Source organism: Acanthochromis polyacanthus, chromosome 15, assembly GCF_021347895.1.
Source record: "Acanthochromis polyacanthus isolate Apoly-LR-REF ecotype Palm Island chromosome 15, KAUST_Apoly_ChrSc, whole genome shotgun sequence".
In the NCBI taxonomy this organism is placed as follows: domain Eukaryota; kingdom Metazoa; phylum Chordata; class Actinopteri; family Pomacentridae; genus Acanthochromis; species Acanthochromis polyacanthus.
Window position 1 is genome coordinate 21,866,843 of NC_067127.1, and position 280,324 is coordinate 22,147,166.

General features: G+C 40.6%; 4 protein-coding genes and 1 long non-coding RNA gene across 8 annotated transcripts; 4 read left to right on the forward strand and 1 right to left on the reverse strand.

The window, feature by feature from the left end:
- Positions 1 to 3,774: 3,774 nt before the first annotated feature.
- ltbp1 (latent transforming growth factor beta binding protein 1) lies at positions 3,775 to 179,999 on the forward strand. 4 transcript variants are annotated; one of them, XM_051959796.1, is made up of 30 exons: positions 3,775 to 4,427; positions 13,218 to 13,288; positions 32,916 to 33,276; positions 61,616 to 61,761; positions 74,218 to 74,385; positions 96,421 to 96,618; positions 107,243 to 107,535; positions 108,333 to 108,435; positions 116,882 to 116,941; positions 126,580 to 126,702; positions 133,805 to 133,972; positions 136,607 to 136,780; positions 140,575 to 140,597; positions 141,065 to 141,167; positions 143,621 to 143,707; positions 145,004 to 145,129; positions 147,832 to 147,951; positions 152,009 to 152,131; positions 153,437 to 153,562; positions 153,705 to 153,833; positions 157,842 to 157,970; positions 160,916 to 161,053; positions 163,259 to 163,420; positions 165,194 to 165,283; positions 165,422 to 165,556; positions 166,614 to 166,754; positions 168,604 to 168,780; positions 171,792 to 171,953; positions 174,614 to 174,763; positions 175,350 to 179,999. In XM_051959796.1, the coding sequence occupies exons 1-30, from the start codon at positions 4,084 to 4,086 to the stop codon at positions 175,520 to 175,522; spliced, it is 4,503 nt and encodes a 1,500-aa protein (XP_051815756.1). In that variant the 5' UTR covers positions 3,775 to 4,083; the 3' UTR covers positions 175,523 to 179,999. The 4 variants fall into 4 exon arrangements, with proteins under 4 accessions (XP_051815756.1, XP_051815758.1, XP_051815759.1 ...); XM_051959798.1 differs by having other exon boundaries at positions 165,422 to 165,550; XM_051959799.1 differs by lacking the exons at positions 140,575 to 140,597; positions 141,065 to 141,167.
- A 6,816-nt stretch (positions 180,000 to 186,815) lies between these two features.
- On the forward strand, positions 186,816 to 231,279 carry rasgrp3 (RAS guanyl releasing protein 3 (calcium and DAG-regulated)). Its single transcript, XM_022217272.2, has 17 exons — positions 186,816 to 187,159; positions 214,913 to 215,052; positions 215,325 to 215,427; positions 217,004 to 217,066; positions 217,900 to 218,031; positions 218,474 to 218,621; positions 219,967 to 220,140; positions 223,129 to 223,245; positions 224,329 to 224,607; positions 225,274 to 225,354; positions 225,540 to 225,653; positions 225,738 to 225,853; positions 227,145 to 227,292; positions 227,646 to 227,682; positions 228,457 to 228,606; positions 229,591 to 229,967; positions 230,392 to 231,279. The coding sequence occupies exons 2-17, from the start codon at positions 214,983 to 214,985 to the stop codon at positions 230,398 to 230,400; spliced, it is 2,118 nt and encodes a 705-aa protein (XP_022072964.1). The 5' UTR covers positions 186,816 to 187,159; positions 214,913 to 214,982; the 3' UTR covers positions 230,401 to 231,279.
- Positions 231,280 to 235,117: 3,838 nt separating this feature from the next.
- On the forward strand, positions 235,118 to 246,159 carry polr1b (RNA polymerase I subunit B). Its single transcript, XM_022217306.2, has 15 exons — positions 235,118 to 235,378; positions 236,816 to 236,983; positions 237,088 to 237,234; positions 237,326 to 237,458; positions 237,570 to 237,706; positions 238,509 to 238,732; positions 239,489 to 239,660; positions 240,249 to 240,420; positions 241,080 to 241,361; positions 241,510 to 241,643; positions 242,522 to 242,692; positions 242,808 to 242,964; positions 243,842 to 244,038; positions 244,114 to 244,364; positions 244,553 to 246,159. The coding sequence occupies exons 1-15, from the start codon at positions 235,202 to 235,204 to the stop codon at positions 245,433 to 245,435; spliced, it is 3,405 nt and encodes a 1,134-aa protein (XP_022072998.2). The 5' UTR covers positions 235,118 to 235,201; the 3' UTR covers positions 245,436 to 246,159.
- On the reverse strand, positions 245,549 to 248,455 carry nanp (N-acetylneuraminic acid phosphatase). Its single transcript, XM_022217316.2, has 2 exons — positions 248,310 to 248,455; positions 245,549 to 246,836 (listed from the first exon to the last, which is right to left on the reverse strand). The coding sequence occupies exons 1-2, from the start codon at positions 248,397 to 248,399 to the stop codon at positions 246,195 to 246,197; spliced, it is 732 nt and encodes a 243-aa protein (XP_022073008.1). The 5' UTR covers positions 248,400 to 248,455; the 3' UTR covers positions 245,549 to 246,194.
- A 100-nt stretch (positions 248,456 to 248,555) lies between these two features.
- On the forward strand, positions 248,556 to 261,038 carry LOC127537486 (uncharacterized). The gene is made up of 3 exons (XR_007947144.1): positions 248,556 to 249,076; positions 254,068 to 254,210; positions 255,111 to 261,038. It is a non-coding gene; the product is annotated as an uncharacterized LOC127537486 (long non-coding RNA).
- Positions 261,039 to 280,324: the final 19,286 nt, after the last annotated feature.

The following is a 280,324-nucleotide window of genomic DNA, read 5'->3' on the forward strand; positions in this document are numbered from 1 at the left end:
CAAGTATTCAAACTAAATAAATTACTGAACATTATCAAGGGGAGTCTTATACTTATAAACTCCCCTTGGAAAAGCAAACTTGTGTGGCACAATGCAGCAGCCAGATCCCCATTCTGCCTGCTCTGTTGCTGGACAGGACAAAAAACAAAACAAAAACAAAGATTTTATCATGTCTGCATATAGATGATAGATAGATAATAGAAGATGCAGTGTTAGCAGAGCAACAGCTTCGATGCTCCTGTCTGTCCACTCAGAATAGAATCAGATCTGACCGGTGGGTCACCTACTCAATGGAGGCAATCACTATCGTTATGCACATAAAGCATAGAAATACAGACATGAAGTGCAAAAATATGCTTCAGGTCACATTTATGGACATGGGAGAATATCAGAGGTATTGTTCTGCATGTGCAGACAGCTGAATTAATAACATGCAGCAGCAAGGTGGAGTGTATTTGTTCTTCCCAGACATGAGACACAGGACTGAAAAATGAGCCTGAAACACTTTTGTTGTAGACATGCTGCCAAGCGCACAGAACTGGGAATGTTCTGTAGAAAAGTTGATTCACAATTAAAGTGTAACAGACAACATTTGGGAGTTATCGATGCAAAAGTTGAATCATGTGCAGGTTTTTTGACTGGTGACCCTGCGTTGTCGATGCGATACAGAGCCCATGTTGGCATTCCTACTGTAACGAATGACAGTCAAGTGAAGTAGGGCTGTAATTTTTCACGGAGTTTTAAAGTAAGTCTATGTGTGGCCCCGTGCAGCATTCACCTAATTCATGTTTCTTCACCTGGAAATGTTTGCTTTTGTGGTTACAGAACCAGGCTGCTACCTTGTGAAACTACCTCAGCATCGCACAGTTGCTGCAGATTTGTTGGCTGCACATCAGTGATGCCAATATCCTGATCCACTACATCCCAAAGATTCTATTGGATTGAGATCTGGTGACTGTGGAAGGCATTTTAGTACAGTGAACTCCTTGTCATGTTCAAGAAACCAGTTTGAGATGATTTGAGCTTTGTGACATGGTGCATTATCCTGTTGGATGTAGCCATCAGAATATTGGTACACTGTGGTTATAAAGGGATGGACATGGTTATCAACAATACTCAGGTAGGTGTTGACATTTAAACAGTGCTCAATTGATACTAAGGGGCCAAAAGTGTCCCAAGAAAAAATCCCCCACACCATTACACCACCAGCAGCCTGAACCATTCATACAAGGCAAGATCCCCTTTCTTCCCCATTCTGATTCTCGGTTTGAACTTCAGCAACTTATCTTGACCAGTCATCAAAACCCTAGCTTGACTTAATAGATCTAAATTGTGAGTATAAGCTGATGTATTGTATTGGTGATACATTTCACACTGTTTTGTTCTTGCTAGCTTAGTGTTATCTTTAACTATGATAAACAGCAGCGACAACCTTCAGGCAGCAACCTTCCCCACTGGAAATTTCAAACTTTGCAGAGGATTTGGATTTTGCAATAAGGCAGCCCTGCTACTGCGAATTATCCATTTTATGATAGTGCTCGCTTCCCCCAGTACAAATGTTTCACCAAAACAATTCACTCATCACTATTTTCAAGAACCCTTTCTTAGGCCCACCCAGGACGATTGTGATTGGTTTAAAGAAATACACACACAAAAGTCTTTTCCCCCTCTACCAGAATGATAGTAAGAGGCAGGTTTTGCAAGACTAGAGAAAACTAAGTCATCCAGTTTGGTATGCGGTGCGGTCATGAATAACAAGGATCCTAGAAATGCAGTCGTATAGCTGTAATTAGGAAACTGTAAGATAAAATAAAACAAGATGTTACGATCCAACCTCTAGGGGTTGGCTGGATAAAACAAAAAACAAAGTGATTTATTGCTTAGTGGTGAATGGAACATAAAAGTGATAAAAATGAACACAAAACTGGTGAGTGTTGCTAAATCAAAGAACAAACGACAACAAAACAAAGGCTAACAGAGTTTCCAAGTTATCTAAACCCAAAACAACTAAACTCCCTAGCCAAACTTAAATACATCAGCAACACCCACCACCAGTAACAAAATCTGATACAACTGTGCACAAAATGAACTAAAAACTGGTGCCTCACACACATTGATTACAGAGTTCACAAAGACTCTAACACCGAATGGCTTATTCACTAAATTGGCGGTCTGCTACCTGGAGACCCAGGCTCTACGCCAAAGTAGCAGCCACCAACAGAAGCCCAAAGTGTCTGTAGAACTCACCAAGTGTGTCTACAGACCGAAGGGTCTGCAGTACCCACCAACCCAACCACACGTACGTACCTACCTACAAACTGACACACATTAAAATACAAACAAATTATCACATACAAAGAGGTTCTAGGGCAGACTGATCACCAATACCAGCCTCCTAGACTGACAGCATGGTTGCAGGTATAGCCTGCAGGTGTGGCGATGGCTGTGTCTGGTTGGTCAGAGGTGGAGGGGAGCTGGAGGGTGGCCCAATCAGGAAGGTCGGGAGGCGGGGAGAACAGGATTGCAATGCAGGTTGTCAATTCCAGTTGGAATGGCGGACAGCTGGTGTTCTAGAGAGACTCTGAAACAGCCACAGTTGAACTCACACATGCAATCTCCCCACACAAAGGCCCAACAGGAAACCACCCAGAAACCAGACGGCACACAGATACCCATGGCCGTAACACAAGATAAGATAAGATAAGATAAGATAAAACAAATTAAGATAAAATAAAACAAGACAAGATAAATGAAGTTAAGATAAGATAAAACAAATTGAGATCAAATAAAACAAGATAAGATAAATGAAGTTAAGATAAGATAAAACAAGTTAAGATCAAATAAAACAAGATAAGATAAATGAAGTTAAGATCAGATGAAACAAGATAAGAGAAGATAAGATAAAACAAGTTAAGATAAGCTAAAACAAGTTAAGACAAGATAAAACAAGATGAAATAAAACAAGTTAAGATAAGATAAAACAAGATAAGATAAAAACAAGATACAAGAAGACAAAACAAGATAAGATAAAACAAGCTGAGACAAAACAAGATACAGGCAAGATAACAAAAGAAAAAACAAGTTAAGATAAAATAAAACAAGTTAAGATAAAATAAAACAAATTAAGTTAAGATAAAAACAAGATAAGATAAAACAAGCTGAGACAAAACAAGATACAGGCAAGATAACAAAAGAAAAAACAAGTTAAGATAAAATAAAACAAGTTAAGATAAAATAAAACAAATTAAGTTAAGATAAAAACAAGATAAGATAAAACAAGTTAAGATAAACAAGATATAAGATCAATTGACATGATTGATAATGTACACACATTTATGTTAGTACAACCAAAACCTTATTGAGAGAAAAGGCCAGTGTTTACATGATGATGTTAATATGACTCATTCTATCACAACATTAATAATATTTGCTGCTGGGCCTCCATCACTGCCACTTGCTGAGGAGTGACTCAGGCCCCATTCTGCTGTGATATTTGTGGAATAAAGCCAGTCTGCTGCTCTGTTTCAGAGTTCACTCATTTAAAGTGGAAGTCAGTATCACCTTACAGAGGCCCGGCCGGAGAATGTGTGTGTGGGTGTGTGTGGGTGTTGAGGTGGGCCAGGCAGTGAGTCTCTGTGCTTCGGTGCGGGTCCCCTGACACCCTTGGGCCCCAAGAAGCAAACGTTGTCGGGGTTGGTGTAGCTCCCCCTCCTGACGTCACGTCTGGAGGCAGGCTGCTGCTCACCTCCAACAGAGAAACTTTCTGGAGTTCAGGCTGCTGACTGAGAGCCAGTCAGACTGCAGCAGCCGGAGAGGCTCAGCGACAGACAGACGGACAGTTGACTGCACCAGAGCAACATTCCTACATTACATGCCCTGTTTTATTTAAACTTTCACAACGACTTTCTGGGCCACCGTTAGCTTGTTCGGTGCTTTGGCACGCCGGGTTGGAGGCTGCTACAGGAATATGTTCAGGAACACACAAGTTTTTCTCACTCTTTAAGAACTGAGAAGAGTTTTTACACAACTTGGACATTTTTCTAACTCCAGCAAACTTTTCTTTACTTTGTCGTCGGCGTGGACATGGCTTGGAGTACATTTGGCCTCTTGCTTTTCCTCGGTCTGGTTCTCTCTCCGGTCCGTGTGTCAGCAGAGCGGCAGCAGACTCAGAGCGGCTTCAGGAGGCTGTATGTGCTGCAGCCCGGGCCGGGGCCGGGGTCGGCCCGAGCGGACGGTGCAGTTCGAGTCAGCTCCATCTCGACGCGGCATGGCCCGGACAGGCAGCCGCACACATACAACGTAGAGCTCACCGCAAACTTCGGAGGGCCGGTCCGGACCCGCAGGATGGGGAACCAAGCGGCCACAGTCCCGCAGCAGCAAGCGGCCGTGAGGCAGAGCGAGCAGGAGCAGCTCATGAAGCTGTCCGGGTAAGAGGCTCTGGATCAGGGTCAGGAGGGAGGAGTGTTGGCTGCTGGGGAATGACAATGAACTTCATGACTTCTGGCAGATTTATCACAAACCAGGCAGTTTCGAAAAGATTTCTAAAGTTACATGTAAACAGCTGGGCACTTGTATGCTGCACTAAAGGATATGCATGCTGCTGTATAGCACACACAGAAGTTCATTCTCCAGTTAACAGAGGATAAAGTGTCTCTCCTTCAGTGTTCTGCAGCACAAAATACATGTGTCTTTATTATGAGGTGCTGAGGTGCTCTGACACTAATTGGAGTTGACAGTGTTGATTTGAGAGTTTGCTTGCACTCTCACTGTGCAGGTCAAACAGTGTGTCACCCGTTAAATGGACTATGTCTGTCTTTGGATTAAATTAATCCTGATGATATTGCCTGACTGCATTTGCTGGATGCCAGATGCACCCTAATTATTTCTGAACTCAAAGGCGCTATTCACTCTGGGCTCTGTGAGAGAACAGACGACTGGGTATTCTGTTGGTCTGGCTCAGGTATTTCTTGTAAAGTAAGCTGAAAATAGGAATGAAGTATACAGGAAAGTCACACAAGAGACACGGTTATCTGTTAGCAGTTCTATAAGCCCTGCACACTCTTAGGATACCCACTTTGCTGTTTTCACTCCTGCCTGATTAGGCCTCTCCTATGTGGGAGGCTGCGTTGACTGACCCTCCTCTGCTGCACCTGTCCAGACCTGCTTTCACTGCACGCCATTCTTCATATACAGAAAACTACCGCAGACTGTTAGACGTGCGCTCTTTGGAAGTGACATCTTTAGGGGGATAAAACAGCCAATCAAAATCAGAAACTTACATCCCAACTGCTTGAACCTATTCTACAGATATGTGTACAGACTGTGTATAAAAGATGGACGTAACCATCATGGTGTCACCAACTGATTTGTGCATGACTGTTTTCATGGCTTGAGTTGAGAAATTGACTGTCATCTTGCTTTTCTTTGTTTGGCTTTCAGCTTTTAATTAGCTAGGGTAGTAGAGAGTAAGGCAGGAAGGTGAGGAGAAGTATAGGGGAAGGACCTGCAGCAAATTCAAACCCAGGGCCGCTGTAAAGCCCCTATTCATGGGTCACCTGTTTAACCACTTGGATCAGACACAACAGTGCTTATTGTCTTATTTTACTCTAAAGAGGGGAAAAATACAAAACAAACACTGTGTTGTGTTCCAAAAGATTTGAAACTAGTGATTGAGACCATAAACTTATTAGGAAAAGGCTCACTGAAGTTACAAATCAAACAAGCTGTTTGATAATTATCTCTTAGACTTCTATACAGTCAGACTTCTTTTTGCAACCAGACAAGTTGCCCCCAGCTGCCTTTAAAATGAATGCAGGTTTAAGGCACTTGTGCATTGGCTTCACTTTTCAGACCTGGAGGCTACATCTGTGTTTTATATGCAGCCAAAAGCTACGAAAAATGGAGTAATCAAAGTGTGTTTCTTGTGATACCTGCAGTGTGAAGAGTTTTAGTGGAGCTTTAGAGTCGTGACAAGGTTTCCATGAGATCAGTTGTCTTGAAATAGTGACATTGTGCTGTAAGAACAGACCATTAGGCTTCTTACTGCTTCACTGAGTACACTGACCTCACATAATTGCATTATAGTTCCACCCAGTTTTAACCAAACATAGCCGAGGCTTTTTAAAAATTAATGCCACCATAACACTGTATCGGGGGAAAAAGAAAAACTGACCACAAAATCAAACGAAAATCTACAGATGCTCAGAAATGTCCACCAGATACATCTCACCTATTTGCCCATCTTTTGTTTAAGGCTGAACTTCCCATTTTAAATTAAGAATTTACAGTTCAAGTGTATTATGTATTTTATGTTCACTGTCTTTCTGTTATAAAAAATACATATACAAGGTGGTTTTAAAAAATCACATGGCAACTTTCTGGCAAAATTAGATTTTCTTCCCTTTTTATTCTCTCAGTGCACTTGCATTAGTCCATCAAAGATCTGGATGTCTGAGAGCAAGCTGAGGTGAAAATAGAGAACATCTCAAATACAAAAGACAATGTGAAATCAATACACAGAGATCACTGTATTGCACTACCATGTAGCTACAGTAGCCCAGAATGGACAAACCAAATCCTGGTTGTAGAGCAGGGGTGTCAAATTCATTTGAGCTCACGGGCCACATACAGCCCAATTTGATCTCAAGTGGGCCGGACCAGCAAAATCCCAGCATAATAACCTACCTATGAATAACTACAAATCCAATTTTCCCCTTTGTTTTAGTGCAAAAAAAGTGTATTCTGAAAATGTTCACATCGAATAAACTTTCTTTTTAGGATAAGAAAACTTTGTTGTCATTATATACAGTGTACAATGAAATTCCAGATGACTTTCTCCCTTTTAAACATATAAGATAAATAAGTTAATACAAAATTAAATAGTGGAGTAAAAGACATGAATAGAAATCTTTCCAAAAAAATGCACAAAAAGAACTGTGCAAGTGGCAGCATTGAAAAAAGAACAGAGCATTGAAACAATGATATAGTGGCAGATGCAGTGTTAAACATTATGAAAAACCTGAAATTTCAAAAGAAAAATAATTGGGGGGGAAAAAGCTAAGTTTCAACAATATTATACCTCAGTTTATCATTTCCACATTACAGCTTACAGATCACAGTGTATCTGCAAAAGCACAAAACATTTAGTCACAGCTATCTGGAACTGAACAATATAATACTTTATGATCAAAAAACTTGTCAGTTATAGTTTGCAATTAATGTCTTCTCTGTCATTTTTTTACCCTCTGGTGGGCCTGTTTTGGCCTGCGGGCCATATGTTTGACACCACTGCTCTAGAGAGTGTCTTCCTGTTAGAGAACATAACAGGCTGAAGTTCCTTAAAAGACAGGGTTTGATTTGGATGAAACTTAAGCAGTCTGGTTTTGCACTTATCATATAACAGCAATATATAGAGTTATCAACTTCACTGTTGTTAGAGTCAGATGATAGCAGATCTCCTTTGCCAGGTCATTCCAGCAGAAACGCTGATGTAAACGATAACACGAATGGGGGCTGCGTTCCAATTAGGTAAGGCTTTTGGTATTGTGTGTGTGCTAGCAGGCTAACATGACTTAAGTGGATACCTAATGGAACCCAGACATCATTAAGGCTATTAATTACCCTTGTGCGTTTGCTGCTGTGTCACAAATATCCTGTTTTACTCGTGTCCTAGTAAGACGCAACAGTGAGTCAGCCTCAACGCCAGGAGCCTAAAAGTGAATCAGCGAAATGGAATACAGCTGTCATTTGTTGATTATTTACACCTGTGCTTTACTACTACAACCTGCCAGTGTGTCTGGTGTGAAAATAGTTTCCCACAGCTGTTTTGGCAAAGGAGCTACACCTTATCATTCTCGTTGGTTCACTGAGCAGAGGTCTAATTATCCTAAAGAAGTTAAAGGGGAACTTCAGTTTTTTCAACCTGGGGTCTGTTTCCATATGTAATTTCATACATGTGAGTGATGGAGAAATGAATTTTCGACATAGCTCTAGTATTTAGCCAGGCAGGCAGCTTAGCAGCTCAGCTAGCAGCTCAGCTAGCGAAAAGTATGGGGCAGCTGGCCCCCCCGCGTCAAAGTCCGCCCTAACGTGCTTTTTGTCCCACACTGACCAGCTCAGATAGTCTCAATGAGTGTCCCACAACATACTAGAGATGAGAAGTGAACGAAAACCTCCACATTACCTGGCGATCGCTCTTTGTTGTGATCTGTATCCAAAGCTCAGGACGCTAGAACGCAAATCTCGTTCCGAAATCGCGCGAGAGCTCGTGCCAAAACACCGGTTTTGGCACGAGCTCTCGCGCAATTTCGGATGTTGTGGGACACTCATTGAGACTATCTGAGCCGGTCAGTGTGGGGCAAAAGCATGTTAGGGCGGACTTTGACGTGGGGGGCCACCTGCCCCATACTTTTCGCTAGCTGAGCTGCTAGCTGAGCTGCTAAGCTGCCTGCCTGGCTAAATACTGGAGCTATGTCGAAAATTCATTTCTCCATCACTCACATGTATGAAATTACATATGGAAACAGACCCCAGGTTGAAAAAAGCCGAAGTTCCCCTTTAAAGGATCCTTGTAGGGCCTTTAAAATAACCTGTATGCAAATTAAACGAAAGGAAGATGTCAATGATTTGGTCTATTCTCTAGTATCTGTGGATGAGATCTCTAATTAACAAATGATCCATTCCATTCAGGGCAGGTAAATTCTGTGTTTACTTCCAGTTAGACTGAAAACAAATGATTATAATTGTTCAAGTAAAATCTGAAGGAAGCCTACGCTTATTGCCCCTGTATGCACTGTTCGCAGGCTGTTTGTGTGACCACTGTTTATCTCTCAACTGCAGAGGGCAAAGTTAGTATGACAGCAGATAAATGGGGAAAATGCCAACTGGAAATAAACTGTAATTGTCTCTTGAGATACAGATTTTTTGTGAAGTACTGGCTACATTGACTGTAGAATACGCTAAATGTTTTTTTTTCCACGCACACAGACTATATTTGGATGGCACCCTTTGCTTAAATATTTTTTTAAGTTACTCAACATTTCTGCATCATTCATCATAAACTTTTCCTCATGACTATAAATCTTATCTTACACCAGGGAAAATGGCTGCTAAACCATATATTTCATTTAGTGGCACACTCGTAGAAGAGTCCACTGAAATGCCACTCATATTTTAGCCATTGCTTGTGCGGATCAAACTGTGGGTGTTCTTTGTTTAAAGATCCTAATGATTGCTTACCGTGACTGATGGCCTTGTAATGGTTTACTGCTGTGGTTAATTTAGCATGAACAGAAGCATTTTTATACATTCATGATGATCTTGTGTAAGACAGATTGTAACCGCTTTTCTTTTTCTGTGCACAACAGACAGACTAGTGTATTTGTTGCAGCCTATTTTTTAAGTGTGGCAGTGATGTATGTATTTTCATGCAAGGCTACTGCAGACTGAATGTGGCCTTACATGATGAAACACTAATGCAATAGAGGCTGTGCAATTTTAGAGTCAGTCATTTTGATTTGTTTTTTGCTCCTTGTGTGCATTTACATGCTTCGTAATGATGTTGCTTGGACACTGAGCCGTACAGTAGTCTTGTGTTACACTTACTATGGAATAAACCCAAAATGTCTCTGTTCAATCTGAAACAGACAGAATGAGAAGGAAAACAAGGCAGGACGACAGCGCAGAAGCAAAGAAACAAGGATGGAAGCAGCCAAGAAAATATTAGTGTTTGAAGAAAAGGGTGTGAGAGACACTTTCAGCTTGTCTGTTCTGAGCTAATACAATCAGTCTATAATACAGTCAGTCCACTACTGTTGGCCTCATCATGGGATTTCCAGACAAGTGACTAAAGCAGGTGATTTCTCCCCATGTGTGTGTTTTATCTTTTAAATCACCATTACAGTAGGTAGGGTTTTGTTCGAGGTAGGAGTCTTCAGAGTAAAAGAGGGAGAACAACCAGTAGGATGATACAAGGCCACCCGACTGTGTGTGGTCCAGCAGCCTGTCCTCAGCTGCTCAGTTTGTGGCCTGGCAGAATGTTTTGATGTGTGATTAGTGAATAAAGTACAGCTGTGAATTTCTGTCGCCCCCATTGAAAGCAAATGACTCTTATCTGAATCATTGCAAGGCTACACAATGCTGCAAGGATGAGGCGGTGGAGTGTGTGCGTCTGTAGAACCTGTTTTCATGCCCATCTGCGACAGAAATGAGTTTTTGTTACTATATGCAGCAGGTGCTGCTATTTTTTTCCTTTGTGCAGATTGTGTCAAAGCCGCTTTTTTGTTATCCGTGTCTTTTTTTGTGTTACGTCTAATTGGGTGCTGACTGAGGTCAAAACACGACAGCTGTTTTAAAGCAAATACTTTACAGGTTTTGAATAAATTAAAGGCAAGAAGTAAGCAACTCATACACTACTATTCAAAAGTTTGGTGTCACTAAGAAATGTCCTTATTTTTAAAACAAAAGCATTTTTTTTCAATGAAGATAGCATTAAATCAATCAGAAATGCAGTCTAGACATTGTTAATGTGGGAAATAACTATTTTAGCTGGAAATGGAATATCTACATAGAGATACAGAGGAACATTTCCATCAACCGTCACTCCTGTGTTCTAATGCTACATTGTGTTAGCTAATGGTGTTGAAAGGCTAATTGATGATTAGAAAACCTTTGTGCAATTATGAGAGCACATGAGTAAAAATGCAAGTTTTCATGGAAAGCATGACATTGTCTGGGTGACCCCCAACTTTTGAACAGTAGTGTATATGCAGTACTCTTTTACAGCTAACTTTCTAGTGTTCGAGCTTCTCACCAGCACATAAACAACCCTCCCCCACCCACTGGGGTCGACTGCAAATAAATCCCTAAACTGTGGCAAACACTTCAGTGTTCACTCACATCACCTCACTTAGACCATGACGCAGGTCAAACCAGCACTGGCAGTGTGTGTGAATGGATCAGTGCATTTCAGGTGACCCTGCTTCACAACCCTCTTCTTGACTTTGATGACAGACGTCTCATCAGAGATGAATGTTACTGAGAATTGAACATAATTTTTTTTTTTTAATTTTTAAATTTTTTAAAATTTTATATCCCTTATTAATCCCACGAGGGGAAATTCTGATTTTCGCATATCCCCCCATCTTAACAATAAACAACAACAAAAATAAACTGAATTCCTTTAATTTTCTCTGGAATCTATTGACTCTGTAGGGACATTAAACACACACCTTTCCTCTACATGTTCAAACAGGAACGGACGTTACAGACATTTAACTTCTCATTCCATCAGCGCCATGGAACTTCAACAAACATCTTCATCTGATTTCTGGAACCAAACCTGGACAGAGCGCAGGGTGGAGCACACACATTCACCCATTGACACACACCTTCACCCAGTCACACACTGATGGCGGGAGCTGCCATGCAAGGCAGCGAACCACGCCCCATCAGGAGCAATTAGGGGTTAGGTGTCTTGCTCAGGGACACCTTGACATGAGCACGACGGGCCGGGGATCGAACCGGTTGCGAGACGGCCACTCTACCCACTGAGCTATGCCGCCCATAATATTTTTTACCAAGTGGAAAAAATAGGGATGAACAAAACAAAAGAAAAAGGTGGACATATATACAACAGAGAAAGGAAAAATAGTGCAATGTTTTGATGATCTGAAATAGAGTACATTGTATCCTGTTACTAAGTATAAAGAAGGCTCTATGTTTACATGTTAAAAGAAATAATGATAGCAATAGTAGGAGAGCAGGTGGTTGTTGCCGTCAACATTGGATTTAGGAGAAATGGGCAGGTGTGAAGACTTGAGCCACTTTGAAAAAGGCTTAATCATTATGGATGACTGGGTGTATCTTGAAATGTGTTGCTATGGTGTGTATCATCTGATGGTTGTCTGAAATGGGACTAACCACGAACTGACAACAGGAGACCTAGTTTGGTGTTACTTGTGTCACCACCTTTATCTGTGAGTATGTGAGGGCCTGTACATGCAAAGTTTATTTTGGCATGAATGGTACTTGCGCTACTGGAGCAATAGTGCACATGCTCAGCTGTAGCGTGTATGTGCAGAATATGTAGATATGACATAATGCGTGTGTATACAACAGGGTCTTCCAAGCCAACAACTACAGAAATAGTGCAATAACAACTAGTCACATGTAGGTGTTAGCAGCTGTCTGTCTGTGTGGTGGCTGTAGGCTATAAACTGACATGCACATGATGCATTCGCTTGCTTCTGCAGGGACAATGTCAGTGCAGTACTAAACATTGTATGCATATGTGGGATTGTTAACACCATTCAGCTGTAAATCCAGCTTCAGTGTTCATCAAGTATTCAGTGTATAAATCACCCGTGCAGAGGACAACCTGTGATAGCTGTCCCATACAAATGGGACCAATGCAGTCTGAGCACCTGTTCAATACACCCATGTCTTATATGCTAGGGTTATCTGTCTCCGCCTATAATGTGGCTTAATTCTCCTTTATTTTTCATCATAAACTCCTTAAGAGGTTCAAGAGTCGGTGGCTCATTTAATTATTTCAGTCACTCACTTTGATAATGATGTGAGTTAGGAATTTTCAAGTTAGTCATGCTTCCTACAGCCTGATTCAGCCAGGATCTTTTCCAAACCAAACGTTTAAGATTCAGGTTGGCTCTTCAAGCCTGTTTTTTTTTGCGACCACAGTTCCAGGACAAAAAAGGGAGATTTGTACGGAGAGACAGAAGAGCCAAGTCATATTTACCATCACAAGGCCAAACCACGTCTCATGAGCTCTGTGTTAGGGAGGACGTCCAAGTCTGGAAAACATCCGGTGAGAATTTGTAGAGCCTGACAGATCGGTGCCAAAAAGCCAGTAAGCTATGGTGCAACATTTAGATAATGACATGATTTGTCTGAAACTTCTCAAACCCTGTTGACGCCACCACAGGTGTTAAAATCCTCAAATTAGGTATTTTTTATTTTTTTTAACCTGAAACCTAATAGTCTTTTCGAAAGTCGAAGTCTTTTAGCATCAGCAAGCCAGAGCTGAGGCACGTTTTTGGACTGACTTTGCAGTTTAGTTGGGATCTTCAAAGAGACAGGGAGGGTGTCCAAGAGAAAGTCCGACATCAGTCAGCGTGTTCTCCTCTCTGTTGGCATGAGTCACATGTCTGCATCTTTGTGTAGGGTTTTTTCATCTGCATCTGCTTGTTTTGTGTTTGCAGGGTGAATGTCTGTGGAGGGCAGTGCTGTCATGGATGGAGTAAAGCTCAGGGATCACAGCGGTGCACAAAGCGTAAGTCTTCACTAAACTTTCAACGCAACGGCATCTCCGCTTTAATACAGCAGCTCCGAGCTGCGCATAAACATTGGATGCCAGCCAAAATGCTTCAGGTGTAAACCATGTTCTTTCAAATGGTTGATAACGGCTTTGAAGCCCTGTACCACTGTTGTGTCTCTAATTTTCTTTGTCATTATACTCTTCTCATTTTAAAATGTGTTATTGAGAATATTTTATTACATGTTATTCTATTATTTCCTAAAAATTAAAACTCAGAACTAATAGCTGAACAAAATTCTGTCTGTATATAATCATCAAACCATTTTGCCAATGTCAAGGAAGTCGGAACCCACTTCTTGTAGTGTTAATTGATTGCTCTCATATGAAGACACCGCCATCTTGGAAATTGGGAACATCATGTTCCCCGCTGTAAAATGTGTTTTATGTCTCTGGACACACTTTACATCTGTGAATGATTGACCTCCTCTTTAGAGTTATATAAGGATGGTATCTTAGGAGAACGTCTGTAAGCTTTTCTGGCAATACCATCCCTTTCTTTATCTTTAAGGGCAGTGAACAGCAACTAAATGCAACTATTTGATTTTGTTTCTCAAACTTCTGCCCATTAATGTATGTCTAATAATGCAGCAGGCATAAGGCCATTTTCCACTGCACGAACTTGTGGGCCATTTTAATACAGTGTGAACCTTTAAGCGTATTCCGACCACACAAGCTTTCTAATGGAACCTCTTTAAGGCCATTTTCAAGAGAATTAAAAAGTACTTCAGGGAAAGTACTTCTTAGTGGCCACAAAAAAACTGCTGTGCAGATTTTGACACTGTTGGTTGCTGATTGATTAAACTCAAAGAGGACAATGAGCACATTTTCTCTGGTGTCTTAATGTCCTTGTTGAGGAGCGGTCTTCTCCTCTCACATCTCCAACAGCAGCGTAATATTTACCAAGTAGTCTAATGTAACATACGGTGCTGTGAAAAAGTATTTGCCACCATATAGAAATCTTCTGTTTTTGCATATTATTCACAATTAAATGTTCCACAACTTCAAACTAGCATTTATTGAATATACAACAGAGATAATCCTAGAAACACAAAATGCAGTTTTTAAATAATGATTTATTAAAGATTTGTTGAAAACCTGTCACCTCTGTGAAAAAGTACCCCCCCCCCAAAAAAAAAAAAAAAAAAAAACTTAATTACTGGTTTTCCACCCTTGGCAGTAACAGCTGCAGTTAAATGTTTGTTCCGGCTTGTGATCAGTCTTTTACACCACCATGAATGAATTTTGGTCCACTGTTCTCTGTGGAATAGTTTTAATTTGGCCACATTAGATGGTTTTTGAGCATGAATTTCCTTTTTGGATTCAAGTCTGTACTTTGCCTCTGCCCCTTCAAAACCTTAATTTTGTTCTTTTTCAGCCACTCAGGTGGACTTGCTTGTGTGCTTTGGGTCATTGTCATGCTGCAGAAACCATTTGCGTTGAGCTTTTGGTCATGAACTGATGATGAATATTCTCCAGGAGGATTTTGTGATGAGCAGAATTCATGGCTCCATCAGTTTTGACAAGTTGTCCAGGTCCTGTGGAAGCAAATCAGCTCCAAACCATCACACTACCAGCACCATGTTTCACTGTATCATGTTCTTCTTGTAGAATGCAGTCTGAGCTTTACACCAGACTCATCAGTTCACAGGATGTAATCCCAAAAGTTTTGGGCCTCATCGAGGTATTTATTTGCAAATACCAGACAAACCTTTATGTTCTTTTTGGTCAGTAGTGGTTTGTACCTTGCAACTCTGTCATGGATCCATTTTCTCCCAATTTCTTCCTTTTTGTGGAAACATGTAGACAGACCTTAACTGAATACAGTGAAGTCTGTAGCTCTTTCAATGTTTATCTGGGCTCTATTGTAACCTGCTGGATTGGATATCGAGGCACTCTTGGAGAAATGTTGGTAGGCTGACCGCTTCTGGGAAGGTTCACCACTGTTCCGTGTTTTCCCCATTTGTGGATAATGTATCTCACTGTGGTTCTCTGGAGTCCCACAGCCTAAGCAATGACTTTATAACACTGTCCAGACTGATAGATGTCAGTGACGTTTTATCATCTGCTCTTGAATCTTTTAGAACGTGCTGTTTTTTGAGGCCCTTTCGCTGCTTCACAGTGGCAGACAGGTTCTATTTAGTGATGTTTAGATTCAACAAGCCTGGCATGAATCCTATGTGGATGTGACTGGTGAAACTGAATCCACCTGCCAAATGAATTTGATCATTTGGCAGATTGATAGCTAAGGGGACAATTATTTTTTCACATAGGGTAAGATATGCTGGGCAGCATTTTTTCTTCAAAAAATAAAATCATAATCGAAAAACTGCATTTTGTGCTTTCTTGGGTTATCTTTGTCTTAAATTAAAATTAGTTTGATGATATGAAACATTTAAGTGTGACAAATATGCAAAACTAGAACATTTCTCTATAGTGGCAAATACTTTTTCACGACACTGTAACTTCTTTTTCCTAGTTCCCACTTGCTCATAGAACTGAAGTTATTTGCTGTTGCTATTTTCGACTGTTCTGCTGCACTTGGAGTTAATTGATCAAATATAGAGCTAGACATAGGAAGTTGTCATTCCACACATTGGTTTGTACAGTAGTCAGTTTATAGCCCAGAGTTGCACCAAGTAATTGGGTGCCACATTTTCTGTTTGGAGCATACACCACTTACTGGAAGCATCAACCACACACTGACTAAAGTTAACTGCTTTACCTGTAATATGCTAACAACACATATACCATAATCAAGCGCAGTCATTAAACTTCTAAGAGTCTCCTTAGTGTAACTTTTCAACCTCACACACTGTACAACTGTGGGAACCTTTAAACTTTAACTGGACTCTCCAGAAGTTGAAGGCAGGGTGATTTCAGGAGCTTGGGGGAGCCAATCATCTGTCACACTACAGACTTCAGAGCACTTCCATAATCCTTCAAATCAGAAACAAAGCAATATTTTTCAAAATGACCCCCAACTCACTAATAAGAGACCCTGAATTTAGAGACTGAGACCGTAATGATTCATAGAAAAAAGATCATTGAGGTAATGCTTCTAAAGGGAAGATGATGCTTTTGTGTGGGACTCGGTTGAAGTTGGGATTTTGGGGGCCAGCATCAAAACCATTCTGATGGGGGTGGCAATTTTTTTAAAAATTTTTTGTCAGGGGAAAATCAGGAGTGGACTCGGATGCAGACACACTCAACTCAAACTCAAGACCATGGCAGTTTTTAGTGAATAGGTTTGCTTTGTTTGTTTCATTTATGCTACACAATTTACTTATTTCTAATATCTAACATTTGTCACAGTTAAATCCCTTAAAATCTTTACACCATCTCCATCATCCAGTACGAAACAGCTTGAGAACACTCTTCTGCTGCATCTGAACTGCATGTTGGATGGTAGGATAGTGTTGAATCCAGCTGGTGTTGGGGGTGTACCATTTGATGTAACTTTCTGAAACGGTCTATTGACATTCACAGCTATTTCACACTGGGATTGGCCAGCTATGAGATTTGAGGCAATTTCGAGGTGGTTAAGCAAATGTAACACTATCCTCGTCTAAATCTTTTGCTAGATTTAACGCTTGGTTATATATTAAGAGGTGATACTAAAAAAACAAGAAATTACCTTGGTTGCTGACTGCGATAGCCAGCCAACATTTGTATGTTGTACTTCATGGTCACTTGTGCTTGTTTTCTCATGGCTGTAAATCTGTTCTCAAGCAGTTTCGACTGCACACACATTTTTTTTTTTACACTAATGTTTTATAAATACGAAAACATTAATGAATCCCGTGATCTGGTTAATATGTACTTATACGTGAAACCTGCACAAACATGCATTTCATGAATGAGGCCCAGTGTCTAGACGTTTTATTTTTTTCAATTGGTGCCTGTCAAGTCATGAGAAGACTGTTATTATACTGTCCTACTGGCGAGAGAGCACATGTCTCAGAGTGAAAAAGAAACTGATTTGAAATGGATTATACCTCTTGGCCCAGAAACACTGGGCAGATCATTTTCTTATTTGCTGGGTCTTGCCAACTCATTTAAGAAGTAAACTGCTTTTCTCCAGTGCTGTGTCCTTTTGAGTTCCTAGTGGGAAAACTGTTGTGATCTCTGGTTAGCTCCAGGAGTTCCTATATGTTCTGTAGCTCTCACACTGTCTGGCTTTGCTAGCCTTTTCATTTTAAATTATACTCTAGGTATGTCATCTTCACTGTGATGTATTGTATAGCAGAGGAGCCATTAGATAGAAGATTCATCGTGACAGGTGGTGCATTGTGTTTGATAAAATAGTGACCATCATCACAGGGCTTTGGGACCCACTGTTACTAGTGAGCTAAGTGCTGCCATTAGGGATGCAAACCTTAAACAGTCATGACAGCATTTTCAATCAATGATCAGGTAATTATTATTGAGAATGAAGTATAAAGTACATGAGTCCATCTGCTGAATTTCTTTGGACCATGTACATGACTTTTGCATCAACATTACATATTTACCAGCCACTTGGCAATAGGAATGCTGTCCTAAGCAATCCTGGTTGGTCTTGAGAGTGTGAATGTGTGTCAGAAGCCAGTAACTGCCCCAGAAATCTTATCATGGTGGCCTGTTACTGTCTAAACTCCAAAAATGCTCTCTGAAAAGATAGTGTTCTTTGAGTTCACATATTTCAGTCGGACTTTAGTGCAAATGCTATACAATCTGACAAGCCATGCATGGTTCCCAGAAGATAAATTCTAGTCATTTTGAGGTTATCTTGACTTTACTCCTCCTACTGTGACTTCATAACGTCAGTTCATTCAATGGCTTGATATTGTAAATGACAGTAGTTGTAATTCCATGGAATTTTCTCTGGTCCATGAAGGAGAAATCCTGATATCTGAATGACCTCATTGGCTTTCCTCTAGTGTCACCCTAAGGTCAACTTTGCACACAAGCTACTGCGACAAAATCATGCATCAACCCACCTCTTTTCTTTGGCACTTCACGTAGGTTTGTTGTTTTCATGTGCACGTATATTTTATCTGGGATGGGCAGTCCGGTCTGTTTAGCCTATTTATTTATTGTTCATGTTTTTATTGTGTATTTTGCTTTTAGTTCTATTATATTTTTATCCAATTCTATTGTTTTTATCTTAGTTTTAATGTTTTATCTTTTGATCATGTTTTTACGCTTCTGTACAGTACCTTGGTCAACTCTGGTTGTTTTAAAGTGCTTCATAAATAAATTTGATTTGATCAACAGCTGCTCATAGGATGCAGCCTGTGTGGTTTGGTTGATGTTGCCTCTTATCTAGTGCCACTCTCAGGTAGCAAAATAAGGAGGACAATCATGCAAGTCTTTCCTCATCACCTCTGAAGATACACTTCAGCTTTTCTTCTTGGTGTGAAATGTTTTTTAGTGCATGTGAACTGCCAATATCAGCTGGACACTTGAAGATATGCAGCATGGGTGGAGAAACTCCTTTTGTTTATACATGCACAGGAAACATTGCACAAACTCTCTGGACAACGACCAATAGGGGACATTCCTCAGGGTCTCTGGCATGGACAGTCTGTCATCTATGCTTCCCACTGCTACATACCACAGTCAGTTCTATGGGATTCAGTGAACAAAGCTGTATTTTCTTTTTGGGCCAATATATCTGCCTCGAAGGAAAATAGTATTATAGTATTATAGTATTTCAGGTGGTAAGTGATAGTTATACTAGAGCTATTATTTTTTCAATATTGCAAATGAGATAGACACTGAGCCATAGATTTCCTCCTATCTGTTGGTCAGTAGTGATTGAGAAATACGATATACAGATTTATTTTTAACAGAGTTTAAAATGTTTTGCTAGTGATTCAGCACCTCCTGCAGAGTGTGTGTGTGTGTTTTTTTAGACGTGCATACCTCTTTTAATACTCACAGTTGATCCACTTTTAAGGGTGGAAATCTTTGGGAGACTCATGATTACATTTGATTTTAATTCTTTACTCAGTTGGAGGGTCCACTGTGTTGCTTCTAATATTATCACCAACAGTCTCTCGTTGCGTAATTATGTAAAATGATATGTAGGTGCAGGGCATTTGAAGTCAAATAGACTGTGAGCTGAGTTTTTCTTGTTCTTTGCATAAATGTCTGAAGTTTTGTAAAATGTAACAATGTGATTTGGTCACTCAAGTTAGTCTCTGGGTGATAGCTTACAAAGTATTCACAAAAATCCTTTACATTTATCTTTCCAAGCTAGTTATCTAGCTGTCAAACACAAAATGTGTCCAAACACTGCCTTTTTAAAACTACAAGATAACTCTAGCATGCATGCACTGTGCCTATGCAGTTAAATTCCACCTTTTTCATTTTGTCACCCTGACTTTAGTTGCTAATGATTTTTTTTCAGCCACCATATCCACCTTAATATGTACAAGATGGCAATAGAGGTAACATCGCCTCCAATCTAGCCAGTACTGCATCTATAACTACATTATTGAGCATAAGAATTTAGACCTGTTCTGTATTCAACAAAGGTAAACAGATTCTTGCATAAACAGTCTGTAAAACATGTAACAATTGTATCATTATTAATATTCTGTGGTGACTTCAAACAGATCTCCCTCACTATAAACAAGTGACTGAACAACTGACCTGATTTTGTTCTGGTTCTGGCCACAGGTCAGATTTAGTCGCCGTGCATAAAGGGTTCTTTCATGTTGTCACTTCAACCCCCACATCCTCTGTGGACCTAACCATGACAGACTTTCTTTTAATGTTGAAGAACACAGAAGAAGCAGTCGAAATTTCACTCTTGCAGTGTTTCCAGCAGCCTGTTAAATCACTCGTTCTATACCAGAGCACAGAAAAGACCCAGCTATTTACAGATATAGCTAGAATCTATTTGTCCCTCTGTATATGGTTTACGTTGTTATTACTTCAGACTTGTAACCCGGTGTTATTAATGGCCGTCAGTCAGGAATGTTCCTTGTGTTCTTCCCTGACCCCAATAAATAACAGAAATGGACACAGATGTAGGTTGGACGTTTACTTGTTGATGCAGAACACTGTTTCTGTTTGCCTCTTTCCTTGGCAGTCATAGTTGACAACATGTGATTCAGCCATACAAAACTCTTCTGATTCAGGAGAAACGATCAGGAGACATTCTATCCACTCGTCCAGACTGGATGAAGTCAAATGTCGGCAGATTATTGAATTGCGGGGCAGACTAGCGCTTTGTCACATCCACTTTAGGTGACCATACCATGGTTGTGTCACTGACAAAAATAGCTCTGCAGCTTTATTTAGTTGCTCAGTTGTTTATCTTCCTTCAGGAAAGCTGGAAAACATGAGCATGAAGAGTGGTGTGTGGACTTCAACATGTTTAAAGGGTATGAATTTAAATAATGAAACTTGCCCAGTGTCACTCATTTCCATGACTAATCTATAAGAGAAGTCTTTGACAGAACATCATTTACTCTGATGTAAGGCTTCTTGGATACACTCATTTCTTTTTAATAGAATGTTTTGCTTCATTTACAAGAGACACAGTTTGTTGACATGAACGCACCACATGTGTGAAATGAACATGAGACAAACGGTGAAAAGGAAGATTTTATTGCAAAAATGAAACTTTAGTTGTGGTGCTACATCAAATACTAATCCAGATTTTGGCTTAGGGCTGGGCGATAAATCGAATTAATTCGATTAATTCGCCTTTTTAAAACCTTACGATTTGAAAATTTGCCAAATCGTAAAATCGAGGCGAGCTTAATTATATAACAATACAGATTTTCTTCTGCCTTTCACGACTTGTGCACTGGTGTTTGCTTCCGCCTCTCACCTCCTTCCGCCAAAATACTCACATCCCCGTCATGGCGGACAGAACAGCAGACAAAGAGTTGGTCGCGAGAAAAGAGCCTCACGTTACATCGATTATATGGAAGTGGTTCGGCTTTGGCAAGACTGACACAGAGCAAACTACAGTCATGTGCAAGGTTTGCAAAGTAATGTGAAAACGAAGAGTAGCAGCACAACTAACCTCTTTTAGCACCTCCAGCAGAGGCATCCTAAAGAATGGGAAGAGTGCCCGCAGCTACGGGAGTGCGGCAAGAGTTGGTCGCGAGAAAAGAGCCTCACGTTACATCGATTATATGGAAGTGGTTCGGCTTTGGCAAGACTGACACAGAGCAAACTACAGTCATGTGCAAGGTTTGCAAAAGTAATGTGAAAACGAAGAGTAGCAGCACAACTAACCTCTTTTAGCACCTCCAGCAGAGGCATCCTAAAGAATGGGAAGAGTGCCCGCAGCTACGGGAGTGCGGCATGGCTAGCACTAGCCATAGCAAACAGACCTCAAAGAAACAACAAAAATCTATTAAAATCGTAATCGTCCAAGATGACTACAAAAAATCGAGATTCTATTTTTTGGCCATATCGCCCATCCCCATTTTGGCTTACAACAATTAAATGAACATAATCGACTGTAATGCTGAAATTCACACTCAGAAACCCCTGCTCACAGAAGATAAAATCACTAGTTTTCAGACTAGAGGCTTCTCCGTGCACGACTGCTCAGTTTGCATCTACTGTAGTCTGAGAGGGAGGCATTTAGGGAACATAGACAAATTACAGTGCCTCTCGAAAACAGGAACAAGTGAGATGTTTTGGGAACAGTTCTTTGCATATTTTACTTTGAGGACATGTACTGAATTCAGGTAAATATTGTTATAATTTTTAATGTTTTTTTTTTTTGGCTTTATTAGTAGCTGAGAGGCAGACAGGAAAGTAGGGAGAAGAATGATGGAAAGACCTGTAGCAAAGGGCCGTGGTCCGGAATCAAACCCAGGAGGCTTCATCAGATTACCTGCTTAACCAACTGAGCTACCTGTATGCCCACTAAAGCTTATTTTAAGTCTTAATTTGATGTACATTTGTACACTGGATTGAAAAGGGTCGCAGTGCTCTGTTTTTTAAATGAAAAGTGCAGTAAAATGATTTGCCTCTAAAGTCACCGAATAATCGAAGAAATTAATTGTGATCTCAATCAAAATATTCGTCATTGTAATTTTAGCCATTATGCTGCAGCCCTATAACCTGGCAATAGCCAGATTAATAATTGTGTAGTACTTGATAGTACTCCACAATATCAATCTGGGACCGCTCCATGTAAATCCGTTGGGAGGAAAGAGGCACGGATTGGACAATGCAACAGTATGTCCCGCCTCTGACAGGTTTGTTTTTAGCCAATCGCGGGATCTTCACAACGAGCGGAGCCAATTGGTAGATTAAACTCTTACCAAAACCCGTAGGTAAAAAAGCACAAACATCTTTACCATCCAGAAATGCGCAAAGCGCCTCTCGTTGTTCTTCCTTCAAAGAAGTGATAGGAGATTCAGCTAAAACTGACTTAATAGCAGCATCTACACGATTGTTGTCCTTCTTCTTCTTCTTCTTTTTGTTTAATGGCAGTTGGCACGCAACTTTTAGGTGCATTACCGCCACCTTCTGGAATGGAGTGTGGGGCAGGAAGGCCCCAGCCGATCGTTGTCCTCCGTTGCCATGTTTGTTTTGACAAAACTGTATAATAAATGCAAAGCCAGATCTACATGCCATCGAAAATACACTATTCTGGATGCCTTTACCAGAGCTAAACCATATGAAAAAAGGTTTAAAATGTTTACACTTTCAAGTAAAAGGTCATTATTTAGCTTTTTATTTTTATGTTTTGATGGAGAAAATGTTTACTAGATCTCCAAAGTCACTGCAGACAGACTGCTTCATTCTTTTCACACATTATTCACGTCATCTTTGTCTTCAAACATCAATCCCTGTATTTTTCACATTGCACTGTAGAGTGCAGAAAAGCAGTGTATTGCAGTTTCAACAGTTTCCAGTTTTGTGCAGCTCTAGCACATAAATCCATTTAAGAATTTCTCATTTTTAGCTCAAAAATGACAAACGGTAGCGATAAGAGGTCAGCATTAACTTTCAGGGTATCTTCATAATAGTCCAAAATAAAACATGCTTTCTGCAAGTTGGTGTGTGTACTCTGCCAAAGCATGAAAAAGCTCTGCTCTGTAACGCCACTGTAAAATGACAGCATTAGCAAAGTGAAATACTTTTTTGCTAGTGAATTCCACTAGCTTTTGTGTTTTGACTGTAAATTTGCCTGTGGAGGAAAGTCCATGACAGTCAGCACTCCTTAGTGTTCTTTGGTCTTCAAGTCAAAGCTTTGATGTGTCTGTGTTCATTATCCAGCTGCAGCATGAATCCTTCTCCACAAAGATGCAAACCAGAAGGTGAAGTAGGTCTCTGAAGAATGGAGTGCTGCTCCTCCCCGGTCAGAGTGGAGACGATTTGCTGCAGGTGTTCAACTCCAGTTTTGCAAACATCCCCAGACTTGAATTCCCAGCAGCATGTTTTACTTTAGGTTTGATCCACTGTGATGTTTTAGATAGCTATGACTTGATATTAAGAAAGCCCCGCTTTGTTCAGAATAGCAGTCTGACTCTTTCACTTAGTTCTGATGCCATGTTTCCCGCTATCACAGTGCAGTTTGGTCCACAATGTTTTACAGAAATATTCTTCTTCATTTTACATGCCAGAACTCTTGTTATTTAAAGTTTCTAAATCCTCAAACTTGTTGATTATTACTGGGTTTGCATGAGAATATGACAGATTTTTTGGTCTGTTTATTTATTTATTCAGTAGGGACAGTGCACATTGAGTGTCTATTTAGACAGCAATAGACATAAATATGCCGGATTATAACAGCAATGCTAATTTGCATCCGCAGTCCCTAGGCAGGTAAAGAAACAAAAAACATAGCAGTGAAACATAGAGTAAAACATAAGACAACAGGTCACAATAAAAGGACAATAGGTCACAAAAAAAGGATAGTAGGTCACAATAAAAGCACATTACAAAAAGTACACAAAGAAGTTAAAGGTCAGTGATCACAAGACTGGTTCACTTTTTGTTGTATCACACTATAAGCAGCATTTAAGTATTCCTAAATGAGTATTAGCTTGGTTTTCAAATGAGCAAATACTCTGCTGACAAAGGAACTCTAATTGATAATGTACTTTAGTGGTGGAAATGTGGGTGTCTGGTGTCCAAAGGAGATATGTTTACAAATCTTGTGTTCGCCCTCATTATAAATGGAGGCGATACAGAATGCTGGCTCCTACTAATGTGCTTTGATATACTGCTGGTTCATGACATTGTTAGAGATTTTTGTTGTTATATCATTTACAGATTCAGTCCTAAATGTTTTATCATTCATTCATGCAGTATGCCTTTCTTAGGTCCATCAGTTGGGTTTGGGTTGAGTACAAAGCTAAAGCATTGCACCAGACCACTTCTGACTGATGCTTTGACTCTCAGGCTCCTAGAGGGTGGCTCTAGATAGTGAAATAGTTGTAGAGAGTATGAAGCGAATAGTATTTCTTCCTCATCCGCTTAGGTCTTTTACACATGGCAACGTCTTACCAAAAAAAGCACAAGGCTAATGGCGCTCTCTCCTTCCCTCCTCCCCTCCCACAAACATCTTTTCTCCATGTGGGATGGCTAGAAGAACACCTGGCAACTTGCTGACTCAAATGATTTGCTGCTCATTGCCTTGTGGCCAAGTCCATTATAGCTCATTATTGTGTCCATCAGCGCGGACGCTTGAGGTCTGTGTGCTGAATGCATGTGTTATGAAGTGAAAGGAGAGGCACAGCAAATGTTGAGCAATGTGTCTGACATTTCAGTTCACAGGGCATTGGGGAAGTCAAGTCAATTAAGATGTGACAGTCGCTGGGTATTGTGTCTGGTTCCTGTCAGTGCTCACCCTACTTAACCACAGCTGCAGATATGAGCTCTCTGAATTAGTTACCCAACAACGGAATGATTTCCTGCAGCGAGAGCTAATGGCCTACTGCAGGTAGTAGCGTCACTCAATATTTCCTAGGGTTGTTCAGTCTCATTGTCAACAGGAGAAGCTGATTTTTCTTGATAAGGTGTATGTTGTAGCTTCCTCTTGCTCATTTTAATGGTTTTCCTTTTTGTAAAGAAAGGCTTCGCTGGTTTTTAAGATAGGAACAAGCCGCTGCAGAGAAATGCAAAGAATGCATGGCTGAGCCAGAGATTCAACACACACCTGGAGGCTATGAGGTGCTGAGGAAATAACAAAATATGCAAAGAAGTCAGGAGAAGGCCAGGATGCTGCCATAACAAAAGTATTACGAGACAAAGAACAAGAGGGGTGCTTATGGAGCACTAGTCAAAAACTATCATGGAAAAATTTCTACCTGATAATCAGACTCACTTTTAACTTCATTCATGAGCGTGATACTTTGTTCATGCTGAAGAATTCCTTCCTGTGAGGCTGTGGTTATTTTGATTTATTTGCAGTTGTGGCTGATGTGTCCTGTCCAATTCATTTCCATGGATGCTTGTTGCCGTTTTTTCTGCCCACTTTTTTGTTCATACTTTATATGGACAAAGGCAGCTGAAGACCTCCTTAAGTCGTAGTAAAAATACATTTTCCAAGTTATAATCTTGTTACCCCGTGTTACATGTTCAATGATCTCTTGTGATCCATCCAACCACTAGCTATTATTCTATATCCTGCTGTATTCTTGTTGGGGCTTGGAGCTTATCCTAGCTGACTTTCAGTGAGCGATTGGGACCACTGTGGACGGGTAGCAAGTCCATTACAGAGCCAACATAGAAAGGCCGGCAACCATGCACACTCACGCTCACGTCTATAGCATATTTTAACCAAACAATTTAGAATCACTTATTGTTGGAGAAAACCCATGCAGGCACAAGGAGAACATGTAAACTCCACACAGACAAAAACATCTGACTGGCAGGTTCAAGGCTCTTGTTGTTCCATTTCATTCTAGTTATTTACATAAATTCAAGGGCTGCGCAATGGTTCAGTGGTTAGCACTGTCGCCTCACAGCTAGAAGATCCCTGGATTGCGTCATGGCCTGGTCCTGGGATCTTTCTGCATGGAATTTGCATGTTTCCCTGTACATGGGTTTCTCCAGATTTTCCAGCTTCTTCCCAGAGTCCAAAAACATGCTGAGGCTAACTGATGATTGTAAACTGTCTGTAGGTGTGAATGTGAGTGTGATTGTTTGTCTCTATGTGCAGCCCTGTGATAGACTGGTGACCTGTCCAGGGTGTCTCCTGTCTTCACCCTAAGTCAACTGGGATAGACTGCAGTCCCCCCACAACCCTAATGAGGATTAAGTGGCGTATAGATAATGGAAGGATAGATGCATAAATTCAGACTCAGATTGGAGGTATTTAAATCCTAACCAATCAGATATGATTTGGTCCACTAGCTGACTTTGTCCATCTTCAAAAACTGTGCCTGACAGGCTTGAAAGGTAGTAGATAGCAGATGGATTTAACACAACTTTCTAGTACTGAAGAGTGCACACAGCTTTGTCCCTGTTAGCTGAATCATTTCTATCATCAGATCAAAAGCCAAATTCCTGAATAAAGAGTCTTGTACCCCAGCCAGCAGCTCCCTCTTTGATTGCACGTTTCCACCGTGCCTATGTCATGACCATTGACTCTATGTAAAAGGTGTATGCCATCACCTTGATAACACCCGTTGGTTTGTGGATAATTGTTGTGAATCCATACGTTTGTCCATTGCCATCTTGCTCTTTTGAAAACAGATGTAACAAGTACAGGGTGGATCTTACTGAGAACTTGAGTAAACTACACACACAGGTACAATAACAACCTGTCAATCACTGGTAACCTCATTCTAAAGCAAACCCTGCTTTATCATGTGTTTTGCTGTAAATGGGATTTTAATTTCTACAGTGAACATCCGGCTGTATTGAAGGACACTTCAAACTAGTGATTGAGACCAACAACTCATTCGAAAAAGCTTTGCTGGAATAACAAATGAGACTTAAGGTTATTTTCTTATAGACTTCTATATAATTAGATGGGGTTGTGACTTTTAGTCTGTTAGAAAAAATGCAGGTTTAAGGCAATTGCATCACGATTTTTCAGTCTTGGAGGCTACATCCATCTTTTGTATTTAGTCTATGTTCGTGACTGATTCAGATTTCCTTTTGATTTTTCAACAGCCTTTAATTGTAAAAGTAGTGTAGGATTTTGACACTCTTGAGGATAGCACCTTTGGGCTTTCTAAGTCCCTCAGTATACTTCAATATACCTCACATGATACTGGCCAAGCCTAAAACAGTCGAACTGGTAATGTACTCAGTAAGATAGCAAACAACACCCACAACACTGCAGTATCCTCCTCAGAGCTGCTTTTTGTATGTGCTCGTGGTTGTTTGCCGTGTGAGGAATACATCACATGAACTGTAAGAACATTCAGTGCATTACTGTGACTAGGATTTTTAATAAGATAGGGTTTCTATAATGTTATTGCTGGGTTGTGGAAAGCTAAGAGCCAAGTGGATTAGTGAGGCCCATAGATTCTCAACAGACAGTGTTATCAGAGCTAATCTGAACTCTGAGGGCCAGCAGTGACGAAGATGATGTGGAATTCAATACCTCATATATCGATGTCATATCTTTCCGCTGTTACCTGCTTCTGAATTCAGTGAACATCTGTCCCAGCCACATACAAGGTTATAGTCGCCCATAAAGTTTGAGCAATTTTCTTTCCTGTTGAATTTTAAGGCCATGCATCAAGGCAGTGACACAAAGAAAATCATTGTGCCTTAGTTTCTGCTTCTCATTTTGGATGAACATAGTCACACATGCGCACAGTATATTTTTTAACTCTTATAGACCTCTACCAGACCTGAGCATGGGTGTGGAGGGGCTCCCAGAACACCAGGTCCAGCATGGTTAGATCAAAAGGGCGAAGGCATCAGCGTGACTGATCTATTTCCTGTCCCCACTTAACAAGTAAATTACCATCACTTACTCCGTCACCCTTGTCACAGAACAGAGCTGTTATGTAGCTGACCTCAGTCTGAGAGTGAGAGAGAGGGGAAAGAGACAAAACTATTTGCAGAACAGATGGCAGCCTCAGCTCCAGGCCAGAGAGGGGTGGGGGAAATGAAAACTATTTACGCTAGTTGGAAAAGAAAGCAAAAAAGCGTCACCCAAAGTGGAAAATTAACCGTGAGGTTGTTTGAAAATGCTAACATAACTCAGCTTTGGGGGGGAAAGACAGCAATGATGTCATCTTTGAGGTAATCACTTTATGGAAGATGGGTGTAACTCAATTGATATTAGATGTTGAAAGTAGAGACACCGAGGCTGCTGTTAAAAAAAAATATATATATACACTACTGCTCAAAAGTTTGGGGTCTCCCAGACAGTTTCATGTTTTCCACGACAACTTGCACTTCTATTCATGTGCTAATATAACTGCACAAGGATTTTCTAATCATCAATGAGCCTTTCAAAACCGTTAGCTAACAATGTAGCATTAGAACACAGGAGTGATGGTTGCTGAAAATGGACCTCTGTACCCTATTTAGATATTCCACCTAATTAAATTTTAGGGGCAATTTGGAGGCACCAACATAGATATGTCTAAAGTATGGCCACACCAGTATTTGCCACAGAATTCTGATTATCACAGTTTAATTGACAGAATTTATGATGCTACGTCCATCCTCAGTAAAGGTAAATATGTGCTGCTTTTTTACACTGAGCTAAATGTTTGGGAAGCTTTGGCAGAAACATACAAATTGCAGAGTGTCGGGACATGTCTAACACAAGCCCCCACAAACGGTGTTGGGTTCTGCGCTGATTTTGGTGTAGCAGGTAAACCACATTACTACAACTCCACGGTCACTGTGTCAGACATATTGGCCTGAAAAGCATTTTGCCCTCACATTACCACTGGAAATGGAGCCGCTATGGGATAGCGAGCAGCATTGTTTTCTGAGATGAAAACACACAAGCAGGTGAAAGTCTGCTAAAACATGGTGGACACTTTCTGATCATGTGCCATTGACCAACTGTCTAAGAAATGAACTGGATTCTCTATTTGAATGAGCATCCAGTTCTCCTTAATACATGATCCATTGACTTTCTCTTTAGGAAGAAGGAAGTTGTGTTTTCATCTTTACGCCATACCTCAAACCCCTCCATGCTGGAGTGTAAAATGTTTCCCAAAAGATTTGTTCCAGCATGTGTTCAACACCCTGACAGCAGTTCATAGTTTGTCCCTCCTCTAACCACAGTCAGTAGGTTCTGACCACTGCTGAGGAAGAGCATTAACCATCTCCAAGGTATCAGGCCACAACCCTTTCCTTTTTATTAAAGTCACTCAGGTCTTCACTGATGCACATTCTTTCCACATCCAACAGGACTATAAGAACGGACTGTTCTTTTACCATTAATTAAGTACAGGACCTTTAAATGTGCCATTCTATCAAGACAATCAACATCCACTTCCTCTGAGTGGTCAGTGTTCTGGCTCCTTGGCTCTTGGTAGACCTCTGTCTAGCCTCTCACCATCCTCTACAATGCATGCAAGCTATCAGAGAACCTGAAAGATAGCGAGTTTCAGTGTTGAGACTGAAAAGTCGTATAGATTCTGAAGTGTTCCTGTGCTACTACAGGAACCTAAAACGGGCTGGAGTGGAGCTGGACAACTTGTAGAGCTGAATGCTTCATTGTATAGAACATGACTGCCAGTGTCTGGCTGCTTCAAACAAACTAGGCTGGAGGACAGCAAACGTTTCTACTACTTCACATGTACAGCACTACACATTTTGTGAGTCTGTTCTCAAAAGTATGCACTTAGTTGCACACCTAACAAGTGATGTGAAAATTCACTCAACCTGCATCAGGTCCATTTTATGAGAAGTAGATATGGACAGACTGCATCAGATCTAAATGTTTGACTCTGTACATTGTGACTATACTGTCAAATGTAGATGACCGTAGAGTGAGTAACTTCTCCTCGTGCAAGCAGATGTCTTTCAGCAGCCGTTTAGTTTTCCCTTCATTAATCATTTTCACAAATCTCAAAGCAACTAATTAGACTAATAAGCTTAGTGAGGAGGTGACACACCCTTAGCGACCCTGGGGAGAAGGAGAGGGACCGGCGTCTTTCTGAGTCATTTCTCCTGCTGGCTTCTCACACACACACACACACACACACACACACACACACACACACACACACACACACACACACACACACACACACACACACACACACACACACACACACACACACACACACACACATAATGCTTTCTTTCTGCTTTCAGCAAAGCGTATCGTTTGATGGTGGCTGAGTGTATTTGTGTCTGTATTTGTGAGAAGCACTTTGAGCTTCAGCCTCTCGATGTTAAGAATTCACTGCGTCAGTTAGATTGTTATGAAGTTAAGTAGATTTAGCTTGGGCACGGTCAGAGGAAGGTCCAGATATGTCTGGGTTGTCTTTTATCAACGTCTTTTGTGTGGTGTAACCAAACACATCTGTGCATGTATGTGCATGTGTGTGTTTGAACACAGTATGTAAACTTCTGCCATGTTGTCTGTGAGACCGGCTTTGTAGTCAATAGATGGATGCCCCTATCATCTGCTCAGGGAGAATAGGACCTTGTGTAATTACAGGCTTTTTGCTGGTCCCCTGTTCACACACATAAATGTGCAGGCACATACACAAATGCACATAAGCTCAAAATTTCATAATTTGGTCCAGTAACCAGGCATTTGATAGTTGGAATCAGCTGATTGCAAGCTGTCTTTTTGTTCAAAAATACAGCCCCAGTTGTCCATAGTATTCGTTCATGACTAGCACTCAGATAGAGCAAGTACGCCTTTAATGTTTTGTCTTTATGCTTTCTGGCCGCATTTTTTTCTTAGATTTTGTGGAGTTTTCTTTCTTGTTTGAGAAGTGTCTCTGAGCTCTCAATTTAATTTTGATTCACAAAATCCAGAACAGGGTTTCTGAAAGCCCAGATGTGACTGTAACAACATTACATTGAACCAGGATTCTTTATTTGTCTTCAGTGACAGTGAATGCAACGCACAGACTTTCAGTGACTATTCTGCATATCATTACAGCTGTCTAAAGTAACTTATAGCAACACTTTACTGTGACTGTAGCCACATGCTGCTACTTCACTCTTACACACCTGCAGAGACTCACTTCCTACAACAAACCTACCTGTCTATGTTAGCATCTTTATTCAAATTTATGTACAGTCAGGTAACTGTTAAAGTAGTAACTATACAAATTCATATAATTATTAACTGCTTTTTGTACCTTGACAAACAGAAACTCAGATTTTTTAACCCTCATGTTGTCCTTACCAAAAAATGTTGTTGCCTTGTCTGAAAAAAATCCAAAAATTCAGAAAAAAATTTCCCAAAATTTATAAAAAATTTGTAAAATCTTTAGGAAGAAAATTCCTGAAAAGTTTCTCTCAAAAGTTTGATTTTTGTAAATAAAAAATCCCCAAATTTGACAGCGAAATTCACTGGATTTTGGTTGTTTTTTTTAATGAATGTTCTTAAACCTTTTTTTAATTTGTTTTTTTCCACCAAAAAATGTTCTAAAATTTCTAAAATATTTTGAAAATGTGGAAGTTTTCACTGTGAATATATATATATATATATATATATATATATATATATATCTTTCCACATTTTTAAAACGGGCCAATTTGACCCGAAGGACAACAGGAGGGTTAAATAAAAGTACTAAAATCACACTTTAAAAATATTCTGTTACACATGTAGGTCCTGCATTGACATTGCTATTTAAGTAAAAGTATCTTAGTACAATCATGAGAATGTATTTAACCACAAATATGTTGTAAATTAAATTGCAATATCTGCCACAAAACTTGCAATTAGATATTTTTTCAAATTGTTTAACCAAGTATTTAGTGTTTATCACTGATTTTGCAAGAAGCTGTCATAAACTTCAGTGCTGTCATCCTGCGTGTGTGTGTGTGTTTTTTTTTTTAAAAGAGATATGTTTAACTGAAGCATTGCGTTCACTGAGTGTAACTCTGACCTCCATCCATGTGTCTCTGTCCTCAGAGACGGCTGTTTGTCAGAAGCACTAAGGAGCTAACAGGACATGCTAACCTGTCGCCATGCAGCACACTAACATTTACTGGTTACATCAATTTATAGTGTAGGCTTAGTAAAAAGAAATCAGCAATATTTTTAAGATTTTTATTTGGCATTTATTCATTGTTAGATTCGCTGCAGAGGCACAGGTTTCAATATTTCTTTGGTTGATGCTGATCTTCTCATCTTGATCCCCTTTTTGGTCTGATGGCTTAATTATTCCTACTCAGCCAAATGAGGTAATGGTGGCTCTGTGGACAACTGATCAGAAGGTCAGGGGTTCATCACTGCCAGGCAATGTTCTGCTGGGAAACCGTGAGTCCTGATATACATGTGGATGTTTCACATGTACCACCCACCTAAACATTGCAGGTTAAGCAAAAATCAGGAAAATGCAAGTCCACTTTTACCATGTGCTTGCTTTGATTTGTCTGTTTTTTTTGTGTTGGTGTCCTGTTGCTGTCAGTCCTTATTGTCATTCATCATCTGTCTTTCTTTCTTCCCTTCTGTCTCTTTCTGCTCTGTCTGTGATTTGTGTTGCAGCCAACTGTATCCCTCAGTGCCTGAATGGAGGAATGTGCCTCAGGCCTCAACTCTGCGTCTGCAAACCTGGCTCAAAGGGGAAGGCATGCGAACAGAAGACAGTGCCCACACACCCCTATCCGGCAGTGCCTGGGAATGGACCAACCAACGGGCATAACCCAGGTCACACAAATGGTCACACTACTGGTCACACTAATGGACACAATGTGGTTCCCCAGCGGCCCATTCCTCAGCAAGTGTCTCCCAATGGTTATGGCTCTGTACCCTCTTCAGCAACCAACATGGCCCAGATGAAAGTAACTGTCAAGGCAGCACCACAGTTTGTGCGACCCCATTACATTCAACAGCACATCACACAACAGTAAGTACGAGCCTTATATTTAACCTTTGTTTGCGGAAACATAAATTAAGATCTGTGTTGTCATTAACTGGCTCTGTGAGAAAGTCACTAGAAGCAGTCTTCTTTGTCCAGCTGGGTATTGTTCTTCACCTCCACTGGAGCAGTTGGCTTGTTCAGTATCTTTCTTCAGGATAGGCCGTGGTAGATTACCTTTTTGAACTCACAACAGAGAAACCTGATCAGTTAAGCACAACTAATTAAAATGGACAAAATCACAAAAAGACAAAAAGTGGTTACATCCTTAAACACAGACAAACTGTGGCATCCTAGAATGCTTTATTTCTTCAACTTTTCATCAAAACTGAAGGGAAAAACAACTACACTACATTTAGTCGGGAAATGTATATATGTTAATGTTGTTGATGATGTTAAGTTAATGGAAATTAGTAATTAATTTTGGCTACTTAGTTATATCTTTCCAAAGTGATTAAAATACTTAAAGTACTGCATGTAAAGGTAACAAGTTAAAAGGGAAAGTAACTTTTGTGTTGCTTTTGAACGTATTTTTTAATTCTTTTATTAGTGCACATATAGCTATAAATTCTTTTTAGTGTTCAAAGATACAGTGTTGGTCAAGACAGCTGTCATATTTGATTGATCGTGTTACGTATTTGTTGCACTGTTATCATACAGATGCCGACCTTTGACTGTTTTGCATTCCAGTGCTGCTTTCCAAATGTTGTTTAGATTTATCCAGTGTGTGGCTATGTATGAATACAGAACAGAATTAGCATGATTTAAAAAAGAGATGTAAGGCCAAGACCCAAACCTGGTACTACTGAAGGATTATTTTTGGTGCAGACTTTCCTCATGTTTTTTGGTCCATATTGCCATGATATCATCATGCTATTGCTACAGATTTGTAGGCAACACATCATGATGGGAATTTCTTGTTCCACTACATCACCAAGATACTCTCTCAAAGGTGCTCTGTTGGATTGAGATCTGTTGACTGGGGAGTTCAGTGGAGTACAGTGGAGTCTTTGGTAGTTTTCAAAAAGGTTTTGTGACATGGTGTGTTATCCTGCTGATAGTAGCTATTAGAATATGGGTAGACTGGTGTCATTAAGGGATGAGCTGGTGGACTCTTAGGTTGGATGTGGTGTTTAAATGATTCTAAGTGATACAACACGTTTTCAAAAAATGTCAAGAAAATATCACCCACACATTGATATGAGGTAGGATGGACCCCGTGCAAATTGAGAGTCATCAGACTTGGCAGTGCTTTTTCCATTGTCCAGTTTGGAGAGCCAATGTCTGCTGTAGCCTCTGTTTTCCTTTCTTAGCTGTCAGGTGTGGCCTCTGGGGTTATCTTCTGCTTCAGGGTTCCCTGTGTTATGCATTCAGACATATTGTCCTGTATATTTACTTGTAACAAGGGGTTATATAAGATGCTAGTTTTTTTCTGCCAACTTAAACCAGTCTGGTCATTATTACTTTGCCAAAACCACCACTGGATGTTTTGTCCATTTTAGACCACTTTCTATTAAAATCTCAGTAGAGAAGTCTCTAAAATACTCAAACCAGCCTTTCTGGCACCAACAACCATACCATTTTGAGTTACTTTAATGGCACTTCTTCCCCTTTTTCTGATGTTTCAGCAGATTGTCTTAATCGTGTCCACATGCTTAAATACACTGACTTCCTGCGATATGATTGGCTGGTTAGATATTGCTGAAATAAGCAGTTGAACAGCCGTACCTAATGAAGTGATTGGTGAGTGTATAACCTCTGTCTGGCCGATAAACCGTAGTTAGCTACTGGATATTGCGATCAGCTATCAGAGAGTTACACAATAGCATCTCAAAATTGAAAATAATTAACTTCTTTAATGGTTAGAAGAACAACATTAAAGCTGCAAGCAGCGATGGACGGGTCCTCGCATCCACGCTGGTCGTGAATCCACGCACGTCCACCAGGTGGCGCTGTGACTGAGAGTGTATGTCGGCCTCTGAATCGCATCTGGACCAGAGTCCAATCATACATTTAAAATTTCAGCCAGACTGTAGCATGTTCAGAGCAGTTATAGAGCATTTCCTGTCTATCCACCAGGTGGCGCTGTAACTCAGAGTGTATTTCACACAGTGGATGTGATGAGGGTTGGACTCTGATCACTCATGAAAAGTTTCAGGCTGATTTGATCATGTAGAGGCCAGTTATACAGCATTTACTGTCCCTCCATCAGGTGGCGCTGCGACTGAGAGTGTCTGTTGGCCTGTAGATGTGATCAGGATTGGATTGTGATCACACATGGAAAGTTTGAGGCAGATTGGAGCATGCAGAGGAGAGTTATACAGCAGTTGATGTTTCATGGCGAAGCATCAAAACGCTGATGGTCGCCATGGCCACGCCATTTGGCTTCTGGTTAAACTTTTGATAACTTTTCCAAACCAAGTCCTGCTGTGTGGACTGACAAAATTTCAGGTCTCCTGGAATTATCCCCTAGGAGGTATTAACTCTCAAAAATGAGAAAAATCATCAAAAATCTCACAATTAATCCAAGATGGCCGACTTCCTGTTGGGTTTAGGACATGGCTCCAAGAGGCTTTTTTGTGCGTCCTGATGTGCTCTATAAGCCTCCCAAATTTCATGGATGTAGGTGAAACGTGCTGGGGGGGCTGTTTGTTAAAAATACTGTAGGGGGCGCTATAGCATGTGCAGTGCCGAGATGCATACAGTGTTGTTCCTTGGGTCAATGGTGATGTGTGTGGTAATTTTTGTGAGCATTGGAGTATTCCTAACCTGTCAGAAAGGGCTTTGTTTTTCATGGCGATATTTGGTTGCTACGGCAACAGCGTTACATGAAATGTCACACCCTTCACAGTGTGTGATTGTCAAGAGGTGAAGACTCGACTGACCAATTTCCAGCATGATATCACCAAGTTTGGGGCCATTGTACCTGAAAATATAAGGCCTTAAACTTACTATTACCAACAGGTGGCGCTATGACTTTTTCAAAATTTATGAGTGTGGATGTGTTCAGACTGGACCTGGTATCCAGCATGTGAAGTCTGAGGCAGATAGGATGTTGTTCAGCTGAGATATGAATCGTTAAATTTTCATGGCGAAACATCGAAATTGGTTTGGCCGCCACGGACACGCCCTTTGATGACAAGTCACCATTTTCACTGGGATGCATCATCAATGTGTTTAGGCTGTTGTCACTGCATTTGAAGTGAATATGATCAACTGGGTAACAATAGGGCATGAAAGTGTAAAAGATGTCTATTTCCTGAAACCACAAGGTGGCGCTATGACTGTCAATGAATATCCCTATGTGGATGACATCAGGACAGGACTGTCATCATACATGTAAAGTTTCAGGCAGATTGGAGCATGTTGAGAAGAATTAGACACCACTTCCTGTTTCATGGCGAAGGATCAGTTGTTTGAGGCTCCGCCATGGCCACACCTTTTGGCTTCTGGTTGAGTTTTTGATAACTTTTCATCAGAAAGGTCTGGTGCATGTACTGGCCAAATTTCAGTTCTCTCAGACTTATCCACTAGGAGCTATAAATTTTGACAAATGTACAGCAAATTCAAGATGGCCGACTTCCTGTTGGGTTTAGGGTGTGGCTGTGATTGACTTTTTGGTGTGTCCTGATGTGGTGCATATGCCCACCAAATATTGTAGCTGTAAATAAAACATTGTGGAAGTTGGCCTAATGACCACTGTTTCAATTTTGCAGGTGGCGATATAGAGCCATTTTTTCACACATATGCGCAACTCCCATAAAATATCAAATTTTTCGCCAGTCCTGATGTGCACGCCAAATTTCACGCGTTTTGGTTCATGATAAGGCCGCCAAAAAGGCAAGTCATTTCCCGAGGAGCGATTAAGTTTGAAAAATTTACAGCAAATTGAAGGTGGCCGACTTCCTGTTGGGTTTAGGGCGTGGCTGTAATTGACTTTTTGGTGTGTCCAGATGTTCTGCATATGCCCACCAAATATTGTAGCTGTACATGAAACATTGTGGCAGTTGGCCTAATGACTACTTTTTCAAGTTTGCAGGTGGCGCTATAGAGCCATTTTGCCACGCACATGCGCAACTCCCATAAAATATCAAATTTTTCGCCAGTCCTGATGTGCATGCCAAATTTCACGCGTTTTGGAGTATGATAAGGCCGCCAAAAAGCCAATTTACTTTACGGGAGAAAAAAAAAAAAAAAAAAAAAAAAATAATAATAATAATAAACCCTAGGGTTTCAATAGGGTCCTTGGCACCGCTGGTGCCTTGGACAGTCGGTGCCCTGGCACCGCCTGTCCTTCGCACCCTTGGTGCTCGGACCCTAATAATAATAATAATAATAATAATAATAATAATAATAATAATAATAAACCCTAGGGTTTCAATAGGGTCCTTGGCACCGCTGGTGCCTTGGACAGTCGGTGCCCTGGCACCGCCTGTCCTTCGCACCCTTGGTGCTCGGACCCTAATAATAATAATAATAATAATAAACCCTAGGGTTTCAATAGGGTCCTTGGCACCGCTGGTGCCTTGGACAGTCGGTGCCCTGGCACCGCCTGTCCTTCGCACCCTCGGTGCTCGGACCCTAATAATGTTTTCCTGGTACTGACCAGATGAGTACAGCAGGCATACTCCAGATGTCCTCCCCAGGTTAAACCGACAGAATATTGTATAAGCACCATCGCCATGCTCTTTAAGAATACATGTTGTGCAGGGAGAGAATTATGCCCACCACAAGTCATTTTAGCTGCTTCTTTCACTGGTCAACCGCATTATTTACATTCTGTCTTTTGCCCCTCTGTACAGTGGGTGTTGTGCATCTATTTGCTACACATGACACACAGCAACGTTTGTGTATTGCTTTTTATGAAAGGGGCCTGTTTTTGCTACATCATAAGAGCCAGCTCCAATCAGGACTGTCGACAAATCCCTCCATAATAACTGCGCAAGACAGTTTAACCCTTTTGATGCACAACATGGGTCCAAAGTGACCCAAATCCAATGGAAAATTGGTATCTCCTGACAAACACTGCGCATCAAAGGGTTAATACAATACAGCATCTGAAGATAATACAGTACAAGTCCTTATAAAGCCAGTCTAGTAGTAAAGATTTAACTAAACTAAAATTAACACAAGTTTAACCAACTAGTACATGTAGTACAGTATTCAATCACAGATGTATACAACGTTAACATTTTGTGAGCGAACTCTAATGTATCTTATAGTACAGATGGAGGCACAAAAAACTCAAAACGAAGCTTGTGTGGAGCATCTGGGGTTGCGTAACTGAATTTACCATCAAATAAAGGAGCTCTACCCTCCTCCAGAATCTTCATTTCAGGACTATTTTAAGTATATTTAGACCAATGCAAGGGGTTGTGCCAGCCCTTCTAATTGGCCTTGCAATCCTATTTCTCGGATTAACTGTAATTCCAGCATACCACAACATAAAGCAGCCGCTGGTCATGATGATCAAATAGTGAACTTAGAGGAGGAATTACCAGCCTCCTATTTGGTATTTATATCCACACTGTTGTTGTGGACATGTTGGGGGACGTGTAGAATAACCTTTTGGTTTATTTTGGACATCACTGAATAAGCTAAAGAGGCTTTGTGCAGTTGTAAAGCTGACACTGTACTGCTGGATCTAAATAAAATAAAATAATGCTCTGGAGGGTATGGTGCCATGGTGTGTTCCAACACTACTTTTATGCAGACAAGGGGAAAAAAATGGGACACCTGTAGGATTTGGTAGCACCAACTTTCAAGGCATGATCAACTTCCATTTCTGCAGAACAGCTTTAAGTTGTTAACCCATTTCGTGTTCCCTGAAAAATGCCTTTTTCTATAATTCTGAAATGTACATTATTTTTCAATTTTGGGCAACCTTACCTTTTTTTTAACATCTGATACTTACCTTTGTACCATTTCTAGCTGTTCATTTGATTTGAACTACTTGAACCTCAATAAAAAAAATAGAAAATTGGAGCATTCTAGAACTTTTGACTGGTTGTGTACATGCATTTAAAACTTAGTAAAAGGCGGGAACTGGTATTTTACCGGTTTAAGAAAAAGAAGTGACTGACCCTTCTCTAATCCTGAGGATCTGCTTTAGTTAAATTTGGCATGCTGTTGTTGTGGGCTTGGCAAAGCTCATGGAGTTCAAGGTAATTACATCAGAAATAATCAGTAATAACCTACAAAGTTGTAATTTTCTCAGACTGTCTAACATCTAAAGGCCCAGTTGCAAATGCTGTGAGGCTTGGATCTGTTTCTGGCCCAGGATTTGGGAGCCAATAGCTCTACTGACAAAGCGTACAGCACCCAGAGTGTTCATGTTCTCTGTTGAGTTCAGGTTTGTTTTAACATAAACATTCAGATTCTTCAGTTCAGAGATTTGAACCAGTGACCCCTTTCTGCTACCAGTCCATCTCTAACCATTTTTGCTTTCCACTTTTTGAATGTTGTCTCTGTTCAGAGTATACACAATCTGAAGTTAAAAAAAAAAATCATTCTTCCTCATTGTGATTTTACTTCACTCTCATAGTTTACTGTTAAAGTCCAACAGTATGGTTCTGTCAAATGTTAGCCTGACCTGGAGTGAGGCTCCATCTGTTGACGATCACACAGTGTGTTGTGAAGGACTCTGACTCTTTGACAGTGTGGTGAATGTAAGGGCCTTCAAACCAGCTTAGACAAGCAATTGCAGTATTTGGTGTGTATGTGTGTGTTTTTTGTTTTGTTTTTTTAATGTGGAGTGCTCACTTTGAAGGCTGTGTTATTGTGGTCTGCCTGGCTGGTAATCTTTTATTATCACCATCCATCAGTGTAATAGCAGGTAGAATTTTTCCCGGCAGTTTCATATGTGGAGTTGAAATGCCATTAACTCCTGCTGTGGCTAACTGTTGGTTTGCTTTGCCTGTCACTACAGCAGATGACTGGACAAAGTACAGTCACATCAGACACCGTAAAAACAGCCCTTACCTCTTGTCAGGTCCAGTTGGTGAATGTAGACTCCAAACAATTCTCCATTTTTCAGCTCAGTGTTGATGGAAACATCCAGAGTGACCGGGCGCTAAGTCCAGGTAATGATATGACATGGCAGACGCTGAATGATGGCATGTTAATGAAAGCATGTTAATGGATACGTTTTCTGTGTTGTGTTTTACATGCACTCTGTAGCACGTCAAGAGGAGTTTCTTTAGACCCTGCACAGGCACAAGTAATTGCTACCAGATCTGTGTCCTTGAAAGCTGCTCTCAATTTGCAAAAGCGATTTATCTCTCACAAGGAGCTATTCTCCTGTTGGTGCCAGCAACACAGTGGTTATGTCATCTGATAGGATAAAAAAAAGGGTAATTTACCCCCAGGTAAAGCAATTCTCATCAGGTCTTTAGAAGAGAAAGAAGTTGGGAGTGCTTTGAAGTTCAGACAGCTATAATGAAGGTGCTTGTTAGTAAGGGACACAAAAGTTGAAAAAAGAATAAAGTGGATTATTAAAGAAGAGCTAATTTCTTGTGATTTGAACATCCTTGGATTCCTCCTTTTCACAGACTTTCCAAGGTTTACATAAATCTCAAAACTCCTCTGGGCAGGCCTATTATGTCATCTAAAGGAGGCTGCCTCCTGATTTGTCGATTTTCTAAATAAACCTTCAGGCTCAACAATTACTTTTATACATTCAGGACGTTGCTCATGTTTTGAAGGTACAACATGATTTGCAGATGCTTCGCAGAGTCTTAATACACCAATACAGACTGTAATGATGGGCTGAAAGCTTTGGAATACCTCCTACAGGACAGACCCGCAGACTCCTTGTCTCCCTCTGAGTTTATTCCTCAGCTTGTAGAATACACCAGAATGGAAATTGTGTTTCACTGTATGTTCAACATCAGTTTCCTGCTATGGGGGGTTGCTTTGCTTTTACTTACGCCATCAGTTTTTAAGTTTATGCGAAAAAGAATTGTATTCATTACAGCATCTTAGGTTACAAGATAAAATGGTGGGGAGGTATATTAACATCATCTTATTGTTTTGGAATGGCGCTGAGGAGGAAATCCAATTTTTGATGATTCCTAAATACTAATGACAGAAATATAAAACTGTGTATTGACTTTTCTATAATTGGGACCAGCTTAATAGATCTTATTATCTGAACTCTGGTCTCCTGGGTGAGAGTTCTGTTGCTGAGTACCTCCATCCTCCCCTCCTACCTCCTTATGTGGACTTATGAAGCCTTTCTTACAACGTCCTTAGTGAGAAAATATGTTTGTTTGAAAATGAAATTGTCTCTCTCTCTTAAAACAATAATAAGAATGTAATTTAGTTTTATAGGAATTTAGTTTTGTGGAGACGGTGTCCCTTTTGTAGTATACATCAGAGAAATCCAGACAGCTTTATGATTGATGCTTATGTTTTAGAAATCATCATAAATAGTCAGGATGGTGATGGCCTGAATTTATTACTGCAGAGAGGAGCTTTTATTTACACCCACTGCAAGCCAGATCCTACCAGAACTCAACTGAGAAATTAATTTCAGTTTCTTTTGTTGTAGTAATTACTCCGTCAAGGAACGCTGCAGAGTTATGTGACAATCGGCCTTGGTTTGTCCGTCTGTTTGTCTTTATGGTCGCAACATTACTCAAAAATGGGCTAACTGATTTAGATGAAATTTTTAGGGAATGGTCAGAAATGACACAAGGACCAAGTGGTTAGATTTTGGCAGTGATGCACCTTATAGTCTGGATCCACGGATTTGCTAAAGGGGCGGCTGTCCCTTAGGTGGTAGAGCGGGTCGTCCAATGATCGAAGGGTCGGCGGTTCGCCTAGTCATGTGCTGTTGTGTCCTTGGGCAAGACACTTTACCCACCTTACCTCCAGTGCTGCTCTCACACTGGTGTATGATTGCGTGTGATTGTTGGTGGTGGTCGGAGGGGCCGTAGGTGCGGATTGGCAGCCACACTTCCATCAGTCTGCCCCAGGGCAGCTGTGGCTACAAATGTAGCTTACCACCACCAGAGTGAGAATGTGTGCGTGAATGAATAATGGATCCATTGTGAAGTGCTTTGAGTGCCCAGAAAAGAGCTATATAAATCTAATCTATTATTATTATTATTATTAAAGATTTCTGTATCGTTGCGAGATAGTGGCGCGGCGTCACTGTAACTATGACAACAAATGAACACTACGTCGGCTGCCTGCTGACGATCACATGATGGGGGTGTTCCTCAGTCCCATCAATTCCTGCTGTCTGCTACACATTTAGGTCACGCAATATCCGTACATAACGTACACATGCATAACACACCTGTGCTCAGCGCAAGGTCATTTTGTTTGTGGGTACACTATATTAAATGGCCACATTCTTTATTGCTGTGATTTCTGATCATCAATAACTAAAAAACAAATGCTGCATTTAAAAAAAATGCTGCATTTCTGCAGTGCAATGCCATATGGGGGAATGAACAGCCTTGGTGGACTACTGTGCTCTTTGAGTGCTTTTCTAGTTATTCATGTGTTGTATGTTCACACTGCTTGAAAAAGTGTCAAAAAATGGCCAAGTGTGGCCAGTGCTGAGTTGTTGTTGAGGAGTGCTCAAGCACTTGTTGGCGTTGTTAATGCTGCGGTAAGAAATGATGGATTAAGTTGCTCTGGAAACTAGATAACAACTTGAATATGTTTTTCATTAATATTTTAGACAGAAAAGAACAGGAGATTTTGGGCAGAGACAAAAGAATTGCTCATGTTGAAGCAAAAACATATGATTAGTTGATACTTTAATGTGTAATTGGAGTGAAAAGAGAGAAGACGTCACAGTCAACGATGTCTATGTATGTGTTTGTAGAGCTGTGAAAATTGTACAGCAACACTGGCAGAAAACTGGCTCTTGTGTTGCATTATGAGAATGCCAGTCACTGTCTTTTACAGATTTCATTCTGTTACAGTTATGCATCTTTGTTAAATCAATATTCTGTGTTTACATGTCATTTGTACATTTTCTAAGCAGCTAAATCACAAATACTGCCGTCTTTGTCACCACAATTTGTCGTTACACTTGTTTGGAGGTGCACGTCAGGCTTAGATGAAGCGTACATGGTTAAGGTGCAGTCTTGGTGCTAACACAAGACTAGAGGAATTTGGAAACACGTGACAAAGTCATCCACTATGACACTACTTTTACTTTTGCTTATGATACGTGAGTCATAATCCACACACCTGCTGGAGGTCCATGCGGGGTACATGACATGGGTTATTTTAGGCAGCTGCACAAGTGACAGTGCTATTTGTTTTCTTGAAGGGGGGCAGACTTCAAGAAACATGATGGCCAGCTCCATGGATGTTTCATGTTTACGAAGGTCTGGGATTTACATTTATTCGGATAAGTAAGCGAGTCCTTGGTGATAGCAGTTTTTCTCTAGTTTGTTGGCGGCCAGTGTTAACTTTGTGTTTGTTTTTCCCCCTCATAAGAATCTTCTAAAAATGATGGGAAAATGTGTTGTGCATAGATAGCCCTGTTAACCTGTGGCCTAAATATTCCATTATGTAATTAAGATAAGCACGGCGACTTCCCTTTTTTATTTCCTGTGAGTAGCTAATGCACACTGATGTTAACAAATCACTTAACAAATGTTTCGTTAATGTTTGCATTACAAACAAATGACAAGAGGAAGCTCTGCAAGTATCTACTGTATAATTGAAACCAACACTGAGGTCCTTTTGTTTTTTTCACTGAGCTGAGTAAAGAATCCTTTTGTAGACAACACAGGATTGGGATAATTACTACAAGACGCTGGCACTGTAACCTAGGATATGATGCATTTGAGTTCCTAACTTGTGGTTTTATAGTGGCTTGGTAAATCCTGTTGTGTAACAGTTCTAATGTGGGTCATTTTTCAAACCACTTTCCTTTTTAAAACTCAAATGAAGTCAAGTGAATCATGTACTATGTGGCCAGCACTTGAGGAAGAACAAAGGGTACAAACAAAAAGGCAAATACAAATGTTCAGGGGTCGGGTTGTGTATGCCAGCAGTAGCATGAGCAATTGCATTCAGATATCACTGACACTTTAATGGAATTCCTATTTGGTTTATGTGTGTTTATAAGGCTGGGATATGATGAAGAGCTTTGCCGTCATTGCCGTCCAACCCATAAATCATGGCTGACAGGGTAATGCTATTGTAATAGCTGTCACTGTGGTTCAGCTGTACGAGTCAGACGTTGCAGCTGAAAGTGTGGAACCTCTAACCGTTAAAGGTGTGTGAGTAATCTGCTGGAATTCCCCACCGGGACCAAAACATTCATTTGTGGTTTGATATGGAGTTCTATGGCGTTGAAAAGCCAATTTATTTGACCTCCTCTGAGGTTTGAGCTGGAGAAAGTTACTGAGTTTATCAAATTAGTTTCCAGGAAATTCTAATCTGCAAAGTCTCGTGGCAACTATCAGAATTAGCATTCCATTTTTGAGAAGAGCATTTCCTCTTTCGCACACCGTTTTACAACATATTTTCTCTAGAGATCACTGGTTTCACTTTTGATACACGCAAATAAAAACAGAATCTTTTTCAGATTTCTAGATTTCCTTTGACTGTAATGTTTGTATTGTACAAGAACGAAGAAGTTCAGGCAGAAAGTGAACCTGTCATTTGACCAGTTCATCCATATTCTCGGTCTCTGTGACGTTAATGATCTTTGACTAGTGATGAAAGGTTTTCTTTTGCAGGGTAACAGAGACAGACTGAACAGGGTTAGGAAAAATGGAGAGGAACTAAGTTGAATAAATACAGTGCCTTGCGAAAGTATTCGGCCCCCTTGAACTTTTCAACCTTTCGCCACATTTCAGGCTTCAAACATAAAGATATAAAATTTTAATTTTTTGTCAAGAATCAACAACAATTGGGACACAATCGTGAAGTGGAATGAAATTTATTGGATATTTTATACTTTTTTAACAAATAAAAAACTGAAAAGTGGGGTGTGCAATATTATTCGGCCCCTTTACTTTCAGTGCAGCAAACTCACTCCAGAAGTTCAGTGAGGATCTCTGAATGATCCAATGTTGTCCTAAATGACTGATGATGATAAATAGAATCCACCTGTGTGTAATCAAGTCTCCGTATAAATGCACCTGCTCTGTGATAGTCTCAGGGTTCTGTTTAAAGTGCAGAGAGCATCATGAAGACCAAAGAACACACCAGGCAGGTCCGAGATACTGTTGTGGAGAAGTTTAAAGCCGGATTTGGATACAAAAAGATTTCCCAAGCTTTAAACATCTCAAGGAGCACTGTGCAAGCAATCATATTGAAACGGAAGGAGTATCAGACCACTGCAAATCTACCAAGACCCGGCCGTCCCTCTAAACTTTCACCTCGAACAAGGAGAAGACTGATCAGAGATGCAGCCAAGAGGCCCATGATCACTCTGGATGAACTGCAGAGATCTACAGCTGAGGTGGGAGAGTCTGTCCATAGGACAACAATCAGTCGTACACTGCACAAACCTGGCCTTTATGGAAGAGTGGCAAGAAGAAAGCCATTTCTCAAAGATATCCATAAAAAGTCTCGTTTGAAGTTTGCCACAAGCCACTTGGGAGACACACCAAACATGTGGAAGAAGGTGCTCTGGTCAGATGAAACCAAAATGGAACTTTTTGGCCACAATGCAAAACGATATGTTTGGCGTAAAAGCAACACAGCTCATCACCCTGAACACACCATCCCCACTGTCAAACATGGTGGTGGCAGCCTCATGGTTTGGGCCTGCTTTTCTTCAGCAGGGACAGGGAAGATGGTTAAAATTGATGGGAAGATGAATGGAGCCAAATACAGGACCATTCTGGAAGAAAACCTGTTGGAGTCTGCAAAAGACCTGAGACTGGGACGGAGATTTATCTTCCAACAGGACAATGATCCAAAACATAAAGCCAAATCTACAATGGAATGGTTCACAAATAAACGTATCCAGGTGTTAGAATGGCCAAGTCAAAGTCCAGACCTGAATCCAATCGAGAATCTGTGGGCAGAGCTGAAGACTGCTGTTCACAAACGCTCTCCATCCAACCTCACTGAGCTCGAGCTGTTTTGCAAGGAAGAATGGGCAAGAATTTCAGTCTCTCGATGTGCAAAACTGATAGAGACATACCCCAAGCGACTTGCAGCTGTAATTGCAGCAAAAGGTGGCGCTACAAAGTATTAATGCAAGGGGGCCGAATAATATTGCACGCCCCACTTTTCAGGTTTTTATTTGTTAAAAAAGTTTAAAATATCCAATAAATTTCGTTCCACTTCACGATTGTGTCCCACTTGTTGTTGATTCTTGACAAAAAATTTAAATTTTATATCTTTATGTTTGAAGCCTGAAATGTGGCGAAAGGTTGAAAAGTTCAAGGGGGCGGAATACTTTCACAAGGCACTGTATGATTTGTATGATGTTCTTGTGCAGACCCAAATCACTTACTTGAATCAAATACTGGTCCAAGTCCTGACCGTGCTACAGAAATCATTTGACCATCCAGTCCGCACATGTTTTATGGACTTGGAGAAGACCTATGACTGTGTCCTCCTGTGACACTGTGGGAGTATGATGTGCTGGATCCATTGCTACAAACCCTCCGGGTTGCACACCTGAAGTGAGAGTTCTGTTTGCATATTCAGCACAATGCCAAACATGATTTTACCAGAGTCAGCCCTTGTCTCAGGTCTTGTTTGTGATATTCATGGATGGAATCTCAGGGTACCGTCAGGGTGAGGAGGCTGTCTGATTTGAAAAGTTCAGGGTTGTGACACTGTTCTTTGAAGATGATTTGGTTCTATTGGCTTCATCAGACCATGGCATAAATCCAAACTAGGACTGTCAAGCTGGGATAAGAGTCCATACCTACCAGTCTGAGGCCATGGTTCTCTGGATTGGAGTCATTTCTGACCAGAAGAAACCTATTGGTCACAATAATGTCATTATATATTAAAATTCTTTGTATGAGCATGAATAATTTGTGGCTTATCTGTAGTCGTACTTGGACCACTGCCAGCAAGACCTTAGTGTAAATAAACTTCAGAAAATGGATGAATAAATGAATGGTGATTGCAGCTCATGGCATAACTGACACTAATAAGAGCATTTAATTGTCTCTACAGCCTTTATGTTTAGAAAATGGCCTCTACCAAATAAGTCTCTGCAGATTGCTACTAAGACAAACTATATATTGTAGGGAACATAAAAAATGCTGCCTAATCCCTTTACCAACCCGTCCAACATCCAGATACCCAGAACAAAGCTTTGACATACAGTGCAGAGATATTCTTTCTTACCCTTCCTGCAGCCTGCCTGTCTGCTGCAGGAAGGTTATCAGGCTCAGCTTTGGTATTGCTAAAATGCGCAAGGGCTCTGGTTAGGTTCAATGGGTTCACTTCAGTAGACCAGATTATGTCAGCTCTTGTATTGAAGAAGTCTTGGAAGCCCAGAGTGTAGAGGTCGGTAGTGAATTGTTATTGTGGCCAGAGCAGTGGAGGCAGAGCCTGAACAGATTCAGCCCTCCAGTTCAGACACACACACAGTCTCTCTCGTGCACACACATATACACACCTCACTCTCTCAACCCTAACTCACTGATCTGTCTATGTGGATAGAGTGAAATCTCCTGTCTGATTTTTTAAGACGAGAAGCCTCTTGTTGCCATTCATTGGACACTCTCAAACCTTTTCCTCATATTTCTTTCATTTAGCGGTGCACTCATTGCGAACGCACATGGGCATGCCAGATATTTTGTTGAGACTGGAATGAAATCTTGTGTTCCTAACTTCTGTCCTGCCATCACTGTTTCCTTCCAGCTCAGGTTGAAATGTCTTTGCTGTTACCAGAAATTAGCTTTCGTCAAAGTATTTGTTAATCTGGTGCCATAACATTTGTATTCGTCCGCTGCAACCAGTGAAGTCCCTAAGTTCTTTAGGTTCTAGAGTAATGAAAAATGTCAGGAATCCCTACAGTCATCAGCAGTTTTTTCTGAAGCATCAACCGGACAGTATCAGCCTATTTCAATCAACATGTAAACAGGAACTACCAGACTAAGGATGGACATTGAGTGCAGCACATCTATACCAGATGAAGACAATACAGAAGAGTTTGAAAACACACAGACAGAAGTAAGTGACACCTTCAGCAGATACATGGTGTGATTGGTAAATGGTGGCAATTTTCAGTGAAATGATCTGTGCATTTGTCCTGAACTGTTTAGGGCATTCAATGGAGTTCACCTTGTTCAATATGCTCTGTGACCCAAACAGCTCCTATCAGAATAGTCTATGAAAAGCTGTGTCCAAAATCACACTACCCTATAGTGCATTACATTGTACTACATAGATAGGGAGTGCTGAATGAGTAAGCAAAGCGGGAATTTCAGACATAGTTTGTGATACCTGATAAGGAGTATAGTAGACCTCCTCCTCTGTTTAAAAAGGATTGGTTTGACATTGCACCAGTAACTGTCTTTCAGGTATGCTAGCAGGGTTAGCCTTAAAAGCTATTGTTTGGGACTTGTAGTAATCTTGTATGATGTGTTAACCCCCTCTACATGTTTTTATCGGCCTTCCTGCAACCAGAAACTGGCCAACACGTGGAGATCACTGAGTGTAAAAGCCCTCTCTTGCTTTTGCCAGTGACAATTCAAATGTAGCTTATTCAAACAATGTAATTGTAAATTATTAAGTAATTCATACCATAGGGTGTTGCTGACGTGTTGTTTAATTTTTTTTTTAAACTTACTTTAAATTGTTGACAGTATGGAGCATTAGACCAAGATCCCAACCAGATTTCTTACAAACTGGGCTACATTGGCCTGAGACTCCTGCAGTGTGATCCCAGCTTTCACTAAAACACACTGTGTATCTAAGTCTTAACTGTTCTATAATCAGAATCCCATGAGATGAAGTGCTTTTCTACTGAGGTCATGTTGTAAAAACAAATGAATTCTTCTTGGTTGCACATTTGAAAGTTTTTACGAGAAGCTCGTATTTTTAAGGTGTATCATTTGGAGAAGCGAGTGTAAGTGGTGACCTTGTAAATAGTGGCAATAAAGTCAAGCTCCCTCTGCCTCCCTCTTGTCTGAATATAGATTCTACCACCCCTCATCCCCATATAAGACTAGATGCCTGTTGGTGTCAGTGCATGTACTGTACATGCACTTGTGTAAACATGCACACACACAAGCATGTTTACTTGTACAACAATGCCCACGAAGTGAACACATAAGACATAAATTCACTAATAATCCTGACAGACAACACAGAAGACCCTTTACCACAGGATTTTTTCATGACAATGCAGTCAAAGCTTACTGTGCAGACCTACAGGCTCTATACATAGTTGCATAATCTGAACAGAAGAGCTATTTAAGACATTACAGGGTCATAGAAGAGCTATTTACAAGGCTATCACTTTCTGTTTATTTATACTGTGGCAGGGGGCCTATCATATGAATGGGATGAAAATATGTCCGGTTGACAAATGGCTCTCCCTCCATGTTTATCATTTCCTAGGAAAGGACATTGTCCCTTGTGTTCAATCATCGGCATATATATATTTATATATACCTGAAGAACTGGGAGCTGTGATAATACAACAAGACCCAGTCAGACTACATGATTCAGACTGGGCCTGACTGAGTTCTGGGCGAGTCTGGACTTATCTTCTTGCACAGGGACAGGTTTCCTGTGATTTGCTTGATGGAGGGATGCACGTGGACAAGACATCAAGACGTAATCACTCTTCCCATTTTCATATACTGTTAACACCAGAGAATCCCCTACATTCATGTCAGCACCCTCCCCCTGTATCTGTTTTGAGAAATTGATCTCTGTAACTAAGTTGAGATAAGCCGCTTATCTCCACTAATGTCAGAGTGCATGATCACAATTCAGAGCGCATGTCCAATTTGGCTGTATGAAGCATGCAGTGTTCAGTTAACGGGGCCGACTTTTAAAGGGGAACTTCAGTTTTTTTCAACCTGGGGTCTGTTTTCATATCTCATTTCATACATGTGAGTGATGGAGAAATGAATTTTCGACATAGCTCCAGTATTTAGCCAGGCAGGCAGCTTAGCAGCTCAGCTAGCAGCTCAGCTAGTGAAAGGTATGGGGCAAGAGGCCCCCCCACATCAAAGTCCGCCCTAATGTGCTTTTTTTCCCACACTGACCGGCTCGGATAGTCTCAACGAGTGTCCCACAACATACTAGAGATGAGAAGTGAACGAAAACCTCCACATTATCTGGCGATTGCTCTTTGTTCTTTCTTCTTTGTTCTTTTCACGCCAAAACCGGTGTTTTGGCGCGAGCTATCGCGCAATTTCGGAACGAGATTTGCTTTCTAGCGTCCTGAGCTTTGGATACAGACCACAACAAAGAGCGATCGCCAGGTAATGTGGAAGTTTTCGTTCACTTCTCATCTCTAGTATGTTGTGGGACACTTGTTGAGACTATCCGAGCCGGTCAGTGTGGGGGGAACAAAGCACGTTAGGGTGGACTTTGATGCGGGGGGGCCTCTTGCCCCATACTTTTCGCTAGCTGAGCTGCTAGCTGAGCTGCTAAGCTGCCTGCCTGGCAAAATACTGGAGCTATGTCGAAAATTCATTTCTCCGTCACTCACATGTATGAAATGACATATGAAAACAGACCCCAGGTTGAAAAAAAACAAAGTTCCCCTTTAAAGTTGATGTGACCCAATTGAGAAGATAAAGGACATGGAACACAATGCATCTCCCAAGCTGTACGTGGGCATTCACATCATTACTTTTAATATTAGAGGATGTAGAGGATGCCTGCTGGTTCCGATCACTGACAGCTGACCAAACAATGATGAGCACACATAAATTCATACTGACTTTTATTTTTACCACAACCTCATGCCAGGATTTGGGGGCTCAAATAGACTTGCTATTTTTGCCATGCACATATAAGTAATACACAAACAGTCCCATCTGCCAATATGTCAAGACAACTCTTGACAGTCCTCCCTGACTGTGTTGGCGACTTCAGTTTCTCTCCAGTCCCTTAAATGATGGACCAATAATTTCTCCAAAAACTTCAGACTACTACCCCTGTATTACTCTTTAGAACAACACCGCTCAACCAAGTGTGTGCTTCAGTCAAACAGTTTTGAAGAAAGTGTTTTCGAACATAAAAAGGCGAATCATTTATACCTGTTCTCAGTGGCCACACTTGAAAATGGGGGAAAACCCCAACCTCCCAAAAAACCCTGCTGTCTTAAACACTTTTTTGCGCACTAATAGGCACTAATATATTTGTATCATTTTTTGATTTTTGTGTGTGTTTGCTGTTAAGACAGAAGACTTTGCAGAACAGAACTCTCAAAGACAAGTTTGGTGTAGTTTAACAGGAATATCACCATTACATAATTTGTCCACCAGAGGGCACTGACAAGTTTATGTTTCATAAATATATATATATATATATATATATATATATATGTATATATATATATATATATATATATATATATATATGTTTAGTCAAAAAAACATTAAGAAAACTGTTAAATGTCCATCCAAGCATCTATTTTAGTCACATTCCATGGTTAAAGAGTTAAAGACCTCTCTCTGGACCAAAATCCTTTTTTTTTAACCTTGTTATTGTGTCTATATGATGGAAAACACGTGAGTGAAATACTCTGTCAATGTCATTACTCTGCCAAGGAATATGGCAGATTTATCTGATGATATGTGTTGGTTTGTCTGTCTGTTTATCTGTTGGCAACATTACGCAAAAGGTTGATGCTACAGGTACGGACCCGTACCTGTAGCATCTGTACTAGAGGTACGGACCGTTAAGGTCACTGAAGAGCTGGCGCCGGTTAACTACTATTTGCTGCACATTACAGGCAGTTTATACATGGCCGTAGCCAGGTATGAGGTCAGCGAGGTCCGGACCTCACCTATTTTTTTCCGAGGTTTTTTTTTTTTTCGCCAAATATGCCCAACTGAATAAAACATAAACTCATAAAAACTTGAAACCTCTCTGTGAAACGTGCTTGTAAATTATAAATTGTGGTAAACATCCATGGGCTTTGTGTTCTGTTTGTGCCTGTGTGCGTGTTGCGGTGAAAAGCTGTTTGATCAGCTGATGCACGTACCCGCAAATGCGCCCTGTGACGCGCTTGGCAGCAGGCCAAACCCCGTTCAAAAACTAGTGTTTTTATTATTAGCACTTTGTAGACCACATCCCCGCCCATCTACACCAAGGTGACCACAATATATTTTTTTAGATAATTCGGCACTAGTTCGGCCTGTCAGATCATCTGATCAAAGAGTTTAATTACTTTTATCCACAGCGGAGAGCGTGTCCGGCGCTTTTTTTTTTTGATGAGCGCCTGGCTCATCAGACAACATACAATGTATGTTGAAGATATTTCTAACCTTGCCAGTGACGACTTGTGCCTGTGAGAGGTCATTCTCAGCCATGCGAAGACTTAAAACATGGCTTAGATCTACCATGTCCAACGACAGACTGACAGGCCTGGCGATGATGCATATGCATCAGAAAGTGGAGGTGAACCGGGAGAATATCCTTCAACGGTGGGATGCCTCTGGTCACAGGAGGATTCAGCTAGCCTTTGATGTAAAAAGTTGATTTGTTTTTTGAAAGAAATACACATTTTTGTTTGGAAAATGCTGATTTCACATCATTAAAAGATATTTAAACAACATCTTGTGTGACTTGTAGCCTAAAAAAAATATATAAAAATAAATATTTTTAAAAAACATTGAAAAATTTTCGGCGCACGCTTTGTGCGCGCATCATGGACCTCACCTATTCCAAAATCCTGGCTACGGCCCTGAGTTTATATGAATGACTTTGACGGCGAACATTGTATAATTTAACCAAAAATACACCGTCTCCTCTCACACTTTAGACATTGCAGTTTTTACGCTTTTAGACGCCGTGTCTAAATTGTTTGAAGTCCAGTTCCTATTAATTAGTTTACTGCGTTCAGTGGTGGAAGTGGCTGACGAACTCCATTGCAAATGTTCCCATTTAATTTCGGACGCTAATTTACAAGATAAAGTTAAGGATGTCGAATATGAAACAAACACTCGTGAATGGTGAGGAGCAGCTCTTTAATTCGGCATGAATTAAAAAAACCACAAACTCGATTTACTGTGATATTGTGAGATTTGTTTGTGGTGATGTAACTTAGCCATTCAACAGTTCGCTAACATTAAAGTGACTGATGTGCAGTGTTGACAGACGTAGAAAATACATCAGGGTTTTGTTTAGGTTGTTAATATGTAATAGTCTGTCGCTACTTTTGAAGGTAAAAAAATACTTTTCGTTTGCTGGCTGTCAGTTCTGCCATTTTTGTTTGCTGTTTGTGCTTTATTAGAACAGGGTCACGTGAATAAAAAGTTTTGCTATTTTTAATAGTAGTGCCGATTTCAACCCCCAAATCGCTGTCCGTGGAAAAAGTCAGATAATGATATTTATAAGACATTATGCATGATAGAAAAGAGAACAGCAGATGACTGACATGACAGGCTCGGCACGCAGATTCACCTCGAATCACGGAAGCGCCTTCATCACTCGGATTACCAAGCCGGCTCATTAATATTTATGTACGTCGGATTACCAGCCAATCACAAAGCGCGTTCATCAGCCGGCTCATTAATATTCATGTCCGTCTCATTAATATTTATGGTAAGGGAAAGTGCCGTATCCGTAGGCCACAGGCTGCGAGTACGGGTCCGTATCTGTAGACACTACGTACGCAAAAATTTCAGAGAAGGTCCGAAATGAAACAAGGACCAACTGATTATATTTTTGCAGTGGTGCAGCTTATCTACGGATCCATGGATTTGTTAACGATTTCTGTATCATTGCGAGATAGCGGCATGGCGTCACTGTAGCAAAGACTACAAATGAACACTGCATCAGATGCCTGCTGACAATCACATGATTGCTATCCTACTACAAATCGGCCTCTGCTGACCATGAATTTTTATAAGATTTCATCCGTCAGAAATCATACGACTGAGCAGCCTTGGAGGAGTACTGCGCTCTCTAAGGGCTTTTCTTGTTTAAAATGTCTTTAAAAATGCAAAGTACTGAAGACTGTCTAAAAAGTGCAGATTCAGACTTTTGGAATTTGATGCATATCAAACCTAAGGAACCAATCATGTCGACTTACAGGACCAGACTTTCTGTATCATCATTCTTCTTCCGGTTTCTATTTCAAACATGTATGACTTAATTACTCCAGTATTATGGCTTGTCATTATGGAGACCAGAGTTTTACAGTGTTTGATCAGAGTTTTAGATGAGCTGGTAAGCTTGAGCTGTCAAAAAGAGGAGAGGCAGGGATTACGTAGATCTAGAGATTCTAGAGGAGGCAATAGTGTAGAGTTCATCTGAGACATTTCAAGGTATGAAGGGATTCATTTTATGGAAGAAAACTAACAAATATGTAGCTTTGATACACAAAGAATTTGTAGGTATTGCATCAATTCACCATCGCACCTGCTTCCTCAGAGGGAATCCATAGGCAATTTTGGATTGTTGGGTTCTCTGATCTTTGTTTAAAATATGTAAAGTTCTATGAGATGACATATGTTGTGTGTTGGTGCTTTATAAATAACATTTAATTCAGTTGAATTGAATTGACGTCAGTGACTGAAGAGGGACTTTCTTCAAGGATTCTAAATATAAATGAATGTCTGTGCTGGTTTTGACTTCCAGTTTTGGTATGGCTGTACTTCCAGGGTGGCTGTTAAGTTTGTAATTTCCTTCTTCTTGAAAAATAGTGTCTGTAGTCAGGTTGGATTTTGGCAGCTGAACATGCATTCCAATCGAGAGCCGAAGATCACTTATACTTTGGCTCTCTATAGTGACAAGTTTTTCATAGCTGGAAAAAACTATCCAGACATTCATGCACTGTTTCTGTCTGGCCTAACAGGATAGTGATTGTGAAGCTGGGAATCGGCCTGGTTGATGGTTGGGGTGACATACAGTTCATTTTCCATTTAAGGCCCGCCTGACAAATTCAGATACATAATGCTGACCGCTGGTGTAGCTCATTTAATGAACATTTACCATCCAGTGGACATACTGGTGATACCAAACATTAACCAAAGCTTGTGTTATTTGAAGAATTCCTTCATTGTACTTGACAGCACTGTTCCGTCTAAGCTGCGCACGTGCGCGATGCACTGCTGACACAGTCCCAGCACACACAATTAATTGTTGCTTCCCGTATTGAATCAATAGGTTGTTTTCACTTGATGTCACTTCCGTGCTGGGCAGCGGGCGCAAAATACAAACGGATGGCAACAAGTGAAGTAGTAAGCAAGTCTGTAACCAAGATGCCGATGTTTTGCATCGTTTACAGCTGCTCAAATCGTTCCAACTGGGAAAGAAGCAAGAGTTTTTACTGAGTACCCAAGGTAGTCATTCATAAAGGGGAAAGTTGTAAGACGCTCACCGAGAAACGCTGGAAAAAATGGCTACTAAATCTTCGCCTGCGATCTGGAGGAGCAGAGTCAGATAATGCCCATGTGTGCAGTGACCATTTTGTCCAAGGTAACTTGTTTATTTGCTTATAGTTATAATGTACTTTCCTATGTAGCACTAACCATGCAGTTACAATGTGCTGCAACAACCTCCCCATCTTTATGTGTGATAATCCATGTTTTCAGTGGTGTTTCACCCAATCTCTGAGAGTGGTTAACCTAGTAACGTAAGTAACGTTAACGTTCAGACACACTGCGCTTAATAGCTGTTGCTAACTGCTGATGCTTACATATGCTAAACATGTAATAGTCATGAATAATTAAATGAACACTCACCCTGGCGAAAACCAAACGAAGGTCGTTGTTCAGTAGTTTTGAGCCCAGGTCGTGCACCCATCCACTAACAAAATAGTTGTAAGACTCCATACTTTTGTACGCTGCTGTTTTGTGTAGAAGGACGTTTGGAACACTAAGTAATTTGCGATGTCAACTGCCTCAACAGCAGGCAAATATCTTAAATCTGTCGAAAAATCCGTCTTCTTGAGAAGGTAGGGATCACATCCGGCATATCTTGTGACTTTTTGCAGGTACCTTTCTTTTGCAATTCCATTTAAAGAGCTGCAATAGACACTTTCCTCTATCTCTTCCGTTGCTGTAGTTTATGTCTTGCCCGCCGTCTGAATCTCGCGCGGTGTCAGAATCACGTGACTGAAAACAAGCTATACGCGATGCAAATTGATCCGTATTTTCATAAATGTCCCATACACGTCTGTCACACACTCATCAAAACTGTATAATGAACACAAAAAAAAACAGCAGATATTAAGGGCATAGCACCTATGTAGTGAGGACCCTATGCGAGGTCCATCAGATAGACTTCTCTGCATCCGGTCCTATGGTCCTGTTGCAGGTTTCCTAACAGACGCTGCTGCTCCCGCGCGTTTAAAAATATCTACACCCGAAACTCCACCACCTCCAAAGCAGCAAAAACGTTTGCAAATGTACAAGCGTGAGTGGGAAGACTCGAACCCCTGGCAATGGGTAGGCCTACAAGAAAAACTGTGTTTTCTTTTGCTCATGGACGAGCTGAAGTAAGGCAGCATACGGAGACCAACATGTAAGAAACATGAGAACAGAGAAGACCCAACCAGCAGGTCACAGTTTATCATCTCCCCAATCATCTCCTGAAGTCTATATGGTAAGGAACATCATGATGAGATCAGCTAGATTTCCTACAGAATATGGTTGTGAACTTATCAGAGGATGCTGATAATCATACTGATGTGGCCGTAGACTCTACTGTATTTTAGTGACTCAACAAATGCCTAAGTTGTTTATTTAAAAAAAAAATGCTTTTTAGGCTTTACAAATATTTATTTAATAGCCTTTATGTAATCAATAAATGGCCTTTGCCTATCTAAAGAAAAACTCACTCGAAACTCTGATATGTTAACAGTACTAAATAAATCAATAAATATGTGCATACACACAGACATAATTTAATACATTAACTGTTACGATTTAGATTTAGATGGAAAAAAAATGTCTGTTGAGAATTTCTTTGTACAGTATTCTGCATTCAGTTGTTTATTTTTTTGCAGAATACAGCATTGCACACTGGTTGGTCATGGCATTTTATTAGGATGGTTTCACTGTTTAAAATGATGCCACTTCTTTTCAGACATAACCTGTTATCATAAAAGAATACAAAATTCTAAGTTCCGTGTTAATAAAGAACTTAAAGCTTTAAGTATGGCTAAATGCTTTTTTCAAAATTAAATATACTACTCCTTGGGTGGAAGTGGCCCTGAGTTCAGTAAAGTTGGAAAGATATTCACAGATTCAGAGTTCCAGCATCAATAACTTGTTAGATATAGGTTGTCAAAACATAAATGATCCCTCTTTCCCATCGTTGTAAGGCAGACAATGTGCCACAAGCCCGGTGTTATCAAAAGTGGTGTCTATGGAGTACACAGGGACCGTCTGCAAATTGCAAAACCGCTGCAACAGCAAGGAGAGACACACATATTCAATAACTTAACTCTTATACACTGTAGTGTCACCAAAATCACTGCAGTCTTCAACTGGCTCCTGTTGACATAATAAATTAACAGAAATGTAAATGCTGTATTTTGATTCTTTTTATCAACCATGTAACTTGGATGGATGCGATGCTGGCGTGACCACAGTGCACACGTCTGATGTTGCTCACAGGGGTCCAAGGGACCGCTCAGGGAGTTTGTGTGGTTGCTCAGACTCATGAAAAATTAGAGGGAACATTGCTTAACAGTAAAAAGTCAATACCTTGACAGCTGTCTGTTTCACCAGTATCTGGTATTTGTGACTTTCAAACCCATTTTGACAGCAAATTATAATGTCATACTATAGTACCAGTGATTGCCCTAATCTGTAGTGTTTTTTACTCTGCCAAGGAGTCGGAGCCTTGATGGAGTTATGTGACGATCGTCATTGGTTTGTCTGTTTGTCTGTTTGCAACATTACTCCTAAACGAATGAACGGATTTTGATGACATTTTCAGGGAAAGTCAGAAATGAAACAAGGATCAATCGATTAGATTTTAAGAGTGATGCTGCTTATAGTCTGGATCTACAACATTTTTTTAAAGACTTCATCTGTCGGTAATGATAAGACTGGGCAGAGTACTTGCTCTGTGAGTGCTTTTGTAGTTGTAATTGGAATCTTTTAGTAGGGCCTGTATCTTTTCACTCCTACTATACTTTTCCATGGCAGAATCCTCGCATACTACAATACATGCTGCAGTTGCTCATCTAATGTCATCTTGCCCCAGACACCTTAACATGCATACTAACCCAAACGAACGAAACACATAAGTTGTCACATTCCACAGGATTCTCAGCCTCAGTCTCTGAATCAGTCTCAGTAGAAAAGAAGCATTGCAACCTTTCAGTAGTTGAACTTGTTCAGGGTTAACAGGGTGAACTGCATTATGTCTTACCAGTGTTCATGTTATTTAGCCAGGGTACAGTGTGCTCAGTGAGACATCTGGTAAGTAACCTGTGACTTTAGCCAATTGATGAGCATGCGCTGACGACAATGGCCAGGCAGATGGTTGATTTGGCTGCACTGAACACCACACAATTATCTATTATCAGTTATTTCCAGTGAAGGTTTATAAAACTACCCAGTGTAAAATAGTCACTGCAGAGGCAGGTGCTGGTGATGCTCAGCTGTCCATGAATGTCACTCATTTCTAAATCAGTCCATCAGCAATTACTTTCTTGAACAGACTTAGAGTGTAATGTTACTTTCATGAAGCTGGTCACATCTTGCTAAAAGGCTGTTTATGATCTAAGATGTCGGGTCCAGAAAGCACCATCACCCCATGGTTCTTCAGCCTGAAACTTATGACAGTTACAGTCAGTATGAGCATGTGACAAGTGTAGTGACCCAACATTTTTCACTCTTAAGCAGCCATTTTGTTTGAAAGTGGGGTAAAAGTGAAAGTCTGATTGTAAAAACATTCCCTGTTTTTTTTTTTTATGATTTTTTAAATGTGTTTTTGTAATCTGACTGTAAGAGATGGTGTCATTCTGGCAATGTATTTATAGATAACATGGCTTGTCAGGTGGTTTTGGGTAATGGCAAATACAAAGATGGGTGTATTCCTTAATTTCCTATGTTTTCTTAGGACTTTCTGAGGACTTGCTTTTCTGTGTGTGTACGGCACAACATTCCATTTGTTAGTACAAATGAGTTTATAAATGTCTGCCCTGTGTTTAGAGGACATGTTCACTGAAATGTCTGTGTGCCTGTCAACATTAAAGATGATGATTGAGGATATCAGCCCCAGTGGTCTGGTAAAAGTCAGGCTCAAATGAAGCAAAGGGAGCAGTAAGAAGAGGTGGATGATGGTGATGCTATTCTTGAAGAACTGCAAGAATTTGGGAAGACTGGAGGAAGTGATGCTATTTCAGCGCATCCATCTCATGACAATGCAATGATTTCAGAGACTGTCTTGTATGTAAAAATTCTCAATCAAAGCAGAACAAAGGCTGGCAAAGGATCACAAACTTCAAAGGGTGAATCCACAGTGATTCAGAGAGGCCAGAGAGCTGATGCTGCACTGATCTCCGTGGGTTGAAACATGAAAGCACTTGTGGCTGCAGCCCAGTCGCTGCAGTGACAGCAGCTGGTTTCTGTCAGGAAAAACACCTGCTGTGACATGTAGACCACACGTTCAAAGGAGCGCATTTTTTGACTGGTAAACTTAACTACAAAATGTTGTCAGTGTTGTAGTGTGTTTTCTATTTTCCATCAGTTATTTAAGAAAGTGAATATGTCTAGATTCATTACACATGAACAGAAATATTTCAATCCTTTTTTGTTTAATTTTGATGATTATGGCTTATAGCTCATGACACACAAAAATTTGGTGTCTAAAAATGTTAGAATATTTAATTTTGAGTTTGACTAAATTGTACATTGTATCTCTTGGTCTAGTCCAGTACATGCAACCACAGTCATTAAGAAGACTGCTGACATTAAAGTTGTCCAGAAGACGATCACTACCACCCTCTACAAGGAGAACCCCAACCAAGTATTGACTATATGAACAAGTAGTAAGACACTGAACCTGAAGTTGCTCCTGATGGCAGGCGAGCACCTTACATGGCAGCTTTGTTGCCACTGTTGTGTCAGTGTGTGAATGTAAAACACTGAAAAGCCCTTAAAGTACCTCTAAGGCAGAAAGGCACTATATAAGTGCAGACCATTTAGCATTTCCTTTTTTCTCAGTTTGTTGTGGTGCTGTGTTCTCCAGATCTTCCCCTTGATTTGATGAAGGCCCAGTTGGGGTAGCCAGTGCTTTCTTAATCTGAGTGTGTTCCTTCTGCTTTCCCTCTGTATTGGTAGGGCCATTCTCAGGTACTGTGAGGTTCTGATGACATGATCCAACTTACGTTCCAGTGTTAGTTGACTATCTGACTGGTAGGTTTTTCACCCATTTGTCAGTATGTAGTGTAGAATCCTCTTTATTTTCTCTTGCTGATTCAGAGATTATCCTTTTGTCATTTGTCTGAGCCTGTAATATTACACAATTTTGTGTTTGTCGTTTCTTGTCCTTTTCATGTCGAGCCAGTTGTGCCTTTTCAGTAAACTTAACTGTTTTCTCCATGACTGGTTGGTACACTACCATTCAAAAGTTTGGGATCACCCAGGCAATACCATGTTTTCCATGAAAGCTTACATTTTTATTCATCTGCTAACAATATTGCACGAGGGTTTTCTAATCATCAATGGGCCTTACAACACCATTAGCTAACACAATGTAGCATTAGAACACAGGAGTGATGGTTGCTGGAAATGTTCCTCTGTACCCCTATGTAGATATTCCATTAAAAATCAGCCGTTTCCAGCTAGAATAGTCATTTCCCACATTAACAATGTCTAGACTGTATTTCTGATTAATTTCATGTTATCTTCATTGAAAAAAAAACTGCTGTTCTTTGAAAAATAATGACATTTCTAAGTGACTCCAAACATTTGAATGGTAGTGTAGGTGTGCTGTTAATTTGTGGAGGGTCTGTTTGCTTTTAAGTGCTTTGATGACGAAGTGAATCTGTCTTACCTTCTCACTTAGTATCTGGTTCTGTGCCTTTAGTAGTATCTGTTGTGCTCTATGGCCTTTGACAGTGGCGCAAGTTGTTAGGGACGAGTCTGTGTTGTCTGCATCTGAGGTTCCTGTAGTCTGAAAGCTTTAATGACATCTACTTTAGCTTACGCTGCTATTTAATTGTCCAAAAGATGGGCATGTTGTATTTGATTATGTTCTTCTTTTCCTCCAGGATCCGGCCCATTCCCATACACCCAGGTCAGAACCAGCAGTATGTTTTAAAGCCCAAATACTACCACACACACTCCACGCACACACAGACGCACGTCCAGCCTGAGAGGCCGATCCCCCTAACAGTCGGACACAATCCCATCAATGGTGAGTAAGTCCCACAAATCACCTTTCACTGTAATTTTGAATTGATTTTGATGTTTAGAATGTAAATGTCAAGAAGAAAATCATCATGTGTTGTTCCACCTTGGTTTCTGTTCATTCCACTGTTGTCTGAAAATTCACTTACAGAGACTTCACTGTGCTCGAGAAACATAATCCATAATAATGAGCGTTATAAATGTTTGTATTGTTGCTAGTACAACATCAAGTTCCTTGGCGTGCTCTTCATTTCAGTGCATGTTACTGTGCAGTGTTCACATAACCTTTATAATTACAAAAGCAGACACAATGTTCATGTGATGGTTTACCTCAAGAAAGTTTCAAATCTCTGCAGGCTGATTTAGTTATGTGTACCATATAATTTTAAAACCAATGGATGTCTGAACATTTTGAAAAGTAGTGGACATTTACTTTAGTTGTATGCAATTTGTAGTCAAGAGGTTGCAAAATGTAAAACTCCTGGCAGTGATAACCAAGTCACAAAGTTATCATTCATTATTCATTTGATTTCTAAGATTAGATAAGGTAAACTTTATTGATCACATACCAGGGAAATTTACAGTAAGGAACAAGAGTTAAAGGGGAACTTTGGTTTTTTTCAACCTGGGGTCTGTTTCCATATGTCATTTCATACATGTGAGTGATGGAGAAATGAATTTTCGACATAGCTCCAGTATTTAGCCAGGCAGGCAGCTTAGCAGCTCAGCTAGCAGCTCGGCTAGCGAAAAGTATGGGGCAGCTGGCCCCCCCACGTCAAAGTCCGCCCGAACTTGCTTTTTGCCCTACACTGACAGGCTCAGATAGTCTCAGTGAGTGTCCCACAACATACTAGAGATGAGAAGTGAACGAAAACCTCCACATTATCTGGCGATCGCTCTTTGTTGTGGTCTGTATCCAAATCTCAGGACGCTAGAAAGCAAATCTTGTTCCGAAATCCGAAATTGATGCGGGGGGGCCAGCTGCCCCATACTTTTCGCTAGCCGAGCTGCTAGCTGAGCTGCTAAGCTGCCTGCCTGGCTAAATACTGGAGCTATGTCGAAAATTCATTTCTCCATCACTCACATGTATGAAATTACATATGGAAACAGATCCCAGGTTGAAAAAAACCAAAGTTCCCCTTTAACACTGATAAGTTGTGGATCAGATGGGACCAACCTCAACTGTATCAGTGTGTCTTTTAGTAAAAGGTTATTATCAGCAAAATCAAGAAAACAGTGTCCAAGTCGAATCCAGTTTGACCATGACAGCTGCAAATGTTTTGTATCAAAAACTAAAAAAATCGCTCATTTAGAGCCTTTGCTGTGGTCCTGTGTCTGGAGCTTGACTGGAGTTCACCTGAACTGATTGGTCACAGAGTAGAAAAGCACACAGCTGTTTATGTAAGATTCTGCAATTCGCACTGTATGTTTTGACAAAAACCAAGCCATGTCTCCCAGTCCAAGAACTCTGTGTACACTTCCATGATAGCATTGTGGCAAAGCACAGATCAGGACGAAGGTATCGAATAATTTCTAAAGCCCTGGGTCTTCTCAGGAATACAGTGACTTAAATAACTGTGAAATGGAAGAAGTCAGGAACCAGCAGGACTCTTCACAGAGCTGTCTGTCTGGCCAAAGCGGCTAACTGAGAAAGAAGAATCTTGGTCAGGGAGGTCACCAAGAACCCAACAGTCAGAGCTTCAAAAGTCCTCTGTAGAGATGGAAGATGTACAACAGTCTTAAAAAATGAACTTCAAATGACGGGTAATAATATATTTTGACAGAATTTTTATGACTTTGACTGTCAAAGTAACATACGAGAAACCGTAACGCAGTCACGACTGCCCTGCAGTGATATAACAGATGGACTCCCCTCAGTAAATACAGTTAAAGTTATCATTTTAATATTAAATGAATGAATGAAAAAAATAAGATCTTGTATTAAAATAGTATTTAGTTAATTTGTCCATCCATCTTGAGCCTTATCATTTAGTTTTGTTCATAGATGAAAAATCTTAAACATTTTGTCAGAATTCTTGTTTTCTTGTTTGTTGCTCTGCCAAGGAACACGGTGGAGTTCTGTGATGATCTGTGTACGTTTGTCCGTCTGTTTGTCTGTTAGCAACATTACTCATACAGTAAACAGATTCTCGGATTTGGGTGAAATTTTCAGGGAAGGTCAGAAATGACACAAGAACCAAGTGATTAGATTTTGGCAGAGATGCGATTTATAGTCTGGATCCACGGATTTGTTGAAGATTTCTGTATCATTATGAGATAGCGTCATGGCATCACTGTAACTATGACAGCAAGTGAACACCACTTCAACTGCCTGCTGACAATCACATGATTGCGATCCTACTACAAATCGACCACTGTGGACTTATCGGGACTTATCCGTCAAAAATGATACAAGGAACAATTGATTAAATTGTGGGGGTTTTTCTGAGCCCCATCAATTCCTGCTGCACGCTACATATTCAGGTCATGCGATTCGGTATGCAAACATAATGTACACATGCATAACACACGGCTGTGCTCAGCGCAAGGTCATTTTGTTTGTAATACATCTATATGGTATGGCCACATTCTATGTTGCAACGATTTTTGCCACAAATTATTTTAAGAATTCAGCTGTAAGAAATGATACGACTGAGCAGCCTTGGCGGAGTACTGCGCTGTCAGAGTGCGTTTCTTGTTTTGTATCGGTCATCAACAAATATTTTTGGTCATAGTTTTTGTTGATTGAATTCTCACTGATTTTCTCAGAATAATATTTTGCCAAACAAGCCAGAGTAACTGCCTGTGGCAGATTTCCCTTCTCTCCCAATCCTAGCAGGAAATCCTCAACACATTTGTATGAGAATGGTCAGATGCTGGCTTAAAACAATTCAGATGTAAACTCTAAAGTCTACTGTAAAAGATCCTATACAGATTTCCTAAACAAAAGTCTGCTTTTAGGGAGAATTGTTGCTCTACTGAAAATATTTCCCCACAATCAACAAACATGAAGGATCTGTTTTCAAAATGAAACTTTGTGTATGGTGAGAAATACTGAGAGTCCTGGGAAACAGTGAGATATTTCTAGGAAGTAAACATTCTAAAATCATGGGAAAAGTTTCAACCCTAATTTATGCGCACACACACGCACAAAACCCATCACATCTGCTCTGACACTGTGAGGATGTGGAGAGAATGTGGAGCTTGCAGTTGGGCAGTAAAAGGATTTGTTCAAATTGCAGCTCCAGCAGTAATGGCATAAAGACATAAGCATTGCCTGCTGCTTGGGGCTGTCGAAAATGAATTATTAGTCTCATTTTCTGTGGGCAATTTCAGACAAAGGCAGGGAGTGTGAGCGTGAGGATGTGAAAGACGGAATAAAATAAGTGTGTCATTCAGGGAGAACCCCTAGTTTGCCTAAACAAGTGTCTCTATTGATATGAATGGAGGGGGGCTGTCTGCAGTTGAGCCTCTGATTACCTGTTCTCTACCCTCCATTTATCATATTATCCCTCAATTACAGTCCAAAGTGCGACACAGTGTTAAATGGCTGCTGCCACACATTCAGAAGCTGACTGTCCCTGATCATTTTTGTTATTTATGGGCAAACACCTAATACGCATATTTCCTCACACCTTCAGCTGCATAAGGCTGAGGTTCCTCTGAGGAGCCCCATTGGCCTGTGGAATTTTTAAAAAACTATTTAAAGAGACAAAATATAATTTTTGGACCACCTCTGCCTGGCAGTCAAACTCTTATACATCTGACAGATCAACAACAGACATAATTCACTAACCCATGGCTGGTTATTGTGGCTGGCCATAAATTCAAGGCAGAACTCCAACATCAGACTCACCAGTATGCATCTGTGAATAAGCCAATATTTTTGAAAGAATCCGTAGACTTGAGTTTGAGTGGTTGCGCCTCTGGCCACAGCCTGTCGGACCAACTTGGGGATATTAATGGGGAGGTCAGCAGACAGAACTGTGTTGACGCTTGGCTTTGCAGCACTGCAGACTCAAGCAGACCCAGACCTGGCCACAGTGACCCAGACCCAGTCTGAAAATAACCTCCTCAGCTCATTTTAATTTCAGCTCGCAGTTTGTAAATGCCAGAGAAATGGCCAGACTTCAAAGCCAGAGAGGGAAATGGGACACAGACGCATAGAGAGGAGAACGGACAGCCACCAACATTTCCAGACGTTCATATTCGATACATTGGCGGGGAGAAATAACTTTATGTATGGCTCTCAAATATATATTCAAAACCTTGTCTTTTTTTAAGGCTCGCCCTATGTGATGTGCTGTTTACAGCCTGCCATGGATGGAGCCAAAGCCGGGCTGAGGGTTTTCTTACTGAATCGGTGCTTCTCTACAAATGACGCACTGTAGCGTCCACACAGCTCCCTACCACTGGCCTCACAAACACCAGAACAAAACAAGAAGTGTTGAGATAGTTTAGAATAAAGTGACAAAAATATCAGAAGCAGAAACTGGTAACAACACATTTTTTTATCGCAATTTAGACTAATAATTTTGCATAAATCACACTTCAGGCCTGTGAAATTGTCTACATAGTATTAAATGTCCTCCACAAAGTATCACCACAAAGTTATATTTTCCACATTAAAAGGTTCCCTTGAAAATGAGTGAGAGTTCAGTTGGATTTTATGCGATTGGAATATAGTGTCAGATTCACTTATCAAATCCAAAACATTATGGGATCTGTTTCAGCCCAAGTTAAGATTTCAGACCCTTAGATTTCAATTTAGCTCTGTAATCCAGATAGCCAGTTTGCCTTTGCTTTCCCCAGATATTCCAGGCTAAAGCATCATCTTCACTGCTTTAATTTATGCATACACATCTTTCAGTGGTTGGTCTGATTGGGGATCAGACAGTCTACAGAAAACTTGTGATTGATTACATGTGTATCAATGTTTGGAAGCAATAATTTATCATTCTTTAGTGAGACAGACATTAATCATCTCACTGTCACTTTGGTAACTTTAGATTGTTGAACTATCGATTTGTAGACTTGAATGCTTCTTGGGTGCATTTAAACTGCAGATCAGATAGCGATCGGGTCCAACAAAAACACATGGGGTGTGAATGGGGTAAAAGGTTCAGCTTCAACCCTCGTATATAAATTAATTGGAGTGTTTCTTTGCTCCTTCAACATTTTTCCTCCCTGTGGGCTAATTTTTCACTGAAATGTGAAGTTCTGCATCTCAATGGAAACCGCACAAAAATGTCTAGAAATAGACAGAATTCAAAATGTTTTTTTGTGCAATACTATAATAAATGAGCTAAGTTATGCCATTATTAATAAAATGGGAAAATCAAAAGCTTAATTTCTTTAAATATTTAGTTTCCAAAAAAAAAAAAAAAGAAAAAATTGTGCCCACACATTTTACTGATACTAGGAAGGAGAGTGGCTCTACGTTCACTGGATATGCAACTTTTTACATTTTTACAACTTGTACTCTTTTTATCACTACTTTTACCCTGCTGAATATGTCTTCAAAGAACATGTGTTACTGTCTTTGAGCCTTGCTGCATTTATTTTGTTCACCCAGGATATTTTATTCACATATATCCTCTCAATCTTCTATGGTCTCTTCTCAGCTCTATGTAAACACAGCCTGCAGTTCATCTGAAAACTCCCTGATTTTTTTTTATCCCACAAATGAAATGTGTAGATTGAAGTGATTTAGTGAAATATCACAATTTTAACCGTCAATTTGGTGAATTTTCCTGACAGAACTCAGAGATTTAAGGAAAGTTGAGAAAATGCTTAAGGTTATAAAAAATCCATAATTCTATGATTCTTACTTTTTTTAAGTTTCTAGTCTTGATAAATAATGAATAAAATTAAATAAAAATGATTTTAGCAAATAAAACAAAACACATACATGCCTGTTAAACCATGTAGACTGGTTTTTGGGTTCAGATGGTTAACTTACTAATATTTCTAATGGGAATAATAATAAGTCTAATGGGAATTTTAGCTGCTCATTTCACCTGATTGTGAAGTCTTGTTACAACGCGGTGCTTCTCTATTTCACCACCAGTGTTTGGACACATACAATACAGACACCAAGTTGCTTAGAGCACTGCTACTTGATGTAGACAATTTTCAGTTTTTGTCTTTAGGCTTCTTTGTTGTAGTATGAATGTTTCTTACCTGCAGTTGATATATTGTGCCACTTCCAACATTTGTCTTGCTATCTGGTGAGGTCGTGGTCAGCACCAGCTGGGAAGAAAATCAGCAAGTGGAGAAACAACTGTAGATATCGGTGATTTAGTAGTTCATATTTAGTAAGATAACACAACAATGGAATACCAAATGTTCCTCAGCAATTTTCTTCCATTTAGCAACTGCATGTTTCTGATTACGGCTCTTCCCAATAAATGTATAAGAAAACAACATGCTGGCAGATTTCAACACACACTGATATCACCTCAAAATAGAAAATGTAGGAGCTTTAGCCTGAATCAAATTAGCTACCATATTCTTAACTCCTGGCTCAAAACAAACAAACAAAAAAAAAACACTGTATATGTGGTTCAATAACTGACTTTTCCATTGCTGTATCTATTAAAGTAGGACACTGCATCTATTTGTCCACTTTTTAAATTTTTTTTAGAACTTATACTACTGTTCAAAAGTTTGGGGTCACTTACAAAATTTCCTTAATGTTGAAAAAAAATTTTTTTTTGATGAATATAACATGGAATTAATCAGAAATACAGTCTAGACATTGTTAATGTGGTAAATGACTATTCTAGCTGGAAACAGCAGATTTTTAATGGAATATCTCCATAGAGGTGCTACATTGTGTTAGCTAATGGTGTTGAAAAGCTGATTGATGATTAGAAAACCTTTGTGCACTTATGTTAGCACATGAATAAAAGTGTGAGTTTTCATGGAAAACATGAAATTTTCTGGGTGACCCCAAACTTTTGAACGGTAGTGTATAAACAGACCTTCATCTGTATGATCAAGGGGTGTGTGTGTGTGTGTGTGTGTGTGTGTGTGTGTGTGTGTGTGTGTGTGTGTGTGTGTGTGTGTGTGTGTGTGTGTGTGTGTGTGTGTGTGTGTGTGTGTGTGTGTGGTCAGGTGCTGGCTATACCTGTGGGGACCAAATGTCCCAACAACTGTAGGAAAACCGAAAACAATGTCACTTGTGGGGACCTCATTTCGGTCCGCACAAGTTTAAACAGTGTTTTCTTGGCCATGTTGTTGTTACTGAAAAAAGTAAAAGTGCAAAAACGTTTCTTTAGGGTTAGGGATTGTTTTGGTCTGGGTTAAGGTTAGGGTAAGGGTTAGGGGTTAGATATGAATGGGAGTCAATGGTAAGTCCCCACAATGACAGAAAAACATAGTGTGTGTGTGTGTGTGTGTCTGTGTGAGTGGGGCCCAACAAAACATTTGCACCAGAATCCCTGTCAAGTACATGACACTACCTGTCATTCGTGTACCACTTGCTGTGTAACACAGTAAACTAGTGCATCTACAAATAGCAGGCCTCTGAGCCTAAATTAATGGGAATACCATGGCTGTTTTTTTTTTGCCCAGCATGCAGTCAACTCTACACTTTGTGAAAGTAGCAGACATGCTTGCTCTTCTAAAACAGGAAGACCGCAGCCTCTCTGTCAGCCCTGTCCGACGCGACAGACAGCCTGTCAGCAACTGGCTTTGGTGCGACATCTGGGAAAGTTATTCCCCATCTCCCCTCAGTTCTCCCTCAGCTCTCCCACACTGCCAAAACAACCTTAGACAAATGTTAGTAGTCTTAACACTGATGGAAGGCTTGGTCAGAGGGAACCTCCCCACCATCACTGCAGTGACCAAAGAAGAATGGCGTGTCAGTTTGCAATCAGAATCGGAATAGGGATTACACAACTTTACTTGGTGCAGTGTAATTGTTGGACCAATTCATTCTAGAGACCAATGCTTTCTTCATCAGTGCCATGCAGAAATTATAAATCACCATCATAAAGACTGCAAAGTCCTTATTTATGCCTCCAAGAAATTGTGCAGTAAAACAATTGAAAATGTTTCTTATTTTTTCTGAGAAAATGTTGCTGCCTCTTCAGATGGGCTTAATCATATCTATGCCAATCCATGCAAATAATAAGGCTCTTTGCCACTTGTGAACAGAACGGTCAAGATATGGTGTATTTTCAATACCTACTATTGCTGCTAACTTTGAAAAGGTACAAGTCAATATAGGCAGAAGACAGCTTGGTTTGTGCACCTTGTCATCAGTGGTACCTGCTGACAGTGGTCTGAGGAGAGCCAAAATGAACCTGTGATGAGGTGTTAGGAACATGCTGAAACAAATCCGATCCACAGCAGCTCTGCTGTTGGTGCCACATGAGGGACATTGGGTATGGCTTGTCATAATGTTTTGGCTTATCAGTGTATATACTGTATGAATAGCTAATAATCATTTTAGAAGTGTATTCCTAGTCACCTCTTCTTTCAGTGTCCCCACTGTCAGACTTTTCTTCTGAGGCTTCTGCTCTTTTACTCCTTTGCATGGCTCACATAAACCCACTGTGGTCCTATGGAAAACAAAAGAAAGAAAGAAAGAAAGAAAGAAAGAAAGAAATTACCTTCAGACTGCTGTATTTATGCTGTCATTCCTCAGTGCTACACTCTCTCCAGCTTCTTTGCAGCCTGGCTGAATCTTATCCTGAACGTTTTCTTTCTTCAGGTTGATTGATGTCTGTGTTGTGTCTGAGATGCTCTCCTGACTCCCTCTCCATATGCTCGACTCGACCAACAAAATCTGCCAGCAACGTGCGCAAATTTACAGATGCAGAGGAGGGAGGAAGTTTTCAGAGGGTTTAAAAAAATGTTTTATCATTGCTGAGGCCAAGAACCTGCTGCGCAAAGAGTACTCTGTCAGAGTACTTCTTGCATGTTAAGATTGGTGTAGAACATGGAGCTGCTTAAAAAGCTGGCAGTAAACAATGCATTGCCTGACGGCAATTAAAACTTTATCACCATTTAAACAATCTCATTCTATTGTAGATTCAGTTTATGCCTAAAGGCCGGAAGCAGGCATCTGGTTATCAGGTGTCTTTGACTGTATGTTTCCTTTCCTGTTTGCCATGTGTCCAGCATTTTTGGCTTTAATCAGTTCTTGTCAGCAGCCACTCTTTAGCATGGTTGAACAGTTCTGTCTAACTGCTGTTCTACTAAGTAAATAAGGGCTTTTATCCATTTAGTGCAGCTTCTTGTTATTTTTTTGCCTTTTCTTATTTCTGCTACAAGCAACACATTACACTCACGGCTTATATATGTATATATATCAGTCACTGGGTCAAAAATGACATCAGAACAACATATGCTGACTTTTAGCTGACAAGCAAACCTTTTGTGGCTGAGAGAATTATGACTGCTTGACAGCTCCAACATTACCAACCAACTCCAACCAACCAACAGTCAAAGCTGCTTTCTTTAAGCAATGATCATGCATCCATTTATGTCACATCCATAAAGTTCAGGGATTCACAGTAACAACAAAAAAAGATACGTAAAGTGCATTATTATGCACTGCAATGGAAAATAAGCAAAATCTTTGAAATTGCCTGTATCTATATTGTTTTTTAGTCCCAACATCATTGCTTGTAAAGTGCAAGTATTTTGAGTTTGCTATTCACAAGAAGCATCTCTTTACCATTCAGGCTTACTCTCAAGACTTGTTTGTCCATGAAGCTGGAAAGAGTTTCATAATGACTTCAAAGAGTTATTCCTCAGGCCACAGTTACACAGATCTTCTATAAACGACAATACTTTAGCTCTGTGACCACTCTCCCTAGGCATAGACATCTAGCTAAGATGACTCCAGAAGCACTGAATACTCACTGAATTAGAAAAGACATCCAAAGTAGCAGCTAAAGGCTCAAAAAAGTAATTGGTGACGCTTAACACATCTTTTCATGAAACTATCATGCAGATTGCTGAACTGGCATGATGTTCATGGCAGGACATCACTGATGAAGCCACTGCTCTCCTAAAATACATCACCGTGCACCTTTAGTGTCTCAACACTTCAGGATACTATCGGAAAAATGTTGTGGAGACTGATCAAACAGAGTTTATATAGACTGGGAAGACCACATGAAATGATGAAGGTAACATACTGTATTCCAACAGGAAGACATTGTCCCTAAAGTGAAGTATGGTGGGGGTGGCATCATGAGCTGGTCCTTCACTGCCTCTGTGTGTGGACAGCGTACTATACTCAAGAGGAAAGTAAATTCCCAATGTTACCAGGGTATCTGGTGATGGTGTCCAGCTGAAGTTCAGTAGAAGTTAGGTCATGCAGAAGGACAACGAGCATGTACATCCAAGTAAGTCGACAACAGAAGGACTTCAAACAAGGAAGGTCCAACTTTTAGAGTCAGAGCTCTGACCTGATCCAAACAGAGAAGCTGTTTAATGACCTCAGAGAGCTGTCCACACCAGACATCTGGAGAATATGGCTGAGAAAAAGCAGCTCAGTAAAAGATTAGGACCTAAAATTCTTCCTGAACGTTCAGTGAGTTTGAACTGTTTTTTTCAGGTTTTATCTGCCAAAAGTGCTTCAACCTTTCATTAAATACAAGAAGTTCCTTCCTTTATTCATCAACACTGGGAATCTTTAATGGGTGTGTACAAACAATGTTTTATACAGTATACTATAATGATTAAGACACAAACTATTATAATTTTAGTTTGTTACTAGCTGAAGTACATTTTGTTTGTCTGTACTTGTGAGTTTAATGAACACTGGACCACATTTTGCTGGCAATGAAGGCAGAAAATCTGCTCACTCTTAAGGGTTTCAAAACTATTTACTTTCCACTGTATGTAATTGAGGAATTTGAAAATCTGTAATTTGCGTTTCTCAACTAATTGCTAAAACTGTTTCAGTTATTTCATTTACCACAATGCTTTTAAAATTGAATGGTGTTAATAAACCCATAAAAGCATCAGCAAACATTCATCACTTTTAGTTTTGACTAATATCTGCCTTAAAAATAATCTGCCAGCAATAATCTGTCAATTGGTAATAAGCAGTTTCCAGTTGTGAGTTTTGAAAACTTTTGTTTACATTTGGCTCTCAGACTGTTGCTTAAAAAAGAGAGAACCCTCTCTTTCTCCATCAAGAGTTACTTTGCCACTCTCTTTTCCTTGTTTATTTCTTTTTGGAAATAATCTTCCCACCAGAGGGAATTGGGCAAACCATGTTTAGACTTCAAATCTTGGACGTCTATATATGATCCTGGCAGTATTTTGAAAACCAGTTTCCATTGGTATTCGGTTGTAACCACTACATCATATTAGGTCCTTCTTTAATAGTTAATTTTTGCACCTATTAGGGAATGTTTAGGTAGCCTGGGGCGTCTTATCCAGTGGTTTTTCCTGCCTCTCAGGTTTAGAATCCATTCCTCCGGCTGCTTGGCTTTACTCCATGAGTCTGCACACTCTGGCATTAACAGCTGACAGCCACAGACAAAGCACTGAGTGCTGGAGACAGGGGTTTGGACCTGACACAGGGATGCCAAGAACCACCACACAGGAAAGAGATATTAAAAGATCCAGAGAAGTGAATAAAATTGAAAGAATTAAAGGAAAAAGCTAAATGTACCATCTAAGATATTGTTGTGCTTTAGGTAGGAAGATTATACATGTCAGGTACTTTGAGACAGCCCTGACTGATTTTCCCAGATTCAAGTTTGCACTCTTCCTGTCAGTCAGAACTGAGGGCTGGCTTTCATCAGACTACGGAGGAAGACTCAGCAGACAGGGAAACGGGTTAATGTGCTTTTGCCTCACACTCCTCCTAATGGCTTCTGTAACTTCTCAGTCTCAGTTCAGACTCATAGCAAAGGATTTTTGGAGCTCTTTTCTTTATTTGAGGTGCTAATGCTCCTCCGCTTGTGAAGTGAAGCTCAAAAGTGAAAATCAAGGGGAAAGAAGGAATGAAAAGAAAACGCAAGCGCAAGGAAAGCAGACACAGCTCAGGTGGCATACCCGGTGTTTCTGTTTTGGAGTAAAGCTTGGTTTGCTTATATGCCAGTATCCACCTCTCATAGACTTCTGATGAAGAATTGGAAGCCATCCCAGAGTTTTGTTTGCTGACTTCTACCTCTCCCACATTTTTTTCTTTATTTCTGCCGACATTTCAGAGGCGCCACTGGATTTAGAGCAGCGGGGAAGGAGGAGGAACAGATAGGCAGGGGTGGTTTGAAGTACGTAAAGTACAGGGAGGAGACGCGTCACAAGATTTTGAGAAATTGGAAATTACACAGTAGCTTTTTTTTGTCGTTTGTCGGAGCCGTACCAGATGACTGTAACAAGCTCAAACCTGAAAGTAATTTACTTCTAATGGATCAAAGAATAATCAAACCTCCTCTGCTCTCCCTCCCCCTACTTTTGATTTTTGCCACATTTGCGACGACAGTGGGCAACCATACAGGAAGGATAAAGGTGGTCTTCACACCCACCATCTGCAAACTGACCTGTATAGGGGGCCGATGCCACAACAACTGTGAGCTGGGAAACACTACCACCATCATCAGTGAAAACGGCCATGCCACAGACACCCTGACAGCACCCAACTTCAGAGTAGGTAAGTGATCCTGCCTTTTGTTGATTACTACACATACTCACACGCAAATCCCCTGCACTGCTCTCTATGGGTGGTACTCCTAGTCATCACCAAATCCGTACGCCTGAAGCTACTGGCCGAAAACGCAACTGTTTGACATCAAAACCGTTTTCTTTTGCTTTCAAGTCCCTTCAGAATTGGGAACAGAATAGGACTCAGGTGTGCAGTTATAGCTCTACAGTTCAAATGAAAGGTGACTTTCTACTGGACGAACTTGAGGCAGTCACAAGGTGGTGTCAACTTTTCAGGAATGGCTTTTTAATGGGCCCCTTCAGCTTTCCTGTTTCCATTGTGTAGGATCCTACCCAAGGTGGCGTTATTGTCAAGTGCGCCAAAACTACAACAAATCGTGGAGGTAACTCTAGCTCTATGAGCACGTAAATAACAGAAGAATGGAGGTTTATTGTGCTAGCCTATGTGGTGAATGTTGCTGTGAAGGTGATGTTAGAGAGAAGAAGAATGCCTCTCAATGAGGACATTGAGAGGATGGAGAAATGGCTCCATAGCGGCACTTTTCACAATTCAAACAAGCTCAGAAGTTCAGTCCTGCAGTGGAATATGACACAAATTAATATTCTTTGACTTTTCAGAGACTTTTAACATCATTCTTCTGATTTAAAGGTCCAGTTCACTTCACTGCCACTGCTCTCATCCCATCTTGTCTTGACTCACTAGTGGCTGTTGTTAATATTTATTTTTGTTATATTTTGCAACATATTCATTTATTTTAACATGCCTTTCTAGTCTGGATAAATACAGGGGGGCAGTGACCCAGCATCTTACTGTAACCACCACTGAATGGTCTGTATTTCCTGCATGTGTAAATAGGCAACTGTTAACCATATCAGCTGATAACATGTCTTTTTTTTTGTTTATTCAAGTGTCCAAATAATTAATCCAACTTTCCAGAGCTCTTATTATGCTTCCCTCCCTCAGTGTGTTGGTCTGCAAACTTGACGCTAAAGGGAGTTATTTCTGTCCTGCAGAAATAAAAAGGTTCTTTACCTGCCTGTAATGTTTTGCTTAAGGTTCAAGCTTTTCCTGATCTATTTCACAATGTAATACTTTACATACTGCCTGCCTAGCAGCTAGTTTGGCCTTCAAACAAAGAATGAACTGATGCCTTACAGTTCACTCTGATTTCCTCTCTGGATCCCCCTCTGCTTCTGGTCTGTAACCGGTGTTACCTCCGTCGGAGCAGCTGACCAATCAGTGCAGACTGACTTCAAGAGACAGGAGCTAAAATACTCCTCAAAGTAATGTGTTTTTGAGTATGAAAGCATGTAAACATGTTCTAGTAAAGCCAAAATAAAATTAGAAACCCTTACATGTGCGTAGGTTCTTCTATGAATTCAATGTTTTCACCAGTTGCAAGTTGTGGGAGAAGCTTAAATTTAATCTCGTTCAAGAATCTAGCTACTGTAAAATAGAATCTCAGCAATGATTTCAGTTAATCTAGTTAATTTAAGAGGCTTATATTTGATCTAGTGCAGTCAGCAGTTATTGGCCAAACATCCTGAATGTGTGACTTGTCCTAAGTCAAATCTGATCAGCACTTTGTACATATTAGAGTTATTAAAATGCTCATTTGTTTACTTTGCATAGGGTGAAGTCCAACATTTTTCCCTAATGCCACTATTGATTTTTTTTATTTAGATAACTAAAGCCACAAACAAAAAAAGGTAGAGATTTTGGACCACTTACATTTACACACAGTGCTGTACAACAGATCTAGGCCCTAAAAATAAATAAAAATGCTTTGACTCATGAAGCAAAGACTTTTTAAAAAGATAGAGAATCAGTTTCATCCAAAATGCAGGAAACAGAAAAAAAATCTAAATCAAATCAACAGACTACAAACATGATGAGTTAAAAAACATCACAAGTGTATCAAGTTTATTGCAATCTGACATGTGATAAGTAAACCGAAAGAGCAGGGGGAATGTCCTTGAGTTCAGTGTACTCGGTTAGATTGCAGCCTCAGGATGTCATGAAACAGCTTCTGTGTAATGGAGCGCATGACATGGGTGTTGTTTCATGTGTTGCACAGACCCAGCGAACTTTGTCTCAACCTGCCTCAGTCCTTACAAGGAACAGATCAGTGGCTCCGGCTCTGACACATGCAGAAACTTGGGAAGAGCGGAACAAGCTGAATGCCTGTCTGACTCAGCTGAACAAATTAGTATGACTGGAGTCACAGCAGCTGGAAGAGAAAAAAGCATCGCATTGTAACGCTGGATGATCCATAGGGACCATTTCCTTCCCTTTACTGGAACCGATTAGTAGTGATGTCTGGATTCCCTTATGGCTGTTAAATAAATTTAGCTTCAAGACTAGCATTTGCAATCTTTGATATGAGTCACTGACCAATAACCAAATGTGTTAATGCTTTTGACCTCTGAGAAGGTGGTCACACTGGAGAGTCTAAAGTGGAACGAAAGTGAAATTCCCTAAACCAGGCTTAGGGTCGACAGCCAGCTGTGGGAAGCTTTATGTATACGCTGTAGTGCTTTGAACTGAATGTTAATGCCGGCATGCTAACATGCTAGTGTTAAACAGAATGTTTCGCATGTTAGCATGCTAATATTTGAGTAGGATTAAACACAAAGCATAGCAGAGGCTGATGAGAATGCCGTTCATTCTGCAGACAGCTGTGTTGGACAAATTAGTTAGTTAGTTTCTCATAGCAAAGCTGCCTCCACAGTGCTGTGCCTCGTCATCATCCTGCTATAGGGGGTCAGTGCTCTGGCTTGTTTATACACTGATCTAGCATAACATTATGACCACCTGCTTAATATTGTGTTGGACCCTTTATGCTGCTGAAACTCCTCTAACCCAGTGGGGCATGGGCACAAGATGGTAGTGAATTCTGTGGGTTTCGGGGTTGGACCTAGATCAGACTTATCCTGGCACTTGGTTTCTCTACTGCAAGCAAATTAGTCGTCGGGTGGGAATTGGAACCCAATCACAACACCTATTAGCAGCTTAGGTCTTGGTTAGACAGCTAACAATTCATCCATCCCTTCTCTATACACCGGTTAATCCTCATTAGGACCGTGGGAAGCTAGATGATTCCAGGCCGAGATGAGAGTTGGGGATCTTGTAGCTGCAAGGCGACAGTGCTAACCACCGACCCACTGTACAGCCCCCTTTGTTATTAATAAATGTAAAAAAATAAAGACATGTAAAGCCTTGGTTGCACACATTTTGCTAAACAAGATAATCTCCATAAACAAGCCTCCTCATGCACCCTTTTTCTGTTGTAGAAGATTAATGAATAAAGAAAATGTTGTACAGCAAGACAGAGCAATTAAATACGACAAGTAGACAGCAGTAGTTTATGGTGTAGACTACTCACTTAATACAATAAAAACTACGTAGAAAGAAAACTAATGAGGGACCCGTAATTCAACCATGGCAGTCCAAATATGTCTAAATATACTGACAGCAATTGTTCGTTTTAGAATTAATTAAGATTTCTACACTTGTTTTTACTTTTCTTGACTGTCAGTGAATGATGTATCTGCATTGCACTTTGGAGAGATTACTCGTCACTCAGGCCTGCAACGCATCGCCTTGAATCCTCTGATAATGAGATGTCAGTCTCAGCAGCTGGTGCTCTGTTCTTTCATGGCTTAGCATTAGTACAACTTTCAAACAACATCAAAGCGTAAATAAATCAGAAACTGTAAACCCTTTATCAATCATGTAGATTTTATTGCAGTGTGCTACCGTCAGTATGACAAAGCAATATTCACTAGTTTCTTGCTCTGACAAGAAACTTTTCTCATTTGTGCAGGATACTTTTTGATGTTTTAATAAGATAATACTTCAAATTGTGCTGTTTTTTCAAAGAACTTAAATCAGTTGAATGTGCAAAAAATGTCTATGAATGTCAGACTCCGCCAGTTTATTCAGACTTGATCAGCCAAGTTCTCCCAGTACGATGTGAGCATGTTCTATAGAGCTTCTTGTCATGTCAGAAATCTTCTCAGTCTTCAAGTGCTTCGTAAATGTCCAGTAGGGTTGAGGTCAGATGACTGTGGAAGAAAGTCCATGATAGTCATTACTGCTTTAAGTGTTTGTTTGAGGTGTGTGTGACACTTGTTTGCAAGACAGAGGTTTGGGGCTCGACTATGGGCTATTGTTTATGTTCAAATATCCTGCAGTAGGTGAGATGTTCCACTTCAGATAGCAGCACTACTCCCTTTGTATTTTTTGTCAGGTTAGAGAAGGGAAGATGTTTTTATGTTTTGGCTTTAAAGTTGTTGTTTTGTTAATGTACTTTAGGTCAGGTGTGTAAAACCTTCAATAGAAGTCATCTTTCTGTTGTATTTATTTCAGTAATTTGAACAGCACCCCTGGCCCCAGTTCCACCATTTTCCCCCTTTTGTGGTTGATTTGTGTTAATTGCATACCTACTTTCAATAAATGACCAGTTTCATCCATCCATCTATTATCTATACACAACTTAATCCTCATTAGGGTCGCGGGGGCTGGAGTCTATCCCAGCTGACTTGGGGGAAAGGCAGGTCACACCCTGGACAGGTCATCAGTCTATCAAAGGGCTACACAGAGAGACAAACAAGCACACCTATGGACAGTTAAGAATCACCAGCACCTCAGCATGTTTTTGGACTGTGGAAGGAAGCCAGAGTACCTGGAGAAAACCCACACATGCACAGGAAGAACATAAAAACTCCATACAGAAAGATCCTGGGAAGGCGGGAACACAAACTGAGGATCTTTGAGCTGCAAGGTGAAAGTGCTAACCACCAAACTACTCTGCCACCCCAACCAGTTTCAGCTCTTGTTTAAACAGCATCCAGCAGCTGTTGTTTTACTTCCCCATCTCCCAGTAGACATTGGAGTTGGAACCCCTGGCAAGTGACATTTGCACTTGTTACCTTGGGTTTTATCATATGCAGACTGTACAGGTTCAGCAAATATGTTGACGCTCCAAGAAGCAGCTATCCTCTCTGAGGGTGAGCTGGATTTGAAGCAGTCCAAGAAGCAGAAACTGCAGGTGCAAATCCACCAGAACACACTTTCTAACTAAAACCCGTGGCAGGGTTTACGCCTTAATATTTCCTTTCAGGGAGGCTATAGCTTGCATCAGTCAGCAAGGCAAGGAGCAAAGGCCTATAAAAAAAGAGAAAAATTATAACTGCTACTTTTTAAAACCAATCAAGACAGAAAACGTCTACTACACGGCCTTCATGTTGAAGAAGCTGCTCTACTGCCTGTGGAAGGTGTACAAATGTTGCAGCTCTGACCAATCACAACACAGTGAGTTAACCATCCACAGCTGCTAGCATGCTAATCCTAATAAAGGTGGATCCCACAACCCGAGAAGTAAGTGAGCCTATCAAAGTTGGAGCAGTTCCCTCACTTTGACAACTGTTTTTGCACAGTGCTAGAGTAGATGCATTACAATGTAAAGGTCTGCACTGGCAAAGAATTTTATATTCAGCACAACTACATCCTATGTACTTTTTTTGTATTTATTATTTTCATTTTGATGACTTTTGCTTCACTTTTCCATGGGGTAGTCTCATTTAGCATGCCCAAGCAGAACCCAAACTCAAACTTTTCATTTCCTCTGAATGGTTGGAAATGATTTATTTTTTGTTCAGTAATGTGACCTGCCCATCCCGTAGCTCTAATTTTATACTTTAGCCCTTCTTCATGTTTTCATTGTCAAATTTTGACAAGATGAAGCACAAGCAAAGATGTAATGTCCTGGCAAAGCCAGCCAACAAACACATCATGTGGTTCCTCTAGAGAACGTTAGATTAGAAACATTTTCAGCTAGAAACAAATCCTCTGTGAAAGCTCCAAGCTGAGCTACAGAAGTTTCTTTTCACATAATCCTAATCAGAAAACTTGACTTGAAGAAAATGCGTACATCTAATGCTGGAGGCAAGCATTTCTTGAGCATTATGTACCGATGTGTGTGTGTGTGTCTATGTGTGTAAAATTTATTAAACTATACTTTGAATTTATTAGGGAGTTTGAAAATATTTTAAAGATGCACAGTATAAAAAAATCTGGCATAATACACAAAGTGTGGATAAAGGCAAAATTCTAATATATTTGGCCTGTTTAAGCCCATAGCTTTTAGCAATGCCAGTTTAAATGCTGCTGGGCTCACCACAGGACGAAAGAGTTATAGAGAATAGTTTAAAGAAATGCCTTCAGTTTTGACACGTTCTGCCACACATAGACACCATCTGGTTGCCTTGGTAATATTTTTACTCTGCTGAGGAGTGCAGTGGAGTTATGTGACAATCTGCCTTGTTTTGTCTGTCTGTGTGTTTGCTACATTACTCAAAATTGAATTAACAGATTTGGATGAAGTTTTCAGGGAAGGTCAGAAATGACACAAGGACCAAGTGATTAGATTTTGGCAGTGATGTAGCTTATAGTCTGGATCCACGGATTTGTTAAAGATTTCTGTATCTCTGAGAGCGTCACGGCGTCACTGTATGACAACACGTGAACACTGCGTCAGCTGCCTGCTGACGATCTCATGATAACAATCCTACTACAAATCCACCACAGTGGACTCATTGGGATTTATCCGTCAGAAATGACACAAGGAACAATTGATTAAATTGTGGGGGTGTTTCTGAGTCCCATCAATTCCTGCCGCCCGCTACATATTTAGGTCACATGATTTGGTATTCGTACATAACGTCAGCATGCATAACACATGCCTGTGCTCAGCACAAGGTCATTTTGTTTGTGGGTGCATCTGTATTATATGGCCACATTCTACGTTGCCGTGATTTCTGCCACAAGTTTTTTCAAGATTTCATCTGTCGGAAAACGACCAAGCAGCCTTGGTGGAATACTGCGCTCTGAGTGCTTTTCTTGTTAAAGACTTCTGTATCATTGCAAGGTAGCGGTATGGCATCATTGTAACTATGACTACAAGGGAACACTATGTCAGCTGTCTGCTGATGATCACATGATTACGATCCTACTATAAATCGACTGCTGCGGACCACAAATTTTTTAAAGATTTCATTCTTCGGAAATCATACAATGACAGAGCAGCCTTGGTGGAGTACTGCACTCTCTGATTGCTTTTCTTGTGTATTTATACCATCTTCTCTGTTGTCATAGCATGCTACTGTATAATACACAATCTGATGTTGAGGTTTTGATCCTCAAAGCACATTTCAGATGCTTCACCTTGCACCTGGATGTGACTGAAGGTGCAAAACAGCGTCAGTCACTTGTGCCTGTCCAGGCTCGTTCCATTCCCCCCCTGCCCTCAGCTTTTCTTCCTTCCCCTTGTTCCTGCGACAGCGTTCAAACCTGAGCCAATATGGAAGTTTATCTGCTATCCATGCTGAGCTCAAGAGGCGAGAAAGTGTCATTAGTACTTGTGTTGTTTCTCATACTTACCTGATGAGAGAGGCGGTGAGGGAGGAGTGTTGGTTCACAGCACAGTGGAAAGAAGAGGTGGATCTGTTTAAACTTGCCCTCAGCTTATGATGACCTGCAGGCCAACTCACAGAGACATCAAGTCCAGAAGAAAAGCCCCGGTGATAGATTTATCAGGGATTCAGCAATTTTCTATAACTGAAGAAAAAGTGACATTCTAAAGGTGTTGAAAGTTTCAGCATGTCATTTAGTTTTAGATTGCATCATGCATTATGGAGAAATTATTACTTATCTAAAATAATCACAGTGGAATAAACTTTCTTCTCAATCAAATGTACTCCTGGTTACATGTTACCTCGATACCTTTAGGGCTTTTCACCAGCTAATCAGCAGAAAAATGTTCTCTGGGACACTAGCCCAGTGCTTCATCCATCTATCTGATTACCTCTCAGTCTGACTGGCTCTATCTTTGTTTTTCACATTTTTTTTCTTGCACCCTTTCTGTCGTTATATAATGCTACATTTAGAGACGTGTGTAAATAACTCAAGTTTTGAAGTACTTTTATTACTTGTGCTCTACTTTTTTTTCCAGTTTATGAGACCACATGCTTTTAGTTACAGGTCTAATGTGTACTATTCAGCCCAATTCAGTTTTATTTATATAGCACCAATTCACAACATATGTCATTTCAATGCACTTCACATAGTAAAGACCCGAAGAAATTATTCAGAGAAACCCAAGCACTGATCCCAAGTGTTTGCTCAGACAGTGTCATGCTAACTATCACATATTCAATGGAAAAGCCATGTGTAATGCAAACTCTGTGCAATTGGCAGTATGTTTCAAATTTTGATATGCATGCACTGGCCACAGTTGACATTCACTACTGTTCAAAAGTTTGAAGTCACTTAGAAATATCCTTATTTGTGAAAGAAAAGCATTTAAAAAAAAATAAAGATACCATTAAATGAATCAGAAATACAGTCTAGACATTGTTTTTTTTAAATATTATTTTTATTATCAGATTAGTAATAGCAAAAATGTCTAGACATTGTCAATGTGATAAATGACTATTCTAGCTGGAAACGGCAGATTTTTAATGGAATACACACGTGGACAAAATTGTTGGTACCCCTCAGTTAAAGAAGGAAAAACCCACAATTCTCACTGAAATCACTTGAAACTCACAAAAGTAACAATAAATAAAAATTTATTGAAAATTAAATAATCAAAAACAGCCATTACTTTTGAATTGTTGATTAACATAATTATTTAAAAAAACAAACTAATGAAACAGGCCTGGACAAAAATGATGGTACCTCTATAAAAGATTGAAAACTATTTGACCAGAGTGACATGATTAACTCAGGTGTGTCATTTAATTGACATCACAGGTGTTTCCAAACTCATAATCAGTCAGTCTGCCTATTTAAAGGGAGACAAGTAGTCACCCTGCTGTTTGGTGAAAAGGTGTGTACCACACTGAACATGGACAACAGAAAGCGAAGGAGAGAATTGTCCCAGGACATCCGAAAAAAAATTATAGACAAACATCTTAAAGGTAAAGGCTATAAGACCATCTCTAAACAGCTTGAAGTTCCTGTGACAACAGTGGCTCATATTATTCAGAAGTTCAAGACCCACGGGACAGTAGCCAACCTCCCTGGACGTGGCCGCAAGAGGAAAATTGATGACAAATTGAAGAGACGGATCGTTGGAATTGTATCCAAAGAGCCCAGAGCAACCTCCAAAGAAATTAAAGGTGAACTCCAAGGCCAAGGTACATCAGTGTCAGATCGCACCATTCGTCGTTGTTTGAGCCAAAGCGGACTTCATGGGAGACGACCAAGGAGGACACCACTGCTGAAAAAAACTCATAAAAAAGCCAGACTGGAATTTGCAAAAATGCATGTTGACAAGCCACAAAGCTTCTGGGAGAATGTCCTTTGGACAGATGAGACCAAACTGGAGCTTTTTGGTAAGGCACATCAACTCTGTGTTCATAGACTCAAAAACCAAGCATACGAAGAAAAGAACACTGTCCCTACGGTGAAACATGGAGGAGGCTCAGTAATGTTTTGGGGCTGCTTTGCTGCATCTGGCACAGGGTGTCTTGAAAGTGTGCAAGGTACGATGAAATCTGAAGACTATCAAGGCATTCTGGAGAGAAATGTGCTGCCTAGTGTCAGAAAGCTTCTCAGTCACAGGTCATGGATCTTCCAACAGGACAACGATCCAAAACACACAGCCAAAAACACCCAAGAATGGCTGAGAGAAAAGCGTTGGACTATTCTAAAGTGGCCTTCTATGAGCCCAGATCTGAATCCCATTGAACATATGTGGAAGGAGCTGAAACATGCCATTTGGAGAAGACACCCATCAAACCTGAGACAACTGGAGCTGTTTGCTCATGAGGAGTGGGCCAAAATACCTGTTGACAGCTGCAGAACGCTCATTGACAAATACAGAAATCGTTTAATTGCAGTGATTGCCTCAAAAGGTTGTGCAACAAAATATTAAGTTATGGGTACCATCATTTTTGTCCAGCCCTATTTCATTAGTTTGTTTTTTAAATAGTTATGTTAATCAACAATTCAAAAGTGATGGCTGATTTTGATTATTTAATTTTCAATAAATTTTTATTTATTGTTACTTTTGTGAGCTTCAAGTGATTTCAGTGAGAATTGTGGGTTTTTCCTTCTTTAACTGAGGGGTACCAACAATTTTGTCCACGTGTGTATCTACATCGGGGTGCAAAGGAACATTTCCAGCAAACATCACTCCTGTGTTCTAATGCTACATTGTGTTAGCTAACGGTGATGAAAGGCTAATTGATGATTAGAAAACCCTTGTGCAGTTATGTTAGCACACGAATAAAAGTAGGAATTTTCATGGAGAACATGAAATTGTCTGGGTGACCCCAAACTTTTGAAAGGTGGTGTGTATTTTTTTGGCATATTTTAGCTTTAATCAAAAAAAAAATTGCAGCTTCTGCAACTTAGACAGCTCTTGGCCATATTACAGTTTGGGTAATATTTCAATTTATTGTTCAGCTGTAATATCAGCAAATGTAGTGTCTACAGATATGGACCTGTACGCGTAGCCTGTGGCCTACGGATACGGCACTTTCCATTTGCTTCTTTAATTCTCGCTGCCTGAAATACCCCAGCGCCCCTATCGAGTGGCCATTTTCACGGCAAACAGGACTTCCATGTCGACATGAACTGACTTGTGCTGTATATACATGTGTCTCTATTGCATTCACTATAGTTACACCCGCTGTCTTTGGCCAGTTATTTAAAAAGTAATAAACATGAATGAGATCGCCACGGTGTAGAAAGGTTTATAATAGAGTATAAGATGTATTTCAGTAGATCTATGTCATGGTTAAAGTTATATAACAGCTGTATACATACAAACAAAATCACGGCATGAAACAATGGCAATGTATATGTCATATATGCCCTATATCCGTACCTCTAGTACAGATGGTACGGGTCTGTACCTCTAGCATCAATCATCAGCAAAACTATCATTTCTTAGTAAAGGACCATAAGTATCATGTAAGATAGAGACATTCAAATATTTCACACCTCAGGTAAATTACTTTAATTTGGTACTAATTTATCTCTTTTAATACATTATTATTCCGTTGTGTTTCTGCCACAGCTATAACTACAAGTGCAACTGTCACATCTGCTACAAGCTCATCCTACAACCATTACCATTTACCTTTACTGTGGTGTCTGCTGTCTTTATACCAGCAGAAAAGGGCAGCATGTACTTGTTTTGGCTGTAGCTACGGTTACCACAAAGATGGTAATTCTGGGTCTTCAACCTGATAATAGATTTCACATTGGTTACTCCCTGTTTGTTACTCCTTCAAATCAGAGCTTCAGCGATGATATTGACATCAGATGTATAGGGAAAGTTTAGTTTTAGAATCATGTCACCATTTGTGTGAGGGCTTTCTGAATCCTGACAATATAAGATATTTGTAGACATATATTATAGTCGTGACATGGTCAGTTCAGCAGATGTTGGAGAAATAAAAGTTCATGGCAAAGAAGAGGTGAAAACTACATGGGCAATTGATGATAGTTTGTTGACAGTCAAAATATTCAGGGAATGACTTGATAGCACTTAAGAGGTTTCTTTATAAAATCTGAATAATTCAGTCTGTTGTATGTGTATCCCATTTGGCCTGCTGCAGCCCCACGAGAGTGGATTTAAGTGGTGTTTTTCCAGCTCCTCTGGTATATTTTCTCCCAGGTGAGCGCAGCAGCTTGCCAAGTGCTGAGAGCTTTCTGGCCCTCAGTTCCTGCTTCCTTTATTAAAGATGCCTATAGCTGCCAGTTCATTTGTTGAAGCTCGAACAATATCAAATCATTTACAACTGGGTAGAAAAAAAAGATTTTGAGGGAACGTATAGGACTTGAGTTGAGAGTGGAACATAATGCAGGAGAGCTTAAAGGAGAAAGACAGGTGTAGCACTTTATTCACAGGAATGTAGTTTTCTCGTAGTAATTTTCTCCTCATCTGTGACTTTCATTTTATATGCAACAACTCCTGCATATCCAGACTCTTTTGCTCTACAGACTCTGTGCTTCAGCACATTTAGTAAAATAATGGCTACCACAATAGAGTGGCTTGAAAGCAGTTTAACTTGGTTTACATCAATATACAAATTGTGTGTGAGATATAGCACATTTAATGCAGACTGCCCAAATTGCAAAGAGAATTACAAACTGCATCTTGGCCAGCTGTGCATCATTCCATTGTTGGTTTCTGAGCAAAAGAGACGCTTGGCTAAGACCTCTAGAGCCTCCATCAGATGTTAGAAGTTGTGGCTCTTTGTTTTTCTACAGATGGGACCATAGCAACTGATCTGTGAGATATTTTGGCTTCACATTAAAAGAGATAATAAATGAAAAAAACAAACAAAAAGGGCTGTCTTCCTAAGGAGCCTGCTATAGAATTTGCATTGAATCATTCGTTGGCAGGCAAGGACCACTTGGCCACAGTCTCCACTTAATGGGGCTGACTTGTCTCATTGACGAACCTTAGGAACCTGCCTGAGGAGACAAGGAACTCACATTCTCTGCCTTCACATGCAACCTGTTCTCCACTGAAGGCTGCAACACCAGCACAAATGCTGAACATGTTCCTGTGCATCCATAGAGCCGAAAAATATGTCATCCAGGTAAACAAACACAAACCTGCTTAGCTTGTCACTGGGTACATTGATGATAAGTGCCTGGAATATTGTGAGCCTGGTCTTTTGGCACAGGGGTGTATTTATCCATAAAGTGTCCTGGAAGTCCACAGTAGTAGCTACAGAGCCTCTAGAGAATTCTCTTCTGGTGCTCTGCTGATGCTAGGCTCATCTCCACTAGTTGCATGGGTTCACTGGAAGGAGAGGGCACAGTAGGTGCAGGTAATCTCTGGTAATTGAGGAGAGGTAGGTTGCTGGGAAAGCTTGCTGAGCAAGGAGATGTGTAAATGGGACTCTCTCTTTAGCCTTTGCCTATGTCTCTCTTAAAGTCTGTTGTCTGAGCGGGCCGCTAGACAAATGAACTTCTCTCAGAAAGTAATTTCATCTTGTATGGTCAATTCCTCTTTAATATTTTTCAGCTAAACCTGACATTCCTTGCAGCGCCACCGCATCCTAGTTGCTCTCCGCTGCAAGAATGTGGAAATTAATTGTGTTCAGGGCAACAGAAGTGGAGCCATAGCGGTTTCGTTTCCTTGAACACACTGGCTGTCAGTCCATGCAGGACTTTCATTATCTCCCACAGGGCCATCTCCTGTTGCCCCAGTAGGGCTTCATGGGTGGAGAGGATTTGTCCAGTGCACTCAGTTTCTTTAGGGTCTGTTTTGGCCAGATTGTTCTATTATGTTTTGGTTTGGTTTTGGACCGAGATGCAAAACCCAGTAGTTGTGACAAAAGTAGTTGTGATTTATTGAGCAAAAGTCTCCGAAGGGAAGCAGTGGTGGCTGAGGGCCGACTGGTGTCTGATGGTAAAGTGAACTGAAGGGTAGAGGAACGGGAACAAAACAAAACCAAAACCAACCAATAACAGAAACCATTGCAGTGTGGCTTTACAGTGTGACTAGAATTCAGCTAATTAGAGGCTTTTCATGAATGTGTCAGTTCAGCTGATTAATTAAACTTCTTTGACTGACAAGATTGTTGAAAAATTCCCTAATATCAGCCAGAAGCAAAATCAACTCCTGTGGTCTGTATTGACTGACTGATTATACAGTTAAACTGCCAGTAATCGAAGGATGGATGTTTAAAAATGCTTCGATGAATAAACCACTCAGACAAGATCTGACCTAAAAAATGACAGTGTTATTGGTTAATTTTAAATGTATGATGGAACCTCTGGGACACTTTTAATGTTGACTTTATTATTCATATTAGGGAGTGTGGTAAATTCTGTAGTGTGGGCGATGTACACAGTGCTGAATGGAATTCCTGTGAGGGTGAATAAGCTTTTAGAGTCTCACAGGCAGACAGTTGGACTGAGACTTACTGCATAAAACCTGGACATTGAGAGTCGGTGTCCTGTTTTCTCAGCTGAGTGTAAAAGAAGGGCAGCAGGAGAACTGAAGTCTTAGCTCTCAGCACTCCATTTTCAAAGAGGTACTTTTGCAAATCCTAGTGTGCACACACCTCTTTATTGACTAATACTGCCAGCAGTTCTGGACATAAGCATCTCTTTTTGCAAGGATAATTCTGGTTTATTATGACTTGGCTCGTCTTTGAGAAGTTCTCTTTAAAATCTAAGACTGTGGAACACTACATTTCAGAGTAATTTAGGTCAGGAAGTAACATCAGCACAGACACTTGCTCTGTATTGTACAGTATACAACAGAGGTGAGAAGGCTGCTGTGCAATATTACTTGAATGTCAGATGAATCTAAATTGTAACATCTTCTAGTAATTGCACTATCTCTAAGTTGAATAGCACATTTGCTTTTATGTAAAATTATATAGATGGGTTTAGCTAATAGATTTATGAAGCTCTCAGTAGCCAATCAGTGCACAAAAGTCAACAGCTTTCATTACTGAGACTCAAGTCTTTTATATTTTCAACACTTTGTATGTCAACCTTTATTGTTGATGACAGACTCAACCCTTCTCAGGATGGAGGGTACCACATTTCTGGAGAGATGTTTTGTCATTCTTCACAGACTATTTTTTCAGCTGTTCTTGGGTGGAGATGGTTGTGTTGCTCTACTTTCCCTTTAAAGCACCCCAAAGGTGTTCTATTGGATTCAAGTCGGGTGAAATACTTGGCCAGGTCATACTTTCCACCTCTTTTAGACACTGCCTGTTTGTCCAAGACGGAGAAATGTCTGCTGTTCATGTGTCATTATATAGCATGTTTATGACTGATGGGAAATCATAGCATAGCCGCACTAGACAACTCACGTCAACGAATTTAATTCTCTGCCAGGGTCGGTCTAGTTACCCTTGGTAAGCCTCGAGGTTGGATGCTCCTAAAACTGGTCGACGAATCACCATGAAGTGTAGAGTCAGAAGGCGGGCATAACTACACACGTGGACAAAATTGTTGGTACCCCTCAGTTAAAGAAGGAAAAACCCACAATTCTCACTGAAATCACTTGAAACTCACAAAAGTAACAATAAATAAAAATTTATTGAAAATTAAATAATCAAGAACAGCCATCACTTTTGAATTGTTGATTAACATAATTATTTAAAAAAACAAACTAATGAAACAGGCCTGGACAAAAATGATGGTACCTCTATAAAAGATTGAAAACTATTTGACCAGAGTGACATGATTAATTCAGGTGTGTCATTTAATTGACATCACAGGTGTTTCCAAACTCATAATCAGTCAGTCTGCCTATTTAAAGGGAGACAAGTAGTCACCCTGCTGTTTGGTGAAAAGGTGTGTACCACACTGAACATGGACAACAGAAAGCGAAGGAGAGAATTGTCCCAGGACATCCGAAAAAAAATTATAGACAAACATCTTAAAGGTAAAGGCTATAAGACCATCTCTAAACAGCTTGAAGTTCCTGTGACAACAGTGGCTCATATTATTCAGAAGTTCAAGACCCACGGGACAGTAGCCAACCTCCCTGGACGTGGCCACAAGAGGAAAATTGATGACAAATTGAAGAGACGGATCGTTGGAATTGTATCCAAAGAGCCCAGAGCAACCTCCAAAGAAATTAAAGGTGAACTCCAAGGCCAAGGTACATCAGTGTCAGATCGCACCATTCGTCGTTGTTTGAGCCAAAGTGGACTTCATGGGAGACGACCAAGGAGGACACCACTGCTGAAAAAAACTCATAAAAAAGCCAGACTGGAATTTGCAAAAATGCATGTTGACAAGCCACAAAGCTTCTGGGAGAATGTCCTTTGGACAGATGAGACCAAACTGGAGCTTTTTGGTAAGGCACATCAACTCTATGTTCATAGACTCAAAAACCAAGCATACGAAGAAAAGAACACTGTCCCTACGGTGAAACATGGAGGAGGCTCAGTAATGTTTTGGGGCTGCTTTGCTGCATCTGGCACAGGGTGTCTTGAAAGTGTGCAAGGTACGATGAAATCTGAAGACTATCAAGGCATTCTGGAGAGAAATGTGCTGCCTAGTGTCAGAAAGCTTGGTCTCAGTCGCAGGTCATGGGTCTTCCAACAGGACAACGATCCAAAACACACAGCCAAAAACACCCAAGAATGGCTGAGAGAAAAGCATTGGACTATTCTAAAGTGGCCTTCTTTGAGCCCAGATCTGAATCCCATTGAACATATGTGGAAGGAGCTGAAACATGCCATTTGGAGAAGACACCCATCAAACCTGAGACAACTGGAGCTGTTTGCTCATGAGGAGTGGGCCAAAATACCTGTTGACAGCTGCAGAACGCTCATTGACAAATACAGAAATCATTTAATTGCAGTGATTGCCTCAAAAGGTTGTGCAACAAAATATTAAGTTATGGGTACCATCATTTTTGTCCAGTCCTATTTCATTAGTTTGTTTTTTTTAAAAATGATGTTAATCAACAATTCAAAAGTGATGGCTGATTTTGATTATTTAATTTTCAATAAATTTTTATTTATTGTTACTTTTGTGAGTTTCAAGTGATTTCAGTGAGAATTGTGGGTTTTTCCTTCTTTAACTGAGGGGTACCAACAATTTTGTCCACGTGTGTAAGTGACGATTCTGACAGAAACAACCGGAAACAACCATAGAAACAAGGATAGACAAGAAGATGGCTGCGCACAATAAACCGTTATCTTTCGACTCGGCTTTGGCCACAGCCCTTAAAGATTTGAAGCTAAAATTCAACTTGAATGATAAACAAAGGATAAGATAAGAAAGATAAATAAGGCTTCACTGAACTCCCACATCCTCTGATTTCCAGCGCTCGAGAAACTACGTCAGCCTATTCATTGCGCTGATTGGTTGTATACCTACCCAATTGCTGTGATTTGAAAGACAACCTTTTTGCCCGTCTCCCTCCTTGTCGAGAGTTCTTAGACCCTTGCGTCTTCAGACCTGGGTCTATCACAGCTCGGCTAGGGAAATCAAATATTCTCCAAAAAGTTCTTCCCAACTCTGTTGCAGAAGTTCCCATAAAATCAGGGTAAATCTCACTCTGTACAAGTCACTGACCCAAGATCCAACAAAAAATGCCCCACATCATCAGCTTCCTTCTACATCAGGGGTCACCAACTATATTTGCCAGAGGGCCAGAATTTTACCGGACAGTCACTTTGGGGGCCGGACCCTCAAACAAAAATTAAATAAAAATCGAATTTTGGCATAACATTATTATTTGATGTTTATTTTTTAGATTTTTTCCATTTCATTACAAAACTGAAGGCATTTTTAGCCTTTATGAGTCAGTGCTCCTATCACCTGTACCACAGTCAACCACTAGGAGTGATAGAGATATTTTGCCTCATCTCAAGTCAACTTTATTCACAGAGCACTTGAAAAAGAAACACCGCAGAAGTGACAGGAAAAGGCCTCTTAACATGGGTAAAATGGCACTCTCTAAGGCCACGAAATGAAAAGTTGATGTGGAAAACAGATCCTTTAATAATGACTGGACTGACTGCTTTAATAGTGTGGACTACATGATATTTTCTCTTTAATCCTCACAATTTTGGAATCCAGTCGCGGGCCGGATTGGACGGTTCGGCGGGCCAGATTCGGCCCGCGGGCCGCCAATTGATGATCACTGTTCTACATGTTTGACAGTTGATGTCACACACTGAGGAACCATCCTTTCTCCTACTCAATGGCATACAAAAATCTTGCATGATAAACCAAAGATAAAAAATTTTGGTTCATCAGTCCATAATTCTTTCTTCCAGTCTTCAGTAGTCCATTGGTGGTGTTTCATGGTCCAGGCAAACCTCTTTTTCTTATTTTGATGTCTTAGCAATGGCTTTCTTGCTACAAATATTAAGCTGTGCTTCAAGCTGTTGTCCTGTGAGCCACCTATCACCAAGCTGTTGACTCTCACAAACTTGTCTTCTGCTTCTGCTGTGGCTTTGGGTCTTCTAGACCTCTTCCTGTCAGAGTTTCCTCCAGTTTCTGAGCCTTTTGATGGTGAAGAAAACTGTACTCACTGACACTTTGAGTTTCTCTGTAGGAAAGACCTACATTTTTAAACAATATGATCATCTGTCTCTCTTTCATTGCTAATTGCCTTTTCCTCGCCATTTTATAGCAACACACTACTTTCTGCAATACAATACTGTTCAAATAATGCTCTGGCGGGTATGGACTACTTTTATGCAGATAGAGGGAGTTGTAAGTAATCAAGAAAAGTTGGGACACCTGTAGGATTTTGTAGCATCAACTTTTAAGGCTGTTTAAAAAAGCATTTCTGCAGAACAGCTTTAAGTTGTTAACCCATTTCTTGTTCCCTGATAAAGGTCTTTTTGTATAATTCTGAAATGTACATTATTTTTAGGTTTTGGGTAACTTTACTTTTTTTTTTTAAAACTTCTGGTAGTTCACCATGTACCTTTGTACCATTTCAAGCTATTCATTGGACTTGAATAGATTGGATTTCAATAAAAAAAAATGGAAAATTTGGGGGGTTCTAAAACTTTTGACAAGTAGGATATATTCACTTTTATTTGTTGTGGCCTGTATTTTCAAGTGATTTCAATTTGATTGTGCAGAAGAGGGAACACTCGATTTGTCAACTTAAAAATAATATAATTCCTGAAGTATTATACAAATTGGAATCACTGAACATTTAGAGGATATTTCACCAGTCTGTGCTCACTTGTGTTGCATCCAGTTTCTGTTTTATTGACCGTGGATATGTTAAATGTCCTTGACTACCAAGCATATGAAAGAACACTGATTTTTGGGAAATCTCAACAAAGATTTTGAGGACAAACATGTATCCTGAAACAATAGAATCATCTTAGAAAAATGCCTTCTGTGTCCAAGTAGTGCTCTACTATATAATCATACATTTTCATTATATCCAATGCAGCTGAACTGTGTGGAGGGTTTCGGATGAATTCTGTATTACTCTAGTATAATGGATGTTTTGTATAAAGCCACATGATGATGAATTAGTGGTAGGGGTGATGGTTTGGACAGTGAGCTAAATATGCAGTGGCCGAGATGACTGGAGGGTGGTGTGAGTAATTGCTGCTGTATGGGGCTGGAGTCTTTACATGTGAATCATTGGTAGCATCACTTTCCTGTTCAAAGATCTGTGCCTTCTAATCAAACTTTATCAAGCCTGAGTTTCTTTTGAAGAGATAAGAGAGGAGAAAATAATCAGAAGAGCAGCAAGAAAAGTGAAATAAAGTTTAGAGCCATGTGTCTGTTTTGTCTGGGATCTTGTGCTAATTTCTTCAAACTTCATCACAGGATTCAAACAGGAAACGTGCTGCTTGCATACGTATATCATCACCTCCTTTGCTGTGTGTTAACGCCTTTTGGCTGCAGAACAGTGAACCCTCTGTATCCCTCATGTCACTCTGGTGTCTTACATAAGCACCGCATTGCTGTTTGTATTTGGTCTGTTCCCTCCGGTAGAAGAGTGCTGCCGCCTCTTCAGTTTGTAAGTTTCTGCCACCTGTTGTGCTGTAGTAACGGTCTGCCTGAAAACCTGACAAGTTGTAGGAGGCAAACCATTGGACATGAAGAAGGGGGTTTGAAAAAAAGTTCAGCTAAATTTGTGTTGTTCTCACTGAGAAATAATTTTTTGAAAGTTGTTGGTGGTAGTTGTACAGATATTCTTACACTGCCAGTCAAAAGTTTGGACACATCTTCTCATTTCATGTATTTTCTTTATTTTCATGACTACAGTGGTCCCTCACCATATCACAGTTTACTTTTCACGGTCTCAATGTATCGCACATTTTTAAATTGCATTTGGTATTGCAGAGTTTTTGCTTTATTGCGGGATTTATCTCTATATAGGCATTTTTAAATATTCATTATTGTGGCAAACTGTGTTTAAGAATGACACTGGAGAAAGAATATTTGTTTTTATGCACTCTGCAACTGGCAGATGCTTTTATTTTGACACAGAGAGAGCAACAGTGTAGAAAATGTAGCGGAGAGTCATCAAACACACTACACTTCACGCTCACGTTCCTGACAACATAACACTTAACCAAACTAACTATGCTGACTAAACCACAAAAACACAATGAAACACAAACACTATTAACACTATAACACTAACAGAAACCACAATAATGTCATTTAACCCCCAACACTGCGAACTCCCACGGTAGAACCCCTGCGATAGACGAGGGACCACTGTTTTTACATTGTAGATTCTTACTGAAGGCATCGAAGCTATGAATGAACACATATGGAGAATTGTAGTAAACGAAAAAGTGTGAAATAAATCAAAATATGTTTTAGATTTTAGATTCTTCAAAATAGCCACCCCTTGCTTTGATTACTGCTTTGCACACTCTTGTCACATACCTTTTGACTTAGTCTGGGAATACCCAGACTGCCTGTGCACTCATTGTCATTTCGTTTACTAGGCAGTCTGGCGACCTGGGGTTGAATTTGTCCCTGAGTCAGGGATCCAATCACAGGACGGGGAGGGACAGTTAGACGATGACGCACACTAAGCGACTACGCGCAATGCATGATGGGTTGTTTGAGAAGAAGCGTTACCTTTGTTGTCGTGTTTCCGAAGGAACAAGCTAGTGGACTCGGTGGGTTTGGGCAGGTCTTTTTCAAAGTCCTCGGTGTCTTGGACGGGGTGGGTTCACGTTGTCTTTTCGATACGCTGCTTAACCGGACGTTCTCTTCCCATTGCCTGAATAAAGGAAAGTCTTTTTCAAGCCGACCGAGTGTGGAGGTGCAGCGCTGGCAGCATCTGTTTGACTGCTCCGGCTCCGGGGTGACTATCAGGTCCATCATCGCTAACCTATCTGATATGGTCGGCGTTGTTTTTGACACAAACATATCTGTGGAGTGTGCATAAACACGGGGTCCACTTTCCCTCATGTTTACTTTACATAAACGGCAAGAATCGTCCGGCGACATGGCGAAAGAAGCAAACACATGAGCAAACACAGCAATGATTCTTTTTCGTGGTGCTGCCGTCGCTCTGCATTTACGTCAGCGGCTAGCAGTGACACGATTGGCTGTGAGCTTCAACTGCCCCAGACTGACTGACATATGCAGCGCCCAATCAACGGCTGTGGAAAATTTTAAACTGCTCCACCCCTACAAGAAAATGAATAGCAGGTACCCAGCCTGTATCTCACTTGAGATTCAGGCTGGTGGTAGCCAGCCTACTTTTGACTGGTAGTGTAGCTTAAGCAATGTAAAAGAGTCTCAGTAATGTTCCACAATACTGTTAGCACCCAAAATGAAATCTATGACATGCATTATCTACTGCGTGTACAGTAAAGCACATTTTGTAGGCTTCCCTAGAATTGGTCTCAGTGGATCCAGAAAATTCTGACAGGCTGTTTTAAATCTCTGATATACAGCTGTTAGAAATATGCGGCTGCATTGACAGCGCGCTGAGTAGTAAAATAAATAAGCTAACTTCCACAATAACCGTTTCCTATTTCATCGCTTGACTTTTTTTGCTGTAACAGTGATTTTTGCTGTAATACTTTAAATACTCTTCATAGCTCTCCATCATAGTAACGTAGTGGTAAGTAGTCAGCACGCGTCTGTTCAGGTTGTGCAGAAGAAGAGTGAAACGTGTCTGTTATGGTAGTGCACATAGAAGAGAGGCTCTGTGAATAGCATCCCTCATGATACCCATTATCTCTGATGAGATTTTAGCTTTTGTTAAGTGGACTGACACAAAGAAAACCTGGCTACGATGAGCTTTCTTTGCAATACATCCCCTGTGTTTCTGTTTGGCCCTGCTTCTGTGTTTATGAGTGCAGGGCCACTTCTACATCCAGTGTGATCTTACTCTGACGTACTTCGGGCTAATTATTGACAGATGTGCTGAAAAGCCACACAAATGTGAATCCAGACAGACTCACACACATGTTGATAATGGCAAGTCCTTCTCTGGTGTGTATTTTTGTGCATAGTACATTACTATCTTTTCTTGTTCTTTTTTCTTCTCAGTGGTGTGTCACCTGCCTTGTATGAATGGTGGCAAGTGCAGCACCAGGGACAAGTGCCAGTGCCCTCCAAACTTTACAGGAAAGTTCTGCCAGATGCCAGTCCAGAACGGACACCAGCAGGCATCAGGAGGCTTCAGCCAAACTCAGGTCCACTCCACACACACTCTGCCTCTGACGTACAGCAACGGCCAAACTCCCGGTGAGTTTAAGACGCAACTGTGAAATCAGTGCTGCTATTAAAGGTTAACAAATGATTCTGCGACCTTGATGGAAAATGTGGGTGGAAACGGTTAAAGAGTACCACTTTCCTATTCCTTATCAGCAAACTTCCTCTGAAGGATGAATGTTTCAGTCCATTTACGTCAAGTCACGCATTGCAAGGGCTGCATGGAAGACTGTAAAAAACACAGTTCTTGAATGTATAATGCTGCAGCTGTAGAGGGTGGTCAGCAGTGATGTGAAAGGGGAGGCAATTTGCAGTAAATGACCTACAACACTATCTATAAACAGCATAGCCTTTTAAGCAAGTAACATAAGCCCTGTTTCCTACAACAGAACTGGTTACTGGTCTGTAGCAATAGACTGTGGTTTAACACAAAGAGAGTACATTCTCAATAAATCCTAAATGGATCATTTTTTAAAAGTGAAATGCTAGAATAACATTCCCATCCTACATTATTTCCTGCATGTTGCATCATTTTTTTATATGTTTATTTGTTTATCATGGATGGATGGATGATGTAACTTTTACATTTTTTGTTCGTTTCAGAGCTATTTGAACGAGCTAAACATGATGTCGAAAAGTTGTATGAGTATTTGTACATCGCTTTTGATCATTTAATCCCATTTAATTATGGAAACGCATGCAGTTGCTAGCTAACTTATTGATACTGAAAGTGTAAAGAAAATTAATAAAACATCAAATTGTATTTTACTTTTTGGTAATTTATAATATAATGTGTTAGAACCATTTAAAGTATATTCAAATATCCCAGCTGAGGAGGTCATTTGCTTGCTTGTATGAAATAGTCTGAAAGTGGAAGCATAAATACCAAACATTTCCACTTACTGTGTTTTATGCATAGACTGTATATAAAGATGGACGTAGCACCTGGCTCCAGAATTGAAGCCCACCCGGAAGTGTCAAAAACTTGCAATATCACGCCGTCCGCTAGGGTTGGCTCTAAAAAGCTTTTTCTCCATAGACCCAATTCATTTTTGGAAAAAATAAAATTTGATAGACTGATGTTCTACAGCTCAGGATTTTTTTCCCGTTAGTTTTCATGGTCAAAATGAGAGATCAGGTGGCCGATCTTAAAATAAATCAATACTGAATTTTAAATAAATCGTTAAAGTTGGCAGAGCCAGGGGGCATGGCTATACTTGATAGACAGCAACAGAAGCCTCTGCGGTAAAATGTGGGCAGGATAAGAGAGTCCTCAGCCAATCCTGCCCCTAGTTGCTCTCCGGTCCAGCCTGTTTGATGACGCTTTTTACGTCACTGGCTCCAAAAAATCCAAAACGGCGACCAGAAAGTAGCAAAATCCGGGCTTTATTTTCTCGGTGTTGAAACCAACGGGTGACGTCACGGTTAGTTTACGCCTGGTTTTATGTCATAAACTGAATATCTCTGATGTTTGAATTCTTCATTTTACAAAAACACATTGAGCCCTAGAAGATGATACTGAGCATTTGTTTGACGATTTTATTCCGTTTTTCAGACTATTCCTTTGTTCCTGGACAACAGTTAGGATAATAGGAAGTAGACACAGCAAAGTGGAGTCTGTCAGAAGTTCAAAGTAGTGACTCTGAGAGGCTGTTTTATCTCAGTGCGTTAGCTACTTCTAAATGTGCATCAGAATAGCAGAATTAGAAGGACTTTCATCTAATTCACTGTAACCAAACATATTTTGACCCATAGTGTGATAAATAAGTACGTACATCCTACAAGCAGCTTGGCAATCAGAAATTTGAAATGATCTCTTTAGTTTGTGACAGTCAGTATAACAGACAGTCCACATAGGCCAAAAAAGAATGAAGCAGGGGCTGAGACTTTCAAGCTTTGATTATGCTCCCGTGCGGACCAGTACACAGAAAGCTAGAGACAACAACAGATACGATGTTGTTGCTGCACTATTTTAGTCTGTGGGAGTCCACTTCGAGGACTCTGTTCCATGCATGCTCAGTATTTCACATCTATGTATGTACTGAGCTGCATACTAATATGTGCAGACAGGTCTGTATGGACACTAGCAGATGCTGACATACATGTGTATGCAGTAGCATATGAATAAAGAAAAAGTAGAAAGAAAGAAGTATGTATTTCAGTGCATGCTTTCTGGGTGACATAAAATTCTTCACCTGTCTAAATCAATGAGGGTCTGCTTGGACACCCTCTGCCAACATCCACATGCAGCCCAAAATCTGTGATCAAGCAGAGCATCTACATTGTAGCTGTGGCAGAAAAACACGCCTTCCATCTACAGTGACCAACATTATTTTCTAATCAATCAATCAAAATTTATTTGTATAGCCCTTTACAACAGCCCAAAGCGTGACCAAAGTGCTTCACAGTAAAACAAACAAACAAACAAGACATTAACTTAAAAACAATACAGTAACTTAAAACAGGGCAAACAATCACCCTCGCACTCACACCTATAGGCAAATTTAGAATAATCAATTAACCTTAGCACATTTTTGGACTGTGGGACCAAGCCGGAGTACCCAGAGAAAACCCACGCATGCACAGGGAGAACATGCAAACTCCATACAAAAAGATCCCAGGAATGCAGGGACGCAAAGCGATAAGTACTAACCACCACGTGACTGTGCAGCCTGTGAAATATACCATGAAACAATAAAATAAAATGCAATAACAACAATTTTACAGTCTCCAAAAATCCTGTGTTCTGCCCACCCACTGTGCTCAGCACACCTCAGCTATAATCACATTGACGCAGTGCTACAGCCCAATCTGTAAATAGCTGCTCTATCCTGAACAAAGTACTAGGTCACAACCTTTCAGAAATGTCCACAAGTGGATAAATGTACCTACTGCAGTATGAATAGAACTGCTTGTGCATCTGCTGTCAACTTTCAAATTCTGCATTTGAAAAGTGTCATTAGACCCTAGCTGTCTGTTTCACAACTTTGCCACTACAACCCAACACAGCTTTGACTTGCAACTTTGCGGTCTCTGATAAAAGCTGAGACAGATTCTGAGTTAATCTTTTTTTTAAAGATATTTTTTGCCATTTTTCAGCTTTATTGATAGGGTAGCAACGAGAGAGCATCACGAAACATAGTGTTACGATCCAACCTCTAGGGTTCTCTTTCAAACCTCCCTCGGTATCTCACTATGGGAAACGCCCTCTGGCGTGACCGATCATGGAAGCTCCAATGACACCACGTCTGTCATATGACAGACCAATCATCTCGAGATGCATGGGGCAGCCTGCCCCCCTTATAAGCGCCCCCGCGCTGCACCCACCATTCTCGCTTTCTTCCACGTGAAGATCATCACATAGCTCCTCAGCGGTCCTGATTTTGGATTTTCATTCAACTGCTCTTCCGACGCGCCGTCAAGGTAGTCACCGAGCGTGAATATCTGATTCAGGATTCACTTTTATCGCTGCTTTCGTCGCGAAAGTGTGTGTTTTTGTTCACTTATCATGCTAACTGTTAAGGTCTTAGGGTGGTGGTGTTTTATTACTGACCGTCGAGGTCGGCTATGGCTACCGCTTCCTCTAAGGGGACAACGGCTAGCGGCAAGGTGAAGGACGTCGAGTCCCGTCCTTGCCCGGCCTCTTGCGGTCTTAGCATTTCAGGGAGAGACCCACATCCTCTCTGTATTGCTTGTATGGGAGTGCAGCATGCTCAGGCTTCACTCGCAGACTCCGAGTGCTGCCAGCACTGCAGCACTATGCCAACCAGGATCCTGGAGAGGCGCCTCAGGGTCTCGGCCAGTTCAAAAGCCGACCCCTGCCTCTCCGATAGCGCCGTCAAGCCGGTTACAGCTAACATAGACTGGGCTAACCCCCCGGTGGCGGATTTCCCTCCGCTATTCGACCAGCTCCTCGACTCGGAGGACGAATACGGAGGGGGGGGCGGAGAGGAGGATGATAACCTGGACCTCCTTAACGACGAGAACGAGGAGGATGACGAGGACGCAATCCTCCCCCCGACTCCAGCATCCCGACCCAGCAGCTCCGTTGGCGGAGAAATCCAACCCCCCTCTTCACCCTCGGAGGTCGACCTGGTGTGTAAGCGGGCAGCATCCCGGCTGGGTATAGACTGGCCCGCATCATCGGATGACAAGGGCGAGGAAAGGGATCTATACGACGGCAAAATTCTGCCTTCTCGCCCAGCGTCAAAAAAACAGGTCATGCCCGTCGTCCCTGCATGCATGAAGGAGATGAAGCGGTTTTGGGACAAACCGTTTCGCCACAGAGTCCCCGTCAAGGGTTACTCCAGCCTGGACGTGGCTAACAGCGAGGAGTGGGGCCTCGGAGATCCCCCGGCAGTGGAGCAGGCGGTGGCTTCTCACCTCCACCCCAGCCACCGGTCCGCGCTCACCGCGGCGGGTCCCACCCTCCCGGGGAAGACGGAGCGCTTCTCTGCCGCCATGTACCAAAAGATGTACAAATCAGCAGCCCAGTCAGTGAAAAACTTAAATGTTGTCACTCTGCTGACAGCCTACCAGGCTGAACTTTTCCAGGAGATGGGGGTCCTCCTGGATAAAGGCGCCCCAAGATATGGGAGGAAATATGTGTTGTCACCGACCTCACTCTCCGTGTCTCTAGAGGTGCGGTACAAGGCTGCGGCCGTGTTATGGGGCTTGCAGTGGCAGGGGAGAGAGCGCTCTGGCTGAACCTCTCCAGCCTGTCTGACCAGGAAAAACAGGTCATTATTGACGCTCCCTTTAACCCGTTAAGGGCTAAGGGCTTATTTGGGGAGGCTGTCACGGCCATGCAGCAAACCAGTGACCTGAGAAAGAAGCAGGGAGAAGCCTTCGACCTCTGCCTTCCTCGCAAGGTTACCTCTCGCCCCACACCGCCATCTCGCCAGGGATTTGCGGCTACAGCGAGAGTGCGCAGCGGCGGCTATAAGGAGCCCAGACCACGCACGTCTGAGCAGCCAGCGTCTCACCAACGCGGAGCTCAGCATCAAAGGCACTGGCCCAAAAAGTCCTTTGCCGCAGTAGCTGCCGCTCCAGGCACCGATCCAAACCGTCCGTCCCGCCCTCTGGACGGGAAGAAGAAACGGTCGGCCTAGGTGTCGTGGTTCGCGGGAACAGAGGCTCAGCAGTCAGCACTCACGGAGATCCCTGCTCTGAGCCCCTTCGGAACAGACCACGTGTTTCCCTCTCCTCCCAAGAAACGGAGGATGGATGTTTTGGACCAATGTTCCGGTCAGCGCTGTGTAACGACCCCGTTTGGTCATCCCGTTCACAGACAGAAATATGCACTCGTTCCCCCAGTGCACAGTTTCTTTTCCCCCTTTCGTCGCTCCACGGAGACAGTTCAAAGGGAAGTGGGAAAAAGTGCAATGTTCACACTAAGCACTTCTCCTGGTTTTTCAATAAAAAACAAGCTGTCGCAGCCAGGCTCATTCATAAAGCCGAGGGCGCAGCAAATACAAAACAAAAAGAGAAATCAAGAGGTGCAGGACAGTCTGTCTCCCCCAGAGGGCGCAGCTGGTCCATTGTTAAGCTTCAGGCCACCAGGCCCTCTTGCTGTCAACACAGAGGAGTGGCGCGCATGCGCAGTGAGCCCCTGGGTGTTTACAACAGTTACCAAGGGTTACAGGCTGCAGTTTGCAATGAAGCCGCCCCGCTTCAACGGTGTGCTAATGTCAGAAGCTACGGGGGAAGCCGCGGAGGCTTTGGAGAGCGAAATATCTTCTCTATTAAGCCGAGGGGCAATTCGCATTGTACCGGAGGGAGAGAGAAATCAGGGGTTTTATTCCCGGTATTTCCTCATTCCAAAGAAAGGAGGTTCATTACGTCCGATCCTAGATCTGCGTTGCCTCAATCTACACCTCCGAAAGTACAAATTCAAAATGCTCACACACAAGGTTCTGTTCCGATCCATTCGTCCAGGCGACTGGTTCACTTCAGTGGATCTGCAGGACGCTTATTTTCATGTAAGCATATATCCCGCACACAGAAAATATCTCAGGTTCGCTTTCAGGGGAATGGCATACGAGTATCAGACCTTGCCTTTCGGGCTGTCACTAGCCCCGAGAGTTTTCAGCAAATGTGTGGAAGCAGCCCTGAACCCGATGCGAGCATCGGGCCTCAGAGTGTTCGCGTATCTGGACGATTTTCTCCTTTGTGCTCCCAACAAGGAGAACGCGGAGAAGGACACGCGGGGACTGATAGACAGGCTGAGCAGCTTGGGCTTCAGTATAAACCCCTTAAAGAGCTGTTTGTCTCCTACTCAGAAGATCGAGTATTTGGGCCTCGAAATAGACTCTCTTTCATTTCGGAGTTTTCTGTCCCATGCTCGGGTGGAGAAATTTCGCCAACACCTGGCTTTATTTCGAAGGGGAAGTTCAGTGTCATTACGGGACTGTCTCCGGCTGTCAGGGCTGATGGCGTCATCAATATCTGTCATTCCACACGGGCTGCTGAAAATGAGGGATTTTCAGCGCTGGATATCCTCTCTGCGTCTGGACGCACGACGTCACCTCAGGCGTATGGTGAGGATTTCCCCGGAGTGCCTCCTGGCTCTCCGTCACTGGAGAGACCCGGGGATATTCACTACCGGCGTCCCATTGGGAGCGGTTGTGATGAGGAAGACAGTTACAACCGATGCCTCGTTAACGGGGTGGGGAGCGGTTTTCGAGGGGAGGTCAGTGAACGGGACCTGGCCCCCGACGCTTCGTCAGGGTCATATAAACTACTTGGAGCTGTTGGCTGTTTTCCGAGCCCTCAGACATTTTCTGCCCCTCCTGGGGAAGTGTCATGTGCTGGTCAGAGCGGACAACACGACAGCAGTGGCCTACATAAACAGGGAGGGAGGCACTCGCTCTGTAAAATTACACAGACTAGCTCAGAGTCTGTTATTATGGAGCAGCGAGCACCTGTTATCGTTACGCGCGGCGCACGTTCCGGGTGCACTGAACAGCGGGGCAGATTTACTCTCCAGGGGGAATCCCTTGTACGGGGAGTGGAGACTGAACCCCGAAGTGCTTCTCCGGGTGTGGGAGAGATTCGGCCGAGCGTCCGTAGATCTCTTCGCATCGCACGAAAACGCGCAGTGTCCCCTATTTTTCTCATTACGAGACCGGGACGCGCCTCTGGGAGCGGACGCGTTGGCGCACCCGTGGCCAAACGCGCTGCTGTATGCTTTCCCCCCTCTCTTCCTCATCACTCCAACTCTGATCAGAGTAAGAGAGCAGCAGCTTTCATTAATCCTGATAGCTCCTTACTGGCCCAGCAGACCGTGGATGGCGGAGCTGATACAGCTCATACACGGCCAGCCATGGCCGTTACCGTTACGCGCGGACCTGGTGTCACAGGCGCGCGGGCAGATTTTTCATCCGAACCCCGAACGTCTAGCTCTCTGGGCCTGGTACGTGAGAGGGTGAATTTACACGAGTCTGGTCTCCCGACGAGGGTGATTGAGACTATTCAGTGCGCAAGAGCACCTTCCACGCGATCATTATATGACAATAAATGGCGCGTGTTTGAAAAATGGTGTGAGACTAAAGTTATCATTCCGTTTCAGTGTTCTGTCCCAGATGTGTTGTGCTTCTTGCAGGACTTATTGGACGGTAATAAAGCTTTTTCCACCATTAAGGTCTATTTGGCCGCTATTTCAGCTTGTCACGTGGGCTTTGGAGGTGCGCCTATCGGGCAGCATCCTCTCATAAAGAGGTTTATGAAGGGTGCGCGTCGGCTGCGTCCCGTGCGTAAACACCCGGTTCCGTCATGGGATTTACCCTTGGTTCTGGAGGCGCTCACAAGGTTGCCCTTTGAGCCGTTAGAATGTGCAGATTTAAGAGTGCTCTCTCTTAAGACTGTCCTGCTGCTGTCTTTAACGTCAGCTAGACGGATAGGCGAGTTACAGGCTTTGTCTGTGCATGCCTCATGCCTTCAGTTCTCCTCAGATTATGGGAAGGTAACGTTGCGTCCTAACCCAGCGTTTGTACCTAAGGTTAGTGATTCTGCCTACAGCTGTTCCACGCTTGAGCTGCTCGCTTTTCACCCACCGCCGTTTGCAGGGGAGGATGACAGACGGCTCAATTTGCTTTGTCCTGTGAGGGCGTTACGCATCTACATGGACAGGACTAAGGGATTTAGGAAGAGCAACCAGCTCTTCATATCGTGGGCTCCCTCTCACAAGGGGAGGGCCCTGACGCGCCAGCGCCTGTCACACTGGGTGGTGGAGGCTATAATCTTGGCGTACGAAAGTCGTGGGTTGCAGCCCCCGGAGAGGCTTCGGGCCCACTCCACCAGGGGTATGGCCACCTCATGGGCCCTGTTCAAAGGCACATCTGTGAGGGATATTTGTGCCGCTGCCAGCTGGGCATCCCCACACACATTCATCCGATATTACAGGCTGGACGTGACCGAGACGTCTCTGGCTCATTCAGTCCTGAGTGTGGGTACATCTTAATTGCGTGCTAGCCCTTGGGGAGGGTTTAGGGTGTCGACTCATCGCGGGTCGCGGCTTTGTGGGCTTCGGAGCATGCAAATCCGGGAGTGGGCTATATCTCCCATAGTGAGATACCGAGGGAGGTTTGAAAGAGAACGTTGGGTTACTCATGTAACCCCGGTTCTCTGATAACCGAGTGAGGTATCTCACAACACTGCCCTACTTGCATCAGTGGGGTGGAAGAAATACGCTTGAGAATGGTGGGTGCAGCGCGGGGGCGCTTATAAGGGGGGCAGGCTGCCCCATGCATCTCGAGATGATTGGTCTGTCATATGACAGACGTGGTGTCATTGGAGCTTCCATGATCGGTCACGCCAGAGGGCGTTTCCCATAGTGAGATACCTCACTCGGTTATCAGAGAACCGGGGTTACATGAGTAACCCAACGTTTGGCTGGATACAACAAAAAACCAGATGTTATTGGTTTAGGTGAAGGGATTTATTGCTTAGTGGCGAACGGAATATAAAAGTGATAACAATGAACACAAAATGAGTGAGTGTTGCTAAATCAAAGAACAGAATAAAACCCAATGAAGGCTAACAGAGTCTGTAAACTATCTATACCCAAAACAAAGAAACTAAACTCCCACCACCAGTAACAGAAACTAATACAAAGTATGCAAAAAAAAAAACTGAACAAACCTGGTGCCTCACACAGGTCACGAATACTCAAGAACGAATGCCTTCTTCACTAAGCCCAAAGTGTCTGTAGCATTCACCAAAAGTGTCTGCGGTACCCACCAACCCAACCACATGTACTTACAGACAGACACATCACAGAAACACGAACAAATGATCACACAGGGAGACACCATGGCGGACTGGTCACGGATACCAGCCGCCCTGACTGACAGGCTGAATCCCAAACCGCCCCCTACACACTATCCCTACACACTACCCCTCCGTTTGCGTGTTCCCGCGGAGGGTCCTCCATATTAAGGGCCGTCCCAAACCGCGTAGTGCGGAGGGAGAGTGGACTGTTCAGCCCTTAAATAGCGAGTCTGCATCGATGCTCACTCTGGACAACTTTTTCAGGAAGTGCAACGTCGAAATGGAGGAGGAAACAAACATATTGATGTAAGTTCCACATGCGTCCATTATTTCTCCCACGCCTTTTTCACACTGACAGAACATCACAAAAAGAGTGGTGAAAAAGATAAATCAAAAGAAACAAATCTTCTTCTCTGCTGACGTTTGATTTAATTGTGCACCCCCTGACACCTTAAAATTTGAACACAACTGACAGAATTCATTTATTCATTTGTTGGATTTGAAATGCCAGATAATAGGATTGGAAAACATGTGAGTGAAAAAAAGTGGGATGCTTTCGTCTTCTGGAAGCAGCAGCGATCCTTGTTAGTTGCAACCTGTGCCACAGCGCTACAGCCATGACAGTAGGCGTCTTTGTGTTACCATGGCGATGACGTCTTCCGTTTTCCGGTGAGGCGACAGGGCGTCCCATTCCTGACGATCGTATTTATACCCTCCCCCTTCAATAATAGGTGCCCTCCACAGCTGCAAGTGTGACTTCTTTTGGAGTGACACTCGGTAGTGTAGGGGGAGTGTGTAGGGGGCGGTTTGGGATTCAGCCACAGCATGGTTGCAGGTATATAGCCTGCAGGTGTGGCAGCTGTGTCTGGTTGGACAGAGGTGGAGGGGAGCTGGAGGGTGGCCCAATCAGGGAGGTCGAAGGGCGGGGAGAACGGATTGCAGTGCAGGTTGTCAATTCCAGAGTCATCAGTTGGAATGGCTGGCAGCTGGTGTTCTAGAGAGACTCTGAAACAGCCCCTGCTGAACCCACACATGTAATCTCCCCACACAAAGGCCCAACAGGAAACCACTCAGAAACCAGACGGCACATAGATACTGGTGGCTGTAACAATGGTAAGAGGAATGGGGGAAGGACTTGCAGCAAAGGGCCATGAGCTGGATTCTAACTCATGACTGCAGCATCGTGGACTATAGCCCCTGTTTACAGGTTGTCCACTTAACCTACTGAGCTCAGGGGTGCTCCAAATTCCAGGTTACTTCAACAGTGGTACTGTCTTTGCTGAGTGAACTACTCTGTATGTGTGAAATAACTGGAGTGCCCTGAAAACATCTGCACAACCCTGCACTGCTGTAACTGTCGTTCTCATATTGTCCCGTGTTTCTCCAGTGTTCAGCCCGAGCATAGTCAACATCCACATCAAACACCCTCCAGAGGCCTCTGTTCAGGTGCACCAGGTGTCTCAGCTGGACAATTACCACAACAACGGGCACCAGCCAAAAGGCTCCCAGGCGGGCTCCTCTTCGTCCACCAGCTATAGCTACCATCACACTGAGAGCAGCCAGCATCACGGCTACAACATCGTCTATCCTAGCCAGCATGGCTACCAGGGTCCTCAGTACCAGCCCGTCACCTCAAAGAACACGCTGGGTCGCTGCTTTCAGGAGACGGCAGGCAGTCAGGTACGCCATCAGAAATATCTACTGTCTGTGCACAGCTGTGAACAAAAGTTTATGTACATGTCTGTCAAGTCAGTGTTGATTTCCCAGTGACTCCTACAACTCTGGATTTTCAGTGATGGAATAAAGTAACAAAACAATCATGCATTTAGGTTCTTTCACGATTTATTATTAGTTTCTGAACAAATGACAAAATCTTCTGGGTCAAAAATAATAATATGAAATTCTAAGAAACTGAAATTCAAAGAGTGCACAGCAGATCAGCAACCTGGCTGTTTTCTTTACCTAAACTGTCATCGCGGAATTTAACTGAAAAAGCTTATCTCACGTCTTTGGCTTTGATTAGTACAATATAGCATTTCTCATAACTGAGAAATTTATAGTCACACAGGCAAAACAAAACGACTTCAGGCAGATGGTTGGTATTGATATCAGTTCCTGCAGATGAGGAAAGTAAAATGAAGAACAGATTTATTATCTGGCAGTAAAAATTTACTGTATCAAATTTAAGTGAAGGTCTTCTGCTATTTTTTCTCTTTTTTCACTAGGTCATATTTTGCAGTGCAGTTGTTGCCATAAAGATAAGGGGCTGTCAGTAAAAGAGCGGTATAGAATAGAAGTATATGGTCTTACCTGCCCATGTCAATCTGATATCGGGTGGAGGAGGTGGATGTGTTTGAGGATCAGACACAGAGAAAGTACACAGAATACAGAAAGGCGTTTATGTTCAAATAAAGATAGTAATTCATCTTCTACCACTGCTTATTCTGTACCCTTCACTCTCCATGTGGCTGTATCAGTGTGGGAAGGCTCTACCAGGTCTCACTAAGCAGGAGCAGTGCTGTGGGACCATTGGGACCTCCTGGGGGTTCCACAAATGCCAGAAGTGTCCAAAGAAACCATGTAAGTACAGCAGTCTTCCTCACACACTGTTCAGAACACTGGATTGATTCTTTAAGAAACCTGTAAGCCCCTACACCCGTGTGTATTGTGTTGATTACACTGTACACATTAGTGAAGGCCAGCATGAACATAAATTCATACAAAGACTCAAGGTTTCCCAGCAGAACACTGCATTATAACAAGATGATCGATGTTATTCCACTTCACCTGTCAGTGGTCATGTTGTTATGGCTGATCGGTGATATATGTCTATAGGTCATGCTCACTTTGCACTTACCACTTTTGTTGTGGAGATTCGGTTCAACAAGAGTTACGCAAACCATCATATATCAAGCCAACTGGTGTGAACTCTTTGCAGCTCTCAGCAGCAAAAAAAAAGATTATTTCATAAATAATTTGAAAGTATTTTTTCCAGTCAGATTAAATAGTAAACAGAGATTAGCTGCACCGAATTACCAATTTGCGAACTGAATTCCAGATCTCCATCTGGGGATACATGCCGGTTGTTTATACAGCTATTTCTGTCAGGCTGACTGTCTGGAAGCTCAGCAGCTAAATGCAATGGTGGATTACCCACTGGACCACTATGAGAGCTTCCATCATTTCAGTGTAACAACTGGCTGTATTTATTTTAACGAAGTCCGCAAAAGAGAAGACGCAATAAACTGAAGACTAGACATGGACGATGGAGGCAGAACATCCTAAAAGACACCATTAATGGAATGTGGTGGTGTTCCTGTGCTTACAGACCACACCTGGTTGTTATACAGAGACAACCAGGTGAAGAAGGTGAGGCAGCACCTTTATCACCTCAGACAGCTGGGGAAATTCAGAGTCTCTCTGAAGTCCTGAGGACATTTATAATGGAGTGATGGAGAGCTCCCTGACTGGGAACATCCCCCAGTGGTACAGGATCAGCACAGCCCGCAACCGGAGAGCCCTGCAGAGGGTGCTGAGTTCAACAGAGCGTACCATGGATGCAGCGCTCCCCACTCTGAAGGACATCTACAGCAGGAGGAGCGTGGTCAGGGCCGACAGGTTCATAAGACCCCCACCACCACAGCAGTGGGCTGTTTGAGTGGCTGTGCTCTGGTGAACACAGAAAGACTCGGAAAGAGCTTCTTTCCTCAAATTCTAAAATATAGCACCTTCATCTGTACTACAGCAAACTATTGAAATATGTAAATAATAAGATTCTTTATGATGTCGTATTATTTTTGCACAGCCTTGAGAAACAGTCACTCTTCATTGCACATACTGTTTGAGCATGTGACAAATAGTCTTGATTCTTGAATCTCTTGAGAAAAACTGCTGCTGTAGAGAGTGGGACCTGTCTGATCCATACATCCATTTTCCTCTGCTTATTGGAATCATGTTGCAGTGGCTAAGCAGTGCATTTCAGGTGTCGACCTCCCCAACAATGTTCTCCAGTTCTTCTTGGGGAACCTTAATGCGTTCCTGAGCCAGATGAGATATGTAATACCTCCACTAAGTTCTGTGTCTACCCCATGTGCTCCTCCTAGTTGGACGTACCTAGGAAATTTCCAAAGAAAAACGCCCAGAAAGTATGTGAATCAGATGCCTGAGCCAAGTCAGCTGGCTGTTTTCAATGTAAAGAAGCAGTGACCCTACTGCAAGCTCCCACCAGATGTTTGAGCTCCTCACCCTATCTCTAAGACTGAGGCCAGCCACCATATGGAGGAAACACATTTTGGCAGCTTGTAGCCTCAATCCCGTTCTTTTGGTTACTACCCAGAAGTCATGACCACAGATTGTGGTTGGAACGTAGATCAAATGATAAATCTGGAGCTGTGCCTTGTTGCTCAGCCGTTTCTCCACAGTGACAATCTGGTACAACATTCACATTCCTGCTGCCATCTGTTCATCGCACATTCCATTTACCCAGAATTCATGAACGAGGTACCAAGATACCAAGAAATTCCTTTAGTTTGGGCAGCAAATCCATAGATATAAATAGAAACTAGATGCCTCGCCGGCCAATGAGCGATGCGTCAGTGTGCCGCCATCTTGGAACGGGAGCGAGCGGGAGTAAACAAACCAGCGATAAGCGTGTTTATCACACACCAACTGACAACAAATCTCAAAATGCCACAGTCTTGTGCGGCCTGGGCCTTTACAATACAACGCAACCCAAACACAAGGGCACAAGGAATCACATTCCACAAGTGAGTATGTCCTTTCCATTGAACTTTTCACAGATTTCACCAGATATTGTAGCAGAAACCCATGGTATGATACCAAGACGTTGTCAGTCTGTCACTTCCAGGATGCCATGATCATGTACAGTTACCCAGGTGTCATGACCGCTATTTCACATCAATTTCTCTTTATTCATACAGCATAGGGCGTGTTAACATCATGTTTTTCAGTTAGTTGGCTAGTAGTCATGGGTAGTTAGTAAATGGGCTACTTGACATGTACACGATCTATTAGTATCCATGTACTATTGGGAACTGTCAAAACTTGCCACTGGTACACACACACACTGCAACTTTGTGCCAACTTTGAAAATTCTTTAGTAGTAAAGCACTGAAAATGAGAAAAGAGAAAAACCCTCAAAATTTTTATTAACTTAATATTAAACTTCAACGTAATTTCAAGATAATTGTTCAAAGATGTTAATCCCATATGGAAATGCGGAATATATGCGGAAAAAAAAAGGAATAATCAGTAGACTAAATAAATAAAACTTAGAAGCTGCTTATCATGGTGATCAGAGAAACCTGACATCACAACAGGTCAACACAACAAACAGTTGCAGGAAAAGGGTCCCTAAAACTTGTTCTGCTGATTGACACCATCTCTTTGGGAGTGTAATCAAAAGACGACCCCGTAAGCTTTCAAATAAGCCATACCATGTCGAAATCTATGCATTACAAGGAAAGTTACGAAAACTGTGGCTGTGTAATGGTCTCGCATGTACCAGACGTTGTTTGTTTACAACTTCACTCCCGTTCCAAGATGGCGGCCGGTGACACATCATAGATTTCCCCAACATAGAAGGGGAAATCTACCATTGAGAACGGTAGCTGCCGTTTGGGAATGATTATTTCTGACCTAATTGAGGGTGTTGTGGTCAGTCAACAAGTGTGGAAGAAGATTTGCAATGCAAAAACGCATGTTCGTAAAAGCGAATTTCTGTTTTCTTTCAGTCAGACCAACATTTAAAGTGATATAGGTGAAGATCATGTTTTTTTAATAGAAAATTGTTCAGAGTTCATGCGTATGTGCTGGTTTGTGCAGCTGCTTGTTTCCTCAAGATAACAGAAGCAGAGAGACCAAAGTTAGCGTGACCCAGAGAACCACAAAGCCCAAATTAATGGGAAATGCATCAGATTAAGTTAAACTAGAAACATCCTTCATTGTTGTATAATTCGATGAAAAATCCCGTGTTTGGATGGTGCTGTGACTTTTCATTTACATATGAAATGTGTTGTACCTCTAAAACAGTTCTGAAAAGTCCATCAGACTGACTTGAAAAGGCGTTTTGGTATCAGTTTCACAAAATAACTGTACTTCTTTTAATAAACTCTTAGTGATTTTCATGGCAGTGAAGAAGGTTAATCTATAAACACACTAATCCCTGTAAAGGTTGCTTAATGATTCCTTCTGCATCCTGTGACTAACTACATGCAGCATTTAGCAATCTGCCCAAGATGATCCTTTAAACCAAACTGAATCCCTTCTGGGTCTGTGGCCCAGTGTGAGTTCAAACAGCACTTATTCACTTGAAAATATTCAAACATACCTAACATGGGCAGTAACTGCTAATGTCAATACTCGGGCAGCAATGTGAAGATACGGATGTTCACCTCAAAAAAATGTTATTGTTTCCATTAAAGGAAGTGTAGCATCTGTTATTTTTGTAGCTTGACTCATGCTAGGGACAGGAAGAGTCTGGATATCTCTGCCTCTGCTGCTTCAAGTTTAAGTTTTCTTTTTCTAATCCTTGATGAGTCCCCCAACTATATTGTGCTGCAATACAAAAACATTTTGGTACCTTTTTAACATTTGGCTGCATGTAATTAAATCTGTGGAGCACAACTGTCATGAAACTTGATGATCCTGTAAGATGTTTTTTAAGATTGTGAATTAGATATAAACGTGATTTGCATTTTAGCCGTATCTACAACTCTGTTCAGGTTTTCAGGTGTAATGTAATTACTATGAAACACAATCCAGATAATTGCGCGCATGACTTCTCTGACTTTATCAGTGTTTTGCAAGTTTAAAGAAATGTCAACGAGAATCTCAGTGCACTGTGCCACTGCTGATTTGAGAAACCTGCTGTATCAACTTTCCTGGCAGCCTAATTTCCTCATTATTTCATCCACTGTGTGTTTGGCAGCAGTCAGAAAGAGATCTTCACCGACAGTATGCGGTTTCTTAGCACAGTCATGGTGATATGAGATTAAAAAAGCACAGCCTCAGGGTTCAGTCAGAAATGTTCTAAGCTGTTTTGTGTCACTTAACTGTAAACTGACTGCTCTGTTGTGGAAGAATTTGACTGAAGTTTCTCATTTGTTTCTTTAAAACAGTTATGATGACTGACCAGATATTAGAAACTCCTATAGACATTTAGGGTGTTTCTGTCTGCATGTTTGCATTATGGCTCCAAGTGGTTTTTGGCACATGGGATTGCTCAATCTGATTGTGAGACTTCACAATGACATAAAAAGATGCAAGAAGATTAATGACTAATGAAACCATAATGGAAACAACTGCAGCAGGAAGTGGCCATCCGCCTAAAATGACACCATGAACAGTGTGCTATGTGCAGTCTCGCTCTGAAAAAAACAGACAGGCAAATGTTTCAGACTTGGGACCAGGTTAATCATCGGAAATCTGAGTTTCTGTGACAGCTCAGTGTGAAGGACACTGCATACCGTCAGCCTCTGTGGCCAGTGTCCAAGAAATAATATAGGGTCCAGCATGTTTGGCATGAACCTTGCCAGGACTACCACAGTGAATGCATAGTTACAATAGAGGTGGGAGTGTGATGATAGGGGACTGTATGAGTGCAAAAGGTCACACTTATAAGATGACACTGTGAATTCCAGTAAATAAACCAAAATACTGGCTGACAAAATGGATCCCAGTCTGCAGAAGCTTGCCAGAAGAGGAATATTACAGCTTGATAATGATCCAAAGCACACTATCAGTGACATGGCCATGTTTATCATCTGACTAAAATATAACAGAATACATATTGATTTTTATATTTGACATAGGAGCAAATATTTTAAATGCATTAGTTCAACATTGAAGTAACTGAATTTCTATAATGTGACGCAATATAGAATGATCGATCGAGATATAGCACAGGGGTGTACTGACTTCTGCTGATACTGAACATTAAAGATCTGTTACTCTTCAAATAAAAATTTTGACTGGGCTTGCAATGAAAGACAATCGGAGCAAAATATCAAAACATGCATCCTGTAAATATATTTTTTAACATGGCGCAATGTGTGTCTCTTGCAGCCATTGCTTTTAGCTAGCAACGGGCAAAATAAAGATGCAGAGCCAGAGCAGTTAGGAAACATTATATGAGCCTTGTGTTGGTCTGGGTATTAGCAGACAGGTGACTTTCCCCCCGTGAGTTATTTCCAGAGAGGAAAAGCACTAAATGCCGTGGTGGCACGCAGTACCAGCCCTCGCTTCAGAGCTCTTTTTAGAGGGGTTGTTACTCAGCTAAACTGAGTGTGTGGGGGAGTTGGGGAGGGGACTGCCAGCCTTTTTATGTAGTAGCTGGCTATTCAACACTAATCCCTTTATAGAGCTATGGAACTTGTCTTTGAAGCCAAAGCTACTGGATGTAGAGCATGAAAAGACATGCTCTATTGTAGCAGCTACAGTACCTCCCACACCTCAACTTAAGAGAGAGGGCGAGGCCGTAATTTCATGTGAATAAGTGAAGAAAAATCTCATAACCAAATGTATAAACCTGCTGTAAATGGTTTGGGTGTTATGTGTATCAGAACATTCATTATTATGTTGTGTGTAACAACAGCATCACAACATCCTAATCCAGAACCAAGGTTCACAAGCAATTTAGCTGAAATGAGTGAGGGCGTTTTCTGGACATTTAGCATTTCTGCCAGTACAATGGTAAATAACTGATAGTTTGGACATGACACTCAAATATGTTGAGTCTTCAGTGCAAAACAGGAGCGACTGTGTGAGGAAATAAAATCAAAAGTTAAAGATCCGTGAAGAAAATGTTATCATGAGCCTCCTAAGATTCATTTTAGTGAGAAACATCAGGCCACCAAGCATAAAATATTCTAAGCTCAGCAGTACATTCTGCATTTAAATTAACTCACAAACCTCTGAATTCTGCAGCTACGGTGCTGGAATCGTAGCAGTGACATTTTGCTGCTGCTCTGGCTTGATTTCTTTACCGGCGTAGTCTTTGTAGAATCAGTGACTGAGCCTTAGTGGTATTGTACTGATTAGAGCAACCGTTCTTAACCATTTTGTGAGTGGAATATTTTCCTTTTCGCTTGAGGATGAATCCCAAACCCTCATTAAACCACGGATAAGGATGTATGAAACCACTAGATGTATAAAGGTAAAATTTCGGGTGACAGTCATGCTATAAAACATTGCAGGATGCTTACGTTAGTATGTGGCTCATCTCTCTGCACTGCAGCCATGACACTCAGACTTTTGTTCTTAGCTTGCACTCACATGAGGAAACTCCGCCAGACTGAGGAACTCTTAAGAGACAGATTAAACAAAAAATAATTGAGATGTAATGCGAGCAAAGTTGCAGATTTGTAGATTTGCGAATGAAAACAAAGGTTGGGTTACACCTCAAATTATTCAGTCCAGGTGGACAGTTCCTATTCTAGAAACCACAAATTTATGAAACGCACATTATTGCTATTGGTGCTACAGATTAAGTCAAGGACTATGACTATCAATCTGAAAATCACAAAAGGCCTATGTATTCATGCAATGAGAGGTACACATCTGTAGAATGTTCCCTGTAGAGTCAGGGACAAGCACTGGTCAAACTTGGTTAACTTTTGCCAATCAAAGGAGCTTGTTTAGGTACATGATCCTGCACCAAAATATTCCAGCATTGTCTTTACCGGAGTGCCGTTTTAACTACTTATTTTAAATTAAAGGCTTTTACTCATTTTAGAGATAATTTTTGATGATAGCAAGCATTTAAAATTTGACAAACCCTGTTTATTTGTAGGCACTCATGCAAACTTTTAATGTCCATGTGTCCTAAACGCCATGAAAAGAAATGTTGAGCCTTACTATTCACTGAAATTGTTTCAGTGGGAGTCACTACAAGTCCAGAGGTTTGCCCTGGCTCTTTTCTCCTCAGGAATGGTGGTGGCATGAGTTTTATTTATTTATTTATTTTTTTACAGTGAAGTGTGAAACAGTCCATTGTACCATGGAGACACTGGTAGCTGGTAAATAAATTAGCTTTATTAGTCAAACAAACATGGCCTTGTTGTTTCCCACTTAGCAAAGTATCAATCTGCTTTCAGGTATTTGAGTACCACCTCTCCACTGGTTCCTTTGTCCACCATTACAGTGGGGCCTAGTCCCCAACCTGCAGCACAGATTTACAAGAGTTTGACTTCTCAGTCTGTGGTTTACTGTGAGCTTCTGGTTGTCTGAGCAGCCTCCAGCTTCTGTCCTGTTTTAGCTCACAGCCTCACGTTAAGTCTTCATCACTATTGCTGTTCTGTCATTCATCCTTTTACCACTTGCTTCTGTATTGCTCTGTTTGGCTCTTTTTGCCTCTATTCAACACATTCTTTTTTTTTTTAGCAGAATGGCTTGAGTTGAAATCTAAGTTAATCCAACAATGTCGGCTGTACTTTGAGATAGAAAATACTTTGGTTTTGGTATCGTCATATTTATGTTCAGATTTCCCAGGGATGAGGTTGTTGACTATGAAGATGACTGGAGGTGCTTTCTTGTTGAGAAACCGAACAGTTGCTGATAGAAGAAACTAAAATGAAATGTTTTCTGTTTAAGTGGATATCGCATCTCTTTTCTGTGTATGTTATAATGGAAGTGTTGGTCTATTGTTTTTCTATATGTCCTGCCTTTAACCTTGTTTCAGTTCATGTGTGAATGTTGGCAGGTTTGCTGAAATAAAGTTTTATCAACAAGCGTTCTCTCTTTACATAAATACACATGCGGTATATTTTCCAAGTTGAACATTAAAAGACAAAAAAGTTCCGTAACATTTGATTTAAAAGTGAGGGATGTCAGGAAAAATCTGATCTCAGGTGACATGGCGATCATTGGATAACAGAAAATCATGGCTAAATTGATTCTTTAACTGTGTTTAAGTATGTCTGAAAGGTCTGTTTGTCCATGCCTCAATTAAATGACTAAACTGTCTGCCCCTCTCTCTCTTTCATTCTCTACATTCTCCTCTCATCAGCTATCCCCCTGATAGATTGTCCCCATGGCTACAAGAGAATCAACAGTTCTCATTGCCAAGGTAAGAGCCTTTGCTTTTATGCTAGTGGCATGGATTTAGCAATGACAATTTCTATCCGTGATCACTCCTTTTGACAGAATTGGTGCAGTTAAACTGAATTTGTTTTTCTGTTGTTTTTTTTGGACACAGACTTGTTCATTTAGCCGAGTCACAAGTTCTTGATGGGGTTTAAATCAAGACCTTTGGGAGACCAGTCTCCTTACCTTAATTCAAGCCTGATTTTGCCATTTCTTTACCATTGTTTTGATGTATGTTTGGAGTCATTGCCTTGTTAGAACACTCAACTGTGTCCAAGATCCAGCATTCTGGCTGATGATTTTATGTTTTCCTGAAGTATGTGGAGGTAATCCTCCTCCTTCATTGCTCCATTTACTCAGTGTAAAGCACCACTTCGGCTGGCACCAAACAATAGAGCAGAGCATAATACTACCACCAACATGCTTGACGGTTAGTATGTTGTTGGGATTAAATGCCTCACCTTCTCTCTTCCAAACATATTTCTGATTATGTTGGCCAGATAGCTCAGTTTTATTTCATCTGACCACAGAACCTTCCTCCAAAAGACCTTTTCTTTGTCAGTGTAGATCAGCAGCAAACTTCAGTCGAGCCTTGAGGTTGTGATTCTAGAGGAAGAACTTCCTTCTTGTGCGGCAGCTCATGGTGATGTAAAACACACTTGGCTGTAGACACTGACACCTGTGTTCCTGCAGCTTCTAATTCATTGCAAACCTGCTTTTTGGTGATTTTTGGTTGACTCTTGACCATCCTGTAAGCAGCAGATGACACCTTGTGTTTTCTTCCTGGTTGTGGCAGTGACACAATAGTGGCGTGCACTTTATACTCACAATTGACTTTGAACCAAAATATATCAAAATTAACTGTAACAACTATGAAGATCACTTAGCTATTCTTTTGGCGCCGCCTCTGCAGCATTTAATCGGCAATTATACAATAGTTGCATGCCAAATAAACATTACTCCCATTTAGCCTCACTGTGGTAGCACTGGAACTGTGACCAATTCTATGTGGTCAGAATGTCCTTCTTTCTGTATGCATCAGCTGCCATTTATAGCAAAACTTTAGCAAAGGTTTTCTAACTGAAAAACCTTTGATGTTCTGAGGAGAGAGTGTTGTTTTCTGATGTATAATGACTGCTTGCATGGATTGCTGATTTTGATGCTTTTTGGTGATTCCTATCATTGGCCTAGATTACTGCTCTGCTTAAAACGCAGTGAACGCTGGGAACTAACAGCCACAGCTTGAGACAACACACACAGCTCTGGAGATAAAGTTATTATTCATTAACAAGGAGGAACAGTGGCCATAAATTGAGACCAACCAACAGGGACATGACAGATACTTTTTTTTTTGTAATGCACATTTTATTATTTTTCTTTAAAAACAAAATGTAGACATACAAATAGAACAAAACAAAACAAAACACCACACCAACCTGGATACATTCAATCAACACATGGTACTGTTAACCAGTTGGTGAAGGCTGACCAAGTGTAGTCATAATGATGCAGCTTTTTAAGAAGACCATAAGTCACTTTTTCGTAAAAGGCTAATTTTGCCATCGTATTGAGCCATTCTTCATAAGGTGGAGGTTGCTTTTTCATCCAATGTCTTAATAAAACACGTTTTGCTGTTGTGAGAGCAAGGATGATCCATCTCTTTTCAAAGGGTGAAAATTGGGAATCTGGAAGTTCCAAAGTTGAGCCCAAGACTGAAAGCTTGGATGAAATAGAAAATCTCTTTTTTTAAGACTTCATAGATAATCTCCAGTTTATTTTTCCACCAGTCTTGAAGTGCTGGGCAGCTCCAGAGGATATGAAAAATTGATCCACCATGTTCACCACATCTCTAGCAGGTGTCTGTGGGAATCAAGTTCCATTTGTGGAGCTGTTGAGGAGTTCGATGCCATCTGTGAATTATCTTGAGATGAATAAATCTGTTGCCTATCTCTTTATACATTGTATTGATGTTACGCAAACAAGATTCCCAATCATTTTGAGATTATGTCCAAAGCAAGCTCCTCGGCCCAATATTTTTTACTTTGGATAATGGGTCAGATATTTGGTCAAGAAGTAATTTATATATTTTTGAGGTAATCCCTTTCCTGATTAATGATTTGTGAAGCAAGGCTTCTCCAGGGCTACCAGGAGGGCAACCAAGAGGACTTCCTATCCATTTAGATAGTGCACTTCGCAATTGGACATACCTCCAAAACTAATTATGTGACAGATTATATTTGGCAACAACCTGGTCAAAACTAAGAAAACAGTTCGTCTTTACATCGAATAAATTTTGCACAGTGATAATTCCCTGTTTACGCCACTGTGGCTGACATGACAGATACTTTAAAGCAATGTAGGAAAGGTTGCTGCTGTGTAGGGTTACTGCTAATGTGGGGTTAAAATTGACCATTGACCGTGGGGCTATATGAGTAGCACTGAAAATCTTAGAGCCAAATCTAGAAGTGGTCCAGTTCTTGGTGGCACCAGCTCATCGACAACAAACCACAAAAGAAGGACTTGACCTTTTCCCCTAGACTTCTCAGCCTAGCTGACCAAAATACAGAGAGGAAGTACTCCTTCCAAGTCAAAGTGTGGTGCTGTACAAAATACACAGCAAAGACACAAACGGACTCAGCAGTGTCAGCTTAGAATGTTAAAGAACCAGCAAGGAGAGTGGCTGGTATGAGTGCAGACATGGTCAGAGCCTACAGCAAACATACTCCACGAGCTCCACATTAGACGATTTAAACAAGTGTTTGATGAACAGTGACAGTGTTACCGTGTGAAGAGGTGGCCTCGGACACCAGTGCACACATACTGCCAAAAAAGCTTTGAATGCCTAGTCCAGCATAAGTTAAATTCCCATCATTACATGAAATTTGAATGGTCCCCATTAAACTGCTGAAATGTACAGTTGTGAGAGCTCAAACATTCTTCATCAAACATCCTCACGCCACACTCCTCAGAGTGCAAGCTTTGGCACAAAGCAGTGGCAACTTAACAGGCTGTTTTCGTTAAAATAGAAGGCTCAGGCTAGCGTTAATGCTCTCAGTTGCTTAATGGCATTTGGAAGCATTTCTTGGAATAAGCGATTTATGGAACTCTCAAGTGGACATAGTGTGTCTGCTGATGAAGTTGTTGTGGTGTGTTTGAAAGCTCCAGAGTAGCAGCCAAATGGACCTTTAGGTGGGATTGCTTGTTTACCGCTGTTACCTTTTAATCTACATAAATTATGTTGTAGATAATTGTGAAATGGAAGTCAATCAGCAATAGAGGGCAGTGTGCCTGATAGACACGCTGCTATGTGATCCACTGTGTCTGCCAGCTCTGCGGCTGCAGGACTCTGACAGAAGAGAGAGAGGCCTGCTGCCGATTCAGTCTGCTGCCAAACTAGTGTGTGTGTGTTTAGTCCTAGACTTGGCTACCCCTTGGGAGGTGCTGGGACTCACTGTAATCCACCACATCCCTTTCTTCTTATTTATTCTTATTATCATGGTTCTTCTTACTGCCTCCTCCTTTCTTTTACTCTTGGAACAGCAGTATTCCCACTTGGATCTGCATTCTGTTTGGGTTGGACCTCTGTGTGTGTGTTTTGTTAGCTTTCAAAAGTACTTTTAGGGCTTTTTCTTATTAAAATGGATGGTTTCAGTTCAATTTTTATATTTATTTTTTGTACAGTCATAGCCATTTTTGATCATGTGTCAAAGAAGCTCAAAGCACTCCGTTAATTAAACTCAAACTTCAGTGAATAAAAAGGTATGATGTGTGCCTCTTGAAGTATGTGGTTACATTTTATGACATGAGCTCTGTTCAGATTGACAAAGGTTTGGAATGGACTCAGTCTTTGTGATAAATTTTGACATAAAATAATATGAGAATAAAGAAGTATAATCCTATTTTTATGAACTGTATTATGGACCACTCCACAGGTAATATGAATAACCATTAAAGCTGGATATATTAGGAAATAGCCTCATCATCCATATCAGCAGTAATGCAGGCCTATGTTTTCCTGGAGGAGCCAAGTTTCTATCCAAATGTAGCACACATTTCTGGAAAATCACTGAATGAAGATCTGAATTTAAGAATAAAATCAGTTTATTTTAACCTACCATGTTCCCTATTACTATGACTATTGGGTCATTCTTTTTAAATTGGCAAAATCTCACAAAAAAAAACTTCCCACTGAACCCACACAAATTATTTTTTCTATACAATGTTTAGTATATTTTGTGAAGCCATGCAATATTTTACCTTCACATTATCATACCATGAATATTTGTAGTGACAGGCCTATTAAGAACATATATGTGGGCCAAAATTTTGACTTTTTTTAAAACATTTTTGAACCTTCCTAACTGTATACATAAATGCAATGACCACGTGACATTTTTTTTTAGGGCTGAAATAAATAACTAAATCAAATTTACCACCGCTCAGGGTCTCATGAACTAAAGCCAAAATCAGTTTTTTAGCACTTTTTTTGGTAAACAACTTTAAGCATCTATATCATTAGCCCTGTCATAGTTTCACCAGTTTAATATCTGACACTGAGTGATAGAAACAAGCATTAAATGTGTTGTTTTCTGAGAATTCACTGGAAAATTGCAAATTGGGTAAACCTTTAAAGGTCGTATCCACATATGGAGTAGGTGCTTGATCAAAACAATATAGAAAGGTTTATTTTTGACCCACATTTATCAACAGTGTCATTGACTCATCTGTCAACCAAAATTTATTTGAATTGAAAAACTTTACTTATTGTGTCAAATATACTATTTCACAAAAATGTTATTAATTACAAAGCTTCGAATTTATCAGATACATTTTTTTGATCGCGCCCCATCACTAGTTATTGTCGCATTTATTTAATGGGGATAGAACAAGAAGAATTGTTACAATAACCGATGCCATGTTCATAGGTCAGTAGCTAACAGCTAATTTGCAGACCACGGTTATAAGGGTTCAACAATGCTGAATTAAAAAAAACACCAAATTTTAACCCATAGGTACTTCGAGACCTGTACCTGAAAAATGCATAGTATAAAGATCAAATTTTGAATGGCTTTGTTAAATATACTAAAGCTAATGAAAAGAAATGACAATGGAGCATTTTATAACATCTGATAGATGTAGCAACAAAGCATGTATCAAAACAGAATCAAGATCCTTTTCTAATCCCAACCAAGTAGTCCTGATGCCTCAAGTGAACCAAATATGGAGTGAAAAGTTGAAAGTCAATACAAAACTTGAACAAAACCAGCAAAAAAACGACAGTCATCATATGGGATAGGACCTGAACCAAAATTTTCTTGGTGAAAGTGTGCTGACACCTCCTCTGTTCCCTCCAACCTGCAAAATGTGGTTCTCTCTGCTAGTGCTCACTTGTGACTCCAGCTTTACCATCAGCAAAATACCAACTTACATGTGTTGGTGTCTCCTTCTGCCTTCCATCATCTTGATACCATGGAGACAGTTACAGTGAACAAGCTGAGTTGTATTACTGTGATTAGGCATTTCTTCAAATTAGAATCTGTTACACCACCTGAAGCATGTATGTTTCAGCTCATGTATGCATACCTCAGTGAAACATCATCCCTCTGTCACATTTTTACTCTAAGCTATCCAGGCAAACACCAAGCTATATGGAGACCATGGCCAGTCTAGTGCATGATTGTGGGTTCTTTTGTGAAAAGAGAAAAAGAAAAGCAAGAGTTGCAGATGCAAAAGATGAGTGACTGCTCACAACAGTGGATGTGATTTACTGTATGACGCACATCCCTTTCTCTCATCTTGTGTGCCCTCTTTTTCCTGTCCTGTGCTGTAATCGTACAAAAGCTTTTGGTGTAATAAACGCTTCCAGGATTTCAGTAACAGGATGACACGGAGGACCTCACCAATAAAAGACCAACCAAGTAGGCTGTCAACAGCCTATTAAAGCATACTGGCTGAACAGCTTGAGCTCCCTTTCACCTATAAACTGGATGTCATGGTGGGATACAGACATGAGTCACAGTCTGCGATCAAGGCCAAGTGTGTTCTCACTGCAAGAATTTGACTTTCTAAAAGGCTCACAGTTGAGGATCAAAACATTAACAGGGAGCTGGGAAAAGACAATTCTGCAACATGTGGCTTTTAGTAATTATCCGAATTTTATTCTAGAGAGTAAAAGTGAGATTTTATTTTAGAGTTAAATTCCGGCACAAACAATGGAGAGATTGTAATGACATGAACTGCACACATCTATTAGCCTAGCCGCGCTAGACAACCCATGGCAACGAATTTAATTCTCTGTCAGGGTGGGTCTAGTTACCCTCCATAAGGCTCGAGGCTGGATTCTCCTAAAACTGGCCGGACGAATCACCATGAAGTGTAGAGTCAGAAGGCGGGCGTAACTAAGTGACGACAGAGGCGCGGCGATTCTGACAGAAACAACCAGCGCACAATAAACGGTTATCTTTCGACTCTGCTTTGGCCACAGCCCTTAAAGATTTGAAGCTAAAATTCAACTTGAAAGATAAACAAAGGACGGCACTGAAGTGTTTCATTGAGAAGAAAGACGTATTTGGACTTATGCCGACAGGATATGGCAAATCCTTAATATACCAGTTGGCTCCGCTGGTTGGGAAGCTAATGGGACTTAGCCACAATCCGGCGCTCTAGGAACTACGTCAACCTATTCGTTGCGCTGATTGGTTGTATACCTACACAATTGCTGCAGAGTGATTTGAAAGACAACCTTTTAGCCCGCCTCCCTCCCTGTTGAGCATTCCTAGACCCTTGTGTCTTAAGAGCTGGGTCTAGCGCGGCTAGGCTACACATCTATAGCTTCCAAACAAAACACGAATCAACGATTTTGCTGGTTTTGCGATCCATTCATTTTTCATCTGCTGTTACCATCAGGTCATTTGTCCAGCAGTCTGGTTTATTACTAGATACCTTCAGGGTGCATTAGGTCTTATGTGCCCGAACTGTACCTTGTGTTTGTGATAAACAGCAGAAGTTATACTAAGATACTAAACTAAGATGGTGAACTTGGAAAATATTTTCTGTGTTTAATATAATCTGTAAGGAAGAGCTGCAACATTCTGACCAATTCAAACATAATTCAAGATGTCGGAAAGGGACTAATGCAGATATGTTCAACTGAGGAGAATTAATGATATGTAATTGGAATTCTTACTTGTCAAATTTAAGCTCAGTATATCAGGAATTGAAATTAATACTACTAATATAATACTAATGCTACAGTTCAATAAGTGGGTATCTGCAACTGAATTTTAGGGATCTGTAATGACAAATCTCCTGAAAGAATGACAGCATGGACAACTTGAATCATAGTTGTGGATATTTTTTTATTGACCAGGAAGAGCTGAATCTTTGATATCTGCAATACATGTCTAGTTTAGCAACCAGCATGTCAACAGCAGTGGGACCATTAATCTTATGTAGATTTATGACAATATCTCACTTTGTTTGACAAAATTCCTTAGTAAGGCTAATAGCACGTTTTGATTTTGAATATGACCTTTCACACATTTGAAGCTTCATCTTCATTTTCTTGGTTATAGGGGTCTTGAATCCCACTCTGTCTGTTCCCTAATCAAATGTATACTTATTTGAAACGTAACTGAAAGAAAATTAGTTTTCCTCAAAACATGATTGAGAACACATTTCTCTTGTATTAGAACATAATTTTTAGGAGACAGCAAGTGTCCACTTGTGTTTACTAATGCTGCACCTCTAACCATGATTGTCCTGACTATGTGGTTGTTGACATTGAAGTGATGTTCCTGTTCATGTTGGCTTAAAAGGTTATCTATTTTGTCTTCCAAATCTGGTGCAGAGAGAGAAAGGACTGTTTCTCTGCTGCTTTTGGAAGAACCTTTTTAAAATACAGTGTTGCTTAATTATTCATTATTCTTGTGCAAGCCTGTCTCACAAATATTGTGTTAATTTACATCTCCACTGTATTTTCATTCATGGTTTGAGCATATTTTCCCCCACAAGGTAAGCCTGTGATGTAGCATGAAAAGTTTCCATTTTGAAGCAGCCAGACATTGAAAAACAAAACCATCAGCACATGCCTTCAGGGTCTCAAAGTGCAAACTGACACACATAGGTACGTTTTTAATTTCTCTCTCTTTTCAAACCCAAGTTCAGTTCTTGGATCTGGATTTTTGTGCCACTTTTTGGAATTTTTCCATCCTCCTTTATCATTATTTCCTTTCATTATTCGCACAAGTAGCTTGAGGAACATTAGCCGTGCTCCTTTTCTCCTAAGGCATAAAATGCTTGAACATGCAGATGTGCAGAACTGGAGAAATGTAAATATTGTATCTTCATTATAATGATATGAATAAACTTAGGCCTGGATCAACCGTCATTCGGTCTCTTTGGCAGAACAGTGTCATAAATACGTAGTTTCAGTATCCTGCAGCAGATACTAAAGCTTTTGCTGTACTTACTTTTTAATACTTTAATTCTGGAGAATGAGGTTTCATTGTTTAAGACCAGGCTGAATTCTGTGACAAAACTGAAGACAGCTTTGCAGGATGCAGCATCCTGATGTTGTGTTCTGTGTGTCAGAATTTGCTCATGGTTTGTACTCCTGAAAACAAGTACAAAAGTACAAGTGCAAAAAAAAAAGTAGGCAAGCTGTGGCCGACCTGGTTAAGAAGGCGGTTATTGGTGCTCTCTTGGTTTGTACTTGACCCTGGGACCCACACGGTGCAAATGTTTGTGACCAATAATTGTATGAATCTACTGCTGCCTTGAAAAGGAAAATGGATTTCATGAGCATAAACAGTACTGTCATGTCTTTTATTGAGGTTCTGATGTCTTTACCATTCAGCATTTAAATTGAGGTGTTAAATGTGACTTCCATTAAATTAGGGTCTTCAAGACATTGGTGGTTGAGGTTTGAAGTACAAAGAACACAGAGCACATATCTCTGTTAAATAGCAGTTCATTTTAAATGCCTGATCAGTGTATAATCAACAGTAATAAAATGAAATGTGAGGAGCCATTTTGGATCCTACTGGTTCTGGGAGTAAATTCCCATTTATTTTCCCCTGTAGAAAATGTTAGGTGACTTAGAGTTGGAGCATATCTATGACTTGGATTGACATGAAACTCTCTTAGTTAAGTCATCAGTTCAACTGAGCAACCTTGTTATAAAATATCTGGTTCTTTAAAGAAAAGCTTCTGAAATTTTCAGGAACAATTTACCAACCACTCTCATTCCAACGACAGCTTTGTCATCACACTGAAGCAAAGGAGCGTATTGAATTTATTGCTATTTCGATTCATGCCTGAGACTGGCTTCTCCATTTCAACAGGACATGAGAGTCATAGATGTTGGTAAATGGGATTTTTCAGAAACAAACAGGTGGCCCCAGCATAAATTATAGGATCCTTACATTATTTGGAAGAGTAAGAGGAAATTTTGAAAAAGGAATGCAGAATGAGGAAAAGGCCTCCGGTACCAGTGGTCCCTGTCATTTTACAACTCTTAAGAATGTTTTGAAATTCCTGTATCCTGTCTTGTAGTGTGAAGAAGTCCTTTGAAAAAAATAAACCTGGATTGATTGTGTTTCACTTTTTGATGATTCACAGATTTGGATGAATGCCAGTTGCAGGGCGCGTGTCCTAATGGAAACTGTCTGAACACTGTGGGCAGTTACAGGTGCATGTGTAAACCTGGCTATGTACCTGACCCCACGCTCACCAAATGCATATGTAAGTTGTACAATCACACACTCTCTGTCACCACTTGCTTATTTATTATCATCCAAACTCAGAACATCCAGCAGTGCAGTGTCAGACTGAGCAGGTACATTACATTTGCATGGCTGTCTCTGACATGCAGATCTTTCTTGAGTTTGATATTTCCCATCACCTTATGACAGAAAACATGGGAAATGTGTTTCATTATTTCTCCTGCTAAATGCTACTAAACTATGTTTGATGATACGCATATTGGAATACAGTGCATGGACGACAGCATGTTGTCTGTCAGATTACCTCAAGCATGCACTGCAAGGAACAGGAGGTTAAATCCAACTTATTACTTGCTTCTCATCTTGATGGAGCAGAGTGAGAGGGTGAAGGCAAACAGGGAAGTCACAGTGAGAAAGATAACTAGTTAGCAATGAGTACTGAAATAATACATCTTGGACTTTACTATTCAGTTGTGTTGATACTTAGTTCTTATTGACGTGTCACATCATGTGTTCTTCTGATTTTGTAGGGTTGTGTCAGCTAAAGTGTTAATTGGTTTGAGATAAGTCATTGGTTCTGTCTTATATCATGGCTAATAAAAGCCAAGTCACCTTTCATTACTACAAGTGATTAATCGAAGGGCCTAGCATGGGCAACTTGAAAAATGAATCATTATAACCACTGACCTCCAGCAGCTGTGTGAACCCACACTCCAAGCACATAGGTCATTTGTTGCTAAAATCAGCCCAAATGATTCCTGTGTACCCTCTATACTTTATCGTTCTATTTATTGTGACCAGATGTTGCTGAAAAGGAATTACATTTGAACTTAACACACCACAGATCTGATCCTAGTCGGTTGCATGGCAGACTCAGTGGCTTGGTTGATGCTGTGTTTAGTTCTTGCCACTTAACTGGGGCCAAGTTGAGATGGAAATGGCAACTATTTGTCAAAATCTGTTATTTTCAGTGTGACTGCTGTGGTCAGTGGATTCATTTTTGGAAACAAAGTCAGTCCATGCATGTTTTTGCTGTCAGTCCAACTTTGATTAACTTTGTCATGTGAATTTCTGTTGCTGGTCAGCAAGCACATGAAAATGATGCTAGTACAAGTAGCCTTGGAACTTTTAAATGCTAAAAAATCAAAAACATGCCAGACAATAGCGAAAATTCTCACCCTTCCCAGGAGCCATTGTGGCAGCAAATTTTCAGGACATAATTAGAAGGAATAATTCATCAAGCTTTGACCTTTAGTGTGCTAAGAGGCGGTTTGCAGCTGAATGTGAGGCTGAGGGGATGGGAGTCAGCACCTCCAAGCCTGAGTCCTTGGTTTTTTGCAGGAAACGATGGATTGCTCTCTTTAGGTTGGAGATGAGTTGCTTCCCTATATGAACGAATTTTAGCATCTAAGATCTTGTTCACAAGTTCAGCAAATTGGAACATGAAATAGAAAGGATAGATGCAGCGTCAGCAATGATGCGGGCATTGTACCTGACCCATTGTTTTGAATCAATTGATTTACCAGTCAAATTACATTCTGATTGTCAACAACAGGGCAAGGGTGGTGATAGAATGTGGATACAAGCGGCTAAAATGGACACTCTCTGTAGGGTGGCTTGGATCAGCTTCAGAGATAGGGTGAGGAGCTTGCACATCTGGATGGAGCTTGCAGTACAGTCACATAGATGGTTAGTGCATCTGATTGTTTTTTCCTGGATGTCTTCCTTTGGTTTTGGAGGTTTTCTGGTCACACCCAACTGAGAGAAGACCGCTAGGTCGACCCAGAACTTTGCCTGATGAAAATCTCATCTGGCCTGGGAACATTGTGGGATATGTCAAGAAAAACTGGAAATGTTAGCTTGGGAGAGTGATGTCTGGAATTTTCTTATTGCTTTCCTGCACAAAGTAGGAAACGTGGGTCATGGCAAGGGTTATCCCACTAATTTGCAATGTTATGGTCCTACTTACAAACAAGCCCAGCTGGCCTGAGCTGAGAATGTCTGGCACTGAAATGGTCGCTGACAATATGTGTTGCCATACAGCTCACAAGAGAAAGCACAGTCTTTACAGGTCATTGTGCAAAACTCAGTATCATAACTGTATCTCTGTTTGGAATTTTATGTACCTTTCTTTTGCATTAGTACTCTAAGACATTAGCCTTATGTAGACTGAGCCAAATTGAGAACTTTCTACCCATAAAGAAATTAAAAGTTCTGGCCGCCCTCACCAACTGAAGGCTGACTAAACTCATGACAGAGTCCAGAATGTTATCATGCTGGTATGTCTCCGTGAAGCACATGACAGAGCTCTCACGAAACACACTCTTGCTCTTCGTGAGGGATGTTAGTTTGTCCTTATTTTACTGGGGAGCTTACATTCCCTATTATGATAGAAGGAAGATATGGTTAGTATGTCTGCTTCCATAGCTATCACCTCTTTTTGACCCTACAGCCATGGTGTTTCCGTCACAGCTCCACGCAAACTTAATGTCTCATGCTGGTGGTAGCACACTGTCATAAGCTAATCAACTGGTCCCAGGTATAAACAATAGGAAACTGGGTCTCCACCGCCAGGATGGGAGTCAAACAGGACAAATCTGAAATGACAAAGTACTCCAAGAGTGACAAAAACTTGAAACAAAGTCTGAAGCCACATTGTTTTACTAAGAACAAATTTAGCATGTTAAAGTTTTTAAAAAGTGAAAAGACGCAAACACACAAAGATCACTTATGGCTGGCTGCTACCCAGGACGCTGCCGGAAGTAATATCCATGATAGGTGATGGAGCAGCTGTACGAAGAATTAAAAACAGAAAGCAGCACACTTCCTGTCTATGAAGCTGTCAAGTCATTGATATAAATAATTTGCTAGACTTTTTCTTTCAGAAAATACCAGATTGTAGGATGTAGCCCTACTCCGTATTCAGACATTGGTAGAGTGCAAGAGAGAGGGGTTGGGAAGTCTTAACAAGCACATTGTCTGAAGCATACATAGGCCTTATGTTTGAGGTTAGGAGCTAGCTGGGGCAGGTCTTCTGACTTACCTAAATCCTGATCAGACATTGATAACGTCTCGATGAAAGACATACCCATAGCATGATGCTGCAGACCATCATGCTGTTTCTTGGCGAACACAGTGCACTGCATTGCGACCAAAGAGCCTAATTTTTGTCTCATCAAACTACGGAAACATGTTCCTCATGCTCTCAAAGTCCTTTAAGCAGCTTGCTGAAGTCCAGGTTGGCCTACGCCTGCCTTTTACTCAGGAGGGGCTCTATCCACTCTGTCTGAGTGCAGGGATAGTTTTCTTTCTGGCAGGTTGTCTCATTTCTGCAGACGAACCTTGCAGTGACTGCTGATTTCTTGGTCAGCTTCCTAGCGAAGGCCCTCCTCGCCCATTTTCTCATTACAGCCAGATGGCCTACTGTAGGAAGGGTCCTATTGGTTTCAGACTTCTTACATTTCACAATAATGGAGTTTACTTTGCTCCTGGGAACTTTAAATGTTGAGGCTTCTTTTATTCCTTTTTCAAGCACTACACCTTGACACAGCTCCTTTCTGAAGGGCTCCACCAAGTTTCTGTTACTGAACTTTAGTGAAGAGTATTACGGGCACACTCAAAATTCATTCCACTTTCATGGGGGACTGTACAGTGCCTATCATAAGTATTCACCCCCTTTGATGTTTTACCCTTTTATTGCTTTCATAAATCAATCATGGTCAATAAAATTTAGCTTTTTTAACAAAAAATCTTATTGGAAAAAACTCTTTAATGTCAAAGTGAAAACAGATTTCTATAAAGTAATGTTAATGAAAGAAAATTATATAAATGAAAATAATTGTTTGCATAATTATTCACCCCCTTCAAGTCAGTATTTAGTAGATGCACCTTTGGCTGCAATCACAGCAGTGAGTCTGTGTGGATAGGTCTCAATCAGTCTTGCACATCTGTCCACTGCAATTTTGCTCCATTCTTCTTTGCAAAACTGCTCAAGCTCTGTCAGGTTGCGTGGGTATTGGGCATGAACAGCCCTTTTCAAGTCCAGCCACAAACTCTCTATAGGATTCAGGTCTGGGCTTTGACTCGGCCGCTCCAGAACATTTACCTGGTTCTTTTTTAACCATTCCTGTGTAGCTTTTGCAGTATGTTTTGGATCATTGTCTTGCTGGAAAATAAATCTTCTCCCAAGACGTAGTTCTCTTGCAGACTGAAAAAGATTGTCCCCCAGGATTTCAGTGTATTTTGCAGCATTCATTCTACCCTCTATCTTTACAAGCCTTCCAGGTCCAGTTGCTGAGAAACATCCTCACAGCATGATGCTGCCACCACCATGCTTCACAGTGGGGATGGCGTGTTTTTGGTGATGTGCAGTGTTTGGTTTCTGCCAAACATGACGTCTTGTCTGATGACCAAAAAGCTCAATTTTGGTCTCATCAGACCAAAGAATCTTCTTCCACTTGACCATGGAGTCTTCCACGTGCTTTTTGGCAAACTCTAGTCGAGATCTAATATGACTTTTCTTCAACAGTGGCTTTCTCATTGCCACTCTCCCATAAAGCTTTGACCGGTGAAGAACCCGGGCAGCAGTTGCTACATGCACAGTCTCTCCCATCTCAGCAGCTGAAGCTTGTAACTCCTTCAGAGTAGTTCTAGGGGTCTTGGTGGCTTCTCTCACTAGTCTCTAACTTGCACGGTTACTCAGTTTACGACGGCGGCCTGATCTAGGCAGATTCACGCAAGTGCCATATTCCTTCCATTTCTTGATAATTGATTTCACTGAACTCCGGGGGATGTTCAGTGCCTTGGAAGTTTTTTGTAACCATCCCCTGAATTGTACTTCTCAATAACCCTTTCCCTGAGTTGTTTAGAGTGTTCTTCTGTCTTCATGGTGTAATGGTAGCCAGGAATACTGATCAACCACTCTCTGGACCCTTCAGACACAGGTGTTTTACAACTAATCACTTGAAATACACCCACACCACTCAGGTGATCTTCATTTCACTAATTGTGAAACTATTGGCAACAATTTGATGGACCTCTATTGAATTAGACCATTAAATTAAAAAGGGGGTGAATAATTATGCAAACAATTATTTTTATTTATATAATTTTCTTTCATTAACATTACTTTATAGAAATCTTGATTTATGAAAGCAATAAAAGTGTAAAACCTCAAAGGGGGTGAATACTTATGATAGGCACTGTATTTGTTTATGCTGAAGTCACGTAAATGAGGAGCTGAATCAAATGGAACAGAGAACAGGACTGTCCCTAAAATAATACCCTTCAGGAAGCAGGTGGAAATCCTATGCAGAATGATGCTAAATGCAGCTAAATACTGATTGGAAAAATACATATAAAAAACAACTTTCTTGCTTTAATCAAAGCAGCTACAGACTTCAAAATCAATGTGCCAACAATTGAGAGTATAAAGTACATAGTAAAGTTGTGTCACTACCACGGGTAGGAAGAAAACGCTATCACCAACACTAACATCACCACTATCACCAGCTGCTGACAGACAATTGATGAGGATGGTCAAAAGTAAACCAGGTATCACTAAAAAACTGTTCTGCAGTGAATTAGAAGCTGCTGGAGAACTGGTGTCAGTGTCCACAGTCAAGAGTGTTTGACGTCACCATAGGCTAAGAGGCTGCCATGCAATGTAGAAGCTCTTCTCTAGAAGCAGCATCTGAAAGCTCAACTGAAGTTTGCGACGCATGAACAAAGAAAAGGGAGGAAAGTTCTGTGGTCAGATGGAACAACAAAATTGAGCTATTTGGCCACAAAGACTAAGAGAGAAAGGCTAACGCAAAGAGACAGGCAATCATGCATGCTCACATTCACTCCTACAGTCAATGTAGAATCAGGAATTCACCTGTTGTGGGAGCAGCTGGCAAGTAGGTCCCCAAAACCTTCTTGTTGTGAGGCAACAGTGCAAACCACTGCTCCACTAATCACTTGGACTCAAGTGATGCCAACGCAGTTAACTACAGTGGAAAATGTGATAAACGTTCTACTACTAAATATCAACATTTTTGCATTCTTGTTTAACCATTTCAGTATGCTCACAATAGCACTTAGCTCTGTGCTGCTATGCTTATGTAAACTACTGCAGAGTGAATCAGTTTTTATAGTAAACTAGGCAAACCAAGTATTGATGCTAGTTCTGTAGTTAATATAGCAACATGAGAGCCATGTCAATGCTCCCACTTCATGTCCATAAAGAACGTAAATAAGCATTCTTCCAAAAATGAAAATTCCCTTTAGACTGTCTTTGCATATGACCTCAATACGGTCATGGGAGTAAGTGTGTTTATGAAAGTGCCTGAATATTTCATGTAACCACATGTGTCCACATTTGCTGTACAGTGATGGGACTGGAGAATTCTTCCAGTCTGTTTTGATAGTATCTCTGCAGCACTTAAACTGCCCACGTGGCTAAATCTTAGCTTCAGCACAAGCCAAAACCAGCCTTTTACTGCAGTCATTCCTGATGTTTAACAGTATTTATGGGGAAAATAGGTCAAGTATTTAACCAGTAATTGGAATGACTTACTCCAGGTAAGATTTCTGGCAAAGAGGATGTCTTAAACTGAACATTCTTGGTTCCCCTTGGAGGTCATTATTTTGCCTGTGTTCCGCTCTGAACATTTTCCAGTTGTTTGTGGAGATGCTTGATTATACTACATGATGTGGAAATCGTAGACTAAGCCAAACTCTCCTGCATGCCTTCATCTGAGCCAGCACTTGACTTTGATAATGCATGAAGCCTTGGCATGAAAATGTAGATTTTTTTTTCATATTTTCCCTTTAACATGTTGTCTTTGCTTTGTTGTTTGAATGTGTTTCTGTTTTGTGTTTTGCTTCAGTTATTAAAATGTAGTTCCCACCATCTGACAGTAAAAGATGTATTTTTTTTAATGCGCCCTGGTGTTGTTTTTAGATCTATGTTGAGATTGTTTGTGGCAGAGGGGAACATTGCTTTGGTGAAGGGGACCTCTTTATTTCTCCACTCTTTGTCCTCTCTTTCCCCCCATGTGTGTCTCCTACACTTTGGTGCACCACTTCCTACGCCTCCCTCTTCCTCCTCTTTGTCCTCCTCCTGCGCTCCTCTTCAGCCAACACGCCTGCCGTCCAAGAGGAGAAGGGGGCTTGCTTCCGTTTGGTCAGCTCAGGGAGGCAGTGTTTGCACCCAGTGTCTGCCCAGCTGAGCAAACAGCTCTGCTGCTGCAGTGTGGGCAAAGCCTGGGGCCCTCGTTGTGACAAATGCCCCCCTCCAGGAACAGGTAAGGCCCCCAGCCATGTCAGACATTTGTTCTGTCTCAACAAGGCCTGAAGTTACTTTTCTCACTTGTATGAAGCAAATGCAGTGCCAGACACCATTCAGTTGTCTTGCAATTTCATTTGGCCTCGCAAATCAGAAAATAAAGCTGAGGCAGTCAGATCTGTCCACTGGGCCAGAGTCCTGTCAGACTCTGCTCCTCCTTTAAGTTAACAAGCTGCAAGAATAAACTACCTGAGTACCAATAATCTGACAGGTGAAGCACTGAAAAATTGTTAGATCTACTCCTTCATAGCTCAAGAGGCTATCCATTATAAAACTGTTGAACTTGGCCTTTTAGAAGTGTAAGCTTGAATTTGTGTCCTATTCTTTGATCCTGATGCTCTCTGTCTGCATGGGTTTCACAGCTTGGCTGAGTAGCTGCTTTTAGATTACATTAGCAAAGCCTTTTGCAGTAGCTGTTATTTTACTCGCTCTTACCACTTTCTTGTCGTCTTTTTTGAGTTCCACACATCTTAGTATGTCAGTACAGTTTACTCAGGCAGTTACTGTCAACACTTGTAGGCACTGCACTGCAGCAGTTTCCGTTTCATGTGCATTTTAATGTGTTGAAGGTGTGCATATGATGCTGTTTGGAGTCATGACATATGAGTCATGTTTGGAGTCATAGTTCCTGTACCCTCAGATGTTTCATTTTATCGTGTTACCAGTGTTTGTAATACCATGAATGATGAGTATCTTGTTTCCAACATAGTGTTGAAGAGGTTTGTTGCTTTCTTTTGATGAAAACAAGCTGCCAGACTTTGTATTACACAAGACATTTAGTGTTGGAACAATCACAAGGTTTGTCTCTGCCAATGACTACACTTCCTACAAATTCTTGGATGCCTTTCAGGACTTTCAAGGCTACCAAGTAGAAATGATTGTTTTGAATATTCTTCAGGTCCCTTGTCCTGCTGGTGAAGTGCATTGTTCCAGTGGCTTGGGCAGACATTAGTGCTTCAACTGTACAAAATTAACATTTTTAGCTGTAATTTTTCTGACAATATACTATTATTTTACACGTTTTCCTTGTTTTTGTTAAATTACAGAAATCGCTCGTAAAATCACAAAAGTAACAATTTACATGTTAACCGTAAAATTCTGTATTTTTTTTACAGATAGCAATATGTTCATTTACAGTGTTTTAATCACAGTATTTTACTAATTTAATATCATTATGTTGCAGATATTTTCATTTATATATTCTATCTTAAAGAAAAAAATGTCTATTTAGTGTTGAAAGGTGACAACACATTTTCAGTTATTTTACAGATTTGTACCGTTTGTGTTAAATTACAGATAATAAATTGTAACGTTGCAGAAAAAAGATGTCTACAAAATATCTATATCAAAAATCAGTATTTTTCCAAATACTAATTATATTTGTATTAATACATACAATACCTTTCAAAGGTTTGTGGTCACCCAGGCAATTTCATGTTTTCCATGAAAACTCACACTTTTATTGATATACTAACATAATTGCACAAGGGTTTTCTAATCATCAATTAGCCGTTCAACATGATTAGCTAACACAATGTAGCATTAGAACACAGGAGTGATGGTTGCTGGAAATGTTCCTCTGTACCCCATGAAGATATTCCATTAAAAATCAACCATTTCCAACCAGAATAGTCATTTACCACATCAATCATGTCAAGACCATATTTCTGACTCATTTAATGTTATCTTAATTGTAAAAAAAAAAAAAAAAAAAGGGCCCCAAAAGTGACCCCAAACTTCTGAACGATAGTACATTTCAGCAGAAAAGTAACTAGAAGGTTCGGAACAGAAATAAAAACAGTGACGGCAAAGCAGTTTGCCACACACAGAGAACGGACAAGTTTATTTTTTACTGTAAATTCTCAGTAATCACATAATGTTGCAGCGAAGGGACATAGACTCGAACAAAAGCATTCATGAAATGCTTCTTATGGAAGCCAAATACAGCAACATCATCAGCATATAGGTTGATTTTGTGTTAGGACAGCTCACTTATCTTACATCACCACTTTATGTTCAATCTATATCCTTTTCAATATTTATCTAATTGAAATGCAAACTCGATATGCCACGTGTCTCCAATACTTAAGTTATTTCCTTTTTTCTTACCATGTTGGAGTTTGGGAAAAAATGTTACCAGGCTAAGGGATTTACAGAACATAGGAGTTGAAGGGTGAAATGAATGCAACACTTTGTAGTACTAAGATGTAGGAAATGGTTGAGCTTTGTTTGCAGCCTAGTTGTGATGTCTGTCTATATGATGAATATATATGTGTTTGTCAGAAATGTTTTGTCATATTGCTACTGAAGTAAGATGTGCCAAATGCAGTTTAAACATAGCAGGTCAAGCTGCTGCGTAGAGTGGGTAGTGTTTCACATGTTTGTATTTTGTTTCAACTTCATGATTGAATTTTATATTTATTGAAAAATGAGCATTTCAATGTTTCTACTAGTGTGGTAAGCTGAAAGAAACTATAACTTTACAGAAACTGTCATTCCAAAGTCCAGTGGCTATGCAATTACAGTTAACTAAATTACCGACATCACTGGGCAACTAGTATGATAACTGCTTATGCTTTGTGTTATTATGTAGCTAAATTCAAAGAAATTTGTCCTGGTGGAATGGGATACACTGTTCTGCCAAATCCTCCGGTACAAAAGCCAGTGACTGTTTACCAGGAGCCCACTCACCTGTTACCCCCACAACCTCTGCCGACCCCAGAGAGACCGGTGGAGGCTTTTGGAGAGCCAGAACATACTATTCCAGGTAAGTCTTACATTTATTATTTCAACTGTCAGTTTTTGAAACACCTAAGTTGATCTTAGATTTTGTGGCAACAGGTTAGGTAAAGTAACCCAAACAATAAAGACCATCACCAACACCCTGCAGAGAACTGTGTGTATCACCAACTTTGCAGGATAACAGAAAGTTTGCATGACAGCAAATGGCACTTATTCTCCCTGTCTCTTTATCATGTCTAAGACTCAAAGAAACTGAAATTGTTCCACTTGGCATATATATTCTTTGTAATAATCTAAGTTGGACAATTTTATTACTTCAGGGATCTCAGTGCAAAAGTTCTGTGTCTTTTGGTCTTCAATCTAGCCTCTGGAACTGACATCAGAACCTTTGTGGCATTAGCAGTGTTAAAACTTAAATATCCTTTGAGGCCAGTTCACAGTAAGTTACCAGCAGAATGTCTGAATGTAATATTCACTGTTTCAGAAAGTAACCTTGCAACAGTATTTTCTACCAGCTGCAGCTGAGATGGGATTTTATTTGGCAGTGTCCTGTGAATTACAATAATTCACATTTGATTCGGTGCATTAGCTGCTTCCACCACAGAAACACAGGACCTTAAGATTCAACAAGGGACTACTGATTCTTAAAAACTTAACATACCACATACAAAATGTGCTGAAGCTCCCTCAAAAATGCAGAGTTTCTAACAATGATAGGTTTAATGTAGGGTTTTGCAATAAAGTCTGTATTCATTTTGCTTGACACCAGTGCAGTTCTTTGTATTCTTGTTCAGTTTCTCTTTACACATTTGGAGTCACCAGCTACGATAATGGGAAATGAAGTGCAAAGTACTGGGTTCATCGAACCCGGATGGAGTACGATACAGCAGTGGATTTTGCTGACTGCCCGTATGTTTGATTTGGGACTACAACAATTTTATATTAAGGACCACTGAGGGAAAGTTGGGACAATGTAGGTCATTTATTGCATTTGAATAAGTATTGGGAGGCAGGGAAACATCATCGTCACTCAGCAAGACTTCAACTGGATCTCTTAGTGAAAACCACAGTCTTCTGTCAGTTGTAGAATTTGCCATGTAGAAATTCGATCCTTGAGATATTATCTGTGTTTTATCTGATATGCTTTTAACTGAAAGTACTGTCAAAGACATCCATCCATCCATTATCTATACACCGGTTAATCGTCATTAGGGACGGGGATGTGGGGGGTGGGAGCTGGAGCTGACTTGTGGCACCAATCTACCAAAGGGCTACATATACAGAAAAAGAATCGCATTCACACCTACGGACAATTTTAAGTTATCATTTAACCTCAGCATGTATTTGGACTGTGGGAGGAAGCCGGAGAACCCAGAGAAAACCCACAAAGAGAGCATGCAAAATTTCATGCATGGAAGGCCAAACGGGGATCTTCTAATCTTCTAGCAGCGAGGCGAAAGTGCTTACCACCAATCCACTGTGCAGCCCTGTCAAAGACGTGATTACGATTTTATTTATGCAGTGCAGAAAGAGACAGTTTTAGATTTTTTTTTTTATTGCCTCTTCTTTCATTAGTGATAAAGATGTAACACATTTCAAACAGTGAAACAAATTTCATTTGCTCTCATTTGTAAAGTGTAGGATTAATTTGTCAGTGTCTGAGTGAAAAAATATCCAGACTGTGGGATAAACACCTATCTGAGTTTTGCAAATTACCTTTCCAAAATAACAATAGAAACTCCTATTCATGATCCCTCTTGCATGTGATTACGAACCCAGATCTTAAAAGAAACATCACTCTTGTGACATTTGTTTGTAGAGCAAAAGGATTAAAGTGCTTTGGCTCAGCACACATTTACTTCAAACACAGCCCAGCCTACAACCCGTCAGAGGGGGGAGAAAGAGAGAGAGGGGGAGAGATAAACCTGGCTGAGAGAGGGAGAGGCGCTTCAGCCTCTCCTGTTATTATTCAGGACATGCTTGGCAGCCACCAAAGGAAGGAGAAATGTTGCAACATCTTCGCCAAAGCCAGACAGAGTCCAAATTGCTGCTAAGCTTCGCTGGAACAGAGGAGTATAGACTTTTCCAGGCACACAGGACAGGCCTCAAAAAAACAATCTGACAGAAATCCACCGCACAAAACTTGTGTAGATTAGTGTTTGGATACCACCAGAAAGTAATGAGGCGCCTGGCAGCCATACGCACTGGTATTTTGACATAGCAGAAAGCCATTATAGCCTTGCTTGCCGTGTTTCTGTATTTTAGACATAAGAATGTGATCTGCAATGTTTAAGATTTTCACAATACGGACATCTAGACTGTGCATAATTACTGAACAAGTTATTTAGTAAAGGTTGTACTCAAAGAAATGTCTGAATATGGATATGAGGTTAAGGTGTTTCATAAAAGAACATATTTGCCAGTGTATGTAAACTGTTGTTCACAATTGCAACTTTTAATCGAAGATGACTGTCTTTGCATTTCATCTGCTGATTGTAGAGAACTATAGAGATTATTCCTGTGATGAGGCTGTCTTCTTATGACTATATAATAAACTCTAACCTGAAATCACAAGCTTTCAGAACTGTAGATCTGGACAATATTCAAAAGTTTCCAGATTACAATTGATAAGGTAAACTATAGCAGTAAAGTAGCAAAGTACTTAACAGAAGCAAGGCAGCAATCCATTACATAAGACTGCACTCACCTGCTCTTCCCTGCCACTCCTATCTCAATTGCCCACTTGTGTTTATGCAATAAGTTTATATCCAAAATCTGTTAATGTCAGTAACATTAATGCAGTGACATTAAGTGTAGATTAGCTCATAGAAGTAAAACGTATAAACCGTTTGCATGAAGCTCAGTATTCAGGAACCTGAGCTTGAGCTGAACTTGAACAGTAAGTCGCTGTTCAAACTTTTGAGGGAATGGAGAAAATCCAAAACAAACCACGTATTTAGCTATCAGCTATGATGCACCATCCACTTTTATGTAACCATGCTGCTCCAAAAGGAAGGTCTGTCATTAAGTAGCTAATAAGTTTTGATAGCAATAGTGTCTGACCAGAGCTGATAGTGAATAGCTCATCCAAAAGAGTAGTACACTTCATAACCAAGATAGTAGCACCATTTCTTGCACAGAAGAGGATTTACTGATGATTTTTGCTGTTCCACCTTCTGGTGAAGCCAGCCTAAACCAGCTGTGGACTGATCCGTCTAACATGTCATGTTTGGTATGCAGAGCTTCATAGTTCTTCTATGCTGTAGTGATTGACTGTTGTCTGAGAATTGTTTTGTTTTGTTTGTTTTTTTTAAATATGCGTATCTGTTGCTCTGGATGACATGTTCATTACAAATAATATAAGCGCTGTAACTTATTATTGCTAAACTCAACAAACACTGCCTACCCGCCCAAAATGCAACCAAATTTGTGCATTTCACCACAGTGTCCATCTGTTTTATGTGACAGTACATTAAGAAAATATACGCACGTTTGAACCATATGAACTAATTAGCATCTTCAGTAAGTAACAGGGTGATTCAGACCAAGAACCACGGTACACAGTAGGAAAGTCACTACGTATTTAGAGCTGACTAATGGACATTCTAAGGGTTTTTTTTTTGACAATAGCAAAAATATACAATATCTGAATTCTTTATGCTGAAGATACTCAGGAAATACTTTTGAGTCTACATTAAAGAATAGATTTAAATGATTAGACTACATAGCTTTAAAACTTAAATCCCATGTGTGTTAACACTGTGTATAATATTAAAATCCTTCATTTAAAATTTTGTTCCTTTTTTTCCTTTTGTTCAGTAGCAACAACTGCACCAGATCAGGTAGGTTGGGTGCTTTACAGAGTGAACATTTAGAAGCAGTTTGCATGCACAGACTCCCTCCTCTGAGCTGCTGAGAAGTTGCAGAATCACCTTTGCATGAAGTCAGCAATGTTGCTGCATGACTTTCGCTGGTCAGCACTGAGCAGCAAGTCACTGTTTACACCTCTGATGTGTATATGTACATCAAGTGACTGAAACCTTGGCGTTGACCCAAATTCAGACAGAAGTCTATGCTGAAGCGGCAGATATTTTCTTGCTTTCTGGCTTCCTCATTGAGCTGTTCATTCTTGCTCTGTTAATAAACTGCAGTCAGTTGCCATGCAGGCTGAATGCTAATCTGCCTCCCAGTACAGTACCTGCATTGCATGACAGAAGCAATTTGCAAATGAGTACATATCAACTGAAACATGTATACAGTGCTCTGCTGATCTTGTCCCTTTGGTATTATTGTCTGTGTCTTGTTGAAGGAGCTGACAGTGCCTGTGGTTAGCAATAGGCCAGTAGTTGAACCTATCCTGCCCCAGCTATCTCCAGGTGTGTCCACTGTCAAGATGGAGGCTGCCTACCCAGGTGTCTGCTTCACTACCCTTTACAATTTGTGATACGGTGGCCAGTTTTGGACATCTCAGACTCAGCTTGTCAAGCTTATGTAGCGTTCAGACTATAGGATATTTGTCTCTCATAGGTTTGTCACTGTGTCAGACAGTTACAAACCCCTAAATTATGTCTGGGACACAATGACGACACTTTAGTTCCAACCAATCGTAGCTCGCGTTTTCACACTGACGTGATGTCGTTGTGAGGGAGCTGTCAGGGTCCGACTACTGGACACAAGAATACAAGTAGTGTGTATGTTATTGGCTGTCTTGTGTTCTTATGAGCAAAAAATAAAGGAAAAAAATCATTGTGGATCCAGCTGTAGCTTGCACTGGAAGGACAGCATGACTTATCCTTTAAATATTCTTTAGTCATTTTTCCACTTTCCCACACTGTTCAGAAGAGTGCTCTGTACTGCTGTCTCGATCACATCGTCTCATTAAGTGAGAGATTGCTGGACAATTCTGAGGCTTGTGTTTTTGTTGAGACATAAAGAGGTGGCATCTTCTGTCATCAGCTGTCTGACCTGATACCCTACATCTTTTGGGTAGGACTGCTTCACTTGTGACGTTGTATAGTCTGATAATCTGAACCCAACGTTTAAAACACTTCGTCAGCCACAACTGTACTCACGTTCCGCTGTAATTTGCAATGCTACAATGTGAAGTTGAACTTCTAACATTAGCACACTGTTGAAATGTTTGCAAATCGCAAAAGTAACTGTGCAAATAGTAAGGTGAAAACCGAGCCGTCTGTAACAAGGTCCAGCTGAAAATTTCAAACTAGAGCTCAGGATGCTCGAAGAACAGCTGAGTCCTCTGCTGCTGACAAGATGAGTCTGATGTTCTTAAAAGGCCACTGTGCTATTATCTTTTCACACTGGTATTAGCAGGACTTATAAATATGTCACTCCTTTATTAATTCATGTGTTTCTTTCTTTATGCCATTTGGATAGCATCTTGTAGTGCTGTTTCAGTTCAAGCCACTGTCACATTTCAGAACAGTGCAGCTCCTAGATAATGGAGCTGACAATTCTGTATACATTCCTTTTTTCATATTGCTCTTTGGTCCCGAAAGATAGATACAAGAGCATGGATTAGCATATAACGCATACACTGATCAGCCAGAGCAATAAAACCACTGACAGGTGAAGAGAATAAGATTGATTGTCTCATTAAATGCAATGTCCTGCTGGGATTACTTTTTTCAGGACAAGTAGCAGCTACACTACTGTTCAAACCTTTAGGGTCACTTAGAAATGTCCTTATTGCTACAAGAAAACCATTTTTCTATGCCCCCAAACTCACCGGGCCATAGAACAGCTGAGCAGCCAGTTGTCCAGTTACTTTTGGTCCCTTAAATAAGTGAAGGGCACATATAAAATGTGTTGTAATTCCTACACTGTTCACCTGATTTGGAGGTAAATGCCCTCATATTTAAGTCGAAAATCTGCACTTAAAGCACATCTTGGTTGCTTCATTTCAAATCCATTGTGGTGTACAGAGCCAAAATGCTTGAAAATCATGTCACTTACCAAATATTTATTGACCTGACTGTATGCACTTTGTCAGCCAAAAGTATGCTATGGAATTCCGTTGTTGCTCAGCTGGTTGTAAGTATCAGTCAGTCCATATACTGTTAGTGCAGCGCTACAGGCCTGTCTCTTTAATTGGGAAAGTTGAATGAATGAATTCTTCCATTATTGCTGTTTATGGCAGGTTCTAACTCCCTGTATGTCTCAGCAGAACCTGAGAACAGGTGACATTTGTTCATATTTCCTCTGTAGTTCATCCACTTTGAGTGATCTATACACTGTAGCCTTGTGTTGCTTGTTTTAATGGCCACGGGTGGTGCTCATGACATTCTTCTCCTATGATACTATGAGAACTCAGCCACTTGGAATTATGAATTTAGAGTTGCCCTTCTAAGCATTGCTATCATGCTAAGGTCTTATGCGCATACTTGTGGCTTTGATTAATTTGGTCTCTTCTCTGGCCTCTCATGTTATCAGAGAGTATTCATCTGAAACTGCTGTAGACTGCAAAGGGTGGGAAAGTCGGTCAGTCGGTATGTCACAACTCGGATACAAAGCAAGATACCACAGTCATTTGGTAGATTGATGCACTATATGACATTAAGGTCCCAAGTCCCCACAGACTGTTGTGTAAGGATTTTGTTGCTCTCTGAATGTTGTAAAGGCAGTTTTTGAGAAACCCCAAGCTGCCAGTGTCACCATGTTGATGGTTAAATACAGCTGAGTATCATTTACAGTTTTCTACAGTATGTTGTCAACCAAAATTGCCCAGTGAGTCATGAAAATGTTCTAAAATCAACATGTCACATTTGTTGAAAGAAATATACTGAATTAATATAAAATTCTGTTTGTAATAAAACTAATGTCTCCTGCTGTGTTTTTAAATTGATAGAGGTTGTTGAGAGGACCTCTCCTCCTGCGCCAGTGGAGATCCTCCCATCCAACGCCGGCCAGGACATCGCTCCCACCCAGTCAGCTGGTAAGGCAAAAACACTATTTTGTTATTCTTTGCTTTCTTTTCTTTATCAATACACTTTTCTCTTTTTCTTTACTCTCTCCTGGATTCGTTTGCACCAGCCCTTTGTATACCCCACACTAAGTTTGTGTGTAAAGTAAGCACCAGTTCATTTCTAAGTAGTCCGTCCATCCATCCATTCTCTAAATCTGGTTGTCCCATTGAAGCTTAGCCAGTAAAGATGTCAGTGATGTGTAAATGATTTGCCAGGAAATATTGAACATGCGTACAATTACTGTAGCATCAAAAGCTCTAGCTCTGGCAAATAATATATTTATTTTAAGTCAATACTGTGTTCATGTATGCATTAGTTAGTTTTATTTATATGTGCCTAAAGGGGAAAATGTGTGTTTTACACCGAGTTATAATCATGCATTTTAGATGTCACTTTAACGTTCAGTATTTCTGGCATCCTAACATTTTTGTAAAACCTTTTCTTCCTGATACTAGTTTGTAGAAATACATTTTTACTTCGAAATAAGAGTAACTGTACACCTGACTGACAGTTACCGGAAAATTGAATTTTCTTCTAGAACCACTTTGCCTGTTGTGATCTGCACCTAGCAAGCGCATATGTTATAACTAGATTAAGTTTGAATGAGCCCACCTCCACTTGTCATTGCAGAGGTCTATTCTAAGCTACTGATCAAGTGAAAGTCAGCCGACAGTTTTCTAACTGACCTTGGTACAAACACTGAAAACATGTACATCACTGTAAAGACATGAATAAAATGAACTGTACTGGGTGGCTGGACAGACTGAATTTATACATTTCAGACAACAGGCCACTGGCTAAAACAGTTCTAGAAGAGGAATTTACACACATATGTTGACCTCTGGGTTTGTGTTATCCTGTGGGATTTCTCAGTTTCCTCTGCAGTAGGAGTGTATTTAGCCCTGATAATGTGTAATGCCTTTAAAAGGAAAATCCCAGCCTTTTTTGGTATAATTTTGCAGTTAGCGGTTTGTAGCATTCTAATTGCCTTTTTAAACCTTTGATGCGCACCGTAGAGTAAAGGACATGATTTTAATTTAGATCATTTTTAGTTTAGATCATTGCATCTCAGTCACTTTACCTGCAGCCAGTTACTTGAAGCTACTTGAGGGAGGCAGACTTTGTGAACTTGTGATGCTTCTACATGAAACTGTTAACTTGCGGTACATTAAAGTTAGGGTCCTTCTGGCTCTTTATAGTATCTTCTAGGACCAGTTATTAGGTCTGAAATTGCTGCTGCATTAATGCTCTCTCTTCTGGCCCAGAGGTGGATGAGTGCCAGATCAACCCTTATATTTGTGGCCAGGGGATTTGCTACAACACCGCTGAGAGCTACACCTGCCACTGTGATGAGGGATACCGCCTGGATGACACCCAAACCACCTGTGTAGGTGAGGAATCTGACAGTCAGTGAAGGTCAGAGGTCATCTTGTTCATATCAGTGTCAGCAGGTTGGCCTCACCTTAATAACATGTTTTGTGTGCACAGTGGGTGCAGACCAGCATGATTTTACCTGGAACTTTGACAAGCTTTTTAGCTCTCACAGTATCAGTGTCCCAGAAGAGAGTTATGTTCAGATATGTGAAATTAATTATCTATGACCAAAAACTGCTCTCTAGATGTTTTAATTTGGAAATATAACAGTATACACCATTCTAAAATGTACTCATGAAACTGGTTTAAGTGCAACATCAAGCATCTGGACACTGTGTATGCTATGCAGAACCACAGCTTCTGGCTCTGGTCAACACCCGGTCAAACTAAAGCTCTGCACACTAACAAGTGCATACTAATAGAATTATAAGTCAGTGGAATTTGGATGAGACCAGCAACCGCACTGTTACCAGTGTCTGCACCACCTCTTCCCTGCTTCATCGCCCTTATTGGGATATAAATATGAGGCACTCTGTCGTTACGTGGTTTCCTGCCATTTCAACGCAGCTCTCCCCACCCACCAAAATGATACTGAATTAGGGCTGTGAGGGCGAGCAGGCCTGATGATTATTTCCCCATAGCTGCAATAAAATCTCTTCTCCTCAGCTGTGGAGGGAAGCGAGGGAAGCGATTATGAGTTCTTTGGGAAGTTTATATGCATGTGGATTTGCAACCAAGGTATCTATTAATACGATTAATACAAAAACAGGCTCGGGAGTTTTAGTTTTTAGACATACTTTGGAATCCAAAAAACAACAATGACACTGTTGTTAAAAAAAGTCCTACCACGCATAGCTGACTGCTGAACCTGTGTCCAGACGTGCTAATATTATATAGAGTTAAAGTACTTAATTTATGAGGTGTGAAACCACCATTCAGCCATATAGCTATGGTTTTTCCAGCTATAATGCATCACACCTAAGACAAAAACAGATTTACTTCTGACATAGTCATAGCAACCTCAGACATGCTGCTAGACTTGATGTAGTGTGACACGGATATAAGGGCTTTCTGAAAACAGCAGCAGTTGCTTATTTACATATTTCACAGACATAGAGCAATGCCAGCATTCATTATAAGTCATGTCCTCTCTGCTCCTATGGAAAATATCTGGCTCTTGACATAAAATATAGATGGTTAAAATGATTAGGAGTCTCCTATGCCCCTTATTCGGTGAGTAATAGTTTGGAGGTCAGGGTGGTGCATGGACATCTCATGCAGGAGACCCGTTGCAGAGAAACTAAAGCAAGTTTACAAGCATAGGAGTAATTTGATTCCTGTAAATCCACCTGTACACACAGCAAATCAGTAATCCTCACAGTGATTTTCAGTTTGTACATGCCTAGAATCAACAACTGTCAAAAGTTAACCTGTGAAAACCACCTCTTTAGTTCACTTTGTTTTTTTTCAGTTGTTGACTGAGTTGGAATTGAATACATTTAAATAAATATGCTTCCACAAAATAACGATGCCTCTGCCGATTTTGTTATGTAAAATACATTGGCATTCAAATGTGTGTATAAATCAGCATTTCCTAGAAAACCTCTACTCTGATGACAAAAAAAACATGTTTCTCATGAGCTGTGTGTTTACTAAATTAATTTACCAGAGAAAGGTGAATGTAGCAAGGTTACTTAAAGGACTGACTGTTAAGGCTTAAATCAGGGAGCTGTTTACGATGAAGAAGTGAGACAGTTTTTTTTCTGTAGCACAATTCATGCACAAGGGAATTCAAAGTGCTTTACAATCGCAAAGAAATTAATTACAGAGTTGATTTAAAATGTAGACATTAAAAGCCCGTGTTAAAATCATAGAAATAAACAAAAGCAATAAAATCAACATGAAATTTTATGATAAAAATTAAGAAATTAAAACTAAGATTTAAAGAGAGATAAAATAAAATCACTTTAGAAGTTACAGTGCAGTGTTAATAGTAACAGTGCAGTGCTGGTATTAAGACAGTCATTAGCGAAGGCAACAGTTAATAAGTCACTGGCCTTGATTTAAAGGAGCTGAGAGTTTCAGTTTCTGAAAGTTTGTTCCAAATATGTGGAGCATAAAAACTGAAAGCTGCTTCTCCATTTTTTTGTTCTGACTCTGGGGGCAAAGGGCAGACCTCGTACCAGAGGACCTGAGCGACCTGAACGATTCATATGGTAAAAGAAGGTCACTGATATAGCTGGGCCCTGAACCATTCAGAGCATTATGAACTAACACCATTTTTAAAGTCTATGCTCTGAGAGACCAGACGCCAGTGCAAAGACTTCAGAACTGGAGTGATATGACTTTTTTTTTTTTTACTGTTGGTGACTCTAGCAACAGTGTTCTGGATCACCTGCAGTTGTTTTATGGACTTTTTAGTCAGACCTGCAGAGAAACTGTTGCACTAACTTAAGTGACTGAAGATAAAGCAGAAGAAGCTATTGTAGAGCAGCTGACCACCAGACAGCAGTCAAAAACAGTTTGCAGCCTGCTGGTAAACATAGTGGAACATTAACACATTTTCCTGATGAGTTGGTTGAGACCAAACCAGAGCAATAAGGAAAGTGAATATTGAAAAATATTTTATTGTACACACAGTTTGGGCTGGAATTCTTGTGTGTTTCAAGATCTAGCAATGTACAGCACTGTTTTTGACAGCTGATGTGTTTTTTCACAGATATTGATGAATGTGAAAGCAGGACAGTGTGTCCTTCTGGTATCTGCTTCAACATACCAGGGAGTTACAACTGTGGCTCCTGTCCTGACGGCTTTATAGGACAAGGAGGCCAGTGTGAAGGTAGGTCTACTACTCTGTATGTGTTTGGAACCATATTGCATACTCCTTTAATTCAAAGCTGCTATACCCATTACTGTACCAGGACTAAGTCAGGCTTATGACCCTTTCACCCAAAACGTGACAGTGGCACCCATTAAACCCATTCAATTCAGTGTCTTGTGCCGTGCAATAATGAATTGCCGCTGCACTGAACAAAGTAGTGTGGCTCTGCACATTGAAAAATGAATTTATCAGAGACTGGCGGTGTGCGTGACTTGACACAAGACATGAAGCTGAGGGAGATGGAGTTAAAAAGCACCGTGTTAAATGGATCCAAGTAAACTACAGGAGTGTTTCAGACTGTTGGTCGCCCATTATCTTTTGTAATGCATGTGTGTGTATTTTCATAAGGACCTCTTCCTATTATATTCTCCTATTGGTTTTCACCTGGACCATTAACAATCACAGGTTTTATTTAAGACTCAGTTTAGACTTGGGTTTTTGTTTCTTAATTGGAGTTCAAATGTAAATTTTGTTCTGTCATTTGATTACATTGTTAAAATGTGTTGTTTTGTTGCTAGGTGAAATACAGAAGTCTGTATGTATGATTGTTAAAAGCAATAGAAAATAATGTCATGCATAAATACAGTAGGATAGACTATTTGTAACAGCCTCTAGCATAAGATTCTGATGGTATAATCCAAATGCAGATAAGCATACATATTTATTTGATAGAGGCAGATTCAGGTTAGTAACTTTTCCTTTCTTTGCATTTTCCTACCATATCTCTTTTGACCCCAGCTAAGCTGTACTTAATACTCATTGCTGGAGAATATCTGAACCGGGAATGGTCTCCAATCTCTGTTTGTTTGGACTTTGAATTTATCATAGAGTTCTCAAAATAGTTAGATTACATCCTACATTCGTGGTGCACAGTGTTTAGCCATCAACACATATAGAAATCAGCCCAGGAAGCACATGCAGAATAAAGTACCCCACCAATCAAGCAGTAAAACAACATACCATTCCAAAGAACACACAGTATGGGCCCACATTTTCCTGGAAGTTATATTATTTCTAGCAGAAACCAAAGGTGTGCCCATCTCTCCGCTTTCGGTAGCTTTGCTGCTCCTGTATCCCATGTGACATGGGGTTAGCTGTGAGGTTTTGACTGTTCACACACCACATAAGGCAAGCCAAGCCACAGTGGGGTGGCAGAGAATAGTGGTGGCAGCAAGAGGAAATAATTAGGCCATGCAACAGAGTCCTTTATAGAAGTTAATAACCCACCTCCCAGATGTTTGCATGACACTGCCAAACTTAGAGAAATGTCACATCTCCTAGTGTGTGTGTGTGCGTGCGTGTGCGTGTGTGAGAGTGTATGAGACGAGGAACCTAAAGTAATTCCAGATCTTGCTCATTTCTGTCATGAATACAGTTCAGTTCTGGAGATAGGATGATTAAGTTCACTCTAAAATGCATCCCACCCCTTTTTGGCTATTTTTTACGATAAACCTCCTCCCTCATTCACCCATTCTCCATAAATCAGAGTTTATTCTATGTTGCAGATTTTGCTTAGCTATAAATCCAGTGTCGAACTGTAATGCTAGAACTTTTCCATCCACCAACAAACCAGGGAACTATTGATTTACTGCTGAACAGAGATCAGAGGAAATGCACCAGGGATGGTGTCTTGCTTCAGTTTGTGCACCTTGTATAAAGAAAATCCACATTTTAGTACAACTTAGGTTCTAGCTCAGGCAGTCATCTCTGCTATGAACTCTGTACTCACAAAGTTCTTCTTAGAACACAGTCGCATCACTACAAATAGGTCCAAAGCAGTGGTGTAGTGATGTGTTGTTCGGCAGTTTAGTTGCAAAGTGGGACTGGGTGACTAACAGCAGGATAAAGTTAGATTGGCACGAGGCTCTCCTGGTTCAATAATCAGTCCAAATAATTAGAGCTGCTTTGCTAAATATCTTCTTTTTTGATTCCAATTCCATACAAGCTTGAGGACAATAGATTTTAAGGGGAGAAGGTAAATATGACTCCCAAGGTGCATAGAATGATGAAAGCAAATTCTGCAGCTTTAATTAGTTCTGTTTTTCCCTCTACGTAGCTGAAGGCATTATATAATTACGTTGTCCATCAGTCCCATTCTAAATCAGGAACAACTGGTGGGAATTTCTTTGAATTTGGCATAAATATCTATTCGAGCTTTGTTTTGGTAGCCAAAGGTATAAGGTTGATGTAGTTGTAAACTAAGCATATTTTTGGCCATTACTCAAACACTTATGACAAAAGTTCATTCAAATGTGTTCAATAGGATTTAGTGATGAAGTGAGGCCTTTTTATATCCATAAGGTCAAAGGTCACCTTCAGTGTGATATTATAATGTTCTTTTGGCCATTATTTAACACCATAACTCAGGAACACAAGATGAACTTGTGACAATATTTCTCAGTTCTAATTTCAGGATACTGAACTGGGCACACTATTTTTGAGTTTCACCTTAAAACTGTGGTGACTGTAAGTCTGTAGTTCTGTGCTGCTAGATTGAAAATACGTGTAAAGTATCAATGTTTTCAAATTTCTAATTCCTTTCCAGCAATGTCCAGTGTTTCTAAGTGGAGACAGAATGTTTCTCAGTGGAGATTATTCATTGGAATCTCATGTCAATATCGTCTCTTTCATTTTGCCAAAAAATACACCTAATAACTTTTATTGAATTCCTTAAGACGTCGTAAGTCCACATTTATGAGTCTGGATGGACAGACACGGATATGAACTGCTACTTGACTAGTTGGCAGAGGCATGAGGTGAGGTTCCAGTTAAATTCTTTGTCAGGTTTGATTAAATCCAACAGCTGTGGTGACATAATTGGTTAACAACTGCAACAACAAATCATTTTGATTTGTGACTCTTCTGATTTGTGATGGGCCTCGTGTCCATAGCGTTGGTACTCAAGGCTCACGGGGATTGCCATCTTACATCTGTCAACAAAGCATGATTCTCAGACACTAAGCTGAAATAATTGAAGCTCGTGGCTACAACGTGATCCATTTTTCCCATATACCACCATTATTAATTAGGAAAACGGAGAGCGGAGTACTCAGCCAAGGCTGTTCATTCCCCCTTATGGCAGTGTCAGAAATGGAGCATTCGCTCTGCTTGATTGAGACCTCATGAAAGTTAAATGCTTGCACAGATAAAGGCTTTTTCTTCTTTTTGACTCAACTGTCTTTATCGATTTGGGGGAAAATAAAACCTAAAGGTGCTGTTGTCAGACGTACACTGTCAGTCATGGAACGTTCTGCAGAGCTTGTTAGGAATCATCAAATATACCTGCTTTAATCCACAATATTTGAGCTGTCGGTCAGAAAACTGTAGTGGTCACAAAAGCCTGTAAATATAAACTGCATAATAACTACAAATACCAAGTGCCATTAAAGGAAGTTGCTACCTAGTACCTCTGATGTCTTTACCATTTGGCAGACTTTTTTGTCTGTGCACACAGAAAGCTGATCAGCATTCATTGTTACTTAGGTGAACACCACTAGATTGTTTCACTGGAGCTGTTGGTGTTTGCGCGTGTGAATCAACAAATCATGGAATTTCAATAATTACTCTGCAGTTGATTTTGGTATCTTGGAAAGCAAGTTTAATTATTAAAGATTGATTACCAAACCATTCTATGTTGCTGTTGTAGATCAATGCAATGCTGATCAATTATAATATGCCACTCTGCCTGTGTTTACCTGAAGTGCTTAGCTCTGAAGCGTTTAATCAGCTCTCAACATTGTGTTCCACTCCGACTATAAATCGGAGCCCTCACTGCTTTTCCTGTATGTGAGAAAACACTACAGCTGCAGTGTTCACTCACAGCTTGTTCACTGCTGTTTACAACTTGTCTTAACAACAGTAAATATTAATTTTCCAAGATAATTTACTAGAGAGAACACTGTTTATCTACTGTTCAACAACGAAAGCATTGATCGAAAACGTGAGAGAGACCCACTGTGTAAACCTTTGCATTCTGTTCCCTGATGTAGCTCTTTCATTGTTTGGATTATTTCAGATATAGATGAGTGCCAGGATCAGCAAGTGTGCACCAGAGGCCACTGCCAGAACACTGAAGGCTCCTTCATCTGTCATTGTGGGCCAGGCTTCAGAGCGTCATCAACTGGAGATGAATGTGACGGTATGATACATAGTAGTACCAGCACTTTGTACACAAACAGAACATATGATGAGGATGCTACTCATAATAATAATATAATATTAATATTTGAATTTTCCTCTGGATTAATAAAATATCTATCTGTCTGTCTGTCTTAAATTGGGGTTTGTTGCGTATGAAACACTGGAAGTCTGAATCTGTGCTTTTGATCATCTGTACAGAAAAAAACATTCAGCCATGATGTCGACTGCTGATTTCACCCGTGTTTTCCAGCATATAACAATCACCATATGGACATATTAACAAAGTTTTTAAAAATAATTTTCAGCAGAGAAGCCTACTGTCCACTTTCAGTGTCCACTGATCAATAGCACTGCAGTTGATGAATCTGTCCTAAAGGCTGCTGGAGGGCACAAAACTCCCCATCAGTAACGTGTGTTCTCAAATGTATGAATGTGTTGCTGTATCTGTTGTATAAATATAGTTACCTGTGTTGTGTTTTTATGAGCAGGTTGGTTTTTATTGTTGTTTTTAAATCCATTTTAGTTATTGGACCAGGTGCAATGCAGTTAACATAGCAAACTTCTGATGTATTGCATGTTGAGTGTATAGCATTAAGCTGGTTTTCAACTTCCATCCCTGGTTTGACTTTTCTGTGAAAGTTGACAAGGAGAACTGACACCAATAAAAACAGAACTGACATTGAAACTCACTTGCAGAGCCTTTGATTGAAAAGGCTGCCTGTCCAAATGTAGTTCTGTGGTGAGATATTTTGCGATTGTTGTTGGTGGAGCTTCTGGTGGCCCTGCTGCTGTCCTGTCTTTGGATGAATCCACAGAGTGACTGTCGAGCTGCTTTATTCAGGCATTTTAAGAAATCTTCTTTATGTAGACCGTAAATATACTCTGAGGGTCTAATACAACCCCAAGATACTTGAATTCTGTTTGAGCTAGTCTATTAGTTCTTTAAAAATCAGCAGCAACACTGAGCTCTGATTAAATGATTTGTTCATGGGTAGACATTTAATGCAGTTGCCTTTCATCATCATGCAAACTGAGCTGTAACCAATCATGTGTTTTACATGACGGCAGCAGGCATCATCATGTGTGTGACTGTCACTCATAGCAAGACATGTCATTGTACATAAAGTTTCATTCATCCATGAAATATGAACAAAACAAGCTTCATAAATTCAAAAAGGAATTAATTTTTAATCAGGCATTATTTGTATTTCCTATATGCTTTTTTTTTAGCTGTTGATTTTACTCATAATTTTAGACAAAAATCTACCCATGAATACGTCTATTTCGTGTGTTTATGCTCCAGATGTGGATGAATGTGTAGAGGAAGCCAGACCATGTCAGCCTGTAGGGGAGTGTGCCAACAACATGGGCTCCTACACCTGTACCTGCCCCCAGGGGTACCGACAGATCAACGGCGTCAGCTGCAGAGGTAAGTACTCTAGCAAGCACACTCTCTAGGAATGTTTCTGATCCTGGATGTCAGGCACTCAAAAATCGCAGTGCTCGAATGGACAGAGAATCACGCAGAAACATACACGTCTCTCAGTGGGTTTCTGTCTGTGTCGTCCCAGATGTTGATGAGTGCATGGAGGAAGCAGAGCTCTGTTCCCCCCACGGCAAGTGCCACAACACTGACGGATCCTATCAGTGTGTGTGTGACAGTGGATTCACTGTCAACCTCGACACGCCCTCCTGTGAAGGTAAGATGCAACTGCAGAGACAAGACGCACACGCACGCACACAGTTGAAACTTGCTTTTGAAGCATACTCTTGTTTGGCTAATATGGTTAATCATTTCTGTGTACAGGTACATTTTGTTTATAAATCACATAAAAACATACTGTGCTCAGGATAAGTCCCCTTGTAGTTTTCATTTCTTAATTATTGATCAGTGTTACAGAGGCTGACTGCTATACCTTTAAACCAGAAGTGTCAAGCTCATTTTAGTTCAGGGGCCACATACACCCGAATTTGACCTCAAGTGGGCGGGACCAGTAAAATCAGAGCATCACAACCTATAAATAACCACAACTCCAAATGGTTCCCTTTGTTCTCGTGCAATAAAGTACAAGTACATTCTGAAAATGTTCACATTTCATAAAATATCTGAACTAACTGAAAAGATTGAAACATGTCTTTGTAACATTTTATTAAAGTAGTTTTCAGCAAACTTTTCACAAACTGTGGATTAGTTTTGCATTACTTTCTGTGGTGGATTAATACAGATTTAGTACGTTTTTTAATGTTAATAAGTTGACTTTTCCTCTGGTATGACCAGCAGGGCAGTTTTTCCTCATTCTGGCTTAAAATCTGCTTCCAGGGGTTTGGGAGAAATTTCCTGCTAAACTTAAATGACTAACAAGGTACCCATTATACCTGCTGCACATCACCATGTTAATGTTGTCATTGGGAGCATTTGGATGTGCCTGATGCTGTTTCCAGACTACTCAGAATATATGTCCTGCTTTGGAAAAACAGGAACTCTGAGTCAGCAGCTGCTTTACATGAGATTTAATGCCAGTGATTCAAATGTGAAACATCTCTAGTTTTACCTTTCAAATCCTTCAAAGCTTTGTCGATTCATTTTGGAAGTCCCACATTTAATATGCACTTTCTTTGTATTGTACCAGCCAACATGAAACATGCATCATTGAAGTTCTCTCCCAAGATATTAGCAGTGTTAAGCTGCTAGTGTGCTTTGTCAGAAGTACTTGTTGGATGTTTCAGACTGGTTCAGAGGCTCTATCTTTCTACACTTTTTGAGTGTTTCAATTTTTAGAGGAGTCTGTGTGGGACAATTGCTTCAGTTTATTGAAATCATCAATCCAACATTCACACCATGATTGTTCAGCTGTGCTTAGCTAGAAAAAATAAGCCAGACTTTGACCTGAAAAGTTTAAAAACATCTGCTCATTCATTGGTTTTTCTTATATTTACTATTTTATGCTCTGCAGACAAAACAAGTATGAAAATTTGTAGTGGGCATAAAAGTGTCAGAAGAGTAAGTTACATTTTTATTTTAAATTCTTCACACTAGTCGTCTTCTACTTTGATAACAGCTTTGTACAGTCTTGGCATCCTCTCCACCAGCTTCATGAGTTAGTTTTTCCAACACTCTTGAAGGAGTTCCCACATGTGTTGGCTGCTTTTCCTCCACTTTCTTTTGCAACTCTTTCCAAACCATCTCCGTCGGGTTTAGGCTGGGTGATTTTGAAGGCCAGGTCCTCTGAAGCACATCTTGGTCTTCCTTACCAAGGGCGGTTCTCATGACAGCCGCTTTCATCACAACATATGATGGCTTTTGCAAATTAAATATTCTCTGTTGGACTGACCTTTGGCAGCTTTCCATGGCAGAACCTCTTACAGGAACAACCCTCTATTCTGCCCTTTCAGCCTTTCTGTTTCCATTGCTATGTTGGATCCAGCAGATTCACTGATGCTGTTAATGCAGGATGCCAAAACAACAACAAATAGTAGTTATGGAATATTGCTCCATCCATTGAGCTTGTAGGAAAAACAACAATGGAGGTTTATGTTGCAAATATGATGATTTTTTAAAAATGTTGTTGGTGATATTCAAGAGGAGAAAGTTACCAATAGACAAGGACCCTGACAGGGCAGAAAAACTGTGTCCTTTCTGAGTTAACCAATCAGGACTGAAACCTGCACAGGAATTTTTTTCGGGTCGCTCAGTAGTATCTACCCTGAAAAGCTGTAAAGGAGATTTTATATGCGCAGTTCTTGCAGCTGAAACCTGCACAGAGGTGTGGGCCTCCCAAAACCAAGTGTGTATTTCCTAATGTGTTATTTCATCATTTTGTTGACTTCCATCTATTCATTATCTACACACCAGTTAATCCTCATTAGGATCATGGGGGCTGCAGTCCATCCCAGCTGACTTAAGGTGAAGGCAGGGGACACCCTTTACAGGTTGCCAGTCTATCACTTGGCTACACAAAGGCAAACAATCACATTCAAACCTACAGACAATTTAGAGTTACCAGTTAACCTCAGTATGTTTTTGGACTGTGAGAGGAAGGCAGAGTACACAGAGAAAACCCACACATGCACAGAGAGAACATGCAAACTCCATTCAGAAAGATCCCGGGAAGTCTGAGTGGCGAACCGTGGATCTTCTGGCTGGAAAGCAGAAGTTCTGACCACCAAGCTAGTGTGCAGCCCCGTTTACTGTCATGTACCATGAAATTCCACGGTCTATTTATCTATCCGCATGTTTGCATCTTTTGTTGAATTATATCAGGAATCGTATTAAATAAACATATCATGTTTGATATCATTTCAATCACGTCTTAATGACTTCATCTTCTAGCTACAAGTTGAAAGTGCTAACCACCGAGCCACTGTGTAGCCCCTTTTGTTGCTTTCAGTTACGAAATAGCAAAAATAAAGAAAACCCAGATATGAGTAGGTATGCACAAACTTTTGACTGGTACTGTATTTTGGTTACATTTAATGTGACTAAATGCAGAATCATGAGTATCTTCCCACACAGAAAGACTGAACTGTGCATTGTTATCCCCATATTTTACTGATGTCTCCTCCCCACCTTGATGAGGTAGTTGGCTATTCTCATATAGTACAAATGTAATGGTAGCAGGAGGGCTTACCTAGAGGTATACGGCAAAATAAAATGAGAGTGTTGTTTATATGTTCTATGCTCGTTATTGTGTGTATTCTGTATTCCATGCTGCTGCACTGTAACTCACAACAGGCAGTTTAACTGAGACCAGAACCTTTCCTCCAAGTGAAATCAATAGGGTCAGGATATTCCACAGCTGTCATTACCATCAAATGACTATGATATAAAGACAGCTCATTCCTGCCAAGGAGAAATATTCAACATCCTTCCCACAAACACAGGACTACTTTATTCTAGATAGACGGTGTCAGCATCACCACCACGATGTCTTTCACAATGTAAGCACAACTCTAACATACCCACGTGGTTATTTTGATTCTTCTCCTTTTCTTTTGTCACCATGTCTGCTCTCATCACTATCCCCACATATCCTTCTTTATTCTTTCATCACTGGAGGAAAAAAAAAGAGGAGGAAATACTCAGTGGTTTCTTTTACACACACTGCTCCTACTCTCTGCACCCTGGCAGGGGTCTTGGCCTCTGTGCCAGAGCTGTTTTTAATGCCTTCTGCTGCTTCAGAAAAACAGAGAGAAAAGGAAAAAAACAAGAGGAAAAGACAGACGGAAGCCTTTGAGCTGACTGTCTAGACTAGGAGGGATATTTGTTGCTCTCTGCCTCATGATTTATGCAGCGGACTCGGACTCAAATGTGTGTGTGTCTACTTTTATGAAACCAATTAAACCACTTATTTTACAACTTTTTTTTACAACAGCTCCTTCAATTGCAGACTCTGTCATTATTCAGTTTAATCCACAGTATTCAATTTTCACCTTTCATGTTATTTCCTTAATCTGTTTGGAAGGAAATGAAGGAAGACACTGGAGAATTGTGTTTAATGCTGAGTGTGTGTGTGTGTGTGTGTGCGTGTCAAGTCAGCAGCTATTTGGCAGATTTTCATACACCGAAGTGTTTTACATCAATAAAATAAAATGTTAGAAAGAAAAGATAGTACTGGTGCTTCTGTGAGGTGTTAGAAATGAAAGAATGGGATGAATCACGACGTGAAAAAGCATCTGACATGTTTTTGGTTTGTTTGTTCCATTGTCAGATATTGATGAGTGCGGCCTCAATGAGACACTGTGTGGCCCTCATGGCTTCTGTGAGAACAGACTGGGTTCGTTCCAATGCCTCTGTGACCAGGGCTACCAGGAGTCCCAGGATGGCCAGAGCTGTGTGGGTAAGTGTGGGAGCTTTGGTATGTGTATATATTGTACTGTATTAACAATTTATACAGTATTCAGTGCTAGTCAAACGTTTGGATGCATCTTTTGAAATTTTTACTATTTTCCATAAAAAGAAGATATAAAAACTATGAAATAACATGAAGTTATGTAGTTATCAAAAAGTCTAAACAAGCCGAAATATGTTTCTTTTAGATTACTCAAAGCACCTAGTGTTTGCTTTGATTACAGCTCTGCTCACTATTGCCAGTATGTTGACCAGCTTCATGACCTACAGTGGTTTTCAGTGAACTGGTGAGCATTGTCTAAAGGTAACTGGTAGAATTTCTTACCTTCTTAATGTTTGACATCATTAGTTCTGTTTTGCTGAGTTAGTGCTGATATACAGTAAACAGCCCTATTCAACTGCTATAGTAATCTATACAATGAGAAGAACCACCGCCTCTCTTTAACAGACTGAACTGTTGTGCAGGTTTTAACTGTAAGAACTGCCCATGTAGAACCTTACTTAGGATTCTACTGCTGAGGTAGACCAAAAAAGAACTACTTCAGTCAGGAAACTCAAGTCATGGACATTGAACCAGAGAAAATCAGGACTTTAATATGATGAGTCTGGATGGGAGATTTTTGTTATCACAGCAAAAACGGTCTACTTTGAAGGAACTAAAATGTAAAAGATATTTTTGCTTTGTTTATACTTATTGTATTGTACTTAATTTCATGTATACTATTTCATAGTTTAGTGTTTTTAATTCTATTCTACAATTCAGTAGAATTCTGTCTTGTATTCTACCTCAACATCTTTCAGTTTGTCAGCTGCTACTAAAAGAGACTGTCAGGTTTCAACTTCATCAATTGTCTTATGTCCTTCAGCGTATTCTACTTGAAACGTCTAGAAACATGTAAAGATATTCAAAATGTTTCAAATATTTTAACCACAGAATTCAGATAGAAGTTGACATAGTTTATATTTTTCTATACTTGCGATGCATGTTTCACCTAAAAGCCTGGCTTTTCTCTTTTTTTAAAGGAAATGTTTGCCCTAACCACTGTTGGGAGAATTTATGAACTTGCCCCTCCCGCTACCTTTGGCCTCAGTTCTTCCCCTCAGATAATCTTTGAAGGCAACATTGCCAAGTGGTGCAGACACACCATCCCGATGAGAAATACATGGGACACATGTTGAAAATCAGTGGTTTTCCTCTAGTTTGGTTTGGAAAGACGAGGAACTGATGGGTGGTGGTGGTTTCCCCGAGCTAACTAGGCCCGTCCAACTCCCATCTACTCTCATTTCCTCCAGCAGGAAGGACTGTCAGAACTGGCTTCCCCCATCTGAACCCTGATAAAAAAACTTCCCCTACACATATAAACTCCTAGTGACCAACACCACCAAACAAACACAGTAAAGTACCAGAACTACAGTAGCAGCGAACAGTACGTGCTTTCTACACACTTGAACACACCTCCCATCTGTCCTTTGGCAGTGCCGCTGGGTCCCACCCAAGTTCAGTCCAGCCAGCTGCTTCCTCTCTGCTGCCAAACCATCACTGTACTGTGGCCCACATAGATGGATTCACTTACACACACACACACACACACACACATGCACAATCCTTATAAAACCAACAGCAGTGGTGTACCGCTAAATAATTACCTCTCTTTGTCTTCCTTCTCTCTTCCCCTTATATCTTGCCCTGTCCTGCTTTGGTTTTCCCTGTTGTCTCTGAGATGCTATCTTCCCACTCATCACTTCTTTTGTTTTTGTTCAGTCTCCCAATGGAGGCTTTGTAGCTGTACTGCCAATGTAAAACGTTCCTATTGGGTTTAAACTCTGCGATATGTTTCTCTCAAATGTTGAGAAATCCATCCAGCTACTTGGTTTGAACTTTGGGGAGAAAGTTAATGTGTTGATGTCCAGGATTCAGCAATTTGACAGCCGCTGTTTTGTTTTGTTTTTTACTTTCTAATCCAAAGAGGTCTCTCCTTCAGCCAAGACTGTATTGAAAAAATAATGCAAACTACCGAGTGTTAACTCTGCAAGAACATAGAAAAAAACATTATCCATGGAGGTGGAAAGCAAAGGCAACAGTAACCCAGAGACACAAAGCAGGTGTAACTGAATGCAGCTACCCTAACTTTTTAGTGCTGTGAACAATTCTTTAATTCCCTTTTGATCTATCCTATTTTTGTGTGGCTCTTGTACGAAACTGTGCCATATTTTCAAATTAAACTCAACATTCACTAAAAACAACCTGTGTAAGCCCAAAGTACAAGATTTAATTGATAATCGTATGCGGTACTTAAACTGCAGCCAGATGCTTCGAAGAACAGACTAGTCTCTTTGCTGTGCCACTCTCTTAGACAGAACTGCTTCAGAGCAGCTACAGTGGAGGCTTTACAAGCATGAACCAGTGTCCTGCCACAGCATATCAGTGTGGTTTCATATCATAATCTTCCACACCATCACGAAGCTTTGCTCTGCTGGTTGTGGTTGTTTGCATTGTTGGATTATTTTAGGGGCAGACATGAATAACAGGGTGGCACATATTTCACACATCCTTGTCAAGTTTCACCCTACTTGCTCATCCAGGAAAGCTCCTTGACACTAGTGATCTTCACACAATAAAAGGACATTGGGTAAACCACATCATTCGCCTCTTTAAATTGCTTTCAAAATGTGCTACTTTAGTGCGCTGTTAATTAATTGTCAGCATTGGATGTCTACTTGAATTCTGTTGTATTTCTTACTTTTATCTTCTTTTCATCATGCTTTATGCCATTTTATTAGATTCAGCTGTTATTTTCTTGTGTTGTGAAGCACTTTGTAATTGTGTTTTCGAACGTTTTATATATTTTACGATGTTTTGAATGTGAGGAGATGAATGAGCAGGCTCATTTTAAATGCCGTTTATTACTGTGTTGTTCTCTTCCTTCTCCACAGATGTGAATGAGTGTGAGCTGCTCAGCAGTGTGTGTGGAGAGGCCCAGTGCATGAACGTGGATGGTTCCTTCTTCTGCGTGTGTCCCAGCGGTCAAGAATACAACGTCATGAATGCCAAGTGTGAGCCCGTTCCCACAGGTGACCCACCGTCAGACTGACATAGAAACTGAAGACACTGCAGTACACATCTGGTTTCATGTTACCGCCATTTCTCCATAACTCTGCAATTTACTCCGATCAGACATAACATTATGAGCACTGACAGGTGAAGTGAATAACACTGATTATCTCTTCATCATGACACCTGTTAGTGGGTTGAATATATTAGACAGCAAGTGAACATTTGTCCTCAAAGTTGATGTTTGAATCAGGAAAAATGGTCACGCATAAGGATTTGAGCCAGTTAGACGACTGGGTCAGAGCATCTCCAAACCTGCAGCTCTTATGGGGTGTTCCCAGTCTGCAGTGGTCAGTAATTATCAAAAGTGGTCCAAGGAAGGAACAGTGGTGAACTGGCGACAGAGTCATGGGCAGGCAAGCCTTTTTGATGCACGTGGGGAGGAAGGCTGGCCCGTGTGGTCTGATCCGGCAAACCAGCTACCGTTACTCAAACTGCTGAAGAAGTTAATGCTGGTTCTGACAGATGTCAGAGAGATGTCAAAATACACAGTGCATCACATTTTGTTGAGTATGGGGCTGCATAGCCACAAACTAGTCAGGGTGCCCATGCTGATGCTGGTACCCCTGTGCACCACTGAAAGCACCAACAATGGGCATGTGAGCATCAGAACTGGACCACGGAGCAATGGAAGAAGATGGCCTGGTCTGATGAATCATGTTTCCTTTTACCCCATGTGGATGGCCAGGTGCTTACCTGGGTAACACCTGGCACAAGGATGCACTATGGAAAAAAGGCAAGCCTGGCGGAGGCAGTGTGACGCTTTGAGCAATGTTCTGCTGGGAATTCTTGGGTTCTGCCACCAATGTGCATGTTACTTTGACACGTACCACCTACCTAAGCATTGTTTCCCTTTCATGGAAACGGTATTCCCTGATGGCTATGGCCTCTTTCAGCAGGATAATGTGCTCTACCATAAAGCAAAAAGGGTTCAGGAATGGTTTGAGGAGCACAACAAGGAGTTTGAGGTGTTGACTTGGCCTCCAAATTCCTCAGATCTCAAGCCAACCCAGCATCTGTGGGATGTGCTGGACAAACAAGTCTGATCCATGGAGACCCCACCTCGCAACTTCCAGGACTTAAAGGATCTGCTGCTACCATCTTTGTGCCAGATACCACAGCACACCTTCAGGGGTCTCGTGGAGTCCATGCCTTGACGGGTCAGGACTGTTTTAGCAGAAAAAAGGGAACCAGCACAAGGTTAGGCAGGTGCTCATAATGTTATACCTGATCGGTGTATTTTCTTGTTGCTGAAGAAGACCAACACACTGTCTGATATAAACGATCTTTTTTGTTTTGTTTTTCCTTGCAGCATCCCATTGAGGAATAAGATCAATGAATGCCAAGTTAAGGCATAGCAAAACAATTGTCAAATTGTGTTAATCCCAAAGAATTGCTCCAGCTGTGATATCATGAGGATAGACTTCTTTCCAGACCTAAATGTGCATTTAAACTCCTTGAATTTCATGAAGTCTATTGGTTTAGTTTGGATTTTCTTGGACACTCACTGTAGGCATATCACACTCTAGAATGAACTGAGTTGTACTTGCTGGTTGTATGGCTGCAGATCAACTACTTTTTTCTATAGATGTATTAAGAACTGGATACCACCCTTAAATATGGCCCCTGTACACTAGAAGTTCTACTAGCTTAGCCCAGCCTCAACCGCTTGCTTAGTGATCTACACACCCTGGTTGTAAATGACATCACCAGCACAAGATGGCAGCACCCATTTCCAAGATATTCAGGCTTTACCTCTGAGGAGCTATCATGTCATCCATATGTATAGAAAGTCTATGGTCTTATGTGTTTGCTGAATTTTACAAAAACAGATGGAATTATGTAGTTCAAAACAGAAGACAGAAGTGAAACAAAAGTTCTGCACAATGCCCGCATTGGCTTTGAATTAATAGATTAAATCTCCAGTTAGAAATAAAGCAGCTCTGCACCGGGTATGTTTTAAAGTTCTATCATGTACAATGCAACAGTGGAAACTTTTTCCATGGCATGGCATTTATATTCTAAAACTGGGTGGCAACTGGAATACAATGGACCTTCCTGTGGAAAAATCCTAATTTCTGGGACAATCTAAGTACAAAGAGGCTGATGGGAATCAACTGGACCTGCTCTGTTTTTATTTCTCTCCTCTTCTTTTAATCTTTCAGCATCATCAGTGGAGCGGAAAGAGTGCTACTACCATCTGAACGATGAGAACCTGTGTGAGAGTGTGCTGACCAGCCATGTCACACTGCAGGAGTGTTGCTGCACTCTGGGAGCTGGCTGGGGGGACAACTGTGAGGTGCATCCTTGCCCTGTCAATGGTACAGGTGAGTGAAGGGAGGAGGCAGCACAGATGCACAGATACAGTGTTACTGCTAGACACACCTTGGGCTATATTTTAATAATTTATTGTACTGGAATATTTTAATAGTGTTTATCTCTGAATCTGATGCACCACTGGTAAAGACCAGTTTTACACTTGCGAGGACCTGGAATATCATGGCAGTCTTGAGTTTCCAATGACTCCTTCATCTGATGGTGTCAATGGATTCATTGAAACCTGTGCGTCTTTGTCAGAAAAAAATATTTTGGTTCTTTATTTGATTTATTTTAAGTCTTCTGGAAATATGACAACATCTACTGGGTCAAAAATGTGCATACAGCATTGCTAATATCTGAGTTAATGTTCCTTGACCATTTTCACCTGAACTAGGTGCTGTTAACAGTCTACAAGCTTCTGGTCGTATCTTTGACGACAGCTCTTGGCAGAATTGGTGCAGTTCAAGTAAAATGTTTGGCTCTCTGACACAGATTTGTTGCCTTCGCACAGTTCACAGATTCTCAACGGAGTTTAAGTCAGGACTATGGAAAGGTGATGGAAACCTTATTTCTAGTCTGCTTTAGTCGTTATTGTCACTTACGTATGTTTGGGATCATTGCCTTGTTAGAAAACCCAACTCTGTCCAAGATCCAACCTTCTGGCTGATGAGTTTAGGTTTCCCTGAAGAATGTGAATGCAATCCTCCTACTTTATTATTCCATTTACTTTGTGTAAAGCACCAGTTCCACTGGCACCAAGACAGCCCCAGAGCATAATACTACCACCACCATGCTTAATGGTATGGTTGGTGTTCTTGGGGTTAAAGGCCTCACTTTCTCTACTCCAAACATATTCCTGGTCGTTCTGGCCAGATAGCGCAATTTTTTTTGTTTCATCTGACCTCAGAACTGTCCTCCTGAAGACATTTTCTTTCTCCATGTGATCAGCAGCAAACCTCAGGCAAGCTTTTACATGTCACTTCTGGAGAAATGACTTCCTTCTTGTGCAGCCCACCAGCCAATGTAAAAGACGCTTTAGCATGGACATTGACACCAGTGTTCCAGCAGCTTCTGATTGATTCATTGCAGACCTTCTTTTTGGTGATTGTTGGTTGACTCTTGACCATCCTGACTAACTGTCTCTCGGCAACAGGTAATAGTTTGCATTTTCTTACTGATCGTGGCAGTGGCACAACTGTGCCATAACCATTATATTTACAAACAGTTGTTTGCACAGATGATTTTAGCATCTGTAGCTGCTTAGAAATGGCTCCAAATGACTTTCAGGACTTGTTAAAGTCAGTGATTTACTTTTCAGTTCTTTGCTGAGCGCCTCAGACTCTCCACTGTAGTGTTTGTGGATATGGATGAAAAGGGCCTTTTTACATTGGCTCAGAGGAGTTACCAGCTGTACTTAATCGTAATCCCTCACAAGAAGTTAGGAGGACACGACAATAAGAAAATTTTTACTAACACAGCTTTCTACATATTTTTGACCCACCACATTTTGTCATATTTCCATAAGATCAATTATAAATCTATGAAAGAACCACAAAGTTTCATTGAATTTGTAGTGTTTAAATGATCCCATTAAGACATTTAAGAGTTACGGAAATCATGAAAAAATCAAGACTGTCATTACATGGTATATATTTTCTTTACAAATGTATTTAAGCTTTTGTTGACAACTATATAACCTGCTTAATGCAGTGTCTTACCTCTTGTATCAACTGTATTTATGGACACTTAACCTCCCAACCTTCATATCTGTTCCATTTCAGATCAGTTTAACGAGATGTGTCCATCTGGAAGAGGTTTTATTCCCAGTGGAGACTTGCTATATGGAGTACCTACACCTGACAGCTACAAAGGTAAGATGAGTCTAACCCAAAGAGGTGCCAGACAGAGATCAAATTGTGTAGAGCTGTTTGATCAGTAGTGAGATGCATTCAAGTATATCTGAGCAAATATTGAATTAATACTGAATGAATTTCTCTGTCTGTTTGCAGATGCTGATGAATGTACACTGTTTGGTCAGGAAGTGTGTAAAGGAGGCTTCTGTCTGAATACTGAGGGAGGCTACGAGTGTTACTGCAAGACTGGACAGGACTATGACCCTGCAAAACTGGAATGCAAAGGTCAAGGTGAAACACAGCACAAACAGATAATGTGTGTGAGAGAAACCATGTGTTACTGATGTTACAACTATCTGCTGGGTGCTGCCTCTGTTGACACAAACTAGTAACTCCTAACAGGAAAATTATAGAGAACAAAATATATCGTTACATGGTGATCAGGAAAGAGGCTCTTATTGCAGATGTGTACATCAGGCAACCAAAAGCAAACTTTAATCAAAAAACTTCCTGAGCTATTTTAAAAATAGGTAGGAAAATCAATGGAAGGTGTAGATAGGTGAACAGTTTTAAGTCCAACAAAAGAAATCCACAGCATAACCGGGGGGGGGGGGACATCTTTTAAAGAAACACAGAAAGCTGTACCTTACAATGTACTTCAGAGCAGTCTCTCTCAATATTGTCTGTCATATTTTCTTCATCTAATAATCATGTCTTGCAAACCCTGCGCAGGACAAGTGGGTACAGAAAATGGATGGCCAATTAACATGAAGTTTTTATGATGGCAAAACAAAGCGTATTTGAAGCATTCTGTACAACAAAGTAGCAAAAGAGGAAAGAACAGGGCAAAAAGTGAAGCCCATCGGAGCTGTAGCTCTGGGCTTGTCTCTTTTTTAATCAGACCAATTCTAACTGGCCTGAAGAGTTTAAAAGTATTGCTAGAAAATCAGTCAAGACCTGGCCCTAAGTCTTTATTTTTTTGTATTGTATGGGTCTGTGAGTGAGAAATGAAGGACATTTTTTGTGAGAAAAAAGTAGAAAGAAGAAACGCTCCTGTGGCGTTTAACTTTAACCCTTCATGATGTAATGGTTATCTTGCCTCAGAAGACATAAACTTACAAACTCTTTTAAGTACAAAGTAAGAAGTGTTTATTGGCTGATATTTCACAGTGTGCTAGCGCTGTTCTCAGCAAAATAAAGCTGTTTTTGCTGAGTACAGTGTTGGCGAGAGATTATGAGCTGAGCTAGTTTATCAGGATGAACTGTCAGTGTGAATGGTCCAAGTAAAGTTCTCTGACTAAATTGTGTTGCCTTTCCCTGAAATATCTTCTTGTCTTCTCCCTCGCAGACATAGATGAGTGTCTAGATGAGTCAGTGTGTGTTGGTGGTCAGTGTCTCAACACGGATGGCTCATACATGTGTTTCTGTACACATCCCATGGTGTTGGACCCCAGCAGTAACCGCTGTGTCTTCATTCCTGATGTGGCCGGTGGGTTTTATTTTAACCATTCAGAGGTTGTGTTTTTCAAAAATCAACCCCAGGAAATTTCTTGCATTTACCAAATAAACAAATTCTTCCAGTGCCCATGTTATGCTCGTGTTAGTTTTATCAAGTCTCAGCAATATTTCTTCTGTTCCAACACCAACATGACCACAGGGTCCTCTGGCATGTCAGTTATTTTCTCAACAATCCCTGCACATTCTGAGTGTGTAAAATGGAATAAATTTTTATTTATTTAATTTAATTTTTTGTTTGTTTGTTTTGGTTCTGGTTGGTTTCAACAATTTAAGGGTTAAATTCCAATACATCTCAGATTATTTTTGTTTAGATGTAGTTATATTTTAATTGTAAAGACTGTATTTTATTGTATTATGTTTGAAGTTTGAAAAATGTAAAATTTTGGACCCCAGGAAGAATAGTCTTCACTGCAGTGAGGACTAATGGGGATCCGTCATAAACATAAACATAAACACTATATACGCTGCCTGTCTAAAAAAAAAGGCACACACTCTAATATTTCATTGGACCGCCTTTAGCTCTGAGAACGACACACATTCGCCATGGCATCATTTTGATAAGATTCCGCAATGTCACAGCATTTATTTCTGTCCAGAGTTGCATTAATTTTCTACCAAGATCTTGCATTGATGATGGAAGAATCGGACCGCTGCGCAAAGTCTTCTCCAGAACATCCCAAAGATTCTCACTGAGGCTGAGGTCTGGACTCTGTGGAGGACAATCCATGTGTGAAAATGATGTCTCATGCTCCATGAACCACTCATTCACAATGTGAGCCCCATGAATCCTGGCATCGCCATCTTGGAACATGCCCATGCCATCAGGGAAGAAAACCTGTACTGATGGTTTCAGTTTTTTCAGGTAGTCAACTGACCTCACTCTTTGGGAACATAATGTTGCTGAACCTGACCAACCCCAGATCATAACCCTAACCCCCACAGGCTGGTAGGTAGTAGCCATGATGAGTGCATCACTTCATCCGCCTCTCTTCTTACCCTTATGCGCTCATCGCTTTGGAACAGGGCAAATCTGGACTCATCAGACCTCATGACCTTCTTTCATTGCTCCAGAGTCCGATATTTATGCTCCCTAGCCAATTAAAGCCTTTTTTTTCTAATTAGCCTTGCTTATCAGTGGTTTTCTTAGAGCTACACAGCTGTTTAGTCCCAGTCCTTTGATTTCTCCTCACATTCTGTGTGTGGAAATGATCTTACTTTCACTATTAAACATAGCTGTGAGCCCTACTGTTGATTTTCTACAGTCATCTAAGAGTTTGTTCCCACCATATTTGTTCCTTAAAGATGATGGTTCACCACTGTTCTTCAGGATTTAATAATGCGTTGGACGGTTCTTAACCTGATTTTAGTAGGTTCAAAAATCTCCTTGGTTGTTTTCTTTGCAGGCCAATAATTTGACCCTCATGAGACAGACTAACATCCTTTCCATGACCACAGGATATGTCTTCCAACATGGTTGTTTAAGAAATGAGAAGCTCCTCACCGCATCAGCTAGGGTTAAATAAGTTGTTGCAGCTGAAACATATTCATCACTGCAGTAATCATCCCAGTGGAAGACTCTTATCTATTTGCTTAGTTGAATCCAAGAAGCGACTTTTTTTTTGGACAGGCAGTGTACTATATACACTGTAAATTGCTTGGTTTAGGTTCATACTTTGTCTACTGTGTGGAAAAATGCATACAAGTCAAAATATGTTTGTTGTACTTTTATTGAGAGCCATAAGTACAACTGACTAAGAACCAGATTTACCAGCTTATAAGACAAGGTGGTGTTTTGGTGGTAACACTGTGTGTGTTTCCAGAGCAACATGAGACCAAGCAGATCGAATATCTGGGTATCTGCTGGCAGACGTTGACAGAAAATATGATGTGCGTCCGACCGCTGGGCAACAACAGGAAGACCACCTACACAGAGTGCTGCTGCCTGTATGGAGAGGCCTGGGGCATGGACTGTGCCCTGTGTCCCAACAGGAACACCGGTACACACCACACCCGCTCTAACTGTAGGCTAAATTCAGATAGAAAATACAGTATGTTAGTGAATTTCCCATTATATGGTACCATTTATGCTCAATGAGCAGCATCTGCAGCAATGACACACTCATGTAAACCTGCTGTTGAATATTTGAGGCATCACGAAGTCTCACTGCGTAGTGCGCTTCTTAGTTTCATTACTTCTGTCACAAGTTGGTTCACTAAGTTTTGTGCAGTTCTCTGTTTACCCCTCAGATAAGTGTGATTAAGTAGGGGAGGGCTGTAATTATAGAAAATGCTAGTAATGAGTTCAAAGTAACCACAGATCCAAAAATAACTACATTTTTCATGTTTATTTTGTATTTAGTGTCAGCTTCTCTTGGCTACTGACACACACACACACACACACACACACACACACACACACACACACACACACACACACACACACATATATATATATATATATATATATGAGAGGGAGAGTGAGTTTATCATCAAAATCATGTCAGTTATTATGTGGCCAAACTGAATGCACACAATCAATTAATCATTTGACTGGTGAATGTCTGTATATTTTCAGGACAGCTTCCACTTGATAGACCATAAACAATATTAAGTTATCATATCACCATTCACAAAACCCTTAATTCTCCATGTGTTATATTGCTTGCATTGTTGTAAGTCATGAAGGCTGTGTTTGTCTATACACCGCTCAATCCTCATGACGATCGCAGGGGCCTGGAGTCTATTCCAGCTGGAATAGACAGTCTATTCAGCTGACTCAGGGTGACGAAAGGAGACACCCTGGACAGGTCACCAATCTGTCACAGGACTGCATATACAAACAAACAATCACACTCACATTCACACCTACGGATATTTAGAATCATCAACTAACCTCAGCTCGTTTTTGGACTGTGGGAAGAAAGCGGAGTACCCAGAGAAAACCCGCACATGCACAGGGAGAACATGCAAACTCCATGCAGAAAGAGCACAGGCCCAGGCTGGGAAGCAAACCTGCTAGGGGAAAGTGCTAACCACCAAGCCCCTGTGTTTAACCGGCTTTTTCTAAACATTTTGTCATTATCATAAACAAGCTACTATATTTTTTGTATCTAGGCAGATCACACATCATGATACTGGCCTTTCAGCATGATTGACACTGGCAAAAATAAGTACTAGCTTAGGGTATTAAACCTCAAATCTGTACTCTTTATTACTTTCTTTTCTAAAGGTGAGTTGAAGAACTTCATTGTATTCATTCTTGGACACCTGGCAAATTGATTTTTGCTTTATTTTTAGGTAGTTTGAATACCATGGAGAGCAAGAGCACCAGAAAAGCCCTGAAAAGCAGAGGCAATGTCTATGACACTGTTAATTAAGAAGTTATTCCCCTGGTTAAAAAGTTTTTTTATTAGGGAGGACCAAGGACAGGTCTACAGTGAACCTGAGAGACTTTTGTTTGGCCATGGAGCAGCTCCACTTACAGCCATGGCCATAAGTTTGGACACAAGTACCATGATGCTTGTGAATCTTAGAAAATACCACAAAATTGTCACTTACAATATACAGCCATGGCCATAAGTTTGGACACAGCATGACTTATGTCTGTTTTAATGTCTATTACAGAACATAAGTATATTGTAAGTGACAATTTTGTGGTATTTTCTAAGATTCACAAGCGTCATGGTACTTGTGTCCAAACTTATGGCCATGGCTGTACATTAGGTTTTGGCAGAATGAGCATAGCCTTTCATATGCCAGACATACAAGGATGCATATTGAACGTTCTTTGGAAAAATAACGATTTTGAATATAATTGTGGTATTTCATAAAATGCCAGTAGCCGCAAGAAGCAGAATCACATAGAAAAATAAAGCGAGGATATCTTCAACAAAGACTGATTTAAACTCATTACCAGGTGTTTTTTCCTCCCAAAAGGCATCTATAGCCTCCCCCTAGATTATCACCTGAAAACAGCAGCCAGGGGATTTACAGCAAAGAAAACATTTGCTTGTCTGTGGTGTCCTTGAATCTATCAGATGTCAGTATATCTCTTGCTGAGATGTTGGATGGCGATGGTGGAGACTTTTGTGTACGTTTGAAAAATGAATTTTCATTTTTGTAATATAGACTGTTGGTTAAACTAAGGTAAGAAACTAAAAATCGTTTTGTCTGTTTATTTGCAGACGGTTACTGTCGAACTGCAGAACCACCAATATTAAACAGAATTATTTAATCAAAGTGCTGTTTGTTTCCAAATGATTTATGACTGAATTCTTGCCTGCATTTCTAAAGCCATTTCACTAATTGCTGCTAACATGAAAATGAATTCACCATGAAAAATTATTGTCATAACCCTTCTATAAGTGATGAAAATTAGCTTTGCATTTTTATGACAGCATTTTCCCAGGTCATCCATAAAGAACTGTTGAAGTGCGACATTGCATGTGATTGATTGAAATGCATCAGTCACAGGACACCATTCTATAATATATCTACTGTTCTGGTGTTATTTATCTGGGTAGCAAATGAAAGTGCAGTATTCTGTATGCTAGTTATTCTTCATTTTTACCTCGTAATGCCACTTAATGCGCATGGTATTGACAGTTTTAGGAGTCATTGTAAACTCAAGATTGCAATGATAAGCATTTGGTTTTACAAAGGCATGTAAGCTTTGCTTCCCAACTGCACCTTTCAGAGTGGCCTTTTATTGTGGGCAGTCTGAGGCACATCTGTGAGGTGGGATGGATTATCTCAGCAAAGGAGAAGTGCTCACTATCACAGATTTAGACAGATTTGTGAGCAATATTTGAGAGAAATGATATTGTGTATGTGGAAAAAGTTTTAGATCTTTGAGTTCATCTCATAAAAATGGGAGCAAAAACAAAAGTGTTGCGTTTATATTTTTGTAGAGTGTATATCTTAATTTTTACAACACGTCAGCTCCTGACAGTATTTGTCATTTCTCCTTCTCTGCCTCCCTCATCGTCTCTCTGTTTCTTGCTTTCAGATGACTATGCGTCCATGTGTAACCTTCCCATGGGTGGCGGGCGCCGGCCGTACGGTCATGATGCACTAGTTGCCAGTCCGGTTCACGAATATGAAGTGAGTCCAGACTATTCACCATCACCTGAGCAGCAGCCGGCCCTACCCTTTTATGAAAACGAAGAACGTAAGTATTTCTATTTTTTTCTCCTCTACTTTAATGAGGGAATAGCAGGGAAACAAACTTTTAATCCCATCTTTACTAGCAAATACCACAGCATCAGTGAGATGCACAGGATTGTTTACTCAGTGAGATGTTGATTAGAGGTAAGGTAAACGGCAGCTCCCCAGCTGGCAGACCCCCAGAGAAGAGCCTCTAAACATGGAGAAAAGACCACTGTAGCTGATAGAAAAGACAGTTATCTTGCAACAGCTAACGACCTGCTTCACATTGTGTCTGAACAACCTCAACTGCAGGCTGTTGAAGCTTCTCCAATGCTGAAAGCGTCATAGGAACACCGGACTGAGGTCCCGGACAAAATGAGGACAGTTTGAAGTTTGAGAGGATCACGGGTCAGGTGGCAGTCCTACCAGGCTCTATGATGAACAGAGCATTAGACATGGAAGCACCCAGAGATTTTCTGATTGTGTATAATAAACCTTTTAAGAATGGTTTAGAAAACAGTTGGATTAGGTTCATTTTGTCGTTATTACTATATGATAGTGTTGCTTATTTGAACCGACAATTCGGTGAAGAAAAGTTGTTTTACCTTTGCTGACATGTTTCGACAGCTTCTGCTGTCTTCCTCAGAGTGTCATCTGACGTTTGGTAACGTGTCCTTTTTATCACGTGGTCGGTTTGACAGATCTGTCAGAATCTGTCAAACCGACCGCGCCTCCCACCGTCCGGTGGTCTCTGGAGGATGGTGTCCCAGGTATGCGAGAGGATGTAGGCCCCCTGGTCCCGGTTCATAGTGCAGCCTGCCCGCTTCCTGATTTCGATGGCTTCCTTAATCCATCGTTTGTTTATTTGTCTCCGAGGCTATAATCCTCCCCCTGTCCCAGTCCATAATGTGGTTTTATCTTTTGCAGTGGTCCGTGATGGCTGATTTTTTTATTTTCTTGTTCGGCTTTTTCTTTTTGTGATCTTGTGAGACGTCCAGTTGTTTCCTTTTGGAATTCTGTTTGGTGTTCCTTTCTTCTTGTGTGGAACGATCTGCCTGTTTCTCCAATGTATGTTTTTTTACATGATTTGTACAGTATTTTGTAGATGATATTACATTTATTGTCTGGTTCTATTCTGTCTTTGGGATGGAGTAATAGCTGCTGGAGTTTTGTGTGTGGTTTTACTGCTGTGTTGATGTTATGTGTCTTCATAATGCGTTGTATTGATTCCATTATCCCACGGATATATGGAATGGTGACTATATCCTTGTTTTTATTGTCTGATTTTTGTGTGTGTTTTGATTTTGCTTCCTTTTGTTTTATTTCTTTGTTTTTGGCTTGTTTTCCTTTGGCTATGGCCCCTTTTGGATATTGGCAGTTTGTGAGTGCATTCTTGATGTGTTTTTCCCCCTCCTGTCTGTCTTTATCGTCTGTTACGATGCTGGTCCGTTCATAAAGTGTTCTAACTACTGAAAGTTTGTGTGCTGTGGGATGTTTTGATGTCCAGAGGAGGCACTGGTCAGTTTGTGTAGGTTTGCTGTAGAAAAACCGACACACACGGACCAGTTTAGAAAACGCTCATACTGAACTGATACATAGAATAGGAAAACTGATAGAATAGGAAAAATTTCTCCACATCAAAGTAGCTGCACCTGTTTAAAACACTTTGGGATGAAAAGTCTATCCGACTGCAGCATCGGTTTAAGGGCATCTTTCCTTTGTCCTACCCATCATTCAAGCCCCTCCTTCTGCAATTACAAGGCTGCCTACAATTCCCTTTCCTTGTTTATTCTCTTCATAAATAATATGGAATGTTTTATATTTTTTAAGATAATTTTCAGTGTTTCACTGATTATCTCATCATCCTGATATATTCTGTGCAAACCTCTGTTCGCCTGTTTTGTCCAGGTGTTATGATTACTTTGTGTGTTTTGCATCAGTTTTTTTTGTACTGTCATATTGCTATTTCATCAATCTATCAATATACACTACTGTTTAAAAGCTTGGGGTCACTTAGAAACGTCTTTACTTTTTAAAGAAAACAGGTTTTTTTTGCAGTGAAGATAACATTAAATTAATCAAAAATTCAATCTAGACATTGTTAATGTGGTGAATGAATACTCTAGCTGGAAACGGCTGATTTTTAATGGAATATCTCCATAGAGGTACAGAGGCTTATTTCCAGCAACCATCACTCCTGTGTTCTAATGCTACATTGTGTTAGCTAATGCTGTTGAAAGGCTGATTGATGATAGAAAACACTTGTGCAATGATGTTAGCACATGAATAAAAGTGTGAGTATTAATGGAAACCATGAAATAAGTTTTTAACGGTCGTGTCTATCTGTGTGTTCAGATTTGAGCTGTAGCTTGATGTGAAACTTGGTGTAAAATGTTGCAGTCAGGTGCTGAGAGTGTTTCAACACCTGCGATCTCCAATCAGTAGCTTCTTGTTTATGAACACCGGTACACACCTGTCCTTTGCCTCACTCTCTCCCTCCCTCCTCCCTGGGGAAGCACACTTCCGTTTGAAAGCCTCCGCTCTCACAGAACAGGCCGTCCTCTGATGTAGACTGCAGCCATCTGTGTCCTGGATCACTGTTTTCTCTCATGTCAGGTCTACTAATGTGTCAAACCTCTCACCTGCAGATGTTGATATGATGCATGCATTTTTGTGTTTCAGATCCATACAAGGCATTCGAGGGTTTGAGAGCAGAGGAGTGTGGGATACTGAACGGCTGTGAGAACGGCCGGTGTGTCCGGGTTCAGGAGGGTTACACCTGTGACTGCTTTGATGGATACACCCTTGATCTGTCCCGCATGGCCTGCATTGGTAGGAGAGCAGACACACACCACTGCATTTTATTTCTTTATTTAGACAGGACAGTGCATATTAATGAATGAACAATCTGATAGGTTTACACAAGGTTGCAGTAAATAAGCCGGATTTAGCACGAGGCTAACTTCCATTCAGTGTCCCAAACATAAAAGAAAAACATACAAGGTTAAAGATGTACAAAAACAAAAAAACAATGATGGTTAAGAGCTTATAGTTAAAGTGTCTGTTTTAAATTTGACTGTTAATCAGTCATGCCTTATACCGTCTCTTTAAGCAGACAAAGTGGGAGCTTTCTCTGATAACTGAAGGTGACATAATCTGGTTTGTGGAATCTTTAATAAATAAGGCATTGTGTGCAAAGGAGGACTTTCTAAATTTTACTTCTGTCTCCCCTGGTGGCTGGCCTTGTATTGGTAATACCATTTCTCTTTTTGATAAAACCCCCCAGGCTCGGTGGGGCCCTCCCATTCATACGCTGATATATTAAGGAAGCACTTTGAAATGCTTAGGAACCACACATTGATGAAATGAATGATGATGATCTTGCGTTATGTCATTCCTTTTCTCCTTTTTTCCACAGATGTGAACGAGTGTTCAGAACTGAACAACCGGATGTCGTTGTGTAGAAATGCAAAGTGCATCAACACAGTGGGCTCCTATCAGTGTGTGTGTCTGCCAGGCTTCAAGGCCTCAGACAAGCCCAACTACTGTGTGGAGGCAGAAACACAGCAGACATCCACACGCACACAGTGAGCATGGACGGACACTGGGGGGCGACAAGAGACACCAAAACCACACGCACAAGCCTGTATTACTATACTTGTGAGGACGTCCACTGACTGCACTTGGTCACTGCCCGATCCTCAGCAGCAGCCCTAAAGCTGGACTCCCTGCTGCGGTTCTAGTATCCAGTAGCACTCACAAACCCATCAGCTGACCATCAGCAGTGATCCAGAAGTCAGGGAGGATACCATTTTTGCCCAAAATTTAAATATAACCTCCACAAGCTTAACCATGACATGAATATTAACCTAATCTTGATTGTAATGTTACTCCTTAATTTAAAAATTGTCCAAATTCTTAACTGTTCTGTCATTTTCACTCATTTCTGCTTGACATCAGCATGGATTGTTTACAGCACTCTGATAATCCTTTCTTCATCCAAGAGCTTCTCCAAAGTGAATATTTTAATATAAAGCTTTCCTAAATTTTATAAATAAGAACTATAAATGTTGGGTTAATATTGTAGTAAAAATAAAATGATAGTTTTTTTAAATGAGTTTTGTACCAACGCTGTTACTTTCTGAAAATGTCAAATTGATCCTTTAGCTAGAACGGATCATAACTGGCACTAAAAAGGATCCTAATTGTTTATTGAAAAATGAGTTTGAGAAACAAAATGTAAAAATATGAGGAGAAGACTAAAGAAAGTCTTGTTTTTCTTGGTTCATCTTGGAGGAACATTTACTCTTCCTGCGTCGTGTTGAGCTGACTTTTAGCACTTACTGAATATTAGTGATACTATCAAGTTTGTTGTTTGAACCTTCTTTGAATTATAAGCACCACTGCAGTATTGTTGAAAGGACTCCTCATTATTGTATTTCTGTTCAATCTGTGCTCCGATCTCATAAACCGTAGCGTTGCATTTTGGGAATATCATTAATGCATTTGAAGAACTCCAACATGGCATTTATATAACACATGGTAATTGCTTTCTGGCCAAAAAGATTTTCTAGTGTCCTTGTGCACATAAGATCCCCCTTTCCTGGCCGTAGGATGGTTTAACAGCCCAGTTGATTTCAAAGGAAACATTTTAAAGAATGTGATTAGATCTTTCCTGCAAATGTGTTTTACAGATGTGTCTGTTGTGACTCTATGGTTCATACAAACTTTCCACTTTTATTGTAGAGATTTGGGGAAATGAGCGCAAAAATAATGTGTATCGGGGTAAAAATCGTGAGCTACCTGCAGTGTCCCAAAACCTGATTTCTGCATGAATCCTCTTAAATATTTGCCACCTGGAACAGCTTTCCTGCTCGCTGCTTTAGGGATCTCCAGTTGAGGTAACTTGATAGCTGACCTACTCACTGGCACGTGTGGATGAATGGATGCAGCACTTTTTATTTGTGTTTCCACAGCGGGACTTTTGCCCCAGAAGATAAAGAAATGTGTGTGACAATTCTGTGGAAAATACATACTTGACCAATCAGTGACATTCAGCACTACTGTAAACCCCGTCACCGTCGCAGCTGTCATGTCCTACATCACAAATGAAACAGATTCCTCACTGCCGGGGAAAGTTCCTGCAGTGGAAACACAAAATAGTGTAGTAGATAATGAGCAAGGAGATGTTAACACACATCCAGTGAGTCTGCAATCAAATACATCGATGGTGCTATATGCTACAATGTTCTTACACTTCATCCTGAGAGGGGGTTTAATGTTTGATTGGGAAAACCACTCAAAAAGTGAGAACCTTGTAGTGGTGCTACAGGACAAGGTACGGGATCACTAGCACTAGCTTTGCTGGCTGTACCTCATTTGAATCATGCTATAGGGGGGGGAATGATCTGGCTTGTTTATATTTAGAAAAATCAAATGGCCGTGGGCAGGGCTGGGCAGAAGAGTGACAGGGTGGAACATTTACCAGCAAGGAGGCATGTACTGTCATTAAAATGGCTAATTCACTGACAAAAACAAGCAGACCTGCTTCACTGCATGATCCAAAATCTTAATTTGTTCTTTGTATAGACTGCTGCTTTGGCGTTGCTTTTGTTTTTTGAATTGTAGGGGATCTGAAAATTGTAGCATCCAGAGAGCAGAAGTGGAAGAGAAAGCCATGTGACATGAGCAGAGGAAATGTCAGGCTTGTACCCAAAGTCTACACTCTGTGAATCAGAGGGATCACCAAAGTCAGCACACTGCAAAAGCTCAAAATCTTACCAAGTCTATTTCTTTTATTTTTAGTCCAAATGTCTCATCCCACTTGATTTAAGATAAATTCATTGAACAAGTGACATTTCAGCAGATGGAGGGGCTTGTTTTAAGACATTGCATTTTGAGTTTCTTGTTAAGTCGAACAATCTTGAAATGATCTTGTTTTGAGTTGTATTTTACAAGAAAACTCAAAATAAGTTTAACCCTCCTGTCATCCTGCAGGTCAAATTAACCCGTTTTAAAGTTTGAAAATGTGGGGGGAAATATATAGATATTTTCACTATGAAACTTTTGATGTCCACATTTTCAACATTTTTGGGAAATCTTTCAACGTTTTTTGGTGGGGAAAAAAAAGAAATGTTAGAAATGTTTCTTTAAGAACATTTACATAAAAATCAACCAAAATCCAACAAATTGACTTTTTTGTGAATGTTAAGAAAATATCAGAACTTTTAAGGGAAATTTTTACGGTATTATTGGAATTTTCTTCCTAAAGGTTTTTGCAAATTTTCACAAATTTGGGGGATGTTTTGCAGATTTTTGGGGATTTTTTTTCAGACAAGGAAACAATATTTTTTTGTTGCCCGTAAATGAGGACAACAGGAGAGTTAATACATCTTAAATTAGGAGGTTACATGAAAGCAAAAATCAATTTTTGAGTGAAAAACATTTTTTTTAAATTTTGGCTTATTTTAAGACACCTAAGCTTGACAATCCTAGTAAAACATAGCTTAAAATAAGTTTTCCCAGCTAATTTTAGGATCTCAATATTCTTAATATAATATCTTATTTCAAGAAATCTTACCAAGCCATTTTTCACTTCTTCTATTGGAAGATTGTTTCACTTATTCACGGTAAACGTTCCTTGAAATAAGTTTTTTTTTCTTGTTTTGAGAGGGGCTTTTTTTTTTTCCTGTGTCGGATCATAATCTGGAGAAATCTTTGAATTTTTTTTTTAGTAATTTATTCTATAGCTAAAATATTTCCAAAGCAAACTGGACCAAAGTAATGGGCTGACCAGCCAATACTTCCATCATTAGAGCAGCGCTGCTAGCATAGCTAACACATTTAGGTATCACTGCCTTAATGAATCCTTAGTGAATTTATAGCGACATATTTATTATGCTATCTGAGTTATTAATCTATCATTTCTCTTTGTATAAGATGTATTGTCAAAATGAATAATCCTGTTTGAAATCTCTCATTTGATGGGGATCCAGCTGAGTCAGTACTGAGTTACTAACACTGAGGGGTTGATTAATGCTGAGTTGAGCCCCAACAGCTCTGACAACCTGAGAGAAGTGCAGATCAGTCGGCATGTCTTCAGTAAAATGTTTTTGATCCCTGAGAGGACACTCGGTCCTTAAAAGTATAGAAATACAGAACTTACAGACACAAAAACACACATACACACGCACAAACTCACACACGTACTTAATCAAAGCCCATATATTCTGCACTGTATAAGATACACACTAAATGAAACAAACATTAATTTACTTGAGATGAAGATTCACCTTAATCTATGTGGTGCCTATGTGGGGGATAGAAACACAATTGTATAAAATGTATGTTTTGTTTGTTGCTTTTCTAAGTTTCTTTGTCATTATGTTTTCAAGTGGAGTTTTATTTGTGTCATAAGAGGCCTTTTTTTTGTTTTGTTTTTGCTCATTTAACAAATTGACAAACCCTATGGACTCGTGCTGGGGGATCCAGTTGTATTTTGAACCCAGTCAAACTGATTGTGGATATTTAATTCTGTGAAGAGGCCAGCTGTCTGCTCCCTCACCTCCTCCATCGCCATCCCTCCGTCGTTTCTACGCCACATCGTCACCATATCGTGTGATATGCACGTTTCATTTCATTCAAGAAAAATGCTAATAGTGAGTCTTCAGGATAAGCTTAGATGGGGTTTTGTCTTTGTTTTGTCAATCAGAGAACTACTTGAGTGGAACACAAGACGAAGCCAAGCTTTATGTTTCTGTTAAAGAGCTAAAAGACTGTTTGTTACCTGGTATTCCTCCCCTCCATGCTTTGAAGGGACTGAAATGAATTGTTTTATTTTTCCTACTTCTCTTATCTGTGTTTCACTGCAAAGTCTTGCCAGGTTGCAAAGCTGCTATGGGACAGCGATGGGAGAGAAGAACCTTGTGTACATTTAAACAACGGAGTGGAGAAAACAGCTGATGTATTTGTAATTTGTACATGAATAAATAGCTTTTTCTATGAATTCATATCACAATGTACATTAAACCCCTTGGTAATAAACCACAGATTGTGATATTTAACTTCAGCTGGTTGTCTGTTTTTAGTATTAGCTTATTCTGCCTCTGACTGTGTGAATTCTTCCTCTGATCTATCTATTATGTCTGCAGGGGCAGCTGCAGAGTTCAGTAAACTTGAGTTCGTAGTTTCAAGGCAAATTTATTTAGCGTTAACATTAAATTGTTATGCCTAGCAAGCTAAGTCCACAACAGTCAGTGCACAGGAATGGATGAAAAGAAGTTGCTTGTTCAGTGATTGTGCCATGGATGTGTTAACCCTCCTGCTGTCCTCATTTAAGGACACGAAAAAATATTGTTTCATTTTCTGAAAAAAATCCAAAAATTCAGCAAAAACAATTCCCCAAATTTCTGAAATTTTGCAAAACCTTCAGGAAGAAAATCCCAATAATTCCTTAAAAAGTTTCCCTTAAAAGTTTCATTTAAAAAGAAATCCCCCAAATCTGGCAAGAAAATTCTTGTAAATATTTTCAAAAAATGACTAAAAATCTTCCAAAAAAAATCCTAAAAATATCTAAAGTGACTACATAAATATCAGTAAAACTTCTATTTTCTTTGATTTTTATGTGAATGTTCTAAAATATTTTTAGTACTTCTTTTTTCCACCAAATAATGTTCAAAGATTTCCAAAAAATGTTACAAATGTGTTCACTGTGAAGATATTTTTTTCCACATAAAACCAAGTCAATTTAAGACAGCTGTTGCAGCGCTGTAACCCAGCCTCAATCCCACTTTTTCTGTGTAGTGTCCCCAGCAAGTATTTTTTACATAGATTGCCATTATAGAATAACACCTCTAACTTTAACCATGAGTTATAGTGGCAGGGTTACTGGATGTTCAAGTGAGGTAGGACCAGACCTACCTTTAGGAATTATGAACAGGGCGACAAACTGAAAACTGGCCTTCACATGTGCCCTTCTATGCCTAGAACTGGTATCTTCTGGAACCTTTGAGGAGGTGGCACCACGTCTCTAGCCCGTCACTACTGTGTAGATTGTGCCTGCAAAAAACTTCATCGCCTCAAGATGGCAGTACACATTTCCACCATATTTAGTCTTCACTTTCTAGTAGTGGTGCAGTGCATGGAAGTGATCTTCTTGTCTTTAGTGGTGACTATAACATGTTTTTCCTCCGTGTGACTGTGTTTTGTGTTGTGCTTTATGACATTTAGGAACCTTTAGAAAGGCGCCAGTCCAGTTTCTTGTGCCCACTGTTGCTGTTTTCATTGCCAGTGGCTTTTAGTCAAGCCAAAGTTCAGACAACAGGAGCCATCAAGTCCACGTGAGACTGAGCATCATCCCAGGAAAACTGGTCAGAAAGGTTCTACACACTTCATCAGCAGGTAAACCGGGCAGCCTTACTTCCACAACTGTGATGCTTTTTACATGATTGTAGAGTTTAAACTTTACAATGACTCTTGGCTCCTGTACACAGGTGTTTGCATACAGCCTGATGGTAATTTTGCCAATTATGATCCCATTTATATACTGAGCTACACTGGGATTGTCAAGCAGCTACTATAAGGGCTTTCTTCGTGTCTGGGAGTTCTCAGTCAGACCAGTTTCACAAACCAAGTTGCCAAACTCAGGACTTTCAAACAGCACAGACCAGGTGACATTATTTTAACTCACTTTTGACCAAATGTGCTGTGTTTTGGCTTTAAAGGCGAGAACTGTTGAATCGGTCACTTAATGGCATATTCACTGCTCCTGTGGATTAGATTCAGTCTGCTCCTCCCCTCCGTCTCTATCCGTAACAAGGCTACTCAGTGATATTTGCAGAGCTGTCCTGCACACCAACCTTTGTTTCCAGTAAACCCAGAATCTATTTATAGGCTGTGTGTGTGTGAAAAAGCCAAGGAGGGTGTTTGTGGGAGTTCTTGGGCAGATAGTTAACTTGCAGCACTTCGATTTTTTTTGTGTACCGTTTGTTGTTCTGACAAGCTCTGATAATACGGGATCATGACTTCTGTGGCAGAGGTCACCTGGTAGGGATGTTTACCTGGGTCACAGTAAGGTAGGTGTGTTCTCTAACTGGCATGTCTCAGACTAGGGGTTTATGTTGGCTGTAGACCACAAAACAGACATATATTCAACTATGGATCACAAAACATGTATTTAGGTTGACAGTCGAGTTGTGATTTTGCCACAAAGCACACGATCAAGTGGATTATTTGAAATTTAGTTCCAGTTCTTGCTGTGTTTCTGCACACCACCTCCCAGCAGTCAGTGATCATACAGTATTTTATACTTTGATGGAGCTTGTCTCAGTTTGATGAGGCACATACTGACCAAAAACAGCATCATCGTAGGTTTGGCACTGAAGCAAAAGCTGCAATCTGACAGGTGATTGTTGACCTCAAAGCACAGTTCAGGTGTACAAACATCTGATCTCACTGATCATGTAGATGCTTTATTTAAATTTAGCTCACATATTCTAAGCAGTTGTTACTGTGTCCTGCTATCACGTGAAAAGATTTAAAGGGTGCCTCTGATGAAAACTAAGTACTATTTTGTCGTTGTTGTCATACCTTGTTAACTTATCCATATAGTGTTTTATATGCTTCAAGACACCATGAGTGAAATAAGCGTTTCACTTGAAATTCCTTGAAACTGCAGTGCACCAATGCCGATCTCAAAAACGCAGATTCAGACTTCATCATATCAGCCCTACGAATCAATCCGATTAACTGCGTTCTCATTCTTCTTCAGAATTGCTCTATGTCTGTCTCAGACATGTATGCCTGAATTACTCCCTGTATTACAACCTGCTATTGTGTAGTGCAGAATAGTTTTACAGTGTTTGACCAGAGTCAAAGGTGAGCTGGTGTGCTTGAGCTGCTATGAATGGGAAAGAGGCAGGAAATTCATAGATCTCCACACTCTAAAGGAAGCCACAGTGTGGAGGGGGGGGATCAATATCCACAGAGGGGCTCTAAAGCTGCATTACAGCTAAAGTTACGGGATGAATTTTGCACAAAATGTAAAATCATCAGGGCTGCACAGTGGTCTGGTGGTTAGCACTTTCGTCTTGCAGCTAGGAGATCTTTCTGCATGGAGTGTTCAAGTTCTCCTTGTGCATGTCCAGGTACTTCAGCTTCCTCCCACATTCAAAAACATGCTGACTTTAATTGGTAACTCTAAATTGCCTGTAGGTGTGAGTGTTTGTCTGTGTATGTAGTCCTGTGACAGGCTGGTGACCTGTCCAGGTTGTCCCCTGCCTTTCAACCCAAGTCAGCTGTCTCCAGAAAGCTGTCTACACCCTCCACAGGCTAGCAGAGTGAACAAGGACTTTTGCCCTTTCAGTCTCCTCATGTGACCTTTGCATGAACTATATCTGCATTGACTGTGTGTTGGGCGGAGAGCGCTGCCAAAACACTTGTGGTGCACTGAGGTTGAACACTGTATAGCAGGGATGTCAAACTCATTCCACAAAGGGCCGGTGTGGCTGCAGGTTTTTGTTCCAACTAAGCAGCATCACACCAGACGTGACTCATTTAATCAACCGATCTCAGTCTCTAGACAGGTGATTGGTCAGACTGTGTGCTGTAGATATGTTGGAACTAAATACTGTAGCCTAGAGCACACAGTCTGACCAATCACCTGTCTGGAGACTGAGATCGGTTGATTAAATGAGTCAGGTCTGGTGTGATGCTGCTTAGTTGGAACAAAAACCTGCAGCCACACCGGCCCTTTGTGGAATGAGTTTGACATCCCTGCTGTATAGGCACTGACAGAGGAGCTGTACAGACAAGTTTCTTTATCTGGAAATTAAAATGAAAAGAGACAGAGCAGTTTATATTACAGTTTTAATAATTACAGTTTTTAATTCCAGTTTGAAAAATAGGTGCTTCTTTTGACTGCATCTCACAGCCAGTTGGATCTCTTGTCTTCTGTCTTCTTGTCTTAGTGGGCTTTTAAAAAGAGATTACTTATTAAAAAGCTACAATAAATAAAGCCATGTAATACACAATAATATAGATTAAAGATGAGTAATCCTAATGTCTAATGAGGAAACTATAGTTGTGTTGATTATTTTAACCACACAGTTATAAAATGTAACCTGTCGTCTCATTTCCTCTCTTTACTTTTCATACTTTGACATTTCCGTGAGAGCCTTTAGGAAAACATTCTTGAAACACTATATAAATGATTGCTGTCGGCTTAGTACCAGATATCTGTGATAATATGTGAATCATGTGGTCATATATTGATAAACAAATAAAACACTTCAATTTGATCTCATTTTCCAAGGCCACTGTTGGAGAGTTGACCTCAGTAACTTCATAAATGTCCACTGCAATAGCAAATGGGTCCCAGCTGTGCTTTTTACTTTTGATTATCCAAGGGCCACATTTCTGTTTGTTCCACATCATTTCTGTATTTGATTGTCACTTTGCAGCATGTCTAAATGCTGTTACACTTGTGAGAATATTATTTTAGTTACTTGTCTTTGGTCTTCTTAAGTTGCAGTCACTTCAGGATCATTGCTTTGAATTCTTACAATGTAATTCCCCTGCAATTTGCTGATTGTCTTATAAAACATTACTTTATTTTAATAAAAACATTAATATAGCTAACTCAGACTGAAGCATTGTATGAAGTTCTGCTAAACTTGAGCATACCTTTTTTGAAGGAAAGAGTTAGAAGTTATTTTTAAAGACTGCATTATTAATAGGCCATCACAGTATTTTCATTCCACCAGTCAGTGTTTCACTACAGATGCTGTATAAAACTTTATTAGTCCATTTTTATTCAGACATTTCCACTACATACAGTTCCTTGACTAACAAGTTTCTTCTGGCTGGAAAATACCAAACAAGTGACAAAAGACAATAAAGCATTGTATTAAAGATGTTATTAATGAGTTCAAACTATTTCTTTTCTTTTTTTTTTTCTTGCTTTCTTTGGGGGGTTGGGGCTGGGCTACACGGTGTTTAGTGGTTAACACCGATGCCTCACAGCTAGAAGGTCCCTGGTTCATCAGGGCCCTTTTTGTGTAGAGTTTGCATGTTCTCCCTGTGCACCACAGGTTCTCACCAGGTTGTCTGGCTTTCTCCCACAGACCAATGACATCCATCCATCCATTATCTATACGCCGCTTAATCCTCATTGGGGTTGTGGTGGGGCTGGAGTCTATCCCAGCAAGGGACACCCTGGACAGTTTGCCAGTCTATCACAGGGCTACACACAGAGACAAACAGTCACATCACATTCACACTTACTGACAATTTAGAATCACCAATTAACCTCAGCATGTTTTTAGACTATGGGAGGAAGCCAGAGTACCTGGAGAAAACCCATGCATGCACAGGGAGAACATGCAAACCTCATGCAGAAAGATTCCAGACCCAAGCTGGGACACGAACCGAGGAACTTCAAGCTGTGAGGCAACAATGATAACCACCGATCCACTGTGCAGCCCGTCCAAAAACATCCCTCTTTTTCAAATTTAGTATCTTCTGTCTCCCCAATATGGCAAATGAGAAGTGGTAAAATTCTCATTTCACTATCTCAGTCCAGAATCCATTTTCTTAGATAGCCTAAAAACAAGACATACTGTGTGAGAGAGAGTCTGCAAACTGGCAACCAGTAGAGGTCTGAACAGGGTTTTATAGCTGTGAAGGACAGTGAGCGAGAAGTGAGCTGGCCACCAGCAGCTGTCTCAACTCCAGTGATGAACACATCCACTGACAGACCAAGCACACCCCACTGAAGCCATGTTTGGAGCAGCCCAGCCAAAGTCCAGACTTACACTAATGTTCAAAAATTTGGAGTCGCTCAGAAAATTTCATGTTTTCCATGAAAACTCACATTTTTATTCATGTGCTAATATAATTGCAGAAGAGTTTTCTAATCATCAATGAGCCTTTCAACACCATTAGCTAGCACAGTGTAGCATTAGCACACAAGAGTGAAATGTAGATATTTCATTTAAAATCAGCCGTTTTCATCTAAAGTAGTCATTTACCACATAAACAATGTCTAGACTGTATTTCAGATTCATTTGGTGTTATCTTCATTGAAAAAAACAGTTTCTTTCAAAAATAAGGACATCTTTCGGTGACCTTAAACTTTTGAACAGCAGTGTATGTGAATAATTTTAAGCGAAATTCTATGTCAGAATAGCTAAATGATCTTTTTTTTTTTTTTAAAAAGACATTACATCTGCAAGGCTAAACTGGTCTCTAATCCCTTTGTTTGTTCACTGTGTTCCAACACATTTTCTGCAATAAGCACATTTTGCATCATGGAATCAAACTGCAATCAGCTCTCAACACCATTTGACCCCGCTCTAAATAACACACTAAATTCCAGCGTCCTCGCCAGTAGCTGTTCTGCAGCCCCTTGCTGAAATTCAGTCTGAGACAATAAAAAATAGAGTTCAATTCTTTTTGTCCAGCCCGGCAGCAGGATGTGCTGTGAGTTCTTTTGTTTAGGCAGACATTTTTAGAAGCTCAGAGAGACAAAACAATGTGCACAACGTCATTAGAGTGGAATACGGGATGGGTTGTCCCACTCACACAAGTACACAGCAACAATGCACGAACACACACATGTTTGTCGAATATCACTCTCAGAATATCTAAAATAATGAAATCACTTCAGCTCGTCCAGCTTGCAGCCGTGTATTTCACTGACCATGCGATAGATGAAGTTATTCAGACTGTTTGTGGGATCCAATAGAGGGAAATACGCAGAGACAAACATGAACGTGCGCACAAGCATATTGTGCTACATTTCCTGCTCTGCTTTTTTCCACGTTACCTTGTGTGGTCCCTATATTTAGCCCAGTAAGGCCAACACAGGCAGGAAAACTAAGTTGGTAAAGAATAGAAGGAAGTCTAGTGGCCATTTAGACAAACAAACTCACACACTGGGATCAGCACTGGCTGAGTATACAGCACTGTTGTATGGGGCCGAGACAGACAAAGGGCTTCAGAAAGATAGAGCAGCCATCTGAGGAAAAGGCTGGGAGATACTTTCAGGCAGCACGGATGGCTGGAGAGCTATGCAGGATTTAGCAGTCTGTCGGACCGTGGTGGATTTGGGTTTTGATGCGGATGTGACATTACAAACTGCTGGATCTATTCATGGACAACTTTAAAAGACAGATTCATGAGCTGTGCTGGTAGATGCTGAATGCTGGAAGATTGAAAGTCTCAGATGAGGTAGGGTCAATATGTATGTTGCATAAAGCTCTGTTGATATCAGGAGGATTATGAATGTTCTCTGGTGCTATGTTATGACATTTCTTTGCTGGATTTTTTTACTTTAACCACATATAAACTGACCTGTCTGTGCACACTCCCGTATGTTGGATTTTTGCTGGGACATTTCTCATTGTCAGGACTTGCTGACTGCGATAAAGAGACACATTTAGCTAGTAACCAGCCAATCTATGCAGCAATCCACCAGGATTTGGCCCAAAATGCCCAACAGCCAGCACACCAATGCTTGTTTTTATTGTGCGAAGGCTTTAGGCACTGAGAGTAAAGTGAGGATGTGTTCAGAAATAATGCAGTGAATTGTTTTCATCAGTTCACTTCATACAGCACGTAGTAGGGAGAATAACTTACATCAGGTCCACTTTTGATTTAAAGATCCGTCTTGGAGAACTTGTCACAGTTCCTCCATGAATTCAGTCTGTCCTGTTGTCTTCTGCCTCTTCATGTATTCCCACACTGACTCAGTGATGTTGAGATCAGAACTCTGTGTGGTTCAGACCTCCTTGTTCTTATTGTGAATGAAGATAGTTCATAAGCCTGGCTGTTGTCTTGCTGCAGAATGCATTTGCAGCAGCCAGATGCTTGCCTGGTAATGTTGTGCGATCAATGAGAAACTAAATGAGAGAGAGATTTCTGCATAATTTCTTGGCTCTACAAGCGTGTGAGTTACAAGACAGGATGCCTTGCTTGGTTTCCACCAGGTTCTCCGGCTTCTTCCCACAGTCCAAAAACATGCTGAGGTTAACTGATGATTCTAAATTGTCCGTGGGTGTGAATGTGAGTGTGAATGGTTGTCTGTCTTTCTCCCTGCGATGGACTAGTGACCTGTCCAGGGTGTCCCCCAGCTGGGTCAACTAGGATAGACTCCAGCCCCACCATGACCCTAATGAGGATTAAGCGGTGTATAGATAATGGATGGATGTTCCAGTTTTAATGTCATTCTGGAAAGCTGCCATGCTCATTTTATTTAGTGAGCAGTCATGGCAAATTAAGGACTAAGTAAAAGTTCAGTTTCTGTGTACTTTAGTTGAGTGAGATGCAAGAAGTAAAGTAAACATTTGTCAGCATTTTTTAGTTAATTCAGAAAGGACAAATTCATCTCCCTATTACTTGGTGGGCCGATTTATGCCTATGGAAATATCACATGCTTCTAAATGCACGATTCTTGAGCGGGGACATGCACCTGAATACAAATTGCTTCTTGTAATGTGCTGCAATCATGTGTCCTTAGCTGATGTGCCAGTGTATGATGGCTGCCATCAATCTGCCAGCCACACAAGTGCGGCATGTACAAGAAAACACCGGGGTGATCCCTTAGCTGGGTGATGAAGAGAGCATATCACGTGGGCACAGACTGCCAGTCCCTGGTTGTTTCCCAGCTAAGGTCATTCCCCTCCTCTTTTTCCTTTCATTTTCTATCTCTTTCCACTGACACTATAAAATAAAGACATTCAATTTAGTCCCCAACACAGCGGTCATGGGTTTGAATCCAGCCCATGGCATTTGCTGCATGTCATTCATCCACTCTTCTACTCACGTTTCCTGACTCTCTCTCCACTGCCCTACATAATAAAGCCAAAAAGGCCAAAAAATAACTGCAAGTATCTACACCTGCTCCAATTAGAGGCGACTGTCTGATCTGATAAAGAGAGTTGTTTGTGAAAAAGTTAAAAACAACAACAAAATTGTATACGTAACTGCTTAACAAGATCAACAGCGCATAAATCATGATGCTTGCCGTTGCCTAAATGAGTGAATAGTTCAGTTTTCTGGGGCATATCCAGTTCATTTTCTTGCTGTCAAGCTGCCAAAACACTGGAGTGATATAACTGTGCACTGAAAACACCCGTTTTGCACTGTGAGTGACTCCTCCCTCCTCACAGCATCATCTTCACCCTGCTGTGTTTTCAGCAGTCTGCTGCAGCTGCATACATTCATAAAGAGCAGCAGCATGGTTGACATATGCATCACCGAATCAGAATAATTTTTTCATTGGTTGTCACCTGAGCAGCTGCACAGAATTAACTGATGGTAATGTGACTCTGCCCTCTGTGGATTTCTAAATGTGTGGCTGCCGTTTGTCAGTGTGGTCACCTCCGAGTTTAATGAATAACTTTCAATGACTGCTGCAGGAAGACTGTTTCCCACACTGTCTGTGTCTACAAACAAGGCCTGCATTTCATTTTAGAATATTTTAAAAGAGCACACAGTCTGATCAGGGCTGCACAGTGGTCGGTGGTTTAGCACTTTCACCTTGCAGCTAGAAGATCCCCGGTTCATGTCCCAGATTTCCTGGTATCTTTCTGCATAGAGTTTGTGGGTTCCCCTGTGTTTGTCTGGGTTTTCTCCAGGTACTCTGGCTTCCTCCCACAGTCCAAAACTTGCTGAGGTTAACTGGTGATTCTTAATTGTCCGTAGATATGAATGTGAGTGTGATCTTTTGTCTCTATATGTAGTCCTGTGATAGACTGGTGATCTGTCCAGGATGTATCCTGCCTTCACCCTAAGGCAGCTGGGATAGACTCCAGCCCCCCGTGACCCTAATGAGGATTAAACGGTGCATAGACAATGGATGGATGGATATAGTCTGATCGTTGTATTTCAGCTCAGTGCAGTAGCGGATGATCAAATCCTTATTAATAGGTTTATATTACTGCTGATCTAAACCTTTATTTTGACCTGTTGGTGTTTTAGACTTACTGCAATCAACTGCATTTGTTTCAGATTGTAAATCCTCTTGTGGTTTTGGGATATGTGAAACTTGCTTGTATTAGATAATCCCATTAAACATATTGTTGTCAAAGTTGCACAGCTGTAGCAGTCTGTTCTCAGATAAAGTTATCAGCTCTGGTCATTTGTTCAAACACTGAATGACCCAGTTTCCATGTTTATGTCAGTGACCTCATGTGTCCATGTGAACAATGACTGCTGTCTCTGATAATTACATCAGAGGTTACAGTGGCACATGTTGTTTTACTTGGTAAAACTGTAGAGAGGCGAGTGAGGTAACCTGCCTGTTCAGATAGACCCACCTCACAGGAGTCTGCATGTCACCATATATATCACAATCAATGATATAGATCAGTTATCAATGTAGGAACTAGTGTGGTATTATGGAGGTGACTGTAATCTGTAATTACAAAAAATAGATACCTTGTAATTAACTTGTAAGTAAGTCTTTATCTCATTATGAGAAAATATTAACAAAAAGTGAAGGTTAGTAACAGTCATTGCCAAACATTGAGGACAGGAGTGAATTGTTAACACAATATGCCATTAGAATTTTTTGTTTGTCTTGCATTGCTTTGTTTGCTTGTTTTAGCATACAATGAGTTGCTATTTGTGACTGCAAATTGATCTTTGTTTTAAATTTTAATATTCATAGCTATATATCGTGTATATACTACTATTCAAAAGTTAGGGTCACTTAGAAATGTCCGTAAAAGAAAAGTATTTTTTCAATAAAGATAACATTAACTCAATCAGAAATACAGTCTAGACATTGTTAATGTGGTAAATGACTATTCTAGCTGGAAACAGCTGATTTTTAATGGAATACCTACATAGGGATACAGAGGAACATTTCCAGCAACCATCACTCCTGTGTTCTAATGCTACATTGTGTTAGCTAATGGTGTTGAAAGGCTAATTGATGATTAGAAAACCCTTGTGGAATTATGTTAGCACATGAATAAAACTAGAAAAAGCACTCAGAGAGCGCAGACCTCCGCCAAGGATGTTGACATTCCCACAGAGAGGAAAACAGGAAACCCATGCAGTAAAGATCATGAGCTGAATTGAACCTGCGTTTCTGACACTGTTCTGTTTATAAATCACCTTCTTCACCAGTTGAGCTATCTGGACACCTTGCTCCAATTTGTTGGACCGACATACTAACCTATGATGTTTTGTCATATTTGGACCACATACTAAAACATCCTAAAAAATTCAAAGTGATCCAGAATCCAGGATCCTTTCCGGATTGCCACCAAATTAAATCAGCTCTTCCTCTACCATAGTCTACATCCCCTCAAAATTTCATCTGAATCTGCTAAGGCGTTTTTGAGTTATCTTGCTAACAGGCAGACAGACACACAAATGCCAGGTGTCACATAACCTCCTTGGCGGAGGTAATAAAGTATGAGTTTTCATGAAAAACATGAAACTTTCTGGGTGACACAAACTTTGAATGGTAGTATAATGATTAATCCTCTGAATCCCAGAACCCACCAACGGGTTAAAAAAACTAACAAGCATTCTTCTTATTTTTTTATCTTTTTTTTTTTTTTTTTTACAAAATTGCTAAATGACACCATTTTTCAGAACCAAGAACTGTACAAACACAAAGAGAGCAGAGACAGATTGACCTAGATTGTGCTTTCTCTAGATTGCGTTTAGATTGCGTAGCCAATCATGTTCTTTTGACATAGCTTTTTTTTATGTTTTCATTATAAATGTCAACATTATGTAGAGTGTTCTGTGAAAACAAGAGTCCTCAGATGAACAGCCTCAGTGTGACGGTCTGTGCATCAGTGCTCTCTGAGAAACACAACAGAGTGCGAGCTAGATCCTTGTCCTTTGAAAACAGTCAGACGAATCTGGAACTGTCCTGTGTGCTTCCTTATCTTTGCAAGAAGCTGAAAAGCTCAGTAAAGCACTGGTTTCTTAGTTTAATAAATGAAGTAAAACCGTGTGCTCCTCTTCCATTTAGTACAACAAGTGTCCTCAGCCTGCAGAATGTCAAGTGGCTCTGTAAAGGGCTCACAACAGTGCAGTACACACTACATTGTCATTAATGCATTCATGAACTTGTGTGTCCAAATGAACAAGTGTTTCACATTTCAGTTGAAGAATAATAAACCTCTGTAGACATTGCATGTTCCAGTACATTGATCAGCCACAACATTAAAATCATCCATACGCCGCTTCATCCTCATTAGGGTCGGGGGGGTTGTAGTCTATCCCAGCTGATTTGGGGTGAAGGTAGGGGACACCCTGGACAGGCCACCAGTCTATCTTAGGATTACACATACAGACAAACAATCACACAACAGCTGAGAGCGTTTTTTTTTTCCCAGTATAGTGGAACGATAATGAGGTGAGACTATGAGAGGACTACCACAGTCGGGGCCGTGCTCGGTCCTGGAACAGTGTTTAGGTGAGTGGTCTGTTTCAAAGCAACATCCACAAAATGGTGACGAGCCAAGTTTTCCCAGGGAAACGTTGATTTTGTATTCTCTTGTCGGTGGTTTACATGTTGTTTTTGTGTAGTTCATGGCTCCATAGCAACGTCTACAGCTGACACAAAGCTGCACTCTAACTTTGAATTATGGCTTTGTATGAGAGTGCACGTCCAGAGATCAAACTGAGCTGGCTGTGTGTGTCACTGTGACCTGCTGATGACACATCAGATGTCCCTCACTGTCTCCGGCTCCTCATGTCTGGTATCATTGTCTGCAAACTCCACAAACCTGACTGCTTGGGATGTCATATTCATATTACTGTGCTATCAGTTGACTATTAGTTTGATGTCATGCCGAATCAGAGAATGAGAAAAGTGCATAATGCAGTCAAACATGTACACATTTGCACATTTCATTGCAGGAAATAAGTGCAAAAAAATCCAGGAAAACATTTAATTATAATTTTGCAATAGTATTTTATATATACAAATCCTTTTGTTTTTTATGCGCTAAAAGGAAAACATATTAAATCTAATTTAGTCAGATATACATAAACACTGCCCACTTTTTATGTGTAAGAGTTTTAAATGTTTAGGTATCCAGTGTTGTTTTTGTAGCTTGTTCAGAAATAGTCAAAAATTGAAATGAGCCTCTGTACCCTATGTAGAAAAAATCCATTCCTGCCATTTGCACCTCTGCTATTTTGAGATGATATTGCAGTCCTTTAATTCTTCTATCCTGTTAACAAAAATGGGATGTTGGACTGAAGCGCAAACTAAAACCATGATGTTGGTTCAAATTATTATTAATCTGTGAAAGAAATGCTGGTTGAGGGAAAAGCAGCAACACTTTTCCAGTTAAACAGCAAAAAGTACACACTATTGTATAACTCATTGTTGTAATATTTTTACAGAAATTGTAAAAGATTTTCCACTGTGATTTTAGGGTTAGGGTCGGGGTTTATTCCAAATCACATTTTTTGCCCATGATTATTGAGTACTTCCTTATATTGTGTGGGTATTTGCTCAAAACATGCAGAAACCTACAGCCATATTCATAATGACCACTTTGGGCTTTATTCTTCACATGTTGTGATGTTTACTGTTTGCATCAGCTACCTTTATAAAAGAAGAAACATTCCTTGAATGTCTGACCTTGTGTCTGGAGCTCAAACATGCTGTTACAGTAAAACAGACTGTTCAATTATTCATGGTGTGCCCTGGAAACTGCATTATGTTTGCAGGTTATATAACACTTTGTTCCCTGAGACTCAACATGTTAAGTGTGTGTTAATCTCAGGATGTTTGTTATGTAAAGTTGCCCCAGTAATGTATTCTGATAGACATATTAGTTAGAAAATGTCACAAAACTAAGGGCTGGACCTGAGCAGAGAGCCACACTACCAAGGCTGGCTGAATGAAAGTGATTTATTGAGGGGATGAATAATGGCACGGTGGGGGAAAATCCAGGTGCAGGAGCGGCTGGTGTAGTGGGGGGTTTGGCCAGGAATGGGGGGGGGGGGTCCAGGCAGGAGGAAACAGTGAAGAGTTTGTCTGGGGAGAGCCGGAGGGGAAGGAGGATGGGGGGATCCCGGACAGCTGAACTGTGTGGAGGCAGGAGAAAACAACGTGAGAAAACAAGGCTGGAACTTAAACAGATTTTGTGAGAGGCTAGAGAGCGAACTGAACTGCGTGGTTCTTGTTCAACAATCTGGCAGGGAGTGGAAGGATGAGCCGGTTCTTATTGCAGGGGTGAATTAATCAGCGTGATGTCTCTCAAGCTGTCCGGGAGCCGTGGAGGTGGTTGATTGCCTGAGTGGAGTCAGCTGAGAAGCTAGACTCCAACTCAGGCACCGAGCTGTAGGGGGAGAGACAGGGCAGAGGAGCGATGGGAGACAGGCAAGACAGACAGGGCAGGGAACAGGAGAGGGAGGAAGAACCAAGATGGGAAAAGGGTATTGGGGAGGTCAGGTGGGAAGGACGGGGTGAGAAGGGAGCCGTGACAGAAAGGCTCCAGCTGCAGCTTAGCCAGTTGCCACGGTAGTGTTGCTGGTATTGTTTCACTTTGTGACTGTGTGTGTAAAGTGTGTGACACCATGGCATATCGTGGCATTTCTCTTAGCTCTGCCCAAGGTGATTGTTGAGAAAGAAATACAGTGTAAGTGTTTTTTTTCCCCCCTACTATTTCAGACTAATAATGAGGTACAGCCAGAATGTCTGCCTATGGGACTTGTAAAGGATAGACGTCACTCTCAGGTTCAAAAAGTACAGACACACTTTAACCTGTATTCTTTCAAGCAGCAGGAAATATGAGAGGGTCTACGAGAAAAATTACATTACTTATTTTTTTGATTTGTTGCCTCCATATACAACATCCTAATTAGTTTATGTCTCAGTCACTAGTTTTAAGTCTCCTATGATATGGTACAATGTTAATTTTGTAAATTATGTGTCCATACAGAGTCAAATAGATGATAAGACTCAATATGTTTTAGAGCAGTGCTACCTTGTTAGTTCACAGGTTGCATCTGTATCACTGTGTGTCTGGTCCTTGATTTCAGGTTTTCTAGTCAGATCCACATGTTGGTCTTTTTCAAAAGACCAAAAGGCCACACTCCAAACTGAGGCGTCAAAATTGCACTTCACAAAGATATAACCAAATTTCAGATACAGCCTATGATGCTAGCTCAAATGCACGATCATTCAAAAGTTTGGGGTCACCCAGACAATTTCATGTCTTCCATGAAAACTCGCACTTTTTTTATGTGCTAACAAATCGCACAAGGGATGTCTAATCATCAATTAGCCTTTTCTGATACATTTAATGTTCTCTTCATTGAAAAATCTCCTCCTCTTCTGAAATTAAGGACATTTCATCGTGACCCCAATATTTTTTGAACAGTAATGTACATAATTCATTGTCAGTGATATTGACGCCTTATTTCATGAACCATTGGAAGATAATTTGAGGACGTGAAATTCAAGCCAAGAAAGAAAGAATTGAACTGAGGTTAGCAGAAACAGTTTGTACGAACATACAGTATGTCTAATTTATTCAATTTGATTTTAAATTGATCTCCTTAGAGGCTAACAAAGAACAGTAGGTTGGAATAACCAGACTCCAGCAACTCTGTACTCAGTGATGAACAGGACACACACTGCAGTCATAAACACAGAGGGCCATCTGCTTACGCTGTCTGCCAGCTGTCTGAACCCAAGGTCATAAACATCTGTCTGTAGCAGACACGACACGATCCAACCTGTCTAGTTTGGCTCTGAACATTCTGATTAATCGTCACGTGCATGGCCTGTTCAATTCTGCTTGCACTTGTATCCCAGTGAGAACAGGGGGCTTTTAGATTTTCTTCCTGCAGCCTTTCTCAGCGCTACATTAACAGTCTGAATTGCAGGCAAAATTTGAATTAGCAGAATGCACGGGTTGTTCCGATCTGACCTTTGAGATACCTAATTTTACCCCTAAATTCCAGAGCAGCAAAAGCAGCTATTTTTTCCAGGTAAACATTTTTATAAAGTCACTACAGACAAAAATAGTAGCCTGACTGATGAACACAGTGGAGCACTCGGCAATTAAGAGGACAGATATTTTCTCAGAATCCAATGCTAATCTGTACTGTATCACAGACGTACAAAAGATGGATGACATGACAGATCCCCAGGGGCCTGTACTATTAAGCAAGTTCAAATTCCTGGATGTGTTTTCAATATCTGGCTTCCCTAAACCTATTGCCTGGGAAAATCCAGACTGACTTTATTTATGTATTAATATAAATACAAATAAAGGCAGTCTGGCATTGTGATGATAGGAGATGATTTCAAAAAGGAGGGCTAACGAATGCAGCTTGAACGAGAAAGAACCAATCAGCGTAACACGGATGTGAACGCACAAACAAATCGACCTTGTAGTCCATGTAGTCCCAAACAACAATGGCATGCAGGCGAGAAAGCGGTCGCGGTGAATGATTACTGCCGTTATTTGTCACAAAAATCTGCGAATACATGGGGTACTCTCAAGTCAACACTTATTTTTGAAAAGGCTACGCAACAAAAGACTCCTTTCCGAACGATTTAGCGGTGTTAGGAATAACTTTAAATTGGAGCCAAACCAGTCGGTGCGTATGTGTAAAGTTGCTTAATTTACTCACACGTTTGGAACGGATTTTCCTCTGTACAAAACAATGGCAAGAAGCCGAAAGTAACGAGCCATCCCGCCTCCTCATCGTCGGAAGATGACGCAGGCATTAACTCCACCTCCCGTGCTATGATTGGTCGTACCAAACTTTCCCGGGAGGGAAACACGATTCAATTCGCCCATGCCAAACTGATTCTCCTGTATCTCCTAACATGGAGATAGGAGATCACATGGAGATTCAGTTTGGATTTTCCAAGCTACTAAACCTTACCAACTAGAATCATGCTACGCAGTCACACACAGCTGGTTATCAACTCTTTAGTCAAACCCAGGATTTCTAAATCTAACTATTATCATTGTTTGCATTAAAAAAAAAAATCAAGACTACCAATCCCAAACTTGAATGAGTGTGGAGTTGCATATTTCTCACAAAAATCTATAAACCTAAGAACAAGATGAAGAACTGAGAAACTGAATCAGGACTAATCATGAGGCAAAAGCAACACAGCTGCTGCAGCAAAAGCAGGAAGGAAAGTGGTACAAACAAAACAAAAAGCAAGACTATGTAAAATCGTAAGTTAATCAGCTTATCAATAGCCACTGCCTCTTAAGGTGAAGTTTCACTGAGATGTTCTTATAGCATGTAATACAAAGACAGCCTTATTCTTCAGCTGCAACTCTTGCAGTGCTAAACAGTCTTTGTGCAAGTAAAGAACAAATATAAAACATTATTCAGACTGGTGAGTAGTCTTACTGCAAATTCTAGAAGGTCAGCAAGTGTGAGGCTGTCATACTTTTTTTACAGAAAGACCTGCAGAACCTATAAATGGCCTGCAGATCTATTAAACATGAAAGTTGCTTGTAGTTGTACGAACTGGTCCCGCCTTCTTTCCTTCTTTCACGACCACACATGAAGCTGCACAGGATCTCCTTAGAACCACAGCACCATTTTCCAAGAGAATTGGCTGGTTAGCAGTCATTGTTACTCCGCCAATTGGAAAGCGGCAGAGTTATGTGATGATCAGCGTACGTTTGTCCATCTGTCTGTCTGTCTGTCTGTCTGTCTGTCTGTCTGTCTGTTCGCAGCATTACTCAAAAGCAGCCTAATGGATTTTGGATGAAATTTTCAGGGAAGGTCAGAAATGAGACAAGGACCAAATGATTAGATTTTGGCAGTGATGCAGCTTATAGTTAGGATCCACAGATTTGTTAAGGATTTCTGTATCACTGCGAGATAGCGGTACAGCATCGTTGTAACTATGACAACAAGTAAACACTAAATCAGCTGCCCTGATAACGATCGCATGATTGTGACCCTACTACAATCGACCACTGCAGATTCATCAGGACTTACCTGTCAGAAATGATACAAAAACTGAGCAGCCCTTGGTGGAGTACTACACTCTGAGTGCTTTTCTTCTTTCTTTTTTTTTGGGATCTGGGGCAGGTTAGGTGTTCAGCAAAATTACTATAGCAAAGAAAGAAGAACGACAGCTGTAAACTTAAATTTACCTCAAGAACCCCAAATCCTGCTTCATGGTACAGGCCTGTGAGTGGTGGAGAGATTGTATCCAGGACCCAACTGGGCAAGAGGTGAGACTTTAAGGATGAAGACAGCTGCACAGATTTTGGTATCATATGTCACCACCAGTTTAAGATGGTAGCATCCATTTCCAAGATGTTCTGGCCTCCACTTTTGTACAGTGAAAGAAGCAGTGACACATCACCCATCTTTAAATAGAGTCTATGACAGGGGTTGTCAAACTCAGTCCTGGAGGGCCACTTATCCTGCATGTTTAGATGTTCCCTCTTTCCAAACACACCTGATTCAAATGATTACCTTATCATCAAGCTCAGCAGAAGCCTGATAACAAGCCTGATCATTTGAATCAGGTGTGTTTGGAAGAGGGAACATCTAAAACATGCAGGATAGTGACCCTCCAGGAACTGATTTGACACCTCCTGCTCTATGAAATGCATCTGCTGGATGTGTATATGGGTAAATGTTTGCTAAGGTGATACAGGTGCTACAATTTCATGGGTTGATGATACTAATAGTTGCAGGCTTTTTGTGTTCGCTTCTACCAAGTTACCAAAAAGTCATTTCATCACAATGCTTTAAAACACACATTAAGTGAGTTACTTTTCATTTTCATGTAACCCAAAGTGAAAAAGGTCAGCAGCATGGTTGTGGCATATAGCATGCCAGCTATCATGCTAATGTTGTGTGGTTTGAGGATCGGAGTCTAAACAAACTAATAAGATGCAAAAAAAAAGACAATTGAATTGTCTTTTGAAAACAAACAGATCCAATAAAGCACCAAGTGTGCAAGTTGAGATATCAGCACAGTTGCGATTAATCCCAGTGCAAATCAGTGTAAATTTCTCACAAATCTAATGAACCCGACCTGTGTGTGTGTGTGTGTGTGTGTGTGTGTGTGTGTGTGTGCGCGTGTGTGTGTGTGTGTGTGTGTGTGTGTGTGTGTAGGAAAACCAAAAAAACATGTCATTTGTGGGACCTCATTTGGGTCTCTCCTTTTTTTTACAACTTATGTAAAGGGAGTGAGAGAAAGAGAGAGTGGTGTGTGTATGTGTGTGTGTGTGTGTGTGTGTGTGTGTGTGTGTGTGTGTGTGTGTGTGTGTGTGTGTGTGTGTGTGTGTGTGTGTGTTGTGTGTGTTCTTGTAACTTGCTACATGGTGAAGTACCATTTGTCTGCATTTAACTATCAAAGTGAGGACAAGTTTTACAAAGTGAGGACATTTTGGCCGGTCCTCACTTTGAAACAGCCATGTTTGAGGGTGAAGACTTGTTTTTAGAGAACAGGTATGAATTGAGGTTTGGTTAGGGTTAGGGTAAGGATTAAGTTTAGGCAATCAGTTGTGATGGTTAAGGTTAGGGTAAGGCTCTAGGAATGCATTACGCCTATGGATGTCCTCACTAAGATAGAAGTACAAACGTGTGTGTGTGTGTGTGTGTGTGTGTGTGTGTGTGTGTGTGTGTGTGTGTGGTGTGTGTGTGTGTGGTGTGTGTGTGTGTGCGTGTGTGTGTGTGTGTGTGTGTGTGTGTGTGTGTGTGTGAGGTCACATGGCAGACTGCTGCTGCCCCAGGCTGCTGTGTTTACCAACAAGAAGAGAAGGAGGAGGAGGAAGAGGAGGAGGAGGAGGTGAAAGAGGAGGTAATAGTGTAGTATACGCTCCACTATGGAGTCTCTGTGCTTGACAGCCAGTAGCAGCCGCAGCATCAAGCAGCAGTTAGTTATCTCAGTGAAGGAACTGATCTTTTGCCTGGATGGTTGCTGATCCACAGCCTGTTAAAGGGGTAAGATCGGATTTTTTGTGTAGTTTGGTGATTTTTATAATTGCCATAAATTTCAAGTTCAGCAAGGCTTGTTGTCATAGTTGTTATCTTGCAGAGGAATGAACAAAATGACCCTTCAGCTGTTTTCTCTGTTTTAGCAAGTAGCTTTGGCTGTGTGTGTGTGGTTCAGTATGTCAGTGTTGGGTATGTATATTACTGCTGATCTGTTACAGTGACATTTGTGAACAGCAGATCTAAATGTGTGCCAGGTTTTTAAGAGTACTGTACTAAGTGTGAGGGTGCATGTCTTTTACATTTGTCATTCTATTTTCTGAGTGGGTGATTGCACCTACGTGTAGTCTATGTCACTGGACTTGGCCTAAGCACACAATGACGCATCCGTAAACTAGAGGCAGAGACCACAGTGACCATTGTGGCAGGAAGAAGAAGCACAAGCCATGCTAAAGGGCACAGCTGACTGTGATATGCTCACTAAGCTGTGACATCAGAAGTCAGAGAAACAGAAGACTATATCAGTGGGTGTATCCCGTAGCAATTGACATGTACCGCATTAATGCTTGACCCACCTTGAAAGCTAGCATGATGTCCACACAGAGAAAGTGAAAGAGAGCGCTTTGAAAGTTTCAAATGGCCCGTTTGTTGCTTGTGAGGCATCTGTGCATCACGCTGTTAGCAGCAAGATGCATTAGAAGTTCTTGTTTCTACTGTGCAGATTTGGTCGTGTTACTTTTCTCATGCATTTAATATTTGATTTATGCGCTCACTTCTGAAGCCCCTTGTGTGGGCATATCTAACACGCAGTAAAGCTGAGATCATGTCAATCAAGTCCACAGCTGAGTCCTTTTCTAAGGTTGAACAAGGAGTCAGCTGTGTGGATTCACTCAAGAAATGTCACAAGATGTATTTCTGTGTGATAGGGACAGATGATTGCAGTTGTGAAATTATGAAGCATTGTTTGACTGTGAGAGTTTGACTGCGTGGGTTTCCTCTTGGGGCTCTGGTTTCCTCCCACACTCCAAAGACATGCATGGTTTGGACACTTTTAAAGGAGCCTGAGGTGTGACTGTGAGACTGTGAATATGTTTGTGTCAGATTGGAGAGCAGGATTAGCTGACCCCTTTTCCCAATCCCAAATCATGCTTGGGGGACCCTGAAGCAGAACTAAACTTCCAACAGAATGGTGGGTTAAATTGAAATTTGATTGACTAACGTAAAAACCTATTGAAAACTTATTCTATGCTGCACATGGCTACTAGCACCACTGGAATTTACAGCCACCCAGGAAGACAAATTACTGCATTAGACACGCGTAGTTCTCTTCAGGGGGAAAAAGGGAAACAGGACTAATTGACAGCTTTAGAATGGACCATGGCTATGTAATGCTGCTCCGAGGTTATATTTGTATTGCTTTTAGAGATGTTCACAAGAAATTGTGATATAGAAGTGTTTCCTCGTAGCAAAAAGGCGTTTAATATACAAGTATGGATATATGTGTTATGGAACACGACATGCTCAAAGGAAGATATAATGGGCAACGTCTCTTGTGTGACTGACTTTGTAATGTAATCATATTGTTTGCTTGCCCTTATAAGCTCCTGCAGCGAAAATTTACGAAAGTATGGGCCAAGCGGGCCACATTGGAATCACTGAACCGGTTGAAAGTTTTTGTACAATTTTAAAATGATCTTTCAGTCATATTTCACTTTTAAACATTTGATTGTATATCTGATGTGAAACAGGTGATAAAGGTCAAAAATCATTTTTCATCAGGTTCTGGATGAGAACATTACCTTGAGTTGGACTAATCCTAGGGTGGTTGGGATATTTGTGAACAGATCACAAGTCACTCTTAACATCAGATGCCAGCCGTCAATGGAAGTGAAACACAGCACAGCTAAAAATGCTAAGCTGTATAATATTAATAACTTTTGGAATACAATGAATAGTCACAATATTAAAGCCACCTACCTAATAATTGATTTGGCCCTCCATGTTGCTGCCAAAAAAAAACACTGAACAATCTGGGCACAGACACCAGATATCTGGGGGATCCTGTTGTGTCTGGCAGTAGATCCTTTGGCCCTGTGGGTTGCAGGGTGGAGCCTCTGTGGACCGGACTATATCACACTGGGATCTAGGGAATTTTAGAGGGCTGGTCAATGCATTGGACTCTTTGTTGTGTTCGCTGAACCTTTTCTGAGCACTTCTGTGGTGTGGCAGTTACATTGTCCTGCTTGGGAGAGCGGCTGCCATGGTGGAGTGTGCTTGGTCTGCAACAATGTTTAGATGGGTGGTAATGTGGCAAAGTAACATCCACATGAATGACAGGATCCAAGGTTTCCTAAATCTTCGTGATTGGTACTTTTAGTGTCGTGATCTGCACATGTGGTAATGTTGTAGGTGCTCTGTGTGCACTTTAGCAGGGCAGTAAGTAGATCAAATTTTACTACTTTGTAACTCCAAATTATTCTCTCCTAGACACCTTCCATGTGAGAGGAGTGTGTTGTGTGTGTGTGTGTGTGTGTGGGGGGGGGGGGGGGGGGGGTTAATGATCCAAGTGCGTCCTTCTTCATTAAGATATGTTTGCACAGTTGGTTCACTTTTGTCCCCCATCCACCCATTATCTATTACACCGCTTAATTCCTCATTAGGGTTTGCGGGGGGCTTGAGTTGAAGCCCAGGTTGTGACTGGGATCTTCTAGCTGCAAGGTGAGCCACTGTGCAGCCCCACACTTTGGTCCTGATTCAACAGTCAGACCAGATTTGCTTTGCTGGACTTGGGAGTGCCGAAGAAGCAACATAAGGCATAGATAAAGCTTTAAAGTCTCCATTGCCTCAATTAGCTCAATATGAACTGCTTGTACCCTTATGCATGTGAAAAATACTGCCAACCTTTTACTATTGGCAGAGCCCCCACAGGTGCAATGAGTGCAAATATGCCATGGGCCAAATGCACCGATCAGTCACAATATTATAACCACTGACAGGTGAAGTGGCATAATATTGATCATCTTGTATAATGAATGTTCTGCTGGGAATCTTGAGGTCTGACATTCATGTGGACGTTTGACATGTACCCACCCACACGTAAACATTGCAGGTCAAGGAACTACCTAACCCCTCACCCCCTCATGGCAACAGCAGTCCTTGATGCCAGTTGCCTCCCTCACAGGACAATGCACCCCCGACACACAGCAGAAACTGCTCAGGAGTGGTCCAGGGAACACGACAGAGCTAAGGTTCCACACTCAACAGAGCCAAATCTTATTGAGCATCTGTGGGATGTACCAGGATAAGCCTGGACTAGGTAGGTCCCACCCTGCAACCCACAGGACCCACAGAATTCACTGCCACCATCCCAGTGCCAAAGGACATCCTCAGAGGTCCTGTGTCCATGCCCTACTGAGTCAGAGGAGTTTTAGCAGCATAAAAGTTTACCAACACAATATTAGGAAGATGGTCATAAGTTATCCCTGATCGTTGTGCAATCCAAGCAATATTAGTAAAGGGTGGTTCCACACTGAGGTGGTCAAAAGGAAGATGAGCCATTTTTTGCTTTGCTGTTCTCCCCTTAACTTTGTAGGATGGGACACAGTTGGGAAGAATGTTGTTCACACATCTTTTGGCCCCAAGTATCCAAATCCTGGTTGAACGAATTGCAGCCTCAGTGGAGACACGGGCCTGCATGCTTAACTCTCTCATGATAGAGGCTCACAAGAGGAAACAATATGACTGCAGTCAGGATGATGAGAGCATACTTCTCCACTTCCTGAAATGATGGAATGTACAAGTCTACTTCCAACTCTAAGAACATCTGTCAAAACAGGGTTCAGTTCTCATTGGACTATTTCTGGAGATATCTTTCCTTTCTCAAACATGTGAATTCAAGCTTTATAGGGTTCCTTTTGCACACACCCGATAACACCACACCCAACAGCCTTAGCCTGTGCCAGCAGGTCAGGTGTGTGAGGTTTTCTGCAATGATGCCACCCACTATAGCTAATTTTCTTCCTGAAGACAAATATGCTTTGTCTGTGATGTGTGTAGACACAGAGCTTTGGAGAAATTTAGGTCCACTGAGCCAGCTGGTCTCAGTAAGATGAGCTGAAGAAACAGACCAGGTAGCTACATCTGCTGGATTGTCTGAGTGGAGATATAACTTGCTTGTTCAGGGACGAGTATACTTTCTTATTCTTTGCACCTGGTTGCTGACATCACATAGAATCTGCAGTGTCTCATTACAGATTCTACCACAACACAACTTTAGTGTCAGTGTAGAATTTCAGAGCATCTGCCTTGATGTCTAATTCCTGTAGAATCACTTCTGCCAGTTCAACAGCAAAGTCAGTGGCACAGAGCTCTAGTCTGGGAAAACAAACCGTTTATAGTTATAAGACTTCCATTTTTGCACTGGCTTTTCACTGTGTGACTGAGAAGGTGAGAGGGTGAAAGCATTACGTCGGACTTTATAGTGAGCCATATGGGGATTCTGTCCACTACAACTGGACAAACCACATTGTGACCTCCACCTGTACCATTCAAAACAGCCCTGAACAATCAAAGTCTGGATTCTATAGACCTCTGAAGTTCTGTGGATCAGGCATCAAGGCATTACCATCAGATGCTTAATTCCTGAAAGCTGAGTGAGGTGATACCTCCACGGGTCTAATGTGTTTTTCCAGATACTGAATCTGAGAAATTTTCAAAGATAGAAAAACCTGCTGCCTCACCAGATGATTGGATGTCATTTCCTGTGTATGATGTTATGATATAGGATAAGAGAGCATTATCCTACTAACAGATGTCACTGCCATCAAAAATACCACTGACATGAATAGCTATACTGATCCACACCAATGTTTAGGTTCAGGTAGGTGCTATGTGTCGAAGTAACATCCGCGATGAACAGGACCCAAGGTTTTCCAGCAGAACATGGGCCAGTGTTCACACTTCCTCTGCTAACATGCCTTCTTCTCATTGGACATATTGTGGCCATCACTTCCCCAAGTCTAACCAGTCTGTGGTTAAACAACCTGATGCAGAGTTTGGTGTGTTTTGACGCTTTTGGCACTCTGACTCCTTTCTCTCATAGCATCATCAAGGTGGTTAAGCAATTTGTACCATAGCTAGCATTTCTGTGGAATCAGAGATACACGGAACAGTCTTCACTCCCTGCATGCATTATCTGAACCCAATGAGGGTAATCAGTGTTCTCCTGTCAGAAAGCAAGACCTCAATTGACCACAGTCATATCAAAAGAAGGCTTCATAATCAGTGGTTGCAGAGGGTAGAGAGTAGTATCTCTAACCTCCTTTTCAGGACGAGAAACAAGGCCAAGCACCTGAGATGGGCTGAGACATGAAAGGCTTTATTGTTCCTTAGAAATTTTCTTGGATACATAACAGTGTCTACTCGTTAAATACAAATAAAACAGTACATAAATATGGTATATACACAGCCTGTCAGCCATGTACATGCACACAAACACAGTATCTACAATGCATTACACGGACTACCATCAACCACCAGATTACACACTGTCCATTCTAACACATAATGTTACAGTCCTATTTACAGATGATTTCAAGTTAAGGCATTCGTGGTATTAAAGATGAATGTATGCAAGAAGACCAACAGGAGAGAAACTGATACCTCACTGCACCAAAAACCTATGAAATGAGCCAAACACACCTCAGAGATTTGAAAACCAAAGAAGGCCAAGAAATACAAACTGTCAATGACTTTCCTCCACAGTCACCTGACCTAAACCACACTGAACATTTATGAAGTCACTTAGAGACTGAGAAAAGCCAAACATCCCTCACGTGACAAGAGCTTCTTTGGAACATTTGGCCTCAAGCAAGACTCATACACAACAGATTCATTCTGAAATGATCTGTTTGGAATGACTTAGGAGAAGTTGCTGCATAAGACATTTCTTGTATTATAAATATTTTTCTTAGACACAAGCCCAATTTATGAGCGGTCCAGCGCTGTGGCTATTTAGCGTGCTGTTAACCAAACCTTGATTTTTCCCACAAATCAATTGCACAAACATTACTTTAAAAATTTTGACTTTAACAATCCTATACAAATTACAGTTCTAATGTGTAGCCTAATGATATGATTATTAATTTAAATAAATGCTAACACTACAATCTGGACATATGTCAAATTGCAATTTGTTTTGGTTACTTGTGTCTGTGTATAATAAGTTACTACTTTTAAATGCCTTAGTGCATCAGGCCTTTGCAGACAGCATGTCTTAAGACAGCATTGCCGCTATATGGCAAATAGCATGAATAGTTGACATGCAGTTAGATTGCCACGGACTGCGGCTCTACAAATCTGTAACTTGTTCCAGCTGCAACTACACAGACACGATTGGTCCAACTGTATTCCATTGACATGTCCAGAAAACTTACCAGGATCAGATTCTTGGCTGCAAGAACTTTTTAGAAAGAGATGAGAGACAGATTAGATGTTTCCCCAGCTGCTGTGAATCGCCTGCTCCCCTTGGCCATGACGGCATCAGATTGACACACAGGTTTATCAAATTCCCTTGCACTGCCCGAATACACATTGATTGGTCGTTACTGAATGACTCAACATGTAGAATGATCAACATACACTCTAAACATGTACAAACCTAAGGAGGGAGATGAGGAATGGGTCAGGGGACATACTCTGCCTCAGAGAATAGTTTCTGTCTCTGTCATAATGGTTCATGGTTTTCATTATCTGTCCCCCAAGTAATTGTGTGATGTGGGTTAGAAATGTCATGCTTTATTTAAAAAAAAGCTACCTGACAGTGTTTAAAATATTTAACCAACGCATTTACAATTTTATAATACTGCTTATTGCATCAGAAATTGAACTCTAATGACAGGTGCTATCTTAAGCCTTTCCCTCCCAAAACTAAGTGCTTTAAGTTCATCGAGCAAAAAAATGCTTTAATACTTTTCTTGAGTGACTTTGAATGTAGAATCTAACCTGCAATTGCACCCACACATTGTGTATCCAACACAGGTATGTCACTCCAGCATGTGATTGTGTAACGGAAACTGCTGTCATTTGCTGAGAGGGTCAACAAGATGACCTGCCAAGTACGTCAGCACCAGTGTCGTTGCTTTCTATTTTGGTTAATCGGCTGTATGCTGATACACTATTCAAGACAAAACAGCAAGTCAAATGTTGAGTTTCATGTAATTTAAAAATGCAAAAGCCAATGATCAGATTTTACAATGACCCAGGCACATTATTATTGGTTTGCTGACGCAAATAAAATGATGTACCTGACTTGCTGTTTCAAACAGGATTGCAGTGTTAGCAAAGGTATGTTTACCCTGACATGATGTTACTGTTTGGAACACATGTATGATAGTTTACCAAAGATTAAAATGGCTGATCTTGCTTTCCAAAGCTGTACTAATTTTCATTTTTATTTTTGTTTCCTTAGATGTATGCTAAAATGGTATGCTTTCAGTAATAAATCTACCGAGAACTAGCAATTTTTGTAGCAATTTTACTGTCTTGGTGGTCATATCAGCCCTGTTTTCATCAGCAGATTTTAAAAAGACACTCTGGCACTTTCCCAGCATGAATAGTAGTGCCAGGCCAGCCAAAAGGTCTGAGTAGATCGTAAACATGTCGAAAACACATTGTGGACCAAGGTCACTCAGAGCGTCACTGATAAACAAGAGGGAACCTTACAGTTTATTCTGGTCTGTATGGAAAGTCATTTGAGGACAGAAATAGAAAGTTTATCTTGTGACGCTGTTGACGATTGGAAAAACAAAGGTGAGCATCAGAATGACAAATCTTCAAGTGACTACTCAATAATTTTTCTTTGGTGTTTTTGCAAAAATTATGTCACAAATCCTGCCAGGCTTACAACTTTGAGTTTACCAGCCTCATTGTTTACCCATCTGATTCTAAAAATCCATATAAAATGAACATAGGGTGGGATGTCGTTGACTTTTCCTACAACTATATAAATACTTACAGTTTGTCATCATTTAGGTCACGAGTCAACAAACAAATAATAATTGTGACCTTAACAGAGGCAATAGAACTGTGACAATTTTTCAGTCATGTGCAGTTGCAGTGTATGTGTATCTGTTGTTACAGTGACTTTGGCATTGCAGATTGATAGGACACACGCCACTATGTTTGTCCCTTAGTGGGGTTATATCAGGTTACTGCAGTCACATAAATGTCAGGATCATTTCTGATGTTCCAGTAAAACTCTTTGTATTATTTATGAATACAAATTCTTCATGTATGTTGGTACTAAAACCAACGGACATACTAAAAATCACCACATTTACACACTCCCTTTTAGAATCTTAGAATCCATTGACATATCAGTTATCTACAGTCAAAGAACAATGACTTTATTTATTCGACTGTTCGCACACACACTCTCTCACACACAGATGAACATGGACACACTGACTGGTAATACTGACACAGACATCAGAGTAAAGTAGATGTTGGTCAGTGGCATTTTTATTTCCTCAGCAAGGTGAATGCAGCTGATTGCATTAACCAAGCCTAGCCATGCTATACCCATGTTTCTGACGGCACAAGGGTCTAGGGATGCTCGACAGGGAGGGAGGCGGGCTAAAAGGTTGTCTATCAAATCCCTCTGCAGCAATTGGGTAGGTATACAACCAATCAACGCAACAAATAGGCTGACGTAGTTCCGAGAGCACCGGCGGATTGTGGCTAAGTCCCATTAGCTTCCCAACCAGCGGAGCCGCGGAGCCAACTGGTATATTAAGGATTTGCCATATCCCGTCGGCATAAGTCCAAATACGTCTTTCTTCTCAATGAAACACTTCAGTGCCGTTCCTTTGTTTATCTTTCAAGTTGAATTTAGCTTCAAATCTTTAAGGGCTGTGGCCAAAGCCGAGTCGAAAGATAACTGTTTATTGTGCGCCGTTGTTTCTGTCAGAATCGTCGCGCCTCTGTCGTCACTTTGTTACGCCCCACCTTCTGACTCTACACTTCATGGTGATTGGTCCGGCCAGCTTTAGGAGAATCCAGCCTCGAGCATTATGGAGGGTAACTAGACCCACCCTGGCAGAGAATTAAATTCGCTGCCGTGGGTTGTCTAGCGCGGTTAGGCTAGCATTAACCATTAACAGTAGGCGAAACATTCAGAAGCCCAATCTCCCACAATGCACTTTCTTATACTCATTCAGCTTCCTGAATGATGCAGTTGCCTGCTTACGATGCTGATATTCCAAGCAGTCCAGCATCAGACCAACATACCAAACCAGGTGTGAGATCACTCTGAAATGCTGGACCTTAACCTTAGTAAGAAAAAGTTGTATTTTTTTGTCCCCCTCTCTTTAGGAGATAATGAATGATGTTTAAACTACTGCACAGACTCTGATTGCAGATGATGATACCATCAATTTTTTTCAAGACATGTTCAAGATACTTCACTTCTGGGGAGCTGCTTGTATGTACATTTTTTTATATAGTGTATGATTTGTACTCTGGGTTAATTACCCTTAATTGGAATGTTTTTCTAAAATATACAGTTTTTTCTTTTCTTCTTTTCTTAGGTGTTGTGCGTAATCGCGTTGACAGCCATGCCTTTCCACTTTCTCTGTCATACGTTGCGTGTAGTACATTGTTTGCATTTGATAAAAATATACAGTAGTGAACAAAAAAACTTAACATACACTTGTAAAGGCCACATCTGTCATGGCAATCTGAATATCTAGTGGTTCCTACAACTCTTCATTTTCTGTGTTGAAATGACTGACACACGTGTCTTGGTCACTACAAAACAATGATTCATTTATTTTCTTTCATAGATTTATCACAGGTCTTCTGAAAATATGACAAAATATGCTGGGTACTTGATAGCATAATAATGTTATTATTATTTTTATTAAGAATTTCATCTGTCGGAAATGATACGTCAACTGAGCAGCCTTGGCAGTACTGCGCTCTCTGAGTGCTTTTCTAGTTTTGACTGGTTTCTTTTAGAATTGCTTGAACTTTTAGTTTGTATTTTACTCTATCACCAGTTGCCCTTTGCTGCTCCCCTGCCAGCCTGTGCAATACATTTTAAGTTAGATTATTAAAGTTTTCTTTGTTCCTTTCCCCTGCCTGCCTCATGTCTGTGTCTAAGTCTGCTTCTAATTTTCCCAGGACAAACGTTTGTAAATGCTCAATTTTCAGTTCCGAAAAACAGCATTTGCATGACAAGACCAAAACCCGTAGCTACAAATGTATGTGTGCATGTGGACAAGGGGTTAGCCTGAGCAGAGTATATGTTTATATACACGGATGTGAAATTGTAAGTTATATATACTTATTTTGACATTCAATGTTAATGTATACTTCTACCACGCTTTATTTCAGAAATATTGTACTTTGTACTCCACTGCATTGCTTGAATTTATAATTATTATTTTCAGACTTTACATTAAAACATACATTAAGTAGAAAGCACTCAAGGAGTGCAGCACTCTGCCAAGGCTGCTGAGTTGTATCATTTCGATGAGTAAAATATTTTAAAAGTCCGTGGATCCAGAGTACAAGCAGCATCATTGCCAAATTCTAATCAATTGGTCCTTGTGTTATTCTTGATCTTCCCTGAAAATTTCATCCAAGTCTGTTAATCTGTTTTTGAGTAATGTTGCGAACAGACAGTCAGACAAACCAACGCTACTTGTCATAACTCCGACGAGGCTCCACATACTCGGTGGAATAACAAACTTTGAAACATAATCACTGACTACTACTCCAACATATTGCTCACTGCCTAACTAGAGCCATATATTTTTCAGGAGTTGGTGGAGCCCAATCTCTGAGTTTGACATGAGAGAATGTTGGACTTAGATTTGCAAAGTGTCCTTAAACATGACTTCCAATTAATGCAAATGTTGGTCTGTTTCTTCTGATTTTGTAAAGAGGCAGCTGTCACATACAACAAAATGACAACAACAAAACCAGAAGCAGCTTCATTCTTAAATGGTACCATGATTTGGAGAGAGAGTTAACACTGCTCAAGGTATGCGTGGTACTATTTCTGCAGTCGGTGTTAACATTCAAAAATGGCCCATCAAGATTCTAAATTTTAGATTAGATTATTATTGGTAAGGTTAAATGTTGTCCTTGTTGTGGTTACAAGTATACCTGATGTCTATGCAAACATAGTCATGGATGGTTGAAACATTCCTGTCAGAAATGAAAATGTCATCGCCAAGCAAACAATATCAAACCTGCAGGTGTAAACATCATACTTTTAGATGAGTCATGTCTTGGTAGAAATATCCTTCTTTTGGAAAGACACATGGATGGATTTGGCCTCGGCAAGGAGCACTTACTTTTACCCAGCTTTGTAGATTAATCATTTTACGTATTCACTGGTAGGAGGCAGTGGCCTGCTGATCCCAGGTCTGCAGGTGCATCACTCTGTTCATAGCAGAATGATGGCTGATGCAACAGCAGGAGATTCAGATGAAGTTCTCTTCTTTTTAATATGTCAGTTTCCCCTTTAAACATCTTTATATACAGTCTATGCTTTTAAACAGCGCTTGCAGCTCATACTAACAAACCACAGCAAAGACAGTTGAGCTTTGGCTTTGAATGCTGGTCTAGGGTTTGTACATCGGAGAGCTGCGCTGGTGCTGAGTTGAAAGACAGCAGCTGTTGTGTCTGTTGTCTTCATAAGTTTAATCCTATCCAAATAGTATGCCATGCTTCACAACTACTACTCCCACTAACTGTCTGATGAAGGCTTCTTATTTGGTTAAGTAGTGTTTCAACAGAAAGCATCATACGATGTGCTTGAATGAAAACTGTAAGTATGTGTCATGCCCTTGCAGATTACACAGTGTTATAATTGTCTGTTTGATTCAAGTCACTGACTCTCATTAGTGCATTATTGAAGTACAGGTCCACTTACATAAACATAGGGACTGATTTGTCCACTTACATAATGTTTTTGTCTTGCCCTGATTTACACTACCACTCAAAGTTTGGGGTCACCCAGAAATTTTCATGTTTTCCATGAAAACTCACACTTTTATTCATGTGCTAATACAATTGCACAAGGGTCAGTTAGCCTTTCAACACCATTAGCTAACACAAAGTAGCATTAGAACACAGGAGTGATGGTTGCTGGAAATGGGCCTCTGCATCCCTATGTAAATATTCCATTAAAAAATCAGCCTTTCCCGGCTAGAATAGTCATTAACCACACTAACAATGTCTAGAGTGTATTTCTGATTCATTTAATGTTATCTTCATTTTAAAAAAAAATGCTTTTCCTTCAAAAATAAGGACATTTCTAAGTGATCCCAAACTATTGAATGGTAGAATATGTAAAGCTTTAAGGAAGTTGTAACATTGTGACACTTTTGACATAACAGACATGCACCATTATTCAAAGACAATCCACAGCAATCACTTTATCTTTGAGTTTTCATGATGTTATGGGTCTCAAATGTAGAGACATCACTGATATCAGTGAAGCTAGTTGTATCGAAAAGCTGTGGTAGGCAGTATTCTTTTAGTAGCATTGCTCAAAAATTCCAGGCTAACATTTCAGCATATTTTTAATTCAAGTGGTCTGAGAGTCAGTGGGGTAGTGGTTAGCACTTTCGCCTTGCAGCAAGGAGATCCCCGGTTCGAATCCTGGGGTGGGCCTGGGATCTTTCTGTATGGAGTTTGCATGTTCTCCCTGAGCATGCGTGGGTTTTCTCTGGGCACTCCGGCTTCCTCCCACAGTCCAAAAACATGCTGAGGTTAATTGACTAGTCAAAATTGCCTGTCAGTGTGATTGTTTGTCTGTATATGTAGCCCTGCGACAGACTGGCGACCTGTCCAGGGTGTCCCCTGCCTTCGCCCGAGTCAGCTGGGATAGGCTCCAGCACCCCCCGCGACCCTCGTGAGGATAAAGCGGTGTATAGAGAATGGATGGATGGTCTGAGAGTGAACTGGACTTCTGCATCTCCTCTTGGCTGTGTTTTCAGGCTTTAGACAATCTAGCCTGTGATGGGAAATTGTTGCCCATTACAGCGGTTTTTACCCATATCAGGTAAAATAGTATAAAAAAGCAACAACAACTATAGGAAAAGTAGCAAGTAATGGTAGAGTGGGATAGACAGGGGACTTAAAACTGGGTGGAACCAAAAATTTGGTCTCTTGCTGTTTACGGAAAAGTGGCTAATGGCACTCTCCCGCTAGACCTATTTCTACAGTGCTGTGTCAGTGCTAGATAATGGACTGGCTGCACGTCATTAGTGCACCTGTGAAATATTGTCATGAGACAATTGTTTGTCGATGGGAGGACCAAGTAGGCTTGCCTTACAGCAAGATCCAAACATATAAATTGATATGATAAGCCTTCTCACAGTGGAGAAATTTGCATTGTTACAGCAGCAAAGAGAACCGTGCAAACATTTAAGAAATATTAGTAGAAAAATAAAAACAAACAAAATATTTACATAAGTGTCAGTTCAGATTGTCCAAATTTTTGCTCTAGATGTGGAAATAACAATATTGCACATACTAACGACACTGCATGGATCCTGCAATGATTATAAATACAGATAGAGACATACTAATATTGCACAGATTGTATCTACATTGCACAGATCTGTTCACAATTAGAGAAGTACTGAAATTGCACAGATTTTTGTATATTTGACTGAAGGAGCTGCCCAGTGTGGTCACACTCTCCTGTAGAGGGTGTTGTGTGTTCTCCAGGGATAATAGCTTAGCCATCATCCTCCTCTCTCCCACCCACTCCACTGGGTTTAGGGGAAAGCTCAGTTCAGAGCTGGTCTTCTTTGCCAGCTTATTGAGTCTCTTCCTGTCTGTTTCAGAAATGCTGCTTCCCAGCATACAACTGCATAGAAAATGACCAATGATATCCCAGAATCAAAAAAGAACCTCAGGAGCTCTCTCTGCACTTCACCAGACCTGAATCTTTTCAGCTGGTAGAGTCTACTGTCCTTTTTTAAGAAAGTGTTTGGTATTGTCTGACTACTCCAATGTACTGTTCAGGTGAACACCCAGGTACTTCCCTACTCCATGTCTTCCCCATCTGTGATGACGCCAACAGAGCACTTCTGCAGATGGCAGTCGGTTGAGCTGTACATGAAGTCTGCCTTATAGAGGGTGAATAGAAAGGGAGCGAGGAATGTTCCCTGCTGTGCCCCTGTACTGCAAACAACCATGTCAGATTGACAGTCTTGTAACCTCACATACTGCGGACAGTTGGTGAGGTAGTCTATAATCCAAGTTGTGAGGTGGTTGTCCACCCCTATGTGGTCCAACTTCACTCTCAGAAGTGCGGCCTTTAATGTTATTGAAAGTACTTGTGAGGTCAAAAAACAAGATTCTTACAGTGCTCATAACCTTTAACAGGTGGAAGAAGAACCTGTTTAGGAGGTAGATGACAGCATCCTCTACCTCAATGCCAGGCTGGTAGGTGAACGGTAGCAGGTCCATTGATGGGCTTACTGGGGAGTGGAGATGGACAAGGACCAACCTCTCCATGGTCTTCATTAGGGGTGATGGCAGAGCTACTGGTCTGTAGCTGTTGAAGTTCTTCCCTTTTTCTTCTCAGCTTCTGGTGAGCTCTCATCAAGTAGCCATGGTAGTAAACAAAGTGAAAAGTAGTAGGATTACCAGGGAAACCTTGCGAATTTTGATGTTGCCTTTTTTTTTAGAATCCTCCCTCTTGCAGCATTATGTATACCTGTTGCCTTGGAAATGGGGGTCTCTACAGTGGATTATGGGGAAATTGTTGAAGCCTACAGTATCTTTGCATACAAAAATTCACCAAAAGAGCGTCTCCCTTGCTTGTTTAATGCAAATTAGTATTGCTTTGAAGCTACACTGATTTGCAGTAAGGATAAATACCTGAGCAAATGTCTTTTAAAATAATCAGAAAAATACTATTTCCTTTTCATTTCCATGTTAACAGTGTAGACAAGCCACTAGTTGTTTTTCTTATCTTAAACTTAAATCCGCTGTGACTGATGACTGACTCTTTGCTGCTCCCAGGAAAAACCCTGATTGATCCAGAGCCGTGAGCAGAAAGTGCTGACCTCTGTCCTCCCTCCAGCTTGGCATCATGGGATCTTCCACACTGGGGAAGGCAGCGTCCCTTGATACTCTCTTAAATGAATGCATTCATGCATTTGGTAAGTGGCACAGAACACAAGGGGCCCATAGCTACAAGGTTCACAGTGCCACAATTAGTTTGCGGTAATTATATGAATATATTTTAGAATGGAAATTTGTACTTTATCCTTGACTCCTGTCTTGTAGAGACACCTTGTTGCTAAATCTGCTTTTTCAAAATTTAGTGAAATCTTGTCTATACTTTCTTCAAGGTAGTAACCTGGAACCATGTTGTTCCAGGTTACTCCCTTTTATCATTTGGTGACATTCTGTGACTCGTGTGTCTTCACAGATGACAGTGGGGAGCTGCAGGCCAACCTGCTTCCTCGCAGCCTGCTGCTGATGCATCGCTGGTATGTTACATCCTCTGAACTGGCAGGAAAACTACTGATGATATATCCTGCCTTTTTGAACTACTGCTGACATAAATCAATATAACAATACATTGAAATACTGCTGACTGAAGTCACACACTTTGAATTTACTATAAAGTGATCACAGAGATAGATATCATTTTATCGTGACTGTCCCCATCTCATAGGACACATAAATACATCGATCTGTTATTTTGTTAATGGGATTCCAGTTATTCAATTTTAACGATAGCTGCTGATGTTCCACTTCAGTGACTTCATCTCGTTCTTCCACGGTATGTTAATGTATAATAGGTGGTATTGATCCTGTCCTGGATCATTGGCTTTGGAGCTGTGCTAGTAACTGCTCTGCTCTGCTCTGCTGCTGGACACCAGACAGCTGTGCGGCACTTTTTTTCCTCCTGGGTCATTCCAGGTTAAATGACCAGATATTCCTTGGGGGTGTTGCTGCACCATTTTCAAATTAGTCCTAAATTTGCATGCCATTAGATAGTTACAAAAGTACTTTCTATGCAAAATTGTAGGCCTGTAGCTCAAATAGTTTCTGAGTTGTGGGGGTCTGAAATTTTCAGAATTTGGGCTATAAAAAGCCTTGCCAGCGTTTTTGCATCTTTAAGTGGTTATTTCTCAGCCTCTGGACATACCAGAGAGCTGTGAGTTGGTAAACAAGGCCTCTGCATGTAACTAGTGCCCCACAAACATCCTCAGGTGTTTCCCTACACTCTGCAGGCCATGGGGGCTTGCTAAAAATGAAGAAAAACCTATTTGCGAGTGGGGTTTGGGACCTTAAAAGTACTAGAAATACTGCACAGAAGTGTTCTAACACCCCTGGATTCCATTCTACACAAACTTGTGTGATAACTTAGCAAACTGGAGCTTTCTAGGTACCTCAGTTTGGAAAATATGAGCTCCCAAAGTTGGACGAGATTTTTAATTGGCTATTTTTGGTGAAACCACACGGAATGACCCTCCTGGAAACTCACAACTCATCTCCAACAGTTAAGGCTATGTTTTGCCTCAGCAGTCATCACTGCATGGTGAATATGCATTGTTTCATGTGAGTGTATGGTGATGTATAACTTGAAAATTTCAAAGTGAGTTGTAATGATTCAAAGTCATTTGTGCCTATATGAACTAAAGGCAGCAGGTTTTAAACTGATGCTGTGTGTTAGTTAATATTTATAGAAGTAACTGCGATATATGGTTGTTACCCCCTGATTGAATGATGAGGGTTGGGTTAACTGATAGTGAAGCCAGTCAGAGAGTGGAGCACATATGAAATAGAACTGGAAGCTACTGTGGTCTCTGTCAGTGAAAAAGTTGCTCATGCGTAGTCCCTGCAGTTCTAGTTTCCTTAGGTGGTACCTAACTTTTTGCAGTAATTTTTAGTGAAAGCTGACCTTGTGACAGTGATAAGTATTAGTACTGAAGTGACAGTAATATTAACACTTTTCCAATGTTAGAGGGTGGAATGTATCTGCTAATCTGACATTCACCAACTATCCGGGATTATTCATTTCCTCAATGAGCTGGTTTAATATGCATTACAGTTTAGCACTTTGTGAGATCTTTGTAAAAGTCCTTAATTTAACCTCACATATCGGGACTGCAAAGGCGACAACTGCCAGAGAACCAGGCTGAAGATTTGCTATTTAATGAGGTAAGACAGTACACATACTGCTTCATTTATCCATCCTAACACACTTCATAGTAGCTTTTGCAGCCAAAGACACAAAAAAGCAGTCTATTTTGACCTTATGATTTTAGTGTGGCTTCCACCTTGTTTGCATGTTTGTATGGTGTTTCTTAGAGGGTAGAAGAATCATTATGACTTAAATAAATAATTAACAATGTGACTGAGCATGTCCACCTTCAAACTGCATTATACCAATGACAGTCTCAAAAACAAACATCCAAACAGCCAGGGTGTCATAAGTACCAAACCTAAGGAACCAATCCTGTCAGTTTGCAGGGTTAGACTATCAGCATGAGAGGAGAAATCGTAAGGATGTTCTATTTTTCATTGCAAAGTTGCAAAAATAGAAATTTTAATCCTATTTTAAACTTTGCAACATATTACTAGCTGTTTGAGAATACAGTCAAGCTGTTGTATTCCTCAAGGTGTAGAGAGATTTAATCCAACTTTCCACTATGTAGCATAGAGTAGTTTTACAGTGTTTGAACAGTCACTGGTGAGCTGATGTGCTTGAGCTGCAGGCGAGCATTCGAAGGATGGGTGGAGAGAGGCAGGGCTCATTTGCATATGCATAGAACCACACATAGTAGGGTTACATCCAAACCATTTTAAAAAATTGAATACATTGTTTTCATCGAAAAACTTCTAAAAATGTAATACCGAGATAAGTTTTTTAAGATCAACCAATGGCAGGTTAGGGTTTCAACTTGGAGTAAACTTTAAAGTGTTTTTTAATCACGTCTTTCCCCTGTCAAGCTTTTTTCTCCATAATTTAAGATACTAATGTGTGTATTCAGGTACTGGATAGTGACATTTCCTGCAGAGTTCAACCTGGACTTGGGTCTGATCAGAATAACAGAAGAGTTCAGAGACGTGGCGGCTCAGCTTGGCTGTGAGGAGCATTTTAAACTCATCGACATCTCCACCATGTAAGACATGAAACACATGCAGACACTGCTGGAGAAACAATTGACAAGTTTGGCATTATCAAGTCGTTTGCTAAACTATTAATTATGCAAACAATTTTACAGTGCTCAATGAAGTATTTAGATGTTTTACTTAAGTAGCAATACGAGCTTACAAAAAATACTCTACTACAAGTGAAAATGGTGCTTTCAAAAAATATTATGTAAAGTGTTTGAAACACTGCAAAGTATTAATCGACTGACTGGTTTGTAAAACCTGAGGAAATTGTTAAAACAACTGCCCAAAGCCCAAAGTGACACTTTTACATTGCTTGTCCTCAGCATAATTAAACATACATTTTTAAAAGATGTAGTCATTTACTTATTTATTAAAATTACTCTAAAAATGAAGTAGAAAATGCTCACATAATTCTAACTAATTGTAACTAAATTGTTCTCTCTGTAGTCCGTCATATGACTGGATGCGGAAGTTGACCCAACGGAAAAAGCAGGCCAAGAAAGGCAAGGCATCCCTGTTGTTTGACCACCTGGAGCCCATGGAGCTGGCTGAGCATCTCACCTTCCTTGAGTTCAAGTCCATCCGGAGGATATCGGTATGTCTCGTTGTCCAGTGATTTTTACTCTCTCCCTGGCAGTTCTGAGATTTGGGGATATTAGTGGAAATCAATACAGATATTCATGGCCAACAGAGGATGAATACTGATGAATTTGGTGATTCCCTGACCTGTTGACTTTTTCTCTATCTCAAATGTGAAATTCCTGTTTTCCATAATTAAAATATCTCCTCTATCTGTTGGATGGAGTGCCATGATGGATGGTACAGGCATTAGTTTTGAGTACATTATTATTATCATTTTGATGATCCTCAGACTATTCAGTTACTTTCACCTTATTTTATGATCAGATACCTGCATACCTATTTTAGCCTCAGCTGTACTTGATGACATCACTGATGACAAAATGGCTGGGAGGATGTGGCCAGACCATTTGTCTGTCCTTCAGTAAGAACAGGAGATAAGATTTTAACTCAGTTATGCTGTCTTGAGCTAACAATAGCTTTCTTGAAATTTTAACGCTGCTTGGTAACAGTGTCTGTTACTTTAGCTGGTAGCGTGATAATCGTAACTATTCCGATTTCAACTTGTAAACAACAAACACGCTTGATATTACTGGGCTGCGACTATGGGATTTTTTGGCTGATTCGCTCCTGTTTCACTCTTCCTGAAAGTCAAAGGAGAAATCTGGTATAGGATCTTGGCCTAAACCAATGTTCAGTCCAGGAATATTTGGTAAGAAAATTTAGAATTATTGTATCCTTAACTGTTTCCAGACTCATCAAAACTGCCATGATAATCTCCAATTTTCAAGTGTTTGTCCTTTTACTGACTATTCATTTAACATGTAATCGTACATAGATAATCCTTTGAACCAATTTTTACTTGTAACAGTGTTTCACACAGATACTTGTACATACGTATATATTTACTTTCTCAACACCTCCATGTGATGTGTGTAGCCTCTGAATCCTCTCCAGTGCCTCCTCAATGTCAAATGTCATGGTTTTTCATTACACGAATTGTTCCCATTGTATGGGTCATCTCCATTTTAAAAAATTTATGAAATTTTGTCAGGCACTTTGTTAGATCAAAATATCAACTTTTCAAAGACGAAACAGGAAAATGACAGAGCCATGAAACGTACAGAGCACAGTGATGCTCCAAAAGGGATAAACCCTTGAAATTGGGACCATCATGGCTTTTCCACTCTCACATGGCACTTTTAAACCACCAGAAAAAAATGCAGTTTGTTCTGTCTTTGACTTGGAAGGCATAATAGTCATGTATGTCTGTATGGACCCTTTGAACTCAAGGATCTCAAGGCAAGATTAGGTTGAAAATTGACTGCTAGATGTCTGATTTAAAGTCTTTTTGTCCACAGTTCACTGATTACCAGAGCTATGTGATCCACGGCTGCCTTGTGGACAATCCGACTCTGGAGCGCTCCATCGCTCTGTTCAATGGAGTCTCTCAGTGGGTCCAGCTGATGGTGCTCAGCAAGCTCACACCTCAGAACCGTGCAGAGGTCATCACCAAATACATCCATGTGGCTCAGGTAAGGCAGGGAGGAGGTAGTACCATGCAAAAGAATTCCACCGTCCACACAACATAGACATTACATGGCATAGATAGATAGATAGATAGATAGATAGATAGATAGATAGATAGATAGATAGATAGATAGATAGATAGATAGATAGATAGATAGATAGATAGATAGATAGATAGATAGATACTTTATTAATCTCAAGGGAAATTCAACAACAACAAAAAACAGAAAGACAAAACAGGCAGGTTAGTAAAAAACATTTAACTTAACATTAAAGATTTTGCACTAAAGAAACTTGCTCTACAATACTATAAACAAAACACTTCTAATATAAAATCTATAGAAATACTAAATGTATTAAAAGGCAATATTTAATATTTACACATTTCATTTTAAATATATATGTTAAGTTTTGTAGAAACCAACTTCTACACTTCAACATGCAATAGAAGAATCTTATAGTCTGGACAAAACCACCTGATTGGGTATTATCATACAATTCAAAAGATGTTATCAGGGTACATTATTCCCGTACATATGGACCAGTAAGGACCTCCTCTGCCTTCAACCAGATTCAGTAGAGATTGTGGCCATTACATTTAATGGTGCTTTATTGTCACATTTTTTTTAAAAAGATGCTGTAGCTGCGCTGTTAAAGACGAACACAAATTCACATTTGGAGGTCGGAGGGGATGGAAGAGATCTAAATCAGTGGACCTTCACCCAGGACAATGAGTTCAATTCCCATTTCATCATTTATTTGTAGGTTTATGTTTTGACTGAAGTCTCATTTTAATATTCAGTTTCAGTCCTTGGTTTAGTTTAGCTACCAGAACTACAGATTTTCATTATGAAACTTGGCTTTGGTTTAAAAAAACATTCTGTTGCTACTTTTACCAAAGCTCTACTTTGTCCAGCTCTACTGGACAAAGTAGAGCTTTGTAACATCACACAACTTAGTGACACAACCACAACAAACTGCCAATGTTATCAGGGCCATTTTCTGTTGATCAGTGATTAGAGGGGATGATAATCTATCTACTGATGCAATTAAACGGTAGAGGAAAGCCCTATGGGGCCATTTACACTGCAAGTCAAAAGTTTGGACACACATTCATTCATTATTCATTATTTTATACATTGTAAATTAATACTGAAGACATCAAAACTATAAAAGAGTACATATGGAATTATGGTGTAAACAAACTTTTAACTGGTAGTGTGTATCGGAATGATGTGTACTGGCAACATGACATTTAATGACCTGATGATGTCCCACTGAGGACATACAACCCGTCATCTTACATGTTTTTGATAATATACATTATAATATTTATTGAGGTAATTATGTGGTCAGACTGATGTCTGAAATCCTAGATGTCATGCTCACAATAGTTTCTCAAATCATGAACAGCCATTTTTGCTTCTGAATATTTCTTTCAGCGTTGCTAATGTCATGTACGTTCATAAACAGGTGCACTTCAGCTATGGATCCATCGGAAAAGCTGCCTCATCAATATTTATGGTTTTATACATTATTGGCTATTGTGTTGGCCATCTTCATCTTGCAAGAGCTTGGTGTCCATTTGCATTGAAAGAATCGATCTGGGTCCTAATGTGTAATGTTTCCTGTCTTAGTAGAGGCTGTTTGAAAAGATGGATGCATTTAACACACTGACATCAGCTGAAGTAACATGCACAAAATTTTACAGATCAGCTTTTAGGACAGTTTAATTAACTAAAGTTGGAAATGATCCCATCACAAACGCATACTAGGAAAATAGTGAAAAATTCAAACTGAATGGGCTTCTTATAACAGTTAACCACTTATCAAAGAGGTTAAACTACTTAGCTACTGCTGTCAAATAAATTAAGCTTTGCATTCATTCAGGCAGAGCATCGTGTCAGCAGCTTGGCGTCAGCATTCATGCTTGGTATCTTTGGTTCACGAATCTGTCTTAATGAGTAACTGGCTGGTAACATTCATACTTGTATTTGGAGGCTGTTCACTTCTTAGGTCTAACTGCTGATTTTAATACCGACACTGTTAGCTTCTGTGACTCTTTCTTCCACTCTACCTCCTCCTTTTGGGACTGAAGGATTAGTATTGTTGTCTTGCCAAGCTCAGTGGATTCCGTAAGTATTAGGATTGCTTCCCTAAAAATCTATGCTCCTCAACTTATATTCAAGAACTGAAATCTCTCATTTACTAAAGTCTTCTGGCCCTTTGCTTTGTGGTCAGATACACTCGGTTTGCTTTCATGATCTTTGAAATGTGTCTAGAACTTGATCGTAAACCTGTGGCAAACTAATTTGAGAGCTTGTAGGGAATCACATTAGTTCAGTCTTACACAAATACTACCTTGTTTCAGTAAAAAAAAAAAAAAAAAGCAAGGAAAAACATAATGCATTGAAAACTCTTCTGATCTTGAAACACATGATGAGGTGTAAGAATGGGATAAAAAAAATATCCGGGTGTGCAAAGTCTCTAGAGACTTCCAAGTCTCTGGAATCTGTAACTGCTGCAAACTGGCTATTAGAAAATACTGAAATAGGCTAAATTAGAGATTAATGTTTTTAATTCAAAATAATGTTGTATGTAGAGTAATGATAAATAAATAGCCTATAATTTTGTCGATTAATCGTACTGCTTTACTGAAGTTGTAACACCATGCTTTTAAAATACTCCATTACAAGTAAAACTCTACAAGTTTTAAAAGTACAAATGTTATTAGCAAACTGTATTTCAAATATCAAAATATCTGAAACGGTCAATTCTGACCTTGTGGTGTTTTTTGTTGTTTACTTTTAGACCAGTGAGTAAATGAATAAATGCTTTTACCCACTGGAACCGTCTTTTAACTTGAAACCCTTTTGCAAAAGAACAGAATAGGACAAGACAAAGAAAACGTTTGATTAGCTCCCAGGTAAAGAAAGAAAAGTGAGCATTTCATTTCATTTTTTTTTTACCACATTTTATCACTTTGTCATCAGAAACTCCTGCACCTGCAGAACTTCAACACTTTGATGGCGGTGGTGGGGGGTCTGAGTCACAGCTCCATCTCTCGACTAAAGGAGACTCACTCATATCTGGCTCCTGAAGTTGTGAAGGTAAGTAATATATATCCACTGACTCAGTTCTACATGGTTCTATGAGATCCAGTGGTAATGTGTTTTGGGACAAAAGGCTGTGAAGGCACATCTGTCAATGAAACAACAGCCTCCACGGCTGAAATGTCAAGATGGACCGGACTGAACAGAACAAGTCAAAATACATTGAATTATAGTTCTTCCGTGGATGGTGACTCCAAACACTTTTACTATAATGACATCAGTGGCAACCTCTAACTTTTCTGAAAATACAAATCTATTAAATATCTACACATAAGTCACTTAAAAGGATTCCACTAGTACAGACACTTTTGCTAATCTATGTCTTTACGTGGACGTAAAAGTAATTTCCCTTCACTCTATTAAAAAATCAGACAAAGCTTGACTATCAAAATAATACTCCCAAAACTGCAGGCACATTCCACTGAGACAATTCCTGAAAACAAGTCATCTTTTCACTCATTCATCAAAAGCATCGTTGTGAGTAAACCACAACAGTTAGTTTTCTGCTCTGTGCTTTAGCTTTGCCAGATAGAGTGAAGAGTGCAGCATTTGGACACAGAAGGATTGCACTCACATCCTTTAATCAGCTAAAAATGTTGGTCAGGTTGGCTAGGAGGGTGAACCATTGTTCATTGGAAAATCGTCCAAATGATAAAAAGCCAGCTGAGAACTTTCCCGCCACTGAACTTGGGCAGCTGAGGATGAATGAGGCAAAACTCCACTTACTTTTCCCTTATATTTTGTGGGGGTTTTTTTTATGTTGGATTCTTTCTATGCTGACTGTTTTAAAAAAAAATATGGCTTCCACTGAACAGAAATGGCTCCATGTCTTTGTTGTGCATCCATACCAATGAAGTACTGTAATCTGTACTATCAATTTTTAAAACATGATATTAACTGGTTTGAGCATTCTTCCTTAGAGCCTCCCTGTGACCCCTGGCTTAAATACTACTGCTATAGGGGAAACCACTGCACCCCATTACTCATCGTAAAACCGCCAACGTCATATAAGCTGCAGAACGCTTACTTTGTGATTTAACCATTTATACTAATCCAAACATTCTCCACTTCCTGCCCCAGATCTGGAACGAGATGACAGAGCTGGTTTCTTCCAACAACAACTACTCCTGCTACCGAAAAGCCTTCAATGAGTGCCATGGTTTTAAAATTCCAATACTAGGCGTGCACCTAAAGGACCTGATCGCAGTGCATGTGGTGTTTCCTGACTTTGTTGGAGACAGTAATAAGGTGAACCTTGTGAAGATGCATCAGCTTTACATGACCTTCAATGAGCTGGTGTCGTTGCAGAGTGCAGTGGCCCAAGTGGAGCCCAACATGGACCTCATCTACCTGCTCACGGTGAGAGAAGACCACAAGTAGAACCTGTGAGCCGTAAGCAGGTGTAACATGAATACTTCTTACTGCCCAGCTATGTTTGCATGAAAAAGCAATTTCCCTCAAGGTTTACAGAGCAGCCAATAGATTATTTTCCACACAACCTCCTTCTTTTCTGCCCTTTGTTTCTGCTTTTTGTGGTTCTTTTTGAATTTGTTAATAAAATCAGAAAACTTGATGTAGGACCTCGATGTCCTACAATGCATGGTTTCCATATGATTGAAAACAGACAGCAGAAATGCACGTGGATCTTTTCATGCTACTAATAGATATCAATCAGCTATGGAGTTGGTTGCACTGCCTGCAAGCATGAATTGGCCTTAAGAAGCTGACTGAGAATAATGAAAAACTAAGTCAGTTATGGTTTGGGGCAAACCACTTCACAAACTCATCAAAGTCCAGGTTTTTGGCTCATCTAGACTCTACAAATCAACAAATAAGATTTGCGTTTAAAAACCAAACTCCTTTCACATGCAGATGTCCTGAGACATATGGTAACTGATACTTTCACACAATGTGAAGAGCTCATGAAATCCCTCATAATAGGCCCCAATCTATTTTGTGACCTTTAAAGCTGTTTCACTGCAGGAATTTTAAAAGTCATTATACCCAAATCTTTGTATTTTTCAGCTTTCTTTAGACCTTTATTACACAGAGGATGAGATCTACGAGCTGTCATTGCTAAGAGAACCACGTAACCACAAATCTATGGTAAGTTTTAGTTGACGTGATGGCCATTTGTAAAAAATAACTTGATATCTATGAAAGGCTTTTAACAGAGAGTTAAAATTGTTACTATTTATTTTATCTTTTATTTTTAACCAAATGAAACTATGTTTTCATGATGTAACAGGCCCTTTGCCGATCTCAGGCTTGTTTATGCATGTCCTTCACAGCCTACATCTCCAACGACTCCAAACAAGCCTCTGGCACCGCTGGACTGGGCCTCTGGTGTCACCACTAAACCAGACCCCTCTGTGGTCAATAAACACATCAGGAAGGTGGTGGATGTGAGTAGACAATATCTCTTTTCTGATTATGCCTTCAAAATTGTGACATACCAGAGAATCAGTTTCTTGTCCTCCTGTGGGCAGTCTGTGTTTAGGAATTACGACCATGACCATGATGGCTACATTTCTCAAGAGGACTTTGAGAGCATTGCTGCCAACTTCCCCTTACTGGACTCCTTCTGCGTTTTGGACAAAGATCAGTGAGTGTGGAAAACTGAAAGTAACTGCATGTTTAAGCTGTCATTTTTTACTGAGCCCAACTGGCTGCAGTCACAGCATAAGGACGTGGACTGCTACACCACTGGTTCTCTGTCTGTAGTATGTGCACCTCCAGTGCTATAAGGCTCAAATCCTGAAACTCATGAGAGGTTTCAGAAACTCTTTATGAACAAAACGGACATTGTTACATCTCACATCTCACCACCAGACCACAATCCATCAGAGATACAGTATAACATCCAGTCAGCTGCTTCCAGATGTTTCAACCAGTGTCAGACTCCCAGCACACTGATGAGGTCTCTTGTATGACCCTGGCCTTCTGCCCCCAATAGTTGTCTGCTAAAATGAGTGTTTACCTTCACCTTCAAACAGTTTTACCTTTGAGTTACACTGATGTTTACTGATGATCCTTTCTGGCTGTCTTGAACATTTAAATCCTGACTTGAAAATTCTTTCAACTGTGCACACTTTCAGACTATGAAAATGTAGTTATACATCTTGATGTCTTCTTGGACTCCTCTTTGAAATTGAATGAACAAGTCAGCTGTGTTGTGACAGAGAGCGTTTGTTGGTACCAAACAGGGCCACGGTAGACCACTGTAACCCTCTGTATATGGGGCTGACCCAGTCCAATGGCAAAGGTTGCTAGGTCTGAATGACAGTCTGAGAACAATGGCCAATTAAAATAAACCCCAAGATTCTGATACTCAGAATTGGGATCAAGAGACAGGCACTGGGCATTACAACACGCTGTCTGTGTATGTGGGTGGCATGTGTGCGTGTTAGTTTGGTAGGATTTCAGAATAAATGCTTTTAACGCTTCAACACTTCAAAACTAGTCCAATTCAATCAAAAAACGGAAGATCTGGCAAACCAGATGGAGATGGAGGGTCCAAAGTTAGCATGACCCCAAGTTAAAATAAATTTGAATTATCAGTGAATGCTGACAAATGACATTAGCTTGCAGCTACCAGTTGAAACTTCCAAAAACCACTCTGCCTTCTTCAACACTGGTCATGAACATTGACATTGTAGGGGTTTTTTGGCATCATTTAAGATGCAGGTTGAACCTTTGCTGATGTTTGTTCACGGGTTAAGAACCATCGTGCAAAAGACGCACTTAGAGGGAAACTTTTATTATTTTCAGATTATAAGACATATAGTTTTTAGATACATTATATCTGACAGCAACAGAGTGCCTCTAAATCATTATGTCTCTCTGTCTGCTCATCTTCTTTCCTTTCCCTTTCTCTTCCTTTCTCTCTCTCTCAGAGATGGATTGATCAGTAAGGATGAGATGATTGCGTATTTCCTTCGGGCGAACCCTCTGCTCCAGTGTAAGATGGGACCAGGATTCATCCATAACTTCCAGGAGATGACGTACCTGAAGCCCACCTTCTGCGAACATTGTGCTGGATTTGTGTGTATCTCTAACATTCTGTCACAACATGTTTTGTACCTCCTTTTCGTATTTTAAGCTTTGAAATTGCACATTGTTACACAATCAAACAGACTAGTCTACTTGGTAGCCCCATGCTCTGTATTTGTGTTTGTTTTGTAGAGTAGTTCTCCTAACCTGAACGCAAAGACCTTGTTATTTCTGTTATAGTCAGTGATCAGGTCCACATACAGGGTTGTAGACAATGTAGTGAACTGTTGTGATTGTGTCCTGTTTAGGACCCAATCATGTGTCTTTTTAAATTATGTAGCCCGTCCTCCTTACCTGATGTTATTGCTTGTATCTTCCCTTTCCTCACATTTCCGGCACTGCAGCTCTGGGGAATCATCAAGCAAGGCTACAAGTGCAAAGGTACATTTTCACTGGATTCTTCTCCAAAGGCTTCTCCATAATTAACAATGAAACTCATAATATAAAATGTAATATTACATTCTCATGTCAATACTTTTAGAACTTCATTAATTAATTATTAAAATCACATCTATTCCTTCATCCTCACCGCAAAATTCTCAATTCAGTGTGAGCACAGTTTTAGTAACTGGCTTAGTCATAACTTTAATAGACAGTAATGAGTTTCTAGGGGTTAACTCAGGGGCCAGAGAAGGTGCAGTGTTTTGTTCATCCACTCCAACCTCCTCATTGTCCTAATTTTGTGACATTAGCTTTACTCTTAATTCAGAATTATTACAAAAACTAATGAGACACAAAACAATAAAACACAACTCTGTGTCATATTAAGTTGCTGTGCAAATGACCTACAGAGTGATTTTAGTGGTTTAACACAGATAGTTTGCTCATCTGTCATGGTATCATTGATGTTTGTATCTTGATTCTGAGCACATCTGCAATATTTGATACATATTGACATAAACATACCATAAACATTGAATAAACACATACATATGGTCATATTTGGCCTGTAAACCAGGTAATAGATCATTTTCTCTGAACAGGCTTCACCAGAGTTTAGGTGAACCGGCCATTTCAAAAAATGTTAAATGTGAAGACATCGTTCAGCTGCACTGCGCTATGATGCTTCCCCATCAAGACCAATGTTAGCAGCCTATCATCCTGCTGAAACACTACTACTTTGAGTATTCTGCAATGTGTCTATTTATTTTGCAGACTGCGGTGTTAACTGTCATAAACAATGCCGGGAGCTGCTGGTTCTGGCCTGTAGGAAGCTGATTCGCTCTGGCTCTCTGGGCAGCGTTTCTCCAGCCAGACTGACCCACAGCTCACTGCCCAGCAGCCCTGCATTGCCTACATGCAAAGGTAATTTTCACCCAGTGAACAAATCAAATCAGTGATTAAATGCCATAAATTTTGGAATGGTAAGCTTCTCTACTAAAGCAAACCAAATTACATGTTGGTTTTTAACACCAGGCGTTCATTATAGTCGAAAAAGATGCATCATGTTGTGCAGTCACAGAATCACATTCTTGTGTGGTTGACAGAAGAACGAGAATATGTTGTCTAATGTTATAAATGCTGGAACATCAAACAAAGTCAAGATCGCAAAGTTGAATCCGGAGCCACAAATGAAGAGTCTAAAGGCTACAAGTTTGAAAAGTTAAAAAGAAAAAAGTTAAAATGGCAAAGGTATGAACACACTGAGGTTGATAGAGAAATATGAAACAGGTGAGGTGGGTGTGGGAACCCAGAGGACAATCTGAGGACACTTGGTTGGTTGACGGGTTAGGAGAGGATGCAGGAGTCAAAATGGTAAAAATAATAGTCGACCATAATCAGTTTACACTTTCCCAGTAAGAGGAAAAGTAGCCTCGATGGCTGTTTGATCATCAGTGTTTTCTTCAGTTACACTATGCTGAGCTCAAACAGAAACGGTGTCTCTGCTCCTTAATATTTTTCACTAAACTTACAGAATATTTGTAACAGCCTCTTTAACAGCATGTTTCACCTTGTTTCTTTTTATGATGCTTAAATTACAGTATTTAGTGCATTCAGTGTACATTTCTGACATCACTCACTCACAGGTGCAGGGTGTAAGATTTAGTGGCATCTAGTGGTGAGATTGGAGATAGCAGCTAACTGAATACTCAGGTCACCCTGTCCCTCCACACATACAGGAGAACCTACACTGTCTCCTAAAAGTGTGAAAAAAGGCCCTCAGTAGAACCAATGTTTGTTTTTTATATTTAAATTCAACTTCTGTTAGTACATCCTTCTACACTTTACACACCAGACCTTTAATTACACCGGTGTATAATCAAACATCTCCTGTGTTCCCTCCTTCAGATGAGGACGAGGTGTTTGAGTTCCCAACAGTCACATCAGCAGGTCAACCTCTGGACTCTCAGTCCATCACCCTGATGACCGGCTCAGCCCAGAGAATCTCTGTTCGTCTGCAGAGAGCCACCACCAGCCAGGCCACTCAGACCGAGCCTCTGTGGCCCGAACATAGCTGGGGGGTCACAGACAGTGGCTCCCACACCTTCCCCAAAATGAAATACAGGACTCACAGGAAGATGTCTAAAAATAAAGGTTTTGCCCGCTGGGAGAACCAGAATGATGGGCAGCATCAGGCTGTTTCCTCCTTGTGCAATGCGGACGCCCAGGAGAAGCCAGATATCTCAGGAGAGCACGTACAGAACGGAGTCACACGCAGAGGAAAGGTAACACATGGATGTACAGTGTCATGAAAAAGTATTTGCCCCCTTCTAAAATTCTTATTTGTTTTAATATCCCCCCCCACTTAAATGTTTAAGACCATGAAAAAAAATAAATATTAGACAAAGATAAACCAAAGTAAACACAAAATGCAATTTTAAAATGATGATTTAACATTTTACGGGGAAAAAGCTATCCAAACCTGCCTGACCCTGTGTGAAAAAAGGAATTGCCCCTCTTGTTAAATCATGAATTAACTCTGGCCAATGTCATTTTTTGGAAACATGCTCAGTTTCACTGACCACAGCCAAGTCTGATTTCCTCCTGACCTGTTTTGTAATTTACAATGTTTTTTTTTTATGAATAACAATAATGTTGTCAGAATTACAGATCCAAATGAGTAAATGTTTCTCCTCCTCCTCCCCCCAGGACAGCTGACTTGGTTATGGTGGTGAGGGCCAGTCCTGGAGGTCCAGGAAGCCTGTGGCGACTGGGACCAGAAAGCTGCTCTCACTTGGGGTGGTGCTGGGCTGCCTGAGGTCTCCTTTTCAGGACCTGGAGTTATCGTGTCCTCTCCCGACTTCAGCACAGAGGGAGCTACGTGGGCAGCTCAGTGGATAATGGCCAAACACCCAGGATGACACCTCCATCCTGGGATCACTGGGGATTACTTTGTTTTTTCCCCAGATGTACATAACACCAGTACTTGAAAAAGTCAGGAGACACAAGATATTTCAAAAGTGTTGAGTGGGTACAGATGGTGGATCAGTGCTCAAATGCTAGCTTTTAAGTCCAGCTCAAGAAGAGTGTGACAAAGTAAAAGCAGACAGAAACCATCTCCTGCTCGATCTGAAAAACAGAAAAGCGTGGTCTTAAATCTTGATGGATATGTTGTGTAGATACTTGAATGTGAAGTCACAAATAAAGGGAAAGCCAAACTGAAAGTGAACTGCTGCCATACAGAATGTCAGGGATGGGAGACTGAAGAACTTTTTAACAAAATTTCTGAATGTTTATTACTTACTTTTTGAAAAATTATTTATTCCTACAGTGTACAAACTTGACAGCTGCAGTGTGGCCAACCCTGCCTTTGTCTTTCAAGACAAAAATGAGCTATTCATGAATTTCACAGCAGAGAAAGCAGCACCCAAATAACATCTCCTCAGCAAGGAATTTGACTTCCCCGGCCTGACACTAGCATGAGGAAAAATGAAGCATTGTCATTTATATTTTTACAAAGCTGTACATCATGAAATATGGAAGATTTCAATGTTGAATAAAAATATGGCAAACAAAAATAAAGTGAAATATAAGATACATTATTTGTATTTCGTTTATACATTTTTCTGGGTCAAATTTAAAACAGGAAAGTTACAAGAAATGAAGGATAAAATAGACATCAAATGAAGCTATTTTATGTGGGCTTTATTCTCTGACTGAAAATAACACATAAATGAACAGTATTAATTTAATAGTTAAAAAATATACAGAATATATCTCCTTTGCACCCTACAAGTTGTATCCTTTTCCACAGTGTAAGCTGATTCATTCCAAGCCACAGAGTTCAGAACAGCATCCCCATCTTCCAAGCGTGATATCCCGATACTCCTAAGTGGTTAATTCTGAAATAATGGCTAGTTTTATTCCTTCAGGAATCAAGAAAAAGAATGACCTGAGTGGCTCTACAGGTAGCCAAAAAAGACTCTGCAACTGGTCAATTTTTGCTGTCATCCTACATTTTTGCCCTCCGATCGGTTCCCTTGTTCTCTAGCAGGTGTCTTCAGCACAAAACACATCCATCCATTATCTATACATCACTTAATCCTCATTAGGGTCGCGGGGGGTGGGGTGGGCTGAAGCCTATCCCAGCTGACCCCCTGGACAGGTCGCCAGTTTGTCGCAGGGCTACATATACAGACAAACAATCACACTCGTATTCACACCTACTGGCAATTTAGAATAATCAATTAACCTCAGCACATTTTTGGACTGTGGGAGGAAGCCAGAGTACCCGGTTTAAAAAAACCCATGCATGCACAGGGAGACCATGCAAACTCCAGGACCAAATGGAGGGAGGAAGGTGAAAAATGTACCGCATACTTTTGTCAATTGCAAAAAAGAAGACAGGAAGGGAATTCTATCAAAGCTTTGTTAATTAATGATCAGTTATGTACAGACCCCACCACTATCGCTAAGGAGATAGTTTCATTCTATAGTAAGTTGTACTTCACCATGTTTTCTATGAATGCCTCTGACTTATTTTTCAAGCATATAGAAAATTGTATTCCTTGTATAGATGAAGATTTTGCGAAATTGTGTGATTCTGATATCACTGCTCAGGAGCTTGACAAAACAGTAGAGAGTTTATCTTTGAATAAATCCCCTGGCTGTGACGGTCTTACATCCAATTTTTACCGACATTTCTGGGACGTATTCAAAGTTCCGTTTCTCCTCATGCTAAAAGAGGCGACTGATAGTTTATCATTTCCTCCTACCATGAAGCATGGAGTAATTACCTTAATCCCTAAACCTGGCAAAGACCCCAAAACTCTAGATAATCTTAGACCTACACTTTATTGAACACCGATTACAAAATTGTAACTCAATTTTATGCAAATAGACTAAAAACCAATTTGGACAAAAATATTAGTGACTCCCAATCTGGCTTTGTGAAAAATAGATCAATTCATAACAATATTCGTTTAGTTCTGGATCTTTTGGATTATAGCCACCTAATAGAGGACGATGGTTTTATTCTGTTTCTGGACTTTTATAAAGCCTTCGACTCAATTGAGCACCCTTTTATCTTCCAGTCTCTCAAATTTTTTGGTTTTGGTGACAAATTTAGAAACACTATTGAATCTCTTTATGATAATGCAAATAGCTCAGTCTCATTACCAGGAGGTACCTCACCAAGGTTTGATATCAAACATGGAATTAAACAGGGCTGCCCAATTTCTCCATTTCTTTTTATAATTGCTACAGAAATGCTTTCTATTTCTATCAAAAACTCGAACATTGCTCCCTTAGATGTGTTGGGAAACCCCGTTATCACTACAGTAGCCAGCTAGCGGACGATATGACTTCTTCTTTTCCTTTTGGCTTTTCCCTTCAGGGGTCGCCACAGCGAATCAATTTCCTCCATCTAACCCTGTCTGCTGCATCCTCTTCTCTCACACCAACTACCTTCATGTCCTCTTTAACCACATCCATAAACCTCTTCTTTGGTCTTCCTCTAGGCCTCCTGCCTGGCAGTGGGAAACTCAGCATCCTTCTACCAATATATTCACTCTCTCTCCTCTGGACATATCCGAACCATCTCAGTCTGGCCTCTCTGACTTTACTAGTGGACGATATGACTGTTTTCATGAAACACCTGAAGTCCCAAAGATAATACAAAGCATTGATATTTTTTCCAAGGCCTCAGGACTTAAGCTCAACCTTAACAAATGTGAACTGTTGCCAATCCATCACTGTGAATTAACAACTGCATACACCATTCCTATAAGGTCGGTTGTCAAATATTTAGGTGTACATATCTCTAAAGATATTACTGAAAGAGAAAAAAATGAATATTTGGAAAGTAATTGATAACTGCCAAACTAAACTTAGTTCTTGGTTATTGAGAGATATCAGTTTACTAGGTTGCGTTTTTCTGACAAAAATGGAAGGCATTTCAAGATGTATCTATCCTGCACAGTCTTTAGCTATTCCTAACAGAGCCATCAAGAAAATCAGACAGATTTTTTTTGGTTACATTTTGAAAAGAAAAATTCACTACATTAAAAAAGCAGATATGACCAAAGAATATGAAAATGGAGGTTTACAAGCCATAGACTTTGATTTCATAACTGGAACCTTGAAAATGAATTAGTTAAAATCCCTCTTAAGCAACAACAGTTTTTGGTTTCACATTCCCAGAGAAATTTTCAAGAAATTAGGAGGTATTGATTTATTATTAAGATGTGACTTTACCATTCAAAGATTACCCGTTAAACTATCCCGCTTTCACCACCAAGTTCTCTTATATTGGAAATTATCATATAGTCATAATTTTACCCCACACAACACACCGATATGGAACAACAGATATATTGTGATCAAAAACAAATCATTGTACAATAAGGAATTGATGGATAAAAACATCTGGTCTGTAATTCATTTTTTTGATGGAGAAGGATGTATGATGTCCCATGAAAACTTTTGCTTGAAATATGATTTAAATATCAATCATAAATCCTTCACCTCTATTGCAAAAGCAATTCCTGCCTCTGTTTTAGGTCTAATTAGAGGCATCCTTTCTAATTCCACAGATGTCACTCCCTGTCTTCCTCATCTTCTTGTGGGCAGATGTGATTTCATCTCCACCAAAATCCCTAACAAAACAATTAGGAAGATGTGCGATAAAATTTCATGTCCTCCGCTGTCATTCTGAAACTTTATTGCTCATGTTTCACAGGGGACATCATACACTCTCTGCGTTCAAAATATCTAAAATATCCTATCATTCTGAAAGCTAAAGAATTGCATTTTAAAATTTTGAATGGTGTGTATCCCTCAAATGACTTTCTACATCAGTGATTTGGATTTAACACGAATAATTGTGTATTTTGTGGGGGTATAGAAACTACAGATCATCTGTTCTTTCTATGTATGTTCTCAGAAGCACTTTGGACTGATTCACACGACTGGCTTCACACCAGTATTCTACTAGAACCCTTCCTTCTGAAAGATATTACCTATGGCTTTGTTTCAAAAAACTAAGATTATGACTTCTTGATCAATGATATCCTCATCCTCCCAAAATTTTATATACACAAATGTAAATGCTTGATGGTTAACCCTAAATTTCACGTGTTTCATTTAGAGTTTCTTTCTTCACCAAAGCTCTTAAAATTATGAAAACTAAACATGCACTGAAACTACTCAACTTAATTGAGTACTACGATCTGGGAAAAAAAGAAGCCCTAGCTGTTTTGTTCTGTCTTACTGTTTTTCTTTTTCTTTATTTTTTCTTTTTTGTTTTGATTCGATCTCATTTTCCGAATTGCCTGTTTTCTACAAATAATACCTCTGTGAAAAATCCTCACTGTTCTCTTTAATAATTTTGACAATAAAGAGGGGAAAAAAATATGTACTTCCGGTGTTACACAGTTGTACTTCCGGTGTTACACAGATGTACTTCCGTGTCAGCATCCACGTGTGGTAAACAAGTACATGTCTCCGTGGGGCTGTAAGCATGGACTCTTCAGTTAAGTGGCGTAATTTACCTAAATGTGTGAGTCTGAAAAATCTGACAGACGGAGGATTCGGCGACCTGAAAGAGCAACAACATGCTGCTGTTCAGGACCTAACCAGAGCTCACATCGAGTCGTTTGACCAGGCTGTCACTGTCGGACTCAGCCGCGTTGTGCAGGTCTGTTCAACTTTTTTATACTTCGTTTTAAACAATATACATTACCGTTTAAAGCAGTAGTAATAAAGGGAAACTACAACGACGTGTCTTAAAGTTTACGTCAGTAAAAATTCAAGTAAACATTGTTAACTTTTTACAGCAAGCAGTCTATTAAGGAACATGAGTTTTAGCTGCCTTTGCTAATTTGTTTATAAGACTTGTCTGCTTGTGTGCATTTTAATCTCGTGTTTCAAGCTTAACCCATATCAAACCGTGTAGGACATACTGAACGTATTGCTATAAATTCCCAAGGTAAAACCTTAGAAGATAAATATAAAATAGTTTTATTCTGACATGAGGAAGTGTGTGAATCACCCTGGTTCTCAAAGGATTGACTGAGGAATTTGATTTGCTCGTCTGCAAGATGCTACAGGAAATTAAAGTTAGACATTTTTCCCTTTTACAGTATACTACAGAACCCAACACTCAACTGTGCAATGTCAGTGGAATTTCAAATGACTCGCAACTGGATCTAGATTGGATTTACAGACGACAATAAATACTTTTAAAAGACTATTTTGAGTTTTCAGGCACCTAAGCAGAAACTGAATACAACAATAGTGAATGCACCTGTGCAAAGCCTGTGATCACTTAGCCAGCACTAGCACTTGTGATTCCCTATCAGCCTAACTGCATGAGCATGTTTATAAATGAGCTTTGAACAACATAACTTTGTCAAATTTGTGCCTGTGGGCTGGGTCTGTCTGCATCATGACTCCACATGGACAAAAATTACTGAAAAGTCTGATTGTAAGACTTCAACAAAGATGGATAATGAGACAGGAAGATCATTGACCAACTAAAAACCAGTGGGAACACAGTTGCATAAGTAATCAGGAGCTATAAAATGAGCAATGGTAACACTAATCAGTGCTGCAGGGGCTGTCCTGCTAAAACGATGCCATAGATCATATGCTACTGTTGCAGTCTAACTCTGCAAAACAGATAGGCAAATGTTTCAAACTTGGCACAGAAGTTATGAAAGGAACTCATTGTCTGTGACAGCTCAGACAGTGAGAAGGATGGTTCATAAAGTCACCCTCTATGGACCATCCAAGAACAACACCCTTGCCGGCTGTTGGATGCAAAATTGCCACTCGCTACATTTTAGGTCACGTGATTCGTTATCCGTACATATCGTATATATGCATAACGCACATATACAAATGCTGCATATCTAAAAACAAAAATGCTGCATTTCTGACAATGTCATATGGGGGAATGATCAGCCTTGGCAGAGTGCTGTACTCTCTGAGTGCTTTTTAATGTTATCGTTACACTTGTACTTCTCCTGCTAGGGCAACTCTGTTTCATCATTTTGAATTCCATTGCTTATTTCTGCAGCAAATTTTCTTTTGTACAGTTTCTCAGGTTTTTGTAATGTGATGTGTTTCTCAGGCCATCCCTCCCTTGGAGTTCACATTCAAAGATGACAGGATCAGCCTTGTATTTGTTGATGCCACCATGTACAACCCAGTGGTCGCCAAAGGGAGCATTTGCAAGGAAATGAAGGTGTTCCCTGCAGAGTGCCGTGGAAGACGATGTTCATACAAAGGAAAGCTAGTGGTAAGACTGAGTTATGCACACATTTTCCACTAGCAAGACTAATAGGAATCTTTTTTTCTTTACTGATACAGCTCTTTGACTGTATGAGTGTTGTGTCATCTCAGGCAGATATCAGCTGGTCGGTTAACGGTGTTCCCAAAGGCATCATCAAGCAGGCCATGGGTCAGGTTCCAATCATGGTAAAGTCCAAGCTGTGTAACTTGCATGGCATGTCCCCTAAAGAACTCGTAGAACATCATGAAGAAGCAGAGGTAGGATTGTGACACGAAGAAACTAAACAGGAATTTGGTAAATTTGCTCATTTTTTGTGAATATAGTACAAATTTCATTTAATTTGAACAGGAAATGGGAGGTTATTTCATCGTGAATGGTATTGAGAAAGTTATCCGAATGCTGATTATGCCAAGGAGGAACTATCCCATTGCCATGTCAAGACCTAAGTGGAAGAGCAGGGGCCAGGGATACACTCAGTATGGTAAATATAACTTCAGATAACATGCACGAGCACAGTGACTGTAAGAATTCTAATCTGAGCAATCAGAACTGCATGTTCTTTAAAATGGGTGTCATCTTTGTCTTCTGGCAGGTATTTCTATGCGCTGCGTGAGGGAAGAGCACACAGCGATTAACATGAACCTTCATTATCTGGAAAACGGCACTGTGATGTTGAACTTCATCTACCAGAAAGAACTCTTCTTTCTGCCACTAGGCTTTGCACTGAAGGTATTCATCAGAGTTCACTTATTTTAGCTTTTAATACAGAACAAATTAGGACAAAATAAAATAAAGCCCTTTAGACCTGGGACACACAACACTGCTGCTTTATTTTTTACAGTGCAAGCATTCTGTTATTCAGACATGGGTTACTTTTACATTAATGCTTCTCACAGCTTATCATACATAAATGCATCCGGTGATACATAATAATACAGCTGTTAACAAAAAAAACTAAATCTAATCTCTTACCAAACTAGCCAGATTACTTACAGCCTAGTTTTTCATGATTAACTAAACACTAAAAATTTGATGTAAGTTGTTAATGTCTGCTTTTTGGCACTGTAAAATTGTAATATTAAGGATGTTTCATTTTGTGGCCTAATAGATCTGAAATTCTAGAGCTAAGTGAACAAAGTGGGTGTGATTTCGTTGCATTAAGTGTGTTTTTTGTTCTGTGTGATGTTTCGGGCCCCATATGCTTGCTAAATGTGGCAAAAGCTTTCACCAAATCACTTCACACAACTCAAACTACCATGACTTGTGTGGGCCTTTTCATTAGTGTGATGGTACAGTTCAGACTTGTGTCATGTTAAAAATAATACAGAAATGTAAGTAGGTCCATCTCAGTGAGATTACCTTCAAGACTTAAATGGAGAACTGACCAGGAGGCCCATTCAGACATAAAGCCGTCACATTGATTTGTCAGATTAATGTAAAGGAGTGCATGTCTGGAAGGGTTTAAGTAGTAAATATGAACTCTTCTGGTGTTGTGGATGATGTATTAAAACAGCTCATTTTCTCTGTTCAGGCCCTGGTGGACTTCACAGACTTTCAGATCTACCAGGAACTGATCAAAGGTCGTGAGGACAATTCTTTCTACAAGGCGTGTGTGTCTGAAATGCTGCGCATTGTCATGGAGGAGGGCTGCACCACCCGCAGCCAGGTTCTCAATTACCTCGGAGAGCGCTTCAGGGTTAAGATGAACCTTCCAGAGTGGTACACCAATGAACAGTGTGCCAACTTCCTGTTAGAGTAAGCTCTTATGACAGATGCTAATTATATATTTTTAATTCTCACCCTGATAGCAACAACAGACTTTGCATTACTACTCCGCCAAGAAACGCGGCAGAGTTATGTGACGATCAGCGTATGTTTGTCCGTCTGGCTGCCTGTTTGCAACATTACTCAAAAACAGAATGAATTTGGATGACATTTTTAGGGAAGGTCAGAAATGACACAAGAACTAAGTGATTGGATTTTGACAGTGATGCAGCTTGTGGTCTGGATCCAAAGATTTGTTAAAGATTTCTGTATCATTGTGAGACAGCAGCACGACATCACTGTAACCATGACAACAAGTGAATGCTATGTCAGCTGCCTGCTGATGATCACATGATTATGATCCTACTGCAAATCAACCACTGCAGACTTATCGGGACTCATCCTTGGAAATTATACAAGAATCGATTAAATTATGGGGGTGTTTCCGAGTCCCATCGTTTCCCGCCACCCGTTACATATTTAGGCCACACGGTTCAGTATACGTGCATAACGTACACATGCATAACACATGTCTGTACTCAGTGCAAGGTCACTTTGTTTGTGGGTACTTCTATATTAAATGGCCACATGTTGCTGTGATTTCTGATAATAACTAATAAACGCATTTCTGATGATGGTATATGGGGGAATGAACAGCCTTGGCGGAGTACTGTGCTCTCTGAGTGCTTTTCTTGTTATGTTTCGCTGCATATTTATTAAAATGACTTGTGTTTTTTTTTTTATCAGTGAGTGCATCTGCATCCATCTGAAGTCTCCCATCGAGAAGTTCTACCTGCTGTGTCTCATGACCAGGAAGCTTTTCACATTTGCCAAGCAGGAGTGCATGGAAGAAAATCCTGACAGCATTACGTGTCAGGAAGTGCTGACTCCTGGCCAGCTCTACCTCATGTTTCTGAAGGCAAGTTTTGTCATTTATTTCATTTTGCTGCTCAGCAGTATGAGCAACACTGATATTGTAAAAACAGAAATATTAACACTCGGTAAAGCAAACATTAAAGGTACTATATGTGACATTCAGAACCACCGCTTCGTTTATAAGCGTGGAAATAGACAAGAGTTTCAAAGGGAGGGACTCAAGTGCTTTACCATGCATACACAGTCAGACCCTCTGCAAAAAATGTAGAACAAAGATGCTCAGATTACAACACACACAGAGTGGGAGGCTACTAAGTCTTTACAAATCAGATCATTGTTTTTTGCTTTACTAATGTTCAAAATCTTGTATTGGATCTTTAATTTAGCAGTGCTTTTAATCAGTTTCACCAAATCCCAACAGCCACAATATTATAGTCATGCTTTTTCAATTTTCTGGAAAAGGGCATATCTTCTTGACTGACAACTTGAATCCCTGTTTAAATATCCTTTATACTGAACTAAACTACCACATTTCCGATCGCACATCTGAAATGTGTACATCAAATCTAATATTCCCTTTAAATCTTAAATCTTCATTGTCTGTGATTTATCCACTACATTATTTTCACAGGAGAAACTGACTGCGTGGTTGGTGTCTGTGAAGTTGTCCTTTGACAAAAGAGGCAGTAAACTGGCTGCAGGATGTACCACTGAGAATGTGATAAAGATGTTCAACACGGGCTCTGATCTGACTAAGCCCTTTGAATATCTGCTCGCCACTGGGAACCTCCACTCCAAGACAGGTACGGCCGCATGAGTTGACGATGAGTACATGGAATCGTTTAACCCTTAGATGCAGAAGTGAGTGAAAAATGTCCCAGTGAGGTCGTTTTCTTGCAATATCTTTGTAATGAAAAGCTTTCATCTCATTTTCCAGCTATTCTGCAAAAACATTTTTTGATGTCATTCCATTTAAATTTTTAAGTTACCTTTTATACTTGTAAAGAAATTGTAATAATTGGATTACTACCCCAAGCTCTTTATCACTAATATTGTCATACAAGAGGTGATGCCGAACACAATCGTGGTGGGTCGGAGAGCAGCAACAGACGGAGGAAAGAAGTGGAAAATGCCAACAAAATGATTGTTGACATTCTTCTAATGCTGTTCTGTGTAATATTCTTCTTTTTCCATTTTCAAAATGTTTTGTTAATCTATAATAAATTCAAAAAGAACAATATTTCAAACATCAAATCATTCTAGTGTGAACCAAAATATATTATAAACAATAATACAAAAGATTATTCTCAACCAAAATGACAAACATGCCATAAAAACACATTGATTCCTGTATAGGTCATTTCTAACCCACTCATGGAAGAGCGTAGGGTCCAATCAGTCGAGCATCTAAGGGTTAAAAAGGAGGGTTATTTAAAAACAAATGTGCTCCTCCCTTCCACAGGTCTTGGTATGCTGCAGAACACCGGCCTGTGTGTCGTAGCAGACAAGCTGAACTTCATCCGATACCTGTCCCACTTCCGCTGCGTGCACAGAGGAGCAGCTTTCGCCAAGATGAGGACCACTTCTGTTCGTAAACTGCTGCCCGAGTCTTGGGGCTTCCTGTGTCCTGTCCACACTCCAGACGGAGAGCCCTGTGGACTCATGAACCACATGACAGCCAGCTGCGAAATAGTGGCACCAACCCTGTCCACCATAAGCTTGCCTGCTCTGCTCTGCTCTCTTGGTGAGCACGAACTAGACGCAACAATTCTGCTAATGCAAAGTGGAACAATTTTGAGTTTGAACTTTAAAGTATTTGGGACACATTTTGAAGTACATGCCAGTGAGTTGAAATGTGTTGTATGAAATAATTTCTGTCTCTGGGGTCTAAGGTGTTACGCCAGTGGATGGAACTCCTGGCCAAGCCTTCTCTGACTGCTACCCTGTGGTCCTGGATGGAGCTGTTGTTGGCTGGGTTGAGGCTGACTTAGCTCCAGTTGTAGCTGATTCACTGCGCAGATTCAAGGTGTGCTAACTAAGGGTGGACATGTTTTTATTAGGGCCAATACTGATTATTAGTAATCAAAAAGACTGATGGCTGATAATTATCCCATATACATTTGCATCTAAAATGAAAATCATCGTGCCAAAAGACAAACTTTAACAAAACTTCATTGCCTTTATTTACACTACTGTTCAAAAGTTTGGGGTCACCCACACAATTTCATGTTTTCACCCTTTTATTCATGTGCTAACATAATTGCACAAGGGTTTTCTAATCATCAATTAGCCTTTCAACACGATTAGCTAACACAATGTAGCATTAGAACACAGGAGTGATGGTTGCTGGAAATGTTCCTCTGTACCCCTATGGAGATATTCCATTAAAAATCAGCCATTTGCAGCTAGAACAGTCATTTACCACATTAACAATGTCTAGACTGTATTTCTGATCAATTTAATGTTATCTTCATTGGAAAAAAAATGCTTTTCTTTCAAAAAATAAGGACATTTCTAATTGACCCCAAACTTTTGAGCAGTAGTGTAGTGTATGTTTTGCATATGTTGAAATAAGAGGACCTTTCAGCATTTATTGTACCGTCTTAATTGGATGTTACTTGTGACGTCTAACCAATCAGATACTGCTTTGGGCTAAACATTACTTGAGTGCACATAGTAATGACTACAGATGACATCAGCAGCAGCAAAGTAGTAAATTTTAAGGTGTATTTATTGTATCTCAGATCAGTTTTCATGAACGACAATACCGATAATCAGAAAATACTGAATCAGATAAGTGATTAAACTGATCAGCCCTTCCCTAATGTCTACAGTACAAGATTTTTAAGAGTGAAACCAAGTAAATATATGTGCAAAAACTAATATTTCAAACAATATTTGCAGGTGCTAAGAGAAAAGAAGATCCCTCCTTGGACAGAGATTGTTCTGGTTCCCAAAACAGGCAAAGCCAGCTTATATCCAGGCCTTTACCTCTTCACAACACCCTGCCGCATGATGCGACCTGTACAAAACCTAGCTCTTGGCGAGCAGGAGTTCATCGGCACCTTTGAACAGGTATGTGTTGAACTATGATTTTAAAGGTGATGCGGCAGTTATGAGACCTATATTCAAAGCAGAAAATTGATTTTTTTTTTTCCCCTCACTGAGAATCTTGTCTTTCTACTTGCAGCTTTACATCAATGTGGGAATCTTTGAGGGCGAGATTGAACCGGGAATAACCACACACCAGGAGCTGTTCCCTCACAGTATGCTCAGTGTGGTGGCTAACTTCATCCCTTACTCAGACCACAACCAGAGTCCAAGGAACATGTACCAGTGTCAGATGGGTAAGTCAGAAGTTAGCATTACAAGTCTGGCAATTTGAATACAGCGGTCCCTCGTCTATCCAGAACCCCCCCGCAATAGGCGAAAATTCACAAAGTAGCTTATATTTATTTTATTATTTATGTATCTTTTAAGGCTTTATAACCCTCCCCACACTCTTATAAACCTTTCCCATACTCTTGTAAACACTTCCTGTGCTCTTAAACACTTTCTACACTCTTATAACCATGTAGTTTCTAGTTACCTGCAATGGAAAGCGTCTTCTTCTGGCACTTGGGTTCGGTACCAGAAGTCTTCAAAGCTGCATAATGTTTGATCATCATCGTAGGGCTTGAAATAAATGTAAATTTTTTACGAAAATTACACAAAAACACAACACCGCAGAGCAATACTTTGAGCAGGTATTGGATGTTGAGGTGAAATGGACAAGACGAGATGCTGAACGTATGATATATATGGGAGACGGAGGCGACAGACGCTACGGTCGCTGAGCCAATCAGCGCCCAGTGCTGTACGCTACGCATTTTATTTCCATTTAATATTCTTTTAATGTTTTAATTAATATTTTTTATATGGTTTTTAGAATTTTTTAGACTAGAAAATGCTTATTTTACCACAAAAATAATGAAAATGATAAATATATAAAAAATACCTATGTACTGCAAAATCCCGTGAAACAGTGAAAAATCCACAATACAGAATTAGATATATATCATTAAAAAATCTGCGATACAGTGAAACTGCACAAAGTGAACCATGACATGGTGAGGGATGGCTGTATTTGGATCCTGTATTTGGATTGTCTCCTTGCCATTTGGAGTTTTTGGAAATGACATGTCTAGTAGAGACATGAATGGAATAAACTTGTTCATTTTGCAGGTAAGCAGACTATGGGATTCCCCCTGCACTCATTTATGGATCGCTCCGATAACAAGCTGTACCGGCTCCAGACCCCACAGAGCGCACTGGTCAGGCCCTATATGTACGACCACTACAACCTGGACAACTACCCCAGCGGCACCAACGCCATTGTGGCCGTCATATCCTACACAGGCTACGACATGGAAGACGCAATGGTGAGCATAACATAGGAATTTCGCTTTTCTACCTTTTAATAAGGATGAAATCTCAACATACCTTTATCTTTTTAGATTGTTAACAAGTCGTCCTGGGACAGGGGCTTCGCCCATGGAAGCATCTACAAGACTGAGCTGGTGGACCTGGCAGACAAGGTGAGGGGAGAAGATGGCGTGGTGTTTGGGACCAAACCAGGTGACCCTAAAGTGAATGACAGACTGGATGCTGATGGGCTGCCTCACATCGGATCAACACTTAAATATGGAGACCCCTTCTACGGCTACATTAACCTCAACACAGGCCAGAGCTTTGTCACCTTCTACAAGTAAGTGTCAACATTTGTGCAGTTTTGTGTTTATCATCAGTTCACCACTTTGAAATTAAGATTTTATATTTATCTACGTCTAAAAAGAATATTCTGTAATACCAATGCTAATCAGGTTATGCAGATTTTAATTGTGCACTTTAACTTTTCATACGAAACCCAATGTTTTTTTTCTCCTCCGTTTGTAGGAGCCAGGAGTCCTGTGTCGTCGACAATATAAAGATCTGCAGCAACGACACCGGCTCAGGTAGTTTTAAACGCGTGTGCATCACTGTACGAGTGCCGCGAAACCCCACCATTGGCGACAAGTTTGCCAGCCGTCACGGTCAGAAGGGCATCCTGAGCTGCCTGTGGCCAGCCGAGAACATGCCCTTCACAGAGAGTGGTATGATGCCAGACATCCTGTTCAACCCTCACGGCTTCCCTTCTCGTATGACGATCGGGATGCTGATAGAGAGCATGGCCGGCAAGTCAGGCGCCCTGCACGGCCTGAGCCACGATGCCACACCCTTCACCTTCTCTGAGGAGAACTCTGCGCTCGACTACTTCGGTGAAATGCTCCGGGCAGGCGGCTACAACTACTACGGCACTGAGCGGCTCTACAGCGGAATAAGCGGTCAGGAGCTGGAGGCGGACATCTTCATCGGGGTCGTCTACTACCAGAGGCTTCGTCACATGGTCTCCGACAAATTTCAAGTGAGGACCACAGGAGCGCGAGACAAGGTGACCAACCAGCCCGTGGGAGGAAGGAACATCCAGGGAGGAATCCGTTTTGGGGAGATGGAGCGAGATGCCCTGCTGGCTCACGGCTCTTCCTTCTTGCTTCACGATCGCCTCTTCAACTGCTCGGACCGGTCAGTGGCTCAGGTGTGCGTTGACTGTGGCAGCCTTCTTTCTCCCCTGTTGGAGAAACCTCCACTGTACTGGTCGGCCACACGCCACCGCAAGACTGTCTGCACTCTGTGTGGCAAAAGTGACACTATTGACTCAGTGTCTGTTCCTTACGTCTTCCGCTACTTCATAGCAGAGCTCGCAGCAATGAACATCAAAGTGAAACTAGATGTTAAGTGAATTTTGCAGGATAAGTAAACATAGATGCCGTTGATGTGTTTACATAGGGTTACGCTACAGATCATAAATCCAGTGCAAAGCCACAATGGAATAACAATCAGGTGTCTGAGACGTTTATCTGTAAGTCAGCTGTTTTTTATTAGTCAAGATTGTGTACAAATGAACAAGTATGAGCATATGATGGAATGAATCTATTAAAATACAGTCAGTCTGAGTGTTGAAAATAATGGTTCTCTTCTTGAAGTTGATTGGTATCAGATAGTAGGATTGAACAGAGTAGATCCAGATCCATTAGGAAAAAGTATTTACAAAATAAGGGCCCTCTGACCATCATCAGATTGGTGGTTCAAGGAGATCTTTACTGACGTGGAAGTAGCTTTAATTACAGTATACAATGTATCTGGTTTTATGTAAAATGACGATCTGAAGAGTAGTGATAGTTGAAGTGGAATAAAAAGGTATTTATTTTTGATATGCAGTGGAGTATCAAGAAGCTAAAATTATGAATGTTCATGTAAAAGTACAAATCACAAAATTGTACTCAAGTTCAGCCCCTCTGTAAATGTACTTCGTTTCCATCACCGAGTGTCCTTACATGTAAGTCAAAATGACGATGTGTAAAAGGCCAAGCAGAAATCATAAAAAAATTACCCCTGTTGAAAGTTGGAAAAATGATTGCAACGGTCACTTTTGAATCTATTCATAATTAAAAATTCTCACAGCATCCCACTTGAAATGAGAGTGATTCATCAGGTGCCCTTATTGCAGTTGTGCCAAAATCCCTGGCAGGTCAAGCACAGTTGGGATAGTGTAGTCTGGTTTCACTGACCCATCTGATGCGGTCCCTTCTGCGTTATTAATCCAGACTGTGGCTCGTACTCGGGCATTAAAGCCCCCCTGAATATCTGTGTCCAGAGAGTCTCCCACCATAATGCAGTCCTGGGCCTCCACCCCCAGCATTCTGAAACACAACGTGAAGATGGAGACAAACGGTTTCTGCTCTGCATGGTCTCCACTAATCACGATGCCATCAAAGAACTCCTCACACCCGACTGCCTTCACCTTCTCTCTCTGGACCTGAGATTCTCCGTTGGTCAGCAGCAGCAGCTTGTGTCTAATGCGCAGTTCTTTCAAAAGGTCACACACTTCAGGAGAGAGACAGAGGACCTCCAGGCGACTATTTTTCCACAGGTAGTAGCACTGAGCTGCCAGAGAGGGTGGAGAGCAACTACCCAGAGTCTCCGTGATGCTTTCCTCCCAGTGACCCACACGGACGTCATCTATGGATCTGCCAGCTGAAGGCTCAAAACTCTCAAGGTAAAGCTTCTGCTGGAACTTGTCAGAAATGCGGCAGATGGTGTCATCGTCAAGGCCCAGAATGGTCTTTAAAAGTTCTCTGGTCTGTAAGAGTCACACACAGCAGATAACCTTGTAAAGGTAAACATTCACTGTGTAATCAATTCAGAAATAGAGCATAAGAGATATTAAGTCAATAGTGTGAGAAGCACGATTAAAGTTACCAGGCACCCAGGTAGCTCAACAGGCTGGGTGGCTGACCCATAAACGGGTGCTATAGTCCCTGATGCAGCGGCCTTGGTTTGATTCCAGGCCCTTTGCTGCAGAACTTCCCTCTATTCTTCTCCCTACTTTCCTGTCTGCCTCTCAACTCACCTGTCTAATAAAGCCAACATAAGGCCAACAAAAATAACTCTAAAACAAACAAAGATAGCTATTTTGGTGAGTTTAGGAGTTTCAGCAACTTGGTACAACATATAAATAACAAAATTTAGTATGTCAGATTCTCTTAAAGACAATTTTCATCCTTTCAGTGCTTTCATTTTCGTATTAGCCGGTCAGCTTTGGTTTGGCAGAGACTGTCCCTTAGAATCAGTGGTCAGTGTCACCTGTCAAATGGTTGTGTTAAGAATTCTCATGACATATCTACAAAATAAATCTAGTCACTTCTGTCCTATCGCCAAAAGTGCAATTCTTCTTCCAGCCACACATGTAGTTGTTTTGTTGCTTAATTGGTTTCTGGCCAAGAGAAGTCAGCGATGTCTGATCATCAGGTCTTCCTCGGTTTACTGCTGTTGAAAATAAACCAGTATGAAATAAGCTCCTCTGTGTGTGGCCATAGACTATAAAGGATTTCTTATACAGTTTAAGTGTTTGACTGAAGCGTGTCAACAGGAGAGCTGCAGGGGGGGGGGGTTTATGGCAGCTGACATCATTTAATTTTTCCAGTGTTTCTTTAACCACTCCCAGACATATTTTTGTTTTATTACAGGATATCCTGTTTGCTTGTAGACAAGATCTTATGAAAGAAATCAGTCAGCTGTTACCAGTCAAAGATATACTAGAGGACTGGGAAGTGCATCAAAAGCATCTTAATCATTTAAAAACCTATCTAGAAATTCTACCCCTTATAATAATTTATTTGGACAAAAGGCAAGTGTATAACAAGCAGTGCTACACGCTTATTGTTTTATTCCCCCCCAAGTAACAGATGATTACATTTAGTTGATCAGGTATTTACCTCACTGAGGAAAGTAACACACGCTTTATTAGTAGAACAGTGGTGATTTTGAACATGCGAAGGGTCTGACCCTTCTCGGCTTCCGTACTGTCACGTCTCAGCCAACCAGGATGAAGTTAACGCAACATACCTGTTTAGAACACCTCCTAACCGTAGCTGTCCTTAAACGTCGACATTTAGACAGCCTGAATCATCTACTTTTAATTACATGTTTCGTGTGGCTGTTATAAACAAAGTAGTAGGACTATGAGGTCTTTAATCTGAGCATTTAGGTCTGCTAAATGTTACAAATAGCTTACTTACGACAACTTTTAATAAGAATTTTCAGACTGTACCACCTTCTGTATCGCCACTGCTCCTGCTCGGCTCGTTTCAATGAGCGTGTTGTCCAGGTCAAACAGTATCGCCTTCACAGCTCTGCCATCCATCGCCACAACACACTGAAAAGCCAGGATACTTTGCGGAAGTGTTGCCGGGTACGCTGCATGACGGGAGTTGTAGTTCGAATAGCTATCAGCTATTGTTAATGTTTTCCTCGCGATGGCGCTGTTTAATTAAGATAGAAATGGTCCATCCATGATCTGTACACTGCTTAATCCTCAGTAGGATCTGGATTGCTGGAGTTTATCCTAGATGACTTATGGTGAAGGCAGGGGACAGCCTGGACAGCGCCACCAGTCTATCACAGACCTACATATACAGACAAACTATCACACTTCCGTCCACACCAATTTAGAGTTACCATTTAACCTAAGCATGTTTTTGGACTGTGGGAGGAAGCCGAAGTACCTGGAGAGAAAACCCACACATGCACAGGGAGAACGTGCAAACCGGGGATCTTCCAGCAGCAAGGCAGCAGTGCTAACCACCAGTGGCGGATCTTCTGTTGGGCCACGTGGGGGGGGGGGCAGTGCCCCTGTGACCTGACTGACCACCAGTGTGCCCCCCCCCCCCCGAAAAATTTCGTTCAATTCATTCATTGGTGCCAATGAATGCAGCAATGACATTGGTTTGATCTTTCGATTGTGTTTGGTTTGGATTTGAAGAAGCTTTGAAGACGTTTTCTGATGTCAGAGGAGAAGACGAGCAGCTTTGTACCTTTGTGGTAAGAAGACTGTGGCCGTTTCTCAGGACACGTAATGCTTGTTTTATGCTTGCTGCGTAGAAGTCCGTGCTGTTCCATGTGAAAAATTGCATACTTTTCGCACCTACACCCCCATGAGCAGCCTTGTTTGTGCTGAAAATTTCCGCTCTCTGACCAGAGAAGAGAGTTAGCATCCAGTGAATATTAGCTATAATGTGAATTAGCGATGCTAACTGAGCTAGCTGACCAGTTCTAATTAGCAGCTAAATGTAGCATCAAGCTAACAATGTTGGTGTTGTTTACTGTCAGCAGCTGAAGTGTGTTGTGTTCCTGTAATCTGGTTCATTAAGTTCATAAAACTGTGGCTGGTTGACATTAATATAACGTTCAGGAAACTTACACACGTGGACAAAATTGTTGGTACCCCTCAGTTAAAGAAGGAAAAACCGACAATTCTCACTGAAATCACTTGAAACTCACAAAAGTAACAATAAATAAAAATTTATTGAAAATTAAATAATCAAAATCAGCCATCACTTTTGAATTGTTGATTAACATAATTATTTAAAAAAAACAAACTAATGAAATAGGGCTGGACAAAAATGATGGTACCCATAACTTAATATTTTGTTGCACAACCTTTTGAGGCAATCACTGCAATTAAAGGATTTCTGTATTTGTCAATGAGCGTTCTGCAGCTGTCAACAGGTATTTTGGCCCACTCCTCATGAGCAAACAGCTCCAGTTGTCTCAGGTTTGATGGGTGTCTTCTCCAAATGGCATGTTTCAGCTCCTTCCACATATGTTCAATGGGATTCAGATCTGGGCTCATAGAAGGCCACTTTAGAATAGTCCAACGCTTTTCTCTCAGCCATTCTTGGGTGTTTTTGGCTGTGTGTTTTGGATGGTTGTCCTGTTGGAAGACCCATGACCTGCGACTGAGACCAAGCTTTCTGACACTAGGCAGCACATTTCTCTCCAGAATGCCTTGATAGTCTTCAGATTTCATCGTACCTTGCACACTTTCAAGACACCCTGTGCCAGATGCAGCAAAGCAGCCCCAAAACATTACTGAGCCTCCTCCATGTTTCACCGTAGGGACAGTGTTCTTTTCTTCGTATGCTTGCTTTTTGAGTCTATGAACATAGAGTTGATGTGCCTTACCAAAAAGCTCCAGTTTGGTCTCATCTGTCCAAAGGACATTCTCCCAGAAGCTTTGTGGCTTGTCAACATGCATTTTTGCAAATTCCAGTCTCGCTTTTTTATGAGTTTTTTTCAGCAGTGGTGTCCTCCTTGGTCGTCTCCCATGAAGTCCACTTTGGCTCAAACAACGACGAATGGTGCGATCTGACACTGATGTACCTTGGCCTTGGAGTTCACCTTTAATTTCTTTGGAGGTTGCTCTGGGCTCTTTGGATACAATTCCAACGATCCGTCTCTTCAATTTGTCATCAATTTTCCTCTTGCGGCCACGTCCAGGGAGGTTGGCTACTGTCCCGTGGGTCTTGAACTTCTGAATAATATGAGCCACTGTTGTCACAGGAACTTCAAGCTGTTTAGAGATGGTCTTATAGCCTTTACCTTTAAGATGTTTGTCTATAATTTTTTTTCGGATGTCCTGGGACAATTCTCTCCTTCGCTTTCTGTTGTCCATGTTCAGTGTGGTACACACCTTTTCACCAAACAGCAGGGTGACTACTTGTCTCCCTTTAAATAGGCAGACTGACTGATTATGAGTTTGGAAACACCTGTGATGTCAATTAAATGACACACCTGAGTTAATCATGTCACTCTGGTCAAATAGTTTTCAATCTTTTATAGAGGTACCATCATTTTTGTCCAGCCCTATTTCATTAGTTTGTTTTTTAAAATAATTATGTTAATCAACAATTCAAAAGTAATGGCTGTTTTTGATTATTTAATTTTCAATAAATTTTTATTTATTGTTACTTTTGTGAGTTTCAAGTGATTTCAGTGAGAATTGTCGGTTTTTCCTTCTTTAACTGAGGGGTACCAACAATTTTGTCCACGTGTGTAAATGTGATTAAAACAGTAACGTTAATGTTTTAGTTGTCAGTAAGCAGCTTTAATTCGACACTAAAACAGACTTTTTTAAATAGTTTTAAATGACGTCAGTTTCATGAATTTGTTGAATATTGTTTCATTTGTTGTTGTGATGTTGCTGCTGATTCATTAAAACCAGATGATCCGTGTTGAAGACACGTTTAGTTCTAGTATCAGAAGTACAAGAAGGAAAATGGAAGTTTAGTACTGCTACGTCAAAGATTTCAGGAGTAAAATAACTAAATGAGTCTTTATGACTCCAACTTTATTTTACAATAAAGAAATAATCACAGATAATAAAAATATCAATAGCAGAGAAAACCTGAGACAATATTTTCCTGAAAAGTCTATGAAGAACGCTGGGCGATAAATCGAATTAATTTGATTAATTCGCATTTTTAAAACCTGACGATTTGAAAATTTGCCAAATCGTAAAATCGAGGCGAGCTTAAATATATAATACAGATTCTTCTTCTGCCTTTCACGACTTGTGCACTGGCGTTTGCTTCCACCTCTCATCTCCTTCCGCCAAAACACTCACACCCCCGTCATGGCGGACAGAACAGCAGACGAAGAGTTGTGGTCGCGAGAAAAGAGCCTCATGTTACATCGATTATATGGAAGTGGTTCGGCTTTGACAAGACTGACACAGAGCAAACTACAGTCATGTGCAAGGTTTGCAAAAGTACTGTGAAAACGAAGAGTAGCAGCACAACTAACCTCTTTCAGCACTTCCGGCAGAGGCATCCTAAAGAATGGGAAGAGTGCCCGCAGCTACGGGAGTGCAGCATGGCTCGGGTTGCCACCCGTTCCTTAAAATACGGAATCGTCCTTTATTTGACAATTAATTGTAGCGTTCCGTATTTTCATAAATGTCCCATACATGTCTGTCACACACGCATCAAAACTGCATAATAAACAAAATAAAACACAGGAAATGTTAAGGGCAGCCAGTTTCATCTTCCTCAGACCTATGTAGCGAGGACCCGATGCGAGGTCCAGCAGGTCTGTTTGCCAGTTCTGCTGCGGGTTTCCTGGTTACAGACGCTGCTGCTCCTGCGTGTTTAAAAATGTCTACACCCGAAACTCCACCACGTCCAAAGAAGCAAAAGCATTTTCAAAAGCACAGGCGTGAGTGGGAAGACTGGAACCCTGGCAATAGGTACAGGGCAAACTGTGGTTTCTGTTGCTCATAGACTAGCTGAAGTAAAGCAGCATCAGGAGACCAACATGTAAGAAACATGAGAACAGAGAGAACTCAATGAGCAGGTCACAGTTTATCATCATCTAATCATCTCCTGAAGTCCCTTTGGTAAGAGACATCAGTACATGGTTGTGAATTTACCAGAGGATGATTATACGTAGTGCGACTAATGTGGCCGTAGACTCTACAGTATTTTAGTGACTGAATAAATGCCTAAGTTGTTTAATAGTATTTTAAATGCTTTTGTTTTTTAAATATAATTTATTTAATAGCCTATATGTGATCAATAAATGACCTTTGCCTATCTAAATAAAAACTCACTCAGAACTCTGATATGTTAACGGTACTGAATAAATAAGTCAGTAAATACATTCATACACACATAAATAAGTTAATACATTCATTGTGTTAAGAAAAGATTTAGATGGAAAAAATATCTGTAGAGAATTTCTTTGTCCAGTATTCTGCATTCAGTTTTTGAACAATCCAGTATTACACACTGGTTGGCCATTACATTTTATTAGTATGGTTTCACTGTTTAAAATGATTCCACATCTTAGTTTTGTGTTAATAAAGCACTTAAAGCTTTAAGTATGACTAAATGCTTTTTTCAAAATTAAATATACCACTCCTTGGGTGGTAGTGGCCCTGAGTTCAATAAAGTTGGAAAGATATTCACAGATTCAGAGTTCCAGCATCAATAACTCATTAGATATAGGTTGTCAAAACATAAATGATGCCTCTTTCCCATCGTTATAAGGCAGCTGTTATAACCTTATATAATCTATATAAGCCCAGCTTTATCAAAAGTAGCTGTCTTTCAAGTTGCAGAAATGACATTGGTGTCTATGAGCAGCCGGCTGTGAACAGGGACCGCCTGCAAATTGCAAAACTGCTGCAACAGCGAAGAGAGACACAAATATTCAATAACCTCACTCTGATACACTGTTGTGTCAACAGAATCACTGCAGCCTTCAACTGGCTCCAGTTGACACCAGTGTTATTCCTGCAGCTTGATAGACAGCTACTTTGATAAAACTGGGCTTGTAGCACATTGTCTGCCTTACAACGATGGAAAAGAGGCATCGTTTATGTTTTGACAACCTATATCTAATGAGTTATTGAATGAGTTAGTCAATGTCTTTTCAATTTTACTGAACTGTGGCCCCGAGGAGTCGTGGTGGGTGTCCTTTGTTTTCGTTTCTGAAAGGTGGCAACCCTATGGCTAGCACTAGCAATAGCAAACAGATCGCAAAGAAACAACAAAAATCGATTAAAATCGTAATCATCCAAGATGACTAAAAAAATCGAGATTTTATTTTTTGGCCATATCGCCCAGCCCTACTATGAAGGAAAAGCAGCTTTTTATCCTGGAAGATCAGAATCTGCTCCAACATCTGCATCTGACAGCATCAAGTCAACCAGAAAGAAAAGAAAAAAGAAAGTGACTTCTTTCTGATCACTTTTGTTCCACTGCTCACATTCTTCACCCTTATAGTCCGCTTTTAAAAGTTCAGCAGACAGGTGCTCTGCTTTTGAGTGTGACAATGTCGTTGGTGATGTGGAGACTGAAGTTTCTGTTTCACCCACAGCGTGCTTTTGGACACCCGGGTCAGACTTGATGTTTGAAATACTGACCGACAGCTCAGATTTAACTGTCTGCAGTTCCGTTTTGATGGATGTTGAATTTTTGCTCAAAGCCGCCAGGAGCTGGGTCTTTAAAATAACCGCCATCTCGTTACAGAGTGAAAGTAGCAGTTCCTCCTTAAGGTCAGAGATTGCAGCATCTGAGGGCCTCTTCAAAAGAAGACGTAGTTGATGAAGATGTTCTGGAGCAGAAAGATCACGACCAAGCAGCCTGGAGATCTTTGGCAGCGTCTCCCTCAGGTGGGTGTCAACGGTGTTCACATTCAGATCTGTGGTACTCCTGTCAAAAAACAAAACAGAAAAAAAATTGAGATTATAAATTAACTTGTAACCAAAGCACTGTGTGTGTAACGCCATAGTATAGGATGTAGTTCATAAAATGTCAAAATATAGCATACTTTTCAAGAATAACATAGTATGGCCTGTAGTTCATAGCATGTCGGCAAAAAAAGCAACTTATTATTATGTGGTTCAAAAAGTGCAAAATGATAGGATGTTGCCTTAAAATCGTCATGTATGATATGTGGTTCAAAAAATGTCATAGTGCAGTATGTTGTCAAAATAGTATGTCATTCAGGAAAACGTCAGTGTAATATGTGGTATAAAAAGTGCCATAGAATAATAGTTCAATGCACAAGTAAAAGTATAGTAATTTTTTAAAACTGTTCAAATTCTTATAATTTGTTAGAACAAAAAAAAAAGGTCATGGTAATATGTCAATTAAAAAAGCCTATAGTATAGCAGGTCGTTCTAAAAACGTCATAGTATAGCTTTTGGTCCACAAAACGTTGTTTTGTCCCGACTGTCTGAAGTAGGTGAGGAGCAACACAAAAACAGTCCAAACGCTGGTATCCAGAGGGTTAGACGAGTATTTATTTGAAAAAGTAAGTTTACAACAACACATCATGTGAGGGGGTTAAAAGCAAATGGCTGTTAGCAAAATAAAAATAAATAAACAGAACTAAAAGTGAACTTCATGTTGACATTGATGGGCATTCCAACCAGGAAGAATGTAAAAGATCATCAATATGAAAAAAACGTCTTCCTGTTCACCTCTTAAAATCCAAAAACACACCGCAGTGGCACCCTAAACTAAAACTACCAATGGCTTCCCTGTTTTCCTTTCTGAACAATTCAAAGGTCCCTCTCTATCTCCCCACATCCCAAACATCCACCAACCACTGGAACACATCGCCAAAGTTCTGCTGAAGCTCAGCTTCCCCTCAGAAGAAGTGCCGCCAGATGAAGGAGCCTTTTGAGAGGCAGCTGGCATCGTGATTGGACTGTACTTTGGTCTGTTCCAATCCAGCTTCAGCTCCAGAGACGGCAGGTGGGACGAGTCAACGGAGGCCGAGTGGACGAAGACATGCAGCTGAGTACAATCCAGAAAACAACAGAGGAGGAGTGCAGCGGCCCAGGACCAGAACAAACAGAGTAGCATAGTGTAGCATAGATGAGAAAACATCATAGTATAGCCTTTGGGATGAAAAAATGGCATCATATACATAGTATATTGTAAAAATAAGTCAAAGGAAAGAGACATACATTGTAGAATTGTAGTAACTGTGGGCTGACTGATTTATTGATTATCAGTATTTTAGTTTTTACCGATTTATGGTAATGAATACATTTAAAAAGGGCGCTACTTTGGCTCTGAACCTTTATCTACCTGTGGTCGCTCTGTCTTCTGGAGTGATTTGATTGGTTATACAGTTGTGCTCATAAGTTTTCATACCCTGGCCAAATTTGTGAAATATTGTCCTTTATTTTTTAAGCAAATATGTTTGTTAATGGAAACATTTTTCTTTCATTTAGGACTGGTGTTCAGACAAAGCTATTTATTGTCATGCAATTGTGTTTGCTCTGATCATTGATGTTTTCATTAAAGAATGGAGCATATTTTATAAATTCTGCCAGGGTATGTAAACTTATGAGCACAACTGTACGTCGCGAATGAAACTCCTTCAACGTAACATCTGGAAACAAAACAAAAATGTATCAACAAAGTTTTCTGTTAGAGTTTGTGTTCATCTAAGTTTAACTCCAAGATTTTAAATACTTTCATTTACTGCAAATGAAAGTAAAATGAAAGTATCTGCTCCAAATGTCTCACTAATAATCATTATCAGCCTTAAAAACTCACAAAACACCTCTCTATACTCGACCACACTTAGTACAGTCCGGTCCCCCCTTCTATAAATCTGATTAGAATCTTCCACTTCCTGTTTGTCAAAGTGGCCTTTCACCTGGACAGGTTTTGTTGGAGCTCATGCAACAAACATTTTGGGTAATTGCACTTTAATATACATGGATGACACTGAATTTGAGTTCTTTTTAATGAGACTAAGTTCAGATGTGTAGCTCTGTCATTAAATAGGAAATTATTTCCCAGAATTCACAGAGAAAAGTCTGAAATGTTTTCTCGGTTAGCGTCCCACATGTTCTTTGGCTCAGCTAAAGCTAACTCTCTCCACCTTCTGGGTCTCTTGAGTTGCTTGTTGTTAGTATATCTTGCTAGAGGTGCTGAAGCTCAGAAAGTCTGAGATGTTTGTTCAGAATAAGCTCATTGTCAAGTCTTATCTGAACTTTCCTCTTTTGTTTGAACTTTCCCTAAACTTTGGAGTTAATGACAGAGCAGCACATCCAGGCTCATTTATGTAGAGATTAAACTTCAGTGTCATTCATTGATGTTAAAGTGCAGTTTTTCACATGTTTGTTGCACATGCTCCCAACCAAACCAGTCCAGGTGGAAGACGATATGAAGAGAAAGCTTCAGAGCTTTGCGACTATTATTGTGAACGTAATAACAGACTGACACTCACAAGACTGCAAATATATCATGGTGACTACAAATACACACTCCAACAATATCCTCAGCATCTCTACTCACTTATTTTGCCACTCAAAGGGTTACAAACGAACTGGCAGACGTTGAAAAGAGACTAGCATTCTCATGTTAATGAAGCTGTTAGCACTTCCTGTCGAGCCGGTCATTGGCTGAGGCAGCATCATCATATGAGCACTGACTGAAAGAAACGATGCCTTGAAGCAGAAAGTTAACAAAGAAAGTTGAAAACCACCTTCTGATACCTGAAATCTCTGAATTTTCACACAAAGAACGCCCGAACATGTCAAACTGGTTTCATAGTAGAACCTTCACTGTAAAAACGTCATAGTATGGTGTGTTGCTCAAAAAACATTACAACCGGCTGTCTAGGGTCGCCGAGGAGCGAAAACAGGACAAGTGCTGGTTTCCAGGGGGTTAGGAGGCTATTTATTTGAAAGAGTAAATTTACAACAACACGTGTTGTCAACAAGCCTTTCCCTTAATGAGGATTAAGTGGTGTATAGGCAATGGATGGATGAGTTAAATTGAGTTAAGGGAAATGCTACAAATGTGTGTGTTCCAAATAGTTTTAGTGATGTATGTATCTAAACAAATGTGAAAAACAAAACAAAAGAAAATTGCAATGTATTATGCCCTCCATTCCCCTGTTAATATACTCTTATGCTGCAAAGCTAGCAGCAAAGCAGATCAAACCAGCCCACCGAGAGCTTCAGCTGGAGAATGAAGGTGACAGTGGCAGAAGGTCAGGAAAAAAACATGACAAGTAGTAACTGTAACTGATCAGTAACTGTAATGTGATCACTGTACTTAGGAGTAATGTTTTCGATTACCGCATTACAGATAAATGTAATGTGATTACAATAGTGTGTGTCATTTGTTCTGCATTTCTTTTAACACTGCTCTTCACCATGCATACTATTAGTTTCAACTGACATCCCATGACACACACTCTTTCAAGATACAAACATATCTCAGTTCTTATGCAACCTGTCTTTTAACTCAGCCTCTCATCTGGCAGCAAGCCTGAGGTTCACACGCAACTGTGTGCAGGCGTGTTGCACTACTGTTCCAAACCCAGTCAGAAATCACAACAACCCTTTCTCACACTACCTCAGAGCGTTCTGGTTGCGGCTGAGGTGCTTGTGTCTTTAAGAGAGACTTGACCCAATTATTTCAATTACCTTGGGGAAAAAAAGCCAAAGATAAACTATAAATCAAGAAACGGTGGGAGAGACCGAACCTGATATTATCTATCAGAACAAACAACACCTGCTGCTTGCATGCGAAGGGTACGCTCGTTTAAATGACAGACGTGCAGCAAATGAGCACATTTTTATTACCCATAACTTTTAAAAGGGAAGCGAAACATAAACAGTGCATGTGTGAAGAGCAAACTCCTACAAGTGTAAAGATGGAATTTCCCCTCTCATGTGGAGGGGGAGGTGAAAAAAGAGACAAATTACTTCCCCAGCAGTCTGTGTGTGACTCTTCCAAGAAAGTTCAGCATATGAAGGACTGGTGAGGCCTGGTGTCTTTGCCTTCATGACACCATTCCTCTTTTATCTGTGTGGGTGGCTATGGCTGCTCAGTCACACGCTATCTCTCAGCTGGGCAGGAATCCCATGCTAAGGCCAATTACTAAAGGTGTCACTTCTCGAGACACCTTCTAACCTCCTCATAGCTGGAGCACAACACTTAACTGATCTGTTTTATTTTTCCACTGGTTTAAAGAATGTGCTCTCACCAGTAACGTGCTGGTGAAAGTTGGTAGAGTTGGGGTGTTCATCTCTGTGGATGTGTGTGTATGTTTGTCAAGTCTGCTCCTCTTCATGACTAATTTGGGGTCAGGCCAGGATTGCAGCAGTCTAAACCATGGGGACAGGTGAGTCTTTAGGCCATCAGAGAAAGGAGGTTATTACTCTGGATTCAGAGGATTTGGCTGCCCCTCCTCGTAATTAACGGCAGAGAACAGCGCCCAGAATTTTACTGGCACGTCCTGAGCTCTACGTGACAACAGACATGCTTTAAGAACTGTGCAGTTGAAAAGACATGGGGATTCCCTCTCACACATACAGCTGATGTGTGTCACCTTTCACCAAATGACACCAATTTCTTTATCCACCATCATTAAACCACTATGAATGTCTCAACATCCTTCAGCATTGAGGGATTTAGACCAAATATGCCTGCGATGCTGCTGCGATAGAAAGTAAAGCGATAGCTAGAACTTAGCTGTCCTTTCTTTACCTTGCCTCTGATACAGAGACAACCTCTGGCCACACACACACGTAGATGTGAGATTTTTATCAAGGGCAGGGCAATGTATGAACTACAGTCTAAATAGAGAAAGACTGGTGTGCCTAATGGCACTCATCATGGCAACAGGGGGAGTCTGGCAACTTGCACGTACACACAAACAAAAACAACATGATCTGGGGCAGGATGGTGCCTCCTCAGGTGGTTATGCAATGCTCTCTATGATCGAGGAGCGATATGCTTTTCTACAAAGCTTATGTAAATTGAGTGTTTGGGGCCGACAGGAGTCTCTTGCCCATAAACATCAGTTTCATTGCCAAATATGAAGTATTTTGCATCTACACTTATGCCAGAAGGTGACTCCTCTGAAAGTCAGAAAAAATGTCCAACAGAAATTGGCACTTTTCTTTGTAAGTTTTAATATACTGTGAGTGTTCCTGTTTATGTGAAGACAGGACCTCCCATAGTCGTGTGGCACGTTGCCAGTCCTTCCAGTAGCCCCCTTCTCTGTGCTGATACACCTGAGTTCTCCTGACCGACCACTGAACCAGCACAGCAGCAGGGAGGGAGGCAAACTATGTGTGGTCACTGGAGTAGAACAGTGAGAGCCTGGACCCCAGAAGACCAACGCTTTCCAACCCAGTCCTGTGTAGGATGCAAGAAATTCAGGATGCAGAAAAGAGTGTTACTGTATCATACAGATGCAGCTTTCAATATCCAGTGGACAAAACTGCTGCGTCTAAATGTAAAATGGAAACAGCATTCATTCAAAATCACAAAACAACTCGTTTTCAACCACCCTCCAGTCTACAACAGCAGAACAGAATTCCTGAAATTCAGTTATATGCTTGCGGTTTCTGTTTGCCACTTTGGGATTTATAGTGGATCCATCCGGACACCCTATGAAAAGTTTCTACTGTCAATATCACTGCCAGTTTATATGCTACAAATATTTAAAATTAAAGATGATAGGTGCTTATATTGTTTTGTATTCATGAAATTATCTTCCATCCTTCCTTAATTACTAAAACCTTTTTTAAACAAAAGATCTTAAAAAGTGAATATGGTCAAAACTGGAGCAGCAAATAGCCTGTGATATCTTTGCTCCAAAACAAACTGAATCCTTCAATATCCTTAATGCAACTCGACATATATTCTTCCACGGTACCCTCCGCTCTCACCTTTTCCAATCCTATGTCTCGAATTTGTAATGCAGATTTTCTTTTGAAAAGCACATTTAAGTATTAGTTTGTCTTCACAGTTAACTGGATCTTATTGCAAATGTGTGCATATTTAATGCAATAATACTTCATTTGCATATGTAAACATAAATAATCAGAAAATTTGCAGCACAAAAAAAATAATTGTCTTAATGTATGCAATCAACTGAGGAAGTTTCATGGTGATATCTATGAGTTAAAAAGGTCACCTGATTCATCTGTAGTGTCTCCCATTAAAGACAAACCAAACCCACAGGGTTCTCCGACTTCCTCCCACAGTCAAAAAACAAGCTGAGGTTAATTGGTGATTCTAAATCTTCCAGACCGGTGACCTGTTCAGGGTGTCCCCTGCCTTCATGCCAAGTCAGCTGGGATATACTCCAGTCCCCGGAGGACCCTTTATGGTGATTAAGTGGTGTATAGATAATGGATGGATGGGTGCATGAATGTCATACTATAGGTTTTATGCCATTTTTATATAGTACAAGTAATAAATAATAATAATAATGTTTTATTTGTATAGCGCTTTTCTGAGCACTCAAAGACACGGTACAGACAGGAAATAAAAACAAAAACAGACAAAGGAGAGCAGGTTTAAAACACACACAACAGTTAAACATTAACAGTGATCCTACAAAGGTGAGTTTTTATAAGAGATTTAAAAACATGACAACATTTCCATGAAACAAAGTGACTGTATGATTTAACATCGTATTTATTAAACAGAAACAATAATTCCCTCAATGATTTTTGTTTTCTTTGTGTTATCAGTCTCTTCATGCTGCAGCAGAAAGAAAAGTCCCAATAAATAAATCTCAAATTTCTGAAAAATTGCACCCCTCCTGCTTCACTTGAAACGAAACTCTCGAGCTGATATTGTTTTGATTTAATGATCACTGTCTTCCTTGTTTCTGCTTTCAGCGGGGAAATAAATCACACTAATGAATAAGGATGTTAAAACAAATACAAAGACGGTGTAAGTGTAACTTTAAATAATCTCTTGATTTTTATCAAAGACCAACAAGTCAGAACAACCTGGAGAGTTCTCTGGCACTGTCTGCTGGCATGTCATTGACACCAATTATAATGTGACATTTTTACAAGAGAAGTATATAAACAGCCAAGTGTAATCTGACAGAAATGTCTCTTCCAGATACAATACATTTCCATGCAACACTCTATTAATCTGTAGCTTTAAAAACACAAATGCCACCATAGGTGTGTTCTGAAAGCAAGAAATCTCCACGTAACTCTTCGCTCGTGGTCAAAGTGGCTCTCCAAATGCAACATTTTGTCATTTTTAGGTTTCATCTTTAGGTTTTGAAATGATAAAGTGAAAGGATTTATAATAAACTACCTACCTCAGTGTACACTCATATATCAGAATTATTTGACTCAGAGCAGGACTTGGATTTGTAAGTTCTTTGAATCAGAGACTCGGTATGAGCCACAAGTAGCCTTGAGTAAATAAATATGAACATGCGTGTGATGGAGCTCCTCTTACCCGCAGCAGTTTGTACTACAGGGTCTACATCACGTCACTGCATCCCAAAGGTGCAATTTTCAGGTTGACTGGACGAGGACGAGATGAGACAGGCTGAGACAGATGACTGGGCGAAGTGGATCAGAGGCTTTGATGCTTCTCTCTGACATACAAGGAAAACCACAACACAAACAGAACTTGTGAGTTAGTTATTCTGCAACCTATGAAAAGCAACGTAATCCCTTATCAAAACATTGTAAGTCGGGCTACGGAGATCCAACATGACTGTATTAATACAGTTTTGTTTTTACAGCTTTGATCAATGCAAATATGGCTGGAATTATAAGAATATTATAAAAGATTCAAGTAAGGCTCAAAGACAGGCTGAAAACATTGTTTCAATTCAACACTGGAAACATTTTGTAGCCAACAAACCGTCAGACGAATCTGGTAATTCATCTGTAACTCCTACTTTACCTCGGAAAATCCCTTGTGTAACATTCAGAAAGTTTCAATCAACTGACAGCAGCTTTGTGTCATCAAGAAGACATGATTGTTCACATAAGGATTGCAACATTTAGCTGAGACTTTGAAGTTATTCATAATATCTTACAGAATGTCTACGTGACAATCGGTGATGAGTGTTGCAACAGAACTCTGAGGATCATACAATGATAAGTTAGTATGCAATCTAGGGGTAAGACAAAAGACCAATATGCTGATATCATTGTTTTAGGAAGTCAAATACAAGAATCAATATGCTATCGGCAAATATTGATATTTGAATTAATTTAAAAAATGGTGCTTTTGTTTAGAGTTCAGTCCCCACTCTCAGTTCCCAGCGTCATTCCTTCAAGTGTCCATGAGGTGGCACATATCCAGGGTTCTCGCCAGCGCATTTCAGCGTAACGGGCCGTTACGCTGTCATAACGGCCCGTTACACTGTCTAACGGGCCGTTACGCAGTCTTAACGGCCAGTTACGCTCAGTTTAAAAGATTAGGGCCGCTACGCCAGCGCATTTCAAAGATTACGCTGTTGTTATGACAGTGTGTTGCTCCGTCATGAGAGTGGGAGAGAGAGCAGTGTGTGTGTGTGGGAGGGAGGGGGAGAGCGAGTGAGACGGACGGGCAGTCGGGGCAGTCGGAGGAGGAGAGAAGGTGTGTAGTTGCTGGTTTGGCGGCACTGTGCGGTTCAGCCACTGTTTATAGACAATAAAGGCTGCAGTGTTCTTCGATACGGCTGGGCTCCTGTGTCTTTGCCTCTACGGCTGCTGATGAAGTGAAGGGGGTTAACCCCGGGCTTCCTGACCACAGTCGGGGGCCGAACAGGAAGGGTTAACACTGTGATTAGGGCCGCTGCGCTATTATTTTGACAGATAACGCCATGTGCGTTTGTTTTTATCAACTGGGTGCCTATCTAGGTTAATTTATGTCTCCCCACCTCAGCCGTACTTTCCTGTCGATTGACCCTTTCCCGTGTATTGCGCATGCGCGCATGCGCATTCCTGTCTATTGCGCGCGCGCGCGTGCAGGAGGGCCTGCCGTTACGGTGAAAAAAATCCTGGCGAGAACCCTGATATCACCGAATGACTAAAGAAGACTAATGTTGAAAAACAAATAAATGGCTAAAAGTGGGAAACAAATGACAGAAGTCCCTCCAAATTTAAAGTCAAAACGACTCCAAACACAACTCCAAAGAGATGCTATTGTTGCACCATGTGTGCTAGAAATGTCAGTAGGTGACTCTTTATTTGGCAACAACAACCTTATAGACATCCAGAGTGAAACTCTAACTACCAAGATCTATTTTCAAATCCAACCCTGGAACACGCACGCAACAGAATGTGCAAGTCATACCAGGATGACGGTGCATTTTTAAAAGCATAGTTTATTCAGTAATACTAATTTAGCTTCCTTTCATTTCTGTAGGCTAGTTGTGTGTAAACTGTTACCAGCTCCACAGGAGACAGTGAGTTTATTGCTCAAAAATGGACTGATGATCTGGATGAAATTTTCAGGGACCAAGTGATTAGATTTTGGATGTGATACGGCTTATCTGGATCCACGGATTTGTTAAGGATTTCTGTGTCACTGTTAGATAGCGGCATGGCATCACTGTAACTATGACAACAAGTGAACACTATGTCAGCTGCCTGCTGACGATCATATGATTGCGATTCTACTACAAATCCACTGCTGTGGACCAAAAATTGTTCAAAGGTTTCATCTGTTGAGAATCATACAGCGACTGAGCAGCCTTGACAGAGTACTGCACTCTCTGAGTTTCTTGGATTTGGAAAGTGGCTTTTACCTGGAGCATGAGAAATCTGGTTCAACAGTATTTGGTTTTGTTCTCAATGTCTCTCTTTCTCATTTCTCTATCAACAAGTAAAAAGGTGCTCAGGTTAAGGTATTTACAGGTCACAGTGTCCCTGTTTCTACCGAAGTCCTACAGCTAACATATACCCAGGTTACTGAAAAAATGGATCAAATCTCATCCTGGTTTCTGAAACCAAGAAAGACAAGTCCTATCTAATTTCTTAGATCTGTGAAAAACCACAAAAAACAACAGTTACACCATAGGATTTTACAGGGGCTATTTGCTGGACAAAATAATGGCCGTGCATCATAACTTTGCAACAGTTTCATGTTATTGTGAGGCTATAAAGCCAGTAGAAGCTCCAAGAAGTTACTGAGCCTTGCTAAGGCCCCTCGCCATTTAAAAATTCAAATTACTGCTTTTTTTAAATGAATGAATGAATGAATGAATGAATAAACCTATGAAATAAAGTATTGCCTGTTTTTCAAATCATCCAAACATCACTGACTTTATATACAGAGCTGCAATACACTGACACATCACTTCTCTTCCTCAACCTTCCTTGCCCCTTACTTTCCCTGTTTATACGCCTCCATCTGCCCTTGGTTTACTCTGGATATTTCTGTCGTGCTCTGCTCAAGGATGAGAAAACAAACCTAATCAAGTCCCCTTTTCCGTGCACTCCCTGACTGGATCATCATGCATGATGCCGAAATACAGGGAGTGGAGAGAACAGATGGTGTGTAGCTGCTTGACACTTTCCATTTGAAGTCATCAGGGAGGAGTGTTGATGACACGACATGCCCAGTGTCAATTGCAGAGGTTTAAGAGAGGCTTCCAGATGGAGGTCTGACATTGACGTGGAGGAGACATGACTCCATATGGATTCTGTGTGTCATTCCTGCCTGTCCTTGTATATGGGTTCACTGTGAGATCATCCACCCGTCGCCTCCAACACATGACTTTGGCAGAAGAGGCAAGAAGAAAAAGTTTCCTCCTTCCCTATAGAATAAGGAGAGTTAACAGCAGGTACTTGAAGGAATATTATTTGGATGTCCATTTGTTTCTCTGTAGAAATCTGATAAAATGAAGATAAAATCCACTGCTTTTCAAACAAATTTTTCATAATCAGCATATGGACAAATATCGGCACCCACACTTGGCGATATTACAGTTGTAATTCACCTCCTGCAGTGAATGTCTCAGCTTCTGTTGGTGCCAGACATTGACAACATAGTATCTCTAGCATGCTCACACACATAGACACACAAACACAAGCGCTAGCATTTTTTTTTTGGTCTACATCAATGGAAAAATCAATGAAAAGAACATTTATTATTAATACACATTTAAGGTAATGTTTCTTGAATTGAGAATGGATTTTTCTTGGAGCACACCTACCTGTTTAACATTATTTTTTAATTATTTTCCTTTAAATCAGATGTATTACTCTGCCAAGGAATATGGTGGAGTTATGAAACGATCAGCGTACATCTGTCAGTCTGTCTGTCTGTCAGCAACATTACTCAAAAACAGATTAAAGAATTTCAAAGACATTTTCAAGGAAGGTCAGAAATGACACAAGGACCAAGCGATCAGATTTTGGCAGTGATGCGACTTATAGTCTGGATCCACTGATTTGTTAAAATTTCTGTGTTACTGCGAGATAGCGACATGGTGTCACTGTAACTGTAACTAGTTGACAAGTGAACGGAACATCAGCCACCTGCTGATGATCAAGATTGCAATCCTACTACAAATCGACCACTGCAAACTTATCGGGACTTATCCGCTGGAAATGATACAAGGAACAATTGATTAAATTGTGGGAGTGAATTTAGGTCATGCGATTCAGTGTCCATAAAAAAGTACACATGTATAATGCGCTTGTGTTTAGCTCAAGGTTATTTTTTATTCAAGATTTCATCCATCATAAAGCATACAATGACTGAGCAGCATTGGCAGATTACTGCACTCTCTGAGTGCTTTCTTATTCTATATTTTACTTTTATTCTGAGTGCTTTTGCTTGATTACTTTTATCATTTTTATTCTTTGTTCCTTGTGCTTTTACACTTTGGATTACATTTGGCTATGAAAAGTGCTAAATAAATGTATTTGATTTGTCTTCCTCAAATTGTTGTTAAGGAATGAAATTCCCATTCATGAATTTTTACGAAAAATTTCTGCTTATTTTCTACTTCGAAATTGAACCTGACTTCTCACTCCCATTTATTGATGAAAACACGTCATAATAAGAAACATTTATATTAGACTGATGGAAGTTTCACTTTTGGTAAAATATTTATTTCCTCTTGGCTTGTTTCTTGATGTATTTGGGGTTAAATTTGTATAGAAGCCCGATAATGGCACACATTATTAGTAGGGTACAAAAAAAATTAAAAAAACATGCTTGTGGTATTTTGGATTATGCATGGAGTCGTGTTTCTCGATGCATCCTTTGCCTCAGTTGGAAAAGTCTGCAAAGTTTTCTTCTTTTAGCTGTGACTATATGGCTTATGTCATTACATAAGTGGCTCAAGTGGATTTTGTTTCCAGGGCAATGGAAGCAAGCGTGTTCCAAACTATACTAACCAGCTCTGTTTAATGCATCACTGCAAACACTGTATAGTGGCTGATGACAGCATGTGAGTCACATCAAAGTTACATCTGCAGCACTTACAGAGCAAGACAAATAAACATTCCACTGCAATTTTAAAGATACTGTTATATCGAATGACTTGGTGCAGATTATCAAGGTTTTTGGAATGCTGGTGATTACATTCCACATTGAACAACTTGGGGGTCTTTCCTTGCAGAGTTTTCTCATGAAGCTGGATACTGGATACTGATAAGGACTGGTGACAGATGGCCCCCTGGGAGACTGATAGCTGGGCCCTTCTTTTATCTCACCTGGCTGAGAAGAACAGGGCCTCTGACCTTCCAGCAGGACCTCAAGGGAAGCTTTGTTGTCAGCGTGCAACAGCAGCACCAATGGACAACAAAGAGGCCTTCTCTACTGGGCACCCGGTTCCTCCTCTCATCAGTAACTCCTGCTCTGATGACAGTTACACCTGTGCCTCTGTGTTGTCTGTCTATGATGCAGGTACAGCTGCATTGTTTATCTGCTGTAATATACCTCAGCTAGATCAAATGGTCGGCCCTGCTATGGCCTACTGAGTGTGCCATCAATTATCTACACACCGTCTAGTCCTCATTAGGGTCATGGCGGGGCTGGACACTATCCCAGTTGACTTAGGGTGAAGACAGGGGACGCCCTGGACAGGTCACCAGTCTATCACAGGGCTACACATAGAGACAAACAAGCACGCTCACATTCACACCTACGGACAATCACCAATTAACTTCAGCTTGTTTTCTGACACAACCTCCAAGGCCACAAGGATAATACTCTGCCAGGGAAGGAGTGCATTAGATGTGCTGTTTGTCCCCTCACAAATATACTTTAGTGAAGCTGGTATGCCATTTTATCAACCTGACCAACCAAAAAATTCACCCACTGTCTAAATCTTCAAGTGTAATGGTAACTACCCACACTTTAACACTGTTAAAGCTACCACTAATGCACCTTGCATTCCTGGGCCAATTATATTGCTTGGTGTATTACTGGCCAAATGTAAATTATACACCATGTCAAGATATTTCTAGCATACTACAGTTTAGTTAACAAGGAAAAGGGAGTTAAATCTATATTAAAACATGAAAACCCTCACTGCACAGGGGGAACATGCAAACTCCATGCACAAAAATCCCATATCCAGGCTGTACACATCATTATATGGGGGGAAAAAACCAAACTATTACAGCATGTAATCCTCAGAACAGAGTGTGCTGAATCTTACAGGAGATCATAATGTAGCAAGGGAAGATTAGAAGAGGATGTAACAGACATTAAACACTCAGATGTGGCAAAGTATAAATCCACTTTTGGGGTGTTTTAGAGTAATTAAATGTGCACTAATCCACTTTTTTTTTTGACAGCACAGAGAATAATCACTCCGTTTGCACAATCTTTCTCAAGTATTGTCTTTCAGCTAATTGTTTTTATGGATCACTGCTTAACCATCCCGATTTAGCCTTTCTGTGCTCATCAAGCCGCTGCAGTCAGCAAAGCATCTCTGATAGTCCCGTCTACAAAAAGCAGACAGACAAATGACATGTGAATGTGGTGAATATAGAAGCTTATAGCAGCTATTTTGCAATCTGTTTCCCCTTGGAGTTGGTAGAGTGAACACTGGACTTGTATTTGTGTGTGATATTTATTCAAAATCTAGTAACACGACTCCAAAGAGATGCTAATGTTGCACCATGTGTGCTAGAAATGTCAGTAGGTGACTCTTTATTTGGCAACAACAACCTTATAGACATCAGAGACACTAGTTGGAGTGAAACTCTAACTACCAGGATCTGTTTCCAAATCCAACCCTGGAACACGCACGCAACAGAATGTGCAAGTCATACCAGGATGACGGTGCATTTTTTTAAAGCATAGTTTATTTAATGATACTAATTTAGCTTCCTTTCATTTTTGTGGGCTAGCTGTGTGTAAACTGTTACCAGCTCCACAGGAGATGGTGAGTTTATTGTTCAAAAATGGACTAACAATTTGGATGACATTTTCAAAGAATGTCAGAAATGACACAAGGACCAAGTGCTTAGATTTTTGGCAATAATGTGGCTTATAGTCTGGATCTATGGATTTGTTAAAGATTTCTGTGTCATTGTGAGATAGTGGCATGGCATCACTGTAACTATGACAACAAGCGAACAATGTCAGCTGCCTGTTGATGATCATATGGTTGCGGCTACAAATTAACTACTGCGGACCACAAATTGTTCAGAGATTTCATCCATTGGAAATCATTTGGAGATTGAGCTGCCTTGACGAAGTACTGCGCTCTCTGAGTGGTTTTCTTGTTAAGAATGTCTTGGCTGCAACCTGAAAACATGGTGTCAGCCATAAAATCATTCTCTAGGCTTCAATTCAAATCCAGTGCAGAACAGAGAGTGGCACTATCATTTGCTACGTTCCTTTTAACATAAAGCCAGTGGTCCAAATTGACATCTTTTGACAACAAATATTAAAGCATGAAAAACAGGAAAGTTAAAAGTGATTTGATGGATGTCAGAGATATAGATTAAAGCTATGTGGTTGTGAATGAGCAGCCCTGCTGCTGTATTACTGCATTTTCATGGAAACAGTTTCTTTGAATGCAAACAGATTACCGTAATTGTGTTTTAACTTTGCAAAGATTGCAGGCACTGATGCTCATTTTGTCCCATCCATCCATCCATTCTCTATACACCGCTTTATCCTCACTAGGGTCGCGGAGGGTCTGGAGTCTATCCCAGCTGACTCGGGCGAAGGCATAGGACACCCTGGACAGGTCGCCAGTCTGTCGCAGGGCTACATATACAGACAAACAATCACACTCACATTCACATCTACGAGCAACTTAGAGTAATCAATTAACCTCAGCATATTTTTGGACTGTGGGAGGAAGCTGGAGTGCCCAGAGAAAACCCACGCATGCACAGGGAGAACATGCAAACTCCATGCAGAAAGATCCCTGGAAAGCCGGGACGCAAACCAGGGATTTTTTCGCTGCAAGGCAAAAGTGCTAACCACCACTCCACTGTACAGCCCCGCTCATTTTGTCACAGATTTAATTTTCTTTCGAGACTTGCTTAATGACCCAGATAGCAAACTATGGGTGAATCAATGTTGAATCTATGTTGAATCTATGCTTTTCAACCATAAATCACACTTTACCCAGATAAAAAAAGATGTTAAATCAATGTTGAATTAGGGTTAAGAAGGTTGAATTTTGGTTACGGTTGAAGACTGATGGTTGGATCAACGTTGATCCAACAACATTTTGTCAACATTGAAGTTTGTGTTTAAAAGATGCCATTGAATCTACATTGTATTTTGGTTTAATTAAAATGTTTGACAGGTCAATGTTTAATTAATGTTGAATCTATGTTTGCAATCATGTAATCTATGTAAGCAAACGTTGACTCAACATTTTATCAACCTTGCGCTTTCTGTATAATTTCTACGTTAGGTCTCAGCATAGATTCAACATTGATTCAACCATAGTTTGCTATCTGGGGACAGATTACTGAAAGTCCCTTTCTGGTTGATTTAACTCCTAAAAACTTACCAATTTGTATCAAAATAATACTTTTTTTCCATTAAAAAAATAATGTCTTTGTGGCTCTAAGGCTTAGATTTAATTTACACTGTTACTTCCTTTTAAATGTGTCTCTTTTTATATGTCCCCAAACCACCATTTGCTGCAGTTCAGGCACACCAGCTCATCTACAGTTCTGCTCAAACACTATAAAACTACTCAGCAGGACACAATGCAAATTGTATAAAGTATTGGAATAATTCAGCTATACAGAGCAGAAATGAGTTCTGAAGAAAAATAATGACAAAGACAGCCCACACTAAAGGTAATCCTGCCCTGTAAGTTGACAGACTGACTCCTTATGTTTGTTGTGTATCAAGCCCCGACTGTCTGTAGCTGTGTTTTGGTGACGATCATCAGCACACTGCAGTTTCAAGGGGTAAATGTTTAGTTGTGGTATTTTCTGCTTATTTCACTCATGATATGTCTTCCAAGCATCCATTATCTATGTACCCCCTGACCCTCATAAGGGTCACGGAAGTACTGGAGTCTCTCCCAGATGACTTAGGGCGAAGGTAGGGGACACCCTGGACAGGTCACCATTCTATCACAGGGCTACATATAGAGACAAAGAATTACATACACATTCACACCTCTGCACAATTTAGAATCACCAATTAACCCAGCATGTTTTTGGACTGCGGGAAGAAGCCAGAGTACCTGGAGAAAGCGCACACATGCACAGGGAGAACATTTAAATTCCAAGCAGAAAGATCCCAGGCTGGGACGTGAACCAGGGATCTTCTAGCTGCAAGTCGACCGTGCTAACTACCACTCCACTGTGCAGCCCGTGATATGTGTGCCAGCATTTTAAAGAACCAGATATGGACACATTAACAAGGTTGATTTTTACCTGAGGAAGTCATTAAAAGCTACTAGAAAAGCCTGAGACTTTGGTTCTTGGGAAATAATGCATCACCTCAGCTTCGTTTTTGAGTTTAGACAATCAGTTGTCATTGCGTGATTTAAGATTTAGTCTTGTCTTGTCTGAAAGAGGTGTATAAAAACAAAGTCAAACTATCATTTTACCTGTATCAACATTAGCCAACTTCTCTTCCGAGAATTTGTGCCTGTACTGTTGCGAATGATGCATAACCTGAGGGTGCACAAAGTAGGTGCTGAAAATTATTTTAAGACTTACATCATTTTCCATGACTAAGGAACTGTGAGTAAGCCTGTAATGATGTGTTGGGACGTGGATTTGTAAGCGCTGCACTGGGGTGATAGTAAGCTAATGTTGACCCACACTATGGTTACATTCCTGGAATGATGTTACTGAGTCAAAATTGTTCTTAAGAGGAACACCGTGTTTGGAACACAGATAATCATCGAGTCTTATTGCCTAATCCTGCCACTGGATTATGTTTCTCATGACATGCCAGTGTACTACACAGTAAATATGTATATAGTATCAGGTTGAAACCCCATTGCTCTGTCTTGTGTTATTGCACCTGCAGGCTTGTAGTGCAAGAACGTTTCAACACACCAACAAAGCCACTGTGGGGGAATATTTACCTGTTTTAAACCCTATTTGTGGATGAACATTTATCCACAACAGGCCATGGGAATCTCTTTTTATTTGTTTTGATCGAAATGAGCTACGCTGAAAGTTTTCCTGGCACTTATCAGACTTGGCGTCTCTTATGTTCCAATTCCTCAGATTAGGTCCATCTGCATCTCCCTCTATATGTTGCAGCCTTCTTTGTGGTGAGTCACAGGTCCACAAACAATCCCTTTGATGCATTTGACATCAACAAAATTGGACATTGTGAGAAAAGTAAGCTAGAATGTCAGGTACATATTTTCCCCCCTTCTCCTCTAAATCCAAAACAAGGAAGTTATAAATAGTTAGATAAAAACAGCCAGACAAAATGGCACCACATTGTTGTTTACTGTACCTGGCTGGCCTGATGGTTATTTTCCAACCAAACAATAAAGCGACAAAAGTGAGCCAACTGTGCAAATACAATAGCAGCCACAAGCGAATACACTATAAATAGAAATGTGGCAATATCACGTACTGTGCAGGCAGGTGGGCGACTTATGCAGACCGTGACACACGCTGAGTTTTAAATCATCAAACCCATCCATGAGGTTTCTTCTCACTCCTTCACAGCAGGTTCCACCTGAGTTGTGTTACTTTATTTCCCAGGGTGGAACAGAGATCGCTTGAATACACTTAAAATGCTTGTAAAAACATCTCGTCCATGATGATTGCATTGTTGTAGGAAGGTAGAGTAACGTCATACTTAAATGAGCTCCACTCAAACCCAATGGTTAATAATATGGTGGAAAAAAGTTTAAAGCTTGCACAATCTCAAATATTATCATCAAATATTTGTGGAAAAATCTTTTTTGTGTTCCAGAAGGTGTGGCTGCATTATACAGACACAAATTATTATTATTATTTTGTTTATTGTTTACAAGAAAAACTAACAAAACTAAATTCTTGACAGTTTCAATATGTCAGTTCCTAACATTGTTGGATTCAAAGTCAACAAATAACAGAGAATGTGTTCAAAACTGAACAAAATATAAATAAACCATCTCATCATCAAATTCATATTTAGTAATCCTGCCATTAGCATGCAGTAGAGCTCTAATGGTGGCTGGCATGTTCCCCACAAGCCTTTCACACTTCATTGTTCTCAGTTCTCTGGTTTACACTTTGAAACAGATCTTTTGATAATCCACCAGAGATTTTCAGAGGTGGATCTACTGGCCCTGGATGTGTGGCAAGGGGCATTATCTTGTTGAAACATCTAGTTCTGACGGAACAGTGCACGTGCAGAAGGGAGCATGTGGGTTTGGAGAATGCCACAATACTTGGCATCACAGACAGTAAGATGACCAACACTAGCAGCACTCATGCATCCCCAAACCATGATACTGCCTCCACCATGCTTGACAGTAGGTACTGTACATGCTGGGGATAAAGCTTCTCCTGGCCTTCTATGTACCCAGCAGGAGGAAGAAAAAGCTGGAAACTGGACTCATCTGACCACAGAATCTTCTTCCAGTTCCTGTCTGTCCAGTTCTTGTGTGTTTGGGCCCAACGATGCCGGGCTAACCTCTGCCTCTCATTGATCAGGCGCTTCTTTTAGTTATTTTTGTCTCAGAAGAACTTTCAAATGTGCTGGTTTTATACAGACACGAAGGATGGCAACAAAAATAGTGTCTTGTAATAAAAAGCATAACCTTCATTAGGAGGCTGCACAGTGGTTCGATGGTTAGCACTTTCGCCTTGCGGCTATAAGATCCCGGTTCGAATCCCAGGGTGGGCCTGGGATCTTTCTGTATGGAGTTTGCATGTTCTCCCTGTACATGCATGGGTTTTCTCCGCGTACTCCGGCTTCCTCCCACAGTCCAAAAATATGCTGAGGTTAATTGGTTACTCTAAATTGCCCGTAGGTGTGAATGTGAGTGTGATTGTTTGTCTGTATATGCAGCCCTGCGACAGACTGGCGACCTGTCCAGGTTGTCCCCTGCCTTCGCCCGAGTCAGCTGGGATAGACTCCAGCACCCCCTGCGACCCTAATGAGGATAAAGCGGTGTATAGAGAATGGATGGATGGACCTTCATTAGTGGATCACTGCTACCAAAATGACCCAATACTCAAAATTTCTTATATATTTTTATGGAACCAATCAATTTTAAGTTTTTAATGGCTTTTTTTGGAATTATTTAGTATTTTGGCTGGGATTGTACCAAAAGAAATTGTGCTTGATGACCTAAGAGTGATTTTTAATGCAATATTTCAGAAATGTATGGAGTGTTTAAAAACTCTTTTCCACCTCTGTATAATGATGAAACAGTAAAATAACACACACACTTTCATTCCTCTTTTATGATTCATCATTTATTCTATTACTGACCTTTCACCTTATGTGTTTCATGTTCTTTTGGTCATCTGTGTGACACTGACGTTGCGATGGAGGAACAAAAGTAACAAATGTTGACATCGATTAGCAACGAGTAAACATGCAAAAACAAAAGTGTGACACAAAGATCTGTGGAAAGTGTTAAATTCTGCACACACATGTGAACAATGAGCGGGACTGGTAGGACTTACACAACACAAAGGGAAGCTGTCAGTTCCACCATCAGCAGGCTGATAATCATCAAACACTTATTTCAGTTGTTGTGGAGGAGGAGGCCTGGCTCGAGTAACACTGAAAAGACCTCGATCAAAGACATTACGCTTAAGTGGAGGCTCTCAATGAGGCAAGTTTTAGCATTTGGAAATGAAATTAAGCTGCATTATGATGTCAGCCCAGTGGAGTAATAACAGAAGCCAACAAAAAAATTTTTCCCCATAAAAACAAGTAACAGCACATAGCAGATCCTCAGGGCATCAGCTTGCAGTAAAACTACTAAAACTTACAAAGGTAGGCAAAATGACTCATATTTTGAGGAATAGTGATTAATTGTGTTAAAGACATGATCATGCTCTACTAGGTTCACTGGCCCATCTGAAAAGTGATGCAAAACAACTAAGAAGAGATGCAAAATAGTTCCAAATAAGAGACTAAAGGAACTCAGCAAGATGCAAAACAGCTGAAAATGTGTGCAGAAGAACCATAAATACACTCCACATTACCACAAAGATACAAAAAAACAACTAAGATGATACCCAGAATGAATACAAGAAGATATGCAAAACTGCTGCATAAAGACACAAAACTACTGTGAAGAGAGATAAAAGATGTAAAATAACTGGAAGAACAATAGATTTCCCTAAAACATAAATAAGAGTGTAGTTTAGCTATATAGAAACATATTTATGTGGCTGCTGATGGCTGCTGGGGACCAAACTGCCAACCTTGTGATGAGTGAACAACCTGCTCTAGCTCCTTACAGTCTCAGACGTTGGATCTGAGATCTTAAAATACTTTGTCTATTTTTGATCTGTGATTGCTCTACCCAGAGGAAAATTTTACTGCTCAAAGCTTGCTCTTCTACAGCTCAGGAGACAAATTTGAGGTTCTCATGTCAGCCTCATTTTAGTTTCTATTTTGTCTAAAGGTTTCTCATACGTTTCTCCTAAAATTCACTAGGAGAAATAGGTGAGACAGGATAATTAGAGGGAGTCATACTTGAGACTTGTGGGAGATACCTTGCTAATCTCAATACAGTGCTTTTAATGGCTCCTTTATTTCTCCTCTGGAAAAGAAAATGAACAATAGTGGAGCTCCAACAGAGCAATATGTGAGACTCGCTCACTCACACCTCCACATGAGTACAACAGACTTGGAATTGAACCACAACCTTCTGGGTGTGAGACAGCCACTCTACCCACTGAGCTATGCCACCCTATGCATATATTAATCTGCACACACACACCTTACAAATGCTGCAACAAATAAGAAGTTGCCAGGATACAGCCTAAACATCTTGAGGCACTTACAATAATATATGGTGACTTCAGTCATGTCACCCTCTCCTCCCACTTGACTGGATTTATCATTCTAAACACACGGATCATCCACTCATAATATTGTGATGGGCCTCTCTCTGGACTGCAGGACGGAAAGATATAGAAGATCTTTGTACCCACAGCGATCAGGCTTTATAATTCTATAGCAAATAGTAGATGAGCTGACAGACAAATGAATTTCCCTTTTGGGATGAATAAAGTAATCTGAATCTTTATTAATTAATTTAAAAAAAATATCATGTGGATTACAATAAAGTCAACATGATAGATGATTAAAAACAACCAAAACGTTGATCTGAGTCTGAGAATTCAATGAGCGCTTGTGGAGATCTCTTCATTTATTCTGTCTGAGCTTAGTATGAGATGCATGAACTGAAGCTGGGATGAGAATAGATTGAGTTCTTAGAGAGAGCTCTCTGATTTCTCTGCCTGAGATCACAAAGAGACACAAAAGTTGAGAAACTCTGAGAATTATATGAGAGCTTGTTGAGATCTCTTCTGAAACTTTAAAGGAGACTAAACTGAGATTTAGTGCATCTTATTGCTCAGGAGAAAAAAATGAGACACAGGAGAAATAAGCCTTAGTCTCAGTTTGGTGTCACACAGATCTCAAAGTTGTCTAGGAGAAGTAAATGAAACATTTTTGAGATCTCTTTTTGAATTTTCTTTTCCTCTGGGTATATTCTGAAACCAAGAACCTACATCACATATGGACTCATTACTCCGCCAAGGAACACGACGGAGTTATGTGAGAGATCGGCATACGTTTGTCCGTCTGTCTGTCTGTGTCCAACATTACTCAAAAACAGATCAGCGGATTTGGATGAAATTTTCAGGGAAGGTCAGAAATGACTCAAGGCACCAAGTGGTTAGATTTAGGCAGTGATGCAGCTTACAGTCTGGATACATGGATTTGTTAAAGATTTCCTGCTGACGATCACATGATGCCGATCCTACTACAAATCTACTGCTGTGGACCTATCGAGAGTTATACATCGGACATGATACAGATAACAATTGATCAAATTGTGGGGGGATGTTTTTGAGTCCCATCAATTCCTGCCACCTGCTACATATTTAGGTCACGCGATTCAGTATCCGTACATAATGTACACATGTATAACACACACTTGTGCTCAGCGGAAGGTCATTCTGTTTGTGGGTACATCTATATTAAACGGCCACATTCTATATTGCCGTGATTTCTGATCATCAGTAGCCAACAAATAAACAAATGCTGCATTTCTTAAAAAAAAATAAATAAAGAATGCTGCATTTCTGACAATGCCATATAGGGGGATGAACAGCCTTTTTGTGGTACTGTGCTCTCTGAGTGCTTTTCTAGTTATGTTATGGCATATTTAATGTTAAGTTCTACTTTAAGTTGTTGTTGCCATTTGACAGACATCATAAAATACTTCAAACACAGTGTCTGAGAGTTTTAATTGCTTTTTACAAAACCCTTGATAAGTTGATAATTTGGCCAAGTCTAAAAATGCTGATGTTCTGACTGTCAGTCTCATTAAAACATGCCCCCTTTATCATCTGTTTCATTTTTTCTGTCAGTTTGCCTCTCTCCTGTAATTCCCAGACACCCCTCCAGCTCTGCCCCACTGAGCTGAGGCTTCCAGGGCTTTCAGTAAGATCTTGATTTCCATGCATGCTCTGCATTTATCTGATGTTGCAGACTCTAATAGCTGCTTGTAAGAGATTCTTCATTAGATATTGCGCTGCTCTACAAATCCTCCCCTCCCTCCCTCGATCTTTTCGTGAGAAGACAGTGCAACAGAGAGTTGTCAGGGCAGAGCCACCACACGTGACGGTTGCACTGTAACAATAACTCGCAGACAGCTCATCTTACCTCCGAACACCCTCGTCTGCTTCCATCCACTGAGCAGCCAAGACCTGCTATTCATAAATCACACACAGACAGTCGGTAAAGCATTCAGAAAACAGGCAGCTCATACAGTTTATGAAGAAAATCAGGAAAAGTCAAATCTTCATATTCAAGCAAAATTCTACATGCTTTTGATGTAAATGTCAGAGTTGTTTTGAATGTGTGGGGCTGCAGAGAAAATCTCCCAGCAGGTGTGTTAACATGCATAAATGTGAGCTAGGAAGAGTCAGAAGATTACACAGCATCGCGTGTTTCTGAAACTGCAACCTTGGCCATCCAGTTTGGTGTGTTCGTGACACACACACTCAATTACCTGGTTACAAACAGGAATGTAAACTACAAAGAATGTCGATGCCAAGAGAAAGGAAAAAAAAAAACTCAACACACAGGATGGAACACAGAGACGTTTATGAATGGAAAAAGCTGTTCTCACATACCATTCACAAATTCGCTCCAATGTACAGACACAGCAAACTGAGTCTGAGCAGCAGAGAGAAAAAGACAACATGATTCAGGATTCTGATTCATTAATATTGCCTTTTTCAGCGTCAATATCTCTGAAACTCAAACAATCAAATTTCTCACAGACAATAAAGTAATTTTTTTCCTCCTGAAAAAGTGAATGATGGTGCTCATGTATTGACGTTGAACTTGCCACTTGAATCCGTGTCCCGTCAGTGGGAGTCAGTCCAAACACAGAGAGGAAGCGAACGTTCTTCCAGCTTGTAGAAGTTATCCGAGGCTGTCATTGCACATCAAAGCTGTGCTGAGACAGAAGTAATCCAGATTGACGGGCCAGCCTTTCACCTCCCTGCCAGCGTATCAAAGCCATGACAACACTTCTTTTATTCCCAATCTGAAGTCAGAGAAACAAACAGTCCCACACAATCCGACCTCTGCTAAAGTTTGCACCTTGGCTACCATGGCACCCGACGGTACACTGGGAGCTGGCAGGATGGGAGACATGATGGTGACGACTGTGAAAAGATATTCATGAATTTCTGCTCAACTGATCACAGTCTGCATTGTGCTTTAAATGGAGGATTGCCAATTCTGTTTGAAGGCCTCAGTGGAAACAAAACACATAGAAGTTCTCAGTGGATCAAAAAAGGGAGCAGTTAGAAGTCTTTCTTTCCATCCAGACTAGACAGAGGGATCCAGTCCGACCAAACAAGACCAACCAATGTCAGGATCTAATTAAAGCTCAGCTTGAGTTATTAGAGCATGTTCGCCGTTAGACACACCCGAACAGCAGCAGAGGACGCCACCTACATACATCTGACCTCAGTTTGACCTGGCAATGGTAGTACGTTGGCTTCATCTAGGCCATAATGACCATCATACACATGCATTTTTAAAAATCTGCCCAATATGTGAACATAGTTTTCGAGTAATGTTGCGAAAAGATAGACAAACAGTCAGACAAACGTACGCCAATCTTCACTTAACTCTGCTGCATGCCTTGACTGAGTAAAAAGTAGAAGCTGCAGAAACTACAACTACAAGACTGTATCTATACAGTTAATTTGAATTCCAAATGATTAAATTCGTAGTTTTTTTTTTTTTTTTTTTTACTTTGGGAGCAGCAAAACAAACACTGATTAGCATCTTACAGCTAAAAGCTGGCATAACACATGAGCAAACTCTTTATCTGAACATTTAGTAGACATTTGGCAACATAGCATTCATTTGCAGTCCTTACTTGTCAGTTTAGCTACTTGAGAAATATATTTTGTACTTTTGTTTAAGCTCTTTTTGGTCTCCATCGGTGCTGAGGAAAATATCTGGCAGCTAAATGATTCATATTTTCACCAGCCAAATGCTAACTGCTAGCAAACTACAGAGAGTTTATCAAAACTTTCTCATTAACAACAGCTTATTGCTTAAAATGATGCAGATGAGACCAAAAGAGTAACCAAAACAGCAATGCTTAAAATTTTGTATTGTTGAAATGTCTGCAGAATCATGCGATCATCCTTTGTGAGTTACTTCTGTTCCTTTCGCACATAATCATTATGAAAAAGTGAAAAAACAAAACAGACAGTTTGAAAGCGACTGTTGACAGAATAGTTCACTGCTCACTGTCCCAGGCCCCTGAAATGCTTCACCACTTTTCAGATTGATTGTTCAAGTGTGCCCAGACCCCCTGCCTCACCTTTATCTGCAACATGTTGAGGAGCTGTGACATTCTGACAGTGTTGTGGCAACATGATGAGAACGACATGCTTGAAAGATTTGCCGCCACTGACTATTTTTTCTTTTTTTTTTTGTCTGTGTGTGTTTGTGTGTGACACAGTTTTCTTCTAACACAACAGGGGTCCACCACACTTTATGGGTTATATATTTAGTAGGTGTTTTTTTGTGGTATAAGACCTAAATCATCACTACTCTTTTATCACATTAACTCATGTCTGGATTATAGAGTCTGAGTTTAAACTCTCCTTTCACTAAAATTAAATTTGATTTTGAAGCACTGATGTTCACAGTTATTCGAGGTGCACGGATGCTAACTGCTAGAGCTGAAAGCACCCGTCTCATTACAGTAGTTACCATCTGCAGGCCTCTAAGTGGTTGCTTTTGAATATTCCCCGGACTCTAACTGACTTTGACAAAACCCCCATCATGGAGTGTGGTCATTGAAAAATCTTCCCAAATTCTCAAAACAGAAACATTCCTA

Bases quoted from the DNA above. Each gene is read 5' to 3' on its own strand.
- ltbp1 (XM_051959796.1), top strand. From the start codon at position 4,084: ATGGCTTGGAGTACATTTGGCCTCTTGCTTTTCCTCGGTCTGGTTCTC. The intron at 157,971-160,915 runs GTAAGTGTGGGA...CCTTCTCCACAG, and splicing joins GGATGGCCAGAGCTGTGTGG to ATGTGAATGAGTGTGAGCTG. The intron at 165,557-166,613 runs GTGAAACACAGC...TCTCCCTCGCAG, and splicing joins ACTGGAATGCAAAGGTCAAG to ACATAGATGAGTGTCTAGAT.
- rasgrp3 (XM_022217272.2), top strand. From the start codon at position 214,983: ATGGGATCTTCCACACTGGGGAAGGCAGCGTCCCTTGATACTCTCTTA. The intron at 215,428-217,003 runs ATATCCTGCCTT...ATTTAACCTCAC, and splicing joins GCAGGAAAACTACTGATGAT to ATATCGGGACTGCAAAGGCG. The intron at 217,067-217,899 runs GTAAGACAGTAC...GTGTGTATTCAG, and splicing joins AAGATTTGCTATTTAATGAG to GTACTGGATAGTGACATTTC.
- polr1b (XM_022217306.2), top strand. From the start codon at position 235,202: ATGGACTCTTCAGTTAAGTGGCGTAATTTACCTAAATGTGTGAGTCTG. The intron at 237,707-238,508 runs GTATTCATCAGA...TTCTCTGTTCAG, and splicing joins CACTAGGCTTTGCACTGAAG to GCCCTGGTGGACTTCACAGA. The intron at 241,362-241,509 runs GTGAGCACGAAC...CTGGGGTCTAAG, and splicing joins TGCTCTGCTCTGCTCTCTTG to GTGTTACGCCAGTGGATGGA.
- nanp (XM_022217316.2), bottom strand. From the start codon at position 248,399: ATGGATGGCAGAGCTGTGAAGGCGATACTGTTTGACCTGGACAACACG. The intron at 246,837-248,309 runs GTGGTACAGTCT...TGACTCTTACAG, and splicing joins GAGCAGTGGCGATACAGAAG to ACCAGAGAACTTTTAAAGAC.